General features: G+C 35.2%; 30 protein-coding genes, 1 non-coding gene and 6 pseudogenes across 40 annotated transcripts; 17 read left to right on the top strand and 20 right to left on the bottom strand.

Moving 5' to 3' along the window:
* Nucleotides 1-12,821: 12,821 nt before the first annotated feature.
* Nucleotides 12,822-13,909, bottom strand: LOC145609015 (jasmonate-induced protein homolog). The gene is made up of 2 exons (XM_081664592.1): nt 13,388-13,909; nt 12,822-13,275 (listed from the first exon to the last, which is right to left on the bottom strand). Exons 1-2 carry the CDS (start codon nt 13,757-13,759, stop codon nt 13,087-13,089), a joined length of 561 nt encoding a protein of 186 aa, XP_081520718.1. The 5' UTR covers nt 13,760-13,909; the 3' UTR covers nt 12,822-13,086.
* Nucleotides 13,910-27,181: 13,272 nt separating this feature from the next.
* LOC145608765 (jasmonate-induced protein homolog) lies at nt 27,182-28,177 on the top strand. The gene is made up of 2 exons (XM_081664367.1): nt 27,182-27,611; nt 27,731-28,177. Exons 1-2 carry the CDS (start codon nt 27,231-27,233, stop codon nt 27,920-27,922), a joined length of 573 nt encoding a protein of 190 aa, XP_081520493.1. The 5' UTR covers nt 27,182-27,230; the 3' UTR covers nt 27,923-28,177.
* A 9,799-nt stretch (nt 28,178-37,976) lies between these two features.
* On the bottom strand, nt 37,977-43,088 carry LOC145607614 (4-hydroxyphenylpyruvate dioxygenase pseudogene; annotated as a pseudogene).
* Nucleotides 43,089-44,399: 1,311 nt separating this feature from the next.
* LOC145607613 (pectinesterase inhibitor 6-like) lies at nt 44,400-44,990 on the top strand. The gene has a single exon (XM_081663208.1). The coding sequence runs from the start codon at nt 44,400-44,402 to the stop codon at nt 44,988-44,990; it is 591 nt and encodes a 196-aa protein (XP_081519334.1).
* Nucleotides 44,991-47,397: 2,407 nt separating this feature from the next.
* LOC145609095 (jasmonate-induced protein homolog pseudogene) lies at nt 47,398-48,634 on the bottom strand (annotated as a pseudogene). Its single transcript, XR_014105974.1, has 2 exons — nt 48,519-48,634; nt 47,398-48,292 (listed from the first exon to the last, which is right to left on the bottom strand). The product of XR_014105974.1 is annotated as a jasmonate-induced protein homolog pseudogene (transcript).
* A 10,258-nt stretch (nt 48,635-58,892) lies between these two features.
* On the top strand, nt 58,893-60,129 carry LOC145609117 (jasmonate-induced protein homolog pseudogene; annotated as a pseudogene). The gene is made up of 2 exons (XR_014105980.1): nt 58,893-59,008; nt 59,235-60,129. The product of XR_014105980.1 is annotated as a jasmonate-induced protein homolog pseudogene (transcript).
* A 7,261-nt stretch (nt 60,130-67,390) lies between these two features.
* LOC145608816 (jasmonate-induced protein homolog) lies at nt 67,391-69,379 on the top strand. The gene is made up of 3 exons (XM_081664411.1): nt 67,391-67,543; nt 68,037-68,460; nt 68,926-69,379. The coding sequence occupies exons 2-3, from the start codon at nt 68,083-68,085 to the stop codon at nt 69,115-69,117; spliced, it is 570 nt and encodes a 189-aa protein (XP_081520537.1). The 5' UTR covers nt 67,391-67,543; nt 68,037-68,082; the 3' UTR covers nt 69,118-69,379.
* A 2,368-nt stretch (nt 69,380-71,747) lies between these two features.
* Nucleotides 71,748-73,940, top strand: LOC145607611 (jasmonate-induced protein homolog pseudogene; annotated as a pseudogene).
* Nucleotides 73,941-75,764: 1,824 nt separating this feature from the next.
* Nucleotides 75,765-77,620, top strand: LOC145608446 (uncharacterized). The gene is made up of 3 exons (XM_081664061.1): nt 75,765-75,924; nt 76,382-76,761; nt 77,270-77,620. The coding sequence occupies exons 2-3, from the start codon at nt 76,387-76,389 to the stop codon at nt 77,429-77,431; spliced, it is 537 nt and encodes a 178-aa protein (XP_081520187.1). The 5' UTR covers nt 75,765-75,924; nt 76,382-76,386; the 3' UTR covers nt 77,432-77,620.
* A 2,446-nt stretch (nt 77,621-80,066) lies between these two features.
* On the top strand, nt 80,067-81,551 carry LOC145607610 (uncharacterized). Its single transcript, XM_081663207.1, has 2 exons — nt 80,067-81,140; nt 81,252-81,551. Exons 1-2 carry the CDS (start codon nt 80,067-80,069, stop codon nt 81,549-81,551), a joined length of 1,374 nt encoding a protein of 457 aa, XP_081519333.1.
* Nucleotides 81,552-99,058: 17,507 nt separating this feature from the next.
* On the top strand, nt 99,059-101,543 carry LOC145609536 (jasmonate-induced protein homolog). Its single transcript, XM_081664995.1, has 3 exons — nt 99,059-99,183; nt 100,046-100,444; nt 101,139-101,543. Exons 2-3 carry the CDS (start codon nt 100,067-100,069, stop codon nt 101,340-101,342), a joined length of 582 nt encoding a protein of 193 aa, XP_081521121.1. The 5' UTR covers nt 99,059-99,183; nt 100,046-100,066; the 3' UTR covers nt 101,343-101,543.
* A 3,367-nt stretch (nt 101,544-104,910) lies between these two features.
* LOC145606603 (jasmonate-induced protein homolog) lies at nt 104,911-106,415 on the bottom strand. Its single transcript, XM_081662395.1, has 2 exons — nt 105,899-106,415; nt 104,911-105,319 (listed from the first exon to the last, which is right to left on the bottom strand). Exons 1-2 carry the CDS (start codon nt 106,277-106,279, stop codon nt 105,113-105,115), a joined length of 588 nt encoding a protein of 195 aa, XP_081518521.1. The 5' UTR covers nt 106,280-106,415; the 3' UTR covers nt 104,911-105,112.
* A 5,472-nt stretch (nt 106,416-111,887) lies between these two features.
* LOC145609139 (jasmonate-induced protein homolog) lies at nt 111,888-113,551 on the bottom strand. Of its 2 annotated transcripts, none has more exons than XM_081664692.1 (3): nt 113,474-113,551; nt 112,610-113,006; nt 111,888-112,282 (listed from the first exon to the last, which is right to left on the bottom strand). In XM_081664692.1, exons 2-3 carry the CDS (start codon nt 112,985-112,987, stop codon nt 112,115-112,117), a joined length of 546 nt encoding a protein of 181 aa, XP_081520818.1. In that variant the 5' UTR covers nt 112,988-113,006; nt 113,474-113,551; the 3' UTR covers nt 111,888-112,114. The 2 variants fall into 2 exon arrangements, with proteins under 2 accessions (XP_081520818.1, XP_081520819.1); XM_081664693.1 differs by having other exon boundaries at nt 112,610-112,999; nt 113,474-113,525.
* Nucleotides 113,552-115,090: 1,539 nt separating this feature from the next.
* Nucleotides 115,091-116,279, bottom strand: LOC145608830 (jasmonate-induced protein homolog). The gene is made up of 3 exons (XM_081664422.1): nt 116,134-116,279; nt 115,565-115,954; nt 115,091-115,469 (listed from the first exon to the last, which is right to left on the bottom strand). The coding sequence occupies exons 2-3, from the start codon at nt 115,937-115,939 to the stop codon at nt 115,308-115,310; spliced, it is 537 nt and encodes a 178-aa protein (XP_081520548.1). The 5' UTR covers nt 115,940-115,954; nt 116,134-116,279; the 3' UTR covers nt 115,091-115,307.
* Nucleotides 116,280-117,459: 1,180 nt separating this feature from the next.
* Nucleotides 117,460-118,947, bottom strand: LOC145609055 (jasmonate-induced protein homolog). Of its 2 annotated transcripts, none has more exons than XM_081664627.1 (3): nt 118,810-118,947; nt 118,069-118,460; nt 117,460-117,893 (listed from the first exon to the last, which is right to left on the bottom strand). In XM_081664627.1, exons 2-3 carry the CDS (start codon nt 118,444-118,446, stop codon nt 117,732-117,734), a joined length of 540 nt encoding a protein of 179 aa, XP_081520753.1. In that variant the 5' UTR covers nt 118,447-118,460; nt 118,810-118,947; the 3' UTR covers nt 117,460-117,731. The 2 variants fall into 2 exon arrangements, with proteins under 2 accessions (XP_081520753.1, XP_081520754.1); XM_081664628.1 differs by having other exon boundaries at nt 118,816-118,882.
* Nucleotides 118,948-124,232: 5,285 nt separating this feature from the next.
* Nucleotides 124,233-135,063, bottom strand: LOC145607609 (putative carboxylesterase 1 pseudogene; annotated as a pseudogene).
* A 2,767-nt stretch (nt 135,064-137,830) lies between these two features.
* Nucleotides 137,831-139,189, bottom strand: LOC145609190 (putative carboxylesterase 1). The gene has a single exon (XM_081664737.1). The coding sequence runs from the start codon at nt 138,974-138,976 to the stop codon at nt 138,032-138,034; it is 945 nt and encodes a 314-aa protein (XP_081520863.1). The 5' UTR covers nt 138,977-139,189; the 3' UTR covers nt 137,831-138,031.
* A 2,005-nt stretch (nt 139,190-141,194) lies between these two features.
* Nucleotides 141,195-142,360, bottom strand: LOC145607765 (putative carboxylesterase 1). The gene has a single exon (XM_081663355.1). The coding sequence runs from the start codon at nt 142,337-142,339 to the stop codon at nt 141,395-141,397; it is 945 nt and encodes a 314-aa protein (XP_081519481.1). The 5' UTR covers nt 142,340-142,360; the 3' UTR covers nt 141,195-141,394.
* A 247-nt stretch (nt 142,361-142,607) lies between these two features.
* LOC145607764 (putative carboxylesterase 7 pseudogene) lies at nt 142,608-144,278 on the bottom strand (annotated as a pseudogene). Its single transcript, XR_014105625.1, has 2 exons — nt 143,064-144,278; nt 142,608-142,735 (listed from the first exon to the last, which is right to left on the bottom strand). The product of XR_014105625.1 is annotated as a putative carboxylesterase 7 pseudogene (transcript).
* A 1,539-nt stretch (nt 144,279-145,817) lies between these two features.
* Nucleotides 145,818-148,297, bottom strand: LOC145608808 (protein LPA2-like). The gene is made up of 2 exons (XM_081664403.1): nt 147,754-148,297; nt 145,818-146,285 (listed from the first exon to the last, which is right to left on the bottom strand). The coding sequence occupies exons 1-2, from the start codon at nt 148,190-148,192 to the stop codon at nt 146,140-146,142; spliced, it is 585 nt and encodes a 194-aa protein (XP_081520529.1). The 5' UTR covers nt 148,193-148,297; the 3' UTR covers nt 145,818-146,139.
* Nucleotides 148,298-149,109: 812 nt separating this feature from the next.
* LOC145607973 (uncharacterized) lies at nt 149,110-155,153 on the top strand. The gene is made up of 14 exons (XM_081663575.1): nt 149,110-149,432; nt 150,711-150,844; nt 150,953-151,102; nt 151,194-151,305; nt 151,428-151,770; nt 152,431-152,644; nt 152,749-152,838; nt 153,241-153,496; nt 153,852-153,964; nt 154,086-154,184; nt 154,301-154,348; nt 154,456-154,566; nt 154,721-154,811; nt 154,903-155,153. The coding sequence occupies exons 1-14, from the start codon at nt 149,168-149,170 to the stop codon at nt 155,025-155,027; spliced, it is 2,151 nt and encodes a 716-aa protein (XP_081519701.1). The 5' UTR covers nt 149,110-149,167; the 3' UTR covers nt 155,028-155,153.
* A 3,575-nt stretch (nt 155,154-158,728) lies between these two features.
* On the bottom strand, nt 158,729-185,909 carry LOC145607794 (mitochondrial intermediate peptidase, mitochondrial-like). Of its 4 annotated transcripts, XM_081663387.1 has the most exons (18): nt 185,621-185,909; nt 185,466-185,547; nt 185,324-185,376; nt 185,162-185,216; nt 183,588-183,726; nt 183,442-183,496; nt 180,948-181,155; nt 178,631-178,726; nt 178,143-178,262; nt 166,109-166,234; nt 165,501-165,656; nt 162,792-162,908; nt 161,922-162,047; nt 161,756-161,823; nt 160,585-160,720; nt 160,317-160,482; nt 159,332-159,637; nt 158,729-159,221 (listed from the first exon to the last, which is right to left on the bottom strand). In XM_081663387.1, the coding sequence occupies exons 1-17, from the start codon at nt 185,800-185,802 to the stop codon at nt 159,372-159,374; spliced, it is 2,151 nt and encodes a 716-aa protein (XP_081519513.1). In that variant the 5' UTR covers nt 185,803-185,909; the 3' UTR covers nt 158,729-159,221; nt 159,332-159,371. The 4 variants fall into 4 exon arrangements, with proteins under 4 accessions (XP_081519513.1, XP_081519512.1, XP_081519515.1 ...); XM_081663386.1 differs by having other exon boundaries at nt 158,729-159,637; XM_081663388.1 differs by lacking the exons at nt 158,729-159,221; nt 159,332-159,637 and adding an exon at nt 159,829-160,239.
* Nucleotides 173,347-176,297, bottom strand: LOC145609483 (protein FAR1-RELATED SEQUENCE 5-like). The gene is made up of 4 exons (XM_081664958.1): nt 175,669-176,297; nt 175,235-175,548; nt 173,597-174,907; nt 173,347-173,473 (listed from the first exon to the last, which is right to left on the bottom strand). Exons 1-4 carry the CDS (start codon nt 176,122-176,124, stop codon nt 173,347-173,349), a joined length of 2,208 nt encoding a protein of 735 aa, XP_081521084.1. The 5' UTR covers nt 176,125-176,297.
* Nucleotides 185,910-188,255: 2,346 nt separating the features above from the next.
* Nucleotides 188,256-196,436, top strand: LOC145607608 (putative serine/threonine protein kinase IRE). Its single transcript, XM_081663206.1, has 16 exons — nt 188,256-188,697; nt 189,354-189,421; nt 189,570-191,039; nt 191,611-191,783; nt 191,924-192,173; nt 192,695-192,787; nt 192,932-193,072; nt 193,218-193,310; nt 193,726-193,930; nt 194,023-194,108; nt 194,550-194,638; nt 195,165-195,216; nt 195,302-195,358; nt 195,438-195,611; nt 195,706-195,786; nt 195,925-196,436. Exons 1-16 carry the CDS (start codon nt 188,256-188,258, stop codon nt 196,012-196,014), a joined length of 3,564 nt encoding a protein of 1,187 aa, XP_081519332.1. The 3' UTR covers nt 196,015-196,436.
* A 610-nt stretch (nt 196,437-197,046) lies between these two features.
* On the bottom strand, nt 197,047-197,120 carry TRNAI-AAU (transfer RNA isoleucine (anticodon AAU)). Its single transcript has one exon. It is a non-coding gene; the product is annotated as a tRNA-Ile (tRNA).
* Nucleotides 197,121-197,802: 682 nt separating this feature from the next.
* On the top strand, nt 197,803-202,337 carry LOC145608518 (putative UMP-CMP kinase 2). 2 transcript variants are annotated; one of them, XM_081664133.1, is made up of 9 exons: nt 197,803-197,909; nt 199,566-199,619; nt 200,347-200,401; nt 200,522-200,639; nt 200,730-200,892; nt 201,047-201,127; nt 201,226-201,333; nt 201,579-201,644; nt 201,988-202,337. In XM_081664133.1, the coding sequence occupies exons 1-9, from the start codon at nt 197,832-197,834 to the stop codon at nt 202,000-202,002; spliced, it is 738 nt and encodes a 245-aa protein (XP_081520259.1). In that variant the 5' UTR covers nt 197,803-197,831; the 3' UTR covers nt 202,003-202,337. The 2 variants fall into 2 exon arrangements, with proteins under 2 accessions (XP_081520259.1, XP_081520260.1); XM_081664134.1 differs by lacking the exons at nt 201,579-201,644; nt 201,988-202,337 and adding an exon at nt 201,429-201,483.
* Nucleotides 202,338-202,805: 468 nt separating this feature from the next.
* Nucleotides 202,806-204,825, top strand: LOC145609197 (pentatricopeptide repeat-containing protein At4g25270, chloroplastic-like). The gene has a single exon (XM_081664743.1). It carries the CDS (start codon nt 202,945-202,947, stop codon nt 204,532-204,534), a length of 1,590 nt encoding a protein of 529 aa, XP_081520869.1. The 5' UTR covers nt 202,806-202,944; the 3' UTR covers nt 204,535-204,825.
* Nucleotides 204,826-206,139: 1,314 nt separating this feature from the next.
* On the top strand, nt 206,140-206,813 carry LOC145609445 (21 kDa protein-like). Its single transcript, XM_081664931.1, has one exon. The coding sequence runs from the start codon at nt 206,170-206,172 to the stop codon at nt 206,761-206,763; it is 594 nt and encodes a 197-aa protein (XP_081521057.1). The 5' UTR covers nt 206,140-206,169; the 3' UTR covers nt 206,764-206,813.
* A 1,783-nt stretch (nt 206,814-208,596) lies between these two features.
* LOC145608267 (protein PROTON GRADIENT REGULATION 5, chloroplastic-like) lies at nt 208,597-209,330 on the top strand. Its single transcript, XM_081663877.1, has 2 exons — nt 208,597-208,997; nt 209,091-209,330. Exons 1-2 carry the CDS (start codon nt 208,728-208,730, stop codon nt 209,193-209,195), a joined length of 375 nt encoding a protein of 124 aa, XP_081520003.1. The 5' UTR covers nt 208,597-208,727; the 3' UTR covers nt 209,196-209,330.
* Nucleotides 209,331-210,191: 861 nt separating this feature from the next.
* On the bottom strand, nt 210,192-214,593 carry LOC145606757 (eukaryotic translation initiation factor-like). Its single transcript, XM_081662581.1, has 5 exons — nt 214,311-214,593; nt 213,314-213,482; nt 213,069-213,194; nt 210,697-210,762; nt 210,192-210,595 (listed from the first exon to the last, which is right to left on the bottom strand). The coding sequence occupies exons 1-5, from the start codon at nt 214,502-214,504 to the stop codon at nt 210,545-210,547; spliced, it is 606 nt and encodes a 201-aa protein (XP_081518707.1). The 5' UTR covers nt 214,505-214,593; the 3' UTR covers nt 210,192-210,544.
* An 853-nt stretch (nt 214,594-215,446) lies between these two features.
* LOC145608823 (peroxygenase-like) lies at nt 215,447-218,009 on the top strand. The gene is made up of 6 exons (XM_081664417.1): nt 215,447-215,638; nt 216,564-216,713; nt 217,079-217,164; nt 217,280-217,374; nt 217,457-217,582; nt 217,685-218,009. Exons 1-6 carry the CDS (start codon nt 215,497-215,499, stop codon nt 217,836-217,838), a joined length of 753 nt encoding a protein of 250 aa, XP_081520543.1. The 5' UTR covers nt 215,447-215,496; the 3' UTR covers nt 217,839-218,009.
* Nucleotides 218,010-218,799: 790 nt separating this feature from the next.
* LOC145607672 (large ribosomal subunit protein uL14) lies at nt 218,800-221,170 on the bottom strand. The gene is made up of 4 exons (XM_081663265.1): nt 221,012-221,170; nt 220,174-220,458; nt 219,850-219,891; nt 218,800-219,082 (listed from the first exon to the last, which is right to left on the bottom strand). The coding sequence occupies exons 1-4, from the start codon at nt 221,022-221,024 to the stop codon at nt 219,000-219,002; spliced, it is 423 nt and encodes a 140-aa protein (XP_081519391.1). The 5' UTR covers nt 221,025-221,170; the 3' UTR covers nt 218,800-218,999.
* A 1,014-nt stretch (nt 221,171-222,184) lies between these two features.
* Nucleotides 222,185-225,211, bottom strand: LOC145608596 (uncharacterized). The gene is made up of 2 exons (XM_081664208.1): nt 223,403-225,211; nt 222,185-222,509 (listed from the first exon to the last, which is right to left on the bottom strand). The coding sequence occupies exons 1-2, from the start codon at nt 225,125-225,127 to the stop codon at nt 222,342-222,344; spliced, it is 1,893 nt and encodes a 630-aa protein (XP_081520334.1). The 5' UTR covers nt 225,128-225,211; the 3' UTR covers nt 222,185-222,341.
* Nucleotides 225,212-231,233: 6,022 nt separating this feature from the next.
* On the bottom strand, nt 231,234-234,455 carry LOC145607607 (uncharacterized). The gene is made up of 5 exons (XM_081663205.1): nt 234,339-234,455; nt 232,239-233,072; nt 231,848-232,033; nt 231,650-231,772; nt 231,234-231,344 (listed from the first exon to the last, which is right to left on the bottom strand). Exons 1-5 carry the CDS (start codon nt 234,453-234,455, stop codon nt 231,234-231,236), a joined length of 1,371 nt encoding a protein of 456 aa, XP_081519331.1.
* Nucleotides 234,456-242,052: 7,597 nt separating this feature from the next.
* Nucleotides 242,053-251,502, top strand: LOC145606684 (pre-mRNA-processing factor 19-like). The gene is made up of 18 exons (XM_081662502.1): nt 242,053-242,237; nt 242,358-242,443; nt 242,794-242,865; nt 242,957-243,019; nt 244,788-244,874; nt 245,360-245,510; nt 245,579-245,700; nt 246,159-246,275; nt 246,519-246,614; nt 246,708-246,770; nt 248,472-248,546; nt 249,119-249,223; nt 249,393-249,509; nt 249,608-249,685; nt 249,779-249,875; nt 250,124-250,175; nt 250,776-250,846; nt 250,976-251,502. The coding sequence occupies exons 1-18, from the start codon at nt 242,225-242,227 to the stop codon at nt 251,089-251,091; spliced, it is 1,581 nt and encodes a 526-aa protein (XP_081518628.1). The 5' UTR covers nt 242,053-242,224; the 3' UTR covers nt 251,092-251,502.
* An 824-nt stretch (nt 251,503-252,326) lies between these two features.
* Nucleotides 252,327-261,854, top strand: LOC145608185 (uncharacterized). Its single transcript, XM_081663794.1, has 12 exons — nt 252,327-254,000; nt 254,853-255,584; nt 256,611-256,857; nt 256,957-257,044; nt 258,240-258,302; nt 258,559-258,719; nt 258,839-258,914; nt 259,077-259,136; nt 259,218-259,325; nt 259,903-260,142; nt 260,502-260,593; nt 260,830-261,854. Exons 1-12 carry the CDS (start codon nt 252,380-252,382, stop codon nt 260,969-260,971), a joined length of 3,630 nt encoding a protein of 1,209 aa, XP_081519920.1. The 5' UTR covers nt 252,327-252,379; the 3' UTR covers nt 260,972-261,854.
* Nucleotides 261,855-262,320: 466 nt separating this feature from the next.
* On the bottom strand, nt 262,321-263,758 carry LOC145607606 (short-chain dehydrogenase TIC 32, chloroplastic-like). Its single transcript, XM_081663204.1, has 5 exons — nt 263,640-263,758; nt 263,343-263,421; nt 262,901-262,985; nt 262,572-262,618; nt 262,321-262,473 (listed from the first exon to the last, which is right to left on the bottom strand). Exons 1-5 carry the CDS (start codon nt 263,756-263,758, stop codon nt 262,321-262,323), a joined length of 483 nt encoding a protein of 160 aa, XP_081519330.1.
* Nucleotides 263,759-265,987: the final 2,229 nt, after the last annotated feature.

Here is a 265,987-nt window from a genome sequence, read left to right as displayed (position 1 = left end):
TGGATTTAACATCATCTTATGCCGCCTGAGTTCGGTGAACGTTTCTCGTAGATCCTTGAGATGGTCGGCCGGCTCTTTGGACTTGACAATCATGTCATCAATGTATGCCTCCATGTTCCGGCCGAGCTGGTCTCTAAAGACTGTATTAACAAGCCTCTGAAATGTAGCAGGGGCGTTCTTGAGGCCGAATGGCATAACTTTGTAACAGTACAACCCCTGCTCGGTCACAAACGCTGTTTTCTCTTGATCTTCTTCCCACAAAGGAATTTGATGGAATCCGGAGTATGCGTCCGTGAAACTCATTAGGGCGTGTCCGGCCGTAGAGTCAACCAGACGGTCAATCTTAGGCAAGGGGAAGCTATCCTTAGGACACGCCTTGTTCAAGTCCATGTAATCCACGCACATCCTCCAAGTCCCATTCGGCTTTTTCACAAGAACTACATTGGCCACCCAATCTGGGTAGAAGCATTGCCGAATGGAACCGGCGTCCAGCAGCTTTTTCACCTCTACTGCGGCCGCCTGATTCCTCTCTTCTCCGTGATTCCTCTTCTTCTGGCGGACAGGCTTTATCAGAGGGTTCACGGCCAACTTGTGCACGGCCAGTTCAGGACTTATTCCCGGCATTTCACCAACTTCAAATGCAAACACATCTTTGAATTCTCTTAACAGCTGAACTAACTCATCCCCAAGCAATCCCAAGGCTATAGTGCCAACACTAACTGTCAGTTCTGGGTGGTTGGAGTCAAGCACTATATCTTGGTGGCTGCCGGCCGGCTGGGGCCTCAACTCATCTGGCCGGCCGACAGTCATTAATTGCTAGGCTTCTTTTGCCCTGGCCGCCTTACGCTTCTGGCCGACCTAGTATGCTGGGAGTGAGGTTCCTTCTTCCTTAGGCTCGGACAACTTTGGGCCGCGCGTTGTTGGCTTCACGGCCAGCTGATTACATTCCTTAGCCATTTTCTGACTTCCTTGAATTGTTCCAATTTTCCCGTCCGACCTTTCAAACTTCAGCAACATTAAGTGGGGCACTATGACCGCCTTGGCTGCATTGAGAGTGGGGCGGCTAAGGATGACATTGTACCCGGTCAACTCTTTAACCACAAGGAAGCGGACGACCATGTCTCTTCCCTCTCCCTTCTGCCCGAAACGGATGGGAAGGTCAATCCGTCCGACCGGATGAATGATATTCCCCCCAAATCCTACTAAGGGGTGAGTGATATCCTGGAGAGCATCTTCCGGGAAACTTAAGTTCCTTAGGGTAGACATGCTGATGATATCGGCCGAACTCCCTGTATCAATCACTATCCGTCCCACCTTCAAATTTGCTATCTTCATGACATTGTGCAAAGCCCTGACCTCTCCACGGTCAGCCTCACTTATGATCACTTCAGGAAATGGCTCGGCCTTAACGGCGTCCGCTTGCATCACATTTGACAGATTTCGAGCGTCCTGCTTGATCCCTTTCATGGTAGGGCCGCCTGAAGCAAAGCCTCCTGATATCACGGCCACAAAACCTGAATCAGTGCTATTCCCATCATCTTCCTTGTCATTTTTCTTATCACTTTGTTGCTTTTTCTCGGACGTGTTGTCTGTCCGTTTGAAGGTGAATTTGGACTTGGTCACATAGGGTTTCAGCAGACCCTTGTCGGCCAACTTATCCAACAGCCTCTTCAGATTGATACACTCGTTCGTGTCATGACCTACATCCTTGTGGTAATGACAATACTTGTTCTTGTTTCTGTAGTGGGCCGAGCCTCTCAAAGGCTGAGGCTTCTCAAACTCAAACTTGTCTTTTATCTCCATCAAAATGGAGTAGCCACTAGTGGAAAAAATCTCATTTGTAACAGGCTATTTGTAACGGGCAAAGCTTTGCCCGTTACAATTAAGATATTCGTAACGGGAAAAATAGTGTCCGTTACGAATAAATATTTATTCGTAATGGGCAAAATGGTGTCCGTTACGAATGCATACGTATTCGTAACGGACACCATTTTGCTCGTTACGAATAAATAAGTATTCGTAACGGACACTATTTTGTCCGTTACGAATACTATATTACACGTAACAAATGCCCAAACGTGGCCCAACAGATGAAAGGAGCCCAATACTAAACCCTAAAACACTAGCCGTCATTCACCTCTTTCTCTCTCACTCACTCCCTCTCTCTCTCCTCTCCTCCCCGTCATGGCGTCATTCACCTCTTTCTCTTATTTCTATACTTCTACATATTCTTTCTCTTATTTCTACATATACTTCTACAAGTCAAGCAAGAATACGAAGTTCTCTTCCAACGAATGCGAGACAGAGCCGTCAATGCTGCTACTCTTTCCTTAGCGCCTGCTCCCGTCTTTGATCTCAGCAACGACGATGACGCCCGTGATGTTGGTGCCGAGAAAAGAGCTTTGAGTTCCTCTAATGGTGGTTTTCCGGCGAAGAAGCAGAAGATTGGTGATGGTTCTCTTCCGCTGGGGTTTCTCGATCCTATTCCGCCGTTGCCGGAGTCTTCTTTGCTACTTCCGCCGCCGTTAGCGGCGGTTCCGGTGAGTTCGCAGGGGAATAAGCAGTTTTGGAAGGCGGGTGATTATGAGGGTGCTACTTGTGCTAAGTGGGATAATAATACAGGTTTTTTTTCTTCTGGGTTTGATTTAATTTTTGTTTTTTTTTTTTCAGTTGGTTTGTTTTTAAGTTTTTTGTTTCTTGGTGTTGTGTGATTTTTGTTGATATTTAAGTTAATGTGCGCGAAATTTGTTGCTTGAAGATTTAGAATATTTTTAATTGAAAGTTGATCTAGGGTTCTTTAAGTTCTTTACCAAAATCGATCAATTTATCCCAATTCGTTCATTTTTAGTTGTAATTTATGGGTTGTTGGTATGTAATCTCTGTTAATCGGTTTGTTGAAGTGAGAATTTGGGTATTGGTTATTAATTCTCTATGCAAGGTTCTTTCTTTCAGCATTCTTTGGTGTTTTGATATGATAATTAGTGTTTTTTTAAGGCTAATTAGTGTAGAATCAAGATTTTGTCAACAATTGTTGTGTTCTTGGTAAGTACCTGTTTCTGGTGGTGCTTCTTGTGCCGTTATTGCTGATTGTTGCTGCTATAGTTGTTATATTAGCTGTTGTGCGTTCCTTCTTTTCTCTAATGTTGTTGGTGATAAATCTAAAATGGGTTCATTTCTTGGTTAAGTAGGCTTTTTTGTTTGAGTGTTTGGTCAATCAAAATTATATTCCTCAGAAGGATATATATATATATATATTATAAACCAACACTACTACTAATAGATATTGCTGATGCACATATTCATTATTGTTTTTCAAGTATTTTCGTCTTTAATTACTACTTTGTAGTTCCTATTATTCCATATGTGTGTGTGTGTGTGTTTTTTTTTTTTTTTTTTTTTGGGTGGAATGTGTCAAAGATTAATTTATTTCTGGCTGTGTATAATTCTGTGTGTGTGTTTGATTCTTTGGTAAGCCTTAACCTTAGCAGTAATCTCATTTGGGCAACTATCCCAGAACAGATTTCTCAGAGCTGCTGGTATCCCCTCCTTTCGAAGTATATGCATTTGTTTGATTCTCTAAGGTTCCACATTATCTTATAAAGCTGATTTCAAAGTATATGCATTTGTTTGATCTCTAGTATTTTCGAGGTAAAGTTGCTGGTACCCCCTCCTTTCGTCGTTCCTATTGTCTCTTTAAGCTTAAATGAATTAAAATCTTGGTATTAGTTGAACTTATATCTATCAAGCTGCTTTTGCTTATGAAGCATGTATATATATATGATTTCTTCACTATTGTTACTTTGATAAGAACTGAACATGTGCTTATTTCTGCCGTTGTTATAATACTCGAGTCTTACATTCCTTGCTTATTGGATTTGTCTCTCTACTTGCTGTCAATGTGCATGATCATTAGTAGTAGGGTAACCATTGAACGGCCCTGGTGTAATTACTATAATGTCTTTTGCCTTCGCTTCTAATTTCTCATGTCATACTCTAATAAACTGATAAATTTGTGACAAACTTGATTGAATTAGATATGGCAAATGAGTCATTTGTATTAGCTAGTGTGAGTCGATAACAAGTAGGAAGTCTAGGGAGTAGGGACACATATGTGGGACTTTCTTACTGATTTTAAGGCTATGCATGATCTCTGATTTTTGTCATTATAAATTTCTGTATATGTAAATTTATCTTCATTAGATTCATTTTATTAATTTAATTTGTAGGCAAATGCCAACCGTCATCAATCATCATGCCTGGTTGTTAGTTCTAAGTTATAAATATGATTGTCGAGAACTATCCTAGTCATGAGTAAATGACCACCTTCCTCATATCCAATGTAATTGCCATTTAGTCTTCTTTCTCTAAAGTACAAATTAACAACTTTTAAAACTTGATCCAAATGCCTAAATATCATCATTAAATACCTGCAATGATTTTTTTTTTTGTTTATGGGGTAAATTCCTGCAATGATTTTAATCGATTATGTTTGAGTTTACAATAGAGTAAAATATGAATTTTAGACTTTTAGTCTTTTGCATAGATATAAGAACTCTAACACCCATATACCATCATTAAATGCCTGTATATCTAGCTATGTTCAATTATTTATAGCTATGTACTCAATTGGTTCATTTTAATTCTAGTCTTTTGCATAAGAACTCTTACACCCAGATACCATTGATAACTGCAGCGCCAAAAGTTGGCACAATTACAAATGAGTTTCGAGTTCCAAAGTTTGAAATCCTTGCTGGTGACAATGATATGGTTACAGAGGTGAAGCAATATAAGGCGAAATTCAAGCTTGATTACAACTTAGTGACTGTTCGTGTCTCAATTAGTAGCTGTTCTTCCAAATGCTTCTGATGATTGCAGCAGAGAGTCTAAACGTGAAGCAGAAAATGGGAATATAGAGAATAATATTTGAGAAGTATTGTTCATCTTTACGAATGCGGCTGAGATTTTCTTCTGTCACTTGCACATAAGGCTAAATAGTTATAGAAAAATTTACATTTTTCCGGATTATGCAAGAGGCAGTAGTGAAAAGATTGATATGCTCTTGATTTCTGCTGTTACTACTGGCCTGCTACTGTTTGTGCTCCATTGTTTACTAAATTTTGTAATCAATAGTGTTTTGGACTTCTCAATAGGAGAGTATATAATTAGCATACAAAATTGGATTTGGTGTATATATTGTGTTCGATAATATTTTTGTGACATGAAATATTTGGAATTATTATAATAATTTGGGTGGTAAATGGAAAGAAGAATAGGGGTATTTGTAACTAGTATCTGGAATGCTAGTTACAAATTCCCCTAATTTTTTGTCTTATGCGGAGATTATTCGTAACGGACATTATAAGTGCTCGTTACGAATAAGTAGTTATTCGTAACAGACATTATAAGTGCCCGTTACGAATAACTACTTATTCGTAACGGACATTATAAGTGCCCGTTACGAATAAGTAGTTATTCGTAACGAGCGCTGCCCGTTACGAATAACATTGCTATCCGTAACGGCCGCATACGTAACGGTCATTGCCCGTTACGAATAGTCTATTTTTGCCCGTTACGAGTGATATCCTGGAGAGCATCTTCCGGGAAACTTAAGTTCCTTAGGGCAGACATGCTGATGATATCGGCCGAACTCCCTGTATCAATCACTATCCGTCCCACCTTCAAATTTGCTATCTTCATGACATTGTGCAAAGCCCTGACCTCTCCACGGTCAGCCTCACTTATGATCACTTCAGGAAATGGCTCGGCCTTAACGGCGTCCGTTTGCATCACATTTGACAGATTTCGAGCGTCCTGCTTGATCCCTTTCATGGTAGGGCCGCCTGAAGCAAAGCCTCCTGATATCACGGCCACAAAACCTGAATCAGTGCTATTCCCATCATCTTCCTTGTCATTTTTCTTATCACTTTGTTGCTTTTTCTCGGACGTGTTGTCTGTCCGTTTGAAGGTGAATTTGGACTTGGTCACATAGGGTTTCAGCAGACCCTTGTCGGCCAACTTATCCAACAACCTCTTCAGATTGATACACTCGTTCGTGTCATGACCTACATCCTTGTGGTAATGACAATACTTGTTCTTGTTTCTGTACTGGGCCGAGCCTCTCAAAGGCTGAGGCTTCTCAAACTCAAACTTGTCTTTTATCTCCATCAAAATGGAGTAGCCATCCTTGTTGAACTCATACTGAGGCTCGTACGTCTTGCTTTTCTTTGACTTGGGTTGCTTGTCATCAGCCACCCAGATTTCTTTTCTTTTGTTTCCTTCTCTCTTTCGGCCGGCCGAGTCTTGCTGAGAAGATTGCTTCTTCTCAGCCCCCTTGGCCGGCTGCTCTGATTTGGTGAGCGAACAAAAGTCCGCGGTCTCAATATAGGCTTCGGTTTCCCGCAATACGCCTGCGTATGACCGAATCTTTTTTCTTACCAAATCAAACTTAAACCCATTATGCCTTAATCCCCGGAGAAATTCTGAGTAAGCCATTTCGTCCGGAAGATTATGAATTTGGGCTTTTTCTTGGTTAAATCTTTGAACGTACGAGCGTAGTCCTTCATTCTTTCCTTGGACAATTGTTGCCAGGTTGAGACTTGTCTTTCTTGGTGGGATGTTGTATGAGAAGTTTCCCACAAACAACAAACTGAGGGTAGTAAAACAATTGATGCATCCGGCTGGAAGGCTGTTAAACCAATCATGGGCCACCCCTTTGAGAGTGGCCGGGAAGCATCTGCACCATGTAGCATCATCTACACTTTGCAAGTACATCAAGTTCCTGTACGAGGTAATATGCTCCTCTAGGTTGCCCGTACCATCATAGGCACCCACTAGTACACTCTTCACTTTTGCTGGTTGAGGGGACGCTAGTATGTCTTGCGAAAACGGAGGCGGCTTATCTCCCAAATTCAACAAACGCATTTGCCAATCAATGGGCTGAGGCTGAGCGGACGTTCCAGCCAGGTAGGAAGCCTGGCCGAACATCTGACCATACGGCCCATATTGCCCAAAGACTTGGGGAGTTGGCTGTATCAACCCATTGGGTACTTGAGGGGGCTGATATTGTGATGGCTGAACTGGAACGAGAGTAATAGTATGAGCAGCTTGACTTCTGCTGGAAACGGCCGTGTTGGTGTATTGGGAGAAAGATTGGTTGGAGACTTCATCCGGCATGGTTGGGGTAGAGGCCGTGTCAGAGTATGCGGCCCTCTCCCTTTGCTTGTGCCGAATGTAATCCCTTGCGTCCTTGAAACGCTGTGACGGCTCAGTCTCAACTCTTTTCGGCTGTCTGCCCCTCCCCCCAGCTGACTGTGTTTTCGCCAGCAGGCTAGAGAAGTTGGTCCGTGGGACTCGGGGAGACCTTCCGTGCGGACGACGGAATGGGGTGTTACCAGCATCAGTTGCATTGGTCTTGTTGTTGGCTTTCTTGGAAGTGACTCCTCCCCCCTTTTGCTGGGTAGCGGCCAACTCCTTGCGGAGCTTAGTCAGCTCGGCCATTAGGGTAGCTGGGGTGACAGGAGGTTGTTCGGCCTCTTCAAATGAGGCAGTCAAAGGATTGCTTGAATGTATGGTAGTACGTATGTCTTCGACATATCCGTCCTCGCCTGGACGAGGACCAGAATTAGGTGCCTGACCATCTATTGCCATAACGGACGAGTATCCCCACAGACGGCGCCAAATGTTTCGGGGTTTTTTGTGATTTCCTCGGATACTAGTCACGCCTTGCTGACAATGAGACTCGGACACCTGCAAAACAAAGAATATTCCGGTGATCGGAATATTCGCCTCCGACGATCAAGTTAGTGATCGGAAACCGGAAAAGGCTAGAGAGAGAAAGTAGAGAGAAGTTGGAGCTTTTTGTGCTCTGTATTTATGTTATGTCATAATCCACCCCTCCCATCATAAATGATTGGGGTATTTATAGGGGTGGGAACATGTGCCCCTCTAGGGTTTGTACCCTAGAATTTCGTGACGTGATTGGCTGCGTAATCAGAGGTCGCCACGTGTCAACGGGGGCGCCGTTTTACGGCTTTCAAGGGTTTCTCGGGATTTGGGCCTGATGTAATCAGGGCCTTTTTCTCTTTCTGATGTTGTATTTGGGTATTTAAAGATGGCTGACATGTGTCACCCTGTCAGGTGGACACGTGTCACACTCTCATAGGGCCACGTGTCGCCTTCTTACTGGGCCACGTGTCACTATGAGATTGGGCCACGTGCCTGGGGTATTTTTACCCTAAACAGGGCCCGGTGACGAAAAGTCTTGAGTCTCTAGGGGATACATTTTAGGGTTATATAATGATATTAGGGACCACGATAAATATCTTGGCAATTTATATTTTCGGGAAAAAAAGGTCAAAAAATTCCAAAATTGAAGGCTTATTATCCTCGCTTTTTGAGGAATTTTAGACGTTACGAGGCCTGGTGGCGAAAATTCTTGAGACCCCTAGGGAATACATTTTAGGGTTATATAATGACGTTTGGAACCATACATGACCATTATATGTTGTCATAAATGCCCGTGATAGGCTTGAGTTCTCAAAATCAGTGCAAGTTTCAACGGGCAAATTGAGCGTTTTAAGGCAAATTAGGTGGTTCCAACCACCCAATTGAACTCCCAGAGGATATAAGTGACCATGGTAAACATCTCGGCAATTTTTATTTCCGAGCAAAAACAGGTCAAAAAATTCCAAAATTGAAGGCTATTATTCACGCTTTTTGAGAAATTTTAAACGTTACGGGGCCCGGTGGCGAAAAGTCTTGAGGCCCTAGGGGATAAATTTTAGGGTCATATAATGACGTTTGGAACCATATATGACCATTATATGTTGTCATAAATGCCCGTGGTAGTATTGAGTTCATGAAATCGGTGCAAGTTTCGAACGGGCAAATTGAGCGTTTTAAGGCAAATTAGATGGTTTTTACCCACCCAATTGGACTCCCGAAGGGTAATAGGGACCATGGTAAACATCTCGGCAATTTTTATTTTCAGGCAAAAAAAGGTCAAAAAATTTTAAAAATGAATACTACTATTCAAGCTTTTTGAGAATTTTTAACATTACGAGGCCTAGTGGCGAAAAGTTTTGAGACCCTAGGGGATAAATTTTAGGGTCATATAATGATTTTTGGAACCATATATGATCATTATATGTAGTCATAATTGTCCATGGTAGGCTTGAGTTCACGAAATCGGTGCAACTTTCGAACGAGCAACTTGAGCGTTTTAAGGCAAATTATATGATTCCAGCCTCCCAATTGGACTCTTGGATGGTATTTGGGACCATGGTAAATATCTGGGTAATTTTTATTTCTGGGCAAAAAAAGGTGAAAAAAATTCCAAAATTGAAGGCTATTATCCACACTTTTTGAAGAATTTTTAACGTTAAGGTGCCCGGTGGCCAAAAGTCTTGAGATCCTAGGGGATACATTTTCGGGTTACATAATGATGTTTGGAACCATCTATGACCATTATATGTTGTCATAATTGTCTGTGGTAGGTTTGAGTTCACGAAATCGGTGCAATTTTTGTAAGGGCAAGTTGAGTGTTTTAAGGCAAATTAGATGGTTCTACCCAACCAGTTGGACTTCCGAAGGGTATTAGGGACCATCAAAAACATCTCGGCAATTTTTATTTCTGGGCAAAAAAAGGTCAAAAATTTCCAAAATTGAAGGCTATTATCCACGTTTTTTGAGTAATTTTTGACGTTACGGGGCCTATGGCGAAAAGTTTTGAGACCCTTGCTAGGGGATAAATTTTAGGGTCATATAATGATGTTTGGAACAATATATGATCATTATATGTTGTCATAATTGTCCATGGTAGGCTTGAGTTCGTTCACGAAATCGATGCAAGTTTCGAACGAGCAAATTGAGCGTTTTAAGGCAAATTATATGGTTTCAGCCTCCCAATTGGACTCTTGGAGGGTATTTGGGACCATGGTAAACATCTGGGTAATTTTTATTTCCGGGCCAAAAAAGGTAAAAAAATTCCAAAATTGAAGGCTATTATCCACGCTTTTTGAAGAATTTTTAACGTTAAGGTGCCCGGTGGTTAAAAGTCTTGAGACCTTAGGGGATACATTTTCGGGTTATATTATGACGTTTGGAACCATCTATGACCATTATTTGTTGTCATAATTGTCCGTGGTAGGCTTGAGTTCACCAGATTATCGGTGCAAGTTTCGAAAGGGCAAATTGAGCATTTTAAGGCAAATTATTTGGTTCCACCCACCTAATTGGGCTCCCGAAGGGTATTTGGGACCATGGAAAATATCTCGGCAATCTTTATTTTCAGGCAAAAAAATCCAAAATTGAAGGCTATTATCCACGCTTTTTTAGGAATTTTTGACCAAAATTGAAGATAGTTGACCAAAAGCTTTTACGTAAGTAAATGAATTTTACATTTGATTATTCAGAAGTGTACCAACGAATATCGTGTTGAATAAAATTACAATAAAAATTTGAGATAGTTTTATAATAGCTACAATACAATATCATAAGATTTATAACCACTATAATTTTTCAATTCAAACCATACATTATTAGTTTTTAAATCTTCTCCATTCATTTGGTCGATTATACTTTGAAAACAATAATATATAAACTCCGTAAAAAAAAATATCTTCTCTAGCTTTTCCTTTTCAATCCGGTGAAGTGTAATCTTTTCAAACAACGACACATGTAAGTGCACCATATTGATAGAAGGCTTAAAATGTCGTGATAGCGTTTAACCCTTTATATGGTTTTAACTACTATGACCTCTTATTATTGCATATGATTTCGCGATAGAACCACCTTAGACTTGTAAAGTGGTATCACGTACTCTTGATGATGGGTAATCAAATATGACATAGTCACGACCCGTGTTTAATACAGAGTACAATTTCTTTTGGTTCACACTTATATGGCAGGCCACCATTAAATTGAATTCGACCATACTTGCCCTGTTATGTTTAAAGATGTCAATTCGGGTGTCTGGATTGGGTAAGATCTTTCTCAAATTCGAGTCATCATATATGCTGAATTATTGTGTTCATATACAAGTTGAAATCTGAATTAAGTTTTGTTGAGGTTGATTTCAAATCGATCGTATCACTTTTTGATACCTCTAACTATGTTTGTTTTAGCCCCTAAGCTAGAAATTATTATTTAATTTCTTTGCAAAGATATAGTGATATATAACATATCAATATTATAGCTAGTTTGAATGACTAGGCAACAAAATCATATTAGATTTATTTGAAAATATATGTATTTGTAAAGCTCAATCAATAGCTATAAGCTATTCCTCACAGGTTGGATAGTTGGAAGGGCAAACCTAAATAGCCATAATAAAATTGAAATATATTCCCACACTCTAAAGTTTAACATTTTGGGGCTCTCCATGGGGCTCTTCATTGTTTTTCCATTCACCGGCTCACTAAAGTTTATGAAGACGTTTTCATTATTGTTGGCTAAGATCACAGATTGGAGCCAGGTCTCGGTGACTCCAACCATGTCCTCGGGTGCAAACTCTACAAACTCATGGAACCCGGTTATCCTCATCACGTACTCCTTAATAGATTCTAGCTTGGGCACGCTCCCTGCAGCATGATCTAACCCCTTGAACCCGAACTCGGTTGTTGACCCTCGATCATCTCCTGGTAGCACTGAAGCAAACTTGGGTAGAAAGTTGCACAATGTAGATGATTCATTAGCTACATTTGCATGGCTGACCAATCGAAGAACCACATCACCAAAGAGATGGACCTCAGCAAGGAGGGTATTCCCATGAATCATGAATCCATTTTATAAAACTTGAATGTACTACTGGAGTATTTTATTTTTGTACCCTTAGACCAAGGCTGGAAATTAGCTGAGAAGTAAGAACCATATTCTTTTTTTTTTATTTTTATTTTATTTTTCTGTTTGGTTCCTTTTCATTTTATTTTATTTTATTTATTTATTTATTTATTTATTTTTTTTGACATAAGCTTAATCCGCAAGAGTTTAAACAAAACAAACTACACAAAAATATTAAAGGAGTACAAAATAAAAGCTACTTCGTAGCTAATTAGATATAATTGTCAAAAAAAAAAATTTCACGCCAAAAATTGTTGGTGCATGGTAGGACTTATATAAAGGTAGGATAGGATTGCATTATAACAGTTTACGATGACAACAAAATTGACGGGGCGCAATATATATATATATATATATATATATATATATGTTTCCTTAACCAACAAAAGTTGAGTCAAGTGGCAAGCAACTTGATGTTGTTTAAAGGAGGTCTTAGGTACGAGCTATCATATGCAGAAACTCTGATCTTGTTGAGAGACTCACCCACCATAAATTAGATGTATGACCCGGGTCAGATCAAGATTTAATCAAAGCTAATTAAGCTACGACGAATCAGATGGACATCCTAAAACTAAATATATACATATATATGTGCGCTTCATATATGTGCGCTTCCTTCGTAACCTATGTGTTCCAATATGCGTTACTATAGCTTTGTTAGGTGTTTAGGAATTAAGACTACCATTAGGGAAGATACATAGATTTTCACATACGTCGGATTTAATTTCCTTAAATTATTAAAACATAACATATATGTTATTATTATGATAAGAACATGATAGCAATATATATTTGACAATATTTTTGTTACATACAAATTTCTTAAATTTATTGGTATTAAAAGGGAGTCACGAGACTCATGAGATCAGTAATGTCCCAAACAAATTATGTCAACTCGCTGCTATGAATCACGTAATAATTAAATTGAGTGTTAATTAACATTTGTTCATTCTAAAAGATAAATTAAAGAAATGATCGAGGAAGGTAATAAAATAAGATAGACATTATATTGATAGAAAGTTACACAAATAAGGGTACAAATACAAGGGTCTTTATTTAAGTAGCCACGTAGTACAGTAGCATATATAATAACTTGAAATGATCACCATGCAATTGCATGCGAGCTAGGATAAGAGCATGCAATGCATGTTGATGTTAAGAGTTGACCCATGCATATATATATAGATATATATAATTACTTGGTAATATATGTACTTATATTATCCAAGTAGTTCTTAGGATTGGTAATTAATTAGTCACTCCGAAAACTGCTCCAATTACGGCGTCATTTCCACCTGCGTTGATTGCAGCACTAACGTTAGTCGCAGTAGTATCGTCGCTGGTGTTAGCCGTGGAGTCTGATACATCCAGTTTAGCTTCGATTGTAGACCAAATTATGGTATCGAATTTAGCAATGGGGCCACATTCAACAAAAACCTGCAACATGACATTATTTGATCAGATCAGATCAGATCAGATCAGTTAAGATGAGATTAGTAAGACTTAATACATATATATAGATAATTAGTTTGTCATCGATCGATCATACCTTATTAGGAGAGTCAGGGCCGACATTGGTTGGTGCAGACCAAGCAAAAAGCCAACCACAAGAAACTCCTTGCTTGTTGACGCCAGAATAGACGACGGCTCCCTTGGAGCCCTTTTCGGACTCCCCTTCATGGATAAACTGGCCGGCACCTTGACTTTGGACTGCAGGAGGATATCCAGTACCAACGACTTTCCCAGACCAATCGAAAAATTTGTAAAATTTCACCTCTCCTGTGGTGCTGTTGCTGAAGTTGGCCACAGTACTGCTTTGCGATCCCAAATTGGTGGCAGTCTTCTTTGATTTCTCTATCATATTATCCAACATTTTCTTCTGCTGGTTGTTCACAGTCGCGATTTCTTGAGCTGAAGCCATCTTGTCCTGCAACAAATTTTATTATATGTGACAAAAATTGATGATAATTAAATCAACAAAATATTCATATATACATACATTCTTTAAACTTCATTAAAGTAATAACATCGAATTATAATTATAAATAAGCTAGACATTACATACGTACCTTGATTGAGAAGAAGAACTGAGTATGTATGTAGTTTAAGTTGTAAACTCTGCTAGAGTAGCTTGTGTATGTGTTGTGCTGCACCAAAAACCTCTTAACCCCTTCTCCTATTTATACACCTTTCCTATGAGTGGTTACATTAGCTTTTTTTTTTTTTTTTTGTTGACCCTTATGAGGTTTTGATGATGATACTAAGAATTGAGCAAACTTCCTTTTAATAAGGATTTTCTAGTGTTGTGATGTTGGCAGGTTCAGTAAGCATAGAGGGCTGAAGTAGGAACTGGAACAGAGGAACTTTAGAAGATCCATGAGGACAAGTAAAGAACAGAAGAAGAGTTCCAGCAATGGAACTTCCCGAAGTTTCTTCCTAGGAACTTCAAACGGGTTGTAACGACCTGGTTCTGGTGTAATGCTGGGGCAAGCCTCAACAATCAAGGATCAACACAAAGATCAAGATATCAACCGAAGAAGATGGGCTTCATAACTTATAGTTGTGTAAAAGATAAGTTTGTGTTCGTAGGTTGATGTAAACATATAAATGATTGATATGCTGGAACTTATTAGAAATCAGATAAAGCTTGGCAAACTAACTAATTCGTAAAAGATAAATATGTGTTTTATAAAAAAAAAGTACTTAATTGATTTTATCTTATAAAATCTGGTTTAACTTGGTTTTATCTTTTTTATAAAATCTTATCTTTTAACAAAAACGAATTTGATAAAATTTGGTTTTTATAAAAACGAATTTAAATCTGTTTTGAATTCGGTTTTAAGAAGATAAGATCAGATTTGTATTTGATCTATCTTGTTTGCGGAAAACCCTAGTTTGAGAAGCTGAGGAACTCCTATAAATATAGAAGTATTTCAGCTTAGCAAATCGAGAGTTTTAAGCGTGAAAACCACTTAGTGCTTAAGAGTAAGTTTGCCAAAGGTTTAAGCTTTATCATTTTGATTTCGGGTTTCATGTGTAGCTTTCCATTTATGTGTTAGAGTGTGTCTTTGAGTTGTAATTGGTTTTGGGGTGAGATTGTGAATTCTCTTAAATTCACACAAGTGTATGAGTTTGAATTCTCTAAAATTCGAGTGAAGACTGTGAGTGCACAGAGAGTGAAAGGTACCTGAGAAGTGTCTTGGGTCACCTAGGAAGTGTCCTGGGTAAGGGGAGAAAAAGGGTCCTGAGAAGTGTCTTAGGTCTGGTAGGAAGTGTCCTATCATAGAGTCAAGTGTCCGTGGTGGAACTTGCAAAGCAAAGGTCTGTGTAATAGGTTGTACTAGGAGAGTTGCCTATTATAGTGGAATTTGTTTATAAGTCCCAATAGGGCCGAGGTTTTACTTCCAGTTGGGCACTGGATGGTTTCCTCGTAAACTTGCTGTGTGCTTTAAGTTTTCTTTACGTTTCTATTGTTTAAATTCCGCTTAAGTTCCGCGATTGGAACCTACTACTATTCACCCCCCCTCTCGTAGTAGTTCATCTAAACTAACAATTGGTATCAGAGCGGGTTCTCACGAGATTACAAGCAACCTTGTAGAGTAAAGTTCCTGAAGAGATGAACGCACACGAGAAACTTGAAGAAGGGTATTCCACCCAGAGACCACCAATGTTCAATGGCAAGTTTTATTCATACTGGAAGAATAGAATGGAGATATTCATCAAAGCTGAAAATTATCAAGTATGGAGAGTCATTGAAAACGGTGACTTCGAGGTAACGAAAACCAATGCAAACAAAGAGGTAATCCCTAAACCACTAGCTGAATTTGATAAGGAAGATTATGAAAAATTTGAGTTAAATGCTCAAGCTGTGAAAATCTTGCATTGTGGACTAGGACCTCATGAGCACAATAGGATCATGGGTTGTAAGTCTGCAAAGCAGATTTGGGATTTACTACAAGTAACACATGAAGGAACGAATGAAGTTAAACGTTCCAAAATTGATTTACTAATGTCTAAATATGAAAGATTTGAAATGCTACACAAAGAATCCATTCAGGATATGTTCACTAGATTTACTAACATTGTCAATGAGTTGGAATCTTTAGGCAGGTCCATACCCATTGATGAACAGGTAAGGAAAGTCCTTAGGAGCCTTCCTCAAGATGAGAGATGGAGATCCAAAGTTACTGCTTTGCAAGAATCCAAGGACTTCACCAAGTTCAACCTTGAACAGCTCAACGGTTCCCTGCTTACTCATGAACTTCATCTTGGAGCAAACACTGAAAGTTCCAAGAACAAAAGCCTTGCTCTAAAGGCTTATGAATCAAGTGAGTCTGAAGATGATGACATGGAGACAGCCATGCTGGTACGAAGATTCAGGAGGATGCTGGGAAAAAGAGGAGAAAGGAACAGGAGAGGACAGCCAAGTTCCAGAGAGATCAAGTGCTTCGGCTGTGGTTCTAAGGACCATCTCATCAGAGATTGTCCTCAACCTAAGGATGATGAGAAATCAAAGTACAAAGGGAAAGAACCAAACAAATATTACAAACCATCGTTCTCCAAGGAGGATGTCAGAAAAGCCATGATGGCTGCATGGGGTTCTGATTCTGAAGAAGAAGCAGAAAGAGAATCCTTGGAAGAAACAGCCAACCTATGTTTGATGGCCAAAACTGATGAAGAAGCACGTCTGAAGGAACTTGAATCTGAGGTATGGTATGACTATAGACAACTCAAACATTTAAATAAAGGAAATCTAATGGACATTATCTTGGAACTTCAAGATGATTGTAAAGAACTAAACAGGTCGAAGTTCCAAACTGATGAAGCTTTAAATATTTATAAAGAACATAGTGAATGGGTAGATAATATGAAAACTGACATACAAACTAGATTCTTTGATTTATATGATAGAAATGTCCTTCTAAAAGAACAAGTTGAAAAACTGAAACATGATAATATTCTGTTGAATGTAGAGTTAGCTCAACTGAAACTTGGAATTGACACTCCTGACTCTGAAGTTCCTATTGCAAGCCAACTTCCAAATTTTGAGAAATTAAAATCTGATTTGGAAGAAGTTAAAATAAAAAATCAAACCTTGGAGGAGGAACTTGTCAGAGCCAGGAGAGGTAAAGAAGTAATTAATAATGGAATTCCATCTTGGATAGCTAACATCCATAACAAGAATAAAGAAGGACTAGGTTATAAGAAGAAGTCTAGGAGAGACAAGAAGTATGTGGATCTACCCAGTCAAAAACTATGTTACTATTGTGGCAGTACAGGACATCTTAAAGTTGCTTGTCCTAAAAGAAATAAAGATACTCTTAAGAATACTGAGCATGCTGAACAGGTATGGTTGAAGAAATCTGAATCTTCTTCCAAAACAATGGAACCCAAGGAAACCTGGGTTCCAGAAATTAACGCTTAGTTTTCATGCAGGTTCCAGTGAGGGGGAACAACACTTGGTACCTCGACAGTGGTTGTTCCAAGCACATGACTGGAGACAAATCTAAATTTCTCTCACTGGATGCCTACTATGGTGGAACTGTGACCTTTGGCGATAATAAGAAAGGTGAAATCATTGCAATAGGTAAAGTAGGAAGGTCAAGTTCCAATGCTATTGAAAATGTCTTTTTAGTCGAGGGTCTTAAACACAACTTGTTAAGTATTTCTCAATTTTGTGATAAAGGTAACTCAGTTAGCTTTACATCGAATCTTTGTAGAATCATTAACAATGACACTAACAATGTTATTCTTGAAGGAACCAGAAAAGGGAACACATATATTGTGGATCTCAATGAAGTTCCAAGTAGCAGTTTGACTTGTCTTAGTGTCATTGAGAATGATCCCTTACTATGGCACAAAAGATTTGGCCATGCTAGTTTTTCTTTGCTTGATAAACTTAGATCAAAAGAACTTGTGGAAGGACTTCCAATCATCAAGTTCCTAAAAGATAAAATCTGCAGTGCATGTGTAAGAGGTAAGCAGACACGAATATCTTTTAAATCTAAGAATATGGTCAGCACCACAAAACCATTGGAACTTATCCATATGGATTTGTGTGGTCCTATGAGAGTACAAAGCAGAAGTGGAAAAAGGTATGTAATGGTTATTGTAGATGATTTTTCCAGATATACTTGGGTTTTCTTTCTTGTTAGCAAGGATGATACGTTTGATCACTTTGTTGCTTTTGTGAAGAAAGAACAGAGAAGAACAGGTCATCAACTAATTCACTTAAGGTCAGATCATGGAACTGAGTTCGAAAACTCAAAATTTGATGAGTTCTGTGATGAACATGGAATGGACCACAACTTCTCTGCTCCCAGGACTCCACAACAAAATGGAGTAGTTGAACGGAAAAACAGAAGCTTGGAAGACATGGCAAGAACTATGCTAATTTCCAGTAGACTGCCTAGGAACTTCTGGGCAGAAGCTGTAAATACAGCATGCTACATATTGAATAGAGTTTCTATTAGAGCAATAACAAATAAAACACCTTATGAACTAATCAAAGGAAGAAAACCAAATATTTCTTATTTTAGATCTTTTGGTTGCAGGTGCTTTGTACACAATAATGGAAAGAGAAACTTGGGGAAGTTTGATGAAAGAAGTGATGAGGCTGTATTCTTAGGATATGCCTCAAATAGTAAAGCTTATAGGGTTTATAATAAAAGAACAATGTGTGTTGAAGAGTCTGTACATATAATTTTTGATGAAACTGATTCTGTGATTGATGTACAGGATGATGATGATGTTGATTTCGAAATAGGGTTAGTAAGAAGACATGACCCTGATGAGGAATCAACAATATCCATGAAGCAGCAAGACCAGAATCCAGTAGCTGAAAACCAAACTGCAACTGAAACAGAAGTTCCACATGAGGAACATCCTGAGCCTGAGAATCCGGAAACTGAGAATCAGGAACCACTGAATCAAGAGACAAGAAACAATGAAGCTGAACCGGAAAAGTTGTATCCAATCAAAGACTTTACCCCTAAACGTTGGAAACATCAAAAGTCTCATCCAGTGGATGTAATTATGAGTGACATAACCAAAGGAACTCAGACCAGGTCACAGCTAAGGAACTTCTGTGCATTTTTCTCATTCCTATCTACGTTGGAACCAAAGAACTGTGATGAAGCCTTACAAGATGCTGATTGGATCATTGCCATGCAAGCTGAACTAGGAGAATTTGAGAGAAACAAAGTTTGGCACCTAGTTCCAAGACCAAAACACCAGAAAGTTATAGGTCTAAAGTGGGTGTTCAGGAACAAGCTTGACGAACATGGAATAATAGTAAGAAATAAGGCTAGACTGGTTGTCAAGGGGTACAATCAACAAGAAGGCATAGACTTTGATGAGACATTTGCTCCAGTTGCCAGGTTAGAAGCTATACGTATTCTTATTGCTTTTGCAGCTTTCATGGAGATAAAGTTGTTCCAGATGGACGTCAAATGTGCTTTTTTAAATGGTCTATTAAAAGAGGACGTCTATGTGGAACAACCTCCTGGATTTGAAGATCCAGACTTCTCAAATCATGTCTATAAACTTGATAAAGCTCTCTATGGGCTGAAACAAGCACCAAGGGCATGGTATGAGAGATTGTCCAAGTTCCTGTTAGATAATGATTTTAAAAGAGGTAAAATAGACAAAACTTTATTTTTGAAATCTAAAGGAACTGACATTTTAGTTGTGCAAATATATGTAGATGACATTATTTTTGGTGCAACTAACGAATCTTTGGTGAAGTATTTTGCTGACCTTATGAGTAGTGAGTTCGAGATGAGCATGATGGGTGAGCTAAACTTCTTTCTTGGATTGCAAATTAAGCAAACTGAGAAAGGAATAATGATTCACCAACAAAAGTATGTGAAGGAACTCATAAAGAAATATAAGATGGAAAGTTCCAAAACTATAAGAACACCTATGGGAACTAACACCAGACTGGATGAAGATACATCTGGAACTTGCATAGATCAGAAGATGTATAGAGGTATGATAGGTTCCTTATTATATCTAACTGCGAGTAGACCTGATATATCTTTCAGTGTAGGTTTATGTGCGAGGTTCCAAGCCAATCCAAAGGAATCTCATCTCAAGGCAGTTAAGAGGATACTCAGGTACCTCAAAGGAACTGAGGATTTATGTCTCTACTATCCAAGAAATGAATCAATTGATTTAGTTGGGTACACAGATGCTGACTATGCAGGTGATTTAGTAAATAGAAAAAGCACATCAGGTATGACTCAATTTCTTGGACCATGCTTGGTTTCTTGGGGTTCCAAGAAACGGAATACAGTTGCTTTGTCCACAGCAGAAGCTGAATATGTAGCTGCTGCAGCTTGCTGTTCACAAATGCTGTGGATAAAACAACAAATATGTGATTTTGGTTTAAAATTTGAATGTGTTCCAATTTATTGTGATAATACTAGTGCTATCTGTATTTCTAAAGATCCAGTACAACACTCTAAGGTTAAGCACATCCACATTAGACACCATTTCTTAAAGGATAATGTGGAAAAAGGCTATATTAAGTTGGAATTTTGTCCTACTGATAATCAAATTGCTGACATTCTAACTAAGCCTTTGAGCAGAGAACGCTTTGAGAACATGAGACTGGAACTTGGGATGATCAAGCTGAATTGATTGCAACTGAAGTTCCTAGATATGGCATTGTCAATTAACAAGATCAATTAGAAGAATAAAACATCTATCACAAATTTGGTGTGATAAACATAACGGGAATGTCACCGTTGGTAAATTCTTGGAGGTTAGTGCAATTAACACTTAGTTAAAACTGTACATATTATTCAAAACAATGTAGACTTGTATGTGACTTGTTCCATAAAATTATTTCTGAAAAATTAATTTTTTCGTCTCAAGAAGATTTATCTTCTGGAATTATCTTCTATTAAATATAGTGTGAAAAGATAGATTCTTGATTTGCAAAAAAAATCCATCCAGATTAATTTTCGAAAACAAGATAAAATACATTGTTCCTAACCTAAACCCCTTCCACTTCAATACACCGCTTCAAGAATTTACCTCCTTATAAATACTACCCAACCACCCCATTAACTTACCATCACATCAATTAAACTCTAGAGCTCACGCAACCACAAAATTTCTACAGCTAAACCACACAAAAATTTCTACAGCTAAACCTCAATCAACCATGGCCGAAGAAAACCCTAAGAACCAAGAAGAGCTATCACCTCCCAGATCACCTAGCCCACAACCTCTAAACCAAGAAATTCCTGTTGTGCTACTTCAAACTACCTCAGAACCAAAAAATAACAAGCCAAAAGCCGTAGAGGACACCGCAACTTCCTCTACTGGAAGTTTACCCAATGTTCTTGATCGAATCGGGTTATGGAAGAAGAGGAAAGCTGAAAAGACGGACAAGTCTCTCGAAGATCAAATTCGCGAAATTGATATGATGGCGAGAGGCGAGGAACCCGAGGAGGAGAAAGAACAGTCTGAGGGGGAAGAAGATGATAAGGCACTGGGAAAATTCGCCGAAAGGTATGTTGTAGGCTATAGAATTGATGATGCATGGTGCAATAAGGTGAATTTTGAATTTCTAGATCTGCTTAAGTTCCAGGGTTGGGATTTCATGTTTACTGTTAAAGCTAAAAATTATTTGTATCCGTTGGCTATGGATGAATTCTGTAAGGAATGTGAATTTGAGGATGGTGTGTGTTATAGCAAAGTTAATGGTGTTGATGTTGAGTTTGATGCTGCTAGACTAGGGTCTATTCTGCAGGTTCCATGTGAGGGATTTGATACTTACATGAAAGGGGCTGTGACTGTTAAGGTAGCAGGGCATACTAAAACTGAAATCATAAATTACTTAGGGGGTAAAAAGGGTGTTAGCGTGATGAATCACAATGATCTCTCTCCGTTGCACAAATTGCTGTTCAATTTGGTAAAGAAGTCCTTGGTTCCAAGGACTCAAAAGAAAAATGAATTGTGCTACTTAGATATGGCCCTAATCTTTTGCATGTCTAAGAAGATTAAAATTAATTTCCCAGCAATTATGATCCAACACTTAGAGCACTGCATAGAAAAGGAAATAAAGGTTGGATATGCTGCGATTCTTGCTTCTGTGTTTGAAGATTTAGGTGTGCAATTGAGGGATTTCTATGGGCATATGAGGGAGAAAGGAGAAAATGTGATCAATGAAACCACTCTGAGAGGTTTGAGTATTGCTGTAGTGAGGGGGAAGTGTGTGAGGTATGAAGCTGCTCAGAAAAAGAAAGAAAAGGACGAGGACTCACAGGTGAGAGTTCCTGTCAGGAAGAGCAGAAGGCTCTCTGGTGGAACTCAGGGTAGGACCAGTGCTGCTGATCCCTTGGAGTTGAGTGAAGGGAATGGAGGAGTTGATGAGCTAGTAGCTGATTTATCTAATAGGCTTATGCAGGTTGAAGGACAGCTCCTTGACTTGTCAGGGAAGATAAAGGCTATGGAGAGGACTGACGCTGCTCAGGCCAAGGAGTTCCACAAAGCCATCTCAAGCCTTGAAGCAAAAATGAAGAAAGCTCAAGAGGACAACAAAGCTGATCTTGAGAAAATTTTACAAGCGCTTGATGCTTGATCACCTATGCAGCCTACCCTAGCCATCCCCTAGCTTCATATTTTCTAATGGTTTTTGGAACAATGATCTGTTTTTATGTTTTTGAACTTATTTGCTTTTGAATATTTTGGAACTTGGTCTGTAATATTTTCAAGTACTCTGGATGGTTGGTTTTATTATATATTATGGAACTTTGTCTATACTTGCTTGCATTGTTGAGAATAAACAGGAAAATTTGTGTGAAAGTACTAGCTTAAGAGAGCTAGCCAGCGCTGCTTCCAGCTTCCCACATTCGATGAATTGCCTGTGGGGCTGTGAGTAGATGAATAAAACTTTGAAAAGTCAAGTTTTTGATGATGCCAAAAGGGGGAATAGCAGTAGCAAACTTGAAGGCTGAAGTTGTTCTAGTTCCAGTTGAGTAAGTAACAAAGGTTTTCTGTTCTCTAAAACTTTTACTTTGCTTTTTGTTTGTTTTGTTTCTTTTCATTCTGCTTTTTATTTATACTCTGTTTCTTTACTTTGCTTATATGAAAAAATGAAAAACATCAAAAAATAAAAAATTAACCTTCTGTCTCTTTACTTATCATCCTCAGAAGTTTGCTCAGTTTGTCATCATCAAAAAGGGGGAAATTGTTGACCCTTATGAGGTTTTGATGATGATACTAAGAATTGAGCAAACTTCCTTTTAATAAGGATTTTCTAGTGTTGTGATGTTGGCAGGTTCAGTAAGCATAGAGGGCTGAAGTAGGAACTGGAACAGAGGAACTTTAGAAGATCCATGAGGACAAGTAAAGAACAGAAGAAGAGTTCCAGCAATGGAACTTCCCGAAGTTTCTTCCTAGGAACTTCAAACGGGTTGTAACGACCTGGTTCTGGTGTAATGCTGGGGCAAGCCTCAACAATCAAGGATCAACACAAAGATCAAGATATCAACCGAAGAAGATGGGCTTCATAACTTATAGTTGTGTAAAAGATAAGTTTGTGTTCGTAGGTTGATGTAAACATATAAATGATTGATATGCTGGAACTTATTAGAAATCAGATAAAGCTTGGCAAACTAACTAATTCGTAAAAGATAAATATGTGTTTTATAAAAAAAAAGTACTTAATTGATTTTATCTTATAAAATCTGGTTTAACTTGGTTTTATCTTTTTTATAAAATCTTATCTTTTAACAAAAACGAATTTGATAAAATTTGGTTTTTATAAAAACGAATTTAAATCTGTTTTGAATTCGGTTTTAAGAAGATAAGATCAGATTTGTATTTGATCTATCTTGTTTGCGGAAAACCCTAGTTTGAGAAGCTGAGGAACTCCTATAAATATAGAAGTATTTCAGCTTAGCAAATCGAGAGTTTTAAGCGTGAAAACCACTTAGTGCTTAAGAGTAAGTTTGCCAAAGGTTTAAGCTTTATCATTTTGATTTCGGGTTTCATGTGTAGCTTTCCATTTATGTGTTAGAGTGTGTCTTTGAGTTGTAATTGGTTTTGGGGTGAGATTGTGAATTCTCTTAAATTCACACAAGTGTATGAGTTTGAATTCTCTAAAATTCGAGTGAAGACTGTGAGTGCACAGAGAGTGAAAGGTACCTGAGAAGTGTCTTGGGTCACCTAGGAAGTGTCCTGGGTAAGGGGAGAAAAAGGGTCCTGAGAAGTGTCTTAGGTCTGGTAGGAAGTGTCCTATCATAGAGTCAAGTGTCCGTGGTGGAACTTGCAAAGCAAAGGTCTGTGTAATAGGTTGTACTAGGAGAGTTGCCTATTATAGTGGAATTTGTTTATAAGTCCCAATAGGGCCGAGGTTTTACTTCCAGTTGGGCACTGGATGGTTTCCTCGTAAACTTGCTGTGTGCTTTAAGTTTTCTTTACGTTTCTATTGTTTAAATTCCGCTTAAGTTCCGCGATTGGAACCTACTACTATTCACCCCCCCTCTCGTAGTAGTTCATCTAAACTAACATTTTTTTTTTTTTATTTTATTTTATTATTATATTCCCTTTATTTACTTTCATATAAATTTATTTTAATAATTAGGGAATCCACAAAATTTATCAAATAAGCATCCATTTAAACTTTGGGACCTTATCAATTTTCTGTATCAAACAACTATCGCATCATGTATTCATGTATGTTAACGTTGGAATTGTTCTTATGCTAATATTGTGTCCCACCCAATATTCACCCTTTTTTTGGGCTTTGTTTTTAAATCTCATTTTGTTCCATATTAATATAATGTCTACATCATTGTAAGCTAAGTGATTCCTTTGTCCTAAGATAGAGAAAAAAGCTAAGTGGTTCCTTTTTTTTTTAAAAAAAAAAAAAAAAAGTCTCAAAGGCGACTAGCTTTCATTCATAGGGGAATCACGAGAAACAAAAGAGCAATGCAATCTGGAAAATCCGAGGAAAGTCCGTCCAAACCTTTCTAGTTGTACCCCCTAGCAAGCAATGAGCAAGCTCATGAGCTACTTTTTTTTATTTATTTTTTTTGAGCAAACTCATAAGCTATTTTATTAAAATCCCTACGAACAAAACTCCAAGAAATAAAATTTCTATAAAATTCTTAACCATTAAAATCTATAGAATTCTATAAAAATTCATCAAATAACTATCTTTACAGCAGCACGTTCGTTGCATGCTTGACAAAAGGCCAACCATCTTATATAAAAGCCGTCCAATTAAAGACGGATTATAAATGTTCTTGATCACTACAATTATATTGTTAATTAGATCAACTAAATGGATAATATCAACATATTGATGTACTGAAGATCTCACTGGGACGCCCATAAAACATAAATGATATTGATAATATCAATATATTGTCTTGAAGATCTCATTGGTACGTACAATTGCACTATTAACATGACTAGTATGTAAATTGTTACCTCTATTATTTTTTATTGGTTGTGTGCAATTATTTAATTTGTAAATTTAATGTATTAATTAGTGCTTCGCTTTGACTTTCATAGAAAGACTGAAAGAGTATACACTAATGTGGAAAAAAAATTGTACTTGAAACTGTAGGTTTTTATATTTTTTAAATTTTTTTTTAGTTTTACTCCTTATGGATATTATTTTATTTACCATTGTGCTTTAAAAGACAATTTTGCAATGTTTATTACAACAGTGCGTCTTGTGTGTGGCTGGTCACACCATGTGGCCATTTAAAAAAGAACAAAATAACCTCTATAATATTGACCGAATAATCCTGTAATATTAACTAAGTAACCCTCATAACACTGCCGAAGTAACCCTTGTAAAACCGAACGAGTAACCCCTATATACCACTAACGAAGTAATCCTTGTGATGGATGGCTAGCCATTTATAAGATTTTGTGCTATAACAAAATGGTAGCCATTACATAGATGAAATCTCTACCATTCATTTATATTTAATTAATTTAATTAGGACACTTTTCTTTAAGATGGATTAGTTAAAGTAAAAATAAATAAAATTGACACACTTAATTGGGAATCAAAAATCTTTGTGACCTTTCATCAATCAATGTTTTGGGATTCTTCTTTACAAATTTCAACGACATCGTGTCCTAATATATGATATTCTTTCTATCTTATCGAAATTTGAATATGTTCTATCCCATCTGAAAATATGTACGATTTCAACTTATGATAAAATTTGAAAGTGTACAACTGTACATATATGCATGAGCATCTTAAGTAGATTGGTGAAATGTTTCTATGAAGATGATTAAGTGTTGTCAATACTTAAAACAATCTAATATGTATTCATGCAAACATACACAATCAATTCAACATACATGCATAATTATTTACAAAAAGTAAATAATGAGTATTCAATAATTAAATGCTACTAAATACAACAATATAGCTCCCGTATTCAAGGGTGAGATCTAGTTCTGGAGGAAGAACAAAATAAAACTAGGAAATTTTGCATTAAACCACCTTTTATAACCCTTTAATTGCAGGAAACCACCTTATAAAATTTTTTTCGCAAAAACACACCTTAATCGTAAAATTTTTTGCAATCACACACCTTTTCTCGGAAAATACCCATTGACCTTGTATTCCGGGGTTGACTCGACCACGTGCCTCGCACGTGACACCCTAAAACCACTAACCCTCCCTTTTCCGGCGGCCAACCAAATTCCCCACCCCACTGCCGGCGAAGGGAGGGTTAGCGGTTTTAGGGCGTCTCATGGTCGAGTCAACCCCTGAAAACCAAGTCAATGGGTATTTTCCGGGAAAAGGTGTGCGATTGCAAAAAATTTTATGATTAAGGTGTGTTTTTGCGAAAAAATTTTTATAAGGTGTTTTCTTGCAATTAAAGTGTTATAAAATGTGGTAATTTAATGTAAAATTTCCATAAAACTATCATCAATGGAATTGATTACGAATGCTGGTTGATCCTTAAGAATGGTCCTTTGACGGTTGAAAAGATATATAGATCAAAGTGAAAATATTATTCCTAAGCTATAGGATAAATATATACATGTCCTTAAACTGTATACAAGAAATTATAGCAGAAATCATATACCATAATTGATTAGAATGTGAAATATAAATTTACCCTTATACAGAATCTTGTATTCACCTCCCTAAATAAAAGTTAAATGAGATTAGAATGAGAAATATAAAAACAATAAAAACTACTACAACTTTTATCCGACTCTCCTATATGATGTCATGGTGGGTCCCACTACTAATATTTACTTTTATTATATCAGTAATTTTGACTAGACTAGCTTAGTTATATATATGTCTATGTTACTATATATATCTTAGTAGAGCATGTTTTGTAGCTGTTATTTTAGCCTAGCTAGCTTGAACATTGATTACCTTAGACATGATGATGAATTCAAAGATAATACAAGTGCACAGGGACAGGGTTACAGAGGAGAAGGAAGGAGAGATTACGATAAAAGGCGGTCAGAGTGAAGCAGGCCGAGGGGGACTGCAGACGAGTGCGCAAGTGACGCTGAATAATGAAATTGATGATACTAGCATTATATATTACCAATGTCATGATTGGTACGGACAAGTTTCGGCTTTCTATCCTTCAGGTATAAGCCCCAAAACTTCAGCTGAGTTTGTTCATTTCTCGGATTGTACAAATGGTTCCAAGGGCGCGGTGGTGTATAGTGCCAAGATCAATAAAATCGAATGTGTTTGGCTCTTGGCTTGGTCTGCACCCGTAGGTACCGAATCACTTCCTCCAAACAATCAGGTATGTAATCTTTTTTATGTGAACCTGCGAGGAATAAATGCTAGAAATAGGAATCTAATTTAGGGACGGAGGGATTATATGGAGTTGAGGACGAATTTGAATTTGAATTTGAATTTCAGGTGTATGTTGAAAGTGGGAAGCAAGAGAAGTACAAGAGTATAGATTGGGAAGTGATTGAAGGGAAGCTGAATAATTCTAGCAATCAAAGTAACTTCGTGGACCAAATTACTGGCTGCACTGCTTCTGCTGAAATATTCACAGGCAGTAACGAAGCTGCTGTCATTGCTGCACATTTCAACATTGCAATATGACACTTAAATAACAAAGTAACAACTCCGAACGTTGATTGCTGCCTACCAAATTAAGTCTAGCAGAGCATGTGAAATTATCACTATAATAAACTTTTATTACTATATGTACTGCATCGTATGTAACTATAATATTTGTAGCTGTATGTAATCTATTTCATACAATACAAAATATATGTACTTGTATATGAGTTGCTTCACTACACTACATTTTGTATACTCCTATAAGTGGTTAAATAATAGTCCTTGCATTACATACTTCGTGTGTTACTCGAGATTCTTCTAGGAACTCACAAGCATTTAAAGTTTTAAAATTTAAGAAATTTTTTCAAGCGGATAGTAGTTGACAAAATGATATATTATTTAAGTGGGTAATTCCTTACAAAATTTCTGTAAGTTAATCTATTTTACTCGCTATTGTATTATTTTGTTTTTTGAATTACTAATTTCTATGCAGTACTCATTAAAGCTTATTTACAGAACTTTATTTAATTTGTGCTAAGGCCTTATTATTATTCTCTTCCCCCTGTTGTTCACTTTGCAGCCGAGGATAAGGGGGAAAGGGAGGGTCAGCCGGCGGTGGAGGTAGGTCATTGGAGGTGGGGGGATTTGGGTGGTGGGTCCGTTGGGGGAGGGGGTTGCTTCCAAGGGAGGGGGAAAGAGAGTAGGAAGGGGAGGGGGTGGTTGGTTGGTGGTTGGGGTGGTGGTTTTTTATATACAAATTAAATCTAATTATTTATTTGTAGTTTATCGGGATAGAGGTTAATTAGAATCCATGGAAGGATGGAAGGAAATTTTCTATTGTTATTGATAGCCTTATTTTATAGATTCTCTGTTATATTTGTTTTTCGAAGTCATAGAAAGTTTTAAATAAAATTTATTTTTACTTATCGTAATTAACTTATTTTTAATGAAGATTATTAATTTAAGGCGAAGAATCCTAAAGTATTTTATTTTATTCAACTTAAATAATTTTATAGTTAGAGCATATAAACTTTTATATTTTACTGTTAGGGCATATAAACTTTTATACTACGTAGTTTACTGTTAGACCATAAAACTTTTATATTTTTCTATTAGAGCATAAAAACTTTTATATATGACTGTTAGAGTATAAATTTTTTTATATTTTACTGTTAGAGCATAAAAACTTTTATATTTTACTATTAGAGCATATAAACTTTTTTATATTTTACTGTTAGAGCATAAAAACTTTTATATTTTACTGTTAGAGCATATAAACTTTAATACTACGTAGTTTACTGTTAGAGCATAAAAACTTTTATATTTTTCTGTTAGAGCATATAAACTTTTTATATTTTCACTGTTAGAGCATAAAAACTTTTATATATTACTGTTAGAGCATATAAGTTGAATATAGTTTATAAGCTTCTACGTTGAATATAATGGCCTTTACCTCATACGTAGTAAAAACTGGAAAGCAATAAAGCATAATAAATATTTAAATCATGGAAAATTTGTCAGAAAAAACCTTTTAAAGCACTCTTTTTGCTGGAAAAAACCTTTAAAATTTTTTTTGGCAATCTAAAACCTGATTCTAAAATTTTTTTGTTGAAGACAACCAAAAACTCTAATTACCCCAATTATCCTCTAATTTTTCCTAATTATCCTCTTAACTCCCAATTAATTATTTAAATATTATATTAATTAAAAAAGATGATCCAAGACAGAGCCACCCCTGGCGGCACCTCGCCGGCGACACCCAGCAGCTTCCCCCATCACCGCCGGCAACTCCCATCCTCGCTATGACGACCTACCCAATACAACACCCCAGAAACCTAACCCTCCTTCCTCAAATTCACAGCCAGGAAACCCCTAAATCCGGCGCAACACGCCACCAAGGCCACCGTTGAGCACATTTGTAACCCTAAATCAAGATATTCTCCGCCGCACAAATAGTAATCTGGCCTTTAATTCTTCGCCTTTCTTAAGGATCATGTTCTGATTTCGTTTTTGGGAGGAATGATTGAGAATTTGGAGATTTTTCAAGTAGGGGGAATTCGGGGCTAGGTTCATGTCCAAAGGGGAGAATATTGGGGGTGGTGGTTTAGGGGAAGGGGGAGGGTGACGGCGGGGGGTAGGGGCGGCATCAATTAACCCACGGCACGAGGTAGGGGAGTTCTGGTCGTCGTGGCTGCTGCAGGGGAGGAGGTAGCTGGTTGTAGTGTGGTGGGGATTTGGGGGTTTTATGTTAAATTAATTAATATAATTTTTAAATAATTAATCGAGAGTTAAAAGGGTAACTAAGGAATAATTAGGGTAATTAGTGTTTTTGGTTGTCTTCAACAAATACATTTTAGAATCAGGTTTTAGATTGCCAAAAAAATTTTAAAAGGTTTTTTCCAACAAAAAGATTGCTTTAAAAGGTTTTTTCTGACAAATTTTCCTTAAATCATTGGTGATATTGTTAATTAGTAACCGAGGGAAATAGTAAGATTGCGTAGAAAAACTCCGAACCAAGTTCCTTATGACAAGAAAAACTATAGCCTTCACAAACTTTATGACGAGTGGAAAAATTCTCGGTCATTGCCTCAGTGGGCCAAGAAAAATACGAACAAATTATGCGAGTTCCATGAGGGAGAAATCCATTCATTTTTGTTTTTGAGGAAAGACAAGCAAAAATGGTCAACTTATATTCTTAATAGATAAGAGTACGTAAATTGATAGAGCATATAAAGTATAAACTAGTGTTGGGATAATAACTAAGCGGATGGAGTACAAAAAAAAAATAAAAAAAGAAACTCATCAAGTCTCTCATCTAAAATAAATATAAACTTTGGTCTTCAACATTAGTTTGAATCTTGGAAATTTTGACTTTTGCTACCTCACAAACACCTCAATTTCAATTTTGCTACCTATCAAAATTTTTATTTTATTTTGCTACCTAACACATGCCCTTTTTTAAAAATTTTGCTACCACCGAACGGAATCCGTTAAGTGGGTCCATAACAACACGTGTCGTGTTATTATTGGCCAAAAAAATAAAAAAAAAATTTTAAAAAAAAATAATAAAAAAAAACCTAAACTACCCAGCCACCACCCCCCTTCAAAAAAAAAAAAAAAAAAAAAAAAACTCTAATACAACTAATAACTAACATGTACCAAACATTTTTACACCATTACAATCAACTAATCAAAACAACTAATGCAAACAGTTAACAACTAATAGATGATCAAAACAACTACTCCAAAACATCTAAATGCTATAATTGCCAAACATGGCCTTAAAATTAAATCACTTTATCAATTATCTACCTAAAATGGGTTACTACGCAAAGCATAATTAATTTTAATTTTTAAAAGCATGTTGAACAAGGTCTTATCCACACCATATGGTTATCAAAAGATCACCTAGAGATTGCACTAGAAGTCCAAATCTTAGTTTCTTACAAGTAAATTATCATTACTCGAGTATTAAAATGCATAAATTTCCTGATTAATAGCTAATTAGCCATTGCCTATTAGTTACACTATCTCTACATTGGCAAGAATGTCCTGTGAATTGAGAATTCCTTCTTTCTCCCAGCTCCACACGGGTTCGTTGTGCCCTCCAAGGACGATAAATTATCAAAACAATACACTCAGCTCGTATACAAGAATCGCGTTATGTGATCGGATGTCACAAAATCTAAATTTAAACAAGACTATACACACATGTTCTGCATTTTAGGCCTTAAAATTAAAACACTTCAGTTTACATATTTTTATTAACTCTGATCATTAGTCCATTAATCATCCTGATGAATACAGGGGTCATATAATTCAGTTTACATATAATTCTAGTATAAACTGTAACAAAATGGAACATCCATGAAGAATGAGTAATGTACTAAACCAAAGTTGAAAATGTTTCACCTTTTACAGTCCACAAATACAAATAAACAACTGAACAATGCACATTCAACATCATCCCAACAATAACTTAATTCGTTGCATACAAGATTTTTTTTATTATCTGCAAATAAATTTCTGAAAATTGGCCAAGGAAAAAATTAGATAATAATTAAGTTAATCATTTTGTAATAATTAATAAAGGAATAAAGGAAGCGATCCGTTGACGAATAACAAGAGCCTCAGGATCTGTATGATCATAAATATTAAAGCAATGATCTTTTTCTTTGTTCACCATAATGTCCACCTTCCCTTCCCACTCACTCTTGATCAACTCATCCACGTACGTCTTTCCGGCACCATACAGTCCATCTTTCTCAGCCAGCACCACCAACACCCTGCCACACGCGATCCGAGCTAGATCCTCTACAACAGGCTTCATCCTAGGATCTTTTTAGACCCTAATTTTTGATGTTACGGGGCCCGGTGGTGAAAAGTATTGAGACCCTAGAGTATAAATTTTAGGGTCATACAGTGACGTTTGGAACCATATATGACCATTATATGTTGTCATAAATGTCTATGGTAGGCTTTAGTTCACGAAATCGGTGCAGATTTCGAAAGGGCAAATTTAGCGTTCTAAGGCAAATTAGATGGTTCCACCCACCCAATTGGACTCTCGGGGGATATAAGGGATCATGGTAAAGTTCTCGATAATTTTTTTTTCCGGACAAGAAAAGGTTAAAAAGTTCCAAAATTGAAGGCTGTTATACACGCTTTTTAAAGAATTTTTGAAGTTACGGAGCACGGTGGCGAAAAGTGTTGAGACCCTAGGGGATACATTTTAGGGTCATACATTGACATTTGGAACCATATATGACCATTATATGTTGTCATAAATGTTCGTGGTTGGCTTGAGTTCACGAAATCGGTGCAAGTTTCGAACGAGCAAATTGAGCGTTTTGAGGTAATTGGATAGTTCTACCCGCCTAATTGGACTCCCGGAGGGTATTAGTGACTATAGTTAACATCTCGGCAAATTTTTTTTTTTTACGGGCAAAAAAATGTCAAAAAATTCCAAAATTGAAGGCATACTATCCATGCTTTTTGAGGAATTTTGACGTTACGGGGCCCGGTGGCAAAAAGTGTTGAGACCCTAGGGGATACATTTTAGGGTCCTATTATGACATTTGGAACCATATATGACCATTATATGGTGTCGTAATTATCTGTGGTAGGCTTGAGTTCACGAAATCAGTGTAAGTTTCTAACGGGCAAATTGAGCGTTGTAAGGCAAATTAGATGGTTCCACCCACCCAATTGGACTCTCGGAGGGTATTAGGGACCATGGTAAACATCTCGGCAATTTTTATTTATGGGCAAAAAAAGGTCAAAGTATTCCAAAATTGAAGGTTATTATCCACGTTTTTTTTGAGGAATTTTAGACGTTATTGAGCCCGGTGGCGAAAAGTCTTGAGTCCTTAGGGGATACATTTTAGGATTGTATAATGATATTTGGAACCATATATGACCATTATATGCTGTCATAATTGTCCGTGGTATGCTTGAGTTCACGAAATCGGTGCAAGAAGTTTCGAAAGGGCAAATTGAGCGTTTTAAGGCAAATTAGATAGTTCCACCCACACAATTGGAATCCCGGAGGGTATTAGGGACTATGGTAAACATATTGGCTTTTATTTCCGGGCAAAAATGGGTCAAAAATTCCAAAATTGAAGGCTTATCCACTGTTTTTGAGGAATTTTTGACGTTATAGGGTCCGGTGGCGAAAAGTCTTGAGACTCAAGGGGATACATTTTAGGGTTGTATAATGACATTTGGAACCATATATGACCATTATATGTTGTCATAATTGTCCATGGTATGCTTGAGTTCACGAAATCGGTGCAAGAAGTTTCGAAAAGGCAAATTGAGCGTTGTTAGGCAAATTAGATGGTTCCACCCACCCAATTGGACTTTCAGAAGATATTAGGGACCATGATAAACATCTCGCCAATTTTTATTTCCGGGAAAAAAAAGGTAAAAAAATTTCGAAATTGAAGACTATTATCCACGCTTTTTGAGGAATTTTTGACGTTACGGGGCCCGGTGGCGAAAGTCTTGAGACCCTAGGGGATACATTTTAGGGTCATATAATGATGTTTTGAACCATTTATGACCATTATATGTTATCATAATTGTTCGTGGTAGGCTTGAGTTCATGAAACCGGTGCAAGTTTTGAACAGGCAAATTGAGCGTTTTAAGCCAAATTAGATGGTTCCACCCACCCAACTGGACTCCCGAAGGGTATTTGGGACTATGGTAAACATCTCGGCAATTTTTATTTTCAAGCAAAAAATTCCAAAAATGAAGGCTATTATCCACGCTTTTTGAGGTATTTTTGACCAAAATTGAAGGTATTTGACCAAAAGCTTTTACTTAAATAAATGAATTTTACATTTGATTATTCTGAAGTGTACCAAAGAATACCGTGTTGAAAAAAATTACAATAAAAATATGAGATAGTTTTACAATAGCTACAATACAATATTATAAGATTTATAACCACTATAATTTTTCAATTCGAACCATACATTATTAGTTTTTAAATCTTCTCCATTCATTTGGTCAATTATACTTTGAAAACAATAATATATATACTCTGTAAAAAAATATTTTCTCTAGCTTTTACTTTTCAATCCGGTGAAGTGTAATCATTTCAAACAACGACAGATGTAAGTGCACCATACTGATAGAAGAATTAAAAGGTCGTGAAAGCGTTTAACTCTTTATATGGTTTTAATTACTATGACCTCTTATTATGACATATGATTTTGTGATGGAACCGCCTTAGACTTGTAAAGTGGTCTCACTCTTGATGATGGTTAATCAAATATATATGACATAGTCCCGACCCGTATTTAATACAGAGTACAATTTCTTTTGGTTCACACTTATATGGCAGGCCACCATTAAATTGAATTCGACCATACTTGCCCTGTTATGTTTAAAGATGTCAATTCGGGTGTCTGGATTGGGTAAGATCTTTCTCAAATTCGAGTCATCATATATGCTGAATTATTGTGTTCATATACAAGTTGAAATCTGAATTAAGTTTTGTTGAGGTTGATTTCAAATCGATCGTATCACTTTTTGATACCTCTAACTATGTTTGTTTTAGCCCCTAAGCTAGAAATTATTATTTAATTTCTTCGCAAAGATATAGTGATATAAAACATATCAATATTATAGCTAGTTTGAATGACTAGGCAACAAAATCATATTAGATTTATTTGAAAATATATGTATTTGTAAAGCTCGATCAATAGCTATTTCTCACAGGTTGGATTAGTTGGAAGGCCAAACCTAAATAGCCATTATAAAATTGAAATATATTCACCAAAATGTTAAACCCACACTCTGTTAGCATGGTAAATCCATGCCGTGATATTAAAAACCATAAACATAAAGATATTACATAACATCAATGAACTAGTGAGATACAATGGATATAATGTGTTTGAATGAAAGGATCCGACCGATTGGAAATAACTTGAGTTCGTGGGTTCAAACCCCAATAGTGAGTGTTTTATCATAATTCTCTAATGATTTAACCAGCTCACAATAAGAAATGAAAGATTCCTTAGAATTTTGTCATGATTAATTGATTGATGGGATCTAACTTAACTCCTAGGATCCACTAGTTATAAACAAAGATCCACTTACATTGTTTATATAACTAATAATAATCAAAGACTAATAAACCTGCAAAATTTCTAGTCATATTTTATAATCACATGCATCTAGTGCATGGAAAACTACCCATCTTTTGTAAGATCTGATTCAATCCGAAAAACAAGGTGTCTGAATTTGGAAAAAGCCGATTCAAATTTGATTTACTCCCTATTATAAGTGGTTAAGTATGCTAAGTTTGAGCTATGGATATTTCTCTGAACATTATTCACGCTTTTTTTTATATTATTATGCAACTAATGTTAGTGCTTAATGAAATGGCTGACTATATATATGAAACTGTAATTGATGAATATGTTATACTTTGTGTGTAAATTGGGATTATTGTCTAGCTAACTGAGTGGTGGGAGGAAAACCTGAAAAATACCATCATCCACCCTTTTCTCAACCTCCCTTGGAATGAGTGCTTTGTTGTCATCACTTGGAGACTGTGGTTAAGAAGAAATGATTGGGTCTTCAATCAGAAATCAACCCCTCCTGATAAATGGGTGAACTCTGTCAGACATCTATGTGGTGAACTTATTTTAATGGTTTCACCCACCCTTGATAGGGCTATCCATGAAAATCTGCCATCCTAATAGGAGCAGGAGGAAGGGTAAAGCTGCTCAAGACAACCAGGCAAGCAGTAGGGGAAGCAGATTTGGTGGCCAGACAAGCCATGTTGGGTCTACAGCGAACTACCATTAGTCTGTGTAACCAGAGTAGTATTTTGGGACATTTTGTAATTATTCTAAGGCCACAGGTGGCTAGTACTTTGATCTGTAACAACTCTAATGTCCATTTTGGACCAAAACTTATTAGTTCTGAAACTGTTAACTTAGGGGAGGGTGTTATCCCTCAGTTTCAACCACCATAGTGATGGTGTGTTGCTTTTGTAAGTTGGCTACGGCCATTAACTTTGATGATCTAATTTAATCTGTTCTGTTGCTGACCAAAAAAAAAAGGTATTAGTACTAGAGGTGGCCATCGTGGAGGCTGGGTGTGCTGGGTCAGGGTTAGGTGGGTCATGGGTTAGGGTAGGCTGACACAAGACCATCCCGGGTTGGGGTAGGGTGGGCTGGGTCGAATTGTTTTTTTTTTTTTTTTTTGTCATTAAAACTTTTGTTATTCACTTAGGAGATGTCTAAATGTCTAATCCAAAGTTTATAATTTGGTTACTGTAACAAAATCATCGACCAATAATTTTAATACAAATTAAAGTCCAAAATATAATTATTCAACTTCTAACTCTTGTAAGGGCAGCAGGCATCATGCATCACGCCATCACATGAAAAATTTTCCTATAAAATAAAAAAAGACTTGGCTCTTGAAGTTCCAAAAGGTAATTTACCAAAAGATTTTACTTAAATTAATGAACTTTACATTTGATAATTCAGAAGTATACCAACAACGAATGCCGTGTTGAAGAAACTTACAATAAAAATATGGGATTGTTTTACAATAGCTATAGTACAATATTATAAATTTTATAAACTCTATAGTTTTTCAATTCGAATCATACATTTTTAGTTTTTAAATCTTCTTCATTCATTTGGTCGACTATACTTTGAAAACAATAATGCTAGTATATATTAAAAATATATTTTCTTCAATCTTGAGAAGTGTAATATTTTCAAACAATGACACATGTATGTGCACCATATTGATAAAAGGATTAAAGGTCGTGAAAGTGTTTAACACTTTATAAGGTTAAAAGACTACTTCGACCTCTTATTATTGCAAACGATTTCGCTATGGAACCACCTTAGACACTTAGCTTGTAAAGTGGACGACTCACTCTTAATGATGGGTAATCAATTAAATATGACAATTTCCCGACTCGTATTTAATACAGAGTACAATCTCTTTGATTCACACTTAAATTAGTAGGCCACCATTAAATTGAAGTCGATCATACTTGCCCTGTTTTGTTTAAAGATGTCAATTTGGATGTCTAGATAGGGTCGGGTCTATTTCATATTTGAGTCATACATGCTAGATTATTGTGTCCATATAAGCTGGAACTCTCAATTAAGTTTTGTTTAGGTTGATTTTCAATCGATAAGATCAGATTAAATAAGTTTTTAACACCTTTAACTATGTTTGCTTTAGCCCTAAGCTAGCTAGAAATTACTTTCGCATAGATATAATTAATAACATGTCAAAATAGCTAGCTTGAATGACTAGGCAACAAAATCCATTTAGATTTATTTGTAAAGCTCGATCAATAGCTATTCCTCACAGGTTGGTTGAAAGGCCAAACCTTTTTAAAGTAGCCATAATATAATTGAAATATATTCACCAACATGTAAATTAAACCCACACTCTGTTAGCATGGTATATTTCCATGTTGTGAAATTAAGAACAACAAACATAAAGATATTACATAACATCAATGAACTAGTGAGATACTATGGATATAATGTGTTTGAACGAAAGGATTGGGCTGATTGGAAATAACTTGAGGTCGTGGGTTCAAACCCCAATAGTGAGTGTTTTATCATATTTCTCTAATGATCTAACCAGCTCATTAAAGTTCTTTCCATTTCCAAAGCCACCACACCCACCTAGGGATGGCAGTGGATCTGGACCCGACCCGGATCCGTGGATCCAGATCCGTTTTTCACGGATCTGGGTCCTCAAATTTTGGACCCGACGGATCCGGGTCGGATCCGGGTCCAGCTGGAAAAAACGGATCTGGGTCCGGGTCTAACTACCAGACCCGGACCCGGATCCGTAGATCCGTTTTATAAATTTATTTTTTTTAAAAAATATAATTGCTAATACAAACAAGACTCACAAAGTCACAAGTCACAAATTTCAGCCCATATCAAAAACTGAAATCAACCCACAAAAAAAAAAACCCTAATTTTCTCTCTCTAGTTTCATTCTCCAATCTCCACGACTCAGCGGCTCAGCCTACTCTCCACGAGACCATCGCCGGTACCCCCTGTCAGATCGGCGGCGACTCCATCCCGGTACACGCTGTCATATCGGCGGCGACTCCATCTCCGTTCAGTTCTGTAAGTCCCGTATTCCCTCCTCTTTTTAGTTTCTTTGTTGTTTACTTTATATAAGCAAATAAATTGTTGGTTATATGCTGAAATTTCGTGGGTATGCTGAAATTTAAGGTAGTAGACTAGTAGTTCAGATTTGTTTGTTATGTTTTTGTACAAGTTTGCATTTGAGTTGATGAAATTCTATCAAGATTATATGCTGAAATTTCGTGGGTATGCTTGTGCATGTTTTTGCTGCCAATTTGTGTGTTTTATTTTGTCTGCAAGTTTGTGTAATTTATACAATTTTGTGTGAATATTTGTTTGATTAATTTGTATTATACAACTGTGAGGTCGATTAGGAACTACATAGTTACTTAGTAGCAATTAGTTTCATGAATTAAACCTTAATTACTTCATAAAATCAATTATACATTTATACTACTGATTTTTTTAATAAAATTATATGACTGATTTTATCTTTTATAATAATTTCAGAGTATGGATGCACAATCAAATTTTAAAGATAGTAATGAGGAACCATTTGCAGTCCCTTCTGATAAAGAGGAAGAAGAGGAAGGAGAATTTGAGGGGTTTGTTGAGGTCCAAAATGATATTACTAAAGAAAGTGAGTCTAGTAGTATTAAGAAAAGTAAGAAACTAACTTCTGAAGCATGGGACTATTTTGATCTGACTACAATCAATGGTATACAAAAGGCAATCTGCAAGTTTTGTAAAAGTAAGCTCTCTTACTCTGGGAATTCAGGAACATCTCACCTTCTTAAGCATGCTAGAAAAGTATGCTCGGGAAAGCATTTGAATCTTGCTGCCGGTCAATCACAATTGAAGATTAAGACTGAAGTTGATGGGACTACTTCTTTGGCCATTAAGGAAAAGCAAAAGAAAGTGCTATTTGATCAAGATGTTTCAAGACAAAAGTTGGTTAAGATGGTAGTAATACATGAGTATCCTTTGTCAATTGTTGATCATATTGCATTTCGGAGCTTTGTGAAGAGTTTAAATGAAAATTTCAAAATGATTTCAAGGAACACATTGAGGAGTGATGTGATGAAAATGTATAGCAATGAAAGAGTTTCTCTTAAGGTTTTTTTAGAGGCCAATGATAGTAGAGTAGCAATAACAACTGATATGTGGACCGCCTCCAACCAAAAAAAGGGGTACATGGCCGTGACTTCACATTTCATTGATCAAAAATGGAATTTGCATAATCGAACACTAAGGTAATTGTTTAATTAATTTATTTCTAATATTAATTTATTTCTAATAGTAATGGAGTTTCTCTTCCTTTTGTTTTTGGCTATTTGAACTATGTTATTATTTGTGGTGCTAGCTAAATGTTATAGCTTTTATTCATGTATTTGGCATGTTTATTTTTGTTGTAGGTTTTGTTTTGTGCCTTGTCCACATACAAAGGGGGTTATTGCTAAGATTCTAATGGATAGTTTGTCTCAATATTCTTTGGAAAACAAAATTTCATCCGTTGTTGTTGATAATTGTACCACAAATGATGCAATGATTAATGTATTGATGGAGAAATTAGAAAGTAGTTGTTTGGTGTTAAATGGAGAATTTTTGCACATGAGGTGTAGTGCTCATATTCTAAACTTAATTGTGAAAGATGGTTTAGAAGTGATTGATCATGCAATTGGAAAAGTAAGAGAGTGTATAGCATTTTGGATGTCTACCCCTAAAAGAATTGAAAAATTTGAGGAAGCTTGTCGTCTTTTGAATGTGAATAAACCTAAAAGAGTGGGTCTTGATTGTAAAACTAGGTGGAATTCTACTTACTTGATGCTTGAATCTAGTTTGCCTTTCAAGGATGTCTTTCATAAGTTGAAGCGTTTAAATAAAAGGCTTAAGTTTTCTATTCCTAGTGATGGTGATTGGACTATGGCTACTCTTGTTTGTCAAAAGTTGGAAATTTTCTATAAGGCCACTAAGGTTTTTTCTATTAGAAATCATCCAACTGCTAATTTGTTTTTTCGAATTGTTTGTGAGATTAGACTTGCTTTGAATCGTTGGGTGCAAACTGATAATGATGTGGTTATTAAGACAATGGCTGAGAGTATGGTTGAAAAATTTGACAAATATTGGTCACATATTAATGGGATTTTGGCTATTGCTGCCATTTTAGATCCTAGAAATAAAATGGATTGTGTGGCTCATTATTTTGGAAAATTGTATGGAAGTGATGCCCATGTTGAAATGGCAAGAATAAGAAGGACCCTTGATAATCTTGTCCATGAATATCAAAATAAGAATGAGGTAGTAGTAGAACAAAGATCACCATTAAAGAGAGGGTTTAATGAGTGTGATGATGAAGATGATTTTGCTAGATCAAAGAGACAAAAAGTTAGAACAACACCTTTGAGGAGTGAGGTAGAACAATACTTGGAGAGTGCCACAATGCCGGAGGATAATGAATTTGATGTTCTTAAATGGTGGGGTAGAGATCAAAATTATCCAACTTTGCAAAAAATTGCCAAGGATATTCTTGCAATTCCCGTATCTTCGGTTGCATCGGAAAGTGCATTTAGCATGGGTGGAAGAGTGGTTAGTGCTCACCGTTCTCGACTTCATTCTCAAACCGTAGAGGCTTTGATGTGCTTACAAAGTTGGATGGTTGATGATGTAAAGAGTAATGTTTTACTTAGTTATTTTTTTTTTCCTCCTTACTTTATTATAGATTTCACTTCTAATTCTAATACAAATTAAAGTAAATTTTTTTTTTTTTTAATTTTATGATAGGCACTTTTGAAGGATCACTTTCATGTTCAACTATCACCGAAGATCGTGAGGATGATAATGATAATGATGTACAAGAGGTGGATATAATTGATATGGTAAGATTTATAAATTATTATTATTTAATGTTAAGACATACAAAGTATAATTTAGTTTTTGCCAATTACTAATTCTTCTCTTTGTTTGGTTTGTTTCTTTATTCTAGGATGTTGATGATATTAGTAGTGATGAAGATTAGTCCTTTCAAGAGATGGATTTTGGATGCTCATATTGGAAATATCATCATTATTTTTTTTTTCTTGGTCATTTGTAACATCGTACTTTTTTTTAAATGTTTGGATTTTTTTTTTTTCAAAGACAATATGTGTGTTAGTTTGTATTTTTAGTTGTATAACTCTAATTTATGTATTGAACTTGGTTGAAATGCGCTTTATTATTACATTTGTTTAAAAAAAGTAGGCAAAAGATGCAAGACCCGTTTTGGACCCAGACCCGGACCCGGATCCGTTGGATCCGTCGGATCTGGATCTGGGTCTTCATTTTCTGGACCCGACGGATCCGGGGCGGATCTGGATCCAAGGCTGAAAAACGGATCTGGATCCGGGTCCATCCGGACCCGGTCCAGATCCGACCCATTGCCATCCCTACACCCACCCTTTTGATAAAGCTTGCCATCCTCTCCTTGCATCATACATCCAACTCTTTGTAACACTTCGATGAACATAGTAAGCCTATCTCCAATAGGCTTAGTAAAAGTTTGAATCATAAAACCTTCAGCATTCTTTTCGACTTTAAGCCCTAATGCTTCACATTCATCTATTTGCTCATCTGTTAAGGTATCCTTTGACGATTCCCTCAACTTTTGATAGTACTCGCCTTCCGGTGGAGGCATGAAGTCGAATAACGATGTCTTCTTCATCTCTCTTAGAGTTTTGAATATATCGTCTGTAATGAGAGCTAAGTGTTGCACTCCTGGACCGTTGTTGCGTTGTAAGAACGTCTCCATGGGGCTCTTCATTGTTTTTCCATTCACCGGCTCGCTAAAGTTTATGAAGACGTTTTCATTATTGTTGGCTAAGAACACAGATTGGAGCCCGGTCTCGGTGACTCCAACCATGTCCTCGGGTGCAAACTCTACAAACTCGTGGAACCCGGTTATCCTCATCACGTACTCCTTAATAGATGCTAGCTCGGGCACGCTCCCTGCAGCATGATCCAACCCCTTGAACCCGAACTCGGTTGTTGACCCTCGATCATCTCCTGGTAGCACTGAAGCAAACTTGGGTAGAAAGTTGCACAATGTAGATGATTCATTAGCTACATTTGCATGACTGACAAATCGAAGAACCACATCACCAAAGAGATGGACCTCGGCAAGGAGGGTATTCCCGTCCTCTAAGAGGATGGGAGGGGAGGAAGGCCGAGCCCCGGCTGCCACACTAATGGCAAAGGCGGACTTAGCATCGTCCACCTCAAGGGCCACAGCGCGAACACCAAGTGCATGAGTGGACATAAAAGAGGAGTGGGATTCATAGTTAAATTTAGGTATTGAGGCCGTAAGAGACGGAGATGGAGAGTAAGGAGCGGTGAAGAGGAAGTGGAGGTCACCGCTACGCAAAACGTACGAGGCATGTACATGGTTGCCAGTAGAGTGGTCAGATTTGGCAACCATGGGCATGCCTAGCCCCTTAGAAAAGAGGAGGCTCGTGGTGGTCGCGTCACCACACCAAAATTCGACGTGGTGGAACCTTTTCACCTTAAATTTATCTGATTTTGGGTTCGATCGTAACGATTTAGAACCTCCATTGATATTCTTGCTCTCCATTATTTGATCTTAATATCACTTAATACTACTAAAAGATTTCAACTACAAATACAAGTTTTGAAGCAGGTTGATTGTTATTACGTTGGACCCTTATTATAGTCTTTATAGACACTTTACGTCTAATGGTAATTTAATAAAGACAAAATGAGTTGAATATTGTTAAACTTGTATCGGATCCGATCTTCACAATTTTTAATTTAAATCGTTAAGTTGATCTGATCTCCATTGTTTAACTTATTAATACCTTAGATCCACAATTAATCTGTATTAAATAAAGACTTTAATCAAAGATTACTTGGATATATATTATTTTTAATCAATTTGCTACCTCAACCAACCATTTAATACTCCATTTTATAAAACTTGAACCATGAATCCATTTTATAAAACTTGAATGTACTACTGGAGTATTTTATTTTTGTACCCTTAGACCAAGGCTGGAAATTAACTGAGAAGTAAGAACCATATTCTTTTTTTTTTATTATTTATTTTTATTTATTTTATTTTCTCTGTTTGGTTCCTTTTCGTTTTATTTTTTTTTTTTTTTTTTTTTTTTTTTTTTTTTTTTTTTTTTTTTTTGTTTTTTGACATAAGCTTAATCCGCAAGAGTTTAAACAAAACAAACTACACAAAAAAATTAAAAGAGGACAAATTAAAAGCTAGCTGATTAGATATAATTGTCAACAAAAATTTCACGCCAAAAATTGTTGGTGCATGGTAGGACTTATACAAGTATAAAGGTAGATAGGATTGCATTATAACAGTTCACGATGACAACAAAATTGACGGGGCGCAATTAAATCTTGTGCTTGATTTACACCACTTTTGTATTGGACAGATATTTTTAGTTGCTACCACCTATCCAATTCAATGATCATGATTAAAAATAAACCTCATCATTTTAACCATTAATCTAAATTAGAATACATTCAAACTACTACCCTTACCTTTCTAATTCATTGAACATAATAAAAAATAAATATAAATTATTAATACCTTAAATATCGCATCAACTTTTCCTAATTAAATTGCTTGAAAAGTAACCTAATAAACTTTTATCACCTCTAAATAATAATGCAACCAATATTCACCTTATCAATTTTCATTTTGTCCCTTTTATTTACTTCCTTTAATTCTTTCATTTATCAAGCTCAATGTAGATCTTTATCCGAAACAATATATCCAAGTTCACCACCAACATCATTAGAAACAACCGCCTTTATTATCCCTCCATCACCGTCACCATCCATTGCCGCGGCCCCTTACAATGATCCTTCGTACGCTCTCTCACCAAATTCCGCCCCCATTGCCATGGAAGACGCAGATGGGGATCCAATTGATCTCCCCTTCACCTTCAACCCTTTCGACCTCAACCATGATCAACAAGAAGAATCATCAACCACCACCAACACTGTCATTAATAATCCGGACGTAAAGAAAACTTGTGATGCCACGGATAATCCTGACCTTTGCATTTCCTCCTTAAAGCCATTCCTCATGCATAATAATAATGATGGTAGTAAAAAAACGGATACGTTCTCTTTACTTGGGATGCAAGTTAAAGCGACGCAACAAGCTACGCAACTTGCCCTAGCCTTGAGTACTAAAAAATTAGGGCAAACCAATAATGACATGGATGCCCTTAGAGATTGTAAGGAGATGTATGATAATGCTTTGGATAATTTAGATAAGGTTGTAAAAGCTCTTGAATCCAAAGATATTGGTACTATTAATAGTATGTTAAGCGCCACGATTTCGGATTTTGGTACGTGTGATGATGGTGTAAAAGAAAGTGGTGGTACGTCTCCCTTGGTTGGTTATGGAAATAAATTGACTGAATTGGTAAGTAATTGTCTTGCCACAGTTTCTCTTATTAAGGATGATGGTGCGACGACTACATAATATGGATCATCTGGTTCCTCTCCGGTTTCTTTAATTGAGTTATCTATACTGTCAAACTTTTAAGATATAGAAAATTATAGGGGTGTTTGGGTTCCATTTTTTTCTTTTTTGGCTTTGTTTGACAAGGTGTTGTGATTTGAAGATAAGAACGAGATAAATTGCTATTCCAAATAATGTTCTATGGTTTTTATATAATGAAGTCGTACTTAAATTTCATTTTAATCAACAAATATATATTTGCAACATGTCTACTAATAATTTGTTATATTTATCATAATGGTAGTCATTATCTCAAGTCCTTGCCTAATTTTTAGAGACTGATATTTTAGTATAGTAAAGAGAAAAAAGAAACGGATAGAAGCATGCAACAAATTAATAATTAAAGTAGGTAGGGCTCATAATTATTGAAGCAGTAAATAGATAAAACATACATGTGCATGCATGGTACGTACTACGTAGGTAGGTAGCTAGGAAAGAAACTAACTAACACAGTATAGCACATACATACATGGAGTAGATGCATGTTAATCATGTATGAGTGAGCCATATTATAATAATTAAGTATGTACGAAGGTAGTTTTTAGGTATAATTAAGGATGGAGGAGTAGTAATAAAAGTAGTAATTACTATCCCATCCATTAATTATATATAAAGTATGCACGACAATTAGAGAGCTCCAAAATTAGCACCAACAGATGCGAAGTTGGTGCCAGATTCGATGGTAGCACTACAGGTGGTCTTGGTAATTGGCTCCATGAAGCTCGAGAAGTTGGATGATGCATCGAGCGAAGCTTCGATTTGGCCCCAATTGATATTTTGAAAATCAGCGGCAGCGCCACATTTGATGTAAACCTTGTTAGGATTGGTGGGCGAGGGAAATTTGGGAGCAGACCAAGCCAAAAGCCATGCACAACTTTTTGCAGTCGTGTTTTTGCCCGTGTACACTACGGCTCCCTTGGATCCATTGTCATCCGCCGAATGAGTAAAGTCGCCTTCAGTGTTAGGAGCAATGACCGCAGGATATTCACCAACCACCAATTTTCCAGACCAATTTTGATTGGTGGAAAAATTAACCGTTGCAGTGGTGTTGTTCATCATCGCGACAATTGTACTGTTTTGCTGTTGAGTGGCCGCTGCACCATTGTTCTGTTTCAACCCAATGTTTTTGGCCACCTCAACCATCTTCTCCACAATCTCTTTGTCTTGTGCATTTATTACAACTGCTTCTTGTGCTGAAGCCATTTTTCCTTATGTAACCGGCCTATAACAAATTTCAATTACAAATTAGTTAAACCACATATATATATAGCTCACTTGATATATATGTTTTGATAACAAATATGCATATGTAATATATATCAATTTAATTTACATGTAGTATAAACCAACTATATATATATTTATATATGAAGACTCTTCTATGAATATGATATTCATGACATTACCTTGATTGGAAATTCGGATGTTGGTTGTTTGTATGCTAGAGATCAGAAGCTTGATTGTGTGTTGCATTGCGCCAATTACCTACCCATCCTTTGCATATGTATACACACTCCAGCTTCTTCATAAACGTGCGTGTATTAAATTCTATGTACATGGAGTTTTTTAACCATAACATTTACATATGTCAATCTCATCTCATCTACCTCCTGCGTTTCTTTTTAGATATAATCACTTATTTATGTCACGGACTCCTAGCTAGAAAAAAATAAAGAGGGCATATTTCCTTCATTTTTTAAGTAGTATTATAATTTTTTTTATTGTATAAAAACAACTTGTTTAAGTATGGGTGATACGAGACACACTGACACATGAGCCTATGTAAAATGGCTTGTGCCCACCTTTTGCACCATATTTACCCAATAATCCCATGCCAATATGTTTTAAATATTCCCTTTATAGAAATATCATTTGGAATTTAAAAAGGTGCTTTTTTAATATGTTCTTATCACTAAAGGAATCAACTGTCCCTGTCAAAAAAAAAAAAAAAAAAAAAAAGTAATCAACTGTCTTCATTTTTTATGAATACAATATTCCAACTATTGGGTTACATTGGCGGACGTTTATTTTTGGCTTTCAAGGGGAGCACTTGCATCTCCATTTTGCAAAAAATTAATCAAACTCATTGGTCATGTATAATCTGTAATATTTATTCTAACAGGGTCGAAATTTACTTCATTTTTTTTTTGTATTTTTTTGAAACAACGGTTCCAAATTTACTTTAACGTGGCAATAAGGGACAATTTTGTTATAAAATGGCTACAATAATCTTGGTCGTAAATTTGTCAGTATAATTCCATATCATTCATTAAGTTAACTTAGAATAATTTTTATTTTAATTACATAGTAAAAAATATTGGTTAGATCGAGACTGAAGAGAAACAAATGGATAGAAGCATGCAAATAATTAATAATTAAAGTAGGTAGGGCTCATTATTATTGAAGTACTAGTAAATAGATAAAACATACATGTGCATGCATGCATGCATGGTACGTAGGTAGCTAGCTAGGAAAGAAACTAACTAACACAGTACAGTACAGTACAGTACAGCACATACATGCAGTAGATGCATGTTAATTATGTATGATTGAGCCATACTTTAATAATTATAATTAAGGATGGAGGAGTAGTAATTAAACTAGTACGAGTAATTACTATCCCATCGATCCAATAATTATTTATAACGTACGGAGTACGTGCGTAGAATTAGTTAAGTCCAAAGTTAGCACCAACAGCTGCAAAGTTGCTGACAGGGTCGATGTTAGCACTACAGGTGGTCCTGGTAATTGGTTCCATGAAGCTAGAGAAGCTGCCTGATACGTCGAGCGAAGCTTGGATTTGGGCCCAATTTATATTTTTAAAATCAGCGGCAGCGCCACATTTGACGAAAACCCTGTTAGGATTGGTGTTGGAGGGAAATTTGGGAGCAGACCAAGCCAAAAGCCATGCACAAGTTGTTGCACCACTGTTTCTGCCCGTGTACACTACGGCTCCCTTGGATCCATCGTCATCCGCCGAATGAGTAAAGTTGCCTTCAGTGTTAATAGCAATGGCCTTAGGATAGTCACCAGTCAGCACTTCTCCAGACCAATTTTGCTTGGTGTAAAAATTAACCGTTGCAGCGGTGTTGTTCATCATCGCGACAATTGCACTGTTTTGCTGTTGAGTGGCCGCTGCACCATTGTTCTGTTTCAACCCAATGTTTTTGGCCACCTCAACCATCTTCTCCACAATCTCTTTGTCTTGTGCATTCATTACAACTGCTTCTTGTGCTGAAGCCATTTTTCCTAACGTAACCGGTCTATAACAAATTTCAACTACAAATTAGTTAAACCACATATATATGTATAAATAGCTCACTTGCTTCAATATATATATATATATATATATGATAACAAATATGCATATGTAATATATATCAATTTAATTAACATGTAGTATAAACCAACTATATATATATATATTTATATATGAACTCTTTTATATATCAATTTAACTAACAAGTAGTATGATATTCATGACATTACCTTGATTGGAAATTCGGATGTTGGTTGTTTGTATGCTAGAGATCACAAGCTTGTGTGTTGCACTGCGCCAATTACCTACCCATCCTTTGCATATTTATACACACTTGTACTCCTACTAGCTTCTTCATAACCGACGCGTGCGTGTATTAAATTCTTTACTTTAGTAATTCTCTATTTTCGCATATATTCTCCACTTTAAAATGTCTAGCCTTATTATTTATTTTTGCATATATTCTCTCTTATCATTAAATGTGATATATTATTATCATCAAATGTGGTCCCATATGTATATCAATACTTGTAACTTTGAAAGGGCCACGTTTTCTCAAATTAAACCAAGGAAAGAACTTATATGAAGGATATGGAGAAATTGAGGGATAACTTAGGTGCTTAGAATTTTACTCCCGGTATCAAATGATCCTAATTAAGATCAATTCTCATCACTTGTTTTTGTAGCTCTTTGAGCACCAAAAAATAAAACCAACAAACAAACAAACTTATATGAGGGCTATGTTGTCAATATGTACGATTTCTTAATATTATAGCTATATATATTTACTAGTTTTGTATCCCATGCGATGCCTGACTTGTTTATTAATACGACACAAAGTTGCCAAATTTTAAACAAATTATTTGATACAATAAGTGTTAAGTGAAAGGTGTATATCCTTTTGATTTAAGATGTATTGACGTTGTTGGATATTATTGAATTTATTTTTTTGAAAGCACTATTTATACTAGAAAGAATTATACACTAATATGAGAAAAATATCTATAATATTCGAATTTGCTACTCGTGGATTAATGATTAATAATTATATTTGTTGAATAAAAAATATACCATCGCTCATAAAGTTGTGGGTGGTTTGGAAAAGAGCTTAATAATCTATCAAATATAGTTCTCGAAAGAGACGCAAGTAGCATGGCTGCATGCATGGTTAAAGCAATTGGAAGAAATTAATTTGAAGTTATTATATTTGTGTTTGTTTTTAGATAATATTTGTTATCTAAACCAAGACTTTTATACTTAAAAATTCATACAACTCTAAACTAACTATTATCTTTAAAAAAAATCTAAACTTAAAAAATTAAATAAACTTAAATAAATAAAACGTAACATATAAGGTGTGATTATATAGATTCGTTTGGCTATAGCCTGCAGGTGTGATCAAATAGACTCGTGGAGACCTAGTAAGTTGCATTTATTATTATTATTATTATTATTATTATTATTATTATTATTATTATTATCATTATTATTATTATTATTATTATTTATCATTATTAAACATTTAAAAATTTTAATACTCCTTGTACGTTATGTTTTGGATTTTTTTTCCTAATCCAATTTTTTTTTATCTTAATAATAAATCTATCGGATTTGCTAATTTATAATCATACATGTAAAAATAAGCCGTAATTGTCGTAACCTACGTGGTGTGATACTTGGCAAAAAGTTGAAACGCCATGTGTCGCTTTCTCATGACCTCGATAAAAGTTTAGTTACATATACATATACATATACATATACATATAGATGTACTTGACATGTTCGCTTTGTTGAACCACAGTTGTTTGTACTTGACCATTAATTTAATCTTTTGTAGTTCATCAGTAAAAAAAATATACTCAATTCTTAGGAAAATTCATAATTGTTGAATTTTTTTTGTGTATACCCCCGTATATTAATTTAATAATTTTCATAACGAGTATAGTATAATTTAATCGATAATAATGTTAAAATAATAATAAAACTAATTTAATTTGATTATATTATTTCTAATTTATTATATATGTTGGTCAAACTCATAGTGATTTCTTGTTTGATAATCTTAAAGTGACATCAGTTATATATGTATATTTATTTTTTGAGGAAATATTAATGTATATATGTAACACATACTCCGTTAATCATGTACAGGTGATTAAAAAGACGGTTATAATTACTCCGTAATACAAGTATCTAATTTCTTCTTCATTTTTATTTTCATGTTATCATATGATTGGTGGTAATATGCTTGATAATTAGAATTATATATGTTTTCCTTGGTTTAAAGAAACAGGGTTTATAAATGGATGATCAAGCTGATAATAAATGATGATGCTTTATGGTTTAATTTCAAATAGAACCATATCATGTACATTTGTTTATAAATTATACACAGAGTTTTTTTTTGGAGTTTTTTTTTTTTTTTTTTTTTTTTTTTAAATTCTTCAACCAGCCCCACTTTCATAATAAATTATTGCTTTCAATTATTCCTCTTAAAATCTCCGCACATAAAAAAATGGAGCAAACAATAAAATACGTAGATAATAGTATAGAAGTATGTATGGTATTATATTTCATTTAATTATTTAATATACATGTGTTGTTATATACTTTTTCTTTTTAGAAAGATGATTTGACGCAAGTTGGTAACTTGTGTTACGTGTCAAGGAATTTGTTTATTATATTTTAGAAGATGGATAATGTCTAGAAGGATATTTATCCTTCATTAAGATTCTGTTCCGATTCACTAAACTGAGCTGAACTGAACTGATTGGAGCTAAACTAAACTGAACTGAATTAAACTGAACTTAGCTGAATTGAGTTGTTTATGAAAGATGAAAATTAGGAACTGAAGTGAACTGATTGGAGCAAAGAAAAAAGACCCTATACTAAGATTCTGTGTTTTCTGTAAGAGGTTTATTTCCTTGAAGATAAGGTGTTTTCTTGGAGGATGTTTAATTCCTTAGAGCATAACAAGTAGTGGGACTAGTTTTCACAATACTTTATTCTAAGTCTGAATTTATCTTAGCTGAATATTATTACTCCCTCCATCCCTTTTTGTTTGCACAATGTGCCATAAATGGATGTCCCTTATTAATTACCTTGTTTCATTTTAGGCCATGGTTATTACTCACAAATATTGACTTGGGACCATCCCCACTGTCTTTCCCTTACCATTTCTTAATAAAGTAGATTTGTGGGATGGATCAAACAAAAAGGGGCGGAGGCATATTGTTGATCTTAAGTTTTTATGATGACTCAAGGAACCTAAGCAAACCCATAAGGGCTTTAACATTTGTCTATTAGCTTTGATGTGTTGACAGGTTTTATATGCAACGATATTCTAGAGACAGAATGGAGCATGGAACAAGGTCAAAGGAAGAGCTTTGGATGAGCATAGAAGACAATCAGAAGCCAAGTTCCTTGAGTGAGGAACTGAAGCTCCAGAGTCGAAGCTTCACTGAGTTTCAAGAAGTCTATTGTAACTTTATTATTTATTTTAGACTTCTTGTATATATGTTAAGTACTTTGATTATTGATAGGATTTTAAGTGGATTTAATTTCAGTTTATAAAGATTTTATTTTCCTTGTTTAAAAAGATTCTATTTTATTTTTGGAAAATTATCTTTTAAACTATTCTATTTTCTTAAAGATTTTCTGTTTTAATTATCCTAATATTTTGGAAAATCTGACTTGGTAAAATCTCCTTTGAAAACTCTTTTTAAACGGATCTTTTACTTGGTCAAGGAGGTTGAGAAATTTAAGGAAGCAGTAAACCACTTCCTCAAGTATACTTCAGCTTGTTGCCCAAGCCTCCACGAACTGCACTTCCTAGTTTCATGGGAGTTGTGGTGAAGTGGAAGTCAACGCAGACGTGGGAGTTTTTCAACTGATTTCCTCTAGTATAAATAGAATTAGTTTTCTATTTTGAAGAGCACACTTGAGCATTACCATCTTAAAAAGCTTTTCGAAAAGAGTCAAAATCCACTTAAGTCCTTGAGTGTCTTTGTACTTAGCATCTTAGAGTTTTAATTCGAGTTGTATTGGGGAAGAGTTTGGGTAAACTCTAGAGTGTGTAGATTGCTTTGAGTGAAGCAAGGAGAAAGAGAGAGATTTGAGAGCTCAACTGATTGAGGGATCAGTTGAGGGGGAACTTAAGTTCGTAGAGGAACTTGAGTTTAGAGTCTTAATTTGTAATAGGTTGTTTGCCCTATTATTATTAAGAATTGAGTTTAAAATCCCTTGTGGTCGTGGTTTTTCTTCTTGATTAGGGCCAAGAAGTTTTCCACGTAAAATCTCTCTTGCACTTTAAAGTTTTTGTTTGAGTTTCTTTTAGAACCACGCAAAAATTACCCCAGTTCCTCCACAATACAATTCACCCCCCCTCTTGTATTGTTCATTCGAGTCAACAATTGGTATCAGAGCCGGTTCCTCGAAGAAATCAGGAAACCCTGACGAGTTAAGTTCCTGGAATCAAGATGAACAATTACGAGAAACTGGAAGAAGGTTACTCTACGCAGCGTCCTCCTATGTTCAATGGGAAATTCTACACCTATTGGAAGAACAGGATGGAAATCTTTATCAAAGCTGACAACTACCAAGTTTGGAGAGTTATCGAAGTTGGTGATTTTGAAATTACCAAAACCAACAGTGAAAATGAGGTAGTACCTAAACCTATGTCTGAGTTTGATAAGGAAGATTTTGAAAAAATGGAGATTAATGCACTTGCTGTTAAATTACTTCATTGTGGTCTTGGACCCCATGAACACAATCGTGTTATGGGTTGTAAAAATGCTAAAGAAATTTGGGATTTACTTCAAGTAACTCATGAAGGAACTAACGAAGTGAAACGCTCTAAAATTGACTTGCTTATGTCAAAATATGAACGGTTTGAAATGCAACCAAAAGAATCAATTCAGGAAATGTTAACTAGATTTACTAACATTATTAATGAGCTTGTTTCTCTTGGAAAGCAAATCCCTATTGATGAGCAGGTCAGAAAAGTTCTAAGAAAGCCTCCCTCAAGATGAGAGATGGAGAGCCAAGGTAACAGCCTTACAAGAAACAAAGGACTTCACAAAGTTCAACATTGAGCAACTTGTTGGTTCCCTCATGACTCATGAGTTGCACCTGGGAACAAGCAACAGTGAAGGAAACCGAGGAAAAGGCTTGGCTCTCAAAGCTGGAGATCAAGAAGAATCTGAAGTAGATGAAGAAGAGGCAGCTATGCTGGTGAGAAGGTTCAAAAGAATGTTCAACAGAAACAACAGGTCAAGGAACTTCACCAAGAAACCCTCTACTTCAAAGGCTGACTCTGGTTGTCACAAATGTGGATCACTGGAACACTTCATTCGTGAGTGTCCACTTTGGGAAACAGAGAAAGGTAAAGGGAAGGCAAAGGAACAAGTTAAGAGCAACTACAACAAAACTCCTTTCAACAAAACAGACATTAGGAAGGCTATGATAGCTGCATGGGGAGATTCTGAAAGTGAGGATGAAGAGGAACAACCTGAAGAAGAAACAACTCATCTGTGTTTGATGGCCAAACGTGATGACAGGGCTTACAATGATGAGCTTGCTAAAGAGGTATTCCTTGATCCTAATGTACTTAAAACTTATACTAAAGATGCTCTCATTGATTTAGTGTTTGAAATGGAAGATGAATGGACTCACACTAGTATTCGTCTAGGTGAGTGTCAAAGAGCTCTCAAAGTCTGTAAGGAACACAGTACGTGGATTGAAAATCAACGAACTGATGTGCAAAGCAGATTTTTTGAACTTTTTGACAAGAATCTTCTTTTAAAAGAAATGAATGAGAAACTCAAGTTTGAAAATATTATGGTTAATGTAGAACTGACTCAATACAAACTAGCTAATGCTGAAATATCTCCAAGTTCCTCCTCTGAATCTTTGCCTAAATTTAATGAGGATTTTGAAAAATTAAAATTTGATCTTGATGAGTTAAGAATTGAAAAGGCAAAATTGGAGAAGGAACTTGAGCTTCGAAAAGAAAGATGCGTTAGTCATGTTGGAATTCCTAAGTGGATTGAGAATGCTCAAACCAAAAGAACTGAAGGTCTAGGATTCATACGTAGCATAAGAACAAGAAAAAATATGTAGATCTGCCTAGCTATAAAGTATGTACCTTCTGTGGTAAAACTGGCCATCTTGTTGCTACTTGTAACAAGAAGGAACAGTCTGTTAACAAGAATGTTAGGCAAGTTTGGGTAAAGAAATCTGATATTGCTTCAACGTCCAAGGAACCCAAGAAAACCTGGGTTCCTGAACCTAACCAATGAGTTCTTTTGCAGGTCCTAGTGAGGGGGGACAACACGTGGTACCTCGACAGTGGTTGTTCAAAGCATATGACAGGAGACAAATCAAAGTTTCTCTCACTAGAGGCCTATCCAGGAAGAACTGTGACCTTTGGAGACAACAAGAAGGGTGAAGTAATTGCTAAAGGAAAAGTAGGAAGGTCCAGTTCTCATTCAATAGAAAATGTACTTTTGGTCGAGGGTTTAATGCACAATTTGCTGAGCATATCACAATTTTGTGATAAAGGAAACTCTGTAAGTTTTACCTCTAATTCATGCAACATCATTAATGATAAAACGGGAAGGGTTGTTCTTGAAGGAACTAGAAAAGGGAACACATATATTGTGGATCTGAATTCTGTTCCAAGGAACAACCTTACCTGCCTGAGTGCCATTAATGATGATCCTTTATTATGGCATAGACGTTTTGGACATGCTAGCTTCTCACTCATGGATAAACTTAGAGCGAGGAACTTAGTCATAGGGCTTCCCTCAGTCAAGTTCCTCATACAACGTATCTGTGATGCATGTGTGAGAGGCAAGCAAGTCAGGTCCTCCTTCAAAAGCAAAAACATGGTCAGCACCACAAAGCCATTGGAGCTAATCCATATGGATTTGTGTGGCCCCATGCGTGTTCAAAGTAGAAGTGGAAAGAAATATGTTTTAGTTATTATTGATGATTTTTCTAGATTTACTTGGGTGATTTTCTTGTCTAGCAAGGATGAGACTTTTGATGAATTTGTGTCCTTTGCCAAAAGAGTTCAAAAGTCAAGTGGAAATCAAATTATCCACATTCGATCAGATCATGGAACAGAGTTTGAGAATTCAAGATTCGATGACTTTTGCAAAGAAAATGGCATGGATCATAACTTTTCAGCTCCAAGAACTCCTCAACAGAATGGAGTTGTTGAAAGGAAGAACAGGACTCTAGAAGACATGGCAAGAACTATGCTCATAGCAAGTGGTCTTCCAAGGAACTTCTGGGCTGAAGCTATTAATACTGCTTGTTATACTATTAATAGAGTTATGATGAGACCAATCATCAATAAGACTCCTTATGAACTGTTTAAGGGCAGAAAACCCAATATTTCTCACTTTCGAGCTTTTGGATGCAGGTGTTTTGTCCATAATAATGGGAAAAGGAACATAGGAAAATTTGATGAAAGAAGTGATGAAGCTGTGTTCCTTGGCTATGCATCAAATAGCAAGGCTTACAGAGTTTACAATAAAAATACATTGTGTGTAGAAGAAAGCATTCATGTGATATTTGATGAATCTAATATGTTTATGAATGTACAGGAACAAGACATTAATGATTATGAAATTGGAATGATTAGAGACAGGAAAGAAGAGGAAGAAGCCTCCAAGCAAACCAAGGAAGTAAGAGAGGAACCTGAGCAAGAACATCAAGAAAATGCTGAAGTTCCTGATCAAGAAACCCCCGGAGGAACAAGATCATGGAGAATCCGGCGATGAGGAAAATGCAGAAGAAACCGAAGAAGAAGTGCCTCAAATTGGAGTTCCTGCTAGAGAGTTTCATCCAAAGCCATTCAAATATCAAGGCTCTCATCCAACAGATCTTATTATAAGTGATATTGGTAAAGGAACTCAGACCAGATCACAGATGAGGAACTTCTGTGCCTTCCAAGCCTTCTTATCCACAATTGAGCCAAGAAATCATGACGAAGCTCTGAAGGATGCTGACTGGATAATTGCCATGCAAGATGAACTAAATGAGTTTGAAAGGAACAAGGTCTGGCATCTTGAAGAGAAACCAGAACACAAAAAGGTTATAGGGCTCAAGTGGGTATTCAGGAACAAGCTGGATGAATATGGAACAATTGTGAGAAACAAGGCCAGACTTGTTGTGAAGGGCTACAATCAGCAAGAAGGTATTGATTTCGAAGAAACTTTTGCTCCTGTTGCTAGATTAGAAGCTATTAGAATATTAATTGCTTTTGCTTCTTTCATGGGTTTCAAATTGTATCAAATGGATGTTAAATGTGCTTTCCTAAATGGTTTTCTTGAAGAGGAGGTGTACGTAGAACAACCTCCTGGTTTCGAAAATCCCCAATTTCCTAATCATGTCTTTAAGCTTGATAAAGCTCTTTATGGGCTGAAACAAGCTCCTAGAGCTTGGTATGAAAGGCTCTCTAAGTTCCTTCTTCAAAATGATTTTAAAAGAGGAAAAGTAGATAAAACTTTGTTTTTAAAATCTGAAGGAACTGATTTACTAGTTGTTCAAATATATGTTGATGATATTATTTTTGGAGCAACTAACGAAAACTTGTGCAAGTACTTTGCTGAGCTAATGAGTGGTGAATTTGAGATGAGCATGATGGGGGAACTCAACTTCTTCCTTGGACTACAAATCAAACAAACAGAAAGAGGTATTGCAATTCATTAACAAAAGTATATCAAGGAACTACTGAAGAAATATAATCTTGACCAAGCGAAGACCTACCATACACCTATGGGAACAGGCACAAGGTTAGATGAAGATCTACAAGGAACTAGTGTAGATCAAACTGGATACAGAGGTATGATTGGATCTCTTTTATACTTAACTGCTAGTAGACCTGATATAGCATTTAGTGTTGGCTTATGTGCAAGGTTTCAATCTATTCCTAAAGAATCACATCTTACAACAGTGAAAAGGATCCTACGATACCTCAAAGGAACTGACAATCTTTGTCTCTTCTATCCTAGAAGTGATACTTTTGATTTAAAAGGTTTTGCAGATGCTGACTATGCAGGGGATCTGGTGAACAGAAAAAGTACTTCAGGGATGATTCAGTTTCTTGGGCCATGTCTAGTTTCTTGGGGATCTAAGAAACAGAACACAGTGGCCTTGTCAACTGCTGAAGCTGAATATGTGGCAGCTGCTGCTTGTTGTTCTCAAGTACTCTGGATAAAACAACAACTAAGAGACTATGGTATGAAGTATAATTGCATTCCTATTTACTGTGATAATACTAGTGCCATATGCATTTCAAAGGATCCTTTGAAATGCATATGTACAAGGAGTATTAAAATTTTTAAATGTACAGATGAATTTTTGAAATACGTTATGTTTTAAATCCAAAACATAACGTACAAGGAGTATTAAAATTTTTAAATGTTTAATAATGATAAATAATAATAATAATGATAATAATAATGATAATAATAATAATAATAATAATAATAATAATAATAATAATAAATGCAACTTACTAGGTCTCCACGAGTCTATTTGATCACACCTGCAGGCTATAGCCAAACGAATCTATATAATCACACCTTATATGTTACGTTTTATTTATTTAAGTTTATTTAATTTTTTAAGTTTAGATTTTTTTAAAGATAATAGTTAGTTTAGAGTTGTATGAATTTTTAAGTATAAAAGTCTTGGTTTAGATAACAAATATTATCTAAAAACAAACACAAATATAATAACTTCAAATTAATTTCTTCCAATTGCTTTAACCATGCATGCAGCCATGCTACTTGCGTCTCTTTCGAGAACTATATTTGATAGATTATTAAGCTCTTTTCCAAACCACCCACAACTTTATGAGCGATGGTATATTTTTTATTCAACAAATATAATTATTAATCATTAATCCACGAGTAGCAAATTCGAATATTATAGATATTTTTCTCATATTAGTGTATAATTCTTTCTAGTATAAATAGTGCTTTCAAAAAAATAAATTCAATAATATCCAACAACGTCAATACATCTTAAATCAAAAGGATATACACCTTTCACTTAACACTTATTGTATCAAATAATTTGTTTAAAATTTGGCAACTTTGTGTCGTATTAATAAACAAGTCAGGCATCGCATGGGATACAAAACTAGTAAATATATATAGCTATAATATTAAGAAATCGTACATATTGACAACATAGCCCTCATATAAGTTTGTTTGTTTGTTGGTTTTATTTTTTGGTGCTCAAAGAGCTACAAAAACAAGTGATGAGAATTGATCTTAATTAGGATCATTTGATACCGGGAGTAAAATTCTAAGCACCTAAGTTATCCCTCAATTTCTCCATATCCTTCATATAAGTTCTTTCCTTGGTTTAATTTGAGAAAACGTGGCCCTTTCAAAGTTACAAGTATTGATATACATATGGGACCACATTTGATGATAATAATATATCACATTTAATGATAAGAGAGAATATATGCAAAAATAAATAATAAGGCTAGACATTTTAAAGTGGAGAATATATGCGAAAATAGAGAATTACTAAAGTAAAGAATTTAATACACGCACGCGTCGGTTATGAAGAAGCTAGTAGGAGTACAAGTGTGTATAAATATGCAAAGGATGGGTAGGTAATTGGCGCAGTGCAACACACAAGCTTGTGATCTCTAGCATACAAACAACCAACATCCGAATTTCCAATCAAGGTAATGTCATGAATATCATACTACTTGTTAGTTAAATTGATATATAAAAGAGTTCATATATAAATATATATATATATAGTTGGTTTATACTACATGTTAATTAAATTGATATATATTACATATGCATATTTGTTATCATATATATATATATATATATATTGAAGCAAGTGAGCTATTTATACATATATATGTGGTTTAACTAATTTGTAGTTGAAATTTGTTATAGACCGGTTACGTTAGGAAAAATGGCTTCAGCACAAGAAGCAGTTGTAATGAATGCACAAGACAAAGAGATTGTGGAGAAGATGGTTGAGGTGGCCAAAAACATTGGGTTGAAACAGAACAATGGTGCAGCGGCCACTCAACAGCAAAACAGTGCAATTGTCGCGATGATGAACAACACCGCTGCAACGGTTAATTTTTACACCAAGCAAAATTGGTCTGGAGAAGTGCTGACTGGTGACTATCCTAAGGCCATTGCTATTAACACTGAAGGCAACTTTACTCATTCGGCGGATGACGATGGATCCAAGGGAGCCGTAGTGTACACGGGCAGAAACAGTGGTGCAACAACTTGTGCATGGCTTTTGGCTTGGTCTGCTCCCAAATTTCCCTCCAACACCAATCCTAACAGGGTTTTCGTCAAATGTGGCGCTGCCGCTGATTTTAAAAATATAAATTGGGCCCAAATCCAAGCTTCGCTCGACGTATCAGGCAGCTTCTCTAGCTTCATGGAACCAATTACCAGGACCACCTGTAGTGCTAACATCGACCCTGTCAGCAACTTTGCAGCTGTTGGTGCTAACTTTGGACTTAACTAATTCTACGCACGTACTCCGTACGTTATAAATAATTATTGGATCGATGGGATAGTAATTACTCGTACTAGTTTAATTACTACTCCTCCATCCTTAATTATAATTATTAAAGTATGGCTCAATCATACATAATTAACATGCATCTACTGCATGTATGTGCTGTACTGTACTGTACTGTACTGTGTTAGTTAGTTTCTTTCCTAGCTAGCTACCTACGTACCATGCATGCATGCATGCACATGTATGTTTTATCTATTTACTAGTACTTCAATAATAATGAGCCCTACCTACTTTAATTATTAATTATTTGCATGCTTCTATCCATTTGTTTCTCTTCAGTCTCGATCTAACCAATATTTTTTACTATGTAATTAAAATAAAAATTATTCTAAGTTAACTTAATGAATGATATGGAATTATACTGACAAATTTACGACCAAGATTATTGTAGCCATTTTATAACAAAATTGTCCCTTATTGCCACGTTAAAGTAAATTTGGAACCGTTGTTTCAAAAAAATACAAAAAAAAAATGAAGTAAATTTCGACCCTGTTAGAATAAATATTACAGATTATACATGACCAATGAGTTTGATTAATTTTTTGCAAAATGGAGATGCAAGTGCTCCCCTTGAAAGCCAAAAATAAACGTCCGCCAATGTAACCCAATAGTTGGAATATTGTATTCATAAAAAATGAAGACAGTTGATTACTTTTTTTTTTTTTTTTTTTTTTTGACAGGGACAGTTGATTCCTTTAGTGATAAGAACATATTAAAAAAGCACCTTTTTAAATTCCAAATGATATTTCTATAAAGGGAATATTTAAAACATATTGGCATGGGATTATTGGGTAAATATGGTGCAAAAGGTGGGCACAAGCCATTTTACATAGGCTCATGTGTCAGTGTGTCTCGTATCACCCATACTTAAACAAGTTGTTTTTATACAATAAAAAAAATTATAATACTACTTAAAAAATGAAGGAAATATGCCTCCGCCATCTTTTGTTTGCTCCATCCCACAAATCTACTTTATTAAGAAATGGTAAGGGAAAGATAGGGGGATGGTCCCAAGTCAATACTTGTGAGTAATAACCATGGCCTAAAATGGAACAAGGCAATTAATAAAGAACATCCATTTATGGCACATTGTGCAAACAAAAAGGGATGGAGGGAGTAATATTAAGCCAAGACAAATTCAGACTTAAAATAAAGTATTGTGAAAACTAGTCCCACTATTTGTTATGCTCTAAGGAATTAAACATCCTCCAAGAAAACACCTTATCTTCAAGAAGAATAAACCTCTTACACAAAACACAGAATCTTAGTATAGGGTATGTTCTCTTTAGCTCCAATCAGTTCAGTTCAGTTCAATTCAGTTCACTTCCTAATTTTCATCTTTCATAAACAACTCAATTCAGCTCAGTTTAGTTTAATTCAGTTCAGTTTAGTTCAGCTCCAATCAGTCTAGTTCATTTCAGTTCAGCTCAGTTTAGTGAATCAGAACAAACCCTTAATGGAGGATAAATCTCCTTCTAGAAATTATCCATCTTCTAAAATATAAACAAATTCCTTGACACGTAACACAAGTTACCAACTTGCGTTAAATCATCTTTCTAAAAAGCAAAAGTATATAACAACACATGTATATTAAATAATTAAACGAAATATAATACCATACATACCTTTATACTATTATCTACGTACTTTATTGTCTGCTCCATTTTTTTTATGTGCAGAGATTTTAAGAGGAATAATTGAAAGCAATAATATATTATGAAAGTGGGGCTGATTGAAGAATTAAAAAGAAAGAAAAAAAACACTCTGTGTATAATTTATAAAATGTACATGATATGGTTCTATTTGAAATTAAACCATAAAGCATCATCATTTATTATCAGCTTGATCATCCATTTATAAACCCTATTTCTTTAAACCAAGAAAACATATATAATTCTAATTTATCAAGCATATTACCACCAATCATATGATAACATGAAAATAAAATTAAGAAGTAATTAGATACTTCATACTTGTATTACGGAGTAAATATAACCGTCTTTTAAATCATCTGTACATGATTAACGGAGTTTGTGTTACATATATACATTAATATTTTCTCAAAAAAATAAATATACATATATAACTGATGTCAATTTAAGACTATCAAACAAGAAATCACTATGAGTTTGATCAACATATAAAATAAATTAAAAATAATATCACTATGAGTTTGACCAACATATATAATAAATTAAAAATAATATAATCAGATTAAATTAGTTTATTATTATTTTAACATTATTATCAATTAAATTATACTATACTCGTTATGAAAATTATTAAATCAATATACGAGGGTATACACAAAAAAATTCAACAATTATGAATTAAATTCAACATATACAATAAATTAAAAAATAATATAATCAAATTAAATTAGTTTTATTATTATTTTAACATTATTATCAATTAAATTATACTATACTCGTTATGAAAACTATTAAATTAATGTACGAGGGTATACACAATAAAATTCAACACTTATGAATTTTTCTAATAATTAAGTATATTTTTTTACTGATGAACTACAAAAGATTAAATTAATGGTCAAGTACAAACAATTGTGGTTCAACAAAATATATATATATATATATATATATATATATATATATATATATATATATATATATATATATATATATATATATATATATATATATATATATATGGAGGAAGTTCCAGTTAATCAATTTGATAAACAAAATTTGTTTATCAAATGGCAAAATGGTAAATAAAATAACATAAATGCACAGTCATCATGGCATTTTCGTAAATATATCAACAACAGTAGGACCCATATTTAATAAAAAGTTGTTGATTTATTTACAATTGTGCCATTTGATAAACAAATTTTGTTTATCAAATTGATAAACTTGAATTTTCCCGTATGTATATATGTATATATGTATATATGTATATATATATATACTTTTATCCAAGTCATGAGACAGCGACATATGGCGTTTCAACTATTTGGCAAGTGTCTCACCACATAGGCGACGGCAATTACAGCTTATTTTTACATGTATGATTATAAATTAGCGATTCTGATTAGGAAAAAAAATCCAAAACATAACGTACAAGGAGTATTAAAATTTTTAAATGTTTAATCATGATAAATAATAAAAAAAAAAAAAAAAAAAACAACTTACTAGGACTCCACGAGTCTATTTGATCACATCTGCAGGCTATAGCCTAACGAGTCTATATAATCACACCTTATATATATTATATTTTATTTATTTAAGTTTATTTATTTTTTAAAGTTTAGACTTTTTTAAAGATAATAGTTAGTTTAGAGTTGTATGAATTTTTAAGTATAAAAGTCTTGGTTTAGATAACAAAACTCCGTATTTTCTAAAAACAAACACCAATATAATTTCTTCAAATTAATTTCTTCAAATTAATTTCTTCGAATTGCTTTAACCATGCATGCAGCCATGCTACTTGCGTGTCTTTTTAGAACTATATGAGAAAGATTATTAAGCTCTTTCCCAAACCACCCACAACTTTTTGAGCGATGGTATATTTTTTATTCAACAAATATGATTATTAATCATTAATCAACGAGTAGCAAATTCGAATATCATATATATTTTTCTCATATTAGTGTATAATTCTTTCTTATATAAATAGTGCTTTTAAAAAAATAAATTCAATGGTATCCAACAACGTCAATACATCTTAAATCAAAAGGATATACACCTTTCACTTAACACTTATAGTATCAATAATAATTTGTTTAAAATTTGGCAACTCCGTGTTGTATTAATAAACAAGCCAAGCATCGCATGGGATATAAAACTAGTAAATATATATAGCTATAATATTAAGAAATCGTACATATTGACAACATAACCCTCATATAAGTTTGTTTGTTTGTTTTTTTTTTTTTTTTTTGGTGCTCAAAGAGCTACAAAAACAAGTGATGAGAATTGATCTTAATTAGGATCATTTGATACCGGGAGAAAAATTCTAAGCACCTGAGTTGTCCCTCAATTTTTCCATATCCCTCATATAAGTTCTTTCCTTGGTTTGAGAAAACGTGGCCCTTTCAAAGTTACAAGTATTGATATACAGATGGGACCAAATTTGATAATAATAATATATCACATTTAATGATAAGAGAGAATATATGCAAAAATAAATATTAAGGCTAGACATTTTAAAGGGGAGAATATATGCGAAAATAGTGAATTACTAAATTAAAGTAAAGAATTTAATACACGCACGTTTATGAAGAAGCTGGAGTGTGTATACATATGCAAAGGATGGGTAGGTAATTGGCGCAATGCAACACACAATCAAGCTTCTGATCTCTAGCATACAAACAACCAACATCCGAATTTCCAATCAAGGTAATGTCATGAATATCATATTCATAGAAGAGTCTTCATATATAAATATATATATAGTTGGTTTATACTACATGTAAATTAAATTGATATATATTACATATGCATATTTGTTATCAAAACATATATATCAAGTGAGCTATATATATATGTGGTTTAACTAATTTGTAATTGAAATTTGTTATAGGCCGGTTACATAAGGAAAAATGGCTTCAGCACAAGAAGCAGTTGTAATAAATGCACAAGACAAAGAGATTGTGGAGAAGATGGTTGAGGTGGCCAAAAACATTGGGTTGAAACAGAACAATGGTGCAGCGGCCACTCAACAGCAAAACAGTACAATTGTCGCGATGATGAACAACACCACTGCAACGGTTAATTTTTCCACCAATCAAAATTGGTCTGGAAAATTGGTGGTTGGTGAATATCCTGCGGTCATTGCTCTTAACACTGAACGCAACTTTACTCATGGGGTGGAAAACGATTTATCCAAGGGAGCCGTAGTGTACAGGGGCATAAACAAGGTTGCAGTAAGTTGTGCATGGCTTTTGGCTTGGTCTGCTCCCAAATTTCCCTCGCCCACCAATCCTAACAAGGTTTACGTAAAATGTGGCTTGGCCACTGATTTTCAAAATATAGATTGGGCCCAAATCCAAGCTTTGCTCGACGCATCATCCAACTTCTCGAGCTTCACGGAACCAATATTTACCAAGACCTCCTGTATGGCTTACATCGACCCTGTCAGCAACTTTGCAGCTGTTGGTGCTACCTTTGGACTTTCCTAATTCTACACACGTACGAGTACGTTATATATAATTATTGGATCGATGGGATAGTAATTACTCGTACTAGTTTAATTACTACTCCTTTATCCTTAATTATAATTATTAAAATATGGCTCTCATACATAATTAACATGCATCTACTGCATGTATGTGCTGTATTGTACTGTGTTAGTTTCTTTCCTAGCTAGCTACCTACGTACCATGCATGCATGCATGCATGCATGCATGCATGCACATGTATGTTTTATCTATTTACTAGTACTTCAATAATAATTAGCCCTACCTACTTTAATTATTAATTAGTTGCATGCTACTATCCGTTTGTTTCTCTTTACTATACTACTAGTAGTCCCTAACAATTGTACCTTTGTCCATCAATATAGCTAAGACTATTACACTTTCAACTTCTACTCTTCCAGCACTTAGGCAAGGACTTGAGATAATGAGTACCACTATGATAATTATAACATATTATTAGTAGACATGTTGCCAATGGCTACCAATTTATTTCTGTTTTGTCCATCAATTCACTTTTGTTCTACATCGTCACATTGAAAATTTTGATATGCTTCAGCAACACAATGGTGGGAAATTAAACTGGATGATTGAAAAATTAATAGATAAACCTGAACCGATTTACAGCAAAAGAAAAAAATATTTGTATGTAGCTAATCAAATTGTTAAGTGCTTAGGTTCCAAGTCAATATCTTAGCTAGTTTTGAAATTAGAATTTTTAAAATAGTCATTTTGATAAATAGTAGCTTGGAATATTGATAAAAGATCTAACACTGCGTTTTGTGCCACATCATGTGACCGTTTGTAAAAGTACAGAGTAATCCCTATAACATGTACTGACCAAGTAAACCCTGTAATACTGATCGGAAATTCATAAAACACTGACCAAATAATTTTGTAACACTGACGAATGAAATAATCCTTTAGCACTGACAAAGTAACTCCCTTATGATGATAGGCCACATATAAGAATATGTGATGATCTATCTATTATATAGTGCTTGAAGTTCTCATACGTGAGATAAATAGTATGTACAAATTTAACTTTATAACAAAATTACCATACACAGTAATATTATTAGCACTGTTGTTTAATTTGTCATGTAATTTTAGTAATGTAGTAATTAATCTTATTGATGGGGATGAGTACTCAATGGCTACATAAAAAAGTTATGACCAGTATATTACTTTTGTTCTAGCTAGACCCTTTATTTTTAAGGAAGAGATCTTATCCATTCATATGTTTAACCATGATTTATTTATTTATTAATTTATCCCAAAACAAAATTAATCTTAATTAAAAACCATTTTCAGCATTAAAAAAAACATTAATCCTTTATTGATTCATAACTGCTTCCCCATTGAGCCATTGAGGAATAGTTCCGCCAATATTTACAGCCTTCACAGGTGGTTTTGATGAGAAATTGGAATTGAATTTCCGGACACAATTGAAAGAACATATTGTATAAAGTTAGGAGTTCGATGAGATCATATTAATTATAATCAAATAGCAACAATTATTATTCATGGTAACATTAAATCACAAAAGGGAAGAATGGTGAGAGACAGAGAGGAGATGAAATTTGATGGAATTTTGACAGATGAAGTTATAATTTTGGAGCATCATGAATGGTTTTGAGTCAAGTCTTCCGCTGTGTATCTTTGATATTGTCTTAACCGTTTTCACGGTGGCGGTAATGTCTTAGATATTCCTAAATCGTATTTTAAAAGAGTAATCTGGGTATTTAAAGGAAAGGAATTTCTAGGGTGTTACAAAGTGGTATCAGAGCGGAATAGAGAGTTTAGAGAGGAAGGGGATATTGCAACTGTTTGATTTTGAGAAAGAGAAAGCAATATTTTTTTTTTTTGAGAAAAAAAAGCAATATTTATACTATGTAATTAAATAAAAATTATTCTATTCTTCAAAAAAAAAAAATTCTAAGTTAACTTAATGAATGATATGGAATTATACCGACAAATTTACGACCAAGATTTAATAATTACAATGGATATATTTTGGAACCAATCCCTTTAGATGTGAGCACCCACGTACCCCTACAGCATTTTCAAAAGCCAAAGGCTCATTAAAATACAAAAGAAAAAGAAAACAAATAGAATAATATTCGAAGTATGTATATAATTATTTTAGGGGAATATTTGAAATGAAATGACTTGAAAAGCAAATGGAATGTAAAATACTACCACAGTTTCATATTATATACAACAATTTAATATTTTTTGTGAGATATAAAATTAGCTAGGTGTATATTGTTTGGTTGAGAAAAAAGGAATAGAGAATTCATAAAAGCGTGTGGGAATTCAATTCCTATGTCAACCATTACTTTTTTTTTTTTTTTTTGATCTTTCTTTAAATTTTTTTTTTATATCTCTCAAGTGTAAATTTCTACAATAAATAGTGCACCGCAAAGCATATTATAGTGGAGAACCGGAGACACCTTATCAACCAGCATCATATAGTCTCAAATTTCAACACTCAAGGTTAGTTCTTTTTATCTTGCTTATTATTATTAGTTTGAATATGTTCATTTCTATGGCTATTTTTCATTTTAAGTAAACATATTTGTATTGAAATTATTTCTAGTTTTATCATCATATTGCATTATTATAAATCATTAGTTAATTTATACCATTTATCTTACTCAAGCTAGAGTTGTGAGAAGAGAGAAAGGGAAAGGCAAGGGAGTAGATGATTGTACAACTGTTAGTTATTGATGTAGTGTTATTACAATTTTTTAATTCTTACTATTTTTACTAAAAAAAAATGGAATAAAATTATAGGAATGACAGCATGCCACCTTTGAGTTTATGGTAAGGTACGTATACTAATTAGATAGGCATAGACTACATGGATTTTGATTGTTTAGGTGGTAAGAATAAGACGTCCTAGAAATAGATTTTTATAGACTTATTTTAATATCTACTTTCAATTCGTTAATACGTACAAATTAAATATATTAATGATCAAATACAGGTCCATATATACCAGATCGATCGAGCAAAATTTAGCATCGAGAGACATGAATAGACAAATAGAGGTGGAATTTGTAACAAACAAGGGAGATGGGATGCGAAAAGCAGAGGCAAAGGTGATAGAAAAACCAATAAGCAAATGTTGTCAAGGACATAAAGCTGCGTTGGTTGGAATGAGTAATGAAACCAATGTTGGGCTGCTGTATCTCCAGTGCAAAGATTGGTATGGAAGTGTGGTTTCATTTTATCCTTTTGGCATAAGCCCCAAAACTTCAGATAGTTTTGGCCATTTGCCGGACCCTACTTATGGCTCCAAGGGCGCGGTAGTGTACTATGGCCAGATCAACCAAACAACTCAAGGTGCATGGCTCTTGGCTTGGTCTGCGCCACTCGTTACCGATGACCCGGTTCCTCCCAACAACCAGGTAATGTACAATCAAAATAAGATCAAGGTCATAAAGGTAGTTTGATCGATCAGAATTTGTTTAGGTTTGTAGTCATATTTAATTCTAGTCCCTCATTATCTCTATATTAATATCTGATACGGTATCGAATTTTCTGGTATGATCTAATGTGGTCTGATCATCAATAATAAATAAGAATAACGAGAACAGAACAAATCCTATATGTAATGCAGAATCCTGGGATCGTTTTACTTTTTTTGTTGGCCAAACTTATCAAAATTCGGGATTTTTTTTTTAAAAAAAATTAAGAAAGTATTTTCGAAAAAAAAAAATGAATTTTTAAAAGAAAAATCATTTTTAATAATTTTGACCAACAAAAAAAAAAAAAAAAATTCGGCCAATGAAAATTAAGTCTAGCTGTAGTCACTTTAGAGGTGACTATAATAGAATTTTCAAAGTTGCTAACGGAGATTATCTTTTATTCAGGTTTACGTTGAAACTGGCAATAAAAATGACTTGGAGAATATAGATTGGAATGTGATTCAAGAGAAACTGGATAAATCTGGCAAAGTAAGTAACTTCACGGACAAAACTACTGGATGCACGGCCTTTGCTGAAATCAACCCAAACAATGACTCTGCTATGATTATTGCAACGTTCAATGTGATCAAGCCTTAGCGTAAGCCAGATACTCAGAGAGTGCGTTACTAGCTACTAGTAGTATGCTACTCTCTGCAACAAAAACGTAGTATTATCACTAATAATATTCGAAGTTTACGGTACTAGTATTTAATGTTATTAAATAAAGGTATTGTATATCGACCATAAATTTCGAATACTACGGCTACAGCATTACGTCTGCCTTTTAATGCTTTGGGTTCTTATCACTTTTAAAATGTACTCTACATATTATTATTATGGAAAATTTGTCTAGAATGCACATATATGTTCACTTATTTTTCTAGAATACTAGAATGATCTTATATATTTAAAGTGGTCTAAAAGGATCTTATAAGAAAAGTAATGTATCTAAATTAAAACTCTCAAATATAGAAAGTGATTCATCTAACAAAAAACGGAGGAAGTATTATAGAATACATACGCCACAAAATCTTTCATTATGCTTGAATTAAAGTCCGATTGATATCACAAGCGGGAAGAGCAACTCCAATACTTTTATTATAAGGAGTTGTTTACCTGTAAATAAAAATGTCTAGATACATATTTACCATCGTTGGTGAAAAAAAAATGAGCAACATGCAAGCTACATGCTTAATTAGAAAAGAGACAAGTAAACTTCATTCATTTAGTGACATGTGTACAATTAATAATTTTTTTATATATAATTTTTTGAAAGCTACAAGGCCCTTGTAGCTTACAATTGGAATACTTTTTAGCCAAAAAGTGTTTTTAAAAAGCGTTGAAAGGCCCTTGTAGCTTACCATCGAAAATTCTCTAATATGCTAGTAGATACCAATTCAACCAAATGTAGGCTCCGTTATTTGTTGAAACATGTCCTTCTCAAATAACACATAAAGTGTTCACATTGATTACAATTGAGATACAGCTAAATTTATATGAGGCTAAGGGGGTTATTCTTCTTATTAATTATTATATAGTTTTGGCTTGAAACCTATCCTTAGACTTGTGAAGTAGTGGACTCTCTCTCTCTTGATGATGGATGCGATTCTGACCATGTACCTCTCTTAAGATTAAGAATTAACCCCTTAATTAAAATTAAACATGCCATCCAACCTCTCTCTTTTTTCCCTCCTCAAAATCCTAACCATAACCCTAATTTCCCTCCCATCCTCTCACTTCATCACCCTGTGATCACTTCACCCAACCCCTTATACACACACACACAAACAAACAAGCTACGTACCTCTAGGATTATCTCCCAAACCCTTTAGCCTCATCAAATTCAACACACCAGCATCACAAATTATCTCTTCTTGCACTCTCTTTAGCACCACCACTACTTAAGGAGCATCTGGCAAACTATGGCCATGGCTTGTGGTTGTGCGTGCTCTGAAATTTTGTTCGAAATTTTGTTGATAAATGTAGACACAACACAATCTTTTTTTTTTTTGTTTTATTGTATAAACACAACTTGTTTAAGTACGAGACACACTGACACATGAGCCTATGTAAAATGCCCACCTTTTGCACCATATTTTACCCAATCAACCCAGGCCAATCTATTTTAAATATTCCCTCTAAAGAAATATCATTTGGAATTTAAAAAAGGGTTTTTTAATATGTTCTTATCACTAAAGTAATCTTACTGTCTTCATTTTTACGAATACAATATTCCAACTATTGTGTTACATTGGCCATGTTATTTGGCTCTCAAGGGGAGCACTTGCATCCTCATTTTGCAAAAAATTAATGAAATTCATGGGTCATGTATAATCTGTAATATTTATTCTAATAGTTTTTTCTCTCCCATTTTCATAACTGGATCTTCTAAAAGACAAAACCAAGCAATAAAAATACATTCTAAATATTTAGGCCCTATTATTTTCAATTTTCATCTTATTTTTTCTGAGCTTAAATCATTCTTATTAAGCTCAAAGGAACACTGCACGGCGTTCGTAACTTTTACAAAAAATAACATTATTGATAGAGTATAAAACATATTCGTGGAATCAAGAGCCATCAGCTTAAGTTTTTGGTTGAGTTGGTCCACTAACATGGTATCAAGAGCCAGCGTGACACAAAGGTCACGGGTTCGAATCTCATCCACCCCTCCTTCAAAGTGGAATTAATTCGCAGCAGGTATGGGTGGGCCTGTGTTGTATCCACATTTCAAGCCCAAAGGGCCTTTCATGTGAGGGGGAGTGATAGAGTATAAAACATATTCGTGGGCTTCAACCATCAGCTTAAGCTTTTGGTTGAGTTGGTCCTCTAACAATTATAATGTTTTACAAATATTGTAATGTTTGAACTTTTAACACTATTTACATCGCTTTTGTAACCACAAATTGTGATTTATACGTAAAAAAAAATATAGTCATATTCTCATATTCTGTTTATATTTTTTTTATTTACTACACTAACTTTTCTTTTCAAGAAAAAAAAATAACAAAACAAAACAAAACAGAGCAAAAAAAAAAACAAAAAGTTATATACATTTCTTTTACAATAATTTTTTTTTTTTGAACAATATTCTTTTACAAAAAGAGAAAAAAAAAAGTTTCCATTAATAAAAGATAGTCAAAAATATATACTTGCAAACAGTTTCTAAGAAATAAAAAATTTCAACATAATTTTGCGACATATCTGCAAGCTTCTGTAGTCTTTTCATGTCTTCAGCAATTGTCATGAATGGCAAGAAGAAGAAAAATGTTGAGGAGACAATAGAGTTAGCAAAGACTATTATCGCCTCGTCGAAAAGTTATGTTATGAGTCAATTGCAATATTTGCAAAACAGTGTGATCGTCTCTCTTAGCAACTCCACCGTTGCGAGTATCCGATTCTCCCGATCGAAAGATTGGTACGGGATTATCGTTCCGGATCCGGCAGCTTATCCTTCAGTCCTTCCTTCTAAGGGTTCGGCTAGCTTTATCCATCACGGTTATGGCTCCCAGGGTGCGATAGTGTATTCTGGCACCAACAAGCTTGGAGTTCAATGTGTATGGCTTTTGGCTTGGGCTGCACCTACTGATCCCTTCAGTACTCCAAATAGGGTAATTTCTATACATTTTTACTTGTGAATTCTTTTCATTTATCACTATATTTTTCTTTCTCTTCTTCACTTGATTCTTACAAAATTAAATTTATTTTTTACTAATTAAAATTGATAGATATTATAGGATTATAATAATATTTGTCACATAGCTAAGATATATTTGTATATATTTATGATATAGTTTGTATTCTTATCGTACTAGGTTTCCTAACATGATTAGAATTAGTATTGTAACACTATATATATTATTCATTGGTACACACTCCAATATAAAGAGTTTTCCCGAAATCTAACAAAAATAATAAGAAAAATATTATACATTAACCCTAAAAGCTATGTATAAAAAGAAGCTAAACGAAGAAAGTTTCACTAATTATATGTTCGGACTTTGTGCGTAATTTTGTCATGTATTTTTAAACTAATACCAAATAATAATAATAAAGAAAAAGGCATTGGAAAAATACACTTTAATAATCCCAACTATGGGCGATTTACCTACAATAATCCCAACTATCGTTTATTCTACAATAATCCCAGCTATGCCCTGAGTTTTCCTCCACCAGCCCCAAAAACCGGTTACCTGCTAAAAGGGTAAACTTTTTTTTTAAAAAAAAAAAACAACACGTGTCATAACATGATTGGCTTAATATACAAAAAAATAAAATAAAAAGAAAAAAAATATCAAAAATTATCCCAGCCACCCCCTTCTCCCTTCAGCCACCTTACACCCACCGTGAAACCCTAGACCATGGCGGCTCTACCCTTTTTCTTCGCCCTACATTGCGGCTCCGCCGCCTCCACCGTCGCCTATCCCCTCCGACCAACTGCAACAGCGCAGCCCCACCCAATTGACCCGAAGAACACCCACGAAACTCCCTCTTTCTCTCTCCTCCGCTGCGAACACCCACGATTCCACGACCACCCACGCTGAAGAACACCCACCGAAATCTCAACGTCAACCTCATCTTCAACCTCCAGACCTAATCCACGCCTGTGACGACCTTTTAGGTGGTCGAATTCGAGGTTGGGCTCTCGTTTTGGGGGTCGGGGAGGGCTGGTTGGGCGGTTTCAGGGGTTGGGGTAGGTGGTAGAGGCCGACCGACCATTTTCGGTGGTTGGCCGACCAATTCCCGGCGATCGAGGGTTGTGGTTAGGGTTCCGGTGAGTTTGGGGGTGGGGGAGAGAGTGGCTGCCACTTTGGAGGTGGTGGTTGGGCTACCAGATTTTTTTTTTTTGGTTTTTTTTGGTTTTTTTTTTAATTTTTTATTTTTTTTATTTAATTTTTTTTTTTGAACCACTCACACACTAACACGTGTCAAACAACCTACAATAATAGGTTGTTGACTTTTGTTGACCGGTTTGGGACTGCTGGAGGAAAACTGACTCAATAGTTGGGATTTGTAGAATAAACGATAGTTGGGATTATTGTAGGTAAATCGCTCATAGTTGGGATTATTAAAGTGTATTTTTCCAAAGACATTTTGCTTATTTGTAACCCTAATTACTACATATAGCGTTACCCTTGAAATAAACTCATTTTTTGTGTTTGTATTGAAGTACTTATGCTTTCCTTAATTATATTCTCCATTTTTATTTCTTAAAAATATATATTTTGTTGTAGGTGCATGTTGAGTGTGGGCGAAGTACAAATTACACAAGCATAGATTGGAATACAATCTTAAATAGGCTGAATGTGTCACCAACCTACAATTACTTCAAAGACTCGATTACTAATGCCACCATTGCTGCTGATATCAATTCAAACGGTAGCTATGCATTGATTACTGCAGATTTTGGAGCTGATTAACTCTCTACAATTAAGAACTGGGATCCAAAGAGTAATTTTTAATATTAATGTATGCGCGGGTGCGTGGATAGATTACTCATAACAAGCAAGCTATTTTTTTTTTCTCATAAATCATATTTAAATCTTACTATATATCACATTGTTCATGTTTAATTCTCACTCTGTCTCATAATAAATGATACGTTGGACTTTTTTTTCATTCATATACTAGCTTTGAGCCTTTGATCATATAGTAGTTGTTTTTAATAATGAATTAAAAATAAATTTTATCTTCTTTTCGAAAAAAAAAAAAATTATCTTGAAATACTTTATCTTAAAATATGTTGTTAAGACGTTAAGTAGGTATTAATAGTTTTTTTTTTTTTTTTTGAAAGATGTAGGTATTAATAGTTGTGAGCAATATCAACTTTTTAATATTAGTTAAAATTTTAAAAATAAAGTTGATATTACTTTAAATATGGGCATCCTAAAATATTACTAATATATTAGGATGCCTATTTTAAATGTTTTACAAAGTAATAATATTGTAGGATGCCTACTTTAAATATTAGTAAAAACATTTAAATTATAGTATAAAACTATTAGAAAGTTGAAATTACTAATATTAAACAGTTATAAACCGGAGCATCCTAATATAAAATGACTCAAGCCAATTAATTTTTTTAAAAATAACTTAATAATTTAATAAATAAACAAAAAGAAAAGAAAACTAGCTAGTATAGTGCAAAACTTATCATGTCTCTCATCTGGAATAAATTTTATTTCAAGACATGAATCTCCTTTGAATAAAGTATGCCTTATCTTCTATTCAAAACAAAAAAAATAATAAAATAAAATGTCTTATCTATCAATAATCAATAATCTAGAAAGGAAACATTGACCTGGCCTCCACTAAATGAATTTGTATTCTTTATGTGTTTGTTTATCCATTTTATTATCCACGAGGTTCCTTTATATTGCAGTTATATGCCCACATTTTTTAAGATGATAGAGGTACCGTATTCCCAACCATTATGATACGCAGTACTAGCTTCCTTTTTTTACGATTCGATTAGTTTACTTATAAAATAAATCTAACGACACCTTCAATACATCGATAGATTGTTAGATAAATCGAAAACAAGTTGTGTTAAAAAAAAAAAAAAAAAAAAAAACAACAACAACAATCTTGGGTTTGATTAGGGTATTAGACATCAACTATTGTTTAAACTTTTGATTGAGTTGTCCTCTAAGATAAACTTAGTTGTCAAAAAAAAAAGTATGCCTAAGCATATACAATGAGTAAAGCAATAAGGCAATAAGGCAGCATCTTATTTTTATTCAAGATGAGAAACATATATGATGAGATCATTTAACCTAATTTATTTTGAAAAATTAATTTGATAAGGCAACAGAATAAATTCACTTATACTGTGTGGATGTACGTGTGCGTTTGTCTTGAAACATCTTTTTAATTGAGAATAAGTTCGCCAATATTGCTTAGCTTCCCTTTGTAAAAAAACAAAATGTCTATTATTTAATGTGCTTCTAGAATGTGCTCTTGTTCTTAGATCTATTTCCTTTCTATAAATTTGCAGTTGATTTGCCCTTATAGACATTGTATTATCTCACAACAAATACATTAAGAAAATAGACTAAATTTGCAGTTGATTTGCCCTTATAGACATTTAACCTAATTTATTTTGACAAATTAATTTGATAAGGCAACAGAATAAATTCACTTATACTGTGTGTCTGTGTGTGTGCGCGCGTGTCTTGAAACATCTTTTTAAGTGAGAATAAGTTCGCCAATTGCTTAGCTCCCTTTTGTCAAAAAACAAAATGTCTACAATGTGCTTCTAGAATGTGCTCTTGTTCTTAGATCTATTTCCTTTCTATAAATTTGCAGTTGATTTGCCCTTATAGGCATTGCATTATCTGACAACAGATACATTTTTTTTCCAGTGGTAGCGCTCTTCACTACAACTTACCAAAGTAAATTAAGGTATGTAACTTAGTTAGCCTCCTAATTATTCATTTCTAGGCCAAGTTGACTAATGCGAGGTTTTAGCTTAATTTAAACTAGTTGAGGCCAGGTCAATGTTTCCACTATTGATCCATCACCACACATATAACTAGCTTGATCCATCACCATACATATAACTAAAATAAGAGAAATAAGAGAAAGCAACATAAGAGAAAACAACATATAATTTAACTAGCTTGATCCATCACCATACATATAACTAAAATAAGAGAAATTATTTGAAGTTAATAGTATGAAGCTTTATACTGATATATACTGCATATTTAACAACATTTTACATAATAACAATTATATTAAACCTATTATAATTATTACTCGTATAAACAATTGTAAATTAAAAGTTGGCACAAAATAAAATAGTGTATAAAGTCAAACTATGTCGTTATTTATTGATCTATTGTTTAACGTGGACTAGAAAACATGGCTTCAACCAAACAAGTCCCATCATCAGTGCTAAGCAACAAGGAAATAGCTGCAATAGAGGAGGTGATGGCAAAAGCAAAGGGTAAAATAGCTTCGGAAGGAAAGGTTGAGGATGAGGAGCAATCGGTTACTCGAGGTTTTCTTATAAACCGTACTAAGAACAATAAAACCTTACAAAAGGTTGGTGAGTATAACTGGTCTGGAAAGCCGGTGATATCCTACCCCGAGCTCATTCCAGTTCAGGAAGAAGAAGTCCGATTCGAGCACAAAGGACCGCTTCCAGAAGGATCCGTAGGGGGGATTGCTTATGCTGATGGTACTGATTCCACTGCAAGGAAATGGATTGTGGCTTTTGACACTCCAAAACAGAAGGTATTACCCTTATTCCTAATTTTTTTTTTTTTTTTTTTTTTTTTTTTTTTTTTTTTTTTTTTTTTTTTTTTTTTTTAATTTCCTTAAAATAAAGGTATGTAGCAACGCTCTCATCTCTTAACTCCGACTTACTTTTAATTTTCATTTACAAACCTCACTTTCAATACTTGATTAATACTTCCTTCATTACTAAATAATAGCACCATTTTTTTAAGATCAAAGTTGAAAACACTTGTCACAATATATAGACAGTATAAAAGAAAACATATATATATAGCCAATTAAGTGAAAATATGTTAAAAGCATCTCAATATTAATTAGTGTATTTGAGACCGAAACAAAAAATTGTGCAATTATTTAGTAGGGTAATAGGGAAGTCTTATGAAAAATTAAAAAAAAAAAAAAATTGTTGAAATTATTTTAAGACCCTCTTGTTATGTAAAATCGATCTACATCATACTTTGAAATGCCCTAGAAATAACAATTATCGAAATTATATTGTGTACAGGCTTACGTAGAAGCCGGGCCAGCGGGACCAGTTGACTGGAACGTAATCAAAGTCAAACTCGATGCATCTGGATATAGAAGTGAGTATGAGGACCCAGTTTTAGGAGGGAAGATATATGCTCTAAACTATGGTTTTGCCCTAGTTGCACACTTCTCGAATTAAATTAGCTTATTATGTAATGATTATTAATCAAATGGCTTGCTAAATGAGGTTCCTGCTGATTGTGTTATGCAAGTACGCATTTCACGATAAAAAGCTACGTGGTACTAGTTGTTTTAATTAAAATAAAGACCTCTCTTGTAATGCAAGCTATTTGTGCTATATATAAGACTAAATCTTCATATTTTATGATTTGAGTGTGTTCTAACTTGTTTTTTTTTATTTTTATTTTTTATTTTTTTTTAACTTATTATATCGCTAATAACATAATTTGATAAGTAAAATAAAAGGCTACAAAGATAATTTGATAAATAAGATCACTCGAATTCTCGTCCTCATTAATTCAACTTTAATATACAATCTCTAATTATTTGTAACTCTAGAGGGGTGGCACAGACTCCTAGACAAATGTTGTTTTTGTAAGTGTTAAATGGAGAACGAAATACTGTAGCACATAGATCGATCTATTTGCATATGATGAAGAGAGATTAGGAAAAATAACAGGTCAAAAAGTAAAATAACAGTTTCAAAGAATATAATATACTATAATTATAAATATAACCTAGATTCCTCATCAGGCAACTTAATTAAGTAGAGAATAATAAATATATCTATATATTCGCACGCTTGGAAATGGATATTTTTCACACACACTCCTTTAATATATAAAAACTTCTTTTAAATTTATAACACTAATTTTATCAATATGAACCTCCCTCAAATTGAAGCATGAAGATCTCAAATTCCCTATGCCTAACTTGTGAAGAATAAGCATAAATTGAGTCTTTCCCAACGCTTTGGTAAAAATATTTGCTATTTATTCTATTGTTGTCTGAGCCATAGCGATTGAAAACGTCCTATCTTTGATAACGTCTGTCACAAAATGGCGATTCAGTTCAAGAACTGTTTCATTCTCCTATGTAACAACGGGTTTTGAGCAATGTATCTCAGAATAACTATGATTAATGAGTTGCATACCTTGCGCATAAATGATGCACCCTTTATAAATTACCAAGCAATTAATTGCTTTTAAATTTTCAATTAAAAGTCCACGTACAGTTGCCATCGAACGATACTCTAGCTGCTTTCACAAATTAAAGGAACGAACAAAATATTGTATGTTGCTTATTAGCTTCTTGAGTTATCAAGACACCAAGAAAAAGGCTAATAACACAAGCTACCCAAGTCAAAGATATCCTAGAAAATGGACAATTAAGCTTCAATGCAGTGTCAAATCTCATCCTCAAATAATGGACTACTTAGTTTAATTTGTAGCGTTGCTTCCTAATGCATGCTCTCTCTTCCCACGGTTGCTACAAATGCATATAGAGATTTGATGTGTACCTATATCTTTCCATAACCTGTTGCACCTATTATATTCGCCATTAGCCAAGCCTAACTTATGATTATGCTCGATACGAAACTCTTATCGAAGGTGTTCCTTTCAACAATTGTTGGAGTATGCAATTCAAGTCCCACATGGAAAAAATAAGAAAGATAAGACTTCATATAACTCATACAGTGAGAGCAATTATGTATGGGATGATATCTGGGCATGACCAGATCACAAGAAGATGCTGATATGTTGCAGAAAGAGGACATGTCGGCCTGCCGCAATTTAACACGTGGCAACAGAAACTCGACACTTGGCACAAAAGGTTGTGCATGGGTGAAAGCCACCTGTCAAGGTAGATTATTATAAATAAGTAGGTAAGACCTCATTAATGAGGACATTAATTACACTCTCTCTCTAATCTCTCTCTACTTTCTCTCTCTTACTTATCTTCTCTTCTCAAACACTTTCTGACTTTATCATCGGAGTGGTTATCCCCGGATCACCCCGGGGTTAGCTAACTTCTTCTCATTGTGTAGGTTCTCAGCTTGCCGATAGGGGTATCAGAATCTCAGGTCCGAGTTTCTGGAGGAGTTGGGATCAGACAGAAACAATTTGGGAGTTGGGATCAGACAGAAACAATTTGGCGCTAGAAGGAGGGTACAGTTGATCACTTCTATCGCCTAAGAACCTCACACAAAATATATATACAACAACAATAATCATGGCCGGAAACAATTTTAACAATGGAATACCAGTAGGACAACCCCAGGTGGAGATAGTAGACGAAACCCATACCCTAGAGGGTAATCAGTTCCATATGCCGATAACCCCCCCTGCAGGAGGAGGGGAGGCAGAGGATCCTATGGCGGCATTTACTCCAGATGAATTGGAAACAGCCGCAAGGGTGATGAGTGCAATGAGTAAGAAGAGAAAGGAGGCTGAGGCGGCACGGGCTGAAAGAGAAGCTGCCCAGGCCGATAGAGGAACATCGCACCGTCACCAGGAGGAACAACACAATCAGCTGGAGAACTCGTCAAGGAGACCCCGATATGAGTCGTCAGTAAGGACGCATACAACATCACGGCAGGATGAGCAATCCTCGAGTCGTGTTGTGAGTACCAGAACTCAGCAGCAAAGAAGCTCGCAAGTAGTAGGTCAAGCAGTAGCACGGTAGTGCAGTTAAGGGCATCCCCATTTGCCCAGCACATCTTAGATCAACCAATGGAGAAGGTGAAAATGCCGACTTGTAGATATGATGGAAGAGGGGATCCGGCAAGATTCATAACGTCTTATGAGGGACACATGATGTTGTACACAAACTCAGATGCAGTTTGGTGTAAGGTCTTTCCGACAACTTTGATTGGGGCTGCAGCCGATTGGTTTAACAACCTTGAAGTTGGATCAGTAGATAGCTTTGAAAGACTGACTGAGATGTTTGTAGGGCAATATGTCAGTAATAGCGTGAGGCAGAGAACTTCTGGAGAATTGATGGCCGTGGAGCAGAAACCAGATGAATCTTTGAGGGATTACATCAGGAGATTCAACAATGAAGCAAACACTATTCCGAAGTTACAACAGGAGATAGCCGTGATGGCTTTGATGAATGGGTTAGTTGATTCGGATTTCAAAAGGTATCTTACAAGGAAGAGTCTTCCGACATTGGCGGCAGCGTTCAGCAAAGCTCACGATTACATAAAGAGCGAGGAGCTGTTGAAGACGAGTAGTAGGCATATGGTGGCTGGAAAGGGGCAAAGTCAAAATGAGGGGACCTCGTCTGGAGGGAGCAGGCCGAGAGCTCCTGCCCCAGGAAGGGGAGGAGGAAGTCGGCAAGATACCAGACCGACAAGACTGCCAATGAGATACAGCACTTACACCCCCCTGAATACGTCAAGGGCTGCAATCTTCTCAGTGAATCAGAACAGAGAAGATTGGTCAAGGCCGATTCCCATGAAAGCAAGGTCGAGGGACATGAAGAAGTACTGTATGTTCCATAGGGATGTGGGGCATTATACGGAAGAATGTACCCAATTGAAGGACAACATTGAGGAGTTGATCAGGAAAGGGCACCTAACACAATACCGGTTGAATACCGGCAGGAATCTACAGCCAACACAAACAGTTGAGAGGCAGCAGATAGAAGCGAGGCCCGAAAGGACACAGGGGAGGATAGTCCGACAAGGGGATGCAGGAATACCGCCGTTATCTACAGGGAGAGTGGATGTGATAACGGGGGGGCCGATTCACGGAGGGACAATTAGTGGAGCGAAAAAGCATTTAGCGGAGCACCGTCATCTAGTTTGTGCTTTAGATGTAGATAATCGTCCTCGGCCAGCATCAATACCACAAGTTGTATTTACGGAAGAAGATGCACGAGGTGTAGTGTTCCCACATGATGATCCGTTAGTCCTGATAACCAAGATAATTGGGGCTGACATCAAAAGGGTGCTGGTGGATGGAGGTAGTTCAGCGAACGTGTTGTTTATGCAGGCTTTTACCGAAATGAATATAGGAAGGCAATATTTGAAACCGGTATCATACCCTGTGATCGGTTTTAATGGGTCGACAGTGAGGCCAGAAGGGAGCATTGTGTTGCCTGTAAGGATTGGTGATGGACCACAAGCGAGGGATGTGATGGCAGAGTTTTTGGTGGTAGGTGTCAAGTCGGCTTATAACGCAATTATCGGCAGACCGATAATTCATGACATGCAAGCTGTTGTATCAACATACCATTTGGCAATAGCCTATGTATCAAACTTGGGAGCTGTGGAAAAGGTGTATCACTACTAGAAAACAGTCAAATTCCGACGGAATGGTTCCGACGGACATGAAAATCCGTCGGAAAGTGCAAAATTTCCGACGGATTTTATTTCCATCGAACGTCCGTCGGAATTTTCCGACGGAATTTTAATCCGTTGGAAAATTCTTTATTTACGACGGAATTTCCGTCGGAAATGGTACATTTTCCAACGGAAAATAATTCCGTCGGAAATTTCCGACGGAAATTAATTCCGTCGGAAATTTCCGACGGAATTTTAACCCTTTCCGACGGATTATGAATTTAAAAAAAAAAAAATAAATAAATAAATAAATTAAACACCACAAAACCCTAAATCAGATTCCCTGGTTCATTTTTCATTTCTCATTTCTCTCTCCTCTCTCACCGTCTCCTCTCTCCTCTCTCCTCTCTCCTCTTCCCTCTTCTCCTCTCGTCTACGGCTCTACGCCTTCTCTTCTCTTCCCTCTTCTCCTCTCCTTCTCTTCTCTTCTAATCTCACGCCTTCTCTTTCTCTCTCCTCTCCTTTCTCTCGATCTTCTCACCGGCGCCTTCTCTCGATCTTCTCGGCAAATTCGAGCATATTTATGGTTTAACGGCCAAATTCGAGCCTGAAACCTCTAGATCTAGAGGTTTCAGGGTCGAATTTAGCCGTATTTAACCAAATACGGGTTGAAATTGGAAGCTACGGTTGGTAAGGTATGTTTTTTGGTTTTAATTTTTTTTTGTTTTTTGTTTTTTTGGTTGTTGGTTGAAATTCGTGGGTTTTTTTTTGGTTTTTTGGTTAAATTCCGTGGTTTTTGGCGGCGGTGGTGGTTTTTTATGGTGGTGGTACGAATTTGTTGCAGATCTGGGTTCTTTATGGCGGTGGTGGTTTTTTATGGTGGTGATTTTTCTGGTTTTTTTGTTAAGTTAATTGTGATTTTTGCGTGGTTGTGGGTTTGGTTTTTGGGTGGTTTAAGGTGCGGTGGTGGTGGTTGATTTGTGTGGTCCTGGGTTAGGGTTCGGTGCTGGTGCGGGTTGATTTGTGTGGTTCTGGGTTAAGGTTCGGTGACAGTGATTAATTCGGGTGGTTCTGGGTTAAGGTTCGGTGGTGGTGGCTGGTGGTTCTGGGTTAGGGTTTGGTAGTGGTGGCTGATTTGGGTGGTTCTGGGCTAGGGTTCGAGGGTGGTGGTGGCTGGATCTTGGTTAGTTTGGGGAGTATCGGTCTGGGCTTAGGGTTAGTTAAGGTCTGGTGGTGTTTTGAGGTGGTAATACGCCGCGCCGGTGGTGGCGCGGCGTTTTTTTTTAATTTCTATAGATCAGTTTCCGACGGAAATTCTGTCGGAATTTTCCGGCGGATTTGTGTCCGTCGGAAATTTCCGACGGACTTTTCTGATGCCGGAAAATATCTTCCGACGGAAGGATTCCGTCAGAAATCCGTCGGAAAAGTTTTTCCGACGGAAATTCCGTCGGAAAAGGACGATTTTCCTACAAAGGGTTTTCCGACGACAGTTTCCGACGAAATTCTGTCGGAAACGGGTTTTCCGACGGAAAACAAGGTGTTTTCCGACGGAACACCAAGGCCGTTGCCGGGTGATGTATCCATTTTATATAGTATTTTACCCCCGTCCCTTGGTCATAATTAGTAGTGTTTTTGGCTCTTTAGAGCCACTTTTATTACTAATTGGTGTTTTCTAGTGTTTTCGTAGATTTGGTTGACTTTTGCAGGGATTTATGCTTTTGGAGTATTTTCCCGAGATATTTAGGAGCAATCACGAGCACTGGAGAAGCACGACCAGATTTTATAGCCCAGGGCCGGTTGGAGCCATCGAACCGGTGATTAAGGGCTCGGTAGAGGTGTTACCGGGGCGTTTGGACCGAGTATTCAAGACCCAAAGAGGAAACCCAGATTGGCCCGAAGAATTGGAGCCCAATCGAAGTCCAAATATTGGCCCAAATGATCCGCCCCGCCAAAAAGGCTGGCGCCCGGAGGCGCGCCCGGCCGGGCGGGAGGAGCGCTCGGTGACGCGCCCGGCCGGGCGCGAGTTAGCTATTAAAGATAAAAAGGCGCGCCCGATCGGGCGGTGCCTCGCCCGATCGGGCTACCGCCCGATCGGGCGCGTGTTTATTTAGGAGACGATTAACGTCGTTTTAATTTGTTTCAGTTTAGGATTTTTGTACGGAGTATAAATACTCCTCCGTAATACGATTTGAGGGGGACTTCTTCTTCTCTTAATCTTTTCTCCTAGACTTTCTCTCTCTACTTAGTTTTCTCTCTCTTAATCTCTCTCTAAACTTTTGTTCTTATTCCTTTGATCATGATTTATTTTATTGCTTTGCTTAGTCTATATCTAATTATGTGTGAGTAGTTTAATTTCTAGGGTTTATGGGGATCTAATAAATAATATGAAGGGGTAAATTATTGTTGTTGATTATCAATGCTATATTAATTTCCTATTGATTGATTTAATGCTCTGTGACTAGATTAGGCCTATCTTTTATGCATGAGTTTGACAATATTGATTCAAGAATCGAGAGATGAGAATTAATGTTTAGGTCTAGTTTCAATAGGCAAGTTAATTTATAAATGGTTAAGTCAAGATTCGAGAGATGAGATTTAATACCGATAAATTAATTGTGTGATTGTAATAAGTAGCGAGAGCCCTTTACAATCTGATTAATTGATGCATTGATGATTGACTATTATTGATTGTTAATATTGCATGATGATTTCTTATTGGATTGTTTTAATGTTTTACAATTGCGGCTTGTAAAAGTATAGCAATATTAAATTGATGAATCGAGCAGATGTTAATTTGATATTAAAGGCTATTTTCAATAAGAACTTAGATCTAGTAAATTGCGAGAGCCTGTTAGATCTATGTTGGTTAATAAATTGCGAGAGCCTGTTAATCATGTTATTTATGCAATGTCAATGATTGATTACCCTATTTTACCCCGGAGTATTATTTATTGGTGAACCTATGCCCTAGATCCTTTTATATATTATTTTCTCCCTTTTCTTACTCTTTTTAGTTTAGTTTCATATTCAACTTTTAATATTGGTTACTTAAATAATTTAGATTATAATATTTAATTAGGAGTAAAAAGACTTGTTTCCCTGTGGAGATCGACCCTACTTCCCTATCTACTTTAGTTAGTGAATTAGGTAATTATTTTTGATTAGGGGATACGACTTTACCCTGTCAAAATTTGGCGCCGTTGCCGGGGAAACGGTTTTATTTTTATTTCTAGTTATTATTAGAGTCTAGATTATTTTTAATTTATTATTATTATTATTTTTTAATTTTTAATTTTTTTTTTATGAGTTGAAAATATCCATGCTTATGTCACTACAAGAATTATATAATTTTTATGCAGCACCTAACTACTGTAGTTGTCAACGTCTTTGTCATGAAAATCCTGAATGCCCTTATAGTGAGTTTTTTGTGCGTGCTCCGGATGATTTTAGAGTCTTTCCATATACATATGATCATATTCGGAAACGATTAGTTGCTAATGAAAGTTATTGGAAAGCTCTTGATGAAAAAGTCTATGGACACTATAATAATATGAATGTTATTGAGGATGAAGAACCATCGGTTATAGAATTTGTGGTTGAAAAATCATTGGTTGACGAATCGGTGATTGAAAAATCATTAGTTGTAGAAACGGTGGTTGATAATTCCTTTGTTGATGATGAGGTTATTTGTGAGGGTAAAATTTTAAAGTCATTATTGGATGATAAAGACAATGACTACCTCCATGTTCGTTCTATTAATTCTAAATTTTTAGCGGAGGAAGTAGAAGGTTGTGGTATATTTTCATCTCCCTCTTTTGATTTTTCTTTCTACCTTGAGTTCTCTTTATGTACTCCTAACTTTTTCTTTGTAGGGATAAATGTGCTTGCTATGAAGCCCTATATAGTGCTTAATGAAATGTTTGCAGGAGCGTTTGATAAGTTACTCAAGGCATTGAATTCTTCCGATTGAGAGAAGGAGTATGGTCGAGCGGGACCTTGATAAACTAGCGCTTTGCGGGAGGCAACCCGTATTTTGTTGATTTTTATTTAGTTTTTTTTTATTTATTTATTTGTTTGTGTGTTTTCTTTTTGTTTTGTTTTAGAGAGGTAGAGGAGAGTATATCTTATATTTGTGGGAGTGTGATTTTGTGCACAGATACTAGAAAAGTTGAGAAAAGATCGAAGGGCTAAAGGAATCCCAGGGCAATTAGCAGCAGCAAGCTGCCCCGTCAAATCAGTAGCACGGGCCCGATCGGGCAGAGCTCGCCCGATCGGGCGCGCGTACGCGTCAGCAAACTACGTCAACTTCGACAGGCCATAACTTTTGCGTTTCTTATCCGATTTTTGCGTGTGACCTGGCGTTGGAAAGCTCTTCAAGTCTAGTTTCCAATGCAATTAAAATCATTGTATTATCATTTATACATCAAAAGTTATGATCAAAATAGTGCACCTGACTCAAATTTGAACTTTTTCCCACTAACACTTTGTTTATTTCTTGCCCAATTTTGTTCCAAAGAGATGCATTGCAATCCTCGAGGCTTTGGTGACATTGATGTGGTGATGATGAAGAGTAGTTACCTTGACTACTAGCTTCCCTTTAAGACAATGAGGACATTGTCTGATTTAGCTTGGGGGGAGGTTCTCGTGTTCGTATGGTACATCTTTCACTCTCTCTCTTCTCTTTTTATTTTTATTTTTCTTAGTATAGATTTTATTACTTTCTTAGGTTAGTTTTGTTCCAATGAATTATAAATCATGCTTCCCTGTGCCCCTTACTTGAGAAAAATTTGTTTTGATTGTTGGTATTTGATGATGAGCATTGTGGATTAGTTGATCATGATTTGATGTTTGATTGCCTTGAAACCTTTACATGCGTCAATTTTGTCCAACTACTTGTGAATATAGTGCTTGACTAGTTGATTTGGATAGGAAATGTGTGATAGTTCCATTTTTCCTGGTATGTCAATGAATTTGAGTATTGGTTTGCAACTACTAGTAATGTTTATATGATTCATTATTATGCACATTGTGGAGGACGAAGGCATTTGTTCTTTTAGGTAGCCTCCAGATATTGTAGATACATTTGTTCCCTTCTTGCTACCCATGTTGTTGCCTTGACTTTTTATTGTTTATTAGCCACATTACAAGCCTATTTTGCCCCATTGGTTACTAGTCCCAAGCTTGGCTTGGGGGAGCTATTAGTGAGTGAGGTGAGGGAGTTTGTAGTGTGCTATTTATTTGCACAATTTGGGTGGAATTTTGAGAAGTAGTTTTGTTGATTGTTCATGTTTATTTTTGATGAATTCGAGAGTCATATTTTCTTGAAAAAAATAAAGCATGATATTATGAAAAAAAAAGAGAGAAGTTCAAAGAGAAAAAAAAATGTGAAAAAATAAGCGAACTTCAAAAGAAAAAAAAAATGTTCAAATGTTCTAGTTGGAGGTTTGTAAAGAATAATTTTGAGCCTCAATGGAAAAATTTCAAGTTTGGAAAATAAGTTTGTTTATTCACTCTATTACTCCATTATTATATCTTATGAGTGAAATTGTAAGAGTTGGGTTTATTTATTATGATTGGAGTATATTTGGTTGATGTTAGAGTTGGTTATGTGGGAGATGTTGATCATTATTTATTTTTGATCATGGGTTTTATTAGGATATTGCTCCCTTAAGCATAGCTTTTCTCTCACGTATTTCCAAATTTATCCTACCCTTTACCCTAGCCTTACATTACAAGCTTTAAAGACCTTCCGACCTTTGTGCATAGAATTGTATGAATGTGAAAGTGTTCCTTATCAATGCAAGTTATGATTTGGCATATTTCGAGTCGACTAGTAGGATTGAGCGTTCATTGTTTTTATACACACGAGAGTGTGAGTTGGGAGGGCATTGTTCACATTAGAGGGGTGGTTGGAGAGCGATCGAGTACATCTTTTACTCGCCACATAAATGAGAGTTGAGTGTGTGAGCACTAGTCTTGAATTCTATATGCTCTTGTGGTTTGCTATGTTTGACAATTGTTAGGGAAGAAAGGTAATTGGATGGATTTGATTGGTTGACTCTGAAGCGTGTTTATTTGATTTACCTTGGATCGCTTGTGCTTGATTTTTACTTATTGGGGTGAAGCATATTTATTGATTCATTGATGAGATCTTTGCTTAGGGACAAGCAAAGGTTTGGCTTGGGGGAGTTTGATGTATCCATTTTATATAGTATTTTACCCCCGTCCCTTGGTCATAATTAGTAGTGTTTTTGGCTCTTTAGAGCCACTTTTATTACTAATTGGTGTTTTCTAGTGTTTTCGTAGATTTGGTTGACTTTTGCAGGGATTTATGCTTTTGGAGTATTTTCCCGAGATATTTAGGAGCAATCACGAGCACTGGAGAAGCACGACCAGATTTTATAGCCCAGGGCCGGTTGGAGCCATCGAACCGGTGATTAAGGGCTCGGTAGAGGTGTTACCGGGGCGTTTGGACCGAGTATTCAAGACCCAAAGAGGAAACCCAGATTGGCCCGAAGAATTGGAGCCCAATCGAAGTCCAAATATTGGCCCAAATGATCCGCCCCGCCAAAAAGGCTGGCGCCCGGAGGCGCGCCCGGCCGGGCGGGAGGAGCGCCCGGTGACGCGCCCGGCCGGGCGCGAGTTAGCTATTAAAGATAAAAAGGCGCGCCCGATCGGGCGGTGCCTCGCCCGATCGGGCTACCGCCCGATCGGGCGCGTGTTTATTTAGGAGACGATTAACGTCGTTTTAATTTGTTTCAGTTTAGGATTTTTGTACGGAGTATAAATACTCCTCCGTAATACGATTTGAGGGGGACTTCTTCTTCTCTTAATCTTTTCTCCTAGACTTTCTCTCTCTACTTAGTTTTCTCTCTCTTAATCTCTCTCTAAACTTTTGTTCTTATTCCTTTGATCATGATTTATTTTATTGCTTTGCTTAGTCTATATCTAATTATGTGTGAGTAGTTTAATTTCTAGGGTTTATGGGGATCTAATAAATAATATGAAGGGGTAAATTATTGTTGTTGATTATCAATGCTATATTAATTTCCTATTGATTGATTTAATGCTCTGTGACTAGATTAGGCCTATCTTTTATGCATGAGTTTGACAATATTGATTCAAGAATCGAGAGATGAGAATTAATGTTTAGGTCTAGTTTCAATAGGCAAGTTAATTTATAAATGGTTAAGTCAAGATTCGAGAGATGAGATTTAATACCGATAAATTAATTGTGTGATTGTAATAAGTAGCCAGAGCCCTTTACAATCTGATTAATTGATGCATTGATGATTGACTATTATTGATTGTTAATATTGCATGATGATTTCTTATTGGATTGTTTTAATGTTTTACAATTGCGGCTTGTAAAAGTATAGCAATATTAAATTGATGAATCGAGCAGATGTTAATTTGATATTAAAGGCTATTTTCAATAAGAACTTAGATCTAGTAAATTGCGAGAGCCTGTTAGATCTATGTTGGTTAATAAATTGCGAGAGCCTGTTAATCATGTTATTTATGCAATGTCAATGATTGATTACCCTATTTTACCCCGGAGTATTATTTATTGGTGAACCTATGCCCTAGATCCTTTTATATATTATTTTCTCCCTTTTCTTACTCTTTTTAGTTTAGTTTCATATTCAACTTTTAATATTGGTTACTTAAATAATTTAGATTATAATATTTAATTAGGAGTAAAAAGACTTGTTTCCCTGTGGAGATCGACCCTACTTCCCTATCTACTTTAGTTAGTGAATTAGGTAATTATTTTTGATTAGGGGATACGACTTTACCCTGTCACCGGGCGGAGAAACCGTCCAAGTTGAATTGCAGCCAGGCGACTCCAGTAGAACAGTGAAAGTTGGGGCAGATATGGATGTGGAGACCAGGTGTAACCTGATAAGTTTATTGCGCGAGAACGCCGACGTCTTTGCGTTCTCGGCCAGTGAGATGCCAGGCATACATCCTGAGGTAATGGAACATAAGCTGAATGTTGATAGAAAGTTTAGGCCGATAAGGCAGAAGAAGCGTAATTTCTCGACTGAGAAGATAGAAGCGATCCAGGCCGAGGCGAATAAGCTCTTGGCAGCAGGGTTTATAGAACCCTGTACATATCTCGAATGGTTGGCAAATGTAGTAATGGTGAGGAAGCCGACAGGGAAATGGCGAATGTGTGTGGATTTTACAGATTTGAATAAAGCTTGCCCTAAGGATTGCTACCCATTACCTCGGATAGATAGGCTGGTAGATTCGACCTCTGGTCATGCCATGCTTAGTTTTCTGGATGCATTCTCAGGATATCACCAGGTCAGCATGCATAAGGCCGACAGAAATAAAACGGCCTTTATAACAGATGTAGGTGTGTATTGTTATAAGGAAATGCCCTTTGGGTTGAAAAATGCAGGGGCAACCTATCAGAAGTTGGTGGATAAGATTTTTGAGAAACAGAAAGGGCGGAATGTTGAGGTGTATGTGGATGATACGATAGTAAAGAGTAAGAACAAAGAAGACCATATAGCCGATCTGAGGGAGACATTCGAAACCTTGAGAAAATATCAAATGAAGTTGAATCCAGAGAAGTGTGTTTTTGGGGTGAGATCAGGGAAGTTTTTAGGTTTTATGGTTAGTGAACGGGGGATAGATGCAAATCCTGATAAGGTGAATGCGGTGCTTCAAATGAAACAACCAAAAACCATCCGTGATATACAGAGGTTAACGGGCAGGATGGCAGGTCTAACAAGATTTATCAGCAAATCAGCTGATAAAGCACTCCCGTTTTTTATGGTGCTGAGAAAGAATAAGGCATTTGAGTGGGGAAAAGAACAAAGTGATGCCTTAGAAGTAGTAAGGAATCATCTTAAATCTCTTCCCACAATTGCCAAGCCTGAGAAGGGAGAAGTGTTACAATTATACATCTCAGCATCACCAAAAACAATAGCGGCCGTTTTGTTGGTAGAAAGGAAGAGACAACAACAACCGATTTACTTTGTCAGCCATGTCTTGAATGCGGCAGAACGCAGATATCCAGTTATAGAGAAGATGGCTTTAGCTGTACTGGTAGCAGCCAGGAAGTTAAGACCTTACTTTGATGCACATCCGATAGAAGTACTCACCAATCATCCTCTGGAGAAGTCACTGCGAAAAATGGATACGTCTGGTAGACTACTGACATGGGAAGTAGAGTTATCGGAGTATGAAATAAGTTACAAGCCTAGGACGTCAATTAAGGCTCAAGCATTATCAGATTTTATTGTTGAAACCACATACACAGATGAAGAAGAGGAGTTGGGGACATGGCAGGTATCAGTTGATGGATCAGCCACAGCAACGGGGGCAGGGACCGGAGTTGTGATAACGGCTCCAGATGGAAAAATATTTGAATACGCCATGAAATTTAAGTTCAAGGCAACAAATAATGAGGCCGAGTATGAAGCTGCGGTAGCCGGAATGCAGCTGTCAATAGCGGCAGACGCAAAACGGCTAGTTTTGACAACTGATTCTCAGCTGGTGTCAAGCCAGTTTAGTGGGGAATACGAAACTCGAGAGCCAGCAATGGTGAAGTATTTGGAGAAAATGAAACAGTTAGCAGCTCAGTTGCAATACTTTGAGATTAAACTGGTTCCGAGATTGAAAAATGCTCAAGCAGATGCATTGGCAAGATTGGCAAGTTCAAGCTTCAATGACTTGGAAAGAACAGTTATGGTTGAGATTTTAAAGCAGAGAAGCATAGATGAGATACCGGCGGATGTCAATTGTGTTGAAGTGGAGGATCAGTGGTACGATAAAATACTGGCATACATCGTTCATGGTGTAGGGCCAACAGATAATTAAAGGGGAGCTGAGAAGGTTACAGAAGGACAGTGTGTGGTTCGTTATGTACCAAGGCCAGTTATACAAAAGGGGGTTCTCACTGCCGTTGCAAAGGTGCATAACGGATCTTGAATCCGCAAGATTAATAGAAGAATTGCATGAGGGAAGTTGTGGTAATCACCTTGGGGCAAGAGCTTTTTCCAGAGAGGCAATGAGAAGAGGATATTACTGGCCGACAATGAACGCAGATGCAAAGGCTTATGTTAAAAAATGTGAAAAGTGCCAAAGGTTTGCCCCAGTTATCAACTTGCCCCCGAACGATCTAACTCCGATACTGAACCCAATCCCTTTTGCCCAGTGGGGAATGGATATAGCAGGCCCATTCCCATCAGCCACAGGCGGAAGAAAATATCTGATAGTGGGAATTGATTACTTCACCAAGTGGATAGAGGCAGAACCAGTAACAAAGATAACGGCATCAGAGGTGAAAAAGTTTATATGGAAAAACATCTTCACGAGGTTCGGGTTGCCAATGGCGATGGTTTTTGATCATGGAACTCAATTTGACTGTAAACCAGTCAAAGATCTCTTAATGATGTATAAAGTAAAATTTGCTTATGCAGCAGTATGCCACCCACAGTCTAACGGCCAGGCATAAGCAGCAAATAAGCAGATAATAACGGCAATTAAGAAAAAGATCGAAGACGCAAAAGGTTTATGGGCAGATTTGATACCAGAAATATTATGGGCCAACAGGACAACGATGAGAGAAGCCACAGGTGAATCCCTTTATACTCTGGTTTTTGGAACGGAGGCAGTCATACCAACAGAAGTCGGGTTGCCGACATTCCGGATTCAGCATTACTGTGCAGATCAAAATGATTTACTCCTACGGCAACAGTTAGATTTCTTGCCAGAGCTAAGAGAAAAAGCAGCAGTTAAGTCAGCTGTCTTTAAAGAAAGAATGTCACGGGCCTACAACAGAAGAGTATCACATAGGCCGTTAAGTAAAGGAGATCTAGTATTACGAAGAACCGCAGCAACCGGTAAGGGTAATGAAGATGGGAAGCTGACTGCGAATTGGGAAGGGCCTTATCGAATAAGAGATGTCGTCATCCAAGGGTCATTTTATCTAGAAACCCCGGATGGGACACCTCTAAAAAATGTATGGAACTCCGCTGTATTGAAAAAATACTATGTGTAATGAACAAATCCTTATTTTTTGAAATTGATATCAAAAAAGATATCGGTAATGAATGAAGAAGTATTCAGACAATACGCATTGAAATAGGCATCCTCCATTTAACAGAACATCGTTAAGTGGGATGGACAGCTAAAAACCGCTTCCATGAAGATAACAGTTATACAACCTGATCAGTTGTATACGTTAACTCATGAGGTTGCTGGTTCAAAATATAAATACCGGCCAAATCAATTCGAGTATACGCCGACATGAGGCGTAGCTCAGAAAATGATCGCCGAGAGGGTACCTAACTGGCTAAAACAACACAGCAGTAGGTGACCAGTGTTATAATCTGAACCAGCGACAACCGTTCGCTTTTATGTTCGCAGCTTAGTGTGCATAGCTCTAGCGTGACCTATGTACACTGGGGGGACAAGGAATGATATGGCGTTCATATGCGTTGTGATATCCATAGTATGCTGATAAGTTTTTAAAGTATGCTGGTAATTTTTATATGCAATTTCTCGAGCCAGGTTTTAGATCTGGTATCTTCGGAAACTGGCGTCTTTAAAAAGGTTTCTAACTGGAAGTTTTCGGATTTCAGACAAAGCATTAGGTAAGTAATTATTTTTTGCAATTTTTTATGCGTTGAAAACTAGCAAGGCGAGGCAACATGATTATCATAACCTTGTTTAAAAACAGGCAAACTAGAAAATGATAAGTAAAGAACAACACAGTTATGATAAAAGTGTAGAATTTTGAAGGCAATCGGCAGACGGTAAAAACAAAAATAAGTTTACACAACAGATAAAATTAACAGCCGACAGGCATCACCACAAAAGAGGGGTATATGCCGATAAAACAGCACTGCCAAAACATGTTCATACATACAAAAACAATAAAAGAGTTACGGCTGGTAAGACCCAATGATACAAGACCCACAAGAGGATGTCGGTGATGACTGCCCGCCCCTTCAAGATTGAGCATTCTCAGGCACTGGGGAATCCAAAATGCTGGGATTGGTGGGGCCGTCATCAACAGTTGGCGCCAGGTTATACAAGTCCTCATCAGAAAATTGCTGCGCCTCAAAGCCAGAAGGGATCTTGTAGGCTTCCTCGCCGAAAGCCTTTTCAATTTTTGCCCAATCGTCCTTCTTCCAACCGGCGGCGTGGGCAATACATCTCTGAGCAGCGGTCCAACCTCCATCAAAACGATCTTGGAGTTTGGAGCAGAACTCATCAGAGGCTAGATAACGGCCGACCGCTCTCCGACGGATACCAGGTTTGTCGGCTTCCATTTTTTGAACCTTTTCTTCAAGGCTCTTAATTTTAATCCTGGCATCCCGGAGATCTTTTTCAACTGAGGGAAGCCGCTCAACGGCCTTGTTTTTCTCAGTGATCTGAGTCTTCAAACTTTGCACCTCTAGCTCGAGATTGGCAACCCTCTCAGCCTTGACCTTCAGCTCCGACATCTCCCTGTCATCTTTTTCTTTTATTTTCCTTAGATCATCGAGGGCCTTTTCAGCATTTTTGATGACCTCCTGCATGGCACTTTCGCTGGCAGAGGCTTGGTGATGTTTCTCCTGGTAGTAACGATACATCTCAACCAGCTCTGTGCCAGACATGACGGCCTATAGAAATGTGTATTTAAGTAAAAGTAGGGAAGCCGAGAACGCTACATAAAAATATATATATAAAGAAATAAAATAATAATATGTATACGTACCTTCATCATGTTGTGCATGTGGGTAGCAGCAAGGGGGCCGATTGGACCAGCAGGTCTGTCCATTGGCAGTGTCAAATTGCTCAACAGCCGATAACCGAGATTTCCACCTTGCATTGGGTCATCGGTTATCATAGATTCGTTCCGGCCGACATCCATAGCAGGCTGCCAACGGTCGCCGGAATGGCCGGGAGGGACAGCAAACCCCTTCAGAACCTCATCTGGAAACCTTCCAGAAACACGCTCAATCCATTGATTGGACCGATAAGTCAAGGCTGGGATGCTGGAATCCGACCCAGCCGTTGTAGGAGCAATTGCGGTGGTTGCCTGAGGTTGACGGGGAGATTCAGCAGAAGTGAGATCTTCGATCTCAATACCCTGAATAACATTCTTTACAACGGCCTCAGGGCTTTTAGCTTTGTTGACAGTCGGGGTCTTTTCAAGCACCGACTGGTCCTTCTTCTTCTCGGGCGCCGATTGACCTTTTTTCTTTTCGGCACGCCCTTCAGGTTGCCTGGGGCTGGAGATCACAATGCCACCTCGCCGATTGGCTAGAGGTGTTAGCTTTCTTTTCTTGGCATTATCATCAGCCATGATCTCAGCTCTTCTCTTGGCACTAATGGCTGGAGCACGCCCACAGACGGAAGCAAGAGTATCGTAGGGGTCGGAAGCTTTGGGGCAGCGCCTGATAACCCTTGTCCCGTCAGAAGATAGGCCGAGTTGTCTGTTATCCAACTTATCAATACCTGGTAAAAAGGAATGTAAATTCAATCAGTTAAATGCGAATATATAAAAAAATAATAATAATAATAATAAAAGGGTAAGGAAGGAAACACTAAACAAGTAAACTACGCCGTTTTCATTATGAAAATAAGAACATGAATAATTAGTGAATAAGAGTAATAAAACCAAGAAGGATAAGCTATACCATGCTGGTCAGTCCAACAAAGACCGACACGAGATAGCGGCGCGTTGCCCAGAATGTAACTCACATTCGGCACCCACACCGCAAGAATTAGACGGACCTTGCCGTCGCCTTCATCATATTCAGAGATGTCAAAGTGATTGACAGCCCTTTCTTCATGCTTCCCGAGATCTCTCTCGGGGATTGAATCAAAATGGGGATGAGGCTTGAAAAAAGTTCTCCTCAAAGGAAAATCCTCTGGGACTGAAATAAAGAAAAACTTATCCTTCCAACCTTTGCAGCTAGATAGTTTAGGATGGACGGTATATTTGTGGGGTTGGGTATATAAAGACCACCACCCATCTGATTGACCATCTCTCTTTAGGGTAATAAGCCGTCTGAATACATTAAGGGTTAGAGGGAAGTTCCGATATAGCATAACCCAAACTGTAGCAATAACGGCACGAATAGTTTGAGGGGTTAACTGAACCAGGCAAACGTTCCAGGCCTTCAAGATTTTAGCAACAAAGGGATGCAGAGGAAAACGGAGGCCAAAATCCAAGTGCTTCATGTAAACAGCCACGGAACCAGCTGGACAATCCAACACTGAGGCTCCAGATGGAGGGAGAGACAACTCGTACCCATCAGGTAAGTTAAAGAACTTTTTCGCACGACGGCAATAGTCCTTTGTAATTGCCGTTTTCCTAAAAGCTTCACTTATCTTTTCCTTTGCAACTTTTCCGTCGTTGGCAAGAACTATAGGTTGTCGGAACTCAGCCCTATCAGTTTCAGAACTATACCCCTCGTCCAAATTCTCTTCTTGGATAACCTCGGCCGTTAAGTCAACAATGTCATCCCTACTCTCATTATTTACACTGTCTTCCTGAGCGTCGTCATCTCTTAAAACTGAGTTGACGGCAGATTCATGAACAGGAGATGACGGACCTTCTTCAGGGGTCAAAGGGATGTCATCCTCAAGTTCTTCTTCAGAAGAACTTACAACCTGACCTTGTCCAGGTCTTTTACTAGATTCCGCTGCCTTGGCGACCTCAGCGGCTTCACGGGCGGCAGCTCGGGGTTGATAACTTGTACTCTTTACCCTTGGCATAGTGTTTATACCTATATTGCCAACGTTAGTGCCGTATTGATTAAAATATCGTCTCCCAGTAAAGCTGCGTAAGTGATAACGGACATTAACAGGTTCAACGTCAAGAATTTCAGTATCGGCAGGGATATAAGGGTTAGTAGGGTGAAGGGCGCTTTCACGGTGGGCAATGGTCCTATGTATCATAAAAGCACGTTTTTCTTCTTCAGAAGTTAACGTCTCAAAAGGGTAGTCAATGTTATCAGAAAGGGAAGACGAATTACCTTGATTACTACCGGTTTCTTTGCCTAAAGATTGTCTAATTAAACGACGCCTAGCAGTACTAAGGTTAGGAAAATTCTCTTCGACACTATCTTCAGACATTTAATTGAATATAAGGAAATAAAAATAGCATGAAAAATCAGGGGTTAGGGTACGAAAATACCTTCAATGAAAATCGCGGATTTAACACCTCTAACTGATAAAGAAACGACGAAGAAAGAGAAGGTACGCCCGAGGAGACGGAATGCACAAACCGAACGCGAGGAGGATAAGAAAGGACAGAACTGTGGTCAGCCACTTAAACTTTTTCGAGAGAAAACTGGGAAGGAATGCAAAGTAGTAAGAAAATGGCGGAATTTTGATCTAAAAAAGGGGAAGCTGAATGGCCAATTGAAGTGAAAGGCGGTTCAGAGATCCGACGGCTGTTAATTGGCAAACTTTTTCAAAAAGCAGCGGCAGGATTTGTGACACGTGTAAAAATTTTCCCGCCCAAGCAAAAAAAAAAAAAAAAAAAAAAAAAAAGAAGGGGAAAAGAAGAAAAACGGTTACACTACCATAACGTACCCTTTGTAATGAATTGACCTTGTAAGCTATCGGCATACAAGGTCACTTGGGGAGGAAAACGGAGTTTTTCGCTCCCAGGTTTTTTGTAATGAATTGACCTTGTAACCTATCGGCATACAAGGTCACTTGGGGAGGAAAACATAACACTTCTCAGCAAATAGTAATAATAAAAGTACTACAAGTAGCAAATTAGCATAACACTTCTCAGCAAAAGGACATAGAGCTTAAAAATATATGAATATGTAGAAGTTAATTTGCCTGGATACAGGCCAAGCGATTAAAATGGATTATGAAAACGGCAAGATTGGTAATGAAACTTTGTTAGTAAGCAGTACTTGACAAAGTACAAGAAACGTTGTTACAATAAAATTTCCAATTTAGGGAAGAGTCTGAAGAATGAGATGTGGAACCCAAAGTTTGTTTTGTTAGGTTCAGCTTGTCTCCCATGATTAACTGAGCACGATGATGAATGATCATACGTCCTCACTTGGGGGGCTAATTGTATGGGATGATATCTGGGCATGACCAGATCACAAGAAGATGCTGATATGTTGCAGAAAGAGGACATGTCGGCCTGCCGCAATTTAACACGTGGCAACAGAAACTCGACACTTGGCACAAAAGGTTGTGCATGGGTGAAAGCCACCTGTCAAGGTAGATAACTATAAATAAGTAGGTAAGACCTCATTAATGAGGACATTAATTACACTCTCTCTCTAATCTCTCTCTACTTTCTCTCTCTTACTTATCTTCTCTTCTCAAACACTTTCTGACTTTATCATCGGAGTGGTTATCCCCGGATCACCCCGGGGTTAGCTAACTTCTTCTCATTATGTAGGTTCTCAGCTTGCCGATAGGGGTATCAGAATCTCAGGTCCGAGTTTCTGGAGGAGTTGGGATCAGACAGAAACAATTTGGGAGTTGGGATCAGACAGAAACAAATTAGAACACACGTATTAATACAAGGCATTTTGGAAAGGTGTCAACAAACTTGTGGTGTGGGCTATAGGATGCAAGCTTAGCTTAGAAGCTGATAATAACATGGATACTCGTTCTAGCCATCAAAGTGTCTATCTTGGCCAAATTGACTTGTTAGTTGTAAACTCTTGGGCCTTGACATTAATTCTCTTTTTTCGCGTCATTTTAACTTTTGTCAACTCTACTAATGGGGTAATTCTTCACCACATAATGGCAAACTAGAAACTAATCTTGATTCTTGGAGGACCATTATCAAAGAGTACAACTAACCTATAGTAGATTAGACATCCATATTAGTGGCAGGATTAATTCTCCAATATCAAAGAATATGATACCCATTACAAATTTTTTTTGAAGAATCAGATGCAATCCTAGCTAAAAAATTGATTCTTCTCCACAAATACTACGGAATACTTATATTCTTTGACTTCATAGAGTGTGATACTTGATGCATTTGTTTTTGAATTTTCTTAATCAGAAAATTCGGTTAATTATAACCACAACAAGAAAATAGCCAATTACCGACGACCAAAATTAATCCTACAGTCCTACGGTGCTTAAAGCTAGCTAAGATACAATCCTACATGGTTCAATTGTTCATAAGTAATAGTAGGTTCGACCGTTGGATCAAATTATTGTAGTCAAATCTTAGTTTGCTAGCTAAAGATCATCGATTACTGACAATAAGCTAACTCGTTGCAAACCCTTGCATAGATTATTTATTTTCTTTATATTTGTGAGCTTTCTTCCACATCGAGTACGTGTAATAACGCATCAATAATGCTTCTATGCATAATATTTTCTAAAGTATTTACTACCTCGATTACATATTATTTGCAATGATTTGACATAAAGTAAAGAGGAAAAATGTCTCATCGTTGCAAATAACATGTAACGGAGGTATACGAGTATTTAAATTCTTCATCATTTATAAAGATATTCTTATTCTTTTTCTTTTTTATTTTTATTTTTTTTCAATTCAATTAAAGCTAGATAGACAATCATGCATGATTATCCTCATATATTGCCAGCTTTCTATAAATAGACAATCCTCTTGTCCTCTGGCCTTACATATCCTCAAATCTTAATCTGTAACATACTATTTCAAGGTACGCTCTCTCTTTTCACCCCTTGTTTTAGCCCCTAGCATTTTTATTACTCTCGAATATCAAATTCATTGATATATATTGATATATGTTGTGAAATTTTACTCGTTTATAAAGTGCAATTACAGAATATGTATGTAGGTCAATAAGTATTACAGTTTGACCTACGTACATATTTGACTTTTTACACTATTTACATAATAAGTATTGCAGTTTGACTTTTTCACTATATACATAATGAGTTTGACTTGATTAACTTATTAATATATAAAAAAACAAATGTTGTTGTATAATACATTGTTGGATTCGTTATAACATATACTTTCATAATATTAATTTTCCTATACTTTTATTAACATATGATTAGATATATTAATGGTCAAAGTCGTGTCTCGGCACGCATGTGTGTTTGGTCAAACTGTAACACTTATCAAAACATGGAGCCAACGGAGGGAGTATTTAATTCAAATGTACGTCATCTCAACGGCACGACTTTATTTTTATTTATTTATTAAGAAAAGCACGACTTCTCTTTTGATTTTGGACCAACCTTAATTTTACTACATGTTAAAGATCATTGAACTAACATCTGCATGCATGCCCTATTTGCTATTTTCTTCTTTCTTATTTTAGTTTTTATGCAAGCTATACACATATAATGTTTATGAATGTTATACTCCGTAACATTCATTTTTGGAAAATATATGAAAATCTAAACCAAATTACATCAGAAAATTCTTAGAATAACACATGAATACAAAAGAGTTACAAAAATAAAATGATACAATAAATATCTGCATTTAATTTTGTCTTTTTTTCACTATTATTCATGCATTAACAGATAATTTTGTGAGAAATGTAACAGGATTGAAGAAGAAAGCTAGCAATGGCATCGTCTGTGCAACAGAGTAGGGACAATGTGATGGGTGAGAAAGAAAAGGCGATGATGGAAGAGGGGATGAAAGACGCAAAGAAATACATTATGACAAACAACATAGTAAGCAATAATCAGATTCAAGCAATGGCAGTGGTGTCCATCAGAAGCAGTTTCGGACAACGAATGAGGTCGTACAGAAACAATAGTTGGATTGGGAATTTCATGGCGAGGCTTCCTGATTACATCAACGGTGGTGATGGGGCTGTGTTTGTGCACAAGGGCTCTAAGGGGGCGCTCTTGTATGGTCTCGAACCTGATGCTACTCCTCTTGCTCTTGGATGGATACTGTCTTGGTCCAAACCCGACACCCCTGGTGAGCCTAATCGGGTATGTATACATTTATTCCCAACAATAAAACACTCTTTTTGCAAATAACTACCTTATAATGATGAAAAAATATAAAGGCCCATAACCAAAGTCCACACAACACAATTACCTCTAATAATTAATTACTCCGTAGTTATTTACACTCACTTAGCCCCAGCTACCACTAAGGGTGTTTTCTCTTCACCTTATTGAACTTGAACTTTATATGAACTTATTAGACTAAGTTTAACTTATTAGAACTTATTATACTTATTGAACCTTATTGCAACTTATCTGAACTTATTAGACCTGAAACTTATTTATATAATAAGGTGAAGAGAACACACCCATATATACATATAACCTCAATTACCCCTATGTTAGGGTTTTAATAAAGGGGTAGATTTCTAATTAGTAATAAAGTGAGTAGAATGGTTTTTTTTCAAGTAAAATGAGTGTGATTTAAATTAATTGGATGTAAGATTGTAAGATCAATAAATTTTGGCTCTACAAGCTAAACCTTAAGTGAATTCTATCCTTTTTTTTTTTTTACAAGTTGGACGAATTGTATCTTAGTTAAGTTAGTGATCAAAAAATAAAAAATAAAAACATCCTACCCAACCTAGTTGTAAATTATTTTTTCAATGCAATTAATGAGTTACTCCCTTGGTTTCATTTAATCTAATATGCTTTTTTTATTTTTTTTGGGGTGCAGGTGTATGTGCAAGGTGGGCTACTAGAGAAGCTCTTGAAGACGGATTGGAGTGAAATTGAACAAAACCTTGATAAGTCGGGCGACTATAGTCAGCACTGGGACATTGAATCAGGTGCAACATTAACTGCTCGTATCTCAGACGATAGCGAGAAGGTGGCTATAGTCAGTTCTACCTTCAGTATCAACAGCCCAGGGGGACCATAAATTTCCCTAATGCCTATCAAGAAGTATAATATGTACTATAATATTCGGAATAACACAAGCGACTTAGTGTGCTAAGTTGTGACAAAAAAATGTACGTGTGTGGTATGTCCCTCGCATTGCTTGGCATGGCTTTGCTATAAACTGGACATTTATCATCTTAATTTAAATTAATGATAAATCCTTATAATGATTTTAAGAGTATGCAATGTTTTGATCTTGTTGTTTCTATATGTCTTGTACTTTTTTTTTTGGTAACAATGAAAATCTTACAAAATTAAATTAATGAATATGTAAGAATCTAAATAATAATAACCAAAAAAAAAAAAAAAAAAAAAAAAACATGGGTGAACTCTTATCCTGTTAAATATGGGTCTGGGCCGCACCCGTCACGGGAGAGTGTAAGTCCACCACTTTACATGACTAAGGAGGTTCCACCTCAAAATCATATGGCAATGAGGGGAGTTGCCCCTTAGCCTTATATTGTGGTGGTAACTCTTGAATTCTTTCAATGTGGGATTTCATTACCACTACACTCCCCCTTTAGTGTTTAGTGTTTTTAGTGTGGGACAAGAAAATGCTCACATGTGGGTTGTTCATGGACTCAACATATCCGGTAAGAACGATCCCAATTCCCACATTATTGAATCGACAAGAAGTAGTAATTTGTAATCTCATCATCAATAATTCCCATTCGAGCTTAACTTGCTCGCTTTATTAAGAACATTTTTTATTGATCTAAGAGCGAGGCCAGTTATATAATATGTCTGTTACATCAGGTCTCTTTCTTATACTAGTAAGTTTTTTTTTTCTTCTTATTGTTACCTCTATGTACCCCCTAAATCCTCCAGTGATCCACCATATACTTCCTCTGTTTTCTTTAAAAAATGCAACAATTCACATTATACGCTTGTCAATGTGTATGTTATTTTAATTATTGATATATTTTATTACTCCGTACTAATATAGTAATATACTACTTCGTAATATGTATAATTTTTATAAATTTGATGTTAATAAAGTATAAATCGAGATGAAACTTACGAGATCTCCATGATTATATTTTTTTCCTTCACTATAAGTCATTAAAGCTAGTTACGGTGAAATATATGATAATTTAATGTGAAAGCTAAGGCAAAGTTTTGCATCCCTACCTTATAAAAAGTGGGAAAATACTCTTATGAATAGTGTCAAGACTATTATACCCTTAAAAAAGTTAATTGACATATTTACCCGCAATTAAAATTAATTTTTATGCATTTAAGCATTTAAGCATTTAACCTTTCGTATTTTTGTCCAAATTAATTTTTATGCATTTAAGTATTTAACCTTTCGTATTTTTGTCCTCTATTTCTTTTGTTTATCTTCCTTCTTATCATTCTAACGAAAAGGCCAAAACTCCTCATTTCTTAATTTCCTCTTTTCTCACAAACTCCTTTTCTGGTTGATGAAAAATAATGTTAACATGTCAGTTTCCATTCCGGTACCCCCGGTCACCACCCACCGCCGCGATAATTCTATAAGGATGATGACCCTACCGGTTGTTTTTTTATACTAAAGGAAATGTAAAGTTTGTGCAATCTATTTTTTTTTTTTTTGACAAAGGGCAACTCAAAACAAACAGAACCTAATACAAATAACTAATAAGTAACTGACGTCTTCTAACTGAAGTAGCCAGCTGGTGAGCAGGGAGTACATCATCTATTTTGATTATGTTATACGAAGAGGTGAATAAGCATACTATTCGGAGACGCCCGTATCTGGTTAGAGTTGGGGACAACTCAAGATTGGTGGAGTTGACGGATGAATGCAATAATGGTACATTCGTAGTGGTGGAGTGTAATTGCTTGGATACCATTAAAATGATAAACCAAAAAAAAAAACAAAAAAAAAAAAAAAACATAAGAGTAATACTTTTGATGTAATCTCTTTTAGTTGTGTTTATAGGGGAATCAAACAAAGCAACTCATTTGATGAGTCTTTTACGGAATGTAGCAGTTATGTCTTACATATAAGGTACTATAGTCTTATGCTTTTGATTAAGAGGTTGTTTGAAGATGTATTTTGCTTTAGTTATTGTGTCATTGGCTTGATTTTTATCCTAGGAAAAGCTTAGTTTATGATGAAAGAGTTAAGACGTACTTATACATCATCAGTTAAATACTTGTAGCTCATAAATGTTATCTCCTCCATTATATGGTCCAAAGACTATCTAATTGCAGGGAAATATACTACATAGCCTTTGTGCCAGGGTGTTCAATGAGGGTTTTGTCCTCTCCATAACACTCCTATTGTAGTTATAGAATGATGCAATAGCTTTGATTGCCTTTTTATATAGTAATACGTACATTGGCGAGTTATAATATATATGATCGTTTTCAAAATAAATAATCATAATACAAATCATTTTTCTACAATTAAATAAATTAAGATAAAAACTTTTATCGATCGTCCTAAGACAAGTATAATTCAACAGCAACTCAAAGTACGTAAACTTTGAGGTTCGAATTTATAACTCCCCTACGATGGCTAGCTATATCGCGCGCATCGCGAGCGTAGGCTTCCCTAGTTTAAAAGAAAATGGAGAAAGTATATACAAAAAAATCAATAGCGAGCTCTACTAGTGCAAAGTTGTGCTGTGGTTGTATGTTTTGCCTTCTAACGATGCAAAAAGAAGGTTTCCTACGTTTAGTTTTTTGTGTAATTTTATTTTTTTATCTTTGTTTGTTTGTTATTCTAGTCTGTTATTCAGCATTGTTATACTACATATTCTGTATTGCACAATATTGATGAGCTCCTAATCCTAATATATATAAAATTTTATTTTAAAATGATATTAGGGCAACTTAAAAAAGACACAATTTAGCATTACCTAAATAACATCAAACGTAAGGAAGACTATTCAATGGCTACAATAAAATTGTGGCTATTATAATTAGTTTTAATCTTGACCTTATATTTTAAATAATCAATCTTGCCCATTCATTCAATTGACTTCAAATTTGACCAAGAAATGGAAAAAAAAAAAAAAAAAAAAAAAAAAAAAAAAAAAAAAAAAATCTGTTTTCAGTTTCTAAAACCAAAAAACTGAAACTTTGCCCCTTGCCATTGACGATTCTCCAATCTCCATTAAAAACCAACATTTGCTTTTGGTTTATTAACAATAACTTTGCATCAAATATAAAAAAACATTGAATCAGCCTCCATAATAGAAAATACTCCGTAAGAAAAAAGGGAGGAAAAAAAAATGAAGATGAAGATATAAAAATTGTGAGATTTGTCTCTAGTTTTCAAGAAACCAATCATTTGACGTTAAAGGTAATAAATCCATGAAAATATCAATTAAGATAGATCATTACTCTGTAAAAGTTTAATCTTTCAACTAAATTTTCCATTATTAAAAAAGATGAAATTTTGTTATTTTATTTAATTTTTATTTTTATTTTTTTTAATAGGTGTATTTTAAATTCAACTAAATAGATGGATGTGATGAATTTTGTTAATTGGAGGGTTGAGATTTACTCAGTTACAATGGCCACAATTTTATTGTAGCCATTTGAAAACTGTCCCAAACGTAATACGGAGTACGACATTATTAATAGATGTCCATCCATGTCATTATTACAAACCTAATTAAGGGGCATAAAGCATAATTGTTTATATCACGCTAAACTATGCGTGTTTATTCTGAGTTCTTCAGGTTGTCAAGCACATCGATCATCAAGCACACCACAACATACATATTAATATGGCCATATATAGTGTTGGCCTAGCTAGTTGGGTGTCAAGAACCCTGTATAACTAATCCTGGAACCAACAACAGCTACTTTCTCGCCATCATCTTGAATTCTAGCTGTTACCATTGCACCTGATTCTTGGTCCCAATGATGGCAGTAGTCGCCGGACATGTCGAGTTGCTGTTCAACTTCATTCCAATCCTTGTTCAAGATCCTATCTAATGGCCCGCCCTCCACATAAACCTGAAACAAGGATAAACTACTGCTGAGTGACGTGGAAGAGGTAATTTTATAATTATGCAAAGGTGTTTGGGCAAATAAGTGATATAATTTTAGCTTTTGAACAATTCTTGGTGGTCAAAAAAAATGTTGGTGGTACCAACGGGAAAATTCAAGTTTATCAATTTGATAAACAAAATTTGTTTATCAAATGGCACAATTGTAAATAAATCAACAACTTTTTATTAAATATGGGTTCCACTGTTGTTGATATATTTACGAAAATGTCATGATGACTGTGCATTTATGTTGTTTTATTTACCATTTTGCCATTTGATAGACAAATTTTGTTTATCAAATTAATTAACTGGAACTTCCTCGGTAGCAACTAATATAATTTTATAATATTAGTATTGATGTAAAATTAGAACTTTAAATGGTAAAAATTATAAATTTACTGACGTACAAATCAAAGTGTAACACTTATTTTGAAACAGAAAAACTATTATACGTAGTATTAGATAAATACTTATTAGTAGGTGTAAGAATTATTATTGTGAGTACTTTATTAGGTTTTCGATCACCAACAAAAAAAAAAAGTACCTTATTAGGTTGGTTAGGCATATCGGGCTTGGACCAGGCAAGGAGCCATCCAAGAGGACGAGGTGCGTCGGGCTGAAGACCATAAATCAGCGCACCCTTGGAGCCCTTGTGCAGTACCACAGCCCGAAGACCTCCATCGATTAACTCTGGAATCCTCACCATGAAATCCCCCGTCCAATTTTTGCTTTTGTAATACCTCATTTGTTGGCTGTGAGTGCTTCTAATAGCAACCACTGCCATTGCTGTAATCTGATCATTATTGTTGATGTTGTTTGTCACAAGGTAGCTCTTTGCCTCGCTCAAGACTTCATCCACTGCTCCCTTTTCTTTCTCAGGCATTGTCGCCACGTTTCCTCGTACCTGTTGCACCGATGATGCCATTGCTAGCTAGCTAGCTTCTTCAACCTATGTTCAATAGTCAACCATTGAATCAAGTTATTAATTGTACTTTTGATCCATCTATTAATTTTACCCTCCTTGCTCAAGACATGGTTGTACGAATTGACGTACATTATTACAGCCACTTCTTACACAACCTACTTCAATTCCGTTTCTTTATGTTGGTTACATTCAAAATTACTTAAAAATGTTTGTATAATATACTTCTCTCTTTTTGAATTCTCTTAGTTACAACACATTTATTTTTGCACTATTCACACGAGAATTTTTATAATTAGGCCTGTCTTAATAATATTTTCAAAATATCCTTATAATAAATTTTATTTATTTAATTATAAATTTAAAAACTATACCGTTAAAAAAACTTAGCTTAGGTGTATAACATACTAGGCGAGAATTAGAATTGAGAGGTTCAAGAAAAGACGTACCTTAAATAATAAAAGCAAGAGAATGAAGATAGATACTCCGTATATTATTGTGGTTACTGTTAGTCTTAGTGTCTTACACTTATACTAGGAGAAAGGGACGCAAAGGAGTTGTCTATTTATAGGCAAAAGGTACTAAGAGATGTACTCAAAGTCTCAATTACTCACTACTTATGATGTTATGCATATATTCATGCAATTATCTTGCTGTAACAGATTAGAACGATATGATTTAACAAAATTAAATAAGAAAATTTGTCTGGAAGGGACTTATATCTTCACTCTTTTGTCTGGAAAGACCTTATATGTTCAAAGTGGTCTAAAATGACCTTATAAGTGTGTTTTGTTGTCTAGAGGGACCTTGACGTCATATTCCGGTGTTTGACTTTTTACTCCGGCGTAGACCAGTTACGTGATGGTCACATGACTGGTCAACGCCGGAGTAAAAAAGTCAAACACCAGAATCCGGCGTCAAGGTCCCTCGCTCTAGACAACAAAACACACTTATAAGGTCCTTTTAGACCACTTTGAACCTATAAGGCCCTTCCAGACAAAAGAGTGAAGTTATAAGTCCCTTCCAGACAAATTTTCCAATAAAATAATCTAAAGCAAGAAGAATATGAATAACCAATTTTTCTTTTCCTAGGGATACGAATAACCTTGGAAATGAAGATTAGATAGAATGATATATTGCCTTTTTTTTTTTTTTGGCTTTTTAATGTTAACAAAAAGTAATTACTTTTAATTTTCATTTTTTGGTCAATGTGAATTGGTTCCAAGTTGTTTGTGGAAAGGGTATCAACCCTACCTATACTTTTTATAATTTTTGTGGAAGTGAAAAAGTGCGTGGAAAGAGAAATTCTAAGTACCTTATGCTTAATTCTGTTTTTTTCATTAATGACTAATAAAATTAACGGGTATAAAGTTGCATTTAATATTATTACAACCAATGATATTAAGTGGAACACAAATGTAACATGAAAAATGGGACAGAGGATTTAAACCCCATTTTAATAATACCAAACAAACACTTCGTATTAAATACCAACTAACACAAAATTTCTTGTTTGTTTTATAAATGTCAAGTTTTTTTTTTTTTTTTTTTTTTTAGCAATCAAGGTAAAATTATTTATATCCTTTCCTTCAAATCATCAATTAATTATATGATTAATTAGAGTTAAATTGTTTACTAATTAAAAATTTGTTAATTGGTGGATTTTTTTAAAATTATAAAATTTTCCAATAATTTCTTTGAGCTAATGAAACTTCAAATATAGCTTTTTCTTTATTAAATATTGCTGTTATTTTTTGGGAATTCTCAATGGCAACCCTAAACTATTGCTACACTGAAATGGTGCCCTAAATTTTCTAATACAAAATGACCAATAATTATTTGGTACAGGCGGGTGTACTATGCGCATGGTACACCTGGAACAATATTACTATGTGAATAAAAAAATTACTTATAAATAAAAGAACATTACATAAGAACATTACCTATAAATAAAATATCATTACATATAAATTAAAGAACATTACCTAGAAATAAAAAAATAAAAAAATAAAACGTAGCTATAATAAAGTAGCTAAAAGTCTTGAGACCCTAAGAGATACATTTTAAGGTCATATAATGGCGTTTGGAACCATATATGACCATTATATATTGTCATAAATGTCCGTGGTAGGCTTGAATTCACGAAATCGATGCAAGTTTTGAACTGGCAAATTGAGAGTTTTAAGGCAAATTATATGGTTTCACCTACCCAATAGGACTCCCGGAGGGTATTAGGGACCATGGTAAATATCTCGGTAATTTTTCATTCTGAGCAACAAAAGGTCAAAAATTTTAAAATTAAAGGCAATTATCTACGCTTTTTAAGTAATTTTTAACGTTACGGGGTCCGATGGCGAAAAGTCATAAACTAAAGAGATACATTTTAGGCATATAATGACGTGTGGAACCATATATGTTTATATGACCATTATATATTGTCATAAAGGTTCGTCGTACGTAGACTTGAGTTCACGAAATCGGTGCAAGTTTCGAACGGGTAAATTGAGCGTTTAAAGGCAAATTATATGGTTCCACCCACCCAATAGGACTCCCGAAGGATATTAGGGACCGTGGTGAAAATCTCGGAAATTTTTTATTATGAGCAAAAAAAAGGCCAGAAATTTCAAAATTGAAGGCTATTATCCACGCTTTTTGAGGAATTTTGGACGTTATAGAGACCGATGGAGAAAAGTCTTGAGACCCCGGGGGATACATTTCAGGGTCATATAATGACGTCTGGAACCATATATAACCTATATATGTTGTTATATATGTCCGTGGTAGGTTTGAATTCACGAAATCGGTGCAAGTTTCAAACGGCCAAATTGAGCGTTTTTAGGCAAATTATATGGCTCCACCCACCAAATTGGACTCCTGTAGGATATTAGAGACCATGGTAAACATCTTGGAAATTTTTATTTCCGGGCGAAAAAAAGTCAAAAAATTCCAAAATTGAAGGCTATTATCCACGCTTTTTGAGGAATTTTTGACTTTACGGGGTCCGGTGGAGAATAGTCTTGAGACCCTAGGGGATACATTTTAGGGTCATAAAATGACTTTGGAACCATATATAACCATTATATGTTGTCATAAATGTCCGGGTAGGCTTGAGTTCACGAAATCGGTGAAAAATTCGAACGGGCGAATTGAGCACTTTAAGGCTAATTAGATGGTTCCACCCACCCAATTGGACTCCCGGATGGTATTATCCACCATGGTAAACATCTCGGTAATTTTTATTTCTAGGCAATAATAGGTCAAAATATTCCGAAATTGAAGGCTATTATCCACGTTTTTTGAGGAAATTATAACTTTACGGGGCCCAGTGGCCAAAAAGTCTTGAGACGATAGAGGATACATTTTAGGGTCATATAATGACGTTTGGAACCATATATAACCATTATATGTGTCATAAATGTATGTGGTAGGCTTGAGTTCACGAAATCGATGCAAATTTCGAACGGGCAAATTGAGTGTTTTAAGGCAAATAGATGGTTCCACCAACCCCATTGGACTCCCTGAGAATATTAGGGACCATGATAAACATCTCGGAAATTTTTATTTCCGGGCAAAATAAGGTCAAAAAATTAATTGAAAGCTATTATCAACGGTTTTTGAGGAAATTTTGAAGTTGCGGGGTCTGGTGGAGAAAAGTATTGAGACCCTAGGGGATACATTTTAGGGTCATATAATGACGCTTGGAACCATATATAACCATTATATGTTGTCATAAATGTCCGGGAAGGCTTGAGTTCACGAAATCGGTGTAAATTTCGAACGGGCAAATTGAGCGTTTTAAGGCAAATTAGATGGTTCCACCCACCTTGTTGGACTCCCGGAAGATATTGGGGACCATGGTAAACATCTCGGAAATTTTTATTTCCTGGCAAAGAAAGGTAAAAAAATTTCAAAGTTGAAGGTTATTATCCATGCGTTTTGAGGAATTTTTAACGTTACGGGGTCCGGTGAAGAAAAGTCTTGAGACCCTATGGGATACATTTTTAGGGTCATATAATGACGTTTGGAAACATATGTTCACTGTATGTTGTCATAAATGTCCGTAGTAGACTTGAGTTCACGAAATCGATGTAAATTTCAAACGGGCAAATTGAGCGTTTTAAAGCAAATTAAATGGTTCCACCCATCCAATTGGACCCCCGGAGGGTATTAGGGACCATCGTAAATATCTTGGCAATTTTTATTCTAAGGATTAAAATGGTTAAAAATTCTAAAAATGAAGGCTATTATCCATGCTTTTTGAGGGATTTTTGATGTTACAAGGCCCGGTGACGAAAAGTCTTGAGACCTTAGGGGATACATTTTAGGGTCATATAATAACGTTTGGAACCATGTTTGATCATTATATGTTGTCATAAATGTTCGTGGTAGGTTTGAGTTTACGAAATCGGTGCAAATTTCGAACGGGATAAATATTCGTTGATAGAGAACCTATGTGAGTTTGGGGATTCCGGCCTTTTGTTACCGTTAGCAAACCTTGATTGGCGAACTAATGGAATATCGTCTGTTGCCTTATTTTAGTCGTCTACATAGGGTATCCGCTAAATGATGAGGAAGTAGAATGGATGAAGAAGTTAGAGGGATAGGAGAGAGAGTATTGAAGAGAGAGAAAATAAAGAGTTGAAATGAACATTACATATATATTTCTTCAAAAAAAGAACATTACATTTAAATAAAAGAGAATAGTCTCAATGTTCTTTTTATTTATATCTAATGTACTTCCGCGTGTACCATGCATATGGTACACTCCCCTCTAGCATACTATTTGCCACAAAATGACTCTAATTAAATAAGATTTTTACCCTATAGATTCCGAAGAGAACAAATGCTTTTAGGAAAATTTGTGAGAAATGTCCTTTTATACAAGCCTTTTATTTACACGAATATGGACCGCCTTTTTGTTGTTAAGGTTCTTTTACAGAGAAAAAAAAAAGTGGCACAAAAGATGCTTTTATCGGACTTGGGTTACGGTGAGATCAGGGTTGGATTTCGATTCCTCAAGCCAAAAAAATCACGTACATTGCATGTGACCATTTAACATTTGTTTTTTTTTCTCCCTCTAGGGTTTCGAGAACGGGGGAGGGCCGATGATGGTTTTTCTTTTGGATAGGGGAGGTGTTTCTAAGGTTGTGTAGGGGTTGGAGATTTTTTTGGGCGAGGGGAGGGCTTTTAGGGAGTTGGAGTGGCAGTGAAGGTTGGCGGTGCGAGAGAGGTGACACATGGTGGGGAGAGGGGTGGCTGGAGAAGGTGAAAAGTGAAGGAAATATATGGTTGTGTGGTGGGATTTTGTGGTGATGGGGCTGGTGGCTTATTTTTCCCTTTATTAATTTCAGGGTTTTTAACTTTTTTTAGCCCGTTCAAACCAAATGGCCTCTTAGTACACAATTATCAATTTGCACCAAGGTTAGGAATTGGGCTTGCAGGTGTTAGCTTAGTAATGTCTGTCCAACATGATTTTATGTGACACGTGTGATTTTTTTTTTTTTTTTTTTTTTTTTTTTTTTTTTTTTTTTGTGTGTGTGTGTGTGTGTGTGTAAAGAAAACCGCTATAGCAGTGATGTTACTGATGTAAATAGCCATTAAACGCAAGGGGTAACACTATACTTTGTATTCATTATTGTATTATTAATACAAGCAAGAACATTATGTATAACAGCGCAAGTGCGTACCACGTACGTCTACATAACGAGAGGAACTTTATTGTGAATTACAATAGCTTTATTTATGTAATAAAATTTTTGCTTGCTTAATTAGCTTCGTGACCTTAGGAGCATTATGCATATCCGGGATATCGTACACATGCAAGTCATTTTTAGCAGGCTAATTAATGAACCATGCAACCACAATACGAGCATCACCATTGATTGCTGCGTGAGCTTTGCCTCCTAAAATTGGGTCTTCATAGAAACTTGACTCTCCAGATGCATCAAGTTTCACTTCAATTACATTCCAATCGACATCTCCTATTGGCCCAGCTTCCGCATAAACCTTTAGACAGCATAAAAATAAAAAACAAAAAGAGATGGTAGTAATTGACAAATTTTATAGATCGAGAATAAATAAAGTAATGGCTATATAGGGATGCCCCAGTTTCTCATAGTGAAACAAAAATTGTTTTTCACATGACATTTTCGTAAATAAACCAGCAACTTTATACAACTTTATTTAATTGTGGAGCCCACAATAATGAAAAAGTTGTTGTTTATTCACAAAAATGTCCCAATAAGCAATAAGAAACAAATTTTGTTTCTCAATATGAGAAACAGGGAATTTCCCTTAATGAAGTGTTGAGCAAATATAAATCGTGGTATGTACCTTTTTATTAGAATAATCAAACGCTATGAGCCATTTTCGTGCAGTGGAGTCATCACCATCAGCATAAACCACGCCCCCTTTAGACCCTTGTGGAAGGGGGCCTTGGTGCTTGAACTCGATTGGATGTTTCTGTCGCGGAATGATTTCCGGGTAGCTCGGAACTGGATTTCCGGACCAGTTGTGTTGATCATGTAGTCGCAAAGTTACAGGGTCCTTGTGTCGATTTGAAATGTAACCAGAAAAAACAACCTCCTCCTTAGCACCAACCTTGGGCTCCAAAGCTGCTTTATCCCTTGCAGCCTTAATCAGCTCCTCGAAAATAGCCTTTTCCTCGTCGCTAAGCAATGGTATCGAGACTTGTTGGGTTGCGGCGGCCATGCTTTTCTTAGCCTGTAGTCTAACATTATTACAAGTATAAAATACTATGGCTTTGGTTTAATCAAGTTTATTTAGTATGCTACATACACTCTAAATAGTGATACTTAAATATAGTATATATACTGAAACAATATTAAGAAAATTAGTCCGTATGTCATTGAGATTGTGGATGTGTTAAATATCCACAAAAAATTGTAAAATGGATGAGATTTGAACACGTGGTATTCAGGTCATGTTGGGTCTTGAGCACATGTCAAATACTTAATTCAACCAAGTCTATGGTCAAAGTAAAATATTAGTTTTATATTCTATCACGAGGAATTGTCTCAGGAAGTCAGGAACTTGGAGTTTATTTTGGTTGCATTTCATCTCACAATTTAGGGATTCGAAGGACCCAAAATTAAATCATCCCATGATTCCAGCTTTAAAACAATGGGCTACACAAGGGTAATTAAATGTAAGAGACTAGGAAGAAGAATTACTTACCTCAACTTTAGTTCTTTAGAAAATATGTCGAAAGCTACACTGTCTATTAGTGATATAGATCCATCATTCAATCTATTGGGGGTTTATTTATAGACAGGCATCAATAAGAAGAGTGATTAAAAAAAGATAGAAAACTATTTTTTTGCTAAAAGAATACAATAATGGAGAACTTGTTCTAGATAAAAAGAAGGTTAACGGGGCCATGATGAAACAAAGAGAAATTCTTCATAATCCAATGATAGATAATTTGATCTTAATCAATTGCAATATATTCCGTATGTTTAATTTTTCGGATTTTATGTCAATGTCAAATTTGATTCGAATGTGTATGTAGTTTAGTCATATTGGCCATATCGAATTATTATACTTTTTTTTAACTAATATGCAATTAAAAATATTTATAGTAAAAGTTATACATTGACAAACGTGTACATTGATTTTTCCAAAATAACTGTTTAGTAATTAAATGTATATCCATCCATTAGCAAAGAAAACCCTTAAACTATAAACCTAAACCCCAATTCTAATGAAGAACCCTAATGCCCAAATTGAAAACCCTAACTCTAATATTGGGAGGAATTACACCTAGTTATAAACCCTTACCCCTAAATTTTCACATTTATTACAAAAATAGTTATTGATGATTTGTGCCTAACATTGAAGGATCGATGCAACCAATTTTAAAGTTTTTGGTAGCTTAAGATGAGTGTATAGATTTCACAAAAAAAAAAAATTAGTCAATTATTTGTTTCAAGATAATTGGAACACTTTCTTTTTACACATGTTTTCAATTAATTGCAACACTTATTTAGTTGGTAAAGGTTCACTATTCTTTTATTATATCTCTCTCATACTTACCTTACTTTTACTACTTATTACGAAGTATTTTTCTCACTCACTAAATAAACCTCCACCAACTATAACTTATATTATAAAATTTCTGACTTTGATCCCAAGACCATCCTATGGTTTTCTTAAAATTGTGTATCAAATGTATTATATTGTTGCGATTAATCCAAATGGAGGGAGCAAATATTTATTACCACAAAACTTTTTAAACTTTTGTGATAGTTTCTTTTTGAAAAATTAAATGGTGCTCCGACCCTAATTATTTCCAAAAGGGCAAATTTGAATAGTAGGTAAGTTTGTCTATTCATTTTCTTGTCGTTGCTACTTTTTCTATAAATAAATAAATAAATATATAAATTACTAATGAGCACCTCGAGACGTTAGATACTGAATAAATAAATTATCGGAGTATTAAATTTGAAGTGCATGCCAAAATCACGCATTGCTCAAGGAAAGTGTGAAGATTGAATTGTGGTTGGCTCGGTAAAAATTTGAGGGGGTTAACTTAATTAGAAGTACTCCATATATTGTTTCAAAAAAGAAGTACTCCATATATATGTTAAGATACACACTTAATTACACTAAAACATCTATATTTGATCAAATAATTGCAATATTTTAATTTTTACAAATTTTAATGCATGATTTTGACCATTATTATCTTACATAAAAATAAAAGTAGTTGGTATACAATGTTTTTTTTTTTTTTTTTTTTTTTTTTTTTTACGGAATACTTATTTTAGGAATAATAAAGGTATATAGTAGAAGTTAATAGAAAACACAAGATAATGTATTGTACTTAAGTCATTAACATTACGTAACATTACATTTCTTAGCACAAATATGCCTGCATAACAAGAGGACTTTTTATTGTGAATAATTACTAGTAACTTATTATAATATGCCTACTTGCACCACGACCTTAAACCGGAGTTCATACATCCCAACACAGTACAACTTTTTACCAAGCTATACGTAGCGTAGGCTAATTAGAGAACCATGCAACCACAATATCACCGTTGTTTCCGGCTTCAGCTCTGCCTCCGAAAACTGGATCCACAGAAACACTTGAATTTCCGGATGCATCAAGTCTAACTTCAACAACGTTCCAATCAACTGGTCCTGTTGGTCCAGCTTCTACGTAAACCTGTTAATCATTTTATTTAATTTTTAGTAATTGATATATTTTTATGTATCAAGAAACAGAGAAAGTATATATACGTAATCTACGTATGTATGTACCTTCTTTTTTAAAAGGTCAAAAGCCACGAGCCACTTCCGTGCAGTGGAGTCTACACCATCAGCGTAAACTACACCCCCCTTGGACCCTTCTGGAAGAGGTCCATGGTGCTTGAATTCAATGGGATCTTGGCTAACTACAATAGTGTGGGGGTAGCTCGGCACTGGATTTCCAGACCAGTTATGTTGATCAAGTATCTGCAAAGATACGTTGTTCTTGTGACGATTTATAATGAAACCATGAGTAATAGCTTCATCTTTAACATCAACCTTTGGCTCCAAAGCTTTTTTGTCCTTCGCGGCTGCTGTTAGCTGCTCGAAAGTAGCCTTGTTCTCGTCACTAAGCACTGCTGCTGGTACTTGTTGGGTTGCAGCCATTTTTTTTTCCTTAGCCTGCCCAACAACAAGAGTAACTAACACTTATACGTGCTCAAAAATTGTGCTTGTCTTATAAAACCAGTAAGTAATTTAAAAAACGGAGAAAGTATAATTTATTAATTTATAATTAGCAATCTTAGCATACCATACCATTCTTAAACAAAAATGAAAGATTAGAAGGAAGAGTTAATTACCGTTACTTTGACACACGTACTGTAGAAAATATGTTACAAGCTACAAATATATAAATATAATAGCTAAAATGGGCATTGATCAACTGCTTATATAAAGGGCATCAAAGTAAGAAAAAATTGTTTTAAAAAGAAAAGATAGAAAAGTTGAAAATTCGTTTTTGATCAAAGACACGCACTAATTAATGGCGAATTCATTCTAGATATAAAGATGGTCCATGAGCGCACAATAATATTATACTAGTAATTAATAGGGAAATTTTGTATGATTCTACATTGGTTAATATACCAACCTAACCTTGGTTTAATGGAAAAAAGAGCACATTTTATCAACATTCATTTGAGGTAGGTTGAATTGTTGAAGCTAAGGTTACATTAGTTGATTCCTCGATAAGGGCATTTAAGGAGAAAGAATTCCCTTTCCCCAACTCTTTTCAATAAACGTCTTTTAATATATTAGTATAAAATTTTAATCTCACTCGTGCAAAAAATTTAAGGTCTAAAATAAAGGGCTTCGGATGGTAGGATGCCCTACCATTATTAAAACCTTGGCTCCGCCACTAGATAAGAGGCTATATCAAAATAAATAAATAAAGACATTATGCGCTTGAGTTCTATAAGATTATGAATCATACTTAGGCCCTGTTTGATTCACCTTAAAAAAATAATATTAAGTAAAAATAATTTTAGTTCAGTAAAATTAATTTCAGTTCAGTAAAAATAAGTTCAGTTCAGTAAAATTCAGTTTTCTTAAAGAAGAATTATAATAGAAAATCAGTAAAAATAATTTCAGTTCAGTAAAAATAAGTTCAGTTCAGTAAAAATAAGTTCAGTTCAGTAAAAATAATTTCAGTTCAGCAAAATTAAGGTGAATCAAACAGGGCCTTACTTTGACAAATTTTTTTTTTTTTTGTAGTCGATACATTTTGACTTTTGATATTACTCATAAATCTTATTTTGACTAGATTTTATAAATTATATTTATGATTAAATTTAATTATGAAGTATAAGGGATCTTGTTAGAATTGTTTCAATGTATAGCATATTCTCATAATATCAAAACTTATATAATTTTTACTTATTGATAATTGGATATATTAATCATTGGCTTGCTCGTGAGAATATCAATCACTAATTCCTCCCAGTATATTGTAATGATGATCCTCCATATATCTTTACTAGAGCATTAGAGCATTTCCATCCATGATATGAATGTATACCAGGGATGAAATTTGTGGAAAATTAATACAAGTATAATGTAACTCCACCCATGGTATATATAAATTAAAATTATGTTATGCCATGGTATAAATGTAGTTTAATTAAAACTAATCCAAATAAAATTGCCATACTATTTCTTATAGATTAATGATAATCTGTAGTCAAAGTTTTAAAAGTTCAACTTACAATATATTATATTAGGACAAACAAACATTAACGTTACATTTCATATTCGTAGCACAATTATATTTGCATTGCATAACAAGAGGACTTTATTACGAAGTACTAGTATGTAGTTTATCATAAGCTGCCTAATAGCAGCTTAATTGACTTTAGGCTTGAGCTCCTCCGATCCCATGCAACAACTTTTTATAAACAAGTTAATTGTAGAACATTGCAAAGACGTGCTTGCCGTCGGTTGCTCCACTAGCTTTGCCTCCGAAAATTGAATCCTCATAAGCACTACGATCTCCGGACGCGTCAAGTTTGACTTCAACTACATTCCAATCGGTTGGTCCAATTGGCCCAGCTTCTACATAAACCTGTAAACAATTTTAAATTTTAGTTTGATTCATAAGTGTTGGGTTGAGTCTTTTGTATAAAGTATTACAGGTTGAAAAGACTGTCCTTGAAAGTGTTATATCAGGGATAGATTTAAGCTTGTCGTAATGGGTTGTCATAAAATTATTTGATTTTTGTAGTGTATAATAATGTTACCTTCTTTTTCAAAACGTCAAAAGCCAAAAGCCATTTTCGCGGAGGATAACTTTTTTGGTCAGCATAAACCACTCCTCCCTTAGAACCTTGTGGAAGAGGCCCTTTGTGCTTGAATTCATTGGGATGCATCTGAATTGTAATAGAAGGGGGGAAGCTCGGCACCGGACTTCCATACCAGTTATGTTGATCATATAAATGCATAGTTAAATTGTTCTTTTGACGGTTTACAATTAAACCGCGAGTAACAGCTTCCTCCTGATCATCAGCCTTTGGCTCCAATGCTTCTTTCTCCCTTGCCACCGCCATCATCTCCTCGAAAATAGCATTATTATCGTCACTAAGCACTGCTGCTGGGACGACTTCCTGAATTGCGGCCATGTCTTTTTCTTATCCTGTCCAACAATCGAATTATGATTTACTTTTAAAAAAAAAATACTTAGTATATTATTTTCTCTATCTCATTTTATTTAATTACATGCATGAAAATGCACAAATGCACATAGTATAACTATTGAGGATATATTTAGGAAATCATCGGATATATTTTGTGACCATATAATCCAACAAAATTAATACGTGCATTATAACGGCCTTTCAATTTAGTTTAGTTGTAATTGTCTGATAATATGGTGATTAAAGATAGAATATGTATATAAACTACCATTCTTAATAATTAAAAAAAAAAAATTAAAAAGGAAAAGGATCGAAAGAAAAATCAGATGGAGGGGAAGAGTTACTCACACTCACAGTGAACGTACAGCAATGTATAAATTATGTTGCAAGTTACAAATCAACAATGCCTTAAAGGATATGGATCAACTGCATATTTATAGAAGGGTATCAAGGGGATCAACAATTGTTTATTACTCAATAGCAAAAAAATATTAAAATATTGATATTATGGACATTATAATTAACTACTCTAGAATAACTTAAAAAAATACGGAGTAATATTTGTCTTTTATAAGATACGGAGTTGTATAATATCAAACCAAAATTGATACGGAGTAGATGAATAGATCAAAAGTCAAATTGATGAGCTCAGTATGGTTTTCTTTACTTTATTCCAATAATATTCATTAAAAATAATTATGTTCAACAAAAGTAAGTTTGATTTAATCAATAAAAGTAATTTAAGTTCAGTAAAATAATTTAATTTCTATTAATGTAAACCTTGCTTCAGCAAAAGTAAGTGAAAAGAAATGAAATTAATATAATTTAGAACAGGCGACGTTAAGTAATTTAAGGGAAATCTCTTTCTTGTCAAAAAAAAAAAAAGGAAATCTCTTTAAAAAAAATAAGTAATTTAAGAATAAAACGTGTTAAAAAAAAAGAAGATAGAAATGCAGAAAATTCGTTTTGGTCAAAAGCACGCAATAAGCCGATAATGGCGAATTCATTCTAGATATAAAGATAGTCCATGGCCCATTATGGGGCACAAGCACACAATAATAGGGCAATTTTGTATGATACACTAACAGACTCGAATAATATTATGCCGACGTCTACTAACTTCTTGCAAGATTTGCTAATTATCCTAAAGTGTCTTGTTCGATCGAATATATTATTTTAGTATAAATTATACTCCCTCCGTTTCAATATGATAGTCTCATATGAAATCAATTACAAAAAATAAGAAAAGAAAAATATTTGAAATCTAACATTAAAGTCAAAAACAATTCATAAATAGTTTTGCCTTATTTAATTTTTTTTTGATTTTTTTAAGAAACTGTCAACTATAATGGCATAATTCAAGGGAAACGTAACATTATTACAATTTTATTTATAGCACAAATTTGCATCACAATTAAGAGGACTATTTTATGAATTACTAGAAGCTTATTATAAAATGCCTAATTACAAAGTGACCTTAGGCTTGAGCTAGTCCATCATACAAGATACAACAACTTTTTAGCAAGGTATTCATATCCAGTGGCGGATCTAGCGGGGGTTCAGGGGGTTCAGTTGAACCCCGTTAGATCCGGAAAAAAAAATTAAAAGTTATTAAAAAAAAAAAACCTATAAATAAAATATCTTAAACAAATGTTTAATATGTTAGGCGTTAGCTCAGTTGGTTTAGTGACTCTCAATTGTACCACAGATCGCGGGTTCGAAACCCAGGACGCGCAACTTTATTTATTTTTTTTCTTTTTTCTTTTCTCCCTTTTTTTCCCTGTAACTTTCGTTCTTTGTTCTATTCAATTGTTCCCTTTCTTTTCTCAATTCTCATACACTGCTGCTTGCTAAAACCCTAACTTTCTTCTCCATTTTTTCTCACTTCTCAAATCTCAAGCCGCCGCACAGAGCCACCGAGGCACGTCACGCGACCACGCCTGTCGCCACTGCTCACCGACGAGGCCACGAGGGTCGAGGAGGCGACGCCGACGATCTACTCGAGGTAACATTCTCTCACTTACTCCCTGTTTTTTCTTTTCAATTTCTGTTTTTTCTTTTCAATTTCTGTTTTTGAGTTTTAATTTTGAGTTTTGAGTTTCTTAATTGTTAATATCATAATATGTTGATTAATTTGCAGTAGATGTAGTACTAATTAATTTGCAGTAATGCAGTAGATGTAGTACTTATTAATTTGCAGTAGATGTAGTACTGATTAATTTTGAGTTTTGATCTATGAATTATGAATTAATTTGCAGTAGATGTAGTACTAATTAATTGTTTTTTAAATTATTGTAGTGTGACCATGAAAAGTTTGGAGCATTTTTGGAATATGAAAACTCGAAGAATGCTTTTTTAATTTGCATGTTTTTTTTATGTATTGTATTTTGACATTTAATTGATGTTATGTATTGTTGTATCGGATCATTTTATTTTGCAATTTTATTGAAATTTGGACTTATTTTTTGTTTACTTGTGTATTGATATTTATTTGAACATTCTATTTTATACTTGTACACCCGATTTATATCCGTGCATTTGGATATCGGGTGTTTGATAAAGTTCGAACCCCCTAGGTCCAATTCCTGGATCCGCCACTGTTCATATCAAATCCTAATTAGAGAACACTGCAAATACAATATCACCATCGTTTCTTGCTTCAGCTTTGCCCCCAAAAACTGGGTCCTCGTAAAATTTATGATCTCCGGATGCTTGAAGTTTGACTTCGACTACATTCCAATCAACGGGTCCTATTGGCCCAGCTTCTACGTAAACCTGAAGACAATTTTGATTTTTCATTTTGGGGCGGCTATTTTGAGATCATATTATCAAAGTAATTCATAAGGAGCAGAGAAACATATATAAATTATGGTGGAATATGCAATCGTGCATTCCTCGGGGTCTAACTACAACAAGTAACAGCCCAGTAAATTTAAAATTGCTTGTTGCCATGTCTATATATACAAAGTCTATATGCATGCTTTGACCATATGTTCTTATTTTTTTGCTTAGGAAATAAACTATATGAATCAAATAGAGAAACCATAAAAATTATAAAATAGGTGCCTAAACCCTATCCGGTTGAACTTTCTTAATTTATTTTGACTCATTTCAAACAATCTAAAGTTTTTGATGAAAAGTTATTACGATTGTCAATCAATTGATTAATTTTTTACTAAGGAAATGCTTTATAATTTAAAGTGTTGAGCAAGACTAAAACTAGCGCAAATGGTATATAAGTACTACCTTCTGTTTTAAAAGGTCAAAAGCTACGAGCCATTTTCGAGCAGTGGAGTCGACACCATCAACATAGACCACCCCTCCCCTGGACCCTCGTGGAAGAGGCCCTTGGTGCTTGAATGGAATCGGCGGGTCTAGGTGCTGATATACAACCACCTCGGGGTAGCTCGGCACTGGCTTTCCAGACCAGTTATGTTGATCATATAACTTCAAAGGAGCAAACTTCTTGTGATGATTTACAATGAAACCGCGAGTAACAGCTTCTTCATGTGCATCAACCTTTGGTTCCAAAGCTGCTATCTCCCTTCCAGCCGCTATCAGCTCCTCGAAAGTAGCCCGCTTTTTCTCATCACCAACCATTGCTGCACCCGGCACTCCATGTGTTGCTTCCATGTCTTTTTTCTAGACTCGATCTACTACGCAACAACAGAAGCATAATTTACTCAAGAATAATAGATATAAGAAGTATATAGTTCTAGAACACATATTTAATTAATCTGAACTGATCTGAATCTTTCTGATCTGGTCTAATCTGATTTGAATTTATTAAGGAATAAGTAACAAGTATATGAAATAAGTTGAAGAGAACAAGTCCTAAATCAAATAAAATTTAAACTTATATGATAATGTTTTTCAAATTTAGCTTACATAAAAAGTAAAAAAAATTGAAATAAAGAAAGAAAGATTAGGGGAAAGAGTTTCTCACAGTAACTTTCGTACAAGTACAGCCACGCAGTAGAAATATGTTGCAAACTACGTACAAATTAATCTACAATACCTAAAGGAATATAGATGAACTGCATATTTATAGCAGGGGTTTCAACGGTCAACTAAGAAGAGCTAGAACTAAACTAATGCCAAAACAAATACTCGTACTCCGTATATTACTTCCAAAATAGATAAAATTAATCACTTTGTACCTCTTTTCCTTCAAAATCTTAAATGATAAGCATGCTTAAACAACCATTTTATACAAGTATATGCTTATAATATACATCTTATGCTACATTCCAAAACTACACTTGCTACTAACAAACATAATTCCAATCACACGAATTTCTAAAAATAGATTGGTTGGAATTATGATTTTGTCCACCTTTCGATATTGGGGTTATAGTTCATGTGATTGAATTTATGTTTGTTAATAGTACATAGTAATCCTACTTTTGGATATAGATGAAGAATTTTCTATTATTTTTTTTATAATAAACTATTTATATTGATTTATTATTTATATAAAAGCATACAAATGCAAACACCCAAATGTTATCATCTTAGGCTTTGTTTGCATAAGATAAGTTCATTTAAAGTAAGTTTTGATAAGGCTTATCTAAATACAAACTTTTACTAAAATAAGTTTTAATTAGCACTAATAAGGAAGTTTAGCCCCTTAGCCTTATAATGTATTTAACTTACTCTTGTTCAACCAATGTGGGACACTTGGGAGGTTTATTCTTTAACATACATTTGGTTAATAATTGTTTATTATTCTAATTTGCGATATATATAATGGTCTTGTCATTGTTTCAAAAAAAATAATGGTCTTGTCATAATATTGGAAAGCAATAAAGCATAGGAATTAGAGAAACAGCATGCTGATTGGGTCAGTGAGGGGATTTTGGCCCAACAAGGGAACAATATATGGGCCTCAGTTGACAGAGAGATTACAATTGACGAGCCTTCAAGGAGGACGAGACGCGAGTCCAGATTTCTTCATCATTTTATGAATCAAAAGAGGCCAGAAACCAGAATTAGTCTCCACTTATTCCTCATCTAAGAGATACAAATGCAAGATTCTTTTTTGATGAATTTATATATGTTGCAAATGTAGATAATTACATTAAAATATCATGTATATATACAAATTTACATAACAAATTTGCATAGCAACGTACTCGCTTGTACAATGTATATACATGTGAACATCCATACAATTGGTATATGAAATTGAATTGATATAATGATATTCTATAACTTCCAACTTGTAAGTTGTAAGTTGTAACCTAAAAAACTCTCATATGAAAAGAGAAGACTAATAATTTTTCAAGTCCACCAAAATGTAGACCAAGATAACATAAAAATATTAGTAATAAAAAAATTTTGGCTAATGGAAGAGAAAAGAAAGTGATAAATACGTATTTTCCAATGATGGGTTTGATGGATGGAGTTGTTTAGTAAGGTTAACGTTAAAGAAATTAAACAAAGGCAAAGGAAGAAAATAAAAGGTTGTCAAGTTACTTTGTATTATTTTTCCTTCCTCCTAAATTAGGAAATTGTAACAATTAAAGGATGGAGGAAGTATTATTTTGTGGCTCATTCCTTCCAAATTATTTTCTAGTAACCGAACAAATTTTGAGGGGAAAAAAACATTTGTAGTTCACAACGAACAAAACATTGATCACTTTAAGAAATATAGGTATATGCTGACATTATTAAGAGAGGCGGCAGGATTGTTAGAGAAAGAAGGGGCAACTTATACACACACTCACAATATATAGGATCGAATTAGATGTGAATGAAATGAAGGAAGATTAGAGACAAGAATGGAGGTGAGAATTTAGTTGCTTAATATCCATAACATCATTATTACTACGATGATTATGACGATGATGTATGAAGGAAGTTATCCGTCGCATATTAGCAATAGCCTCAGGATCATCAAGTTTGTATAAATGAAAACAATGATTCTTATTTTTGTTCACCACAATCTCCACCATTCCTTTCCATCCACTTTTAATCAAATTCTCCACATACTCTTTCCCCGCAACATTCATAGGGTCATTCTCCGCCACCAGCACCAACACCCTCCCACACCCGAGCCTACCCAAATCCTCTAGGGTAGGCCTCAATCTACGGTCATTAGGTCCTTCGTTTGTAGGGCACATGTACAACCACATCTCCTCGTCCCTCCCTCCTATCCCAAAATAAGGATGACCTAAAATCATCCCCTCCACCCTTACACTTTCTCCAAGTTTCCTTGTGGGCCCCACACGAGCTAAGAGGGTGTGACAAATATTTCCTCCGGCGGAATCTCCACCTACAAATACCCGTTCAAGATCAGCGTGGTGGTTGATCCAAGGGTCTGGCCCACACCCCTTTTCATGGGCTGCCACCCACTGGAGGGCGGCCCATGAATCTTCGTAACATGCAGGGAGAGCACGTGTAGGGAAAAGGTTGTACTCAACTGAGACAACAATGATGTTAGCTTCAAATGAAAGATTACTAACGTAGCGTGTGTATACCTTGGAGAAGGCGGACTCCATGCAAAATCCACCTCCATGTATATAGAGGAGAAGTGGGAGTTTGTTACAAGAATTAAGGGTCGTAGTTGTTGTTAGTTTAGATGAACTACTACAAGAGGGGGGGTGAATGGTAGTAGGTTCCAATCGCGGAACTTAAGCGGAAATAAACAATTAAAGCGTAAAGGAACTTAAAGCACACAACAAGTTTTACGAGGAAACCATCCAGTGCCTAACTGGAAGTAAAACCTCGGCCCATTGGGACTTATAAACAAATTCCACTATAATAGGCAACTCTCCTAGTACAACCTATTACACAGACCTTTGCTTTGCAAGTTCCACCACGGACACTTGACTCTATGATAGGACACTTCCTACCAGACCTAAGACACTTCTCAGGACCCTTTTTCTCCCCTTACCCAGGACACTTCCTAGGTGACCCAAGACACTTCTCAGGTTCCTTTCACTCACTGTGCACTCACAGCTACCACTCGAATTTTACGAGATTTCAAACTCATCACTTGTGTGAATTTAAGAGAATCCACAATCTCACCCCAAAATACAAAACACTCAAAAACCCTTTTTCCCATTACAAGATCTCATTGAATATCCCTAAATACATATCTATGAATAAAGAGATAAAACTAATATGTTGAACACTCGAGACCTGTCTGGAACTCACTGGACATACTGTAACCAAAACCTGATAGGAACTTTGACCAGGAGAACTGACTTAGCTTCGTGGTGAAGGCTAAAACCATTAAGCACGACCACTACACTTCGTCAGCCTCAACTTTGAATGAATACTTATGAGCATATTTATAGTACACTCGAAATATTCATTTCATCTTGAAAAAGATAGATTTTCTGAAAAGATAAGTTTAAAAGATATTTTCTAAAAACAAGTTTTCCGAAAATATATCTTTTTGTTCAGAATAAAATCTGTCAATAATAATAAGATAAACTTAACATAAAATCAGATTTAATTCCAATCTTATCTTTTAGTTTAAAAATACTTTTTAAACAAAATTTATCTTTTTCCAAAAGGGATTTATTAGAAGATAAATATCTTTATTCAGTAAAACCAAATCCCTAAAAGATATGCACGTATTAAGTAAATATATATCATTAAAACCGACTTTTAACGACGTGCATACTTAAGTTCCTATTAGGTTCCTGAACTCTGACAGTCTCTGAGTTCCTGACAAGTCAGTCACTCTAATTTCATTAACTGTTTGGAGTTCACCTTGGTTCCATATAGACTTGTTCCAGACCGACTTTTATGTCCAACATACTTACATGAATCCTAGAGCAATATACTTCTATTTCTCTGTCTTCATGTTGCTTCTCTGAAACTCTTGTTCTGGAATCCTGTAGTCTTGATATATTCTGGATCTTAGGGTTTGCCCCAGCATTACACCAGAACCAGGTCGTTACACCCGTTTCGAAGTTCCTGTTAAGAAACTTCTGGAAGTTCCATTTCTGGAACTCTTCTTCTAACTTTACTTGTATCCTCGTGGATCTTCTAAAGTTCCTCTGTTTCAGTTCCTACTTCAGCCCTCAACGCTTACTGAATCTGCAAACATCACAACACTAGAAAATCCTTATTAAATAGAAGTTTGCTCAATTCTTAACATCATCATCAAAACCTCATAAGGGTCAACAAGTTGCCCCTTTTTAATGATGACAAACTGAGCAAACTTCTGAGGATAACAAAGTAACTCAGAAGGTTAGTTTTTTCATTTATAAAAACAATAAAGAAAACTAAACTAAATTAAAAGACTCCTACACATACATGACCTATATATGTATAGGATACTTACCTCGTGAAGCTAACATATGTAAACACCTATTTACATAGTTACCTTCATGGTTCCTTAGCCATCATCATGCTTATCAACCGTAACACTTATCATTGTTCTTGTTCCTCTATTGCTTATCCTATATTGCTCAAGTTCCTTGTATATATACTTGTCATTGCTCAGGTTCCTTGTATCCTGTTCCAAACATAACTTGCTCTTTCTATGCACAACTTAACATACACGTTAGATAGATAATCATCATTAGTTTATAATCATCAAAACCTAATTGCTCAACAATTTCCCCCTTTTTGATGATGACAAACTAATGATGCTTATCACATATTAAAGGATAATCATTGTACATTTATTCCCCCTTAGTTTTTCAAGGAAATACCATATGAACAAGTTAAGAACATTAAGAACATACACAAGAACTTAACATAGTTAGGAACTTAGCAATACACATCATTATCAATATATATATATACTTTCAACGATCATGATGTATGAACTTTAGACTTAATTACTGCATACCATAAGCATCATACATATTCTTCCCCCTTTTGTCATTATCAAAAAGGGTATTGTTCCACATGTTTGTTTTTCGTAAATTATACACACTTAAAGTCATATGTCACACCTACCACCATATAATAAGTAAATATATAATGGTTAAACACTTGTTGTTCCTAAAAGCCTCAAGGTACTCACTTTTCAAACACGAATACCATTTTCACACTAATTTCCAACTCACAATCCAAAGGCCCAACTTCAAAACCCTTAATTGAACTTGACAAATAAGAAGTTAAGAATCAAGGAAAGATCAGAGCTAAAAAGTTAGAAGTGGATTGCATGAATAAACAAATGAAAGCGCAAGCTCAAAGGATAAATAAAGAAGCATATGGAACAAAATAAGTAGAGGGAACATGAAGTGGAATTTGTGCTCTTCGTTTGACGAGGTTCATCACATTTGTTCTTCATTTCATACTCTTGAACCTCCTGCTAAACACAACACATATTCATCTTGCTAATTAATAACCAAGTTCCCTTACTTCAACTACCAACTACTTTGAGGAACATTCTGCACACTGGAACTTAAATAGATTTCAGTTTCATCATAGTCAAGTTCCTTCATCGTTTTTTTTTTTTTTTTTTTTTTTTTATTGTTCCTTCACTAGCTCACCAAGTATACGAGTACACTACATCGTTATAGTCAATATTCTTCATCTTTAGATATCCAGGAAATTAAATATTTGATCACCCTTTTCTTTTCTTTTTTTTTTTTTTTTTTTTTTTTTTTTTTTTTTTTTTTTTAAAGGGTGTCATTATACAAATTTTGCATGCTTTCCTGGAACAACACATGTTAAATCAATGAAGATATTACGTAATCATACACTTGATTTCCACAACCAGACATGAACCATTTTGATTTCTTGGTTCCTACCTTATTCCCCCTAAGTCCCTCACCATTCTTCTTCCTTTTCAAGTACTTACTTCTTTGTTTTTCTTCAACTTCCCCCTCAACATATAATCACCATTTTTCATCTTTCATCGAATCATAAAAAGATGATCAACAAACTTAGAGCACATGGGAATCAAGAATAAGAAGTAAAAGTGTGTGAACGGAAAGAGGAAATTGAATTGGGTGAATAAGAATCTTCGATTTTCTGAATATGGGACAATTAAAGTATATGCAACACGGACACACAACTTAGAGTTGTAGAATAATGTTGCGATCAAAGATATATGGCGTGGATGCTTGAAAGTTGGCTAAAAGATAGGTTAGTTCCCTCTGAAATTTAAACAAGTGAGTTACAAACGATCTGGGAACTTACCTGTCTTGTTCCATCAAAGTTTCTTTCATTGTTCCTTTGGCAACTTAGGAACTTCGTGTTTGACAGCACCCATAGTTCTATTATGAGACCTCTAATACTCTTAGGCAAGTGAGTATGTCTTTTACAACACAAGAACTAAGTGTGACACATAAACAATAAGCGCATATTCTTTACTTTAAGTATAACATGCATAGGAACCCCCAGCTTGACATAACTTATGAAAAAAAATACTTTATACTCATGTTATGTTTCATCAAGTCTTGTTCCATTAAGCAATAAACAAGAATATGACAAGTCAAGACAAAACCATAAGAGAATCAATTCAAAAATTCACATATTGCATTCATACCAAAAATATATCAATTCAATTCATCTAATGCCGACATGTGAAAAGGAACTTATATCTTATGTAGTCTCTTACCAATAAAAATATAACTTTAAAGCATTGGTTGAATATGATGGCTTACCTTGGAGTTCTTGAAGTGGCTGTTATGTTCCTTGATGATCTTCGAATCTAATATGAACTTCCACTTCTAACTCAAGTTCCATTGTCAGTGGTTAATGCTCACAAATATATTTTCTTATCATAAATTAGCAAAAACCACTGCACAATGGCTCGTTAGTAGTACTAGAGATATATCAATTTAAACAAGTACTACTAATAACTCAGCTCATCTTGAAAACAAAAATTGATACTTTTAAAACTCAATTTTCAAGAAGGAACTTGGATAGCATTCTATCCTAGAGTATGTTCCACATAGACGTCTACAAAAATTCATATCAGGACATCCATGTGGTACAACTCTAATCCCATATAAACAGCAAGAACAAATATTATTCAATTTGCTTCAAGTCTAGCTACACACGCAACAAGTTCCTTAAAGACACTACATACCTTTGTATTGGTTGTTTCTTTTAAGATCCAACCTGGCCTTGTTCCATCCACGTGCCTTACTCAATAAGCATTTTCCAGAACACCCTTTTTAATCTCCGACCCTTTTTAGGTGTTCTAGAATAGGTTCAGGATGTGACATGCATCCTCTTCCTTTTAAGCTTATTAAGTTCCTGCTGCACATCTAACCTGATAACAACCAATTATATGTTTACATCAACCTTAAAAACAAACTTATCTTTTATACAACTATGAGTTATGAAGTCCATCTTTTTCGGTTGATATCTTGAGCTCTTCTCTGATCCTTGGTTGTTGAGGTTTTCCCTTTGGTTACATATGCATGAAAGACACTTTAGTTCCATAGTTTCTTGAGATATTGCTGGTCGGAACAAATATTATCTCAGCTCTGGAACTTCGTTGGAACTTGCTTTCTTGTATTGAGTTCTTTGAACTTTGCTGCATCAGTTGGAACTTAACATCTCGAAGTTCCTCAACATATGTAGCTATCCCTTGCTGTTATTCTTAGTGACATATTTCTTTACTAGGAACTCATATAGTTCTTCAAGAACTTGCGAGTTCACCTTTTATCACCTGTCTGATAGGAACAAACATGTTAGTCTCAAAATATGTTCACTTATTGCACATTAAACAAGATAGGGTAAACTCTTTATGTTTTGCTGTTCTCGGCGTTTATGGATAAATCGCCTTGGCACTTCTATCATCAAACATCCCTAAGTGGAACATAGGGTGTCTTGTTAATCAAAGATCTGTTGCTTCAGTGTTAATGATGTAGCAAGAGGCATTGAAAACTATTCCAAAGAACCTGCAAAGACCATTAGTATATAACTTTGTTCTCTTCTTGTCTTTCATGATTCAAAATTGGAAACTTGTTATCAATCTGTGTTCCTGCAACAAACACTAAACATGACTGGAACTAGGTTCCGTTGTTAGATCTATAACCTCATAGATGATGAACACTTAGCCACTTACCCTGTGATAGAAAAGACTTTCAACAAACAATTCATCGTCTCTTCTATTAAGAAAAGTAACCAAGTGCACATTTGCTTTCATTACTTATAAACAAGACATCTCTTTCAATTAGTCTCTACATATCACATGGTAAACATATCCATATCACTAAGATCAAATGGATTAGTGTTGCTTACCAACTACCTGATGTTGAAAGAGAATGTAACATGTGTTTGATTCTCATGCTTCTCGATCTTAACCTGTTTGGAACTTACATATACATATACCTATTATCGAGTTCCTACTAGGTTTATCAAGCATGAAAAGATTTACATGTTCACAGTTTGAAGCATAGAAGTATCTCATCTTCAATAAAACCTAGAAATGTCAGGTTGTTGTTAGGAATCACCTTGAGATCCACAAATGATGTGTTCCCTTTTTGATTCCCTTCACATGTGACATTTCCACTCTTTATTGATGATGTCATCTTGAAGCCATGAAACAGCTAGAGTTACAAGCAATTTAAAACCAGAATGTGCATTAAAAACTCGACGAGAAAAATATTCACAATGGGATAGGAACTTGACTTACTAACTTCTTGTTATGTAGAAATTTTACCTTTTGTGTTAGTATTATAAGTCAAAGTTCTTCCATTGTAGGTTTATAGTAAGAGATACCTTGATTTGGCTATCATCATCTCTTTTGGAACCTCGCTGTCGAGATATTGCGAGTTCCCTCCTATTATAAACCTTCAACTCTTCCATGTTCCTTTTGACATAAAGTTGGAACATGTCCTTCTGGTCCTTTAGACCATTGTATCTTGGGTAGAGGAACGTGTTGATTTAATCTCAAATTCTTCAACACCTTATCAAAGTCCCTCATATTATCATTCAAAAGATATAACCTGAAAGTTCACAACCCAAGAGATTCCTTTGTGCCTTTAAAATGTCAGTAGGTTAGTCAAAAGAGATAGATAAAACCTAAAGCATAAAAGTGTTGAAACATAAAGTTCCTGTAAGAATACTCCCTTTTAGATGTCGTTCCATCAACGAAATGATGAATCTCCAACACGCAGTCAAAGATAATCATCTTTACTCATCATCCTTCATAAGAGTCTGCTACAGGAATTCATGCTTTGTTCCAAGGAACTTTGAATAATAAGAACTTAACTGGAAATTGAACCAGAATCTTTACAGGAACGTATACACTATCTCCTATAGCACCTTGATATAGAAGCTTTGTTGTTCCTGTATCCCTAATTCGTTCTATCATTTCAAGTTCACCAAGTTCCAACCAATTTAAGCACTGAGCTCCTAATGGAACAAACTTTTATGCACCAATTTGTCTCAATGGACAAACCTACAAAACAATCATTAATAACTTGCACAAAACTAGAAGAGAAGTTAGTTTGTCATGATATACATTATAAACATCAAAGCAACTTCTCTTTTCATCCATTCACAAATAACCTTCATAAGAATAGGGAATTGAATTTCAATAGGAATTTGTGAAGGATTAATACATACCAAAAGCACATGACCAATATTTACAGAGAGATGTATAGGTGACTTACACACTTATCCATATTGTCGCTTCACCTACTATAACCCTCTTATAAAGGCTTTCTAGTGAGAGGAACTTGCACATAATTCCTTATATACAAACAACCAAAGATCATCGTTATTAATCAGTTGTCTCCACTCATATAGCCTGCAAAATCAGTCATCTTTTGGCTTTGGTTACCCAATATATATTGGGTACCTTCATGTTAGTAATTGACGTCAATAATCCATAATTAAAACAACTACGGTTAAACCAACTATCTTTACTAACAATAAGCATCATGTGTCTACATAATAAATATTCAGAATAACACATACACATGATAAGGTCATTCTTTGGCAAATATTCAAAATATACGTTCATTACCTTGCCCAAAGAATTAAGTTTCCATACAGCAGTAATCCAGGTTCCAAGAGACCAAATATGCATAATTCTACACAATACGTTCCTTGAACTATTTCTAGTAAACCGATTCTTTGAAAATAAATCAATTTGTAAATCTGACAAATACTTTTCACACTATAAATCAGATTTGAGGTTACACAAAATTGATTTACAATCTTCCAAAACAAAATCCAAAATTTAACTAGAAATACTGCAAGAAACTTTTGCACATAGTATCATGCATATAATCAAGATTTCAAGACGAGACACTTACCTCAAAGATGTTCATCTTTGAATCACTTCTGCTTCACAAGCAGACTTTGGTCTTCACGTGGTATTGGGAATGTTCTAGGGTTGAGTTCCATTCGCTGCATTCCTTGTAGATATCCATCCTAGCCTGGAACTTGCTCCTCGGGGTTGCCCGGTTTATCAAGAGCACCGGCTCTGATACCAATTGTTAGTTTAGATGAACTACTACAAGAGGGGGGGTGAATGGTAGTAGGTTCCAATCGCAGAACTTAAGCGGAAATAAACAATTAAAGCGTAAAGGAACTTAAAGCACACAGCAAGTTTTACGAGGAAACCATCCAGTGCCTAACTGGAAGTAAAACCTCGGCCCATTGGGACTTATAAACAAATTCCACTATAATAGGCAACTCTCCTAGTACAACCTATTACACAGACCTTTGCTTTGCAAGTTCCACCACGGACACTTGACTCTATGATAGGACACTTCCTACCAGACCTAAGACACTTCTCAGGACCCTTTTTCTCCCCTTACCCAGGACACTTCCTAGGTGACCCAAGACACTTCTCAGGTTCCTTTCACTCACTGTGCACTCACAGCTACCACTCGAATTTTACGAGATTTCAAACTCATCACTTGTGTGAATTTAAGAGAATCCACAATCTCACCCCAAAATACAAAACACTCAAAAACCCTTTTTCCCATTACAAGATCTCATTGAATATCCCTAAATACATATCTATGAATAAAGAGATAAAACTAATATGTTGAACACTCGAGACCTGTCTGGAACTCACTGGACATACTGTAACCAAAACCTGATAGGAACTTTGACCAGGAGAACTGACTTAGCTTCGTGGTGAAGGCTAAAACCATTAAGCACGACCACTACACTTCGTCAGCCTCAACTTTGAATGAATACTTATGAGCATATTTATAGTACACTCGAAATATTCATTTCATCTTGAAAAAGATAGATTTTCTGAAAAGATAAGTTTAAAAGATATTTTCTAAAAACAAGTTTTCCGAAAATATATCTTTTTGTTCAGAATAAAATCTGTCAATAATAATAAGATAAACTTAACATAAAATCAGATTTAATTCCAATCTTATCTTTTAGTTTAAAAATACTTTTTAAACAAAATTTATCTTTTTCCAAAAGGGATTTATTAGAAGATAAATATCTTTATTCAGTAAAACCAAATCCCTAAAAGATATGCACGTATTAAGTAAATATATATCATTAAAACCGACTTTTAACGACGTGCATACTTAAGTTCCTATTAGGTTCCTGAACTCTGACAGTCTCTGAGTTCCTGACAAGTCAGTCACTCTAATTTCATTAACTGTTTGGAGTTCACCTTGGTTCCATATAGACTTGTTCCAGACCGACTTTTATGTCCAACATACTTACATGAATCCTAGAGCAATATACTTCTATTTCTCTGTCTTCATGTTGCTTCTCTGAAACTCTTGTTCTGGAATCCTGTAGTCTTGATATATTCTGGATCTTAGGGTTTGCCCCAGCATTACACCAGAACCAGGTCGTTACACCCGTTTCGAAGTTCCTGTTAAGAAACTTCTGGAAGTTCCATTTCTGGAACTCTTCTTCTAACTTTACTTGTATCCTCGTGGATCTTCTAAAGTTCCTCTGTTTCAGTTCCTACTTCAGCCCTCAACGCTTACTGAATCTGCAAACATCACAACACTAGAAAATCCTTATTAAATAGAAGTTTGCTCAATTCTTAACATCATCATCAAAACCTCATAAGGGTCAACAAGTTGCCCCTTTTTAATGATGACAAACTGAGCAAACTTCTGAGGATAACAAAGTAACTCAGAAGGTTAGTTTTTTCATTTATAAAAACAATAAAGAAAACTAAACTAAATTAAAAGACTCCTACACATACATGACCTATATATGTATAGGATACTTACCTCGTGAAGCTAACATATGTAAACACCTATTTACATAGTTACCTTCATGGTTCCTTAGCCATCATCATGCTTATCAACCGTAACACTTATCATTGTTCTTGTTCCTCTATTGCTTATCCTATATTGCTCAAGTTCCTTGTATATATACTTGTCATTGCTCAGGTTCCTTGTATCCTGTTCCAAACATAACTTGCTCTTTCTATGCACAACTTAACATACACGTTAGATAGATAATCATCATTAGTTTATAATCATCAAAACCTAATTGCTCAACAGTTGTGCACTCGACTCGTGGTAAGAACATCCGAGCTGAGACTTCCGGAGAAATTTGTACGTCTTTTATTTTGACGCCGGTGGCAAGGTCGTCTAATGGAGGGATTTTTTGTCCCGTGGCGTCGGGAAATCTTAGTACAAAGCGGCCATCTTTGAAGACGTTGAAGAGGACAGACTTGAAGGCCACCTTATCACAATAATTGTTGTTGCTGGAATCCATTGCTAGCTAGTGTATTATTTTTGAGCTTTGCAAGGAGGTGATGAGAAATGTAAGCAAGGGTGAACATGTATATATATTGATTATTGAGCAATTATATATTAGGTAACATGTACACGTAACCTTAATTAAATAACATACACGCACAATTATTACATTTACTCAGTATGTATATATGCAATAAATTTATATGTACATTTAATTATTTATAATCGTTTAATTGATATATATCCAGATGACTTATAAGAATAAAAAAAATAATTATCGTCAAAAAAAAAGAATAAAAAAATAATATACAACAATTAATATAATCACATAATTCACATTCATACATATATATTACGTAATATACACGGAGCTTAACCATGTGTAATTATAATGCTTGTCCTTTTTACGAATCTTAATTAACAAACTTCACCATTAATATCTTTAATTACATATTATAAGCTCAAAGTTAATGAAAACTAAAAGTTGTTACTCAAATTAAAAGTTATTTAAAAAAATTAAAAGTTATTACACATCACGGTAACGAATTTCTCCTATTAATCCATTTATTGAAGTGGAACAATTACACCATTTTTTTTATTTCCATTCACCAACTTTACACAAAAATAGTACTCGATCTCTCAATTGAGACTTGCTTGGGTACGGTGTGCGGTAATCAACTAAGTGGTGCGGAAAAATTCCAATTCCCAAGTATAGTTTGCGTAAGGGTTATGTATAACATTTTCATATTATTAACTCCAATATATTCCAATCCGCAAGTACACGTACATCAATAAGACAATAATTGATAACCATTGCATGCCCAGCACTCTAACAGGAATCCAAGAGCAAACTAACGCCAGCAATAATATCGTTTGATAATGACAACGACTACAAAGCTAACGTGTAATCCATGCATCATAAAGATTACAATCTTCCAAATCCTAGCCATCAAAATTTTAAATTAAATATCCTACTGATATACGGAGTGTATTAATCAAGAAAAGATTTTTAATCAATTAATTAATATAAATAGTGTAATAAAATAACAGATAAACAGCACAACTATGATGATACATGATATATAAAATGTGTATGAAATTATGATACAAATGGATTTTTTTTTATGGAATCTCAGTCGTCAAAATCTTTGATTTGATTTTGAGTACTATCTTTGGGATTTAGAGGATCCTTTACAGGTATGTTACCAAGATCTCCTCATATGTATTATGCCTGGATATGTTTGTTTAAATCTCTCACAATCCTTTAAAAAATAAGAGTGAAATTTGGATGTTCAAATAAATTGGAATTTTTTTGATGGATTTAATTATATCATATACGGAATAAGGGTCTGTTCACATTTACTTAATTTCAGTTCAGTTCAGTTCAGTTCAGCTCCAATCAGTTCAGTTCAGTTCAGTTCAGTTCCAATCAGTTCAGTTCAGTTCAGTTCAGTTCAGCTCTTAATTTCTCTCTCACATAAAATATTCATTTCAGCTCAATTCAGTTCAGTTCAGTTCAGTTCCAATCAGTTCAGTTCAGTTCCAATCAGTTCAGTTCAGTTCAGTTCAGCTCAATTCAGTAAATATGAACAGGCCCTAAGTCATTCATTCCACCACATAAAGTAATTAATCTCGAGTATTTCAAAAAGTCAAATAACTTCGAGGTTTCACTCTTATACTATGTAAATAATGCCCTCCGTGCTATTTTTTTGTTCAGCTTATACGTACTTCTCATTACAAATTTTCATAATTGAGTGGAACTGAGGATTATTTTCCCTTCGATCACTTGAAAGATAACAAATACTCTATAGTTTTATAATGTAGCGCGATCACTTTTTGTTTTCCTTTAAAACAAAATCAATTAGACGTGTCTATGAAAACTGAAACCTCTAAACATTTACCAGAGATGTTCCCGTTCCAAATGAGGCCTTAACCCAGAGTTTTGTAATGTTGGCCTCATAATTTCATATTGATCAGCTATATATTCAGCTCTACGCCCATGAAGTCATGCAGAGAACATTCTCTGTTTTGTTTTTCTTACCAAAATTTGGCTCTGTCTATCTGAAGGGCTCATACTCCGTATGTAATAGGTGATAAACTGTGCTCACAAAATCGAACATTCATAGAGTAATAGAGTATAATTAATCGAGAACAGATTAATCCGATAATCTTAGTCATTAGTGCAGCACTGTAGCCTGTAGGGGATCAATCGGAAATGTAAAACATTAGACAAGTATTACAATCATATATATATATATATATAAAGGGCCGTCTTAATCAATTTGGAGAATAAGACCCTTGTTTCACACGTGCAATAACAAAGCGAGAGACTAATATTTTGATAAGGAAGCAGATTTATTTTTTTTTTTTAATTGGAGGATTGGGCTCCAAAAAATTGGGCCCTCATAGAGGCCCTACGCTAAGCCACTAAGGGTCTGTTTGCACAAGTCCTTAGTCGGCCCTATATATATATGAGTATTTAGATACCTACTTCTTTTTAGGCTTCTATGCAAATAGCAATTGACGAGATGTGTACACAAAATATAATTCTGAAAAATAATACACAACATTGTAATGTCATGATTAATGTACTGTCACTAAGCAATCTCCTTATCTATATATCTTTTCCAATCAATGTGACTAATTGACAACCACATATCTTTGGTCATTCCTCATTAGTGTATGCAGGATCAGGGGCCATATAAATTCTAACTGACTCAAATCGCACTATCAATCTTATCATCTTTCACACGAAGTACTTAGTATATAGCATATGAAAAATTAGTAAAACAAAAACAAACGATCAACAACAACAATCAAACAATGCCAAATTGCTAACAATCAACTCACTACATTTATTTAATTAAGTCCGCCTAATACAAGATTTCACCCTTTAATATTACAACTTAAATTGATAACAACTGAACTTGACACTTTATTTAAGGGCGAAGGGAATAACACAAACAATGTACCGTAGCAGTTAATCAACTCCGATTATGGATGAAAGAAACAATTCGTTGACGAATAACACTAGCCTCAGGATCCGTATGATCATTAATATTAAAGCAATGCTCTTTTTCTTTGTTCTCCATAACCTCCACCTTCCCATTCCACCCACTCTTGATCAACTCATCCACATACAATTTCCCAACACCATACAAAAAGTCCTTCTCAGCCAACACAACCAACACCCGGCCACACGCGATTCGAGCTAGATCCTCTACGGCAGGCTTCATCCTAGGATCCTTAGGGCCTACATTTGTAGGACACATGAACATCCACATTTTATCACCTTCACCAAAATAAGGATGCAACAATATCATCCCTTCAATCTTTGCACCCTCAGGTAGTCCAATGGACCCTACCTTGGCTAATAATGTGTGCGACATGGTCCCACCTGCTGAGTTCCCACTGACGAATATACGGCTAAGATCGCCGTATTTGTTGAGCCAAGGCTCAGGTCCAGTGCCCTTACTGTGAGACGCCACCCACTCGAGTGCGGCCCATGAATCGTCGTAACACGCAGGGAGAGGGCGTGCAGGGAAAAGGCCGTACTCAACTGAGACCACAATGACGTTGGCATCGGCGGTAATGTGGGAGCCAAAGCGGGTGTAATCCTCGGAGAAGGCGGACCTCATGCAGAAGCCTCCTCCGTGGATAAATAACACGACGGGTAGTTTCTGTGTGGTGCACGCGCTGGTGAGCGCAGAAGAAGGGATGAATACTCGGACAGAGACATCAGGGGAGATTTCGACGTCTTTGATTGAGACGCCGAAGGTGGAGCCGAAAGAAGGAGGGACTATCTTGGAAGTGGGAGTAAAGACATGGATACGACCGTCTTTAAGAACGTTGAAGAAGAGGAATTTGTGGGCTATGTCTGATTCAGAGTAATTCCACTCTGATTCAGAGGTGTTGGTGTTTGAAGACATGATTGATTAGTGTAAGGGAAATGAATTGAATTGAATGTTGTTGTGTTAGTGATAAATTGGTTGGAGATAGTTCTGAATTTAAATCAAATTGATGATACAATTGGGATGGACTTTGTGTAAAATTGGTGATACAATTGAGATGGACTTTCTATTTTGGAGCAAGCAACGAGGATAGTATGACAGTGTGCTTTTGAATTTTGAATGTCACATGACTCACTTTGGTTGATTTTTATTAAATTAAACTAGTGCTTAGTTAGAGCATTGCACCGCTTGTTACTTTAATTATACCTTGTCTGTATATGATATCTTTTCTTTTAACAGATCTTGTGATTTGCAATTATATATATCCCCTCCGTCTCTTTATTAATGTCCACTTTCTATCGAGGGACTATTTATTTTCATGATTATACATATTGATGATTAATTAATTGGTTTAGATGGTTGGTTGATAATTTGCAATAACCATCTTTCTTATAAGTGGTTAGATGTTCAAATCTCAATTAAGGTTTATATAATGGTAAGAAATGTGAGATAGGATAAACATTCTTTTTTTTTTTAAGTGTAAGGTCCTATTAGGGATGGCAATATTAAGTGGATATCCACGAACCCGCTCCACCCGCTATAAATAAATGGACGAAAACCCGAATTAAATGGATGAGAAGCGGGTGACGGATGAAGCGGGTGATGGATCGGATCGGATGTGGATGATACTTTTTTCACCCGCTAACCATCCACCCACCCGTTTAATATATATTATAAAATTTAATCTAAGAATTTTAATAATAAAATATGAAATGTGCAAGAAAATTACTTATTTTTTTGTTGCAAATTAATTTTCAAACAATATATTGTTATTGTTTCAATTTGTAGTAATAAAATAAAAAAATTATGGTACAAATAACTGAAAATTAGAGTTTATGTGAGTTTTTTTTTCCACTTTAATACTCATCCATTAGTCATCCGCTCCACCCGTTTCATCCGCGGATGATGGACGGACGGATATGGATGATTGGTGAAGCGGATGACGGATGGATGTGGATGGAGCGATTAGAGTAATGGATGGATGCGGGTGAAGCTCCACCCGATCCGAATCCGATCCATTGCCATCCCTAGGTCCTGTTGGTGAAATTGTAAAATGGGTTGTGTAATGTAAAGTAACGGACTAAAGAAGTAAGGATAGTGGATTTACAATAGATTTTTGAATAATACTCTATAAATAAATATTAAAAAGAATTAAAATAGTAAGAATAGATTCTCAGTTTACTGAAAAAATTTAGGGGGAGTGTTTGGCTAGGAGATTTTTTGTGCAAAAAGAGTTGTTTGGTCATTTAAAAAGCATTATGAGGTGTTTGGTAAAGAGTTTTTTTAATCTAAAAAGCTTTTTTCTAAAAGATTATATGAGGGGAGTTTTTTTTTTAAAAAGAGCTTTTAGCTTTTTGGTTGTTTTATACTCTAATACAACTAATAACTAACATGTACCAAACATTTTTACACCATTACAATCAACTAATCAAAACAACTAATGCAAACATTTAACAACTAATAGATGATCAAAACAACTACTCCAAAACATCTAAATGCTATAATTGCCAAACATGGCCTTAAAATTAAATCACTTTATCATTTATCTACCCAAAATGGGTTACTACGCAAAGCATAATTAAATTAAATTTTTAAAAGCATGTTGAACAAGGTCTTATCCACACCATATGGTTATCAAAAGATCACCTAGAGATTGCACTAGAAGTCCAAATCTTAGTTTCTTACAAGTAACTTATATCATCATCGCTCGAGTATTAAAATGCATAAATTTCCTGATTAATAGCTAATGGCCATTGCCTATTACACTATCTCTACATTGGCAATAATGTCCTGTGAATTGAGAATTCCTTCTTTTTCCAAGCTCCACACGGGTTCGTTGTGCCCTCCAAGGACGATAAATTATCAAAACAATGCACTCAGCTCGTATACAAGAATCGCGTTATGTGATCGGATGTCACAAAATCTAAATTTAAACAAGACTATACACACATGTTCTGCATTTTAGGCCTTAAAATTAAAACACTTCAGTTTACATATTTTTATTAACTCTGATCATTAGTCCATTAATCATCCTGATGAATACAGGGGTCATATAATTCTAGTATAAACTGTAATAATACGGAACATTCATGAAAAATGAGTAAAGTACTAAACCAAAGTTGAAAATGTTTCACCTTTAACAGTCCACAAATACAAATAAACAACTGAACAATGCACATTCAACATCATCCATTCATCCCAGCAATAACTTAATTCGTTGCATACAAGATTTTTTTTATTTTCTGCAAATAAATTTCTGAAAATTAGCCAAGGAAAAAATTAGATAATAATTATTTTATAATAAGATCACATTATGTATCAAATAAGTTAATCATATCAACTCCGATTATGAATAAAGGAAGCGATCCGTTGACGAATAACAAGAGCCTCAGGATCTGTATGATCATATATATTAAAGCAATGATCTTTTTCTTTGTTCACCATAATGTCCACCTTCCCTTCCCACTCACTCTTGATCAACTCATCCACGTACGTCTTTCCGGCACCATACAGCCCATCTTTCTCAGCCAGCACCACCAACACCCTGCCACACGCGATCCGAGCTAGATCCTCTACAGCAGGCTTCATCCTAGGATCTTTAGGCCCTAAGTTTGTAGGACACATGAACATCCACATTTTATCATCTTCTCCGAAATAAGGATGAATTAGTATCATCCCTTCAACCTTTGCATCTCCTGGGAGTCCCTTTGACCCTACCTTAGCTAATAATGTGTGGGAGATAGTCCCACCTGCAGAATTTCCACTGACAAAGATCCGGCTAAGATCAGCGTAATCGTTGATCCAAGGTTCAGGTCCAGTGCCCTTACTGTGAGATGCCACCCACTCGAGTGCAGCCCAAGAATCGTCGTAACACGCAGGGATAGGGCGTGCAGGGAAAAGGCCATACTCTACTGAAACAACAATGGCATTTGCATCAGCGGTAATGTGGCAACCAAAGCGCGTGTAATCCTCAGAGAAGGCAGATCGCATACAGAAACCTCCTCCGTGGATGAATAACACGACAGGAAGTTTCTGTGTGGTGCACGCGTTGGTGGGTGCAGAGGAAGGGAGGAAGATTCGGGCAGAGACATCAGTGGAGATTTCGACGTCTTTGATTAAGACGCCAGAGCTGGAGCCAAATGAAGTAGGGACATTCTCAGAAGGGGGAGTCAAGACATGGATACGACCGTCTTTGAGAACGTTGAAGAAGAGGAATTTTTGAGCAATGTCTGATTCAGAGTAGTTCCACTCAGATTCAGATGTGTTGGTGTTTGAAGACATGTTTAGTATGATGTGTGTTAGTGATCTAGATTTTAATGTGTTATATTGACATTCACATTGACTTTTTACAAGGCCGACCCCACTTATGAGATTAAGACTTTAATTGATTAATATTGACTTTTTACAAGGATAATCTAATCCACCCTCACATGGCTACTAACACGGGCGGATCGGGGAGTACCTATCCATGCCACGGGGTTTAAAAATGAAATAAGATTATAGAAGATAAACCTGCCGAGCTTGTTGGTAACCGGAATTGATTACAGAAGGCTTCCAAAATGGGAGTACTGAAGCAAGTTGTGGTTTTTGATGTTAAATGCAAACAAACTTGGAAAAAGTACTCACAAGCTAAATAGTGACAGATCAATGCAGTGATACAGAGCTCCCAAGTCCCACCTACCAATTGCAAATTTAAAGTGGCTCATATAAAACATTCACTAAATTTAAACTATCAAGTAAAACAAAATGAAAGTTATCCAATAGCCATGATTAAACTAAAGTTATCATCTCTCACAACTTAACATCTACAAAGAACTAACTAATAAACAACAAGTTGATCAATGCTCAATCATCTTCCCAACAATTTATTTTTAATATTCAAGTCCGTCTTATACTTCAAGATTTTGCCAATTGCAAATAAATTTCCGGAAATCAGCCACGGAAACCATTAGATAACAACTATGCAGGTATAACAAGATTTGATACAGATAACATTATCAATCACCTTAGTTAATCAACTCTGATTATGGATAAACGAAGCGATCCGTCGACGAATAGCAACAGCCTCAAGATCAGTATGATTAGAGTAATGAAAACAATGCTCCTTATCTTTGTTCTCCATAATCTCCACCTTCCCTTTCCACCCACTCTTGATCAATTCATCAACATACATCTTTCCAACACCATACAAAAAGTCTTTCTCAGCCAGCAACACCAGCACCCTGTCACACCCGATTCGAGCTAGATCCTCTACAGCAGGCTTCATCCTAGGATCTCTAGGACCTAAATTTGTAGGACACATGAACATCCACATTTTATCATCTTCCCCAAAATAAGGATGAATTAATATCATCCCTTCAACCTTTGCATCCCCTTGTAGTCCTACCGATCCTACTTTAGCTAATAATGTGTGGGATATGTTTCCTCCTGCTGAGTCTCCGCCGACAAAGATTCGGCGGAGATCAGCGTGATCGTTGATCCATGGTTCGGGTCCTGATCCCTTACTGTGGGACGCCACCCACTCGAGTGCGGTCCATGAATCGTCGTAACACGCGGGGATAGGACGTGTAGGGAAGAGTCCGTAATCGACTGATACAACTATGGCGTTGGCTTCTGCAGCGATCTGGGAGCCGAATCGAGTGTAATCCTCTGAGAAGGCGGATTGCATGCAGAAGCCACCGCCATGGATGTATAACACGACAGGGAGTTTGTGTGTGGTGCACGCGTTGACGGATGAAGGGAGGAAGATTCTGACAGAGACATCAGATGAGATTTGAACGTCTTTGACTACGACGCCGGCTGTAGAGCCGAAGGAAGGTGGAACTTTGACTTTATGAGAAGGGGGACATAAGACATGGATACGACCGTCTTTCAAAACATTGAAGAACAGAAACTTTTGGGCGATGTCTGATTCAGAGTAGTTCCACTCAGGTTCAGATTCGAATGTGTTGGTGTTGGAAGACATGTTTTGTCTGCTAGAAAAGTGGGTTTTTTGGGTGATTTTAGTGAGGGAAGAAAATTTGTGTAAAATTGGGGATATAATTAAAGGAGTAGAATGAATTGTTGGTTTTTTAGGGGAAATGAGGAACGTGTGATTGTTTGATTTTTGGGATTTGACAGTTAATAATCGTGGACCTTTTCTTATCCAGAAACGACTGCTGAAATTTCTGGATATGTTGACAGCAAATGAAGTACACACCACAATAGACATGGCTGCTGAAATTTCTAAATGTCGTGTCCATCTTCAATTATTAAGGACGGTAGATATTAAAGAATTCGGGACGGCAATAATTGTCATTATAAAGTCATACTTGGTCTCATAAAACCTTGAATAATGAATTCCCTTTAAAACCTACTCCCTCCGTCCCTAAATTACATTTTTCCTTTCTATTTTTGATATTCCAAAATTACATTCCTCCTTTCTATCTTTGGTAAGTGTTTTTTAGTAAATCAACTCTCTTTTTCTGTTTTATATTTAATGCTTTCTCACTCATTCTTACCTAATCTCACTAATAATCCTTGTGCCAAATTACAATGAATATGATTGGTTAAAAATTTTCAATTAGAAGCATGTGATTGGTCCTTTTTTTTTGCAAAGAATTGATGACATGTCATGAGTAATAATTATTCTATCTTTGTACTTCCAATAGCATTATCTAATCATTGTTATTTGTCTTACTCCTTCCTCCTTAATTCCCGTGTAAATTACCAAAGAGGAATGTAATTTAGGGACGGAAGGAGTAATTATCAAAATTGCTCGATCACTAGACTAGTAAAGTTTATACTCCGTAGAAGATTAGACCAGTAAGTACAATTATTCGGAGCATTCATAGCTCGTGTATACACTGTTATAGGTGAAGGTTTAATGTAATTTTGTATGAACTGAACCAGTAACTGTGTATTATCTATACCGAGCATGAGGCTTCAGATAACAAATGATTTGACAGCATTACTGGCTTTGTTATATGTGTTCCATGACTCCATGAGTAGTGACAATCAAAACCGAGCATGAGGCAGGCTTCAGAACTGGAATAGATAACAGAACCCGAACATGATCAGGCTTAAGATCTGGAATAGATAACAGAAGCAAATCTCCTCATCAACCCTCTATTGGCTACGATATTTCTATGCTGGCTTCCTGTTTATTTGAAATGGAGTATTTTTCTTCTTATCATGTCCTCAAAATAACAGGAAGGTTCTTACCTAAACAAACCGTGATGATGCAATGGAAAAAGCCTATGTTACTCGGACTCTTCATTTTACCTCAAGTACCCGTGTCGGACCCTCGACCCTCGGACATGGGTATGACACATGGACACTTCATTTTAGTTGAAAATCATAGAATTTTTTTACAAAATAGCCGAGCCGGACACTTGGACACGTACCCGTGTCGGACATGGATACCCGAGTCCGAGTAACATAGGAAAAGGCTATTTGTCTGCTATAGAGATATTGGAAGGAACTCAATCTCAGTTTCCAACTCTTGAAGGTTAAGAATGAGTCTATCCCGATTCCTGAATGAAAGAGGTCAATTTATATGCATCCTCACATCGCCACTTTCACTCCTGCAGCTGCATTTTTTCTGATCATCATCAAACTGTTTTTTCAACAGTTACCTCCTTTATGCAAACATACCTGTTGCACAAAAAATTGAATACAATGCCATGTTTTATAACAATTAAAGCATCATTTGTGCAATGAATATGTCAAGCAAGCATAAAAATTTATTTGGGAATCAATTTTGAAGAAAGAAGACTCATTTTCATTCCACCAAATCTGCAGTTGCTTACATTATCAAAAATGTTAAAACTTGCAGTGTTTTTAATCAGTAGAGCTGAACATACATCTAATTCACCATCTCAATTTACATAAATGCAACATTACATACACTAGACGATAAGAATACGGATAACAAAAGTCTCTATCCTACACCCGGCAAAGTGCAAGCTTTGAGTCAATCACAGCATCTTAACTGAATTCAATGACAATAAAATGTATACAATTCGGCATCAGTGAAAGTAAGAGTGCTAAGAGCAGAGGGGCAATATCAAATGTGCCAGTGGATCTGGTTAAGAAAACCATCATTTTTCACTTCTCGCGTTTTCATTCTGCAAGTATTTCTGAACACCATATACAACCGTTCCAGCAACAAACAAGAACACTGTGGGAGTGAAAGATGGGTACAGAAACTTTACAAAGAACTTATCCCACTCTTCTGGAAGAAATCCTGTTGAAACAAAATAACAAAAGGTCACTAGCAGAAGAAAAAACAGCTTTTGACCCGAAAAGACAGTTGTGGCTAAGATTTACTTAAAATGTGAAGAATCAGAATATCAGATCATTGTTAACAAGCAGGAATTACACTGGTTGATCCTAAGGGCGGAAAATTAAAGTCATCAATTTCAGAACTATCAAGCATAATGTTTAAAAGAGAGTATCACAGAGATGAAGTATTGTTTAAGCCAACAGCTAAGGGCGAATAAGGTCTAGGGAAGACCAACATTACCACAACTCAGGCAGGCTTGACCCTAAGGAGGAAAGCCCGTAGGGTGCTGGTTGATCTTTGAAACAGCTTTCAAATGATGTATATCCTACAACATTTGACTAGATTCCCACCATCAACCATAGGCAACCAGACTGCTAATTGAAGATGCATACAGTTACTACCTGGTGGCTTTGAAACCTATGCACAATATTAAAATGCTTTGATTCTTTGAATCATCCATCCCAACCCACATACACGCACACCTACATTTTCATGGTAGGACAGTTCTTATCATCTCTAAGCAATATACATTAACAGTCCATATTAAGAGGAATCTATGCAATCAAAGCATTCCCGAGAACCAAAGCAGTGCTGAAACTGCTGATGGTACAAATGCAATTGCTCTTACACACAAGTTGAAGTTTGACAAACATGATGGTGCCAATCATGCTATAGGATAAATTGAGGTTTCTGGTTTCCAGTAATAGCCAAAGCAGCTAGAAGCCAAGAGAGAAGGTGAGTGTATAGATTTGTGTTCACGAAAAGAAGACTTTCTAGTCTTTCATCAGTACTGATACTTACCAACAAGTATACAAATGTTCTCTTCATTTTTGCTAAATTTTTGTTTACAACATTGATAAACTAAATACAATTATCTTTGCTAATGAGACAGAGGTGCCAAGTTCACCTATGTTACATTCCTAGTCCTCACAATTCATGTACCCCATTGCACTGGTATTCAAAGCTTAATATCTATTTTTAACAAAAATCTTAATTTAATAACTATGATACAAAAGGCTATTCTCCTATCTTTATGACACTAATTACCAGAAACAATTAAACTAGACGCTGGACCGGGTTACTACTACATAGAACCTAATCATGGTCCTCTAACAAAGATGCCTCCTAATCACTGTCGCCGGGCGGGTTAGGAAGGTCAAATGTATGCAATCTCTAACACTCTATAGACCTCTAATTCTAAAGGCCAATTCACTAAAAACTTACTCCAACAAAGTTTCAAGCATGGTGTATTGATATTTACATACTTAAACAAACACTCCTCTACATAAAATTAGCAAAAACTTACTAATTTCCTAACATACAGAGCAATTACTATAGATACAATAATCAAATACTTAAATTAAATTGACCATATGATAAAAATTAATCAAGTGCATAAAATGAAAAATAATATATGATTATGAAATACCTGAGGCAGCAAGAACAATGCCCTCAACAAGAATAACACAACCAAGGCCCAACCAAGTAAGCAAAAAAGCTCTTTCATTCACACCTTGTTGATTATCTTCCTCACCCCCATTTTTATTACCCAAAAAAGCTGGTTTTTCCACTGGATTACGCCGTATAATTGAAGCTCTCTCTCTCTTCCCTTTCTTCTTCCCAGTTGATGATGATGGTTTGGGTAATTGGGTCGACCCGAATCCTTGCCCGGTTGAAGAAATGGGTTTTTTATCAGAAGATTGCTCAATTGGGTCATTATTAATGGTGGGTTTTGAAGATTGAGATTCTGAAGATGATGAATCTAGACAAAAAATGGTGAATTTGGGTTTGGTTGGAAGAGTTTTGAAGAGTAAGAGATGAGGTTTATTGGTGAAGGTAGAAGAGGATTGAAGGGAAAGCAGTGCCATTTTTATTTGTTTGGTATTTTTACATTTCTCTCAGATTTTTGGTTTATTTTGATCCATATTTTCTTGGAATTGGGTCATTTTCCCTCTTTTTTCTATCCATTTTAATTATCCTAGAGATTAGAAACAAGAAACTTGAACAGTGCACTATACTCCCAAATCCCAATAAGGTTTGACTAATAATACAGTCCATATGAATTACTCCCTGACTTTTGCTTAGTTGTCTCACTTTGACTTTTGCTTAGTTGTTTCACTTTGACTTTTACATTATCACGTTTTGTCCGATATTCACATACTCCGTATAAAATTAGCTTAAAGCCTTGAACAACACAAACTAGTGCTTGGATGCGTTCAATAGCACAAACTTTAATTGGAGCAACAAATTTTAGGGTTGGTGCGGTGAATGACATAGTGCGAGAGATTCTATCGGATTTCAACCACTTTGTGCTTCACTTAAAGTGAGAGTTTAGGAGGTAACGAGGATTCCACCTACAATTCATGCTACTGAGCACACCTAAACAAAAGTTTGTGCTATTTTAGTCACTTTTGCCTACATTTTAATGCTTATTTGATTAAAATTTAAAAGTGTGTGATACTACACAAAATTTCGCCAATAATCTACAAAAACTATAATGAGTTTGCACAACCATCTTACTTTATCAATCATTTTCTTAAGAAAACCAACCAAGATGAAAAATTTAAACTTAATAATTATGACTTATCGTACATTAGACCATCATTGTTAATTACCCCGTATTTTTTTAAACCATTAATTACTCGGTTACTCCGTATCAGGCCAATAGTTCACTCAACTTTTGGCAATGATTTTTTTATTTTTTATTTTATTTTATTTTTTTTTTTTTAATGGCCCTTTTATTTTTCTCCTCCGCAATAATCTTTCCTTAAAAAAACAAAAATGTGATTTTAATGAGATGGGCAAAATCTCCATGAATCCTTGTTTCTCTGTCCTCCCCAAAAATGGCGTTTGTCACTCAACTCCACTCTCTCTCACTACCCTCCACTTTCCTTCCCAAATCTCCATCTTTCAATCAAAGCTTTCCTCTTTCCTTGAAGACGAAGACCAAGCCACAATTTACAGCTCAAAGCAACAACAATGGCGGTGCTGCTGTTGTCTGGTTTAAGCATGACCTTCGAATCGACGATCATCCCGGCATTGTTTCCGCCGCTTCCAACTACTCCAATGTTGTCCCTATTTACGTCTTCGATCCTCGTATTTTATCCCGTTAAGTCTATTTCTCTCTCTTTTTCTACTTGATTTTTGATTTCTTTGATAAAATTTCGTTGAAATGATCTGAATTTACGAGTTGAACAATCGATGAATTGGGTTTAATTTGTTGAATGATGAGCTGCTTTGATTAATATATGCTTAGGGTTTAACCGTTCAATTTTGTATTTGAAATTTATTAATGTATGTAGTTTATTGCTTAGTTGTATTTAGTAGGGAAATGAAGAATTAGGAATTAGTTCAATTTTTCATTTGAAATTTATTTATTTATGTAATTTGTTACTTTAGTTGTGTTTGGGAGGGAAATGAAGAATTAGCAATTAGTTCAATCTTGCTTTTGAAATTCATTAATGTGTGACAATTTGTTACTATAGGAAATGAATAATTAGGAATTGGTTCATTTTGTATTTGAAGTTCATTAATGTTTGTAATTTGTTATTTTAGTTGTACTTAGGGTGGAAATGAAGAGTTAGGAATTGGTTCTTTGCGCCTTTTTTTATTCATGGTATAAAGTTGAGCTTGTAGATTTGCAAGCCTATAAATGTTGTGAATTGAATTGTGTTTGCAGAGTGGCTTACACAATGTACTTTTGTTTGGCGTAAATTTTTTGTGTGATTTATTCTCCCACGAGGGCTATGATAGTCTAGTCTTCCCTGTATCGTTCCAAATATTATCAAAATGGCACAAACCTTAGAATGACAATGTGAGCCTTCTTAGTTCACAGTGTTCTGTGTGATTCTCGCATTTCTTTGCTTAGTTTAATGTATTTTGCTAAATTTAAGTGAAATGAGTGTGGATAATGTGGCATCTGAAGAACAAGTGTCATCTGAAGAACAAGTGTCATTAGAGATATGGTCATGTAGAGTATAAAACTCATTGCTTCATTAGGCGTTAAGGCTAAAAGGATGTTTTTTATGACAGTCATCCTCACAGCTGTAATTACAATAGGGCAGAACTGCAATGGACTTTAGGGTTGTACTTTTCTTTTCTTTTTAGTTTTTACACCACCCTTTGGTTTGGACCGAATGACCGATAAAGATGAGAAATTATTTATAAGAAAATTTCCACTAACAAGGAATATTGAGAGGTGGGTATTTTTTTTTAATCACCGCAGTTATTGCAGATTTGCAGCTATTCTCTGTTCCATGTTATCTAAATAGTCATTCCTCAAAGCATAAGCAAATGTGGACTGCCTTTTGCGTTTGTATATTGTGACCATATGTATATTGCGAGTCTTATTTGTAGTGACTGTAAATGGGATTATGGGTACTGCAGGTTTTCCTGATGAAATGGTAGAACTTCTTCTTCTTGCTGTAGAAGATTTAAGGAGGTCACTTAAGAAGCATGGTTCCAATTTGATGATCAGATCTGGGAATGTGGAAAGCATCTTAAGAGAACTAGTAAAAGAGGTTGTTACACACTAGGTATACTTAATGTGATAGTTAATAGTCAGTTTGTGAAAACATTGAGCATTCATAGTTTCACTTTGTTAATTTTATAAATGAGGACTTAAACAGATTAAAGCAACCGTATTATTTGCGGAAGAAGAGGTAGAATATGATATACGCTCTTTGGTTGCTACTGTTGATGATTCCCTAGCAGCAGATCCTGTTCTAGATTGGAAACCAAAGATTGAGGTGTGGAGGACGCCTTTTTATGATGCAAAGGTGATAGTGATTATCTCATCTTAGTGATTACATTGGCTTCATTACTTTCATGTATGCTTGACAAACATTCTGCTGACAAATAAACATGTAGAGCTTAGATGACTTACCTGCATTCTTTGGAGATGTGAAGAAACCTCAATACAATGATGTTTCATTGCTTGGTATTCCAAGATTTCATGGATGCTCCTTGGAGTTGGATTGGGGTGAGCTGTCTTGTTCTGTCATTAAACTTTTTGCCTCTTCATCGTTGAAGCGTGAATCTTTATTCTAGTGTCTCTATCCTATGACAAAATTGTCATAAATGATGTCAATGGACTCGTATCAGGTCTTCTTCCCACTATCGATGATGTGCGTACATTAATGGACTATCATGCAAATAAAGAAAAAGAACAATGGAATACCATCAAACACACTTCAGCAGAAGCTGTATTGAGAATGGATCACATGGAGCTGCTCAAATCTGGCAGTCCTGTGCCAGGGGAATCTAGGGTATCACAATTAGGGAGCAGCAGTCAAATTTCCAACAAAACTCAAAGAAAGAGGCTGAAAAACTCTGTTTTTAGTACTAGTAAAGGAAACATAGTTGCTGGTGGAACAGAAGATGTATTGAATGCGTTAGCTGGGTATTTGAGATATCTGGAAGGAACAGGACGGGATGACTGGCAAGAGTAAGTTCTATTGTGATGATCTTTTCTTCAGCTCATTTTGGCTTGACTTCCCCTGTACTTTATCCAATACTTTATTGACATAACACTAATAAAATAAGATAATTGATTTCATACAAATTGTGATGGACAAAATTTGCTTATTGAACTTTTTAGATTTATAAATATTTGATACTGTCATAAAATTATGTAGAAGACATAGTAGATAAAAATTTGTAAATCCAAAAAAAGGGTAGGTGAGCTTATATTTGGTTATATTGTTTAGGAAACATATGTTGGGACACTGCAAAATAAGAAGTGTACATATTTGTATGAGGCCAAAAGAGTATTTGCTTCGTTAACAGCTCAACACTAACTAATATGCGTAAGCATGCATGAAAAGATTGCAACATTCAGATTTATCTTTTGTGCTGCAAATCTTCCAAGGTGCTGATAGTGGAGATATCATGATATAGAAAAAGGGCAGTACAATTTTTTAAAGGTGTTACACACTTACACTCTAGCCTTTCTGTTTCTATTGATGTTCCAATATCTGCATGAAATGTACTTGTTAATCCCAGTAGAAGAACTATAGCATGTGGCTTGTCCTTCGGTCACTCCCTGTATTTATTGCTTAACCAATCTTCCACTGGTTTTATAATTCTTATCCTGATGTGGTGTCAGGATCCACCAAAGATTGAGAGAGACTGAAATCCGAACTGGGGCTTCATTTGGAGCTCTTTTTGGATCTGCTTTGCAACTTGGCACCATATCCCATAGGAGAGTATATTATGAAGCAATAAGATATGAGAAAGAACGAAATGCAGGGTTTATATCTCCATTTGGCTATTATACGACAACAGTTGCTGCTGCCATTGAGGCAGTATGCTCAGTAGAGGTATGAGAAATGATAACTTGACTGAAAGCTGACATCACTTTTTGATTGAACAGACTTTAATTTGCTAATTGGTGTCAGCTAATTGTTTTAAGTATTTGTGTCAGTGGTATTGGCTTCTGAGTTTGAAAAGTCTATCTCGAAGGGAAGAACCATACTCTAAAAGACTGTGGAGATGGAATGGCCACCTGATTCAGGTATGGTAATTTGTAGGGAATGAATGGAGGAATGAGTTATAAGCTTTACATAGGACTAATGTTTTTATTTAATTTTGTTTGAGGCAGTTTAATTTTCCTTGTCATTTTCAATGGTAGACTTGAGCTTTGATGGGAAAAATTCTCAAATTCCTTAGATAGTCAGCTGGTTTGGGAAGACTTTTCATATTGACTAAAGTAGTTTTTGAATGTGATATTCCAAGTCCAGTCAGTGATGCAAGGGTAGGGTTCATCATTCTGTGTGTGTGTGCGTGTGTATTATCAATGGATTAATTTATTTGGGTTGAGTATCTGAGTCTCTCCTGGCATTGCTTTGAGTCTCCGACATGCATGGCCAAAATTGAATTGTAGATTTTTGGCTACTAAACACTGTTCTGTTTTTAGTACACAGTTGTTGGTTGTGAAGGGCCTGCAGTTCTTCTTGTCCATGGATTTGGGGCTTTCCTTGAGCATTATCGTGACAACTTGAGTAATATAGCTGATGGTGGGAATCGAGTTTGGGCTCTTACTCTTTTAGGCTTTGGCCAGTCTGAAAAGCCAAATATTATTTACAATGAGCTCATGTGGGCGGAATTATTGCGTGACTTCATTATTGAGGTTGTGGGTGAGCAAGCACATCTTGTTGGAAACTCAATTGGTGGTAGGTTTCACCTTGCCTCTTCTTCAACAGACATTTGAAATTGACTGCTCTGTTGTTAGGCCTTATTTAGTTCACCTTGCCTCTTCTTCAAGAATAGATAAGTTTAGATTAGGGCTAATAAGCTCAGAGAGGATAAGTTCCAGAAAAAATAAGCTTAGATTAGGGTTTATAAGGGTTACCAAAGATCAATTTACCACTAAATGAAGTTCAGTAAGTTCAAATAAAGTTCAGATAAGTTAAGACATGCTCAAATAATGCAAACTTAGTTATAATTTCAATCAATGGACACTTTAATTCCTAGATCTATTCTTATTTCCTCTAATACCTGTAGTAATCAATATTTTTTAAATTTCAGGATACTTTACTTCAATTGTTGGTGGTCTTTGGCCTTCACTGGTCAAATCTATTACTCTTATGAACACTGCTGGAGATGTTTTTCCAGGATATTCCTCTCTGCTATTCTTTAAGGTGAGGAATTTATAAGCTGTATGATTGCCAGAATTAAGTACTTGGGTAGCTTTTGGAGAAGTGCTCATGAAAACTGGATTTTGCACTGAGAACAACTTTTTTCCATCTGAATCCATTGTAGGAAAGACAAATTTCTGGGGCTGCTTGGTTGGGATCAAGAGCAATTCTGCAATACTTGAGATTTAGCATAAGAAGCCTCGTTAAAAATTGCTACCCTACTGTAAGTGGGCTCATTCACAGCTATGCTTGATAGCTGTAACTTGTTCTAAGTTTTTTACTGTTTCATTTCTTTTTCTTTTTGTTATTAATAATTTGTATGTTATTTCAAATTTGAAGCGACCTGAAAGGGCTGATGACTGGCTCATCAAGGAAATGCTTAGAGCTGTATCCTCTTCTATTAATGAGATTTGGTTTTTCATCACTGCCCTATTTCTGTTTTGCTTTATAGTTTCCTATGTTTCTAGCATTGTCAACCTTGATGTTTGCACAAGTCATATGATCCTGGCTCAGTGGAGGTTTTAGAGAGCGTATTCAGCTTCAATTTGTCCATTCCTCTTAATCATCTTTTAAGCAGATTAACGGGGAAGGTTTTAGTTATACAGGTAATTCTAATTTTTTTTTGCAACTTTTTTTTTTTTTTTTTTTTTGTTTTTTTTTTGGGATAATCTTGTTTGCAAATGATAAAGTTCTAGCTGTATATAATAAAAACTACTAGGCATTCAAATCATGTCTGATTGGTTTATTTATTTTCGTCAGGGAATGAAAGACCCAATAGCTGATCCTGGTTCCAAGCTTGCTATGTTCAGAGAGCACTGTGAAGGAATCATAATCAAGGAGCTTGATGCTGGTAATTACACCTTTTAAACCCCTGAATTAATTGCAATATGAAAGACTGAATACATCAGTTGGATACTATAACCATGGTGTTGATACTGTAGGCCATTGCCCCCATGATGAGTGTCCAGATGAAGTCAATGCTATGATCTGTGGATGGATATCAGAAATTGAGAGCAAAATTCATTCTGAGAGCTTTGGTTCATCAATCAGCTCGCCATGCACATAACACAATTATGTTACCATAACCGTGTAAAAATTAAAGCCGGATAGCAAATTGTTAATTGGGAAAAATATGAAAATTTGCTAAAACAGTCCAGAAGATGGGGAAATAAGAGGGAGATGGGTTTTTTAACAGTTTTTACATTCTATATTTCCCTTATTGTGCTTTCTTCGAGGTTCGGGACCGGGACCGGTACCGAGAATATGTTGATTGACCCCAAAACAGGGTGAGTGGGGGACTGTTTGGGTTGTTATTGATTGTTTATATGAGATAAGATATGATACTTACATAACAAACATAAATAGTTTGTTTAAATATATCAATCTACTCGCATATCAATCAAAACACATGTGAATGGTAACAATGAATAGTCACTATTGTCAAATTAACACACATGTGAATGGTAATAATAAATAGTCACTATAGTCAAATCAATCATTATATCACATAATGTGTTTATTTCCATTACTATTGTCAAATCACATCACTATTTTACCCACATTTCATCACTTATATAGCGTATAATGTGTTTATGTCATCATTAATATCAACTCATGTCATATAATGACATCACATCATCAAAAATTTATTTATATAAAATGACATCATTATAGTCAAGTCACATCACTTCTTATATACTTTAATGACATCATTATAGTCAAGTCACATCATTTCAATTAGGGTTGTTCAATTCAGATATCCGATCCGATCCGATCGAAGAAGTTGCGATCCGAATCCGATACGAAATTTTTGGAAATCCGGATTTTCGGATCGGGTAGTCGGGTTTTCGGATCGGGTAGTTAAAATTTTCAGAAAAAAATCTGATCCGTATTCGATCCGAAAATCCGAAATTTTTTCGGATATTCGATTCGAAATATCCGAAAACTTAAAAACCCGATTGGATATCCGAAATTTCGGATCGGATCATCGGAATTCCGGATCGTATATTTCGGATCGGATATTTTTTAACACCCCTAATTTTAATACACTTATATGACATCATTTTAATCAAGACACATCATTTCAATACACTTATTTGACATCATTATATATATGACATCACTATAGTCAAGTCACATCACATCACATTATGACACTTATATGACATCACTATATTTTATGAATTTCAAGATAGAGTCAAAAGTCAAAACTCATTCTTTGTACTTTTTTGACATCTATATCGGTGTGTTATGGTTTCGAACCTCCTTATATTACCCCATGAGTCATCCAACACAATCAATTCATTTTTTGAAAAAATGTCAAAAATTGATCCGAAATCGTGTATTATAACCTTCAATTTTGGACAATTTTCCACTTATTTTGACCCAGAAATAAAAATTGCCGAGGTGCTTACAATGGACACTAATACACCCCGGGAGTCTATTTGGGTGGGTACAACCATACAATATGCCTTTAAGCAGTCATTTTACACATTCTAAACTTGCACCGATTTTGTGAACTTAAGCCTACCATTGACATTTATAACAATATATAATGGTCATATATAGTTCATTATATGACCCTAAGATGTATCCCCTAGGGTTTCAAGACTTTTCGCCATCCGGCCCCAGAACTTCGAAAATTCCTCAAAAAGCATGGATAATAGCCTTCAATTTTGGAATCTTTTGACCTTTTTCAGCTCGGAGATAAAAATAGCCGAAATGTTTACCATGGTCCTTAATATCCTCCAGGAGTCCAATTGGGTGGCTGGAAACATCAAATATGCCTTAAAACAGTCAATTTACTCGTTCGAAACTTGCACCGATTTCGTGAACTAAAGCCTACCACGAACATTTTTGACAACATATAATGGTCATATATGGTTCCAAACGTCATTTAATGACCCTAAGATGTGTCCCCTAGGGTCTCGAGACTTTCCGCCACAGGTCCCGTAACCTCAAAAATTCCTCAAAAAACGTGGATCATAGCCTTCAATTTTGGATATTTTTGACCTTTTTCCGCCTGAAAATAAAAATAGCCGAGATGTTTACCATGGTCCTTAATACCCTCCAGGATTACAATTGGGTGGGTGGAACCATCAAATATGCCTTAAAACGATCAATTTACCCGTTCGAAACTTGCACCGATTTCGTGAACTGAAGCCTACCACGTACATTTTTGACAACTTAAAATGGTCATATATGGTTCCAAATGTCATTATATGACCCTAAGATGTATCCCCTAGGGTCGCAAGACTTTTCGCCACCGGGTCCCGTAACCTCAAAAATTCCTCAAAAAACATGGATTATTGCCTTTAATTTTGAAATTTTTTGACCTTTTTCCGTCCGAAAATAAAAATAGCCGAGATGTTTACCATGATCCCTAATACCCTCCGGGAGTACAATTGGGTGGGTGGAACCATCAAATATGTCTTAAAACAGTCAATTTACTTGTTCGAAACTTGCACCGTTTTCGTGAACTGAAGCCTACCCGGACATTTTTTACAACATAAATTGGTCTTATATGGTTCCAAACGTCATTATATGACCCTAAGATGTATCCCCTAGGGTCTCAAGACTTTTCGCCATGGGGTCCCGTAACCTCAAAATTTCCTCAAAAAGCGTGGATAATAGCCTTTAATTTTGGAATTTTTTGACCTTTTTCTGCCCGGAAATAAAAATAGCCAGAATGTTTACCATGGTCCCTAATACTCTCCAGGAGTCCAATTGGGTGGTTGGAAACATTCAATATGCCTTAAAACAGTCAATTTACCCGTTCGAAACTTGCACCGATTTCGTGAAATAAAGCCTACTTCGGACATTTTTGACAACATATAATGGTCAAATATGGTTCCAAACATCATTATATGACTCTAAGATGTATCCCCTAGGGTCTCAAAACTTTTCGCCACCGGGTCCCGTAACTTCAAAAATTCCTCAAAAAGCGTGGATAATAGCCTTCAATTTTGGAATTTTTTTGACCTTTTTCCGCCCGAAAATAAAAATAGCCGAGATGTTTACCATGGTCTCTAATACTCTCCGGGAGTCCAATTAGGTGGGTAAAGTAGCTCAAGCTTGTAGTCTTTATTGAATCTTGACATGGACAAACATATAATACAATTATTATTAATCTATCATTTAGAAGAGGGTTCTTACTTGCTCTTGTTCCTGCTTTGCAATATCATTTATTGTGAATTATATTAAATCTCAATTTTATTTTTTTATTTTTTTTTATTTTTTTATTTTTTATAATTTTTTTATATTTTTTTTTGTAAATCTCAATATATGATACTTCCTTCATCCTCTTGTAATTGCAACGTGGAGGAGATGCACGATATTTTATGAGCATGAGCGGAAAGAGATGGAAAAATAAAAATAAAAACTTCTTTTGTAACAATTCTGATCATCGAAAACCAGTGATCAAATAACTTAACCTATAGTCATTAGTCATGATCAATACGAAAATCAGAATACAGGTAGTAAAATTTCTTAGGCTCTCTTCACTTGACAAAGATATTTTTAAGAAATAGTACTACGCAATATAATTTTAATCCAGAAAAAAAAAATGGTTAAATTTAGCAAAAATAAGTTTGGAATTGAACTGGAATCAGTAAAAAATCAAACAATTAAATTGTTATTGAATCAATAAAATAAATAGTTTTACGAAGGTGCTCAATCTCAAAACCTATTATAATTTATTAATCAACAATTTGTTATTTACTCGTAACTACTATGCAGTAAAAATCAAATAAAAATTCACTAGACCAATATTGAATGAAATCTAAATAGAATAAAGTATCAAATTGACATCTGATGAACTATAAGTTCCAAAATTTGCTCTTATGAACAAATGAGAGCAAAAATTGTCATTGAGAGACAAGAAGCCACGATTTACAAATAGTTATGCCTTACATCACGCACGTATTTTTCTTAAACATCATGCACTAACTCTGTATGTAAACAATCAGTGGAATGAATACTGCAGCTTGAATTCAGTTGGTTATACTTTGCTTTGACAAAGTCATCCGAAGATCCTTGAAAAATCTGAAATCTTCGATGCAGGTGATTCAACTTGCTCTGGTGGGACATTCATTATGTCACCTCTTTTCGAGAGTACATTGGCAGTGATTTGGTTTACAGAGTACATTGGCAGTAGCCAGAATCATGTCCCAAGCCTTAGCCCCCAGAACAGGATAAGGTCGACTCTTTTACCCTTTGCTACTAAAGCAGGAGGCCTTAGCTCTGATAATTTCTTGAAAATCTAGATAAGAACAATCATAATGTCAGCTTCTCAAAGAATGATCACAGTGGATCTACCACCAACTGGTAATCTCATGGAAGGAAACAGTTCCAAACACCAGTACCCATTACCCCAATATAACCGCTATCACCTAATGCCATTTCTACAAGTCTAGCAAACATGTGGAGGTTCTCTCAATTCAAGCTTCATTTCTTCTGAGAGTGCTCTTATGTCAGGAATCACGCCCCCATTGGAATATCTTAAACTGCCATCCCCAACTAAATCTTTCAACAAGTCAACTGGCTCTACAGCACCCCCATGCTGCAAAAACTTTGTCCGAAGGGCAGTCCCGGTTTCGAGCGAGAGGGGATCCTCTTGACATATATTTTTCCATATGGTTGCAGCAAAACACTTGGCATATAAATAGCTGTAGTATCCTACAAACAAGTAGAAAAATACTCTCAGAACATATACTGTGTGGCACCCTTGAGCAAGGAGCCAAAAGCATGACGTAAACTCAAGACATAGCAAATTATATGACTATATGAGAAAAGGCAGCTTTTAATTATAGATCCCTTTTCAAGCATCGTGATACATTAAGCATTGATGTACTATAAAAGATGGTGATGATGATACCACACTTTGGAAACTAACTAGAAAAAATCAGAAGGTGACACAACAACACATCAAGAAATGCCATGAAAGAACTCAACTCTTAAGTCAGGAATTTCAGGAACTATAAAAACAGGAATAAATCTATGTGAGTTGAATCATAGCGAGAGTTGCACATAAAACTGATCACAAAATGGCTTAATGTTGATATAAAGTATAGACACATGGTAGCTCCAAGAAGTCATAATAAACTGTTATCTAGTCTCCAGTTGCTACAAAGTAAAATCAGTCACTGATATGTAGAAGCATATTAGGAGTAATACATTAAAACATTCCAAATCCATATTGGCCATATCTATGAAATTTCAACAATGAGCAAGGCAAGAAAGTCTTCCAACGAGCCCAACTTCTTATTGTAGCTATTATCCTACCATAATAACAAAAGAAAAGGATCAATGCTGATAAATGACATATTCCAGTGTTTGATTCTCGCAGAAGACATACCTCCACCATAATTCAGCAAGTGACTAAACCGGGTGTGCCAGTGTGTTCCTTCAACTTGCTTATAACTTGTGTATTGCCTTTTCAAATCTGCAACAACTGAAATGGTATCTCTTGGAGAAGAATCTTGTTCCCCAAAAAGCTTTTGATCAATCAGCGCATAAAAGATCTAAGAAAAAACAAGCAAAAGATAAAGAAAGTCAAGAATACTTTTGAAGAGGAAAAGCAATTATAGCACAGCTTACTAATCCCATATCCTCAGCCAGCATACCTGCCGCTGCAATTCAGTTGCAGCAAACATCATTTTAGCATCTTGCATCGAATCCACCAACTTTTTAGGTATGATTTCCCCAGTTGAATAGTGTTTAGCAAATGTCTTCAAAACTCGATAATCCCAAGCGTAGTACCTAAAAACAATCAGTCATAAATCTGTACACCAACCATTTAAACAGTACTAAGCTATGTTTCAATGCAAAGATTGCAAACTATCTGACAAATCAGATCAATCAATCAAAACCTTAATCCCATAAGTGGGATCGGCTACATGAACCAAAAGTGATTATTCCATATCTCACAAATCAGATCCTCATACAAAAATGTAAATGTACGTGATTAGCGTGAACGAAATACTTACATATTTATGTGCTCATTTTTTCTTTTTATTTATAAGCATAGAAGTTACACCTAACTTGGACAGAGGAAAATAACAAGAGAACAAGGTGTCTAAGTTAGCCTAGTACCATTGTAATTCAACTCTCCGATTGGATATAGTCTAGAATCCCAGTTGCCTTAGAGTCTTAGACCATCAAGATGCTGACAAAGTTTCTTTATTCCATAAATTATCATAGTATCATGGGGAGAAGCTAGTCCAATAAATACTCTACCATCCCGTTCTAGCCAAATTGTCCACAACCTTTTTTCCTTTGCCAAATAAATCCCCACAAAAGAAACTTGCAACCAATCTACATATTTAAAGAGCTAACCCAATCCTCTTCATGCACCACAAAATTCTCCTTCAGAGATATGATGCCAACTCACTATAAGCTCAGAAAAGCAAACAATTTCCAGGTAAAATAGCACACTCCGGCCTCCATTATAGAACATGTAATTGATATATATGGTCAACTTAGCATGTATGCCATTATTACATGAAAGAGCATGAGACACATAAAAAAAATATATATATGAGGTTCAGACATGCAGCAAATGAAGACACCGCAGTGAGGTTAACATAAAAGAGATGAAGTTTGTGAGCTAGTAGCAAATTTAGTGTCACTAGTCATGCCTGAAATTCAGAAGCTATCTCCTTGCAATAACCAATGGTTTTTGCTCTTGATGTGGTATCAATTTCAAAGAAGCACTTAAGGGTAGATCAAATCCTTATAACATAGCATTTCATAACTCTGAATATATAGTACAAAACCAAGAATCATTCTACTCACTCAAATAGATTTGAAGGAGTTTCAGCTAAATCCAGTGCTACCCTGGTTCCTGAAAAATGTTGGTATTCCTAGGAAAAAAAAAAGGTAACATTTGAACAGTCAATCAGCCACACTGGCCAACATATATATATTCAACTTGCAAAAAGTAAGAAACTACAGTGCATACCGTCCTTGACAAAAGTGAATGCAGAGCATGTCCAAACTCATGAAACAGTGTTTCTACTTCTCCGTGGTTAAGCCTCACCGTTGATGGATTATTTGAATTGGAAAAATTGCAGACGAGGGCCACTACCTGAAAATTACAGTAAAGGATAGATACAAAGAAACAGCATTTGTTATATAACATTATTTATTAACAAAAGAATAGAATTAAAACAAATTTGATATAACCAAACATGAACAGATATGGCACAAGAAAAACATTGAGCAGGTTTTGATGCTCATGTTAGCAACAAGGGCACAGTCTCACAACTGCTTCTAGGTTATGTACATAATCTATGCTAGTTCAAATAAACAAATCTCAACATATCTGCCATATCCCACATCAGCTGTTTTCCAGGACATATATCAAAATACGGATAAATAGTGACGTATAATCTAGTTTAAAGACTCTAACTAAATTCATGACAAATCTAGGCATGAATGCTAAGTTGCAATTCCTAATGTCTCAACACTGTCCCTCCCCCCCCCCCCTCCCCACTCTCTCTCTCTCTCTCCACACCCCCCCCCCCCCTCCCCACTCTCTCTCTCTCTCTCTCCACACCTCCCCCCCCCCCCCCCCCAAGAACGCCGTTTTTGCATCATGAATGGAACAATCAAAAAGTTTTTTTCCCTTGAATCCTGCAGGAATAAGATCTTTAGAACAGGAACTCAATTTGTAATTTACCCCACAATGCAGACCAAGCATTTAAAATAACAAATTCAGAAGTGCATTTTAAAGCAAAGAAGTGACACAAACAGGCCAAATAAAAGTTAAAGGGCAATAGAATTACAATGAACAAGGCAACATGAATCAGACAAAACTATGAAAACATACAGGAAGTTGGTATTCTGCTTCTGAAATGCGTCGACCTCCTTTAATTGCAAAGTGAGCACAACCAGGATATTTGTCCTTCCTTGAATACAAGTCGAGGTACAAGTATCCCAAATCACCCTAAAACAAAATGTATTTTTAAAGAAAATATGTAGATCAACTCATTTACAAACAATACATGGTACGTAATCTGGAAAAGGAGGGAAAAATCCCATAAATTAGCAAAAAAACATGTCACTTTTAAGCAGTATGGAATTCTTAGACCAAACATCCTACTTGTTGCTCTAGCTTTTCTTGTTTTTGACTTCAAAGAACTGATTTTTTTTTTAAGGACAGGATATAAGATTCATACATGGCTACTGTGCTAGCAAACAAGAATAAAGAAGAGTTAGAAGACACGTAAATTCACATGTCTAGGGGCAGAGAGAAATAGAGAAATGTAATTATAATCTTAGTGGGGCCATTCTACATGCTTCTGGTTTACAGGAAAGACCGAAAAAGCGAAGAGGGGGAGCATTATGAGCATCTGTATGAGCTACACATGCAAGATCCTGCTAGGAATTAGCTCAGATCAGAGAGATTAGGAAGATGATTAAGCAGAAAATTAGCTAAGTAACAGATATTTGTATTGATGATCAGAGTAATCAAACAATACAATCACTCTTCATTCGAGAGGAAGAGCAGCTCTCCAAAACTAAGCAAAAGCTTAACAATATTTTCAGCATGATGATTATTCCTCCTAATGAGGCCTATTTATAGAAAAAGTATCATAACCAACTCTAACTTATTCCTCAAGACACTACTAATAGGCTATGACTAACATACCCTTTCCTTAAAATTGATTCCTTGCAGATCCACTTTTCTAATGCCAAGGGAAAAGGGAACAGTAAAAATTCAAGAATCCATGCAGGATAATGAGTGACGAAGAGTTAGAACTCAGAAAGTCACAGTGCTGATTGATGATAGATTCCACCCTTCTTTGAATAGGCCAGCTAAAGCTGAGGTTAAAGCCAATACAATGACAGGACTGGATTTAGAAAAATACAACCAGAGATCTGTTGTCCTTGACAAACCAAAAGCAAACCTTTCCACAGACCAACCTCTTCAGAATTAACAGAAGACTCTATGTTTTTCAATTCTATATTCCAATTTGTAATCCTAGGGGAAAATGTGATGTAGGTTAAAATCAGTACTCGTAAGATGGATAAGGCTTAGACTTCGTTTCCCAAGCAAGACAGATACATGGTGCCTTCTTCAACCAAGATTTACACTGATCTACTGGTGGAATTTAACCACTACCTTCATTGAGGCAGTGTTGTGCGCCATACTAACAGTGATATCCAACATCCACCACCACACTCCCCCGAGATTTCGATCAGAATCAAGGCCCAGTGACCCAAATTCTGAATAGGATCTAAGTCATCTTGCAAATCCACTATTGACCTGAAACTAATGATACTCTAAGATTCTTTAATAACTAGCCATCCACATCAAAATTCTCAGAGTAATATTCCTTAAGTTCATCGCTGGAATTCAACCCCTGCCAGCTTGATGACATCGATCTCACCATCAGTACCCCTATAGAAGCCTACAATCAGAATGCTTTGAAACATCATACCCCAAACTGTTGCCCCCCTTTCCCCCAACACACACACACACACACAAAATAAGTAATTTTCAAATACATGGACATACTTTTCCATGTTAAGTGCAAAATCAAACCACGCAAAGGCAGATTTGTCACCAACTTCATGTGCCACCTGATACAAGTCATCATGCACACACTGCCTGACCAACTCATGCAGCCCCAGAGGTTTGCCTGACTCCAAACCCTAACCAACTGCATGAGTGACCACTGACCAACACAAATCGCTAGTTCACTACCAGCCACAATATACCCAACACTGCTGGCTACCTCTCTCACTGTCACATCCTAATTGCCCACTAGTCTAGCAGGCGTAGCAGTAGCAACAACAATCTCATGCCAAGATCCTTCAAGGCCTCATACCTCCATAACTACCTTCTCACCAACAACCTTCCTCAACACTCTAAACTCTGCCCATGAGTCAAATAGCAGACTGTCAAGGCTTCCCTTTCTCATGAAACCCATCCAGTCTCCAAGAATCTACCATTGGAATCAATTTTTGCTTTAAATTACTCAACCCACTCCCACCCAAAAGATACCCTAAATCTCTTTTCAAATGATCTTAACTTACTAGTATAAGAGGTCAAAGAACCTCATTTATGAAGTAAGACATGCTCATAGATACTATCAACTGATTTACACAACCCAATTTCTTTGAGGCCCAAAAAAAACTCAACTTCAGAGTTCATAGCAATAAACTGCAGAGGGAAACTCTGCAAGGGGCATATTAATAGAGAAAGAAAACCATCGGAGAGAAGAAAGGATGAGGAAAAGGGAGAAAGAGAGAGAGTAACCATTGCAACGAAAATAAACTTCAACTAGGTTACTCTACAAAAATTTAACCTGGTCTTATCCTAGAAGCTTCACTTTGTTTGTCCACTTGTTTGACATCCCCCCACACCTCCCCCCCACCCCCGGTTTTTCTTAGGGTGTGTGCCTTGTGGGTCTGTGGGAGAGGGGGGATATGCACCAAAAATATTGATTAATACTACCCTGTTAAAGAACAATAATAGTATAAAGTATCAGCTTCACATACACCAAAGACGCAATTTTGACATCAATTGTACCTCTTCAGGATGATGAAGTGACATTTTAAGAACATCTGGATGCCATGATTCACCTGGAGCAAGAGGGATATTATGAAATGATGCACCAAACAAGGACTCCACCAGCAATTTCAAACCCTCAATACATTGTAGCAGAGGAAAGTAGGATGCAATTACCTGTAGATAGAACAGGCAGGTCAACTTTAATGCCAAGTTGCAATCTAAAGAAAAAATAATGATCCAAAAAAGTGATCCAAATACTAATAATTTTAACCAAGCAAGCCCCCCACCCTTCCCCCCATAAAAAAAAGATTAAAAAATAATGTAATGAAGTATATAACAGGCATAGAGCCAATCAAAAATTGTACTCCCTCCGTTTCCATTCAATAAAATTAATTGGCTAGCACAATTACCAATGCACAATTTTGATCCTTAATATCTCTCTATTTATCTACAAGTAAAATTTATTACTAACATAAATCAAAAACATCTTGTATACTGAAATTTGTTTTTATATATTAGTACAAAATCAAGCTCAAAATGAGAAATGTGAATAGGGTAGAAATCAAAGGGAGTAGTTTAAAACAATTTCAGATTTTCACGGGGAGGGGAGGGGGGGCATAACTTACAGAAGAATCCAGGTCACAGGTAGACGCCTTAATCATTGCCGAGTAGTACGTCTCATCCCACGGCTCCAGGTCCTCAAGCATTTGTCCAGTCCTTTGTCGCTTGTAATACCTGAGTCTTCTAAATTCCTAAGATAGACAGTGAGAAGGCCTTCGTTATAGAAGTCCATTGAGTCATACAAGACCAAATGATAAATCTCAACAGAAGGTCGTAGCCACATATATATATATATATATATATATATATATATATATATATATATATATATATATATATATATATATATATATAGGGAGAGGCTCTTATGAGAATAGCTCCCTTATATGAGAAACTCACTTATGTGAGAATAGATCTTCACCGTAGATTAGAATAGAATCTAACCGTTCAAAACGTTCTACAGTAATGGCAAAATTGTAATTTTGTTTGCTGATATACCCCCTTCTCTTTTTTCACTTTCACTGATCTTTTTCTCTCTCTAAAATTAGGTTTTTCTCTCTCTAAATTCCATCTACTCTCTAAACCCTAGTTCATGCATGCTACTTCGTGAATCAGAATATGGATTTGAATCAAATTGTACCAACATCTCCAATTGTTACTTATGAAAGAAGGTAATAAGTTTATGTTTATGAATTTTGATTATATTTTTTCACATTTTTCTCCTCTTTTTTTTGTTAATTTTCGTTAATTTTTTTGTAGATCGATCGATTCACAATGTATGGATAAATCTCCAATACAAGCCATTTGTCCATCAAATCAGTAAGTAGCGATTTTATTAGGGTTTAATTATTTGATTTTGGTTTAATTTTTAAATTATCATGTTTGAACACAAAAATTAGGGCTCCGTTTTGCTCGATTTGGGAGGGTTTTGCTCGAATTTCTAAAGCATAAACAATATTAGTAAACTTCCATTGGTTTTGGTGTCAAATTTGTTAGGTTTTTACAGATTATTTTTGGATGCTTATAACCTGTTCGATAAAATGCTAACCTGAAATTTAACTTGAGGCAGTGATTTCTATATAGGCTATTATGATTAAAGAGTAAGGGACTAGCTTTAGGCATGCATAACTTGGAAAAGAAACTTAGCAACTAGTAAAACTCAAAACTCGGCAGGACAGCATCAGCTACTGCCTAGCTTGCAGCAGCCTCGGCAGGGCAGCAGCAGCTGCAGCCTTGCCAGCAACAGTCTCGGCTGGCAGCAGCAGCTGCAGCCTTGCTAGGATCAGCCTCGGCAGGCCAGTAGCAGCTGCAGCCTTGCAGACCACGGCAGTAGCTGCTGTAGCCTTGCTAGGACACTGGCAGCAGCAGCCTTGGCAGGGCAGCAGCAGCTGCAGCCTTGGCAGGGCAGCAGCAGCTGCAGCCTTGCAGAGCACGACAGTAGCTGCTGCCTAGCCAGGCCACTGCAGCAGCCTCGGCAGGGCAGCAGCAGCTGCAGCCTTGCAGAGCACGGCAGTAGCTGTTGTAGCCTTGCCAGGGCACTGATAGCAGCAGCCTTGGCAGGGTAGCAGCAGCTGCTGCCTAGCCAGGCCACCTGCAGCAGCAGACTCGACAGGGCAGCAGCAGCTGCAACCTTGCAGACCACGGCAATCTGATATCATTTTTTCTTCTTTTATATGGCTAAAGTCATGCATATATCAGTTTCTAAGTATATGGCTAAAGTCATGCATATATCGGGTTGTCTGTGATTGTTTGTAATTTTACTTCTCTTAGTCCCCTACTCCCCTTCCAACTTCCAGATCATTAAAATTTAATTAGACACATTAGTGATCAATCCTTCTAATAAATATAGTAATTAGCCAAACTGATCAGCCACACACCTCTTTCTTTTTTGAAGAAAAGTGACATTGTAGTTTTTCATTGCAGCCAAACTTATCTGTGAACATTCTTGGATTTTTATGTTTTCCTCTTGAATTTTGTTCAGTATTGCAGTATGTATACATTATAATTCAATTGTTAATTTTTGCTACAAGTTTATGTCTAAATTTTTTACTAATATGTTCTAAATTTTTGTACAAATGTTCTAAATTATTACACATATGTTCAGTTCTAATTATTCCCTTGTGTTCTAACCTTTATATATGTTATATGTCTATTACTTGCAGTGATAATCTTGTTGGTGTTGATGCTGCTACAACCTCTAATCAGTTTGCTACAACATCTTCTGGAAATGCAAACAAGAGTACCAATGTAGATAATAAAGAAGGTGATCAAATTGAGGGGAAACTTAAAGTTAGAGCTAAAGATGTTCTGAAAAACAAAGCAATGAAGAAAGAAACAAAGAAGGAAGGCAGAGGGAAAAAAAGGAAAAGAAAGGTTGATGAGAGTGATTCTGATGATGATATTGAAGTTGTTCATGCAGATCAAATGGAATGTAGAGCATTAAGTCAACGAATTACTCCCAAGAATTTTATGAACACCGTGCTTAAAGATTTGCCAAAATCTCATAAGGCGGCTATTAGAAAAATTGGCTTTGGAGGTTTCTTAGATTTGGATTTAGATGCACATAAATCTGTGTTTTGCTCTAAGCTTGTGTCGAGTTTTGACTGTGATAGGGTGTCTTTAGTTCTTGAGAGGAACCAAGAGATTGAAATTACACCTGTAGACATACATTTGGTTTATGGATTGCCGATGGGAGGAGAAATTATTAAAGAGCAGCAGCAAGAGGAGGATGAAGAATGGGTTGATTTTATTAGACAATGGAGATCTTATTTTGGGTTAAGTTGTGGAAGTCCATCAAACTCTGTGATTATTAATCAAATTGAAGAGTTAAAGAAGAAACCTGTGTGTGATGAATTCATTTGGCATTTTGTAGTTTCTGTTGTCAATTGTTGTATGAGATCCACTGCCAACCCATCGTTAAATTACAGGTTCTTGTATAGTTGCATGGATACAAAGAAGATCGAATGTTTGGATTGGTGTGAATATGTTTATAGGAGTTTAAAGTCGTCTGTATCGGAATGGCAAGGTGGTTCAGCTTTCTTCACCGGTCCATTGCCTTTCTTGATGGTAATTTCTTTTTTTTTAATATATTGTACATTTTTATATTAATTTGTCTTTTTTCTAAATTTGTCCTTGTTTAACGCATTTTTTTGTATATTTGTATTAGATATGCTATTTTGATCGTTTGCAAAGATCTAAAATAAGCAATCCAAGGCAATTCCCACTCCTTTCTGTTTGGAAGAAAGATTTGATCAAGGAACGGATGAAATTGGAAATGAAAAGAGGATTTGGAAAGGGACATGTACTTGATAGAATGGAAGTTGATAGGTATGATAACAATGTATCACAAGTGGCTGGAGATCCCGAACTTGGTGGAAGTGATGTTAGTGGTTCTAATGAAATGCTGGTATGCATTTTTTTTTGGAACATGTTTTAAACTAAAGTCTTATTATAGTTGGTTATATGTTCTAAATATTATTATTTGTTCTAAATATATACCCACATGTTCTAAATATTTAGTCATATGTTCTAAATATATAAAGTGGATGTTCTAAACTTAAATAAGATCTTTTATATGGTTATTCAATTGTTCTAAATTTATATAACTTTTGTTTGGTAAAATGATGAAATTTGCTGTTTTTGGTAATCTTCTTCACCTTTCTTCTCCTTTTCATTCATCTTTCTTGTTTTCTTGGTTTCGATTTCTCCACTTTTTCTCAAATTATGCAACTTCTACCTGTCAATTTTATTCTGTTGATGTTGATTTTGAGACCCCAAATTGTTGGATAAAATTCTCAAGCTTGGCTTCCAACCTGATATGGTCACCTATGATTCTAAATATTTTATTATTTGTTCTAAATATATACCCACATGTTCTAAATATTTAGTCATATGTTCTAAATATCTAAAGTGGATGTTCTAAACTTAAATCAGATATTAACATGGTTATTCAATTGTTCTAAATTTATGTAACTTTTGTTTGTTAGGATTTCCTTCAAAAATTCGGAACATTGGCTAAGAAGCTTGCTGAGAATTTAAGTGAGATGCATGCCATGTTGGATAAGGCGAATGAAATATTTGCTAAAGAAGAAGCATCTGATATGAACACATTGATTCAGAATATTTGGAATAAGTATTCCATGAGAAAGGAAGAAAATCAAAAGGACAGCCCCTCCATTCTAAGTCAAGACAAGCATTTGTTTGACCAACCAGCTTTCATGAAGGAGTTAGATGATGTTATGAAAAGATCATGGGAAAAGTTCGCAGGGAAGAAAAAGACACCTTTTGAGATGACTCCTCCGAGTTTTGATTTGTTTTCACATTCTCAAACACCTACTCCTCCTCCTCCTCAAAGTCATGAGCCTTCTTCCCCTCTTCTTCCTCCTCCTCAAATTCATGAGCCTTCTTCCTCTCTTCCTCCTCCTCCTCCTCCTCCTCCTCAATTTCAAGGGCCTTCTCCTCCTCTTCCTCCTCCTCAAACTCAAGGACCTTCTCCTCCTTTTCCTCCTCCTCCTCCTTCTCAAACTCAAGGGATTCCTCCTCCTCAAACTCAAGGGATTCCTCCTCCTCCTCCTCAAACTCAAGGGTTTTCCACTTCAATTTTAGGAGGAGCATGCTCAGGTGCTAAAGTCCAACAAGGGAAAGGAAATGTAGGAAAAAGGGAGAAAAGATGTCCTGAAAACCTTCCAAACTGTATTCGTTCACCTTTTATGGTTCAGTATGACAACATGTTCAAAAAGGTCGATGGACACAAGAAGAAAATGGCAGAGTATGCATTTGCCAATGGATTACCTAAGTAAGCTCTAAATTTACTTAGTAATTTTAAAGTAATTAGTCATGTATTCTGATTTATTAATCATATGTTCTAAATTAGTATTCATATGTTCTAAATTAGTATTCATATGTTCTAAGGTTTAATCTTATATTATAACATTTAATGCTATTTGTTTTTATGTTTGTAGTGAGATTTTATATGATGATGGTCAAACTACAATCCGTAGAGATGAGATGTCAAGCCTTGCAGCGAACAATCATGTGTTTAATAACATTGTTGATGCTTGGTCATTCATATTGAACATTGAAAACAGAAGACGAACCCCAGGATCAACAAACAGATTGTTTTTTTCAACGCAAGCTTATGTATGATTCTTAATATTGAACTTGGCTTCTTTTGAGATTTCATGTTATAAATTGAGATTTCATAACTTATTTTTACATGATTTCAGGAAATTTTGTGTACGGATTATCACTTTTCTCCAACTGTGAAAATTCAAGATAGATATCATACTTTATTTGAAAGGTTGGATAAAGAGATGAAGCACTGTAAAGTGCAAAACTTTGATAGAGTTCACTTGGTAAGACATTAAGAAATCCAAAAGAATTCGAATATAGATTCTTTATAAGCTTTCTTCTTTTTTTCTTATGTCGATTTCATGATCTATTATTATATGCAGGTATTTTTTCCAGTTGCATCTTCATCACATTATTACCTGCTTTGTGTGAATTTTCTCAGCAAGACTCTCGACGTGATTGACAACAGATATTTGGAATATAAAAATTCTTTTTGGCACAAATACAAAAACAAACCGAAGAATTTGGTAATATCTATCTGTCTCATTTACTTGTGCTTAGAATTATATTTTCTAAACTTTTATTTCAGTGTTCTAAAGTTTAGCTCAGATGTACTAAAATTATACTCATATGTTCTAAATCAGATTTTTTTAAAAATTTCATGTTCCAAATAGTACTTATACATTCTTAATATTTTCTAATACTTATTTTAATGTTTAATTTTAGTTGAGGGCTTTTGCCATGTTCTTGTCAACCAAGAGATCAAAATGCGATCAAGAGGTTTCTAGTTTCAAAACTAGGACGTTAAAAATGAGTTGGAGGACAAATGATAACAATGATGATTGTGGCGTGTTTTTGCTTAAACACATGGAAACCTATCATGGTGAGAAAGATACCAATTGGGATAGCGGAATAAAATTGAATGATGTAAGTTTGTTTTATAGTAATACTCATGTTCATATGTTCTAAATTTTTATACATATGTTCTAAATTTTTATACATATGTTCTAAAATTTACACATATGTTCCAAATTGTGTAAATCTTATTTATTTTTTTATTTTATAATGATGTAAAAAGTGAGATAGCGGATACCAAAGTCTAATGATTTTATCTTATTATATTGCAGATCAATCAAATGAAGAAATTGAGGGTGGATTTTTGTGCTAAGATATTATCACACAAGGAAAATGAGCTACATCATGAGATTACTTCAAGATCACGGAAATGGGCTAAAGAAAATAGTTTGTAATATAATTTTAGAAATAGCATGTAGAATTTTGTATAGTACTTTAAATTGTAAGCCTATTTTTCTAAAAGGTTGTATTCGAATATATAAGCTTGACTTGTCTTTCTTGTGATCAAATTACTAATTATAACTCATATGTTCTAAATTTTTAGTGATATGTTCTAAACATTTAGTCATATGCTCTAAATACTAATTATAATTCATATGTTCTAAATTTTTATTCATATGTTCTAAATTTTTATTCATATGTTCTAAAGTTTTTAGTCATATGCTCTAAAGTTTTAATCATATGGTCTAAATACTATTGTCAAAATATTACTCATGTATTTAAGAACTAAGATTTTAAGTGATTAATTTTAATCATATGGTCTAAATCAAAATTTTGAAATCGCATTGGAACCATACACCACACATGATTACTAATTTTAGAAATAGTTGTAGAATTTTGTATAGTACTTTAAATTGTAAGCCTATTTATCTAAAAGGTTGTATTCGAATATATAAGCTTGACTTGTCTTTCTTGTGATCAAAATACTAATTATAACTCATATGTTCTAAATTTTTAGTGATATGTTCTAAACATTTAGTCATATGCTCTATAATTTCATATGTTCTAAATTTTTATTCATATGTTCTAAATTTTTAGTCATATGTTCTAAAGTTTTAATCATATGCTCTAAATACTATTGTCAAAATATTACTCATTTATTTAAGAACTAAGAATTTAAGTGATTAATTTTAATCATATGGTCTAAATCAAAATTTTGAAATCGCATTAGAACCATACACCACACATGATTACTAATTATAACTCATATATTCTAAAATTTTAGTCATATGTAATAAAATTTTAGTACATATGTTCTAAATTTTATTACATATGTTCTAAATTAAACTCACAAGTTCCAAACTGTAATCATTTCTATAATAGAAAAAAGTGTTATTCAATACACAAATTCAAAAAAATGTTCCAAAATTATTAACTATCATCTAACTTTTTTTGGACAATTTCGAATATCGTGGTGACTCAATTCCCCACAACCTTTGCATAACCTCTTTTTTTTCTGATTTTGTTCTACTGCCTTTTCTTTGTCCCCCTTTAGTCTTTTCCCACTTCCAGATCTTGTTTCAACATTATTTGAAGTCTCTACAGATCTTGTTTCAACATTATTTGAAGTCTCTACAGATCTTGTTTCAACATTTGAAGTCTCTACAGATCTTGTTTCAACATTTGACAAATGAACTCCTGTACCTTTGTTCTTCGAAATTTTTGGAGGTTTGATAGATATTTCTCTTGGAAGACTAGCTCCAATTAATAGTTCTATGTCTTTTTCTTTGTTAGTAGCATTCCTTTCACCATTACTTCTTGCATTTCTTTTAGCTTCCAAATCCAACCTCAATCCTCGAAGATTAATCACAAGGTCTTTAATATCTTCATCGACACCTTCTGCCAAACTAACACAATTATGTATCTCTGACCACAACTCATTCAACAACTTTTTCTTGTCGATTATATTGGCACATTGTTCCAACAGATTTCCTCCTAGGTCAAATATTGGTCTTTTCGTTGCCATAGTAGTCCATCTGTTTAGAATATATTGCTCAGGAATAATTTCAAACCGTTTTGCTTTCCAAACCCAAACCATGTGCCTGCATGGAATGCCTTGCCTATAAAACAACTTGCAAGAACATGTTGTCTCTTGGTTAGTCGGATTAAACACAACATCAAATGTTCTACTCCGACCCCCTTCACTTACTTTTGCAATTTCTAATCCATTTTCTCTCTTAAACTCTTCACACCCACAAGCAAAACAAGCCATTTCTACCTCATATTGGAAATCATAAAAAACAGAAATAGTGTATATGGTTGAGGCATACTTTTCTATCCCTAGTGGTGTCTTGCACTCTGGGTATTTGTGCTTTGAATCATTGTCGTTTTGACCTTGAGTGTGTCTCTGGGCATCAATTGCAGCTCCATATCTCATGTAAAACTCAACAAGTGACACGTGAGGATTGATAAAGGAGCAAAAAAAGTTATTTTCACTTTCTGATCTTGACGTGGTACGCATTATTCCTCCCAGGAACACATCTCTGAAATATGCCGGGATCCACTTATCCCTTATCTCGTACATATAACACAACCACTCATTAACTTCCAATTCAAACTCAACCATCACCTTATTCCACCTTTCTTCAAACTCAGCCGGCTCAATTTCAAGATGCCAAACACAGGCACATATTTTTTTCAGGAATCCTGTTTCCTCCTTTGTGATCGCTCGCCCTACTTTATCTGGCAACTTTTTCATTATATGCCACATACAGAATCGATGTTCAGATTTTTGAAACACTCTACTAACAGCAATTTTCATAGCTGGATCTTGATCTGTGATCAGACAATTAGGTTCATTATTGCCCATTGCCTTAAGAAATGTTTTGAAAAGCCACTCAAATGATTCAGTATCTTCCTTTGCTATGAAACCAGCCGCAAAAGTGATACAACTCTTGTGATGATCAACTCCTGTAAAAGGAGTAAATACCATGTTGTACCTGTTTAGAACATGAAGATCAAATTTCATTACATACAAAATATAGCACTACCGTTTTAGAACATGTGAATAAAAATTTAGAACATGTGAATAAAAATTTAGAACATATGATTAAAATTTTAGAACACAAGATTAATATTTTACTTAATTGTAATTGGAACATAAGAATCACTATTCAAACATTTGAATGAAAAGTTAGTTGCTAAATCTTATGAGCATATAAAACATAATTTAGAACATTAGACTTAAAATTTAGAACAGTAGAAGCAATTTTTAGAATGTTCAAAACATAATTCAGAAAATAAGACACGTGAATTATATGAATCACCTGTTAGTTTGGTAAGTGGTGTCAAATGATATCATATCGCCGAAGAGAGCATAATTTTTTTTACAAATAGGGTCCGCCCAAAGAGCTCTAGAAAGACAAGAATCATCATCAACTTCAAACTCAAAAAAAAAAGCACTCCACATCAACTTTTTCTTTGTGAAATTGTCTACAAACATTTGAGCATCGGAACCTTGAATAAATGTTTTTAAATCTCTGTGAAAATTTTTAAAATCTTGCTTGGAAGCTCCAACATTATCATAACCTCCAAGTATTTCCTTCATGATTCGAAAAGTTTTTACAGGGCCAATATTCACCTATTATAGGCACAAAAAAGTTTTAGAACATATTAAGAAACTTTTGGAACATGTGAATAATATTTTAGAACATATGAGTAAAATTTTAGAACGCACTGTAAAAATTTATGAAAGAGTTACCTTAGAGTTATCAACAATCATTTTTTTGTGCAAAATGTTCATCTTTCTTCCTTCTCTTTGAAATAGATTACAACTTGGTGTGTAGAGGGGATGAGTATGTCCTTCGTGGAACTGTGTCACTATATACTTTTCATCTTCACAATGTTTTAGAACCATTAGAGCTCTGCACCCAACACGAGTGACTAATCTTTTTCTTGTTATTGAAATCTTGCCTTCCTTGCTTTGTCCTTCTTTATCATTTAAAATACTCTCCGCAATAGGCTTTTTCTTCTCCTTGAAACCCTGTTTGTTGCATAAGACATATTGGAATGCCAATTTTTTCTCTGTATGCCTTTTACTGGTAGACTTCCTAGTGTTAAAACCAGCAGCAAGTGCATATGACTTATAAAATTCAACACCCTCATCAACACTATTAAATTTCATTCCTATTGCAGGTTTTAACTCATTGCGGCACATAGGAAACCATTCTTTTGTTCCTCCGGGAGTTAATATAGGTACTACTGTAGGAGTAGCTGGCACACTTGCATTGGCATTAGAAACATTATCAAGTTGTTCGTCGTTGTTAATTATTTCTGCACAAAAGTAATTTTAACAAGTTAAACAAATTTTAGAACAAATGAATAAAATTTTAGAACATATGATTTAGTATTTCGAACACATGATTAAATCAGAACAGAAGACATTATTTAGAGCATAGATTTAAGACTAAAGTTTACTTAATTATTTACAGCATAATTTGGAACATTAGACTAAAACTATAGAACACATGATCAAATATTTAGAACACATGATTTTAGACATCCCATTAGAAAAATCAAAACATGTTCCAAAATTTTACTCATTTGTTCTAAATTATTTATCAAATGATCCAAATTATTTATCAAATTTCACTCATCTACATTCTCATTTATTACTTTCCCTTGCTTTCCTACCAACATGTTCTAATTTTATACACACATGTTCTAAAATTTTCAACCATGTTCTATGATTTTGGAACATGTTGTACATAAAAACATCCAAGTTATAAAAAAAAAAAAAAAAAAAAAAAAAAACCTGCTTCATTATTTGCTTGTTCATCCATAATTGTCAACCTAATATAATGAACCTGCAAAAATAAATTCAATCCAAGCAATTAAGTTTAATAAATTCCACATCAAAGAAAAAAGCACTCCACATAATCAAACATAATACAAACAAATGCTTGATGAAAATCGAACATAATCAAACATAATCAAACATAAAGCAAACATTATCGAAAATCGAACAAAATCGCAGCAAACAAAATCATAAGAATTAAAATTGCAGCAAACATAATCAAACAAAATCATATAGTAAATCGAACAAAATCGCAGCAAACATAATCAAACAAAATCGCAGCAAAAAATTGAAGCAAAAAATCGAAAAATCGCATAAGAACACTAAAATTTTCCAGAACACTAAAATCGAAAATTAGAACATCAAATCTGTAAATTTTAACGAAAATACTAAATTAAGATCACTCATTACTAAGATTATAACAAAAATCCAACATTCAAACCATGAAATTCGAAAATTACTGACAAAAATTAAGGAAAAATCTAACAGAACTTTTGTTGATTATTTACCCGAATAATCTATGAAGCTTGTTGATTCTTGCTATTGCTGAAATCTGACAAAAATCGAACGGAATTGTGTTCGAAATCCTTGAATCTCATTGAAATTGAAGCTCGTAGTTTCTTCACTCTGTTTTTCTGATTAACAAGTATATTGATGAAAAGTTTGGTTTTATTAGAGCCGTTGAGATCGTTTGATCCTAAGGCTTAGATTTGTTCTCATATATTAGAAATGTTCTCACATAAGAACCTATTCTCACCGGATCCCTCCCCTATATATATATATATATATATATATATATATATATATATGTGATATATATATATATATATATATATATATATATATATATATATATATATATATATATATATATATATATATATATATATATATATATATATATATATATATATATATATATATATATATTCCAATGGCTCATCGTGAAAAGTATAAAGGGACAAAAATAAAAAGGCAAATTGGGCCTGTATCGAAACACAGTTGCCGAGTCTTGAGTGGCTAGTGATGATTACCTAATTCGCCATCAGTGATAATATAAAGGGGGTACAAAAATGTGGGAAGTCATGGTGCTGGAGTTGATTTGATGCTAGTTTGAAAGAATTGGGTTTTCCAAAGAAGCATCAACCACCAAACACAGCGTCTGAATCTGACATAATTTTAAAGTTTGAAACTGATGTAGACTTCTAACTTTCTCTTGTTATACCATATAAGAACTACCTTAAGCTATGAAAAACACCTTGACATTCCAGCATATATACTAACTTAAGTGCCAGCCACCAATTAATAAAAATATACAATGAGGTGCAAGATTAACCAAAAAAATCACCAAAACAAATCAGATATAGAAATCTTCATACCTCATCAGCTTTGGGCTTGACCATGCTACTCAACTCAAGCAGAAAGGACATTACGACATCTGCTGATGAAGCCATGTTTGGGCGTGCTGCAAATTCAGCATAAGACTTGTAGCCCATTATCTGCATCCATGAGCCAATATGGTATTAGAAGTTTTTTCAACGCCCCCCCCCCCTCCCTCTTCTCTCTCACTTCTTCTCCATTTGTCCTTTGCAATGGGTTATTCGAATTGCAAGCTGCATAAATCTCTAGATTCCAGCTATTTTCACTGACACCAATTAGCTACGGAGTAATAAATTACATAAATGAGAACATAAGCTCCATGACTCTTCCTTTCCCTAGCAGCTAAATGCACATGGACTAGGTCAACCAGCTAAAGACATGCTCAAATTTATGTAAACAACCTCACCAAATTAAACACTACTGTGGAAGGAAAATAAATCAGATATTAAAAGGGAAAATAGCAAGAATACAATTACAAGCAAAGTACCTGCGCCAGTTCATGACGAGCAGCTATTAGCTTGTCAAGTACATTGAGATTTGCATGAGGTGCAGAGTTTCCTTGAATATATGCAAGTTTTCGCACCTATTAGCAAACAGAGTAAGATTTTGTTCATAACCTTTTTCATGGCATTATACAGAAATGCCTCAGCAAAAAATAAAAAAAAAACAAGCAACTTTGTAGCTCTCATTGACTGCTACTTTCAGCAAATGCTTCATTATAGATACAAATGGATCCACCAGGAAAAATATGTACATTGAAGATACTTTCCTTAAGAAACATAAAGGATAATATAGCATTTTTCAGGAACTATTATCAGCAAAAATATTACAGCTTAATTCAAGGTAATAAATCTAAGCACATAATCTAAAAGCCCATTAGCAGGCACCAAATAGTTCTTTAAGGACTATCCTCTCTAACACCATCATGATCCCTTACACTCATCCATCAAATTCCTCATTTCCCTTCCAGCTATGAGCACACCATATTTAAACTTGGAGTTGGAACTGCAAAATCCAATGTTAGCCTTTTGTTGTTGCTTAAAACTCTCCAACGGATGAACTTGCTTGACCATTGAAGTGTGTAGCTGTAATAAACTATCTAGCCAAACCAAACAACCTTGCTTGACTCAGTTTAAGGAAAGAAATTTTTTTTATTTAAAAAAATTTAAAATTAAAAATAAAAATTAAAAATAAAAATTTGACAGCATTGATTTACATCTGGAGCAATCGAACTTGTGCTGTTGATTACCAATAAAGAAGATTTTAGCTGGAAAATGGTATATCCATAAATTTTGGTATGGCAAGTTAAGCTACAAGTAGTCCAGCACTCCAGCCTAATCACTGGAGATGCCCTAATTGATGACTGGAAAAAACTAATAAGGAGGTAAACCCATCCTTCAATGGAAACCAAATCTTCAATGGAACAAAACTTGTCAAAACGATTCACCGTTATAATGCCACTGAAACTACAACAAGCACATTTTAACCTTGGTCCTTGGCTCCTTATCTTCCAGCAGCAGTAGATTTTTAGAGATTCTTTCAAAGCCCATAACAACACAAAAGAAGAGTTCCTCCAAAGAACATTAATGGATTGACAATCATGTTTGTTTTCTGTAACCATAAGGCCCTCAACACCCAAAAGAGAACCAAAAATATGCCCCAAAAAGCCTTCCTTTACTTCTTCTAAATCTGACAAAGTCACTGCATGAAATAGGATAGAAGCATACCACTAACACATCCATGATAACAGAAAACTACAGTAAAAGCGCTCTCACCACCTCAAAAATTTCCCGTCCCAAAACTTCTTAAGCACAACAATACACATACATTGTGAAATTGCACCCGTTACGTCACTGAATCTACAGATTATCTTGGAGTCATAGCTTTTCCGACAAATTCACAGTTTAGCCTCAACTTTACAAGACCTTCAACAGCCAGCTTTATATGGCCAAAGTGAAAAGCGTTGCACAAAGAAAATTTTCTTCTGGTTAATACCTAAGATACAAAGTAACATTGTTAAATCCCAATAGCTTTACCAGATTTGAGTTTCAATATTAAACATATCAAGAGGAAGACAGATTGATTAGGATAAAGTTTAAAAACAAAATAGTCTCTGAGATGAGTACTATAGGGGATCCAATCTCCAGGATTAAACCCTGTACAGACAACTGAATATATTCCTTAAGATTTGGCAACACTATGCGATGAGAAACTTTAGCCTTCAGTATTCAGTTCCTCATAAGGACTAAACCCATATACTTCTAACTTTTATCTTTTGGTCTTACTGGTCAGTGATAAAAGTTTTAGTAGATACTGCGCAGATTTATATCGAACACAAATGCAAGGAAGAATTGGATCATCCTGGAGGACCTGGACACCTCTTTATGGGTGAGATGGAGTGCTTCAAAAAGATGCAAGTCAGATATTTGGGTTCTTTGAGCTGCCTTTGCTAGAGATTAATGACTATATTTTCCCTCATAAATCTAGTAGGGTAGAGGTGTTCTGGGATTGTGTGTTTCTAAATGGATGATTCCATTTTTACTTTTGGATGTTCAACATGCCCGATTAGCTCTCTGATTCTACACTTTGTCAAGGAGGCTATGTTGTCCTCTCGATCATAATCATATAGTACAATATATCATATGTCAGGAATCCAACACCGTTTAAGAATACAAAGAGAAGAAGGAGAGTCAAATTAAAAGAAACAAGAGGAATTTATGTTTTTATGTTATCGAGATAAATTTTATTGAAGTTAAATTCCACAAACAACATCAATTGTAGCCAAAGATCGAGAAAAACCAGACCTCTTCATTTGGCACCCACTGTAGAATAGAAGTTAGTGATACGGGGTCTGTTGGAATTCGATATCCCTTTTCTTTCATGTCCAACCCCTTTCTCGATGATCCAGCAGGAGAATATATGGGTGTACCAAGATGGTGCATACGCTTTGGAATACGGGTAGCAGGATATATGTCTACATAACCAGGATCATCCACAATATTTGCATTGAACCTGATGAACATTTTGAGCTCATGAAACAAGTCAAAAGTAAAATTCTTTTAAACAGTAATTTAGTAAAAAAAAATAATGGAAACATGCACCATAGTAAGAGCAACAGTGTCACAGGACACATGCACTCATATACAATGAAATACATGCATAAACACTAAACTGGCACATATGAACTTGTGCATAAAAGCTTGGCCAGAAATCAGAATTGGAGGACATATATGACTATATAAGCTATGCCTATGAGTGGGAAAACAGTTAAAGCTCTAGCTCCACCAAAACAAGGGGCCGTTAACTAAACTAGGCAAAAGAACAAGTACTAAGACAGAGTCGGCTTCTTGAAGTTGGGTTTTTATATAACTGCTCTAATGTGTTTCAACTTTAATTAGATCAGAGGTATGCCTCCAATAACTGACATTCTGACAATTACAATTTGATTCCCTAACCTAAACTGAAATTATGTTAAAAGAACAGTTATTCAGCAAGTACTCCAACCATTATTTTCTATTCTTGTCACTTTAACCCATTCTTTTTTGTAATATTTGCTTTGTCTTATTCTATTTTTGAACTACCGTCTTTACCATCTTACCCCTTCAATTCCACTACAAGTTATACCTTTTCACACATTCTCTCTTACTTTATTCACCTTGTTCTAATACTCACCTACCTTGTTACATTCTCTCTCTTACTTTATCCCACTTTATGTTACACCCACTTACCTTCTTCAATACATTCTTGAATTATCTACATGCATAAGAGAATGGAGAGTACATCAAAATTTTAGATACCCTCCCTTAGATAATCATTAGATATGCCCTATATTTATAAGTATACGTAATAAAGGTATGATGGTTATAATTTTCAAATTATCTAGCATGTGACCCTAAGTATATGTAATAAAGGTATAACAATTATAATTTCAAATTTATCAAGCATGGCTTTAAAGTTCTTGTCACATTTGATTTGTCCCTTTTCATGCTATGAGTATTGATGCATCTTATTTTTACATGATGACACTAGGGATGACAATCTAGTCCTGATGCGACCCTACTCCGCCCCGATCCGAGGTAAAAAAATCCGCTCCAAGACCGAGAAAAAAAGTAATCCGAGTTCGACTCCGTTAAAATAATCCGACTCCGAGTTGGAGGAGTGTCGGAGTCGGATCCTACAAAAAATCCGAGAAAAAATTCCAACTCCGACAAATGTCCGACTCTGACGGATTATCCGACTCCGATAGATCGTGGATTTTGGTGTGGGTCATGGTGGCATTGGGTGTGGGTTGTAAAGGCTCAAATAGCCCAATTTCTCAAAGTATATTGAATAACGGAAAAAAACTCAGAGTCGAGTCGGATCGGAGTCAAGTCGGATTGGAGTCAGGGGTCGGATATTAAAGTCGGAGTCGGATTTAGCCTCCAACTTCCTGTAGGGTCGGAGTCGGATTCAGCATAATCCGCTCTGAGTCCCACCCGTTGCCATACCTCATTATTTCAAGGGTTCACAAACGACATGCTTAAATTCTGTGATATTCTCACTCAGTTACCAACAAATTCCAGTTATAAACAGGAAATAATGAGTTTCTCCAAAATCCTTAGACCATCAATTGCAATCCACAATAAACTCCTCTTTTACTATTCAATAAAATTAAGGATAAATTATTTTACTCCGTTATAAGAGAACAATTATTATATAGGTCTTTCTTTGTCTTCTTTGCATTAAAGAGGGGGGGTTAAAAGTTATCCTCATAACTTATTTTCGTCTAATCAACTCACAAACTAGTAATGAGTATGCCATGCGCCAACCTTACAGACAAAAACATGTCAAAAAATTCAACTTCAGAGTTCCATTGACTATAACATTATAGAGAGATTAGAGGTTAATGCCTTGACAGTATAGTATTTTGCATGTGTGCTAATTGCAACCATCTGGTGTAGAATGTAGAGTACAGTCAATTTTCCCATCTACAACAAGTGATTCCAACCCCAAGAAAGGGTAAACCAAACCTTTAAATGATCAAAATTCAAAACTATAATAAAACTAGCAGCCATTGACATCATATTACTACTTTACCACTAGCCATTTCAACTGGACAAAACAGTTGCTGACTATTCCACCCACAAACCCCATATAACGGATATAAGTGCTTCCATACTAAACAACACTTAAAGATTTGTGTAAGAGGCAAAGTACTTCTGGGTTGTTTCGTTGCTAAATTAACAAACATAAGAGACTAAATGCAAAGGGGTTTAACAAATATCCATACGGACCATAAAAATTAATAGAATGACTCACTTGCGGCACAGTTGTGCAATATCCACATTGAGCTGATTAACTCGTTCTAATTTTTCTGCAGATGTAAACACATAACCAGTTCCTTAAGCCAATAGATATGCCTACACAAATAATATAGTAATATCAGCATTACACAAGTAAAGTACCACTACAGAGATGGATGCCTCCCTTCTCAAAATCAACACGTAAATAATGGGCTGCCCTTTGGGTTTCTGAGTTGGGGATGTTGCCTTCTAGCTCAGCTTTCATCACAGCATTATACAGACAGTGATTTGTATTCAAATACTGTTTTCCATTGGAGACAGAAACAATAGCAAGTCAGCGAATTTATAAAAGATCAGGCACCTAATGAATAATTTGGACTGGCAGTATAACAATTTGCCTAAGAACTAAAAATAAACAGGCTATGTAGCAAGAACAAATGCTAGGAAATATGTTTTGAGTCTTCACATTTTTTTCCATGGAAGGGGGAAAAGAGAAGAAGCAATTTGATAGGAAGAGGTGGAATCAGCATAGAAAAACTGTGCAGAAGTTTTTATATAACGAGACATACAAGTTTTTTAAAATTAAAAAAAAAAAAAAAAAAAAAAAAAAAAAAAAAAAAAAACAACAACAACAACAACAACAACAATAATAGAAGGATATGAATAAAGAAAATGATGGAACCAATTAACAGTTCGAGCAAACTAGATCTTTAATTTCACAGAAGAATTGGCATGAACTAGCAAACAAATTAATAGACAATTCTTAAAATAGTTTACTATGACAGGACATGACAAACCTATCAGTAACAAACCAAAACTATTCTACAGAATATTGTTGTACAACATATATTACTGCATTTCACATGCACACCACGAAGAAAATAATTTGCTTCTCTCTTTTTGCTCTGATTATCAATTGAAATAAATTGAAAAACAAGTGAAGGGCTAAACAGTAATGAGCTAATCTACAGCCTGAAATCTCTGAAGCATTACCCTTTAATTGGAGTAATGCAACAAATAATTTACATCAAACCAATCGCTCCCTAAATGAAAATTAATCGAAAAGCCCAACAAGGGAATGTTATAGTTAAGTAGGGCCGTCGAAGTTACTCATTTCACTGGTTAATTGCTTTGTGTGGAACAGAAATTATTGAAAAGTGAGCAGCCTTACACAGATTTAGACAGAAAATGTCAGCAACATGCGGTAAAATTGTTTCCTAGTTTAGATTTTCACAGCTTGTCACCCTTTTTCTGCCATTTCAATTTTTCAAAAACATAATTGACCATAAAATAGTAGTTATTCACCTATTTTCTGAAACTTTTCATTTAGCAAACATGGTAAACATATAGAACTCATAATTAGTACTCCACACATATTTTTGCTATAAATAATTTGAACTTCCTCATTGTATGTCAACTGTTAAGTGATGTATGTGCAAGTATTAACATTAGAAAGGGCAACTATTCATTATGTAATATTGGAGCACACGGCAATCTCACTTTGATAAACCAAATTCCACATAAACCATGCATTCATTCGTTAACGTCTTTCTAAGTTTTGAATCACATGGGGTCAAGATAGCCGAAATAATTGAAACTTTCTTCAATGGATAGGCAAGACCGCCAAGACATATAAGTCTCCATGACCATATAATTCAACAAACATCAATAAATTAACCAGATAGCATAGTGTAAAAAATAAACCACAATAATGAATAGATTAGAAGTCACCTCACATGTAGATATTCATCCATTCTCATGGATGCAACATTAGCTTGCTCCACAAATTCCCTAAAATGTCACTCCAATTTTTATTTACTTTTTCACAAAATACATAAAATTAACTTCAAATATACCAAGATTCCACGAATAATTTTAAAATACAAAAATCAAATCACCTGTCAGGGTGAGTATGTCTACATAACTCAGCTGAATCCACCACTGAACAAACCTAACAAATCCGAAAAAAGAAAATCCATAAAATAAAATAAAATAAAAAATCAAATATTAAACCCTAAATTACAAGAAAAATAAACTTACAGTGTCGGAAATTTCATCCATAGCACGAATGATTTCAGCAGAAGAAGGCATAGTAGAAATGTAATTGATGAGCTCTCCAGACCTAAATTAGATACAATAAATTGAAATCAAAAATTCAATTTCAAAATCAAAATTAGGGCAAAAGTAACACAAACCGTTCGATAGCATCGTCGACGAAACGCTGGAAACCATTGGGAGTTTTCAAATGAGAGAAACCGTAAAGACCAGTTTGTGTAGCATCAGCAGTAGCAGCAGATGTTCGGAAAGCTTGAATGTGGTGTAAAAATGGCTTCGGTCGGAAGAATTTTCTGGAGTAGGAGATGATTAGTGCCGCCATTTTCGAGGTTGTTGGAGAAGACGAGTTGCAGCGTTTTACAGGAAGAGTGAATTAGTGGAAGCTTATTGAGAGGTCAATCAATTTGACGCTAATTTTTTTTTGTTTCTGTTTATTATTACAAAGACGGCCTAATCCTTTAAGGGGTTGTTTATAAACGATTTCTTCTATTAATAATGGTGATAAAGCCAAATCTACGTAGTAATGTGATACGGAGTACAAATAGCTTTACTACATGATTTCGAGCTTTCGAGTTTTCGAGTTTTACTAATTGATTGTCGGTGTGGTGGTGATTGTGGCTGCACTTGGCAAGGTTGACAAGGGGATTCCATGATTGATCTCATAAGGCCGCAGCAACTATAATAAGTACCAAATTCAAATTAGCCTAAAGGTGAACCGGATGGAACACCAAAAAAATACATGATTCCCGAGTTTTTGAAATTCTTTAAAATAAATATTAAATAAACAATATAATCCTAGGCATATTAATGATTATGTAAGAAAAAAAAAAAAAAATACAAGTAGAATTTAGGAGGAAAAAAGTCCCAAAAAATAAAACCTTAATATACAAATTAAAGTAAGGTAGTAGGTATACAGATTACTTTGTAAAGCCTCTATCAGTAATAGCAGTAATAAAACATTTTGTCGGTGTTTTACATGTCACGGAAAAAGTAATGACTTCGGTAAATAGATACCGTATGATGTATATTAATCCTATCATATTCTTCATCCGTCAATGAGTCCTTTATCTTCCAGCTACCCTCATACCAAATTAGTTTTATAATCAATTCAAAATAACAACCTATATTAGCTCAATGACAATGTTGACTTTGAGAGTTGGCCGAAGATACTCATAATCTCAAACTCCCCTTCTTTTGAAAAGATTATTTTTCATTTCATTTTATCTATCATTCATTCATTCGTAGGAATTTCATCAACTTCACTCTTACCATCTCCAATTTATTTGTTGCACCACAATATTGTAGACTTGATCATTAAATTATCTTATCTTTTTACTATATACCTGCAAAAACCAAGTGGCCTAGAGCAATCCCTACACCTGCGTGCACAAAACGTGTGTTTTTATTTGAAGTGTGAAGTGTCACAAGTTACTTGATTCTTCTTAATTAATAAACTACCCCAAAAACTCGATACTATAATGAAATTAAATCAAATCCATATAGATTGAAGAGATAAAATAGAAGTTTATGGATATGTTGTTTGTTATGCCGCATCGTGCTAGCACTTAGAAACGAGTGGAAAAAGGAAATGGGTATCTTCACCCCAAATTCCGTAGATGGTACTATACATAATTCGCCATTAGTTGTGTATCAGAGTTTTATAAAAGTATAAAATGATATTCATTTTTTATTAATAAAAACTACTTTACTCAGTTCAATTTATTACAATTACTTGTCCATGTATTTTTTTTTATTTTTTTTTTAATTTTGTATTTACAATAGTATAAGATTGAAAGGTAAGATGCGATTATAATTAGATTGGTAATCTACACCCACGCACCACTGTTTTTACATGCAAATGAAATACCTTGTTGGAGAAGTGTCATTATCTAGATAAAGATACTTTTTCAAATTTTGACACATTAAAAAATTAGTCATATAAGCAAATAGAGTAGATAAGCAGCGGATTGGATAACGAATGAATGTAAGATATCTTAGTTATCTGCTCTACATATAAGTATAGAAGTACTATATATGTACATTGATTTCTTATAATAGCTTGCAATCCTCTATAAATTTGGAGTTTCCCTTATGAGGAAGATCTAATTTTTAATCTTATCTTAATAATCCACATATGCAATATAATTGACAACTTGACCTCATTTATATGATTCCACCATTCCCAATTAATCTCTACAATTGGAGTATATATCATGCATCCCAACACATTAATTTAATAAACCTTGTAATATCTTCTTATATACTCGTACAAGTGAAAACCATATAATACAAATAGTTGTTATTATGAAAATATACATTGATCGATAATTGAACTATCATGCATTCCAATACATTAATTTAACCTTTTAATATCTTTTTATATACCAGTACGACGAGTATAAAAAATTATTATTATAATTAAATATCAATATGAAAAAGTTTATATAAATCTTATAATTGATTAAGGATCTAATTTTTTAAAGATTACATAAATACTTGTATAAAATTAGTGGCATAGCACAATAGCACAAATACTCGTGGCAACCACGTTGGTTATAAAACACATTACGTGTGTCCCTCAACCCTTCCATTTCCCGCGAAAATCTCTCTCATCTTTCTAACGGTCTCTCTCTTTCTCTCTCTAACTTTCTCTCTCCTCTGTCTCAGTCCACTCAACGTAACCCATTCCAACAATGTCGATCATATCACAAAACACCCCTTTTTTCCCTCTTTCTCTCTACCCTTATCCTTCCTAATTTCCCGCCACCGTTAATCATGACCGGTTCTCCGCCCTCTACCACCGCTTCTACGCCGTCTACGACCCCGAAGTCGAAATCGACGAAAACAAAACTCAAGAAATTCCCCCAAATTCAGGTTCCAGAAAACCCAATTAGGGTTTGTAATGATGGTGATGAATTTGAATTTCATAACAATAATTATAAAAATGGCGAAGATGGAGATGATGAGGCGTCTCCGATTGCGCCGGCTATGCTTGGATTGAATTGTATTAGGACTCGATCATCCATTATTCCTCCTCTCATAATTCCGTCGTTAGCTGGTTCTCCTCTTGGTAATAATAGTAGTAAGTCGGGTTCCGAAGACGTTGTTAAGGATGAAGGTAGTAAAGGTGGGAGTGGGGAGAGAAGAGAGAATACTGTTACCAGGAAGAAGTTTGTTGTTCCTGATATTACTTCCCTTTCTTCCGCTGAATTTCTAGGTTTGTTCAATTTTACGAACAATCTGCTCTTGATATGTGTTGATTTAATTGTTTGTGTTCGATTTTATATGCTCGAATTGGAATGCATTGGAATTAGATTATTTTTCATGGGATGTTATTGTTTGAGAATTGAGATCTCTTTAGTTAGTTTGTATGACATAGATTGTTGAGTACTCGGGTGAAAAAACCCGGTGATTGGCATTTTTATGGTGTGAAAATGGGTTGAATGTTTGTCAATGTCACTTAATTTAGCTGGTAAAGTATTTGGGAAGTTATATTTTTCAAGGACCTAAGTTTATGTTGGGTTTTGCACTACCTAGGTGTAATATAGTGATAACTTCCAAAAGCAATGCCTAGTTTCGTATTTTTTAGGACATAAGTAAGGCGGTACTTAGGTACTTTGATTTAGAATGAGGAGTCCAATCATGGTGTTTTACAAGATAATGTGCTTATCTTAATGTGAAAGTTTGGAATATATACCATATTTCCCTTGTGTGGAACAAGATTTTTGTGATTCTCATTTCTCAGCCACATTAGCCCCTCCTTTGATAAAGCTAAAATCTACGAAAAGCTAGAGGCAAACATAATCCGAAGATTGAAGACTTGGCATTTGTATTGGTATCTATTGCTAACTTGGTGAATGTGTTTGTTCTTAGGCAAAAAGGTTACTTGGAGTCAGTCGAAGTCACTTAAGTTTTCATCACCCACAAATGCTGGTCTTGAGGTAATGGATGCATTCTTGAAAATAGTTTTGTCAGCTTCAAAAAAAAAAAAAAAAAAAAAAAACTTGACTCCTAGTCTCCTACTACTTCTACATCTCTATGTAATGTAGTTGGTCTAATTTCTTGCCATTTGTGCTTTTGTTTTTTCAGGGAAATGCATCACTGATAAAGGAGATGCAGTCTCCCCGTTTCCAGGCTGTTTTGCGAGTTACAAGTGGTCGTAAAAAGAAAACACCAGATGTAAAAAGCTTTTCTCATGAGCTTAACTCTAAGGGAGTTCGCCCTTATCCCTTTTTGAAGTCTCGAGCATTTGGTCATATGGAGGAGGTTATGGTAATGATTAGGGAAAAATTTGATAATCTGAAGGAGGAGGTAAATGTTGACTTGGGGATCTTTGCTGCGGATTTAGTTTGTATACTTGAGAAAAACACTGAGTGTGAATCAAATTCGAGGGAGGGCTTGGAGGATCTATTACTTATATCTCGTCAGTGTGCAACTATGTCTTCAGAGGAATTTTGGTTTAAGTGTGAGATCATTGTTCAGGATCTTGATGATCGCAGACAAGAACTACCAATGGGTACACTTAAGCGTGCTCATTCTCGCCTTCTCTTTATCTTGACTCGTTGCACTCGACTTGTTCAGTTTCAGAAGGAGAGTGGCTATGTAGAAGAGCACATTTTGAACCTTCACAAGCTGAGTGATCTTGGAGTCTATCCAGAGAAAGTCCCTGGGTTAGAAAGTATTGACTCTGACAATACACTTGCCGAGAAGGATAGGAATGAGAAGCTGCGGAAGAAATCAGATAGACAGCAACCCAGTCTGACATTGAAACATGATCATCTCTACATTAGTGGTGCTGATGGGGCTGAGGTTGGCACGGCCAGAAGTCAAGATTCAACGACAAGTAGCTATAGAATGTCTTCTTGGAAGAAGTTTCCATCTGCTGCTGAAAAAAACAGGAGAGATCCTGATGCTGTAAACACACCATCTAAGGACCAGTCAGGTGCCTTTCAGAATAAAGATGAACCAATAGGAACTCCTGGATCTTGTCCAGAAAACACAGATACATCTATGGGAGGAAAAGTTGTTTGGGGAGACCAACAACAAATTACATATGAAAATTTTATAGTCTGCCGCATTTGTGAGGTTGAAATACCAATTGTGTTTGTGGAGGAGCACTCTAGAATCTGTACAATTGCTGATAGATGTGATCTGAAGGGATTAACTGTAAATGATCGGTTGGAGAGAGTTGCAGAAACTCTTGAGAAAATACTGGAATCCTGGACGCCAAAAAGCACTAGCCCTGATATGACTAGAGTATCTACCTCCAGTATGCCAGAAGAGATGGATGGGTTGTCACCTAGGAAAAATGACTTGTCCTACAAATTATCTGATGATATGCTCGATTGTATTCCTGAAGCTGAAAATTGTTTTGCCATGTATGATTTGAACTTCTCTCCAGGCATATCATGTGAGACTCATTGCTCTCCTGATGTCAATAAGAAGACTTCATCAGCAGGAAGCTCAACACCAAGATCACCATTAACACCACGTACAAACCAGATAGAATTGCTACTGCACAAAAGGAAATCAATATCTGAGCATGAAAACAATCAGCAGGTGCAAAATTTGTTCACAAATTATTCTCTTCTTTCAAGGTTTTTTTTTTATCAACTGAATCTTTCCATGGATTTGGTGTCTTCCTTTGCCCTAGAATTATTGTGGTAGCTTGATTATTAGTCTGATCATAACCTCAGGTGTGTCTGGTCTACCTGAAAAAGGAGTAGTTCTAAGGTGAGTGAGGTCATTGGTGCTGAACTATAGAAATGAGAATAGTGTGGTCATTTCTTGGCCACTACATTGCTTGAGTAGATGGAGTGTTAGAAGACTCTTCCTATGTTTTATTCTAATCGTATTGTACGTTAATTTGTTTTTGACCTTTATCCGCTTGCATCAGTCTATTCAACTATAACTTCAAATGCCACATTCCTGAGTCCAGAATATATTGGCTCACTGTTTTGCTTAAATTAATGAAATGATAAATATAAATAATATTTTAATGTTCACAACCTCAGCTGTCTTCTTTTTATAATTATAAATGGCATCAAATATCGGAAGATCAATCCATGGCACTGCTACTTTAAGATTGGTACTCTTGATTCAAATTACTGACAAGACCACATATATGCAGATTAAGAAGCTGTTGGATATTGCTCGTTCTATTGCCAGGGTAAACAAACATGATTACAGCACATTGGAGTATATGATTGACCGTCTTGAAGACCTTAAGTATTCCATCCAGGATAGAAAAGTTGATGCTCTTGTTGTTGAGACGTTTGGAAGGCGCATAGAGAAACTTCTGCAGTGAGCTCAACAACTTAATAAAACTCTTATTCTTTTGCTTATTCTATAATACATTCACATTTTAATAATACAAGTAGCTTTAATCTTATTGTTTAATACTTTACCTTATTTTTTATTCTTTTTGTTGTACGTATTATTAGGGAGAAATATGTCCAACTATATGCCCAGATAGAAGATGAAAAAGTCCACTCATCTCAAACATTGGCTGATGAAGATAGTTCAGTGGAAGATGAAGCCACACGAAGTTTACGAACAAGTCCAATTAATACAAGTACCAAGGACAGGACATCAATAGAAGATTTCGAAATAATTAAACCAATTAGCAGAGGAGCATACGGACGGGTTTTCCTTGCTAGGAAAAGAGCAACTGGTGACTTATTTGCTATAAAAGTGAGAGCTACTGCTAAACTGCCCTTCCACTATATAATTTTAGTTATTATTGTGTGGGAAATCTGTCTTCAGTCCATGTCTCAAGCTGCTTAGGTTTAGACATGAAGGGTGTACTTATTTAGGTAAGTGGGGTGGGGAGTGGCAAGGAGGGAGTGACTCAGTTTCTTAAGAGTCATCATTTGATAAAAATTTATTAAAATTTTACCAATCTAGTTAATACCTATGCAGATAGCTGATAGGCAAAAATCTATCCCTTAGAAGTGAGGTTGGGCAGTTGATTGTAAAATAATCATTCTTTATAGAACTAATAGGAGAGAATACATGATTGTCTGATTCATCGGGTTGCTCACATATTTAAAATTTAACCTCACCACCATTTTCTCTTCATGTTTTCCTAACTTTCTATTGACACAAAATATGTTCACTCATATATTCCTATGTTATGTTGTTGTTCTCCGGTTCACCCCAACCTTCTTTTAAAGAATGGATCAGTTATTTGGATGTCATGATCATTCTTTCAGGTTTTGAAGAAAGCTGATATGATCCGCAAGAATGCAGTAGAAAGTATATTGGCTGAGCGGAATATTCTGATAACGACAAGAAATCCTTTTGTGGTAGGAAGGGATTTTGCAACTCTGCTCTCTCTCTCTCTCTCTCTCTCTCTCTCTTTTTTTTCTTTTTTTTTTCCTTTCTTTCTTTTTTTAAATACAGATGTAAACAAGTTGTCTAATTCACTTTCATTATCTGGTGATGAGCAGGTCAGATTCTATTACTCTTTCACTTGCAAAGAAAATCTTTACCTGGTAATGGAATATTTAAATGGAGGTGACCTTTATTCTTTGCTAAGAAATCTTGGATGCTTAGATGAAGATATGGTCCGTGTTTATATTGCTGAAGTTGTAAGTATGCTTCACCTCCTTTTCTGCTACAACTCTCCTTAGGGTAGTCTTATGTAATACTTTGTATTTCGTGTTTTTACACTTGCATTCTATATCTCTTAGCTATCTACTTTTCCTTCTTTCCAATTAACCCCCTTCATTTCAGGTTCTTGCATTGGAGTACTTGCATAAACTAAATGTTATCCATAGAGATCTGAAGCCTGACAACTTGTTGATTGGGCCTGATGGTCACATTAAGGTCAATGTCTCTTTTCAATATAACTTTTACCTGATGATTTAACTCTCATTGTTTATTGGTTAACTGGAGATTTGTTTAACTATAGTGATACCGAATTGCTTAGGTTATATGGAAAAGCACAAGAAAGATAATATTCATTTTTTCCTCATATATTTTATACTGTAATATTCTATATCACGAAGCACAGGCAATGTTTGGGCACACAGAGAAAAATGAATAAGGACAATAGGAAACAATTCTAAGAACTCGTTTTCTCCTCATTACATTAGTATACTATAACTATAATACTTCTGTCATGCCTTATGTCTATACCTTTATGTATGTAATACGGTTGTTGAAGTATATTATTGTGCTTGATAATGTTAATTGATTTCCTTTGTCATTTCTCACAAATCTCTTATGCCTACTGCTGCAGTTGACAGATTTTGGGCTTTCTAAAGTTGGACTTATCAACAGTACTGATGACTTATCAGGTCCATCAGTTGGCAACTCTGGTTTTTTGGGTGATGAGAAACCTGGTTCTGCATTTGATCAATCACCAAGAGAGCAACGTCAGAAACACTCTGTTGTTGGGACTCCTGATTATTTAGCACCAGAGATACTTCTTGGCATGGGACATGGTCTGAAATGTCTCTTTTGCCTTTATTTATGCTATAGTAGTTTATTCTGCTTGTTTCATATCCCTTAAATCAGACTTTACAATTTTATCCAGGTGCAACTGCTGATTGGTGGTCTGTAGGTGTTATTCTCTTTGAGCTGCTTGTAGGAATTCCACCATTCAATGCAGAAAGCCCTCAGGTGACTAGTCAGTTCATATAGGAGATGGAAATGGTTTCTTAATTGATCTGGTTGGCAGTAATGATAAATGTTTCGGCCTTCATGGCGGTTGTTTGCCCATGACTCGGGCAGTAATTGTTTAATGAACCATTTGCTAAAGTCATCAATATATTATGTAGAATTGAAATTTATCTTTTAATCTATAAAATTAGCAAAATGGTGGCGTAGCAAATTACAATAGCTATAGCCTTCACTAATTCATTAGGATGCTTGCATTGTTCTCTTTGGCATCCTTTACCCATGAATCGATAAATTTGCCATAATGCTATTCATACCTATTGCTGAGACTGGACCGTTGCATTGAGATATTATCTTGGCTTTATCCCTTTAATGAAATTTCTGTCATCATCGTGATTAAGGTTTCTTTGCATGTTGTAATTGATGTCTCCTTTTCTCATTCAGAAAATTTTTGACAACATTATGAATCATGATATCCCTTGGCCCAAGATACATGAGGAAATGAGTTATGAAGCATATGACTTAATTAACAAGTAAGTTTTCTGCCTTAGACAACCTTTCACATTGAAATTTTGAGCTGCTCTGAAATAGCATTTGATGCTACAGTCTAATTGGTCTTGTTCTTATAAAGAAATACCCTTCCCCCGCACCCCCCCCCCCCCCCCTTTTCCCAACACACACACATCAAACTTAAACTTGACTATATCCCAAGTCCACTTGAACCAAAAATTTTCTCAAACAATCCAACATATCCCCCAAAGTCCCAAACCAACTGGGATTATGTGGGAGTGGGAACACACATTTACACCAAATTTTAGCTAGCAAAGAGGTATCTACTGGAGTATTACTAGATACCCTTCTTAGTATATACGTAGTATATTTTTTATTCCTCAAGACTTTTACAACCTAGAGTATGCAAAGTTTTATTTCACAAGACATGCTACAGCCTACAACTTGCTGAAATGCTGTAGTGTGCATGTAGCTTTCCACAAAATGTTATAACTGAAGATGATTAAGTAATGGATAATTTTTCTTTAATTGTATCTTTTCCTATGACAGATTATTGATAGAAAATCCTGTTCAACGACTAGGAGCTACAGGGGCCAGAGAGGTAAAAGAGTTAAACTTAGCTACTTAGATTATGTGGGCAGATTTTTGAATGTGGAAATTTAAGATAGTTGGAATTGATCATACAGGTGAAGTTACATCCTTTCTTCAAGGATGTTAACTGGGATACCCTAGCGAGACAGAAGGTACCGTTTGAATCTCCTCTTCTTAAATAACTATCAGGTAGGTAATCCATTGCTTGTCTACTGATGTGTCTCTTTGTAGGCTATGTTTGTACCTTCAACCGAAGGTGCTTTTGATACTGGCTACTTTATGAGCCGCTATGTATGGAATCCGGAGGAAGATCAAGTATTTGGAGCTAGTGACTTTGATTACATGTCTGAGAGTTGCAGTGATACTTTTAGCAGTGGAACTTTTAGCAATGCAGCTGATGAAGATGTAAGTTTAACTCTTTTCTGGTCAGTGTAATAATTGTTTTAACCAGATTGCACTTGTTTCTTTTACTAATTATCATTTCTGATATGTGAACCAGAGAGATGAATGTGGTAATTTGGCAGATTTCGGAAATAGGGACCTAACAGTGAAGTACTCCTTTAGCAACTTTTCTTTCAAGGTCAGATATTTTTAGATGCTTCTGTCCCCTTTAAGAAATATCTTTTGAATTATTACTATTAATGGAAACAGCATCCCATTGTGATTTTATTTGTTTTTAATTAACTCGTGCTTATTCGTTGATTTATCTATGTAACAGAACATCTCGAATCTGGCATCTATTAACTATGATATGGTAGTGAAGAGCATTAGGGAAGAACAAGATCAATCTGAGCCTTCCATGCGATGACAAACTTGAGAAACATTATACTAGCTATTTATTGGAATAACATGTCATTTTTGTTACGAACTTCAGGTTAACACTCCTAACTCCCTGCTAATACATGAGGGGAATAAAGCTCTGTTCGACCTCACGGTTCAGGAGAAGAGTCTCCAGCAATCGAAGATGCAGAAAGTGTCAAATCTGCCTTGTCCAGGTCTACAGGAGCTCTTTGTCCCTAATAGCCTCCCTAGACTGAGATTTTTGGTCCATTCTGGAGGTTCTATTGTTGTAGTTTCCTTGTAACATTAATCAGTTATAGCTTAACAGGAAATGGGAACTTCTTAGTGCTACAAAATGTGGATACTTTCTTATCGGCCAAGTATGGTTCCCCCTTGTAAATAGAATCCTGTTCGAGTATATGAAAATTTTGCATTTTTGCACATTGTTAACTTGAACTTTAACCTAACAACTAATATGAATGCTCATCATCAGCTTGTACATATTTTCAATGCAATATAACCATAAGTAGGGTTAGCCTTGGCATTTTATCGTCCTATGGAAAATTAAGCAATGAGAAATTTCTAATTGATACGAATTATTATCAAATACATGCATTGTTGTATATCTATTAGTGACAAATCCATTTGTGTTTTATATATTCCACAGTTATGTAGTACTCGTACGACATTTATCCTTGAATGTTCAACATTTAAACATCGTGAAAGCTCCGTTATTAACTTTGGGTGCGGTATTTCGAAAATTGAGATGTTTTGGTTATCTGTATGACTGTACCTACTTAATGCAATTGTACATAATAAAATAGTAAATCTTACTTCATACTTCTCTTTTATGATATACTAAAACGTACTCGTGCTAATGCACGATAAATTTTAAAAAATATATTTAAATTTGGTGGGAGTAGTGGAAGTTTTGGGAGCGAATTTTTGAAATTTGCCATTATTAGCGTTTTCATAGCCGGAGCCCGGAGGTGATGGTTTGAATTTTTGTTTGCCAAATTAAAACGCGTCAATTAATAAAAAATGGTATTCTTAAAAAATTTGGCCTATGCAGGTCTCGAACCTGTGACCTTCGCGTTATTAGCACGACGCTCTAACCAGCTGAGCTAATAGGCCATTTTGTTCAATGTTTATCTCTTTAATTATTCCTCCCAAAAATACTTTTACGTTTGCATCCTAACTGTTAGGGGTGAGCGTAGCAGGGTACCCTGTAAAAATATCGGTACCCGGAACCGGAACCTGTTGCAACAGGTTCCTAAAAATAGGAACCGGAACCGGAACCTGTTGCAACAGGTTCCTAAGAATTGGGAACCGGAACCGGAACCTGCAGGTTCCGGTTCCTAAACAGGGTACCTTGTTTTTCAAAGTAAGCTTAATAGTTACTTGATAATTGTGACAATTCTATATTTTTAAAAATGGATGTTCACAATAAAAGCTTACAACTTTAGTAAACTGCTTCAAATATAACAAACCAACACTACTTGTCTAGAATATTCAATACCATATAGGTTTCGGTTTCATGTATCCTATAGGGAACATGTACTAACAGGGTACCCTATAGGTTCTAGGTCCAAAATTTTATTACCCGGAACCGGAACCTGTTGCAACAGGTTCCTAATTTTATTACCCGGAACCAGAACCTGTTCAACAGGTTCCGGGTTTGGAACCTGCGGTTCCGAACAGGTTCCGGTTCTACATCAGGGTACCCTAAATTTTTGCTCACCCCTACTAACTGTTCGACGAAATGTCTCAGTGAAACTCAAGGCGGAATCAAATTATGAAAACCGTCCCACAAATTTGCATCCAAGCACACATACAATTAGAATAATGTTGAGACGCATCTCTTCCCATCTCTCTCCTCTTCTTCAAACTCCCAATTCATCTCTTATTTCCTATGTCAATCAGGTACATTTTTTTGGCTTTTCTGTTATAATCTTGCTATGTTTAATTTCTGGGTGTTCTATATTTTCATTGTTTTATGAAAGAAATTTGGTTTATTAATGCATATTACATGATTTTATTTGGGCTGAATGTTCTGGGTTTTGTTAATCTTAGCTGAGTACTCAGTATTATATGTTGAAAAAGTAAACCCCTTTGGAATAAATAAGTAGAAATGTTGAAAAAGTAGACTTTTTAAGATTGATGAGCTAATGATTCTTTGGAGATTGACTGTTAGATTGGAAATTATGTCAATGGCAATATTTGAAATTGTGGGTGGTTCCTTTTTGATCTGGGTACTAGCTTTTTTGAGAGCCTTGCTTTGAGTTTTACTGTTGAATCCCATAGTTTTATTTTGAGTGATTTTAAATGGGTTAATCTATTTGTTAGATCTCGATCAAATTAATTTTGGTAAAGATTACTATGAATATCATCTGAAAATGCAGTATCTAAGATCCCTTTTTTGAGTTTTTCTGTTTGGACATTAAGAGAATAGGTTTATTTATTAATGTTATGCTTCTGTGGACTTGAGAGCATAGTGTACTGTGTACATGCTCTCGAATGATGTGGTAATAATCAAAGGGAGAAAGAAGGGTCTATCGGCTGTCCCTAAAGTTGCGAGTACATGCTCTAACATGCACCTAACTTAGTCATGATTGGAGGTTTATTGTTGTAATTGTATGAAGTTGTGAGCTTCATAAGGAAACTATTAGCCTTCAGGTCTATTCTCTAAGAAATAATTCTTTTCTGGTGCTTCAGTGCATTTTTTTTTTTCATGCTTTATATAAGCGAAAGGGATGGTTTTTAAGTTATGTGTCCATGAGTTAGTCTCGGCCAATTAATGATTAGTTCTTTACTTTCACGAAACTTTTATTTGGTTAGGGTGAGCTTATTGATTCATCAATATCTCTTTACCAATCATGTTATTCTTCAAGTATGGTGACATTGGTTGTTTCTTTTTTCAGAAGGGTTTTAACAATTCAAAGCAAATGTCCTAGAGTAGAATATATGGAATTTGGGATGCTTGATTTGGAGTTGTTATCTCAATGTGACTAAGAGAGTTATGAGGAAGTACTAACTAGGTGCTTCTAGGTTTTTTTTTTTTTTTTTTTGGAGGGAAAGGTGCTTTTGGCCTATGGATGCTTTGATTCTCAATGCTCAGACTACACTATATGGGACTTAAACTTCCCCTGCCCCTCACCCAGCCACTTGCACTGTTGCACTGGGCATTAACTTATGCTTCTGTAAAATTGTCAGTGGCCTCTTTTGCTTGGTAAAATATTATAAAAGGTGGCGCTCTTCAAGTTGAACAAAAGGGGTGCCCACGGGGGTTGGGGGTGGGCAGGATGCAGTATAGCTGAATATAGTCTCAGTAGGAACAGGTTTTTAGAGCAAGTAGAGGCATACATTTATCCATTTATTATCTAGTCATGAAGTATATGCTGTTGTCTTTATACGCAATTCTCACGAATATTTCAATATGATTGTGGTGTGATATATTGTGATTGGTAGTTCCCACTCAGAGCTCCTTCATGTGCTTTTCTGACTATTACTTAATGAAGTTTCTAATTCTTGTTAGCATCTTTCATTAACCTACCTGACTTGCTGTTTCATAAAACTCAGGCTTCTCACTGCTTAAGGATGCTGGAAACATTTAGTACGGATACCGCATTTCCGGTAATTTGTGATTACTGAATTTTAGCAGTAAACTCTGTGATGATATATACTGCATTACCTTTTGTGATTGATGGATACAAGTATAAAGATTTTTTTTATAATGGATCTTGCTTGAGCAGGGTGGCCTGCCTATAGTTACTAAGTATCATGGATTGTGTGTTTAGCCTAAACCAATATCAGTGTTTAGTATTTACTTTTGTCTCATGGACAAAACCCCTAAATATTCTTGTAAAATTTTATTTATGATGGGCTATCTTTTTATGTTGACAGCCCATTTGGTAAGTGGTCATATATTTTGGGAATGTTGCTGAAAGACTCCATCCCTAAACATGTGTTTTTCTTCATAATTTCCCATAACCACTCAATACCACTCCAAAGTGGTATATTATATACGGTAATGAAAATTTATGAAGATTTGAGATATTTGGGATGGACACACATTACCATGGACATTGGCATGAGATTTTCTTCCCACATTTACTTAAAAATGATTAGCAGCATCACCATTTATCATCTACCAGAGTCTGATGGTTTCTATCTTTTAGTGGTGTCAATAAACATTATCCTACTAAAAGCACTTGGATGGTTTGCATCCCTTGGGAGTTGTGATGGGCTATAGTATTCATTTTTTCGCATACATTGAACTGTTGGTGGCCTTCAAACTGTAGCTATATGGTTATGACGTAAATTTCAGGTGTTTATGCTTAATTTTTCTTATCTGCTGCAGGTACAAGGTGGAATTTTGTCCAAAGAGAAGCCACAATTCGTAGCTTTTGTCCTGGGTAGTACTCATGGTTTATTTATGGCCATATGTTCTTGATGCTAGAGGGTGTACACTTGACAATCAGAAATGTTAATATTTTTAACGTGCATTATTAATTGACTAATTCTTATGCTCATAGGTGGTCCTGGAAGCGGGAAAGGTACACAGTGTGAAAAGATTGTAGAGACATATGGATTTACACATTTGAGTGCAGGAGACCTGTTAAGACATGAAATTTCCTCTAAAAGTGAACATGGGTACTACCACATTTCTCTCATCAACTGATTGTATGCTCTTGATATTTACCTTGTGAGACTGAAAAGTAACTTGCAAAACTTATGTTTCAGGTCGATGATTCTTGAAATCATCAAAGAGGGAAAAATTGTTCCTTCAGAGGTTACGGTCAAGTTAATCCAGAAGGCTATCAGTTTTCCAGGTAATCAAAATCACAAGTTCCTGATTGATGGATTCCCACGAACTGAAGAGAATCGGTTGGCTTATGAGCGAATCGTGAGTCTCCTTTTCTTTCTGTAAAGGCTGGCTTTTGTGCAATTTTTGACCTGTTATCCTATCTTCTCCACTCTTCCTAATGTACTAATATTTTTTTTGTTTGTCTGTTTCTGTGAGTCTAATTTTTGTTTTATATGTCTTGTTTCTGATGCAGATTGGAGCTGATCCAAACCTTGTGCTTTTTTTCGATTGCCCTGAAGAAGTGATGGTGAATAGAATCTTAAACCGTAAACAGGTGCTTTGAATTTTAAGGGTAAAAATCTAGTTTGCAAATTTTTTTTCTTTTTTTGGAAGCTCATGTATGTAATGAGTAATGTCTCTTCTTTGTTGTAGGGAAGGGTTGATGATAATGATGAAACAGTTAAAACTCGTCTAAAAGTGTTCAAGGAATTAAGTCTTCCTGTTGTCAAATACTACTCCAAGAAAGGGATACTACACACGGTAATTATTGATATATCGTTTGCCTTTTGGAATAAGTCCAAGTTGTAGTAGTAAATAGTAGTGAGCCAGTATTTTTCTGGTGTTGTTTGTTGCAGAAATTATGTTTTGTATAGAGCACCATGGGGCTGTGACATTGATAGCATATACAAAGTATCTATTATTCCTTGCTTTGGTACTAAGTGGTATTTTTAAGTAGGTTTTTTGTTGATGATCATAGTAACCCAAATAAAATATTGTCTATGCAGATTAACGGAGTTGGAACTGAAGATGAAATATTTCAGCAAGTTCGTGAGGTTTTTTCTGCATATGAGGTAAATCCATGGGGATGGGTGTCCGCATGAGGCATGTTCTAGATAAGAGGGATGGCTGGAAGCTCTTTTTCTCTTGACACACACAACATTCTTAGGAAGAAACTTAACACTCCTTTAAAATCAATCAATAGGATTTCTGCATGAACCTTGACAAACTAGAAACTACATTACAGGGTTCTTTTGTCCTTTCCAGTATGCAAACGTACCCATTAAATTTGAGCCTCCCCTGCTAACTCTCACTATTTCTTGCCATTTCCCTATGTTATCATGTATATTTTGGCTTCTGTGAGCTTCCTTTCTGTGCTTTTCTATAATTTTAATATTCCTGGTCTTTTATTGGCAGCCAATAATTAGATGATGGCTCGATGGAGAAAGAGTAATGAAGGAGATCCTGTTTTTTTTCCCAGATGGATGCTTCTTGACTCCTGTAATTCTGTGAAGGTCGACCAGTTTCATTCTTTGAGCTAAAATTACAATATCACATCCTTCTCAAGACAAGAGGGATCGATACTCTATAGATACTCTGGGAGTAGATGATATCATCTATCCCCAATTCTGCTTCCATCTCAAGCTAGGGAGTGGATAATATTACGAGTTTAAAAATGAAGATGAAATACTTTGTATAGATTTTCAGTTTTACATGATAATTTTCCATTATATTGGGAATTTGGGAGGAGTGGATGATTTTTACTATTTGTCCACTTCCATCTTTTTTGCCTTTTCATTTTCATTATATAGGCACATACTATAAATCAATATTGCAAATCCTGATGGTGCAGACTATTGTCTGACATTCAACTGGTAAATTGTTCATCTTTGCTGACACTGGAATGCTTCATTTTTATGCTGACTAATTTATATTTTGTCAAAAGTCTCAACACATTAACAATAACTCAAATGTGTACTAGAATTTACTAGTTTTAAGCTCGTGCATGCACGGATTTGTGTTAATATTATGTATATCTAACTTGTTCATCCTAATTTTTTGATAATTTAATTGACTACTATACGATCAGCATATTATTACGGTGACTGACTATCAGGTTTGTTAGTATGTCAATTTATACTTGTATTTTCTAAAAACTAAAGTTAATTTAATACAAGAGACCTTCATCATCTCCATTAGAACACAAAACTGGATCAGACTAAATTCTAATTTGACAGAACCCGAGATTTGACATTGATGAATACCCTTTTCACATTGTTGTTTGATACGAGTACAACTTTTTATTACGATTTTTCCTATCCCTTCATATTGTTAGCTTATTTTTTTTGGATAGGCTATTGTTAACTTGCAAAAATGCTGGCAACTTCAGCAGCTTCAACTCCTACCAATTCCTATTCTTTAACTATCAATTCTATCTCTAACAATCTTAAGATATCCAGAAAACATAAACCAAGATACAATAATCCACATCTAACTAATCCTAACAAAGGCAACAATCTTTCATTTCTACCTTCATCTTCAACCCCACTTCTTCCAATCAAACAAATCCCAGAAAATCAAACCAGAATTCAAGCTCTTGATGCAGTTATTCGTGATCTTGAAGAAGCAAGACTCAAAAATGGCATCATTGTTGATACTCAAACTTATTGTTCTCTTCTTGAAACTTGCTTCCGATTGAAGGCCGTTGATCATGGGATTAGAATTCACCGATTAATCCCACAAAAGATTTTGAGCAAAAATGCTGGGGTTGTGTCAAAATTGCTTAGGTTGTATGCGACGAATGGCCGTATTGAGGAAGCACACCAACTGTTTGATGAAATGCCTAGGAGAGATGACTCTGCTTTTGCTTGGAATTCTCTTATTTCTGGGTATGCTGAGTTGGGTTTGTTTGAGGATGCTCTTGCAATTTACTTTCAGATGGAAGAAGAGGGTGTTGAGCCTGATAGTCATACTTTTCCTCGAGCTTTAATGGCTTGTGGTGGAATCGGTTCGATTTGTGTTGGGGAGGAATTACATAGACATGTTGTTCGATATGGATTTTTCAATGATGTGTTTGTGTTGAATGCTCTTGTAGACATGTATGCTAAATGTGGTGACATTGTGAAATCCAGGAAAGTATTTGACAAGATTGTTTACAAGGATTTGGTTTCGTGGAATTCGATGATACTAGGCTATCTTAACCATGGACTGTTAACAAAGGCAATGGAGATTTTCCATGACATGCTTAATGCTGGATATGAGCCTGATCATGTTACCATATCAACAGTTGTCTCTAGGATTTCGTTGTTAAAAATTGGAGGCCAGATGCATGGTTGGGTTCTTCGTCGAGGTCTAGAATGGAGTTTGCCTATCACAAATTCTCTGATTGTTTTTTACTCCAATCATGGCCTTTTGGATCAATGCCGGTGGTTGTTTTCCTACATGCCAGAAAAGGATATTGTCTCGTGGAATTCGATCATATCTGCACATCGAAATGATCCTAGAGCATTAACATATTTTGAGCAGATGGAGAACACTGGTGCAATACCTGATGCCATCACATTTGTTGCTCTGTTATCAGCTTGTGCACATCTAGGCTTGGTAAATGAAGGGGAGTCTTTCTTCTCACAGATGACAGACGAGTATGAAATCACCCCGGTAATGGAGCATTATGCTTGTTTGGTAAACCTTTACGGAAGAGCAGGGTTGATTCATGTAGCTTATGAGATTATAACAAGGAAAATGGAGTTTGAGGCTGGTCCAACAGTTTGGGGAGCTTTGCTGTATGCTTGTTTCCTACATGCCAATGCAGAGATAGGTGAGCTTGCTGCTCAGCATCTTTTCGATCTGGAACCCGATAATGAGCATAACTTTGAACTGCTAATAAGGATTTATGACAAATTGGGTCGATCAGAAGATTCAGAAAGAGTGAGAGCAATGATGGTAGACAGAGGTTTAGACTAATAGATAGCATGAAAATTTGACTGCTTTAAACTCTCAGATTTAGAAGTCTCCTTAGAGGCTTAGAGGTATGATATAGTGATGGTAGACACAGGTATATCTGAACCTCCCCTCTAGTTTCTCTGCCCAAGTAACAGTCCAAGATACCGGAGAGAATCCGATCCACAGAAACGTACTCACTGAAGGTTGCTTGCAGGAAGATCATTGTTGCATGTTTTCTTCTGTTATTACTATTATTACAAAGTATCATACTTCAATGCTTGTAACACTGAAACTGTACATAATTGGAAAGTTGTTAAGTCTATTCTAATACTACTAGATGTGATTGTTGTATGGGATGTTGAATAACTTTTGCCAATATTGGAAAGTTGTTAATAAAGTCTATTCGAATAAGATGTGATTGTTGTATGGGATGTTGAATTCCTTTGTCAATGTTCAACTATCAGATTGCACGTCTATCTACCCTTTACTTTGCTGCACCATTAAGGCTTAAGAAGGTTAGGAAGAAGTTGGTCTATGTCTATACTAAGTACGGAGTACCAGAAAGTCAAGCTCATCTATGACAGTATGAGACTATGACAGTGGGATTGTACCACCTAGGCAATTGAAGTTCCAAAAGGTAGTTTTATAGTTCTCGTGTTCGGTTCAAGTCGGGTTTAGATAGCTTTATTCGGGTCAAAATTATTTGGTCATTATATTGGATTCGTTTTGATCAAACACTACTTGTGTTCTTTACTAGTCCTTGTACTATCAGGAACACCATATAATGATTTGGGAAGGGCAGTATTTTAGTCTATAATAATACGTGTAAATTTGTTATGACCCTAATGATGTACTTCTTGAAGCAATCATGATGCTGCTTAGCGTGAAAAACAGCCAAATTGTTATAATTAATAATGATTAACTCCGTAATTCAAAAGCCCCCAAGCATACAATTAAGTTCATACACTGTGGACTGTTTTAGGTAGACTTTAGGCACTTAAAGCATCATTATGATTGAAAAATGGACACTCTTGATTGGCTGATGCAGTTGACAAAAGCACAAGAGTGAAAACTTTTGGAGTTGCATTGCTTGTACAAATACACAAGTAACGACAAAATGGAAGAAATTGCTTATCTAGTCTCTTAATGTCATGTAAGACCTCTCATATGCAATTTTAACCTTTTAGTTATGAACTCGGTAATTTTATGCTCCGCACTATCCTAATAGTCTAAGTAGCTAAGATTGTAAGTTTTTTGAAAATATGTATCACTTCATGATTCCTACCTGTAACTAAACGGCCGCACACAAAAAGCCCATCCGACTTATTATTGTACACATCTGTTTCATACATGATCAAAACCAGCTTGCAAATATTATTAGTGTGCCCATACTTGTCATTAAAGAATGACCTAGTAAAAACCAAGGAAACATTAGTTATACTAGCACTAGTTGTGAAATCTAACACAAATCCAACTCAAAATGGGTCCTCCCAAAAGTGGAAAAAGAACAAAGACATGTGAACACCTTACCCTTTCAATTTATTACCTTAAATCCAACCTCTTCACTATATAAGCACAACCACCTTCAATGTTATTGCATTACATGAAATTCATACATCATAAACACCCTTTCATACCTAAAAACAAATATCTTTCATGGCCACTCTTACTCTCCCCCTCCTAATCCTCTCAATCCTTTCTATCACCGCCTCGGCCGCCGCCACATCCACCAACAACTTTATCAAAACAAAGTGTAGCTCCACAGCCTACCCAACAGTTTGTGTACAATCTTTGTCATCCTATGCTAACAAGATCCAAAAAAGCCCACGTCAACTGGCCCAAACTGCCCTAATAGTGAGCCTAGCCAAGGCTCATTATGCTAAAGCCTATGTGGCCCACCTGGCCCATTCCAGTGGGCTTAGGCCCAAAAAATTAGGATCTGTTAAGGACTGTTTGGAGGTTATAGGGGACACAGTGGACAAGCTTAGTAAGTCGGTCCATGAGTTCCAAACCGCGGTCCGAGGCCGGTCTAGGGACTTTTTATGGCACATGAGTAATGTACAAACTTGGGCTAGTGCTGCTCTTACTAATGAGAATACTTGTGTTGATGGGTTTAAGGACCAAAATGCAAATGGTAGGGTGCAAAATGCAATTGAGGAGCAATTAAAGGGTGTTATGCAGTGTACAAGTAATGCTCTTGCTTTGGTTAATCAGTTTGCTAATAGTAAGTACTTTCCTAATCATGTATGATCATCATAATTATGAGTATGTGACCTACTATACTAAAGAAATGTAATGAGATAATTTAAGAAAATTTTGGAGGAATAATTCTCCTTTTTTTATAGTTTGGTTTTGTATGGTTTAAATATGTTGTATACAATCATATATGATGTATAGTGAAAGGTAAAGTAACACTTTGTTATTGTACGTATATTCATTATTTCTTGTATTCAATTAAACTCCTTTTGATTCTCTTTTAGTAATTCTCCCAACAATCGCTATTGTAAATTTGTAATGCTACGTAAGGTCAAAGTTTACGAGTTTAAAAGACCTAATTATAAAATTTGCTGGTCGAATCTAAATCTATCTAGCTTCAAGACATGTACATAGGTCGGGGACAAGATATTATACGGAGTAGCTAGCTAGTTTGAATGTACATTCGTATCATTTAATCGCAATTAAGTATAGATTGGGATTTTAAGCTTGATTATAGAATTTAACGTTGGAAGCATGCCAACCATATCATAGTATGACTTTCATGTAATTGTTGGCAATTTGGCATGAGAACTAAATGCAATACGTTCTCACCCAACTGCATTAAAAATCTAGTTATGATCTTTGGCATTGTTGGATTAAGAACCATATGTTTGGGCCACTTGGCCCAAAAATCGATCTCGTTTGATTTTTTTTTTTTTTTTTTTTATTAAGATCCAAACACATACAAGTATATAACCTTGATTTATTGTAATAATTCAATTACAAATGGTCATTTAAGATCAATTGATAAATCAATTATTAGAATTATATAACTATGGTTTTAAATAATGGATAATGCTATATATAGCCCTTAGAGCTAAGAATAAGCATTTAATACCATTCTTAATTTGATACGAGTATAAATCTAGATACATGATAAAATCACGCGCTAATCAGTGTAAGTAATGTAAAATTTTCAATTATTTTTCTCCGACTATGAAAGGCTACCCCACTATGCATCTCGAAGTAGAAGGGAAACTTCCAAGTGAAATTAGCGTCTGAATAAATGGTTTCAAATCAATATTCATAAGAATTATAAACGGCTAAAAGTAGGTGCATCCTCTAAACCAGCCAAAATACACCTGGTTGAACTTCACATACAGGAAAATTAAAGCACATCAAATTGCCAAGTGTAACTTGGATTTCTTCAGACATAATTTTTGACGACTAAAAATCTACTTCAACTTCTCCTCTCAACATTGAACATTTCTTTTCGTCTTTGATGTATGTTACTATCACATTCAAGGAACATTCTACAAATTCAACGGCCATAACAATAGCTTAATTAATTAAAGGGAAAAAATGATTAAGCCATGATTAAATGCTAAAATATAAATATCACTTTAGTGAATCACATTTTTTCGTTATTTTTATTTTAAGTTTTACTTACAGAAATACTAGATAATCAATTTCCTCGGACAGGTAAGAAGTAAAAGTGGAGTTTTTATTAATATTGTCAACCAACTAGATTATTTTCTTAAAAAAAAATTAACTTCATATGTATTAATATGAAACAATCAGTAAAAAACAATTTTTTTTCACTAATCGGCTAGCTAGTATTAAACATGTAGAATAATCTAGTCCAAATATGATTAAAACATGATCAAAGGGGGTGACAATTTTTTAGGTAGGGTCCAATTCAAGAAAAGAGCCATTAGGAAAATAGATTGAGATTTCTTCCAAGCAATTAGGGGACCAATATTAAGGCAAAACGTGTTAAAGAAAAACCAAGAGAAAATTCTAAAGCCACCAAAGTTTATGTGGTTACCAATCTCCCATACAATCACACCAAAGGCTCTCAATTTTACACATAAAAACATCACCCCTTCATACACTACAAAACCAAACCCAAAGTAACACCTTTTTTTTCAAAAGATTCTAAACAAAGAATTTCCTAGACCACAACACAACATTAACTTCCTCTCTTTTTTGTGTGTTAGAGCATAACTTGGCAAAGAATGGCAATGGCAACTTCTACAATCCCCGGGACCGGGTTCAAAGCGGGTTTTGGAACCTCATTCGCCTCCGGTGAGAATTACTCCATGCTAATGAAATCGGTCTCGGTTCAAGCTCGAGTCCCAAGCCGGCCTACCCGAGCTCAACCCATGATGAAGAATGTTAATGAAGGGAAAGGTATTTTTGCTCCTCTTGTGGTTGTGACTAGGAACATAGTTGGCAAGAAGAGGTTCAATCAACTTAGAGGCAAAGCTATTGCTCTTCATTCACAGGTAGGCTTATACAAATCATATACTTGTATGACTTATTCATGTGTACATTTAAATGAATGTTTTTATCTAAATTTAAAGGAAATTATTGTGTAGGTTATCACAGAGTTTTGCAAGTCAATAGGAGCAGATTCCAAGCAAAGACAAGGGTTGATTCGATTGGCAAAGAAGAATGGAGAAAGATTGGGATTTCTTGCATGATTATATTGAAGATTGTTACAACTTTTGTAATGAAAATTTGTTTAGATATTGTCATTTGGGCATGTTGAGACCTTTGTGTAAAAGCTTATATACATTTCATGGTATAGATGTATTTTGTAGAATTCATAGTTGGAATTTTTATATTGCTTTCAATTTTGGTTAAACTAAAGAAGAATGATTTTCTCATATATGTTGAGAAATGATCTAATAATCTTATTTTGGAGATTTAAAAAAAAAGATAAATCAATGATTTATTAATACTAATTAATAAATAATAATGATGTAATCCGTAATTTTTAGTGAAATTCATTTTATATAAAAATTATATTTTTTTTGGTAATGAATTTGGAGGAAAAATGAGTGAATTGCATAGAGTATGATGATCTACCAACCATATCCCTCCAAGTGGGAAATGAGCCTCATATTAATGAGCCAAATCTCAGCCACAAAGTGGGATTCGTCAAACAAATATCTTTCATGTACACCATATTTATGGCTCCACCAGTATGACGAAAGTAACTACACATTAGGCATGCACTAACATAATATAACAACGCTGAGCAGCCGTTTGATTGTATGAATAAAGTTACACTTATATTGAGTTTACAATTCTCGTAGAGTTTTACTGAGCAAGTTGTTTGGTTAAACATAGCAAGGTGTTAACGCTCATGAAAACCGATCAACACCTCAAACTACAACCTATAAGTTTTTACTTTGTATTAGGATGTTGATTACCAATCGACCACTAAATTTGCAAATTCCGAAATGTTTGGTTCAGTTCTTTAGAAGTTCTATTTGGATTTTGTATGTAATATCAGAGCACTTTTAAGTTTCAGGTCAAAGAGCTTGAGTTTGCATGACATTATCAGGCTCAATCAGTTTATATAGTCCACAACCGTTTGACAGCTTTAGTTCAAGAACCTTAAACCCCTGCAGTTAGATGTTTGTTTCTGATAGTTTCAGGTATCTTGTTTGTATGATGCATTATCAAAGTGATTAAAACACAAATAACATGCACGTCTTGAAATAGCTTTCAATAATCCAACCTTGTAACTTTATATAGCTACAAGGGCAACACTACACGAGTCAAAGATAGTTCTGAAAGTGCATAAGCTTAAATTTTGTATGTATAACATATGCAAACTCATCAATAACTGGAAAAAGGGGGTCAAAACTCACAAAAATTACAACTGTGAAATTAACCATGAAATAGGTTGAATGCTTATACCCATCTGAGGCCTAAAAGGCCACAATAAACAGATAAAACAAACTGTAGTGCACAAAAAATTGAAGCCGAGCCTCTAAAGCAAAACTGCCCAGGGAGAAGAGATCAACATGAAAATGGGGTCTTACACACTGTATCTGCCTCTGTTAGATTTATTATCCTTTTTGGCATCATCCTGATACATTTGAAAGAAATAGAATTAGTATGTGATCCATTTGATTTGTAACATGAAAAAGAAGCAGATATACTCATATACAAGTACAGAGTAATACTTACATGAAAGCTGTAGTTAATTTTGTCTGTAACATCAATAATATCTTTCCACTTCCTTCCAATGCCCATCTGTTACATTATAAACCAAAAACCATGAATACTTCAACTAAAGCAAATAGAACAGAGATGGGAATACAATTTAGTCTCAACATCCTATAGTCTGTAGCAAATTATTCTGTTTATTCATACTATTCTACCCTTCTGTGGGGGGGGGGGGGGGGGGGGGGGGGGGGGGCCACTCTCTATGTCCTTACCCATACACGGCACGGGCTTGAAAGTAATGTATAACTGCATATAAGACACAAGGCAATCACTAAAATTATCCTCTTACAATGGGTAGAGGCCAGAATTTGTGACTATAGCAATAATAACACTAGAGACATTCACAAGGTGAGCATTTACAGTGATATTTTGATGTAACAAATGACAGTTACAGATACGATAGAAACTGTCTTGTATCATACCATTGGTAATTGGTGTAAAAAGGAAGGCCGAGTAACACAACTTACAGAAAAGCCTTTTTTTTTTTTTACACTGGTATTTATCTAAAATGAAAGTAATATTGAAGGGCAAACTTATGTAGATTGAAAGCTAACGAGAACTCAAAGTGCTGCTAGCTCGATGGCACCAAGAGGCCACAAACTCAACAAGAGATTGCAATGTCCATTGGCACCATAAATTTCATGATACCCTATAGGCCTATACCCCCATAACTCACCTTGTTCACTACTAAATTTAGTACAACTGCTCTTCCCTAAGATTCCTTTCTTTTTAGTAAACTTATTCAAATAATTGGACAGTATACCTTTTCACTCCACTTAGGGGTTCTTTCTCACGATGTATAAAAAAGGCTCAAGGGATTTCAGAGTTCATTGCGCCTTGGTGCACCTCATTGAAGTGAGGCGCATACAATAAACACTAGAATAAAATCTTTGTGTGCCTTAGAAAATCCTCAACGCACCTTTTCAAACACTGCTTCCTCACCAACAAGACCTTGCTAATATGGAGCTAGGAGCTCTAAATTTGACCCGACCTCATTTTCCAACAAGCCCATGAAATAGCTGTTGTTCCACCCACAGTTTTATGTTCCCTTCTAAGTGGCACACAGATGAATCAAAACTGCTTTTTCTTATAAGTTGCCTAAGATCCAGTCATTGACGGTTGAAATTCAAGCATGATGATAGATTTACATCATTGATTACCCTTACAACCAATCTCAAAAAGAAAAGATATTGACAGCCTACAGTTGAAAAAAAAAAAAATAAATAAAATAAAAACACCTATGACAGGCTACCCTTAAAAAGGAAACTTTAAATTCAATATCCAGAAAATTTCCACCTTGACCATATTGGTGAAGCCTTTCTTCAACTATCTACCAAGAACAAACCAAATTTACTAGTCATACCCAGCCTCCTCTACTTTTCATCCTTCATTGAAAAATCCTGTCAATTTGAACATCTATCTAGAGGAACCCTTATCCCAGAGTTACATTTTTTATGCACCTATTTAGAAGACCTTCACGATGCCTCTACAGATTTAATGGGCATATAAAAGGCAAAGAAGGGCAGACAATTGTTGCCTAGACTCGGATTTGGCGTCTGACACGGTTTTAGATACTCCAAAATTTATATAGGTTCATACAAGGCCACTATGTATTTGAGTGTCGTGTCATGTTGTGTCGAAGGGTTTGAGGATCCGACATGCAGTCCCCAAGGTACAACAGGGTGTCAAAGGAACATGGCCAAACATCAAATTATTGTGCATCGTTTCTACATATTATATACTTCCTCGGTTCCTCCGTACCATAATATAGTTCAAATGTGTATCTTTTCACGGTATTTAAGAAATAGAAAGAGAAATTAGCTGAAGTACATTAATAAAAGTGAAAATTACAACTATAGACAAAAGTTAAGAGGGAGAAAGTGGAAAAAAGTATATGACATGTGCAAAATTCAAGGGTAATTTTGAAAATACAATAAATAATGTTCAAAAAGTGAGGGTATAATAGTCTTTACATACTATCCAAAAATAAAAACAGGAACGACATTTTGGATCTCCAAAATAGGAAAACAAAAACTATATTATGGGACGGAGGGAGTAACAAATAGACAGCCAAGTACACTTATCCAAACACATAATGCTAACATAAAAGAATACACATTCAGATTCACCCAGCTGACATCCTATCCAAAGTCCAAAATTCATAAACCTCAAGTCCAGCACAAGCCAAACATGAAATCAGAACAAACAAAATACATCAACCTAGTTGACGTCATAAGTTCATATTGATAACAAAAGGTGTTTGTTTATGGCTAATGCACGTTATCATTCAGATAAAAAGTTAAGTCACAAAATCAATGAATTAATCATCAAACCTGAACAGATTCATTCGCAGCGTTTCTAGTCCACAATGAAAGCTTGTCCCCCCTTGAACGCGCACTTGCAACCACACCACATATCTCATTAGCTTCATCAAACTGCTCCCCAATCAGAGCCATCAACTGCTTGACAGAAGAATATTAGTTAAGCCATATGGGTACATATTAGGTTTTAGGTAAGAAAAAAAAGGTTTACTGAAGAAAGAGCAGAAAAAGTTTCTTTTAAAAGTTTAGAAAAATACAGTTTCAAGCCACATTCCCTCAAGATTTGTCTTTCTGTTAGCAGAAACAGTCCACTTGCCACCATGTGCACATTCAGGATCCTCCCATTTTGGTTCAACCCCAGCCTTGAACAAATGGAAATCGGCGTTTCCAACTAACTTGCTGGGCTTGAATATTTGATCATATAGGCTGCATAAAGTATTCAATGTTCAAATCAAATGCACAACATTTGACAGGAAAATTCAATAATAAGTAAGGATGACATTCTTTATTCCCCCACTCACAATCAAAAGGACATCTCATTCACCCAACAAAAAGAACACATACGATTTTCCCATTAAAACAACAAAATTAACAATACAATACAATTTTCCCATCAAAAGAACACATACGATTTTCCCATTAAAACAACAAAGCTAACAATACCATCCACATTTTCAATCATACCATTCTTCAATAGATCAATACTAATGAATACAGCTCTTGCATCGCCTGAACATATTGTATTCCACAGCCCTCGAATAGTAGGATTCTCCACATTGGAGGCAATAATTGCATTAGAAATAACCTAAATGACACTAGAATCCCCCTCCCCCCAAAACAAAAAATCAAACATCTACATAAAAACACGAAAATAAGAAATCCCAAATAAGTTACATGATCTAGCATAATATTTCCAATCGCCGTATTCATGTTCCCCATAAAAACACATAATCAAGCCAACAATAATTTAGATTAATGCCAGAGATACAATAAAACTTATTAAAATTAGGGCACAAACATGAGCTAAATCCAGCCAAAAATCACAGAAATTAAACCAAATTAACTAGCAAAACTCCAATTGCAACACAACATAAACAATTAACACACCCAATTCAAAACAAGCAAAACCCAGTTCATAAAACTACAAATCAATCAAAGTTGACAAAATCAAAAACCCACCCAGAAACCCAAAATTAATCAAAATCAAAAATTGAAAATCTGGGCTGAAAATTAAAAGGGGAAATAAAAAATTACCACCAAAACTCTTCGACAGTATCAAAAGTATAGGCTTTCTTAAGAGTAGAACCCCAAGCAGCACCTTGTTTAGGTTTAGTAGTGTCAAACCAAAACGCCCACTTTCTCTCTAATTTGTGGGGTTGTTTGGTGGTTTCCGACGCTTCGTTTGCCGGCGGCGCATCCATGATTTCCGCTGCAACTTCGGTCGACATATTTTTGCGACGAAAAAGAGAGGTGGGTTGAATTCTTGTATGAATAGGTAAATTGTGTAATGGTGTAAACCTCTCGAAAAAGGGAGATTGAGGTTGTCGGGTTTAACTCTAATATAGATGTTGGGTCTTTGCTTGGGTTGATTGTTGTATTGTTGGCTTCGTTGATTGAGGTTTGGGCTTCTATTAAAGGGATTTTGGTCCAATTAGATTTGGGTTGAATAAGAGATGTCAAATCGGATGAGTATTTCGGGTTCGGGTTCGGGTTCGATATGGTTGGTTCGTTTTAGTTTGTAAATTGCTTAACACCGTCAACAAAATTTATCACCACCGTCAGTATTTGGTGTAATGGAAAATTATACCTTTATTACTTCACCACCCGACCCCCTGCCACCACCTACCCTTTCCAAGTGACCCACCATCCCTTCTGATCGGCAACAACCACCTCCCACTAGTTGGCAACACACCACATCCCTCTCAACAGCGATCCACCACCTTCTCCTTAGTGAGGGAGGGTAGTGGTTTTTAAATCAAAATAAAATTTGAGGTATTATTTGACAAAGAAAATTAAAATAATGTACAGTTTTTAAATTGACATAATATAAGGTGTTTCTAGTAATTTTTCCTTTACTTTCTTGTAATAAAAATAAGTTACAGTTCAGAGAGGGGATTCGAACCTGTAACCTATTAGTCTATCGTAGACAGTCAGATACTCAAATACATCTAGGTTATCGCTTTTTAAATTGAACTAATTTAAGAAATAATCCAAATGTCAAGAGGGAGCTGCATTTGCAAAATTGCATGCAAAACTTGTCAACTATACTGTAACACGTATCTCCCTTGATGCCACGATAACTTACCACCATTTATTCTCTTTCTCTATTTTCCTTCAAAACTAAGTTTACATCAGTTTGTGCTTGTTTACCATTTCTTACAATATTTCTACCTACATCAGTTGTGTTGAAAGTACTGAAAGATCATCGGAAAGTGTCTATATGGCAACGGAGCTGGCGGCGAAAAGCGTAATAGGGGTGACAGAGATGGTGAGGAACTCAATGGCAACGGAGGCGCCGTATGCCCCTGCGACTGCCGAGCGTAGGGTCCGTTCCGACTTGGATGTTTCCCTTCCTAAGCCTTGTATGCTTCTATCTCATTTTCCTTAGCTTTCTCTTTTTTTGTTAGTACACTTCTACTTGTGTTTCACTAGGACATACAGTCTTTTGTCGGATAAGAGTTTGATCACATATAAGCTCAATAAGGTTTCATCCTAAATTAATTAGTACGTAGTACATACTACATAGTAAAAGGTATTATTATGGCCTAAACTAGTAATTCGCAAGGCTTAAATGTTAGTCATTCATCTCTTATTCTTCAATATGTTGTGTTATTCATATAGTAGTATATATTTCTTCTTTCCTTAAGTTGTGTTGGACATGCAGAGTCTTATGTCAGATAAGAGTTTGACCACATATAAGTTCAAAGTTTGACCAAATATAAGTTCAAAGTTTGACCATATATTAATTGGTGTTCCACCCTGTTTACCCTTTGGGCTAATCCGGATTCAGGAATCAGTTCTGAGTGGTTAGTTTCTAGTCCCCTCAATTGTTGTTATGGGGGATTGAACACGGGACCTCCCTACCAAGTGTAGTCTCAATCATCACTACACCAACAAACAATTAATTGGTACAGTTTGATCACATATAAGTTCAGTAGAGTTTCATTTTTAAATTAATTAATGTAATACACACTACTTTGTAATAGACTACTAGGTAGTATGATGGTCTATTAGTAACTTACTAGGTTTATATGTTATTCATTCACCTCTTATTCTTCAATGTGTTGTGTTAGTCATCCTTCCCCTTTCCTTTGACATGGGACGATAATCATCAAGTCGCATTGCTACATATACGAAAGCATTTTGGAGTATACATTGTTTATGAAATAGTGCCCCAAAACCTTCAAGATGGGCCTATCTCCATTCAAATTATATGAGAGTAAACTTTGTGTTGTAAATTTGTAATCCAAAATGTCAATTGATGGCCTTTTTTTATATGCTGTGAAGATCTACCAAGAGCACTATCTGCACCTGATACAGACCATCCTAACGGAACACCAGCACATCATCATCAGGGACTCAGTGTTCTTCAACAACATGCTGCTTTTTTTGACCAAAATGATGATGGAATCATATACCCTTGGGAAACTTTCACTGGTAAATTTTTACTTCCGTTATTTGATACTCCATCTATCTCTTAAAGATTGTACATTTGCTCGTACCATTTAACTTTCTATGCTCTTCAAATTATGTCCTGACCTTAAATATTCTGAAAAAAAGTTTTGTCATTGAAGCAAATTTGACTAAATCTTATTTAAGGACCATATTATTTACTGTATAAATTATTGACTAATGAGAATTCGTGGTCAAAAATATAAAGTTTGACCCAAAAAATGTGGAGTGTAAAAATTTGTTGGGGACAGAAAGAGAGTGCTAAAAAAGCTTGTTTATATGTGGTTTTTTATAAGCATTCTACTTGGATGCATAGCTATACTATGGATGATCCCTCTTTCTTATTGCAGGATTACGCATGCTTGGATTCAACATAATTGCTTCCGTAATCATGGCTGTCGTCATTAATGTAGCGCTAAGTTGGTACACACTTGATGTAAGTAACAGTGTAATTATTTAAATTGTACTAATAAAAAGCTATATTACATGATGAGCTGATGATCAGCCTAAAACTGATAATGTCCTTTCATCGTGTATGCTCACATATGAAGGGGTGGTTTCCGTCTCCTCTCTTCCCAATATACATACACAACATGCACAGGGCTAAGCACGGGAGTGACTCCGGAACTTATGATACTGAAGGAAGGTACATTCGCAAATGAGCAAATCCTTTCAAAGAAAAATTTGTGTTTCAAATACATGTCATGTTAACGAAACCAAATTTGTAGGTTTGTTCCTTTCAATCTAGAGAACGCCTTCAGCAAGTATGCTCATACAGTTCCCGATAAACTGTCATTTAGAGAACTCTGGAGCATGACAGAGGGGAACAGGGTAGCATTTGACCCGTTTGGCTGGTATGCTCCAATTTTATAATTGAGCCCAGTTGTCTTGTAAACTTGTATGAACATATTGAGCAAGTTTGTGAACCTGTATGAGTTTGGTTTGGCATATTGCAGGATTGCGAGTAAGTTTGAGTGGGGAATGCTTTACGTTCTTGCTAGGGATGAAGAAGGTTTCTTATCTAAAGAGGCTGTGAGACGGTGTTTTGATGGCAGCTTGTTCGAGTACTGTGCGAAGATGAATATGGGTTTGGAAGGGAAGATGTATTAAGCGTTTCATAGATCATCTACTGTAAGGGTCCAGAAGCATCATCAGGAGTTCTTTTGCTTTTGTAGTTAAAACAACGCTGTAGCGAGAAACTGTGTTGCATATCTGAGGACAGTGATGTAATGCATGTGGATAGTGAAACTGCTTAGAGCATGCACAAGTTATTTCCATGTATATTCATTGCAAGTTGATTATCCTAGCTCTGAATCTTGGTCTCTATCTACTCGTCTAATACAACACTTATAACTGAGATTGTAGATGCTTAAACTTTCATCAAGACTGATTGGGCACCAGTAACAGATGACCTATGCTCAAAAAAATCAGAGCCAAATTTTGGACCTGAAACCATAACTCTTACTGACTAAGAGCCATCTTACAACTTAGGGGGCGTTTGGTTCACGAAATATAGGTATGAGGTATGGGTTTAGAATGACTAAAACCCATACCATATGTTTGGTTGACAAAAATATAAATTTCAAACCCTTATAAAAAGAACAAGTTTGCATTGCTACGTGACCTCTTAAATGAAAGAACTTGGGTGTGCATCTCCAATATTATGCGACATGCAAGGAGCAGAGTAACACATAGCCTCGTAAGTTCTCAAAAATTAAACAAGTAATACAGTCCTAACTCATAAGTTATTCAAGTTTTCCGATTTAAGGGAGTAACAAAAGTTAAAGTCGCAAGTTCTCCAAAATTATGCCCAAGACCAAAGACATGATAACTGGCCGGAGGGCTTCACTGCTTCAGAGATAAGTAGCTAACAAAAGATGCATATAGTTACCATGATAAATTCAACTTTGCCCAACAATCACCTTACTTGAGGTTTTCACATCACTTCATCAAGAAGGTTCTCACTATAACCAGTGGAAGGGGGGAAGAAATCATTCAATTGCACCTACTCTATGCTGCATCTTTTGTACAACCAAAACCAAAAAGATGGCACAAATTTGAATCAGATGGGTCTGTAAACAGATGGTTGATTAACATTTAGCAGACAAGTGGATTGCAAACAACAAAATGTATTTAATCTCTACTATAAATATCTTGCAAACTCACAAATTGACTTAACACATCCTACCAAACCGGCATTGTTCATTTATCCAACTACAAAACATTCAGAATTATAGCAAAACAAAATTGGAAACTTCTGAACAATATCTCTTAGACAATGGCATTGGCAGCACTGGCAATCCTTGGCCACAAATCGGCACACTCCTTTCCAATGGGACCGGTAATAGCAGATCCTGAAACACAGAGAGAGATAGATTAGGACTTGGATATATAAACAATTATATTGTAATCAGCAATAAGCAGAGAAGTAAACTTCATATATAGTAAAATCGTTGGCATAATAAGCTTTTTATGTTCTGTTTTGTTCAGAACACACCCACAGAGGTGAAGAAGTTTCTAATGCTTTACATCTCAGACAAATGTCATAAACATATTCACTGAAATGCAGCCATGTCAAAATAACAGAGAGTTCACACCTAAACACATCAACTCATCAGATGCTAGTCTCAAAACATTTGAGAAATGTTCTACGGCAACACTAGTCAATAGACTTTTTTTCAGTTTAACAAAAACAGAAAAGGGTTGATTGTGTACAAGTCGAAAGCTGTAAGAAGCAACTTGTACAACATTAATTCACAAGATTGTGTTGTGTTTTGGATCATTAATCAAAACAGCAGGAAATGGGATGTAGGGTGCAAAAGGTTCCATTGATAAACGGCAAGGGAAATCTTTGTGACAGAATTTTGATGATAAGGGAAGTTTACTTCACCTAATACCCAGTCCTCACTTAAAAAAATCTTTTTTTTTTTTTTTGAACCACTACATAAGCTGATAAGCATGTTACACATTCCATATAAATTCAGATTTCATGGAAATTGAACAGTCTACCACAATGCCATGAAATTCTAAACTACCATGTCAAATTACTCCCAAACTAACAAAGGCTCAAATATAGTCACACAGATCCGACATAAAATTCAAAGTTGGTGCAATCACATACCTTTCATTTCACCCTTGGGGTTGACAATTACTCCAGCATTATCTGTAATAGAAGCAAACACAATTGATTGTCAGCAAAAGGTAAAATTCAATTGAAAAGATTTTTAAAAAGCAAATCAATGCATTCAAGAGATATGATTTACATAAATAGGAACATCTAAAATTCATTGAGTCCCATAGGAAACAATGCCAATCAAACCCCTTTAGTTCTCAGTCACACAACTATATCATCTCCAAAATCCGAATTAAGTTCGCCTAACTACAACTAAATGGGAGAGATTATGAAACAAGCATAGAGTAAATTCATAATGAGATGAATAACAACCTTCAAAGTACATGAAGACACCATCCTTTCGGCGCCATGGCTTGCGTTGCCTCACAATAACCGCAGGCATGACCTTCTTACGGAGATCAGGCTTTCCCTTCTTGACGGTAGCCATGACCATGTCACCAACACAGGCTGATGGCAACCTGTTGAGTCTACCCTTAATTCCCTTAACGGAAATGATGTACAGGTTCTTTGCCCCGGTGTTATCAGCACAGTTCACGACGGCTGCCACTGGAAGACCCAGTGACATCCTGAACTTGTTTCCAGCACTTCCTCCACGTCCTGCATATCCCAAAACACCAACATCGAATCAACAAAAACCCTAGATTAAAATCTATCATAGTCTAACAACAAATTCTTAACAAATTCCCCAGAAATTTCAGCCAAAGTAGATGATACATGCATTCAGATAATCAAATCTACAAATTTATATAAACTGCGGATTCTCCCCAAGCTGCTAACTTTCCATTTCTTGGTACATCAATGTTATTATTCCCATAAATGAAACAAATTTCATATTAATTAAGCAAAAAGAAAATACAAAATTCATAAAAGAAAAATAATTACATTTTCATATTGGGGATTTAGAGAAATAATCAAACCCATTTGCGAAATTAAAATGGGGAGCTAAAGCAACACATAATTCATTGCATGATTTTGAAACAATAACAAATCAAGCTGCTAAAAACTGGAAACTTGATTCAATTTCAGCTCTACTTTTAACTAATTTAATCTAACTATATTCAACAGCATAAATCATTAAATAACAATCGAAACATCAGCAATTGAGGGAATTTAATGTTACAATTAAATAAAAAAAAGATCGAAAACGAACCTCGCTTCGACATGTTTGCCGCAGTAGAAGAAAAGAGAGTAACAGAGAAGAGAGGCGAGAAAGACGACGATTAGGGTTTATGAGGATATTTATATACCACACCCTTAAATTAGGGTTTCGGCTTCTTATTCTCACTTCTGCTGTTCTGGCTACATTTCCCAAAATGACCTTTTCCGAGTATATTTTTTTCATTTAGGAATATATTTTTTTTTTCATTTAGGAATTAAATTTTATTCAGTACGGAGTATTTTTTAACAAACTTTCATATGTGCCTGATTACACTATGGCCGGGGTTACTTACTCAAAGTTATTTGATCTGTCATGGATCACTTGGTTAGGGTATTTGGTCAAATGTTACTCAGTCGATCAAGAATTATTTGGTCAGGAATTACTCAATCGGTCAAAAGTTACTCGGTCAGTTAAAGGTAACAATTTTGATCAAGGGTTACCCGTATAGTATTTTTGGTGTTACCACATAGAAAGCGCAATGTTTTTTTTGTACTTTCAGTACTCTATACTAACACCAATGTTTGTACAAATTACTCCGTATAAAGTATAAACAAACATTTACTTCGTATCAATAGCTTCGAATTAATATCAAGCAAAGTTTGGTGGAGTTGGTGGGAAATTTACAATGTGACACTTTATTTAGTATAATTAACCCAGCCTCAAGGAAGGAAAGAGAGGTTAGGGTTTTTCCTTGATGAACCAAAGGAGGCCTAAGCATTTTGAAATTGGTAAGTGGAGTTGGTGAGAAGTTCACCTTTGAGGTCACATCTTTCAGAGTTCTAGCCCACTAACTACAAAATACTTGGGAGTATGGGGAATCCCTTACCTCTCCCTTCTACTCTCAAGCGTTGACATGTTATTGGGTTTATATGTTTAAGCTAGCAACAATAACAAGTTAACCCAATATTTTGAAGTTCTGATTTCAGATATGGTATATAAACACTTAAACCGAACCTAAATAATGTCAAGCAAAATATCTGAATCTTCCATTTGATCATTGACAACAAGTACATCATTCTTCTGAGTACAGATTAACATCACCAGCTTGTACAATTGACAAAAAAAAAAGAGTAAAAAGAGAAGACATTATACACTACTTATATTGAAGTGTTTAAGAACCTACTTACCCACACACCAATCAACTAAACACACAAACAATATTGCTAATAAATATAAATCACCCCTGTAAATATAAGAAATTTAAGAGCTCTAAAAAAATCGTGTATAATTAACCTAATTCTGATTTACCTGCAGCTATAAACACACATACAATGCTAATCTAGGTAGATCTAGAAAAAAAATGTTGATTCTTTCATGACCTTCACTCCTGTACATGTTTCGGACGCAAGCTTGGGCACTGAGAATGAATAATTGCCACTGCAATTGAAAAACATTGCAAAGCTGACAAAAAAGAAGGCTGGAAGCTGATGAAATACAAGCCTTCGCGTATGTTCACCATTTTTATTGGGGGAGTTATCTGAGCAGAGCCCTGAAAGAAAAGTAATGGCATGTCAGTTTATCTCGACAATTTTACAGGTGGAATGCATGATGATCGAAAGCATGGATATACAAAATTTTGAATCAAGAAGTTCAAAAATCATGCATATCAATATATCATAAATGGAGATAGAATATATTTATATAGCTCAGGAGATAAACTTTTGATCAACATGCATCTAAACACACCAAAAAACAAAATAATGTAAAAACTGAAAATCAATTAACAATTCAGCCTCTGCTGGAATATTCACGATTCAGGTTAATTTCATCTCGGGTCAAATACATAGAATAATGTGTAGTCTACTAAATGAAAATAAAAGCTCTTGTAAAACATGGTCAAAGAAAGAGCTACCAACAAGGTTAAAAAGGCCAGCAATGTTTGCAAAATTGAGTTAATATTAGTTTCCAATGAATTCAAGTAATTAACAAAATGCAACAAAAATCATATACAAAGTACATGATTAAATAAGCTAGTCATGTTTGTAACAATACGGGTTTATTTGTGTTCATAGGGCTTCATACCATACAAGGTTTATGTTATCCTCAGGTAGTTTTATATCAAGTTTTGCCTTCTTGTGTCTGAAATTACCAAATCTTATAGGAGATGTCATGTGAATGATGTGAGATATAGAAACTAAAAGGACAAATGATCACATAAAAAGCCATCTAATCCCTCTAAGCGTCTTAGCTGTCCATAAGCTAATGACTAAAAAGCCCACATGAGTAACACTAACCTAGAATTAAATCTTCTTAAGACATTCATCACCTACTTTATGGCATGTACTGTGGGAACCTTTGAAGAGATTCACTGAAAGATTTAGCCACAATGAGGTATATGCATAAAAGAGCATCATTTAATGGGTAAAAGGTCATAGCACACACCTCTGTGAACATCTCAAATGATTTGCAGTCCTCCTGTGCCTCTGAAGACGGCCAACCGTCTTCTCTTTTTGGCTTTGCCTTGAGGATTTTCAGAGGGCACCCGATGTCCCATCCACCACAATCACAGTTCCCACCTGATCTCCATCTGTCTATGAGATTAGTTGGTCCTCCGTTCCTCGTTCTTGGCCCACCGTGAGGACCAGCAGGTACTATAATATCCATACTCGTAGAACAATCCCCAACATTCCTCAGACAACATTCAGGAGAGGCAGAAGCTTCTGAAGAAGCAACATTTTGCTGGCTCCCAGCTTTCTTGAGAAAGTTAAGGCCCCAACCTCCAACTTTTTTCTTCTGATGGTCCTCTTCTTGTAGTTGGGATTTCACAACAACTGCAGCCATTTCGAGATTTGGTAAAAAATCATTTTCCGAAAGATCAGGTTTGCATTCTTGATATGAGTTGCAACATGCTTCTAACCCCTTTTCAGGAGAAAAATCTTCAGGAATAGCACTTGAGCCACCAAACAAAGAGGGGGTTCTCTGCTTAAATGATTGACCAGCCTTAAACACATCCATGACTTTCGACAATTTCCTACTTCGCCTACTGCTACGAGAAAAGGTATGAATCTCTCTTGTCTGATTTTCATTAGTACCAATGAGAACAAACTCAGTTTCCATAATTCTAGAAGTACTTGAAGAAAGAGAAAAGGCTGTTGAAACCTTCATCTTGCCTATTAAATCAGGCTCGCTGTCAGAGATATCATACATTTTGGGTCCAGTTGCTTTCAAATGAAAAGAGTAGACATAGTCCAGTGCCTTATCATTGGTTACCTCAACTCTCCATGCATTCGCCACATAAATTTCTTTCTGGTCATCCAAAGTGAAGGTAAAACGTGGAACTCCGTTGTCCCATGTAAAATGAAGCATTCCTTGAGAACCAGATGGAGAAAGAGAAGATGCAGAACACTGGTCATTGAGGACAGATACTCCACTTCTTTGTACAGAATCTGATCCATACCCCCGGTTCCTGAGAGCTGAGGATTCCTTTCCAGGCTTGCGAATGGGACTAGCAGTTAATCTGCTAGGAGAGCCTTGGTAATTTGAGGGAATGCCTTTTTTATCTTTAAACAAGGTATTACCTCCAGGTCTTGCATTATGATCTAAAATACCTAGTCTTTGAAACAAAGGGCTCCTCAATATTCTCATCATACTACTGCTTCCCATAACAGAACCAACAATATCTTCATCTCCAGAATTCAAATCTAAATCTCCAACCCCAACGGCCATTGGATAGTCAATTGCATAACTTGTCACATCTAAGGAACTTCTTCCCCCAGCTGATGCATGATCAGACACAAATCCCAAATCCAAAGAACCCAAATTTACAGATAGAGAACAAGGAGCTCCTTTCGACGCATTCATTTGCATGAGTTCCAAACAATGCTTCAAATACTTCTCATCTAAACTTACTACTTGCTTCGGGATTTTAACCCCTAAGCCACGATATCTTCTGTGGAACAGCTCTTGAAACCAGTTTTCACAAGTTTCTGACTGCATCAGCTTTAAAATTAGTGTCTTTCCAGGTTTTCCACCTTTGACCAAGGTCTGTGCTTTAGAATCCGACATGAACAAAGCACTTTGATCAGCTGACCCTTTGATACTGCTACAATACAATAGCTCTCCTTCATTTTGTTCGTCTTTGTATCTGTCAGCACAAGTGCGCTCCATGCTTAACTGCACTTAATCAAGGTCATTCGGGAATGACAAAGATGTCTCTCTTTTGTTCCCAACTGCACTAGTTGGGAAAACCAATTAAAGCCTAAATCCTTTATGCGTCAAGTATATCAAGTGAATCTGAAAATGCAATATCAAGTTGTTGCATCAGTAAAAATATTCAAGAAGATGAATCTACATTTAAGTATTTAACTATAGAACACATAACATAACACCAAAAACAAAGATACCAAAATGTTAATCAAATGCTAGTTCATTTCAAAACAAAACGACAGAGAACCACAGAAAAGTAGCAAAAGATTTTGAATGAACAAGCATGCAGAGATAGCCATGTAGCTGATTTACCAAAAAGCAAGCACTAGCCGGGCCTATATCCTCATGACAATTAGACAAAATTAACAAGCATTACCAAGAGACTTATAAAGATGGAATAAAGAAAAAGGATTATACCCATCTACAATAAATAGTCACATATACGAAGTACTAATTTAGGATGTTCAAAAAAAAAAAAAAAAAAAAAAAAAAAAGAAACCATCCCAAACATTGAATTGGTTTATAATTAGATTTCTCGGTATGACATGATTTAAAAGTGATGGAGCAAGGATGAACTATTATAACATAGGGTCTTTGGTAAAATCAAGTCATATCCTTAACTACGATGGATTGGGAGGATAATGTGACAACAAATTCCATAACTAGGGATTATTTCTGATTATGGGGCCAGAAGCCAGATCAGAGAGCAAGACATTCATAAAGGCAATACAATCAATTGGTCAGAAACAATCAAGTAGCACACAAAGGATGGCTAAAGGTCTCAAAGTATAGAATGATTTCATGTAATTGTAACTTGTAGGACCCAAAGCCGGATTAGGGAACACATTAAAGTAAACTAAATCATAAGGCAGTGCAAAAATGCAATCAGTAGAACAAAATTTATCAAGTAGGTCTCAAAACATGAATTATTTCATCCTGTTCGGAAGACCACATGCAATATACAATTCATCATATATTAAACAGTAAAAAAAAATTATTCAGCTGTTAAGGACCATTAATATCATAAGCAAAATAAATAATAACAACATATATACATGTATGGCCAGAAATAACAAGTATATAATTAAAACAAAAGCATATATAACAAATGGAAGATTCAGAAATTTTAATGCATAAATATGTCAAGTCTTCATAGTTACAATCCATTAATGCTCAATATACTAGCAGCATAATCGAATCTCGTCTACATAATTGCCCTTTGTAGCTATTGCTACACCAAGAACCACACAACAACAGCCAAACATAGCATGAAACTCAGATTTACCACAAACATACCAATCAAAAGAACAGCAACTAAGTCAAAAACTAACTTCAAGTCGTTTATCAAATACTAGTCAATAAAAACAGAACTAACAATCCAACTAAGGAAAAAAAAGCCCCAAAAAAATCAACATTAAAATGAAAATAATATAAATAAACAAAGAATACATCACAAAACAGAGAATCAAAACATTCCCCACTTATAAAAATCAAAACTTTAACAAATTACCTTGAGTGTAAGATCCAAAACCAAAAACCCAGATGAAAAAACCCAAGCAATTCCCAAAAAAAATCACAACTTTTTCATCCCTCAAACTTAAAAGTAACCGCCCACCACCTTCTCGACGAAATGCTCCAATGAAAAGAAACTGTTGAAGAAGAAATAGAGAGAGAGAAAGTGGAGAAGAAACTAACTGAAAATGGGTAATTAAGGTGCTAAAAATCGTAAGCCACGTTCTTAGTTGAAAACATACAATTTTATTTTTGTGCTCCAAAAAAAAACTAACTTGGAATCCAAAATTTCCAAAGGACCCACCTAATTTTATACTACTTCCGTCTTAATTAAATTGCCCTATTTTTCGATTACTCGTGTCTTAATTTACTTGTCTTATTTTCTCTTCTTGTGTTAATTTCACACCGTAACACCCACTTACCCACATTTACTTGTCTTAATTTACTTGTGTTATTTTCATTTGTATTACGAGTACGAATTATAATTAAGGGGCGAGTAAAATAGGTCGGAATGTAATGAAGTATTTTCATTGGCCAAGCAAGGACTTTGGGTTATTGGTAAGCGAGGAGAGAGAAAGAGGGGACGTCTGAGCTGTTGAGCACACACACATACAAAAGTCTTGAGTTTGACTGAAGCTGACAAACAGGTTTTTTATTTTTCTTTTTTATTTTTATAATTTAATTTAGTAATTAAATATTTATGAAAATGACTGGAGAGAGAAAGAGGATCAATGTGGTGGGGAATCGTAAATTCAGGAACATATATTCGTACAGAGTTGATAAATTTAATAAATTGGTCAATAAAATATTGTACCTTATGTTTGAGTTTTAATTAGATTTAGTCATCCTCGGACATTTATTACAGCTTGGTTGCTTTCCTTTTTGAGTGCTTTCTTTGTTCCAACCTTCCAAATCACAATTGTTTTTCAAGATCAATGTTTCTTCATCAGTTCATCCTAGATTCCTACTCACTTGTTAGACATTGCGAGGTGAGTTGAAGCGAGAGGTAAGGGTCTGTTCTCTTACGTTGAAATTTAGTTCACTTCCATTCAGTTGAGTTGAGTTCAGTTCAGTTCAGTCCAGCTCAATTCAGTTCAGTTCAGTTCAGCTCCTAATTTCCTTCTCTTATAAGATATTCATTTCAGTTCAGTTCAATTCAGCTGAGTTCAGTCAATGAGAACAGACCCTAAATCATGCTTCTTTCGATTCTTTTAGCATTACACTTTAACCGCCACAAAACTTTACTTAATCTAATTGTGTTTGAGATATGTTCTCGATGATATATTTTTAAGTACTTAAACTACATATCCCATTGTTTTTTTATTAATACAATATTCGGGATTGACCAAAACGTTTTGTTTTCAAAGTAAGATACTAAACTATATTCAGTATATAACTGTTATGCCTCCTCATATGAGAGTAGGTGTTTATATAACAATCGATCATAGAAGTCAACCGAAGAGTTATAACACAATATAGCATGTAGTATTATGAATAACAACCACAATTTGTTGAGATTTTGGAAGTAATAAATTGGTACGAAGTTAGAAGAACCCACCAATTACTAGGTATACCATCCTTAGTTGCACTATTTTTTGCCACTAGTGTATATATTTGAGTCTTATTGTCATTTAATCTTTTTTATAACTAAATTATTAATACTCGAATAAGTCAATTTTAGATCAATTTTAAAATGGTTTATACAATGTCAAATAATGTTCGAATTCGGGTCTAACAACCAAGCTCTAAGATTTCCCTAGTACCATTGTTCAGTGTGGAATAATAATGTGATATGGAGAAGTTGGAAAGTGTTCAATGGAGAAGTTGGGTGTAAGAACTAAGATAAAACCTTTGTCAAACATACAACTACCTAAGTAATGGCTTGACTTTAAGGAGATTTCAATGCAATCTACCTCACACAATTACTGTGAGCTTGTGATAAATTTGGCGCATTTTTTGACCTTGTAATGTCATACTCTTGTCAAAAAATTTGACTCTTAATTATGCCATTATTATTAGCATAGGGTCAAACAATTAAGGGATGCAAAAAGTAAGCAAAATTAGAATCTCAATCTAACAATTGGAACAAACGATACATTCACTCCATCCTATCGCATGACAACTGCTAATTTTATTTTGTATATATAATATGTTGAATTTCAGAATTTAAAAGAGTATTTTTGAGTTGTAATGCTACCTTGGTGCCTAATTAATAAGCCTTAGCTAATCTTATACTCCACTTAGAGTTAAGATTAATTTTTGGCCATTCCATCAAACTAATTCAAATATAAAATGGGTTTGATAAATACAACCTAACAACTAATTATAATTAATTAACATATTTAACTAATAGATCGATTACGCGTACATGGTACATCATTGTTATTATTGCTTTATTGATAATTAGTGAATTTTCTTATACCATCTTATAGTTATTAGTTACTCCGTAGCTCCTAAAACTACATGATTGCATATAAGAAGTACATCGTTTATACATAAAAAGACTACGAACACTTTTTTCACATTAGAAAAACTAAAGAAGTGGTCAATTAAACAACACCAAAACAGCACAAAGAGTAAATAAATATAAGATACATTAAAAATGTATCATCAAAAACAACAAAATACCATATACACATCTTTAAGTTAGTTCATGCTATAATTCACTTTCCCATTACTCAAAGCAAGAGCAAATTAAACAATTTTTGCTTGTCTTCAAAAATTCTCTAAATACCCTAACTTTCCGGATAAATTGATACACAATTACACACCAATTATAATCGGTTGATTAAAATTTTATTTTGAAGAAGGCTAGGTAAATTGAACCTTGATCTAAGTTATTATTTAAAAATTAAACATTTGATTAGGAAGTTTTGTCTTTTAGAGCTGTTAAACTACCTAACTTTTGGAAAAATAATTGAGTTTCAAACTGTTTTATTTTATGTCGTTTATTCCAAGACCCATTGTTGTCTAAATTTGAACATATTTTAACCAAACAATTGCTAAATTTAAGCAATTTAGCTCAATCATTCACACTATTTTTATAGTATTTTTTTCTTGAATGTTTTGGGGAACCTCTATTTAAATTTAAATTTTGAAAATCTGATAAGATCTTAAACCGTAGTATATTGGTCTTGAATAGTATCTTGTTTGGCGTTTTTGTTAAAACTTTATACAAGTAGGTAGTTTTGTATTTGTATATTTGTTTTCGGATGTATACTACTCGTACCACTTTGTACAAGATTACAAGGTTAGTAGGTAAGCTGTAAGCATTCTATTCAAGTGTAGTTTTCAAAAATTTTAAAACTCATCGACACTTTAAATGACTTTGAATTTAAGATACGAAATATCTGTTTATCTTATTCTCACTAATAATTTCATAGTAAGTTTTTTAGTTTCGAGAGTGTTTCTTTAAATACGTCAAATCATTAAAACTAATAAAAAAATAAGGGCAACACATTTTCAATTCACTATTAAAATAAGTTCAGATAAATTTAGTTTAAAAAAAATCAAATGAGAGTAAGGTAAGTTAGAGAAAACCATAACTCTATTACTTTCTCTTCACTTGAACTTAATTATTTGATTAGACTTGATTATTCGTGATTTTTGTGTTAAATGTACACTTGAGTGGATCTAATCATTTTTTATTCGATTATTCCTAGTTAACCAAGAAATTTAAATTTATAACAAGATGAACAGAATACATCCTATAAGTAGACAATTGAAAATACCACGGAGTACGTAATATTTATACGTAGAGAAAGCAACCCTAATTGAGGTTAACAAGCAAGGACAGCAGCACATGTTGAATAGTGGGCCTTGAGACTGGGCCTTATAAGAAACAAACCAAAGTTGAGAGTATACATATTTTTAAGAATTACTGGACTAGTTTTGGACTTTAGGTGATGATCACATGTTAGTGTTGATTCAGTAGGGAGTTACCATGAGTACAAGACTACAAGTGAAAATTGGATGCAATCCTGTAAATGTGACAATTTGTGAACAATTTGCCTTAATAACAATCAAGACTACAAGTGAGAACATCATAGGTGTGGCCCTGTCACGTTTAATTTAATTTTTGTAGTTTCTTTTGTTTGGGCTTGGCCCTACTTTGCACAAAAAAAAAAAAAAAAAAAAAAAAAAATAATAATAATAATAATTGATGTAAAAGTTAATTAGTGCACTTACTAATAGTCTACAACTCCATTGCTTTATTTACCAAAACTTTAGAAAATTCTACACCAAATCCCATAATATGGGAAAGTACAAGCATTATAATATCCACATAAATGAGATTGATAACACAACAATAATACCTACAAAACTACATTGTTATTTTGCTCATTCTAAAATTGCAAGAGAACTACAGTATATTATCATTACATTTAGTATTATCATATTACTTCAAGAAAATCTATTCCTTAAAATTTATTTATTCCAGAATTTGAAGGTGTACAAACCCTGATCATTTACCAAATGCCTGGCCTTCCACCAAAAATATAATTTGTGTGACTAATTTCATTAACAAGCCTTCTTTAAAATGTAGTGCTTTCATTCAAATCCAAGATTGAATATGTTGGTAATTGCATTTGAATGAATTCACACCACTTATGTGAGCAAATATATCTGAAGAGTCTACCACTTCATCTTCTTCTTTCACCATCACCTGTAATTTTACTTCACACATTAGCCGAGATTCACAACATACTTGTATGAGTTGTATCGTTCCAATTTTATCAGATGTCTCCGTAGAGACGAGATTCACAACATACCTAATTAATCGAGATAATTCATACAAAGTACTAATTTCACCCAAACTAAGAATTACGAAATAATAATATAACTTATTTAGTTATTTCTTTATACACCACACAGGATTCGACCAGAATATAACCCGACCCAACAACATTGTTAGACATATGACTCGAACTGAATTGACCTGATCCGAACATTTCAAAGTAGAGAACTTACATCATCATAATCATCATCTTCATTGTTGTTGATATGCCTATTATTTTCTCCAAAATCATCATTCTTTGCAAACCTACCTCTGACTCGAGGCCGGCTATCCGCCAATGTCTTGCGGCAAGCATACTGTAACAAATTTCACATGTTCATAATCTTTTTCTAAGGAGGAAATCTGCTGAGTAATAAAACAATAAAATGAACCTTGATTTTCTTGCTGAAATTCCTTTCATTTCTTTTCTTCATGTATCTATGAATCTTTTCTTTCCTCTGTTCAACAGAAAGTTTGCCAACTTTGTAGGTTGATTCTTCCAAATTTCCTATTTCTGTTGTCATTGGAGCTGAACTTGTTGCTGCACTTCCCAATTGCGAGTTTTCGTTGCTAAATGCCTACAATAAAACAGTCCAAAATCCAAGAAAACATGTTAATTAACCCTTTTTTTTGTCGATTCTAATGACCACATAAGCCGTGTAATTCTTGGTTCATGTAGCCGACCCCATCTTTTCAGAGTTAAGGCTTTCATTTTAAGTTTTATTTTATTATTAATTTATTTATAGTCTAATGTAAAAAAAATAAATAAATAAATAAAAGTACCTGCATATCCCCTGAATTATAACGAGGCAATTGATCAGGGCAGAAAATTCCACTATTATCTGCTTGAAAATCCAGTTCTTTGGGTTGTAAATCGGACGTCATTAACAAGCTTCCGGCGAAAATACCGGAATTATCAGCGCCTAATCCAGGATTTAGACTACCATGCAGGAAAGAGGTCATTGAAGGATCAAGAAAAGAGGTAGTAGTAGCACCTGCTGATGGGTTTAGCCTTAGGAAAGGTGGGATTGATGATAGGCAATCATCCTCGAAAACCGGGCCTAAAGGCGGTGGGACCACCGCCATGAGGGGGAGTGCTATAGGGTCAATTGTGTTAGGGTATTGGTTAAGGCTATTGCTTATTGCAACATCATTTAAGGATAGATGATGGTATTGGTCTTGTTGGGTGTTGTTGGTTGGGTTGAGGTTGTATGTAGGGGTTGTGGAGAAGGGTGGGGAGGGGGAGAAATCGATTGAGGCCGATATGTCATTGTCGATCTCTACTTGGGGGTCGAAGATTATAGAGAGGCCGCTACTGTGGTGGTTGTTGTGGCGGTCTTGCACTAAGGTAGTGGCGGTTGTGGTGGTGCTGCCGGAGGTACTAGCGTTGGTAGCATTTTGATCATTTTGTAAGCTATGTATGTCTAAGTTTTCGGTGCTAAACTTGTTCTTGCTATCTTCATCAACTATAGCGCTCGCATAGGAAGAGTTTTGGTCCTCATAACAATAACAATTAGGACTAGAAGTGACCTCAGAGTTTTGTAAGGTATTAGTGAATAGGTCGGTGTCACAAAAATCGAAGATTTGAGCGCTGATGTTGGGGATCGAAATATCATCCTACATCCAATTAAAAAAGAACTGGTGTTAATAGGTGTAAACAAAAAGCTTCTAACACGTTATAAAACTTTAAATCACCTTCCGGTCTTTTGAGTTTCTCATGTTGAATGCTATTTTAGTTTGCGATTGAAGCTTCACCAACGACCTAAATATAGAGCTAGCCTCTCAATGCCGTTCATGCAATATATATAACACTAAAAGGCAAACCTAGGTTTTATGTTCTAAAAACATGTCAAGTAGAGTTACTAATAGGCATAACATGTAGTGTTTTTATATCCCTAAATTGCAATGATAAGCAACATCTCTGTCAATTGCTATACCATTCCACATAGTTGATGTGTGAACTCACCCAAACAAAGAAGGAAGATTTAATTTCCCTTCTAATAATGAGCAAAAATAGAAAGTTAAGCCCATCAAAATGATCTATTTATGGGTATTAAAAGCAACTAGCCTACTTATTCACTCTATCTTATGTTCCATGCAATGTGGCAAGCAAGAGAACTTGATACTTACCAAGATAAGATTAAGAAGCACAATAGTACTACCATTTTTACAAGAAAAAGAAATTTCAAGGAATATTGGAATTCTTGGAATTTGGTTTAGATGTAACCATATAAGAAAATGACTAGACTTGGGTGTGAAAATGGAATTAAAATGGCACTTAGAAAGTCTATTTTATGCCAAAAATAATAAACTTTTGTGATTTATTTTGTTCATTTATATCAATTAGGAACATCCAAGTGAGCTACACAAACTAAAATAATGATCCCATAACAATCTATTGCAAAGTGAATATATGACTACTAATGGAATCGATACGTTCAAATTGCTCTTACTTATAGAAATAATTTGTTTTTATGTATGCTATGATTTTATATATCATGCTTTTTATTACGACTAATAGGTTTCGAACACGCAACCACCACCTATTACATTCCACATTCATGCAAGATGTACATCTAATACATCCTCTTTAAAAAATTCACTAGATTAAAGTATTTTATCACCTATAAAATGCATTTATACTAAAAAATATATATATTTTTTGACGGGATACTAAAAATAATTTTCATAAATACATAGTTTTCAAGATAAATTAACTCTTAATCCATACCTTCAAGAAGAACAATGATCAAGCATTTGTTAAAAGCAACAGAAAAAATTCAAATGCATTGTCATTTTTCATGCAACACAAAAATAAATTTTAAAAAAAAATTAAAATATAGGTAAATAAATATTTAAAAAATTGTTAATTAGAAGAATTACAATTAAGGGGCCAGAAATGTGATCATCTGTTGGTCGTGATGAAGGAAGAGGAGGAGAAGAAGAAGAATAAGGTGGTGGTGGAGGAGGAGGCGGGTCGATGACATCTTGCAAAGACATGATCAACAACAATCTCTCTTGGTATCGAAAAATCGATCATTTCTTCTCGAGTGAGAAAAGTGAACTAGGGCACATTTGGTTAAATATGTTCTAGTAAAAAAGTTTCACTATGTTATATGTGTATGTAAAGAAGGTGAAGAGTGAAATAGAGAAAAACACAAAGCTTCATTAGAGAGAAAAAGAAGAGAGAAAAAAGAAGTAATAAGAACCATAGAGGATTGAAGGGGAAGAAGAAGGCAAATATAGATATTTGGTTGGAATTAGGCATGTCCGTACGTGAGCCGTCACCTCCTAAGAACATGCTGGAGAAAATCCTACAATTTAGCTCAACCTTAAATTCTTATCTTATAAAATGTTATATTTATGTAATTTAATTAATTTTAGGGGGAAAAAGGGGAAATGTTTAACTAACAATCACTTTAATTAACGTTTTGATGACATGGTAATTAGTATTTGGTGGGAAGTTTTCTTAAATATAGGATGGATTCTGTTAGAGTTGTTTAATTTTGACGTTCTTTTGGTTGAAATTCAAAGGTCTTTCACCTCTTTTTACTCTCGTGGATATTACTTTGACTACTTTTAAGTAATATAATATCCATTCTCTACATTTTTTTTTGGGTGCAAATATCCGTTCACTATAAAATGGCATAATGCTACATGTTGAGCCTATCAAGAACCAAGTTTCAAATATTGTAAATATATAATATATAGTCAGAACCAATCTTGGCCTCTTGGGTTAAAGTTCAATGAAGTTTAAGTTCAATCCGAACCAAGTTTAGAACATCAAGCTATTGGGTTTTCAAATTAAGTTGAGATCCAAATCAACTAAAAAACTATTAGTAAGACAGGGTAATAATCATTATTGTATCGTCATCAAGTAGCGATGTAAATACATCAATCAATATTAATCGATCATCAAAATGTCCAATTTAGTATCTAGTCTTTTTAAAAAAAATTTAAAAAAAAAAAAATTATTGAACCTTATTGTTTTGACATAAGCCAAAATAAGTATGTAAGACCAACAAATTAACATGATCTTCTATATTCATATAATCATATATACTCGTATTTCACTTTAGTCTTGATAATGCAAGCACTGATGTCATAATCATTTAAAGCGTATCTTTGTATTTTTACAAGTTGCAACCCTAGATATGCTCCTACACTACCCTAATAAGCCTAAAATTATAGACCAATTAGAATTCAAAAGATGAACATGGGAACGAAAAGCGTTAAGCTTAAAGGTAATTTTTACAAGTCCAGGTAGCATATATACCAAGTATATATCACCGAATTGGATCACTTGCTAATTCACTTTAATTTGAAAAGCTTCAGCTGCCCTTTCACAGAATCCATGGTCAAGTTTATTTTCTCTAGCTCCCGTAGATGATAAAAATAGACACTGTACGTGGCAAGTTTGTATTGAACATTAGAATTATTTTCCTTTATACACATAGCTAGTATTATAGATACACCCGACATATCCAGTTGAGATTAGAAAGACCGATCCTATTAAACCGAGACCTTTCACAAGTAAACTAATCTAGTTAATTACGTTGGTTAATTACACGTACTTGTGTATGTATATATAGCAATATAATATAGCATAATAGCACTCGTTGTATAATAAATTAATTAAACATGTTGGGATAGACGATCGATAAGACCTTAGGTACGTATCTATGATTAAAGGTTCTAAAGATCGGAATTAATACCAGTCAACTCTCAATCAAAAGGATTTTGCATGTTAATGGGAGACGTAATCTAGCTTAAAGTCACTTTTCTTTTGACAGTTGATAGTTTGATACTAATAGGCGTAATAGCTTCCTCAAAGTATATATCTTTAAAGCTTTCTATGTACTATATTTGAAGCTAATTGGATAACGAAAAGTCCTTTTCAAACTAAATTTTTAAGTGGCATTATTTTGTAGATAATTTGTGCACATCTTCCTACTGGAAAATGCTGCCCAATACTAATAATACTACTACGTAGTATTTTTATGCAATTTATTAACATTTTCATTTTGTTTTAATAGAAGCGAATAAAATAATCTTACTAAATCAATACATGTACAACTTCAGTGTCAATCCAATTCAATTTATAGGTTTGAATCGATCAAAAGTGTGAGGGAAGAGTAAGAGAATTTCTACCGTAGCTTAAAGAGTCTCTAGTAGAAATTGAACCCATGACTTTTAAATCATAAGGTCAAACTTGCTCTTATTACTAAGGTTATTTTCATTTTAATTGATGATCTGATGTGAATTTTTTCTAATCTGATAAAATCTAATCTGATTTTTAAATTTGACCCAACTTTGACTTTTATTTTTACCAAATTTTGACTTTATTTACACTAATTTGCAGATAAAAAAATCATCAAATGAAATGTCGTGAGATTTGTACGTATTAATATTTGTATTTTCATACATGAAGTTTTCACAATTTTTCTAATTACGAAATTAGAGATGTTTAACGACAGATAAATGTAAATAAAAATCATGAGATCTAAATTAATTTGAATAAAAAAAAAAAAATCTAATTTTATATGATGTCGTCTGATCAGATCATTTTTAAAGTAAGCAAATATCATATAAATAAGTTGAAATGAATCTAATCTAAGACAAGTTTTGCATGGTGATAGAGACACTAATCTAGAATAGCAATAACTTTTTTCGTAAAACATTCCAATACATCTAGACTCCATATAAGTGATTATTGTTTCTAGGAAGGAAGGAAGGAATAATACCACATTAGTCATTTCTTTGATGTTAGATTGACAATGCCAAAGTAGCTTATGATGATAAGTGAGACTTGACAAAATCAAGAGCATATTATATTAGATGATCATATTTGTTCACAACCTTAAATCCATAATTATAGTGCGTTACATGGTGTGACAACTCTCTAACGAACGGGATACGTATATTTGCCTAGAATCGAAGGGATCAAAAATTAAGAACACACATCGATCAATTCATCTACGAGCGAGCCGTCTTGTGACACTACCGAATTGTCTATGCAGGCCGCAGGGCTTCTAAGTGAAGATTCAATGTAAGTGATCGATTTACTTTGCAACTCGATTTCAAATCATGTCGATCATGATGCCAAAGATTTGCTTATAAACGTCAAATTGATCTTATACAGAATATATGTCAACATGTACAGTTGATGTACCAATTAAGCTTACGAGTTATGGATCATCCTCAAGTATCGACACACACATGTACACATACAATATATAGTTCACTAATAATGTGTTACCTACGTGCTACATTTACGGCAATGATTATTTCATCCAGTCAAATTACGATACAATAGGAGAAGAAATTAAAACTTCCTAGTGCTCCAGCATCCGTGGATGATGTTTATACAAAATTAAATGTAACGCAACTTTATTGAATTGAAAGCGAAATAACGAAAAACACTTTCCATCTTATGATAAAAATCATGCATGCTATGATATGTTTCTGTCTACAAATATAAGTACATTAAAGCTTTATTTTTTTTTGAAGGGCATTAAAGCTTTATTTAAGGAATCATTAGAGAAAAAATAAAAATAATAATAATAACATGATCTTGCTTAGGCTAGGACGAATCATATCTTCAAACTTCCTTCAATGCAAAAGGCATATTGGTCTTCTCTAACGTGTCGACAATTTGTGGATAGAGAGCACAAATTTGCATGTTGCTGTGATTCTTTCTTTTGTATCTTGTTCTGATGAAGATACTTGTTAGATGTTTAGCTGACAAATTAGCCACTTAATTAGCTAGGATTAGAGCCTAGGATGGGAGTAATTAATTTATCTCGTTTTTCTCCTCAAATATTATAAACGTTCTTTTGTACGGAAAGTCTTAACTGAAATTTGGATCATAACTTAATATACTTGTATGATAACTAGTTGTTGGCACGGGCGATGCCACATATATATTATTATTACATATCTACATGTATAACAATAGTATTGCATAAAACTCATCATAACTCTAGTTCTATTGATTTAGTATGTGTCATTTTTTTTCTTTGCAATTAAAGACACATATATAGTGTGGCTTACAGGCTTAGTTCAATGGTTACCTTTATATATACAAGTCGCGAGGTTGTCACATACCTCATAGGAACATGTAGCACTTGAAACAAAATGTATATTCATTTTAACATGCGTGGTGCGTTGGTGCTAAAATAGGCCGGTATAGCAATGGCAAGATAGATTGCACTAACATTATCGCAATAAACTATCGTATGTCGCCTTCTAATCAATACTAATTTGCATTGTTGATTCACCTTAGTCAAAAGCCAAAACCTACTAATAACTAACCAACTTTTGTTGGTTCTCTTCCTTTGCATCAACTATCTTTCAAAGAAAATTCTGAAGATATTTCATGCACCAATAATGATCAAGAATCTTTATGATAATAACTTGATAAGAAATATTATCTAAGGTTGCCGCAAATGCTTACTAACCAGATACTCGTACGTACATCATGTGCGCTTGTATGTCAACTTGGTGCTAGCTTAGCTTAATCCTCTAAGCCTACACTTACGTTTGCCTAATCGCGTGCTTAACATTAAATCAAACTTTGTTCTACATGCTACACAATTTAATTTTTCCCTGTTTAATTAAGGTTAATTTTAATTATATTAACAAAATCCTAGGAAACAAATGACACTTTTTCTTGGAGAATAATTTACAAGATCTCCTTGTTTGCTATGTTACATGATCATATGGGATTGTTCAGTGACTCTTCCCTAGCAAGATGAAATAGTTTACGAATACTGCGCCTTTATGCTTTGATGTGCCATTTTTGAGCTTGCATTGGTGCACTCGTAATCTAGGTCGATATATGGCTAGCTTTGTCCAAACATAAAATTTGCTCCACTAGCACATATTGCGTCCTTGATTGATGTATTTTGCTAACAAGAATTAGTACTCAATCGGATCGATCGATCCTTTTTGCTGTAAGTTAGTACTATCCGACACGGATATTGTGTTATGATAAACGACTACATGCCCTTTGGAGATGAGAAAAGAGTACATTACTCCTAAAAGATCAAGATGTTATTGTGAAAGATCGAGTCCCTAAACGACATATGTTGTATAACACGTAAACTATACATAATGAAATTAAGTAAGATAGATAATTAATTATTCTACCATCTTGCATCAAAACTATACACACAAATATCTGTGCCTGAATCAAATCAATTTGAGTTGTTATACATTTAGACTACAATATAGAAGGGAAATCTTCAATCTTAGCTTGCATGTATTCTTGACTAGTATTGAAGATTTGAGAGTTCCGTCAAAATTAAGTGTAGACAACAAGAATCAGTACTATTTCTAAGGATATGGTATTTGCCCTTCCAATGAATTACTTTGTATATCAAGGCTTATAGGCCAAAAAAAGGAGGCAATGGGTTCAAGACTTCAAGGGCTCAAGGCTAGCCAGTTTCTTTGTTGCGGTCTACTCTGTATATAAGGCTTAATGGTTAACATGTTAGGTAATTCACCGTACCATTCACCAATTTGTTAGTTTTTTTTTTTAATTTTTTTTTTTTTTTTGTCCCCCCTCACTAACTCTTATCAGTTTTTACTTCAAGCTAGTCAATTTACTACATGTTGATTAATTACCGTATAGTGTTTAAAGTTTGTCTTTTGTTGAATTAAATCTTTTTAAATGAACAAAACAAACTAGCCTAAGCTAAGAGGCTAAGATATAACATAACAATGATACAACATGTTGTATAATAGGATTATTTATTCCGATTCTAGATGGTTTACAAATATTTTTCGTAAGTTCTTTACTTAGTGTAACAAAATAGCCTTGATTGATGTAACATGCAAATAGTACATACATACTGTATGATAAAATTGTTTATTCTGATACTTACTCAGCGTTGGTCACACATACATATATTCCTGACATATTGTTTATTCAAAATTGATTCCTTCTATTCAGCAAATGTGGAACTTCAAGCACACACGGTTAGAAGTACAAAAAAGGTAAGGAATCAAAACATGAAGATAAGAAATAATATGGTTTAAATCAAGTAGTCTTCAAAATTTTTGACTTGTAATTTGCAAAGGGAATGTCGTTGCACTATGCATGGGTCGACACGCGTACAGGGGTCACCTGGGATTGAGAATCCAAGTACAAAATTACCGTACATTTTATGCTTCAACATGAATAAATAAAGGTGAATTGAAATTCTGAGAACTCATACAGTAGTAAACAGAATTTTTTGATGCAATACAGTAGCAAACATATGGTTGTATTGTTATTGTACATAATTTTGTTTAGAGTGAAGAATTGTAAGATCATTTGAAACAATATAGCACAGTCCAAAGTGGTAATTTGGGCTTTACTTTGTACAAAACCCAACTCAACAATGTATCCACATACTCGAGTAATTTTGTATTCTAAGGTGTTACTCCGTAAAAACTTAAAATTCATACTTGTATATGATAATGGTAGTATATTAAGCTAGTTAATGAGAGCATAAATAAAAATCAATTGTAGGGTCATCACATGCAACATAATAAGTTCTTAATGGCTAAATATGAAAGAGTCTTTTGTTTTCGAGTAAAATTTCTCAACCTTAACTTCTACAAGTATTTCGGAGGGATTTTAAATACATATATTTTATCCATTGGGATATTTTCTTATCAATTCTAAAGGTAAAACTAGTTTTAAAAGTCACTTAGTACCAATGACTCAATGAGTATTTACATAATACGATCATTAATTCCTCCCTAATGCGGCATTCATGGGTAATGGGTTCCACCCTAATGACCTTAATGTTTCATTGTTTCTCTTCGGACACTTGATCTTTTACAATATCATACAAGAAGGATTTTACAACTTTATTCATGTGTGTTAATGAACACATAGTAGGTTTTTTTTTTTTTTTTTTTTTTTTTTTTTTAAATAATGATTTCGTTCATATTCCCTTACAATTTATCCAAAATCCTGCGACTTACCTCTTCCTCTTACAATCTCCCCTCCTCTAGCTAGCAACCTCCATTTGCCCTTTTCAAGTTTTCTCTTCGTTTTGTACATGTCTTCTTTAAGAGGTGGATTGATTAAAAAAAAAAAATGGAAAAACTCACCAGTAGGTCAATACAAAACCCTATGTGTATAAACTAAGCTTTAAACTTCCCTTGATCTTATGATTTGTAGCGAATTAGACAAGACATGTCAAGAAAATAATTTCATCAAATAATGACGAAGATGAAATTAAATCTCAACTCTTAAGTACCACTCCAAAACTTTACCAACTAAGCTAGTTGACATCCATAATAAATTTGGTACTGTCACATCCTATAATCATTAGCGAATTACCAAATCTCAAGTCTTAAGTAACACTCCAAAACTTTACCAACTAAGCTAGTTGACATCTATATAGATCTGACTTTACCGAATCCTATAATCATTGACGAAATACCAATTTGACGAGAATTCGATGAGTTACAACATGATACTCATAACCCTTAGATTGATTGACTACTTGACTTGATCTTTAAAACTTAATCTTAGGTTTGAATTGAGCCCAATTTAACATGAAAATGAACTAAATGACTCAAACTCAAGTCTAAAAAAACCATCAACAATTTCTTTTTAATCGCCCGCTTTTCCTTCACTCACTCTCTTTTCTCTCTCCTCCTTCCTCTGCTGCCGCTCACTCTCTGCTACGATTCTCGAATCTTCTTCCTTCCATCTTCGTAGCTTCAACTTCGAGTGAGCTTTCAACTATCTTTGCTTCTCAACTACAATGAATTGCTCAAGTAATTCTCATTTTCTCTCTCCTCGTAATTTTATTTTTCAATTTTGTTAGGGTTTTTCTCGGATTTTTAGGGTTTAACTTTGTTCGCTTTGATTTATTGATGTTGTTATTGTTGTTGTAGTTTCCGGTGAAGTACCGGAAGAGCCGGTTGTTTCCAAGCAATCTGGACTTCTTTTTGAGAAGCGTCTCATCGAACGTCACATTTCGGTACTATTTTTCGACGCAATCTGTTTTTAGGGTTTTGTTGTTTAATTTTGATTGCTGTTGAAAGATTATAGTTTTTTAGTGTGATATTGTGATTGAATTTCAATTTCATTTGAACTTGTTTGATGCCCACATTTTACTGGCTGAAGTATTGGATTGTGTTAAATTTTTATTAATGTAGTTCGATGCAATTTTTTGAAGTAATTTGGCTACCGGATTTCGATTCTTTGTATCGGTTTGCTAGGGTTTATGCATTGTTGTTTAGGGTTTAGTTTTAGTGTTATGTGGAAAAAGATAAATTTTTTGTAATGTTGAAGTGTTTTGATGGATCTTTTTGGGCGGTATTTTTGAAGGATTATGGAAAATGTCCGGTTACCGGAGAGCCATTGACAATGGACGATATTGTTCCGGTAAAAGCTGGAAAGGTATTGGCTTTGCTCATTAGTTTTTCTTACTCTCTTTGTTGTGTGTTGTTATATTTATACCCAGATACTTATTGGGTTCTTTGACTTGCAGATTGTGAAGCCCAGACCTGTTCAGGGTGCTAGTATTCCTGGGATGATTGGCATGTTCCAAATTGTATGTACCTATTCTGTCTCATCACTTCAGTGACAAGTACTATTTTATTATGGATTATTGTTGTGTTAACAATTTGGTCAATTTCACAAACTTCTGTGTATTTTGCTACCTAAATATTATACTGCGTAGATACATACATTTTCTTATGACGATTAGTAAAGGAATCCTACCAATCTACCATTGTTGATGTATTAAGCTGTAATTGGTTAAGTATTCCAAGCATTAAGTTCTATAAGCATTTACGGAGTATATTTTTCAGTGCTCTGTTGTTTGATGGATGAATGGACTTCGTAAGTAATATCTCAGCTAAAAAATTTAGAGATTTATTTTTGGGATAGGGATCTCATAAGGGCATTTCTGTGCATTATCAGTTGTCAATTTCAAAGCCGGATTTTTTTTTGAACAATTCTGGTAATTATTTGATTGGATTTCTTTAGTCGTTTTAAAGTATGAATCAGTAATACTCTGCATGTATCTAGATGTCTAGTGTCAGGTGTATATAGCAATCTACCTTTATCCTGGCCTTCTAGATTGGTAAGGAGTATGTTTCTGAAAGACATTTTTGACAAGGTATAAAGAAGGAAGAGTGATAGGAAAAGGTAGTCAATTTTGGCCATTATCTTTACTATTTTGGCTGGGTTGGTCATGTCTGCAACAATCTTTTGCAATAACCTTCACTCTACTACTCTTATTGTACTAGGTCTTTTTTTAAGACCGCCCTCTTCTGATTTAAGTTTATGAAGCTCAAGATGCTAAGCGAAAGTTTAGGGTTTGTAGTCAATTAGTTGTGTTTAGGTTGAGGGGGGCTCACACCTGGGCGACTTTGGCTCTAAACATGGAGGAGGAAGCCGCCTTTTCTCTCTGCGTGGTGAAGGGAATGAAATTTCTATGTTGAGCTATGGTGTTAGACGTTTGGATATGTAATCGCATTGGTGGCCATATTTGTCCTATGAATTATGTCATTTATTTCACCTTCTGCAATATTTGTTTGATTATGGGTGTTGGCTTTGTTCCTTAGCCTAGTTGTTCACTATTGTCATTGTTTTGACTTCATAGTTTCGACTTGCCATGTAAGAGTTGTAACTATAGCAAGTGTTGGTAAGAATTGAAAAAAAAAAGGTACTTCCTCTAGTTTTTTTTAATCGCAACATTAGTTAAATGAACTTTTCTCAATGGTCTTTTCATTGTCTTTCTGAGATTTTCACAATAGAAAAATAAGTCATGTGGGGTCTTGTTAGATTCGTCTCGATATATGCTTATATATATATATATATTTTTTTTTTTTTTGGTGAAGATATACTTTTATAATATTAACTTAAAATAATTTGTACTCAAGTATAATTACTATGGTATAGAATGTGCATTGGCAAGCATGAAAACTCCAATGTTTCAATTAAGAAAGAACAGTGGAATGTATTAGCATGTTGCAAGCACAAAAAAAAAAGTCTATTTGATGAAATATGGTGTTGCAATCTGTAGAACTTCTGGTTGGACATCATTTTTGTATGTTTATATCTAAACAACTTGTAGCCTAGAGTTTTAATCTAAGCATATGATGTCCCTGTCCCTTATCTAATTATCAAATTCAAGGATTTGTGAGGTATTCATCTGTCATCTCAATAACCTCTGTTTATGAGCTACAAATCATCATTGTTTCTATTTATATAACCTTTGATGACTTTAATCAAACTGTTCTATCTTGAGAAGAAAATATAAGAATATTCTATCTCGTGTGTTAGCTTCTAATGATTGTTACGTTGAAATTCAGGAATGGGATAGTTTGATGCTTTCCAATTTTGCTCTGGAGCAACAATTACATACTGCCAGGCAAGAATTGAGTCATGCTCTCTACCAGGTATTAGAATTTGTCTTTATGTATTGACCATTTGGGTTTTGAAGTTAAGTTATGCCGGCTTTTCACTTTACCTCAGATCCTTTACACTATCATGTAATGGGCATTTTGACACTTTTGGAACAAAAGCATGATTTTTTATTTATTGTAAATTGACTTTGACACTTGGACACATACTTTTATCTAATATGAGATTTATTATTAGTCAATAAGAGGTCAGGGGGCAAATTATTGATTCTGGCTTAAATTAAAGTAATTTGTGGTAGGATATGCTGGTTATTGACTTTTGAGTGATTCCTAGTTTTGAAGAAACAGGTTAAGTGTCTGAAATGATCTCCCATTGTTTATATGTTTTTCATTGGATTTTATAAATTGATATTTATGTATCTATCTTTGATTTTACATTATGTGCCGTACTTCATTTGATTGCTCTTTCTCTCTATCATGAGGATTATGGTTATAAACAAGTGTATGATTTCTGTCTGCAGCATGATGCTGCTTGCCGTGTAATTGCAAGGCTAAAGAAGGAGAGAGATGAGGCAAGATCGCTTTTGGCTCAAGCAGATGAGAGGCTCAGACCTATGTTAGGGGCAACAGGCAATGCAGTACATCAACCTGCATTGAGCAATGGGAAAAGAGGTAATTTTATTATTTCTCTTTTTCCATTTCACTGATGGATTTTTGGACTGAAAAAATGTGAATTGCAGTTTCTGAGGAAGAGACTCTGGGCCCTGATGGAAAGAAAGCCCGAATGGGAATTTCTGCTGATACTATCGCTGAACTGACTGATTGCAACTTGGAACTTTCACAGCAGCGTAAAAAGAGAACAGTATGTTTTGTATAAAAGTATATGTGCTATAATATGATCTTTATCTCTTCCGTTTTGATTTAGTTGCTACGGCTAGTGTTTTGCACTAATTCTCACTCCATTTTAACTTTTTTTAACAATATTGTCATGTGTGGTCTTGTTAGATTCGCCTCAACTTATAGTTTAATTATATTTAAATTTTATAATTTCTACCTTTTGATAATTAGATACACAAGTGTTTGAAACCACACATTGGCAAACGTGAAATGAGAAACGATGCATCTTAATAAAAGAGGAAGTATATGATAGCTTTTGTGTTACATTTTTTTCAAGGCTATGGTATAAATCTTTATTAGAGAGAACATTTAATTTTCTTGCACTTGATACTATTGGGAAATTTACTGTGTTGAAGCAGAAGCTGAGTTGTCTTAATTGCTTGTCTGATAAATATAGTTTTTCTCTGTAATATTGTCTTTCAGATACCTTCTACCTTGGCTTCTATTGAGGATTTGGAGCGCTACACACAGATCTCTAGCTATCCCCTTCACAAAACTAACAAACCTGGCATTCTATCTGTTGATATCCAATATTCCAAGGTATGCTAGATACAATTTTTGATGCTACAATGCTTGCAATTTCACTTTTAGTTGTGAATATCAACAACATTTTGGGGTGCTGTTGTGATATTACTTCTCAATAATTCTGTCTACTCATGACCATCCTTTTGATTTAAAGTGATTCTAACCTCTGTTGTTTTGGTGTATGTGTGGTTTATATTTTGTTATTTATTTTTGTGTTTCGATGATTGTTATATGATGTATGTATCCATGTTTTTATAGGATATCATTGCCACCGGGGGGATTGATACAAATGCTGTCGTCTTTGATCGACCTTCTGGACAGATTGTATCTACACTAAGTGGTCATTCAAAGAAGGTCTTGTTTTTTTTTTGCCTGGTTTTGCAATGTAGAAACCATATGGACTAGTAAATGTTAAACTAATATACACCTCATTGCTTTTTTTTGCAGGTTACCAGCATCAAAATTGTTCCACAGGATGAAAGTTTAGTTATAACTGGATCTGCAGACAAGGTAGTATTCTATCAGTTGTGATACACTCCCTTAAAACACACATTACTTTATTATTGCAGAGAGTCTTTTTCAGTCAATTGATTAATGTAACATGTATTGCTTTTAACTTCTATTGATTTTTTTGTTGTATAATTTTCTATTACGAGATTTTTTTTTTTTGCTTTTTTTTTTTGTACTTTAAGCTCATAGAATCCTTTCCTATTTACATTGCTTTTTTTTTTTTTTTTTTTTTTTTTTTTTGGGGGGGGGGGGGGGAGGGGGGGGGGTAATGGTAGCCATCAATTTTAGTTTTTTTGTTGCCATTCTGATTGGAAGACACTGTAGTTGTGCGACTTGTTTAAACTGCAATTAGTTTAGTGCTATTCTGTTCATGTTACAGTGTTCAAATTTCACTGCTTTGTAGTTGTCTTCCCTTTCTTCCTTGAGCTTTAATCCGTTAATTCATTCTTCCTCGATAATTTTTTCTCTCTTTTTAATTGGTTATTATTTTTAAATCCCTCCCTCCTTTGGCTTTCATTGTTAGCTAACTTCTATGAAGCCACGTTATTAGTGATAGAAGTATTTTGTGATTTGTGTTTGGTTAATTAGTAAGCTGCAGGAGATGAAAATTAGAGATTCTTCATTTTAAAACAGAAATTGAATATGGTCTTATTTAACATAATGTAATAGACTTACCCAGGGGGCCATTATAGGAAATGACTATGGAATTCTGTTATGAGGTAGCTTGGGGAGTAATTTGAGAATTAGTTATAGTAAAGAAGGAAAGAAAACAGATTATTCATATTTAGTAGTGATCAAGGCGATTAAAAAGAATTAGAAAAATGCTGAGTGGATTTTACTTTGTTTTGAGCTTGTAGTTAGGAAGCCCCAGGCATTTGGAGGTCTGAGATTGTAGGTGCAATTTGATTTTTTAATCTTATATGATTACGATCAAATTATCAAATTTCCTAAAGTCTCTGCTTATAAGTCCATTTTGTATATCCATTTTTTTTGTTCTATTACACTTATGAATTCTTTTCTACATCACATTAGCAACACTGCCCTCTTGAAATATTAGTCCTGGCAATAATTGCTGTCATATCATCATCCTTGTATATTTAGGTTCCTTTAACATTCTGGACTTTTTTGGTTCTTCAACTCCAGATTTACTTATCTTTGTTGGTCCGTCATGCTTCCAAGCTATTTGAAAATTAAAAAAGGTTGACAATTATATAATACACTTTGGATGTCTAGTAAATAGTTTGGCAGGAGCACATTGCTTCGATTTTGCTTGGAATAGTTGGCTTCATCGTGGGTCATTTTTTATCAACACAAGCCCAGAGTAATTTGTTATTGAGACAAATGTTCCAATATGGTCCATTTTGTCTTTTTAGTCATTCTGGCTGGATAAGAATGGGCATATTATTCAGCTATGTTATGCAGACACTGGTATTAGTGTCTGGTGCAGATACATATCCGAGTATCAGATGTCAAGTATGGCAATATTAAACATAGGGACACAGGACACTGCCCTTAATTGGACACAGATGTGGGAACACGGCATAAATTAAGCATTTTCCTGTTCTTACTTTCTCCATGAGTTCTAACGTATTAATGCACTCATATTTCACAGTTCACACTAACATGATTGTTGATTCTTGCTGAAAACTTATCTAAAGCCCATTTGTTATTATTTCTTGACACTTGTGTGCTGTCCAACAGACTGTAAGATTATGGCAAGGATCAGATGATGGTAATTATGATTGCAGGCATGTTCTAAAAGATCACACAGCAGAGGTAAATTATTTTTTAGTTTTTCTTTGTTTCCTCTCTTTTGGAGTAAGGCTGTGGCTTTGTTGTTTGTTCTTTGCGTCCTCTCTCTAATTTGAATATATGTGTGCTTGGCTTTTTTCTGGTGCTTTTGTCTATATGTTTCTTAATTATATGTTAGCGGACTAGGACTACCTTGCTCTTGATCATTGAGCTAGTTACACCATGCTATCACAGTTGTTTTCTGTTGTTCTGGTAGAAAATCATTGGTGTAAGATATTTTCTCCGTTTTCATTTACTTGCAACTCACAACTTTGGCGCACACTTTAAGGAAGATAGACTGGGCAAACGGACAAATTAATTGAAATGACAACGATAAGAAGAGAGTGTTTTTAAGAGTTAACAGCATTATAAATTTTTTGTATGTTCCAATATGATGATTATTGTTCAAAGATTTACTATCAGCACATTAGTTTTGAATTGGAAGCTATTGGAGTAAAACAAATTTTTACCTAAGGTCTGATACGCTTTTTAAACATGGACATTTACTCTTTGAAATACAAGCTGTAATTGTGTTGCTATCTATTAATTTGTGACAGGTGCAAGCCGTTACCGTTCATGCAACTAACAAATACTTTGTAACTGCTTCCCTTGATAATTCATGGTGCTTCTACGATCTTTCAAGCGGTCTCTGTCTCACACAGGTTTTTGTCTGCCAACTAAGTTTTTTTTTTGTTTTTTTCCCTTGCACGATTTCTCAATATTTGAATGAAGTTGAAAATTGCAATGAGAGAGACACTTAAGGGTTGTATAACTTGTATTGCATGACTTGCATCTCCCTGATTACCTGTGTCGTTATCTTATATTGAACAGGTGACAGACTCTTCAGGGTCTGAGGGATATACATCTGCGGCTTTTCATCCGGATGGTCTCATCCTTGGAACAGGAACAACAGATGCTCTTGTCAAGATTTGGGATGTTAAAACTCAGGTAGAACCTAAGTAGATAGTTGCCTTTTGATAAGCTTTAACCCACTTGGTTTCCCTTAACCTCCCACTTAATGTGTGTTATTGTATGCTGGTTTGCAGACTAATGTTGCCAAATTTGACGGGCACACAGGTCCTGTTACAGCCATGTCTTTCTCTGAAAATGGATACTTCCTTGCGGTAGGGTCCTTATATATATATGATTTTTTTTTGGAACTTGCCTGTTGTGTTAACATAATTGTTCTGCTCTGATTTGTCTCTGAAATTTCTCAGACTGCAGCTCATGATGGTGTAAAACTGTGGGATCTGCGTAAATTGAAGAATTTCCGGTCCTTTGCCTCTCCTGATCCAGACACACCAACTAACTATGGTATCTAAAAAATTTAAATTGAAATTTATCCCATCTCAAATCTTCATTCAGAATATTTTTTGTTAATCTGGAACACTTGCCTTTTCTTTTTACCTTGGTGATGTGGTGATTTCACTGCACACCTTGGTAAAACTGTGAGCAAAACTCTTACCTTTGATGGAAGCCTATTGTTATTTATTCTGAATTTAAGCTAACAATTTATTAATCTGTTATAATGGGTTTTGTATTAATTGACTTTACTTTTGTAGTTGATTTCGACCATAGCGGGAGTTATCTTGCAGTTGCTAGTTCAGATATAAGGTCAGTGTGTATTTAATCTTTGTAATATTAATAATACTTTGTTCTTCAGTTTTCTCTCAGACGACTTTTTTGGTATGTTGGAATTAGTTGATCTCAGGGGTAATGAATAAATGATGGATTGATTCAACTCCTACATTATCTTTTTTTTTTTTTTTTTTGGGAAGAAACTCCTACATTATCTAGTTTAACAAATTTTAGGTGACTTGGGGGGGCCTAGCTTGGTTTGATTTTTGATGGAAATTAAAGGGAATAAGAAGTCAGCAATGACTTGGTTATCCTTGCCCATTAAAAAAATAATTGACATATTGTCAACCTATGTTAAGTCAGTTGTCTTTTCCATTATTGAAACCTACTTGCTGCTTATGTGGATCGGGGATGATCAGTACAGTCTTTATTTTTACATGGGCTAATGAACACAGGTTTCTGTGAATGACAGTTTCTGGTATCCATTGCCTTACCCCATGTGGTGTCTTGATTTTGGGAAGGGGTGGTTAATCAGACTAAACATTATAGAAAATCCATGTTTTCTGTTTCTTTATTGTTTTTAATTTATTGTAGTCGTTATATTTATATTGCTAGCTATACTTTTCAATGCTGCAGAGTATACCAAGTTGCAAGTGTCAAGTTAGAATGGAATCTTATCAAGACCCTGCCTGATTTGTCCGGCACAGGTTTCCTATTCTATATCTCTATCTAAATTCACATCTTCCATGCCCTGTAGTGTATTATAGTCCTAAGGGGCTTCAACACAGGGTTGCTAATGTTCAATTTTTACATATTTATGGGGCCTTCAATTGCAGGCAAAGCTACCTGTGCGAAATTTGGTCCAGATGCAAAATACATAGCAGTAGGATCATCGGATAGAAACCTTCGAATATTTGGCTTGCCAGGGAATGATGGTGCTCCTGAATCTTAAGATACTGGCAAAGTGAAATGACTCTTATGGTAGCAAATGTGGTTACGTCCATTTTGGGGGCCACGAGCGACCCCCGGTCCTGACAAAGACCCTGAGCCCATATATTCAATTCTTACCTTCTGGTGCTCAAAAGTTTAAAGTGAAGTTCAACCAATGGTTGTTTTACAGTTTCATGTCAATTCATGTAAAAGCGGTAGAGATGTATTTTTTAAATGTCATGTATTCTAAAACATTAGTATAGGTGTATCTGATGACCTTAGGGATCGGAATTTTTTTTGCATATTGCGATGAATTTTGAGCTTAGTGTTCACTAAAGTGGTTTGTCATAGTTTGACCTGTGCTTTAGGAATTCAATGAGAGATTATAACTAAATCAAGTTCTAAATTTCTAATCTCAACCAGTATTTCGTGATGCTTGTTACTAATATTCTAATTTATTCTCACTGTAATTCTTTAAGATTCTGATCTAGCTAAAGTAAAGTGTATTATTTTCTTGTGTTAAAAGATCAGAAGCTTTATCTTGATCTCATTGAATTTCTCGTATACTTCTTTGAGTTCTATGCTTCTATCTAACCTGTTTTATCTCATTTTAGTGGAGTGATTTGTGTTGTAAATCCATGACAATAAATAATACGGTGTTGAACTATGTAGACACCCTTTCTGTGTTCTGATACAGTATAACAGATAGTACTACTGGAAATGTCACCCATCCCAGTGCCCAGAATATAAGCTCATAGTCGAAGAATCACAGAATCCACAATTAGGGTAGAATTGAGACAGAAACACAGTTCCTCCTAATTCGAGGAGGGTAAGGATAAATGTTACCTTCTAGCCCGGAGTGTTTGTAGTAGTAGCTGCTGTTTCTGTCATGATTTTACACTCCATTGAAATCCAATAAAGACAAATCTTTCACATTGGGGCACAACACCGTAGAAGTCAGCTCTGTACATTTGTGTATGAGCAATGGACTTTAATTTCGATAGACTTGAAACACCTCCTTTAATTTCTTTTTTGTTTCATGAATAGTTTCAAAAGTTGACTATTCTACATTTCTTCCATCAACATTATTAACGTGTTTCTCTTGTATGGATTAGCAAGAGGAGCCAGCAGAAAATTGGAAAGATCAACCACACAATTTTGTGGAGCAAATAGTTGGACTTATCCAATATCTACAGTACAAGATAGGAAGCCAACTAGCTGCTCAGATCATTCATTTACCAGCCAAACACAATTGCTATTGCTCCCTTCACTCTTCTTTACTCTCTCTCTCTCTCTCTCTCATTACCCAAATGGAAATCATAGGCACAACCCTATCTGTTGCTAGAAATCTGGCTGAAGCACTGCAATGTTGGGAATTTATCAGTGACAAGTTCTCGGTCTTTAGCTACGAATCTGAACTCCATGATCTCCAACAGACTGTTGAAAAGATCTCTGCAGTACTTCGTGACGCAGAGACCAAGCAAGAGCTCTCCCATGAAGCAAAGGTTGTAATCGAAGCGCTCAAGGATGCCATCTTTGAAGCAGATGATCTTGTTGATGAGATTGTCACTCGAGCTCATCAGCAGAAGCAAGTTGATGCTGATGGTACTCTCTTTGAAAAAGTAAGTCACTTCTTCTCGACTTCCAACCCAATCTGCGTTTCTTACTGGATGTCTGGAGGGATTAAGGATATCAAGAAGAAGTTGGATGCTATTGCTTACAATAATCAGTTCAGCATTAACCATGATCCTCAGCCTATCAGGACCAGAAGCCGTGATACCTGTTCTTATGTGAATCAAGTCGATATCGTTGGTAGAGGGGATGACTTGGAGAAAATCGTTGGAATGTTGCTTCATCCTGCTGATGATCAACGTCATAACGTGTCCTTCCTTTCTGTTGTGGGTATTGGAGGGTTGGGAAAAACCGCTCTTGCTCAACTTGTGTTCAACGATCCAAGGGTTAAAAGTGCTTTTTCATGGACGAATTGGACTTGTGTTGCTGATCAAGATCAGAAAGAGCTTGATGTGAAAGAAGTTCTTTGCAAGATTCTTGAATGCAAAGATTCCACCTTGGAGCAGGCGCAAAGCCAACTTCGAGAGAATCTAGCAGGCAAGAGATACTTCCTTGTTTTAGATGATGTATGGACTGAGAAGCAAGTTCAATGGCGTGAATTGGTAAAATACTTGATTGGAGGTCAAAAGGGAAGTTGGATCATGGTGACTACACGCTCACATAAAACTGCAGAAATTGTAGGTGGTGAAGTGCATAAGCTACAAGGCTTATCCGAGGAAAATTCATGGAGCTTGTTTCAACAATCAGCTTTTATATCAAATCAGTCATCAAATCCTCCTGATGAGCTGGTCAAGATTGGCAGAAAGGTTGTTGACAAATGTGCCGGAGTTCCGCTTGCTATAAAAGTGGTAGGGAGTTTCTTGTATGGTCAAGACAGGGGCAAGTGGAACTTAGTTCAAGAGAAAGGATTAGCCAACATCAGGCAGAGCGACAATGACATTCTGCTCATATTGAAGTTGAGCTTTCATCATCTTGAAGCTCCATTAAAGAGTTGCTTCGCTTATTGCGCACTGTTTCCGAAGGATTTTGTGATGGACAAAGAGATGTTGAAAAGCCTTTGGATGGCACAAGGCTATGTTGTTCCATTGGATGAAGGTCAGAGTATAGAAGATGCTTGTGAGGAGTATTTTTCAATTTTGTTGAGAAGATGCTTTTTCCAGGATATCAGGAAAGATTATTATGGTGAGATCAGATCATGTAAGATACATGATCTCATGCATGATATTGCTCTAGATGTCTCGGGGAAGGAGATTTTTTGTGCAACAAATACCATTGGAGGCAACCTAGACAAAAAAGTTCGCCATCTATTCTGTGAGAGATTTGAGACTATGAGGGAACGTGGCAATTACTCTTTGTTTGGTAAGTCTCGTATTCGTTCTTATCTTCTTAGTTATACTCTTATGAAAGAATATACCCAGTTTCCGGTGGATGCAATAGTTGCAAATTATAGGTTCCTAAGGGCATTGGATTTGAGCTGGTTCGGAATCAAAAGTTTGTCGGGCTGCATGGGTGAATTGTTGCATTTGAGGTACTTAGATCTCTCACATAATAAAGATTTGCACGAGCTTCCCAAGTCATTCACAAAACTCTATAATTTGCAGACCTTAAAGTTAAGGAGGTGTGAGAATTTGACAGAGTTGCCAAAAGATTTTAGTAGACTAGTTAAGCTCAGGCTCTTGGATGTAGTGTGGTGTAATAAACTTACATATATGCCTAAGGGCATAGGTAAGTTGAGTTGCCTTCATTGGCTAAGTGATTTTATGGTGGGTGGAGGAGGGAGTAGTCGAAGTTGGAAACAATGGTTTGATAGCCTGGAAGACCTGAAGGCTCTTAATAAGCTCAAAGGTAGGCTTGAAATTGAGATCAGGTGGCCCAAAAGAGATAGGAATATTATTAAGGAAGATGGTGATAAGAGAGAAGGATTATACATGAGGAATAAAGAACATCTCAATGAATTAAGGGTTTATTTCATACATGAGGAGGGTGATGATGGAGGAAAGGATGAAGAGTTAAGTTTGATGGAAGATTTGCAGCCACATTCTAATCTAGAGTATTTAGCTGTGGAGAATTACAGAGGTGTAAAAATGCCAGGTTGGTTAACCCTTATTAAAAATATGGTTAGTCTTGAGCTTAATGATTGTGGGGAGTTGGGGTACCTGCCATGCCTGGGAAACTTGCGTAATTTGAAATCCATTAAACTTAAAGATTTAGAAAAGCTGGAGTACATAGGAGTAGATGATTCTTCATGGGCAAATTCCAATACAACGATGCCAATGTCTGGGTTGGGTAGCAGTGACAAGGAACTATCATTCTTTCCATCCCTTAAAGAAGTTGAGTTATTCTTTCTGCCAGAGTTGAAAGGATGGAAGAGAGGGGTAGTAGGCCGGGTGGAAGACAACATCCTCCAATCACAGCAATTACTACCATGTTTTTCCAAATTGCAGACATTGAGAATATTTATGTGCCCGGAGTTGACATGTCTTCCGTCATGTCCCGATTTGGAAAGCCTGTCTTTAATAGAATTCAACGAAGGGCTGCAAATAATGAATAAGAAAAGAGATGAAGTCACTCCCGCATCCTCCTCCGCATCTACATCCTGTTATGAGATTGTAAATCCCAAATTACAGACTCTTAAGATAGACAACATGGCATGGCCAAATTCGCTGCCGTCAGGGTATCTTCATCGTGTTAGTAGCTTGGATCTATGGGATGACGAGGAGGTGGATACGCCCAATTGGATGCTCTTCTTGCCTGCCCTCCAAACCCTAGAAATTCGCCAATGCAGACAAATGAAAGCAATCCCAAAGTGGATGCCCAAACTCACTTCACTCACAACACTTCGCTTTAGGGGCAATTCAGAAAGCCTGAAGAGAAGATGCAAAAAGGATCCACCTGGAGAGGACTGGCCCTATATTCAACACATCCCTCACATTCAATTTGATGGTGCGTCTTTCTTACCCTTTGTCATTTTTACTAAATTAATCAAATTAATGAATGCTTTCCTGGATTTATCTAATTAATCAAGGGCTATGTGGTCTTTCATATTGTCATGTGTATGTATCTTCATTAGCGAATACACTTTTGCATATATACTGATTTATGTAGCTTAAATTTCCCTATTCTGTTTTTGTTGCTGAGTCACCACTTTGATTGTAATCTAATCACTAAGTTATTGTTCATGTACATAGATTCAATTGCACGATTAAAGCTGTAGTATGACCCTGATTTTTTTTTTTTTTTTTTTTGCATAACTTTAAATTAAATTATTATGTTAAGAAACTTATGGGTTCATATTTCTAAACCTTAATTTGAATATCTTTAAATGGGAAATTAAATCACAAAAACACAAGTTGCTTCATTCTTTAAATTTAGCTTTACATTATATATATTTAAATGAGTTTCTAATATATATTTGCATTATCTAACTTGATTCATCAACTAACTAATTAATGATTTTGTTACATAACTATTCAATGATTTTAATTTTCTAACAACAAAAAAAATTTAAATTGTGGCATTTCATCAGTTTGTTGCAATGATTTTAACTGTAATAGTTGCCCATGAATGACCATATCTTTGTCTTATGGATTAAGTTACAACCAATCACTTACGCAATTACAAACACATGATTGTTTCTGCATACTCATCATTTATGCTACATATTTTCTGATTTGATGTAATTCTTCTTGTCTTATGAACTCTCACACCCCTCACGATTTCACGAAATTATGTAAATTACGTGCCATCAATTTGTCGAAATTTTTTTTGGATCAAACCTAAGCTCTTGATACCATGACAAAATATAATGAATAATTCTCTGTAATTCTCATTAATATAAATGGCCACATACAAAAGATATATAGAGTAGGATACTTGGAGGGCAAGTCCAAAATAACCTAAAGATAATCACAAAATATATTCGCAATATTTATCTTTCCTAATAGACTCCTATTCATCCAAGAGCTGCAGGTTCGGGGTCTGAAATGCATGCAAGCTGGGGTGATGATGGAAAACAACAGAGTCATCGTTTGCCTCTTCCTCCTGTAACCATTCCAAGTCCTTCTCCATTCTCTCATGGAAATTCAGCAGCCACATCTCCCTCTGTTCCAAGAAGCCCAGCTAGAGGAGAGAATCTTCCAAGCCCCACCTCACGCTGGAAAAAGGGGAGGTTACTTGGTAGAGGAACATTTGGACATGTCTATCTTGGGTTTAATAGGTGGTTACGATTCTAAATTATTGTTACCTTTTTTTTTTTCATTAATTGATGGACATATTGGACAATATCCTGATCGACTCATTTATATGTATGACATAGTGAAACGGGTGAGATGTGTGCCATGAAGGAGGTTACACTATTTTCTGATGATCCAAAGTCGAAGGAAAGTGCTAAGCAGCTTCAACAGGTATTTGGCCTCCTCTTCCATTGTAGCCTTAGGGTATTTTTCTGCATTGAAAATATGCATGAACAAGCCACAAAGAGGTTTTAATTTTCTCTTGCTTAATACGAAGTATATGGGTCATCAACTCATCATTTTTTTTAGGAAAATTTGACAATTACCACCTTCTGTTATGTCCATTTTAGCAATTACCACCTTCTATTTTTTATTTTGAAAATTACCACCTTTTATTTTCAAAAACATCAAAAGTTACCACCTTCTTGACTCCCAACTACCACATGACGTCATTTTGGGCTCATTCTTTCCCTTTCCTCCCTATTTCCTTCACATTTCTCATTCTTAACTCGATTCTCATCCCCCCTCTCACTTTTTTTCCCCTTAACAATCAAAAACACTTCAATTCACTCCTCCAAATCGAAATTGACGAACAATTATTGGTGGTTAGGGGGAAAAAAAGTGAAAGGGGAGATGAGAATCCAAATAAGAATGAGAAATGTGAGGGAAATAGGGAGAAACAGGAAAGAATGAGCCCAAAATGACGTCACGTGGTAGTTGGGGGGGGCAAGAAGGTGGTAATTTTTGATGTATTTGAAAATAGAAGGTGGTAATTTTCAAATAAAAAAATAAAAGGTGGTAATTGCTAAAATGGACATAACAGAAGGTGGTAGTTGTCAAAATTTCCTTTTTTTTTTAATGTATGGTGCAATTGGAATCTCTAGTTTGTAAGATGCTTCTGGTGGCTGTTCATGTGAGCCTACTTTTATAAGCTTTTTCCCCTTGTCTGAGATTCGTTTCAATACTTAAGAGCTAGAAGATCTCTGGCACATCACAGGTGTGCTTATTGGGGCACCAAATGGTTATATTACCTAAAACTATTTGAACCCACAAAATGTATAGTAAAGTGCGAAACTATCACAAAGTGTGCAGGTAAGTGAAAAAAACTGGAGTAATTGTGTTCTGTGGACTGGGATTTAGGTTATTATGCTAGGTTCATCTAATGTGTGTTATTTATCTATTTTTTAATATGTAAAGTGCGAATAAGTGTTAGATTGTTATGCTGGGTTGTCAACTTTGAAACTTTGCCAGTATTGCCACCATAGTTGTATTCCCTTGATTTTGTAAGTTGTATGCTATCGCAGTCAATTTTAAATGTATGCCTGTATATAATAAAAACGTGACTATCTGCTCACCACTTGTGCAGGAAATTGCTTTGTTGGGGCGTCTTAGACATCCAAATATTGTGCAGTATTATGGTTCAGAAACTGTAAGTCTGAGATGTTTTCTTAGATCCTATAGAGCGTACACTTGTTTTTCCCTTCATTTTTGCATTAATTGTAGATACCATATGTTCTTTGTGTGTTTTTTTTTTTTTTTTTTTTTTTTAAATTTTTTTTTAAAATTTTTTTAGGTATAGTTTTATGTAACTTGAGAGGATATAGATGCTATAACTCTAAAAGCATTTACTTTTATCATTTCTATATTGTTTCATTTTCATAAGACCTTTAATTTTTTTTTTACAGGTTGAAGATAAATTGTATATATACTTGGAATTTGTGTCTGGTGGGTCTATCTATAAGCTTTTACAAGAATATGGACAGCTTGGTGAACTTGCAATACGTAGTTATACCCAACAAATACTATCCGGGCTTGCATTCCTCCATGGAAAAAACACTGTTCATAGGTGAAATCTGTTTGCCGAATGTTTTAAGGCTGATACTATTATGTATCATAAAGTTCTGTTCTGTTATTCCAGTGGAGGAAAGAGATTGTTGTTATTCATGTTTACCTTATCTTATTCAGGGATATCAAAGGTGCAAATATACTTGTTGACCCCAATGGTCGTGTTAAGTTGGCAGATTTTGGTATGGCAAAGCATGTAAGTACCTTATCAACTTTGGATATTCCATCGGTCCCTGAGCTGCAGAAAAATATAGATAAAAGATATTAGGTTGATTCAGGGTTGTTCAGATCACCTTTGTTTTAAAGGAAAGTAAGATATTTAAAAACCCTTCTTATTTGTTTATGAGTGTTTTTGCAGATCACTGGACAGTCGTGCCCTTTGTCATTCAAGGGAAGCCCATACTGGATGGCTCCGGAGGTCAGCATCTGAATGTGATCTCCAACAGTGAATTTAGCTGTTTTCCTTTTGTGTTTTCAGCTTTCCTTTTTTAAAATGCAGGTTATACAAAATTCAAATGGTTGCAACCTTGCTGTTGATATATGGAGCCTTGGTATTACCGTCTTGGAAATGGCAACAACCAAACCACCATGGAGTCAATATGAAGGGGTTTGTGCTTTATAATTAAGTTATTTAAAGTTGATATTTAAATAAAATCCTGTTATATACAAAGTATATTTTTTGTTTAAATCATCTATGATAATTAACAAGGACCTTGATGGGTGGTTAGGAGTATGTTCAATGATCAATTCTGGTCTGTTGTTTGAAACTACCCCAGTCTTTAAGCTGAGCCTCAATTGATGGTTCTCATGATTTTAATATCTTCACCAATGCCTTAACTCTGTAACTGTTTATGATATATTCTGGGTGCTTGTTGTGGGATCTAGATTATGAGTTTCAATTTTGTAACCACACCTTTTGCTTATGAAAATTCATATGTTTTTACTGCATACTCCAGGTAAGTTATACCCTTCCCTGGATGCCAACTGCTTGTTGTGTTTGTATTAATGTGTGTCAAATCTTACAAATTAAATCTGCTTTGAAGCTATATTATATTCTCCAATTTTTTTATAATGCTTCCATTCTTTTTGTTGGTTATATATGATCTTTATCTGTGTCAGTTTGTCATATAACACTACTGCGTGTTTGTGTCCTCTTTGCATTGACAGGATTCTGAATTTTGCAGGTTGCTGCTATGTTCAAAATAGGTTTCAGCAAAGAATTACCAGCTATTCCCGATCATCTATCTGATGAAGGAAAAGATTTTGTGAAGCTCTGTTTGCAGCGAGATCCACAACAGCGTTGCACAGCAGCTCAGCTACTTGAGCACCCATTTGTCAAGAATACTGCTCCTCTGGAGAGGCCTATACCAAGCCCTGAGCCAACTGATACTCCAATTAGTGCTTCAAATGGGATGAGGTCTTTGGTATGTCTTATTTTCTATGTCGTTATCTAGTCCTTTTCATTTATTTCAGGTGTTCTGTCTTGGCTGATCCAAATTGCCAGAAAATGATTGAAATTCCTATACTAAACTTTTTTTTTTTTGTATTTTTAATTTATTTATTTTTGTTTTATTTATTTATTTATTTTTTTAAAAAAAATCTGATGGACATCTTATATAGATTGTGTATTTTAGCATGGATGGTTGGCTATGTTTATTGGATTGATTGTGTCTCCCTGTGGACCCTGTTACAAACATCTTTTTTGTCTTTTTAAATAATATAGTGGATCTACATATTTTACAATGACCTTAGTTTCATCATCTGTCACATAAATCATCTTCAGGGGGTTGGACTTGAGAGGAACCTTTCAAGCTTGGACTCAGAAAGTTTTGCTGTTCATTCATCCAGGGTTTCACCAGCGCGACCTCGCTCCAGGTTTCTTTTGAACTCTTTTTTCTTAAACATCTGTTCATACAATTGGTCAATTTGCACGTACTGAGTACTGACACCAACTGAATCTGTTTTTTTTCCTTTATTTTTTTTTTTCATGGGGATAAAAGAGAGCAAGTAATTCTTTTTTTTTTTTGAGCAAGTAATACTTACAGTTATGGTGCATGTTTATATTATGATCTGATTTTGGTCCCTTTTTTTTCAATTGTTTGTGTTCTTAGTGAGTATCACATTCCACGGAGCATATCTTGTCCTGTGTCACCAATTGGTAGCCCTCTGTTGCATCCAAGGTCACCTCAGCACCTGAATGGTATGATGTCACCATCTCCTATATCCAGCCCACGTACTACGTCGGGCTCATGAACTCCCCTCACTGGTGCTAGTGGTGCTATTCCATATCACCATTCACAACAGTCTCATTATATGCAAGAGGGTTTTGGTGCATTGCCTAAATCTCCAAACAGTGTTTTCCTCAATGGGCCATATGATCCGAGCCCAAATATTCTTCGAGGGATGCAATCTGGACCCCATGGTTTAACATTAGTGAGTTCTGAAAATGAAATCCGTATAAAGCAGGTCGAAAGAGAGACCCTATCAAGGGAACCCATGTAATGGACGCACGGTATTGGCTGATCGTGTATCCAAGCAGCTTTTGCGGGAGCATGTAAAGCAAAATCCTTCTGTTGAATTTAGTCCCCGCTCAACATTGCCTAGTCGAACTCATGGCCTCTAATTTCATTCGTCCCTAGATATTGAATAATTCTATTGTTTTGGCCTTTAGGTTTGAAAGGAAAAATGAGGAACAGAGTTCGGGTGATGTTTGAAGCTGGGATTGATCTTTTAGAAATGATATGGCTCAGATAATCTTTTGCCCTTTGTTCTGGCAAGTTCCTCAGCTTCAATGCAAATGTTGTGGAGTAATCTGCATTGGTGGCGACATCACAGCTCGGGGTTATGCAGCTCAACTTGGCATTGCTAATGAAAATTTAGATATGGGAGGTGATTGGTGCATGGCAAAGTAAGCTGTCATGACTTGTACAAATTCAGAACTCTTAGCTGTTGTAGAGTCATTAAATCTACAAGACTTCTAAAATCAGCTGTTGTAATTGTCTATATATTATTATGTAGTAATGTTGTTACTGTGTTTCTGTACACTTACTAAATTAGTACAGAAATGTACTTTTTCAGACTGTATTTTACTTTTGACAGCAGTCATATTTGATGAAAAGAAATGTTTCTGTGGCTCTTCAAAGCTGATGAACCAAGTCTCTTGCATGTGTCCCAATGAGGATGCTACCCAGTTCCCACAATACTGAAATATGCCTGCTCTGTTTAGAGCCAATGTTAGGCCAGTGAACTAATTTGTGAGTCATATTTTCCTTGTGAAAAGACGATTTCTATTAGGGATTACAAGAGGTAAACAAAGTTGATTTGGTTGCAAAGGCTATTGCTGATTACTTTTGATGAACTTTAAAATGTCTAATCCAAACCACCTGCTTAAGTATATACAAGTATGATATATTGTATACTACATCGCAAGCTACAATGAAATCTATTGAAAATACACAGAAAAAAGCCAGTTAAGTAAAACACAAGAAAGCCAGACTTTACTTGTATGATATACACCTCTTCAGGTTTCAAAAAATAAAAAAAGATACACCTCTTTAAAACACCAAGTTACAACTTTTGATCAATACTCTATACAAGGTAATTCACTTTACAAGATTTGAGCTGAAATCCCACAATTTCCTTGCTAGATCAGCATCATTACTCTGTGAACTTGCTTTGGCACAATCACCAAAATATTTTCCACGAATCCCTTTCACGTCTGGGTGTAATGCTACATAGCATGTTGTTGCTGCACCCTGCGAAATGAATCCAACTGATGCGTATGTACAACTACAAAACAATGTGCTAACTAGCTGTTCCTGTACAGAAGCAATGTATAAAATTCAGCATTTACCTGTTGTACACTTTTGACAATTAATCGACCGACAAGATTAACTAAACCTGCACAGATCGACAAGAATAAAGGTATAAAATACATCAAATGATGATCTTGCACTGTAGGATTCAAGAATTCAAAAGAGGGTTGGATCATACCACAAGAATAACAGAATTTGGGGAAAATTCAGGAAAAGGGATAAAAAGGCAATAGGAGTATGACCCGTAACACAATATTCATGGAGACATGGTTTCTCTAATATGGCCTCAATGAATACTAAGATATTTTTGAGTTAGCGAGTTACCAAGTTTCTATCAACTGATCACCAATGGAGCAAAATCTGTTACCTCTAAAAAGGCTGTGATGGCGAAAAATTTCAGTGTCAACAACTCCTGGGTGAACTGAATTGGCTGTTATCTCCACCCCATCTTCCTGCACAACAAAGCAGTGTCACATGAAAGACTTCAAATGATATTATTATAATCATCTCACTATGACAGTTCCTTTAACTACAGTATAGGAGAGCTCACATCTTGACAACATTGTATCAATACAGCTCAAGGGTGTAAAATAATTACCTAAGACATGCTATGTCAAAAATAAAAAAATAAAAAAACCCTAAGAAATGGCTGGATTATACTAGATTACTAGTAGCATTCTCATTATTCATCATAAGAACTCTTGACATAACTGACCAAATTTAGATAATGTATTCAAGAGGCTGAAGTTATAAGATCTCTTTTTGTGATACTGTATCTTACATATCTATCTGCAGGTACAAGCACACACCTTTAAATGCCTAGCAAGTTCATTAGCATGCAAAACATTTGCAAGCTTTGACTGACCATAGGCAGATAAGCTGTGATACCTGTGATTGACCACAGAGAAATTTCACAATGAGAAATGGGGGATAATGATATTTTAGGTTACTACTGAGTAGTTAGTTTTCGACAAATCTAATATGCTAGTGTAGTTATGTGTGTGTTTGAATGAATCATAAAAATGTGCACCAAATTTTCATCAAGTCAGATGAAAAAAAACCCCCCCTTTACAAATAGAATTGAAGCATTTTCTGACAAAATGTACCCTGAGGGGTCATTTATTTTGCCAAAATGAATTCCTTCAGGATATGATAGCTGGTGGCGTCGTGATGACACATTTATAATCCTTCCTTCTCTATTGCTATCTAGTGCAGTCCTTTTCATTCTTTCAAGCAATAAATTTGTCAAAAGAAAGTGTCCTGCAAGATGAATAGATTACAGATTAAACCTATTGAAGGTATTACCAGAACAAAGTAAGCTTTAATGTCATTAATTTGTTAATCAAAGTTTAGTATATTGATTTAGTCATGTTTACTTACCTCACTATAATTATTCTACTACACAGTACAAAACACATTATAAATGGACCTTCAGCATGGAAAAATTCACACAAATTTGCATTTATTTCAATCTCTATGCTACTTTTTCATTTGATTTCAACATACTGACCAATTTTGCACAATTAATTTGTATGAAAAGAAAGGCAAACTTCTAAATTCCTTTATTTTATCATTTTAGCTGCCAAGGAGCAGAGCTATTTTTGAATCAAAATCATTGAAACTTTAGAATTACCATAGTTTTGTCTATTCCTATATACAAGTATATAATAAAATTTCAACTATGAAAACAGGTGATTAATCCTTAAATCTTGTGTATATTACCACTCGTTTTTTGGTGTATAATGTTATGCTTATGACTTATTGAATGACGAGGGAAATATCAAGAAAGATAGAAGCAAGTTCCAGAAAAAATAACATACATTACATGGCCTTAAAGTTTTTACTAATCAGGTTAGCAATTGAACTTATTTGGTCTTGGAAAAAATGTTGATTAAGAAATTTAGATTTAAGGGTTTAATTGCAATCGGACAAAGCTAAGAGAATACTTAATTGTATAATCCATACTTTGTAGTTACAATGGAAAGTAAATACAGTAAAAACCAAGAATAGTTGATATAATAATTGATTGGCTCAAGCTACACATGAAGAATCCAAAGTTTGAAGCCAAGCACATAAAGCAATTAGTGTTACACGAGATTTTTTTTCGAAGACAGTACAGTTGACTAAAAGTCTACAAATACGCGTTATGAATAATGATCTTCAGTGTTTCACGACAATTTTTTTTTTTTTTTTTGGTTGAATCCAACCATCTGAAATTTGTTCTCACAAACTACATGATTACATTACAATAATTATGTTGGGAATTTTTCTAAATTATTTTCCTGTCATGGGGGCTACCAACAACTAGCTTTTTACAAAGATAGCAAAACATATACACCCTTCTAGCTTTTTACAATACAGCATCATCTTTACATTGTATATTATCACTTAATCGCTTTCAACAATCAATGTCAGGAACTCGTTAATATCCGCTCAATCGTTGAATACAAATCCCAACTTGTATAATGTAGTATGACTACTGATTATATTTTTCGAACTATGATAAAAGTATTGAAACTGCTGATAAAACTAAGGAAATTTTGACTTTTACCACCAAAAAAAATCAAAAAATTGTTTTTTACCACCAATACTTCTAAAACTTTTATTTTACCACCAAAAAAATTTCTAAAAATTGTTTTTTACCACCAAACGGCAAGAAAACCGTTAAATCTAACGGCTTAAAAAAATTTCCTTCGAAATTCGTGCGCAAAATATGTTTTTCATGGGTTTAGGGGGGCACTTTGGCCCTATAGATCCAATTTGAGGTCAAAATTGACAAAAAATGATCGGAAATGCCTCGTTTTGCATGTTCACGCAAATCGAGGTTTTTTTAAACACGCAAAACGAGACATTTCCGATCATTATTTGTCAATTCTGACCTCAAATTGGTGCCATAAGCCCAAAGTGCCCCCCAAAACCCCTAAAGAGCATGTGTTTGACACGAAAATCGAAGAATTTAAAAAATTCCGTTAGGTATTTGACGACATGTGGTAAAAAACAACTTTTAATTTTTTATTTGGTGGTAAAATAAAAGTTTTACAAGTTTTGGTGGTAAAAAACATTTTTTTGATTTTTTTTGGTGGTAAAAGTCAAAAAATCCAAACTAACATCTTAAGTCAATCATTCTTCATTTAGTTGACAGTTCCTAAAGGTGCAAAATTGAAATAGTGAGCTTCAATCCCACAAAGACATGAATTTAGGATGGTTTTCAATATTGATTTAGACATGTTTTATTCACTTTACTACATAAATGGACCTTCATCATGGAAAATTCACACAATTCTGCATTTATCTCAGTCTCGTTGTTACTCAATTAATGATGAAGAGGGAAATGTCAAGAAAGATAGAAACAAATTGGAGGGAAATAATTTATGACTATTCTACATCTCTACCTACTTTATTAAAGGTTTTATCACAATTTTTGGTGCAAATTATTGTATGTACATTCGTTGGA

This window comes from Chenopodium album, chromosome 23 (genome assembly GCF_948465745.1).
Source record: "Chenopodium album chromosome 23, dcCheAlbu1.1, whole genome shotgun sequence".
NCBI classification, from domain to species: Eukaryota; Viridiplantae; Streptophyta; class Magnoliopsida; order Caryophyllales; family Amaranthaceae; genus Chenopodium; species Chenopodium album.
The sequence above is the reverse complement of the archived record's forward strand: the minus strand, read 5'-3'. Positions and strand labels throughout refer to the sequence as shown.

Excerpts from the sequence above, each read along its gene's own strand:
- LOC145609015 (XM_081664592.1), bottom strand. The coding sequence starts at position 13,759 with ATGGCTTCAGCTCAAGAAATCGCGACTGTGAACAACCAGCAGAAGAAA. Across the intron at positions 13,276-13,387 it reads GCCCTGACTCTCCTAATAAG|GTTTTTGTTGAATGTGGCCC; the intron begins GTATGATCGATC and ends GTCATGTTGCAG.
- LOC145608765 (XM_081664367.1), top strand. The coding sequence starts at position 27,231 with ATGATGATGAATTCAAAGATAATACAAGTGCACAGGGACAGGGTTACA. Across the intron at positions 27,612-27,730 it reads CACTTCCTCCAAACAATCAG|GTGTATGTTGAAAGTGGGAA; the intron begins GTATGTAATCTT and ends TTTGAATTTCAG.
- LOC145607613 (XM_081663208.1), top strand. The coding sequence starts at position 44,400 with ATGGAAGACGCAGATGGGGATCCAATTGATCTCCCCTTCACCTTCAAC.
- LOC145608816 (XM_081664411.1), top strand. The coding sequence starts at position 68,083 with ATGAATAGACAAATAGAGGTGGAATTTGTAACAAACAAGGGAGATGGG. Across the intron at positions 68,461-68,925 it reads CGGTTCCTCCCAACAACCAG|GTTTACGTTGAAACTGGCAA; the intron begins GTAATGTACAAT and ends TCTTTTATTCAG.
- LOC145608446 (XM_081664061.1), top strand. The coding sequence starts at position 76,387 with ATGGCTTCAACCAAACAAGTCCCATCATCAGTGCTAAGCAACAAGGAA. Across the intron at positions 76,762-77,269 it reads TTGACACTCCAAAACAGAAG|GCTTACGTAGAAGCCGGGCC; the intron begins GTATTACCCTTA and ends TATTGTGTACAG.
- LOC145607610 (XM_081663207.1), top strand. The coding sequence starts at position 80,067 with ATGATGTTGTACACAAACTCAGATGCAGTTTGGTGTAAGGTCTTTCCG. Across the intron at positions 81,141-81,251 it reads CGGAAGAAGATGCACGAGGT|GCTTTTACCGAAATGAATAT; the intron begins GTAGTGTTCCCA and ends TTGTTTATGCAG.
- LOC145609536 (XM_081664995.1), top strand. The coding sequence starts at position 100,067 with ATGGCATCGTCTGTGCAACAGAGTAGGGACAATGTGATGGGTGAGAAA. Across the intron at positions 100,445-101,138 it reads CCCCTGGTGAGCCTAATCGG|GTGTATGTGCAAGGTGGGCT; the intron begins GTATGTATACAT and ends TTTGGGGTGCAG.
- LOC145606603 (XM_081662395.1), bottom strand. The coding sequence starts at position 106,279 with ATGGCATCATCGGTGCAACAGGTACGAGGAAACGTGGCGACAATGCCT. Across the intron at positions 105,320-105,898 it reads TGCCTAACCAACCTAATAAG|GTTTATGTGGAGGGCGGGCC; the intron begins GTACTTTTTTTT and ends TCCTTGTTTCAG.
- LOC145609139 (XM_081664692.1), bottom strand. The coding sequence starts at position 112,987 with ATGGCCGCCGCAACCCAACAAGTCTCGATACCATTGCTTAGCGACGAG. Across the intron at positions 112,283-112,609 it reads TTGATTATTCTAATAAAAAG|GTTTATGCGGAAGCTGGGCC; the intron begins GTACATACCACG and ends TGCTGTCTAAAG.
- LOC145608830 (XM_081664422.1), bottom strand. The coding sequence starts at position 115,939 with ATGGCTGCAACCCAACAAGTACCAGCAGCAGTGCTTAGTGACGAGAAC. Across the intron at positions 115,470-115,564 it reads TTGACCTTTTAAAAAAGAAG|GTTTACGTAGAAGCTGGACC; the intron begins GTACATACATAC and ends AATGATTAACAG.
- LOC145609055 (XM_081664627.1), bottom strand. The coding sequence starts at position 118,446 with ATGGCCGCAATTCAGGAAGTCGTCCCAGCAGCAGTGCTTAGTGACGAT. Across the intron at positions 117,894-118,068 it reads TTGACGTTTTGAAAAAGAAG|GTTTATGTAGAAGCTGGGCC; the intron begins GTAACATTATTA and ends AATTGTTTACAG.
- LOC145609190 (XM_081664737.1), bottom strand. The coding sequence starts at position 138,976 with ATGTCTTCAAACACCAACACCTCTGAATCAGAGTGGAATTACTCTGAA.
- LOC145607765 (XM_081663355.1), bottom strand. The coding sequence starts at position 142,339 with ATGTCTTCAAACACCAACACATCTGAATCTGAGTGGAACTACTCTGAA.
- LOC145608808 (XM_081664403.1), bottom strand. The coding sequence starts at position 148,192 with ATGGCACTGCTTTCCCTTCAATCCTCTTCTACCTTCACCAATAAACCT. Across the intron at positions 146,286-147,753 it reads CATTGTTCTTGCTGCCTCAG|GATTTCTTCCAGAAGAGTGG; the intron begins GTATTTCATAAT and ends TTGTTTCAACAG.
- LOC145607973 (XM_081663575.1), top strand. The coding sequence starts at position 149,168 with ATGGCGTTTGTCACTCAACTCCACTCTCTCTCACTACCCTCCACTTTC. Across the intron at positions 151,306-151,427 it reads CTCCTTGGAGTTGGATTGGG|GTCTTCTTCCCACTATCGAT; the intron begins GTGAGCTGTCTT and ends GACTCGTATCAG. Across the intron at positions 154,567-154,720 it reads GGAAGGTTTTAGTTATACAG|GGAATGAAAGACCCAATAGC; the intron begins GTAATTCTAATT and ends TATTTTCGTCAG.
- LOC145609483 (XM_081664958.1), bottom strand. The coding sequence starts at position 176,124 with ATGTGCCGCAATGAGTTAAAACCTGCAATAGGAATGAAATTTAATAGT. Across the intron at positions 175,549-175,668 it reads TGATTGTTGATAACTCTAAG|GTGAATATTGGCCCTGTAAA; the intron begins GTAACTCTTTCA and ends TGCCTATAATAG. Across the intron at positions 174,908-175,234 it reads ACCACTTACCAAACTAACAG|GTACAACATGGTATTTACTC; the intron begins GTGATTCATATA and ends TGTTCTAAACAG.
- LOC145607794 (XM_081663386.1), bottom strand. The coding sequence starts at position 185,802 with ATGGCGGCACTAATCATCTCCTACTCCAGAAAATTCTTCCGACCGAAG. Across the intron at positions 178,727-180,947 it reads AGTGGGTGCCAAATGAAGAG|GTGCGAAAACTTGCATATAT; the intron begins GTCTGGTTTTTC and ends GTTTGCTAATAG. Across the intron at positions 162,909-165,500 it reads CACTTCATCATCCTGAAGAG|GGTGATTTGGGATACTTGTA; the intron begins GTACAATTGATG and ends ATTTTGTTTTAG.
- LOC145607608 (XM_081663206.1), top strand. The coding sequence starts at position 188,256 with ATGACCGGTTCTCCGCCCTCTACCACCGCTTCTACGCCGTCTACGACC. Across the intron at positions 194,109-194,549 it reads TCAATGCAGAAAGCCCTCAG|AAAATTTTTGACAACATTAT; the intron begins GTGACTAGTCAG and ends TTTCTCATTCAG. Across the intron at positions 195,359-195,437 it reads ATACCCTAGCGAGACAGAAG|GCTATGTTTGTACCTTCAAC; the intron begins GTACCGTTTGAA and ends GTCTCTTTGTAG.
- LOC145608518 (XM_081664133.1), top strand. The coding sequence starts at position 197,832 with ATGTTGAGACGCATCTCTTCCCATCTCTCTCCTCTTCTTCAAACTCCC. Across the intron at positions 199,620-200,346 it reads GTACGGATACCGCATTTCCG|GTACAAGGTGGAATTTTGTC; the intron begins GTAATTTGTGAT and ends TATCTGCTGCAG. Across the intron at positions 200,640-200,729 it reads TCCTCTAAAAGTGAACATGG|GTCGATGATTCTTGAAATCA; the intron begins GTACTACCACAT and ends CTTATGTTTCAG.
- LOC145609197 (XM_081664743.1), top strand. The coding sequence starts at position 202,945 with ATGCTGGCAACTTCAGCAGCTTCAACTCCTACCAATTCCTATTCTTTA.
- LOC145609445 (XM_081664931.1), top strand. The coding sequence starts at position 206,170 with ATGGCCACTCTTACTCTCCCCCTCCTAATCCTCTCAATCCTTTCTATC.
- LOC145608267 (XM_081663877.1), top strand. The coding sequence starts at position 208,728 with ATGGCAATGGCAACTTCTACAATCCCCGGGACCGGGTTCAAAGCGGGT. Across the intron at positions 208,998-209,090 it reads CTATTGCTCTTCATTCACAG|GTTATCACAGAGTTTTGCAA; the intron begins GTAGGCTTATAC and ends ATTATTGTGTAG.
- LOC145606757 (XM_081662581.1), bottom strand. The coding sequence starts at position 214,504 with ATGTCGACCGAAGTTGCAGCGGAAATCATGGATGCGCCGCCGGCAAAC. Across the intron at positions 213,483-214,310 it reads ACTGTCGAAGAGTTTTGGTG|CCTATATGATCAAATATTCA; the intron begins GTAATTTTTTAT and ends TACTTTATGCAG. Across the intron at positions 210,763-213,068 it reads CTGCGAATGAATCTGTTCAG|ATGGGCATTGGAAGGAAGTG; the intron begins GTTTGATGATTA and ends ATAATGTAACAG.
- LOC145608823 (XM_081664417.1), top strand. The coding sequence starts at position 215,497 with ATGGCAACGGAGCTGGCGGCGAAAAGCGTAATAGGGGTGACAGAGATG. Across the intron at positions 217,165-217,279 it reads TAAGTTGGTACACACTTGAT|GGGTGGTTTCCGTCTCCTCT; the intron begins GTAAGTAACAGT and ends TCACATATGAAG. Across the intron at positions 217,583-217,684 it reads GCATTTGACCCGTTTGGCTG|GATTGCGAGTAAGTTTGAGT; the intron begins GTATGCTCCAAT and ends GGCATATTGCAG.
- LOC145607672 (XM_081663265.1), bottom strand. Across the intron at positions 219,892-220,173 it reads TGTCTTCATGTACTTTGAAG|ATAATGCTGGAGTAATTGTC; the intron begins GTTGTTATTCAT and ends CTTCTATTACAG. Across the intron at positions 219,083-219,849 it reads CCCCAAGGGTGAAATGAAAG|GATCTGCTATTACCGGTCCC; the intron begins GTATGTGATTGC and ends TCTGTGTTTCAG.
- LOC145608596 (XM_081664208.1), bottom strand. The coding sequence starts at position 225,127 with ATGGAGCGCACTTGTGCTGACAGATACAAAGACGAACAAAATGAAGGA. Across the intron at positions 222,510-223,402 it reads CATTTGAGATGTTCACAGAG|GGCTCTGCTCAGATAACTCC; the intron begins GTGTGTGCTATG and ends CTTTTCTTTCAG.
- LOC145607607 (XM_081663205.1), bottom strand. The coding sequence starts at position 234,455 with ATGTCTTTGCAAGATGTCATCGACCCGCCTCCTCCTCCACCACCACCT. Across the intron at positions 231,773-231,847 it reads ATTTCAGCAAGAAAATCAAG|TATGCTTGCCGCAAGACATT; the intron begins GTTCATTTTATT and ends AATTTGTTACAG. Across the intron at positions 231,345-231,649 it reads AAGATGATGATTATGATGAT|GTGATGGTGAAAGAAGAAGA; the intron begins GTAAGTTCTCTA and ends GTAAAATTACAG.
- LOC145606684 (XM_081662502.1), top strand. Across the intron at positions 249,876-250,123 it reads AGACACACCAACTAACTATG|TTGATTTCGACCATAGCGGG; the intron begins GTATCTAAAAAA and ends TTACTTTTGTAG. Across the intron at positions 250,176-250,775 it reads GTTGCTAGTTCAGATATAAG|AGTATACCAAGTTGCAAGTG; the intron begins GTCAGTGTGTAT and ends TCAATGCTGCAG.
- LOC145608185 (XM_081663794.1), top strand. The coding sequence starts at position 252,380 with ATGGAAATCATAGGCACAACCCTATCTGTTGCTAGAAATCTGGCTGAA. Across the intron at positions 259,326-259,902 it reads CATGGAGTCAATATGAAGGG|GTTGCTGCTATGTTCAAAAT; the intron begins GTTTGTGCTTTA and ends TGAATTTTGCAG. Across the intron at positions 260,594-260,829 it reads CCAGCGCGACCTCGCTCCAG|TGAGTATCACATTCCACGGA; the intron begins GTTTCTTTTGAA and ends TTGTGTTCTTAG.
- LOC145607606 (XM_081663204.1), bottom strand. The coding sequence starts at position 263,758 with ATGAAAAGGACTGCACTAGATAGCAATAGAGAAGGAAGGATTATAAAT. Across the intron at positions 262,986-263,342 it reads AACTTGCTAGGCATTTAAAG|GAAGATGGGGTGGAGATAAC; the intron begins GTGTGTGCTTGT and ends TTTGTTGTGCAG. Across the intron at positions 262,619-262,900 it reads CCATCACAGCCTTTTTAGAG|GTTTAGTTAATCTTGTCGGT; the intron begins GTAACAGATTTT and ends CGATCTGTGCAG.